At 36.5% G+C, this 253120-nt stretch overlaps 5 protein-coding genes, 1 non-coding gene and 1 pseudogene across 15 annotated transcripts; 4 read left to right on the top strand and 3 right to left on the bottom strand.

Annotated features, from left to right (window-relative positions):
* Positions 1–46315: 46315 nt before the first annotated feature.
* Positions 46316–46388, top strand: TRNAK-CUU. Its single transcript has one exon. It is a non-coding gene; the product is annotated as a tRNA-Lys (tRNA).
* A 6655-nt stretch (positions 46389–53043) lies between these two features.
* CCDC88A (coiled-coil domain containing 88A) lies at positions 53044–186399 on the top strand. 3 transcript variants are annotated; one of them, XM_041755670.1, is made up of 33 exons: positions 53044–54023; positions 54121–54221; positions 84385–84493; positions 94939–95008; positions 96970–97028; positions 104329–104412; positions 105897–106037; positions 116265–116437; positions 125292–125373; positions 127764–127922; positions 129567–129713; positions 130677–130821; positions 134335–134519; positions 141201–141338; positions 142448–143518; positions 144909–145036; positions 148237–148378; positions 151925–152089; positions 156890–157051; positions 158473–158750; positions 158985–159128; positions 162141–162327; positions 165460–165605; positions 169001–169093; positions 169214–169428; positions 172646–172729; positions 173721–173924; positions 174520–174591; positions 175588–175668; positions 177774–178039; positions 178224–178683; positions 182409–182508; positions 183031–186399. In XM_041755670.1, the coding sequence occupies exons 1-32, from the start codon at positions 53961–53963 to the stop codon at positions 182471–182473; spliced, it is 5619 nt and encodes a 1872-aa protein (XP_041611604.1). In that variant the 5' UTR covers positions 53044–53960; the 3' UTR covers positions 182474–182508; positions 183031–186399. The 3 variants fall into 3 exon arrangements, with proteins under 3 accessions (XP_041611604.1, XP_041611603.1, XP_041611605.1); XM_041755669.1 differs by having other exon boundaries at positions 177771–178039; XM_041755671.1 differs by lacking the exon at positions 172646–172729 and having other exon boundaries at positions 177771–178039.
* Positions 108628–110183, bottom strand: LOC121490921 (annotated as a pseudogene).
* A 1677-nt stretch (positions 186400–188076) lies between the features above and the next one.
* Positions 188077–189598, bottom strand: LOC121490460 (prolyl-tRNA synthetase associated domain-containing protein 1). Its single transcript, XM_041754163.1, has 2 exons — positions 189444–189598; positions 188077–188600 (listed from the first exon to the last, which is right to left on the bottom strand). Exons 1-2 carry the CDS (start codon positions 189525–189527, stop codon positions 188166–188168), a joined length of 519 nt encoding a protein of 172 aa, XP_041610097.1. The 5' UTR covers positions 189528–189598; the 3' UTR covers positions 188077–188165.
* Positions 189599–195780: 6182 nt separating this feature from the next.
* MTIF2 (mitochondrial translational initiation factor 2) lies at positions 195781–216668 on the top strand. 4 transcript variants are annotated; one of them, XM_041756106.1, is made up of 15 exons: positions 195781–196082; positions 196323–196525; positions 198228–198453; positions 198831–198942; positions 202971–203142; positions 203591–203751; positions 204669–204845; positions 206720–206859; positions 208904–209028; positions 210403–210607; positions 210982–211234; positions 212256–212396; positions 214204–214368; positions 215606–215746; positions 216362–216668. In XM_041756106.1, exons 3-15 carry the CDS (start codon positions 198235–198237, stop codon positions 216532–216534), a joined length of 2184 nt encoding a protein of 727 aa, XP_041612040.1. In that variant the 5' UTR covers positions 195781–196082; positions 196323–196525; positions 198228–198234; the 3' UTR covers positions 216535–216668. The 4 variants fall into 4 exon arrangements, with proteins under 4 accessions (XP_041612040.1, XP_041612041.1, XP_041612042.1 ...); XM_041756107.1 differs by lacking the exons at positions 202971–203142; positions 203591–203751; XM_041756108.1 differs by lacking the exons at positions 195781–196082; positions 196323–196525; positions 198831–198942 and having other exon boundaries at positions 198323–198453.
* An 898-nt stretch (positions 216669–217566) lies between these two features.
* Positions 217567–220519, bottom strand: RPS27A (ribosomal protein S27a). Its single transcript, XM_041756110.1, has 6 exons — positions 220444–220519; positions 220280–220344; positions 219788–219842; positions 218804–218889; positions 218130–218261; positions 217567–217751 (listed from the first exon to the last, which is right to left on the bottom strand). Exons 2-6 carry the CDS (start codon positions 220325–220327, stop codon positions 217602–217604), a joined length of 471 nt encoding a protein of 156 aa, XP_041612044.1. The 5' UTR covers positions 220328–220344; positions 220444–220519; the 3' UTR covers positions 217567–217601.
* Positions 220520–220856: 337 nt separating this feature from the next.
* Positions 220857–252239, top strand: CLHC1 (clathrin heavy chain linker domain containing 1). 5 transcript variants are annotated; one of them, XM_041757065.1, is made up of 12 exons: positions 220857–220936; positions 226325–226581; positions 230284–230471; positions 232195–232328; positions 234096–234297; positions 234411–234523; positions 235308–235401; positions 236836–236942; positions 239023–239197; positions 244810–245012; positions 250011–250190; positions 251896–252239. In XM_041757065.1, exons 2-12 carry the CDS (start codon positions 226405–226407, stop codon positions 252090–252092), a joined length of 1770 nt encoding a protein of 589 aa, XP_041612999.1. In that variant the 5' UTR covers positions 220857–220936; positions 226325–226404; the 3' UTR covers positions 252093–252239. The 5 variants fall into 5 exon arrangements, with proteins under 5 accessions (XP_041612999.1, XP_041613002.1, XP_041613003.1 ...); XM_041757066.1 differs by lacking the exon at positions 226325–226581 and having other exon boundaries at positions 220880–220936; XM_041757068.1 differs by lacking the exons at positions 234096–234297; positions 234411–234523.
* Positions 252240–253120: the final 881 nt, after the last annotated feature.

The raw sequence follows: 253120 nt of genomic DNA, 5'->3' as shown, positions 1-253120 counted from the left end.
CATTTCTCTCCTTTTTTTTCCCTTATGGCTATTTATAGCTGCAGCATTATTTCAAACACTTATAGTTTGCATCAGTATCCCTTAATTTAGAGGTCCTGGAGGAGTTTACACATGCATTTAAAATTATATTTGTTATAATTCAACTAGCTTTTCTAGGTGTTGGTAGCAAAAGGGTTTGAAGATTGTGATATATTCGTTAGCCTAGTGAAAACTAGGCTATGAACAAGCAACCACCCAACTCCCAGTGGCTTACGACGACAAAGGTTTATTCAATCGCTGCACATGTTGACTACAGCTCTGTTCTGGGATCTTCATTCCAGGATGTAGACTGAAGAAGCAGCCTCTATATGAGACACACTGGCTCATGACTAAGCAAGCGTAGTAGAATGTTTCTTAAAGCTTCTGCTCAGGTCGGGGGTATATGTCACTTTCACATGTATTCCATAGACAAAGCGAGTCAAAAGGCTAAACTTGACGGCTATGCAGCATGAACATAATCCATTTCATAGGGGATATGGAGGAACAATGGTATAATCTACCCCTATGTTCTCTCCTAGAATGCTGCAACCAGAAGGGTTTATCCTTGTATCTCTGTCAATTCAAAACTCTATTTTATTGTTGGATTATATCTGAGGCTTACCATTATAGCATTTATGCTTCCCTTTTTAATGTATCTTTAATCACGCTATAATGCTCTTTGTCTCCCTTAATGCTTTTTGCTATAAAATCAGTTGTGCTGATCATGTTTTTATAGGCCACACATGGCTGTGGCTACCATGACTTGTAATAACATTAGGAAAACAGTGTTTTTCTAGCTTAGCCTACACTCACAGCAATGTAAAACCTCATCTCTCTCTTAAAATCCACCAGGCACTGCATGTGCTCCTGCAAGGAGTCCAGGGGTGCCCAGGAGGATCCTTCTTAGTACCTATGCAGCCTTTGTAGCCTGCTGAGAAGAGAGCAGTGTTCCCTGCCACCTCCAGATGTCTACAGAGCAGAGCTGCTTTGCACAACTCACACCTTCAGAGGCTCCAGGGATTTCACTCTTTTCTAAATTAATAGCCATCTTTCCCCAGAGCTTTGGCTCAAGTTTCTAGTTGCTGGGACACCACTGGATAGAGAATAGTATGATTAATACTCAAAATTACTCTGACAGCCAAACCTTATATTTCAATAAAGCTTCTCTCCCCCTCTCCGCTCCCCCTCTCCTCCCCGCCCCTTTCTGCTCTCTCTGCCTTGCCTTTCCCCTCTCTCCCACCCCCATTCCCCTCCTCCTCTACTGGAGGCTCTTCTGCTGTGGATGCTTATATATCCCCTAATAACCAACTCCACCCTGAAATCTGTGAAACTGATAAAATTTAAACATCAGGTTTTTATTAGGCTTGTACAGGCGCTATGAATTGTAGGCCATTCCCCTTGCTTTCTTAAAATGTTCTTATTTTAAAACATTTTATCTCAATAATCACAGACACAGGGGGAAAAGCAGTAATATGATAGGGCTTATAATGAAAACGATTGTCTACTGCCCCATCCTCTCCCACCCCTAATTCAGTTTCCCAAAAGGAATCACTTTTAATTGTTTCTGTTTCAAGGCTTCTTGGTGGCTACTTCCCTAGTTCTATATAAGGGGCTTTTATTGCCATGTCTTGATTTATTGGTAAATCATTACATTAGGTGAGAAGATTAATTCCCCTAGAAAAGTTGGCATTTATACTGTCTCTAGTAACTGTATTTAAGTTTTCCCTGTTTGGTTCATAGGCTGCTTCTAAAAATTGAAAACTACTACTAATAATAACATAACAATGTAAATATTGTAACTACATAAATATTGTTAATAGAAATATTAGACACTAAGATTTCATTTTCCTCTCCACAGGGGCCGTTAGAGGTCATGTAAAAAAGACTGTTCAAATTTAAGATTGGAGTTTTACTTGGCTGGTTTGATTTTATATTTCCATCTCTTTTCACTTAGGCTGAAAATCTTGGTTCCAACGATAATAACATAACAATCGGTACTTAGAGCTCTATATTACCCTCTTTTCTCCAAAAGTTTATTTTCAAAAATGTCAAACCTACAGAAAAAAGTTGAAAAAATTAGTACAATGAATGTCTGTACATCTTTTATTTAGATTCATAAATGGTCAAAAAATTTTGCCACATTTGCTTTCTCTTTTGTTTTTGCTGAGTCATTTGGAAGCACATTGCAGACAGCATGACAATTCACCACTTGCGTGTTTCTCCTACAAGAAGGACATTTTCTTACAAAACCACAATCCCATATCAGACCCAAGGAATTTAATATTAACATACTGCGACATGACCCATATCCAAATTTCCCCAGTTATCCTCTAAAATAGCTTTTTTTTTTTTTTGGCTTTTTTCTATCCAGAATTCAATCAAAGCTTATTCATTATATATATCAGAAATATCTCTTTAGTTTACTTTGTTGTTCCTTGCTTTTTTTGGAGGCGAGGGTGGGGAGGCCTTTTAGGACATTTGACACTTTTTTGCAGAGTCCATGCAATTGCTTTGTAGAAGAATACCCTACATTCTGAATTGAGCTAAGTCCTTCAACATTATTAGATTCTTAAGATTAAACATTTTTTATAAGAATATCATAGTAGAAGTGTTCACTTCTCATTGCATCACATCAAAAGACACATAATGCCAGTTCATCTCATTGGTGACAATGCTAATGATCATCTTCTTCAGATGGTATCCGCTAGAATTTCTCCAGTGCTAAGGTATCCTTCCCCTTTGTAATCAATAAATAGTCTATGGGGTGATTCTATGAGACCATGTAAATATCCTGTTCCCTAATAACCTCTGACTTGATGGTTTTAGTATCCCCTAATTACCCTCGCTTGAATCCGTTACATTGAGGATTTCTTTATTTATTTATAAAGATTTTATTTACTCATTTGAGAGACAGAGCATGAATTGAGGGCAGGGGCAGAGCGAGAAGAAGGAGCAGACTCACCACCAAGCAGTGAGCATGATGTGTCTTCAATCTTAGGACTCTGAGATCATAACCTGAGTTGATGGCAGACACTTAACCAACTGAGCTACTCAGGCATCCCCACAGTAAGGTTTTAAAATAATAATTTTTAAAATCATTCTTTTGTAATGACTGCATAGCATACCAGCCTTTAAAATTGTATCATAAACTTATTTATTAAGCCCCCTATTGATGGATATTTAGGTTGTTTCCAGTATTTTGCTTTTACAAACAATGCTGCAAAGGACACCCTTTTATCTTTATGCAAACGTGCAACTATAATTGTTTAGATTAATTCCAGGAAGAAAAATCGCTGGGTCAAAGGCATTTAACATTTTGATAGATAAAAATGCAATGTTATCCCCTCTCCAACACCACCACCAGGAGAAGGGATACGGATCTATATTCCCACTATCAGTGCATAAGACTCCCTATTTTCCCAAGTCCCTAATTTTTTGACTCTATATTTTTGCTTTATATGTACTACCATTTCTTATTTTCCCAGCTCACTCTCCCTATACCTTGACTCCCACAATTCTTCTGCTCCTGAAACCTACAGGTCATTAGCATCTTTTCATCTCTCTCTTCTGTACTTCCTCAGTTTATATTCCATGCTTCATTATCATTACTCGTTTGCATACTCTCTTACTCCTCTCTCCCTTCACTGTACTTCATGGCCAGACTCCTACCCCAGTGAAAGCCAACCCTCTTCCCAGGCCCCACACATCAGCTAGATGTGACTGGAGAAAACCCACCACACAGAAGATACTGTAAATTCATGGCCTCAACTTCAAACGGGCCCTTAGTAAAGTCCCAGTACCTTCTCCAGCCCATTTCTCTCCACCTTTCCTAGAGGACTGTTTCATTTCTTTCCTCTCTCTTCAACCTCCAGCATCTCTTGAGCCCTCGGTTGATGATTTTGCTTCCTGCCTCACGGAGAAGAGAACTTGTACAGCTACCACCACAGCTACTGGCCTGCCAGCATCCATGCCCATATTTTCTGCCTTGTCTCCTGTAACAATAAATATAACACTGGTTCTCTTTTCTTAGGTCCCTACCTGTGGTTGTTCAGTATATTCCACATACTCCAGGTTCTTGATCTGGTGATTGTTCTTTCCCTCTCCTGCATCATTGATATTTCCTCCCTACTGAATCACTTCCATTAGTATCTGACATACTGTAGTATCTTCCATTTGTGGAAAAAAATCATCTATTGACTCCACATCTTTTCCAGCCAGTGCCCCACTTCACATTATTGTAGTGAATACTATGGTGCTCCATGAGGAGGCCTTCTCATGGTATAGGGAGAGTCAGCCAAAATACCTATACCATTAAGGTATAGGGAGAGTGAGCCAAAATTCCTATTCCCCAGCTGCTGGGAATGTCAACCGCCATTATTAGCTCACAACCACATCTTTCACTAGGAACACCTCTTGGCTGCAAAGAACTGTGTCTCCTAAAGTTCTAGCCCCTCCTACGAGGCAGCCCATCGGTGACTGGCTGAGGCAGAAATACAAAGCCTGGCCGCCCCTGGCCTCAATTTGGGACAACTCTGAAGAGTCATCCCTGGTCCAGAACTCCCCATAGATTGCCTGAGGCCTCAGCTGAAACATCACTGGCTCAGTTTCTCCACTATCTAGTTTTACCTTCCTCACTTCCTCAGAGGTCTCTCTCCAATAAACTGCATGCAGCTTTCCACATGGGAATCTGCTATGTAGGGAACTCATCGTAAAACAATGTTCTACCAGAGATGGTACTATCCTCCAGTAGTTTTGACATTTACAACATAATTATAGAGTATTTATTTGTTAAAAAAGCCAGGTCATTTGTTCTGTAGAATTTTCCATATTTTGGATTTGACTGTGTCCCTGTGTGTATTCTTATTTCTGATACTTTCTGTAAACTGGTAGTCATACTAGAGTATAACTAGTCTGGTAGTTCTGTGCTAGATTAATTAGATTCACCTCCACCCATTTAAACCTGTTATTCTGAAACTCTTTTTTACTTTATTTTTCTATGCTGTGAAATTTAAATATTGATTATCTGATGCTAAGAAGAGATAAAATCAAAGCTCCCCATGATCAGGAGGGATGATTTATGATTGCATTTCTTTCCCCCAGCCTCCAAGCCCCATCCACACACACCCACACACAGCCTTGATATATGCAACCAAAAAGCCTTCCAAGTTCCTAATGGAAACTGGGAACAAATAACTAGAGAATGTGTTCACCTAGCTTTACAGCCTTAAACACTAAACACCTTCCTCCCAAAGCAGAGTATGATTATCTTGTTCTCATCAAGGAAGGGAACCAAAGAAGGGATTATTTGCATATAGAATTCCATGTTGTTACTAATTTTAAAAGCCATCCTGGCTTTCTTCTGTCAAATGGTTTGATTGTGGATCACATTCTTTCATCGACAGCTGGTGTATTCTAAGTCAATTAATCAACATGCATTTATCAAGCACCTGCTGTGTGATCAACGTCATTCTTGGAGAATTCATGCTGATTAAATTCTCTGTAAAACAATTAGGAAGCTGTATCTTATTTCTGCTCTGCCCTCATCCCCACCCCCAATTCACACAAATGCATTCCAAAATCAAATAGATGCTCTTTTTGTAACAATTTACTGTTTTGAATTATCTACACCCTGCTCCATTCAGTTGGGAGTTGATGACACTCTGGACAATTATGATTTTTCTAAGGTATTAAAAGCACTTTTGCATAAATGTATACCCTTTTGTCTAATTATGTTCTCTTATGTATTTCCTTTTAAAGAGATTTGTGAAGGGTTTTTGTTCATTTAAATTTTTTTTTATTAATGTCATTACAAGCAACAGAAACCAGCTAGAGCTGGCTCAAGAGAAAATAAAAACTTACTGAAAATCTATTAGGCTCTCTCATGGAATCCAAGAAGAACTGAACTACCAAACAGGCCTCTGGAAAGGCAGAAGACAAGGAAGCTCTGGGGACCCTGACAACAGCTGCTCACAAACCTCCCCTTTGGAAATCTGCCATTAACATGACTCAGAGCCAAACGTCTCTGATCTCTGTATCTCCGTTCAAAATTCAAATTCCTGGGTGGGAGAATCTGATTGGCTGAGCTGTGATCAGAAGGCTGCTGCTGCTCCAATCCAGGATGGCCAGGAGAGGGGGTTGCGTGCTCTGTATGTGCACTAATGCAGAAGCCACGAGCCACATGTGGCTATGGAACACTTGAAATGTGGCTAGTGCACTGAGGAAATGAATTTTTCATTTTATTTGTTATTGGTTTAAATTTTGAAACTGAAGCAATGTAAAATATATTCCCATTACCTACAACTTCATTATTTGGGTAGAACTACATCTCACTTTAATTGTTAAAACTTACCATCTGAATTGAGGTGTGCTGCCAGTGGAAAATACTCATCAGATTTTGAGACACTGGCAAAATAACTAAAGTTAAAATAAGAAAGAATTTAAAATAACCCATTAATGGTGTATTTATTTTTATTACATGTTGAAATTATAATACTTTGGATATCTTGGGTTAAATAAAATACTAAAATTATTAACTATTCTTTCTACTTTAAAAAAATATTACTACTGGAGGATTTTAAGCTACATATGTGGTGCACATTATGTTTCTCCTGGACAGCATTCCTCTGTATAGGTATGAAGGATCCATTTCTGAGGACCAGGGGCAGTTCCAAGATACTGAACAAAAATTCTAAGCAGAACAGACATTTTCAAAGGGGTCATCTACATAGTACAGAATAACAGATACAGAGATTTCTGGGATAACCTGATGTACTTAATCAATAGTGAACACATCTCTTTAGCACTGTTTGGCTACTTCATTGTAATATTCACTATATCATTAAAGAATATTGAAAGCTGATATCTCAGACTATAATGTTTGATGCTACATATTTCTATCCAACCAATATTTCTTGACAAAGCCCCCGTTCTCATGAGCTGAAAATCTGGTAGGGGGGAGAGAGACAATAAGCAGGTAAACAAAGACATAATGCTGTGATATTAATAGATGCTGGGGAGGGGGGCGGGGTAAGGAGACAGAGAATGACAGGGAATGCTCTTTAGCCAGATGATTAGGGCAGACCTCCCTGATCATTGACATTGAAGTAGAGTGTAGAATAAAGGGGAAAGGGTGAGTCATATGACTCTCAGAAAAAGCAGTCCTCCAGGCAAGTGGAATTAGTTCAGCATGCTTCAGGATCCATAGGGAAGCTTCTGAGGCTGAAGAACAGAGAGAGAGGGGAACAAGGTGGAAAGTGAAATGAGAACAGGTAGCCTGGAGCCAGATCATTCAAGGCCCTCAAGACAAGTGAGTGGAAGCTCTTACAGTGCTGAGAATTGCATTTACATTTTCCTTCCATCCACAAATCATACAGATAAAGCCTGAAATTTTATGACACAGTTTTTTCTAAGGATTTTTATTCTTGTGGTTTTTATCAAAAATTATCAACTCTTACTTTATTTCCTCACCATTTGTCTTATGAAAAATTAATTTTGAAAAAATAAAAATCTGTGAAAAATATTATTGAAAAAATTTAGTCCAGAGCTGCTTATCTCCCAAATTAATTTGAATCTTGAAAAACTTCTATGTCCTTTGCTTGAATAAAATGTTTGTACAATTGATTCATAGAACAAAATTATTAACCTTAGGGAATGAATTTTACCCATGATAGAAGTCTTTGTAGTGATTAAGAATACTTTCCAAACTTCTTGAACAGAGCTTTAGAAAAACAATTCACTGTTTGCTTAATGCACAGATAGCCATAGAACCTAAAGGCAACCCTAAAGGAGATATGAATGTGGAGACATATAAATCCCTAAAGCTTGCTAAACATATGCATGAATAATCTATATACAAGAAGTATATATACATATAATAACTTCTGATTACACATACTAACTACCATTTTTTAAACACTTACTATATGTCATTCACCTGTGACAATCTGTACTAGTTTGCTAGGGCTAGCAATACACCACAGATGGATTGTTTAAACTGAAATTAATTTTCTCTCATTTCAGGAGGCTGGAAGTCCAAGATCAAGATGTCAGCAGGTATGGTTTCCTCTGGGCCCACTCTCCTTGCCTTGCAAATGACAGCCTTCTTGCTATGTCCTTGTGTGGTCTTTCCTCTGTGTATGCTCAGCCCTATGTCTCTCTGCAGGTACAAATTTCTTATAACAACAGATTGGATTTGGCCCCACCCCAAAGACCTCACTTCAACTACTTTTAAAGACCCCATCTCCAAATACAATCACATTCTGAGTTACTGGGGATAGGGCTTCAGCAAATGAATTGGAGGAAGAGGGAAAGAAACAACGCAGTCTGTAACACTGCCACTTACCCAAGTAGATAAAATATTGGATAAGATGCTATTCCTGAAAGAGGTGACAATGTGGAAAGTGCTATCATAGAAGTATGTAAAATTGGTTACATATCTTGGAAGCACAGAAGAAACAGGGCAAATTCTTTAATGGGGGCTGGAAGCAATCAGAAGATTTCACAGAGGAGGTTTCATTTGAAGTGGCTTCAGAGGACAATTAGGCATTGTATACTTTGTGCCAGCACCCATGGCAACTGTGCCTAAATTATAGGTTGCCCATTAACCATTCAATGTATTATAATGAGAAATGAGTAAGAAGCAGTAAGGTGCTATGTAAATATTCAGTTTTTCTTTCTTTTATAAATTAGTTAGACAAATTAATATATTCTCTATTCCTCCAGAAAACAAATTGCTAAATGAAAACCGGAATACATAATACCTTCATTTGCCTTCTTTACTTACAAGCTAATGTTTGGCAAAATATTTTGTTGTTACCCATTGCTTTTCTCACTTGTCTTTGCTTTCTTTGGGTTTTACAAAATAATTTAAATAAGTCTTAAATCTTTTTTTTCTGGGATGAAGAAAGAGAGAGATTCCACAGGAATTTCTCATGTGATTGCTGTGATTGATCGCAACACCTGAAAATAACTACTGATTGTGGCAGGAACTTGATGGAATATATACTTAGCAAAATTCTATATTTCTGTTGGGTTAGAAAAGTTCTCAAACTGACTTCAAGTTGAATTCTTCACAGCTCTTTTGTTATAATATTTACAGAATTGTTCTCTTAAAGTGAAAGACACATGCAAATTTTTTAAAAAGTTCTTTTATCAAGATAGCTTCTATAGATCTGAAAAGATATTTGTGTAAAATTGCATAGTCACTTTAACTTTCCTCCAAATTATTCCACATCTTTCTCCTGGAGAGAACTTTCTTTTCCTGGAGAGAACTTTTGGATTTTGTTGACAAGTACTCTTCCCCCAGAGAAGCTGGTTGGACAAAAATTTATTTCTCTGGTCTTTTATGGTTTCTGTGGCTTAGACTATGATGATTGGATCTGATCTGTAATGTATTCAGGAATTATATTCCCACTACCTTTATAGCATGTCCCTGGAATAAAATCCCAACTCTACTAATTCCATTAGGAATAATGAAAGTGTTTTCTACTAAGTTAGAATGTTTTAGTTTTCTTATACTTTTCTCAACTCTTATTGCTGTGAAAACTACATCCTGAAGTGAATGTATGAAACTATATATAGCTAAAATATGCCAAACAAATAATAGAGACTCTTCCCCAGAAGAGCTCATAATCACAGAACAAGTGGCATCTTGACAACTTGTGTTGTTTTTGCTGATGAATATTTTATCTTAAATATTAAAATGCCACATTCCTCATAATTGTCATAGTTTAACTAGAAATGACTTGAAAAATAGCTTGTTTTAAAACTTAGCAGATTAAATGCAATGTGCTATTCTGGATTGGATCCTGGAATAAAAAGGAACATTAGTAGAAAACTGGTGAAATCCATGTACGGCCTGGAGTTTATTTAATGGTACTGTACTCGGGTTAATTTCCTAGTTCTGACAAACGCACCCTGGCTAGGTAAGATGCCAACATTATGTGACATTGGATGAAAGACCTACAGGGACTCTCTATGTGACTTTTCTGTAAATCTAAAATTGCTCTGAAATAAAAAAGAGAATTTTTTTAACTCAAAAAAGAATTCAGCAGATTGTTGAAAGTTTATTTTCCAGTCTATCTCCATGCATAGGAGGGGCAGACCCACAAATCCAGGGATCCAGATTGGACTAGAGATTATGGGGAAAAACAAGACAGAGAACCAAGACAGAAAACCAAAAGGGCTGGAACTGAAAGAGCTTCTGAGTGAGGATGTTCAAAGCTAACAGAAAGCTCTTGACTGGAGAAGAAATCCTTTAGGTTATCAATATAGGTAGCCACTAAATGCTAAGATAAACCTAGAAGCAAGATTTTAGTAACAGAATATTTTCTAAAAACAAAACCTCCTATGTAGATGAGACTGATGGACGGAGCACTAACTGATGCACCTTTTAAAAGTACTTTTGAAATGTAGACTGTGGGGCGCCTGGGTGGCTCAGTTGGTTAAGCATCTATCTGGGTCAGGTCATGATCTCAGGGTCCTGGGATCAAGCCCGATGTCAGGCTTGCCCAGTGGGGAGGCTGCTTCTCCCTCTCCCTCTGCCCCTCCCTCTGTTTGTGCTTGTGTGCTCTTTCTCTCATTCACATGTTCTCTCTCTCTCAAATAAATAAAATCTTAAAAAAAAAAAAAAGAAATTTAGACTGTACCTGTCAAACATGTGAAAGCTGTTGGTTGTTGAAAGCTAAGGAAGTCGCTGAATATTTACAGAATCAGCTCTTGCATTTCTGATGTTGTGAAATGGGGTGACAAAGTCTTCTGTTATTTTCCTTGTTTCCTGGTTCTGGCTCTTTCTGATTCTGTTTGAGATCACCTTGCAATTTTTAAGCATGAGGGTGTGATCCTAAGAATCTTTTCTACTCATACATTTTCAGTTTTAAATTTGCTGATTTTTATATGAAGTGCTAAATTTCTTTAAAAATAAAGGTAAAATGGTAGCTCATATTTGACCTCAGCATGGATTCCTACTCCTCTTCCCTTTCTCCAGGAAGCCCTGTGCAATTGGTGGTGGGCACATGACCCAGGCCCAATCAAACATGGTACCCTATTTCTCTGGATGTACTGACAAGCCAGGGTGATGCAAATGTGGAGGAGCTAGGAAGAACCCCACTGAGCTAAGAAGAAGGGACAAGCTTGAATCCAATCTCACCTTTCTGAAAGTACAAAGGCCCCTTCTGCTTCTAGCTTGCATTCCAGGACCACTGAGGGTCAAATAATAATTTTTGTTGCTGATTTGAAAAAGCTGAATCCTGTGTCTCAGTCTAAAATTGGTACAAAGGAGTGAGGCAGGAAACACCAGATAACTCGGTAAAAATTAGGGAACCTTGTTTCCCTTGCCCCTTTCTCTTATACAACTGTGCTCTTCCCTGCCAAGTATAATTAGAAATCATGCCTGTGGCAGAACAGCCCTTACTGGGCTGCAGCCTAGGGGTAGGTTAACCATCATGGAAGACAATAAAGTGAGAGCCTATAGGGTGGGCAAAGCTGAGATCTGTTGCTAAGAGAATGAAATAATGAGGAAAGGCTAACATTTCTGTTATTGGTGCTTAGTTATGAAATCTCCACGTACAAAATTGGAGAAAAGCCAGCTGAGACCTGAAGAGGATTGTATTACTAGAAAAATCCAACTTGGAAACAAAGCTCTTGACTGTTCAAAGCCTAAAGCAATACCCAGGCTCCATAATGAGACAAACAAGAAGCTGGGGGCTGAGGTGGTGCCATCCTAGAATATGATGGGAAATGGAGACTTGTTTCCCACATGTACAGACCTAGGGGCAGCAAGACTGAATCACTAAAGAACTTACTTCACTGCAAGGGAAGCAATTGGGATGCTATTTGCATTTCAGGTCCAGGAGGACCCCCATTTCCATCTGACTAGGAGGAAAGCATATGGCCCAGAGATACTAGACTTTAAGACAAGGTAGTTACTGGGTGAGACCTTATGCTGTCTTGTTTGGAGATGAACGGTACATGAGGGGTATTACATTAAATTCAGTATAGGACATTTTTGGAATTTGCTTTTCAGAAAGGCAAGAGTGTGAATGATAACAGTGAACAGTGATAGTATACTGTGCTGCGCGATACTTCCCTTATTTTGGCTGGCCCTCATGCTATTTCATTCTTGTAGGACCAGATCCTCCCTTCTGGAATAGATATGGGCACAGGTCACAAGCCCACCGAATCCTGATCCTGCCTTCCTCAGACATTGTGATGAGTATACAAGTGAGCATGTGGCCTACAGAGGCTGTGAGTCCTTCATAGGGGTTGATATGTAGACATCGGAGGAGAGAGGTCTCTTTACACTGGGATTCCTAAAGCAGATGCTATAAGCCTAGAGCTGTGGGCAACCTAATTCTCTGGCAGTCTGGAAGAGGGAAGAAAATGAGGTCACTACACAGAGGAGGCTGAGCTGAGATTTGGGGGAAGGGTAGAAGAGAGAGACCTGATGATATAATTTCCACCTGGGCCTGAATGAAACTAAATCCTTCCATGAACTTCTTTCCCTCCTTCTCCCTCTCTCTTCAACTCCTTTCCCTTTTTGGCTTAAATTAATTTGAGTTGTGTTTCTGTGAATTTCAACTAAAGTAGTCTTCATGTATTTTTATTTTTCTAGATATAAAAGTAATGTGTGCTCACTGTAAAAGAAATTTGGAAGATATGGGTAAGTAGAAAGGAAAAAGAAAATTATTCCCTCATGCTTTGAGTGTAACGAGGCTAACATTTTAGAGATTTTGCAGTATTTGAGATGCTTACTTTACATAGTTATGACCATAATAAATTTATTTTGCATAGTTATGATAGTAAATATTCAAGCGTAACCTCCTGCTTTTCTACTTAATGTTATAACATTTTCCTATGATCTTAAACCACCTTTAAATACAATTTTCTAGAATTGTATATATTATTAGATAATTTTGAAATATCATAACCATTTTGGACTATAATCCTAGCACTTGTTTTCAGAAATATAATTACTGGGACTAAATATTGGAACATTTAAAGGCTCATGGTATGTTGTTTTGTTTTTGTTTTTTGGGGTTTTTAAAAAATATTTTTAAATGTATTCATTTGAGAGAGCAAAAGCACGAGCAAGGAGGAGGGGCAGAGGAAGAGGAAGAAGTAGACTCCGTGTGGAGCAGGGAGCTTGACTTGGGTCGCAGGCACATGCTCAACCAATTGAGCAACCCACATGCCCTGGCTCATGATATGTTTTACTTTATTTATTTTTAAAGATTTTATTTATTTGAGAGAGAGAGAGAGAGCACATGAGCAAGGGCAGAGGGAGAGGAAGAGGAAAAAGCAGACTCCCCTAGGCTGGAACCCAGGACTCCAGTATCATGACCCGAGCTGAAGGCAGACGCTTAACCGACTGAACCACCCAGGTGCCTCCATAATCTTTTAACCAGGGAGAAAGCATTCTTTTTTCAGGGCTGTCTCTGTCACATTGGGAAGAAACATATGAGTCTCCTCTGTCACTTTGCCACTCTGGTTAATCAGTACCCGCAGACTATTACAATGGTCCCCAAATGCCCATCCAAAATACTGTATCAGGACCACTTAAGAAACAATACCTATGAAATCTACTTAAAATGCAGATTCTGAAATTCCACTCTCAGAGTATCTGATTCTGTGGGCCTGCAATATTTTTTAACAGTTCTATAGGCGAGGCTGAGATGTCAGATTTGGACACAAAACTCTAAAACAGAGGTTCATAGAGTATGGTCCCTGGACCAAAAGCAGCAACATCACCTGGGAACTTGTTAAAAATGCAAGTTCTTGGCACCCCCACCCCAGACATATTGAGTTAGAAACTCTCAAGGTGGGGCTCAGTAATCTGTGTGTGTGCTTTTTTAAGATTTTATTTATTTATTTGATAGAGAGCACAGGTGGCAGTGGGCAGTGGGGGAGAGTCAGAGGGGGAGGGAGAAGCAGATTCCTCTCTGAACAGGGAGTCCAACACAGGCTCCATCCCAGGACCTGAGCCGAAGGGATTATGGGATCATGACCTGAGCCGAAGTTAAACACTTATCTGACTGAGCCTCCCAGGCACCCCCAAACTGTGACACTTTTAAGAGTGAAAAGTAATATAAATACTAATTACACTGGAACAGGATGTGTAAAATGGCATGGTGACAGGCAAAAAACAAAGTATGGTGACTCTTTTTGTTTTTTAAGATTTATTTATTTGTTGGGAGAGAGGGTGAGGGGCAGAGAGAGAGAGAGAGAGGGAGAAATGACCTCTTCCCCATTGTGTCTCACTGACAAGATAGTAAATCAAAGGGGTCCCCTTAGGGTTTCCCTTGGACTTCCCTCTCACCTCCTTGTGTAGTCAGGGGGTAAGCATGAGACATAAAACTAGACCAACTACACTTTCTGTTCTGAGACTCTTTTTTTTCTTTTTTAAGATTTAATAAAAATTCTTATCATGGAGAATTTAAACATACACAAAAGTGGAAGGAACAATATATTAATCTCCATAAACTCAAATGCCTTCTCAAGAATGATTAATACGTGGCTATTTATGACTTATCTATGCACTTCTCCATTTCCTCCAGGCTCCAGGGTTTTTGAAGCAAATCCTACAGATATAATATCAAGGAATATTTTTCCTTGTATTACTAATATAAACCATTTGACTAATATAAGTTAGTTTGATGAAAATTTTGCTCTGTGCTAGAAATGATATGTTTAAAAATCCATTTAGTGTCCACTACTGAAACTGACAACACCTGAAAAAAAGTATTTTCTTCACTGGAGAAAGAAGAAATGTCAAGGTCTGGTCACCTGTGTTTCTCTAACTCTGTTTATCTCTCTCTCTCTTACTCCCAAAGTCAAACACAGTTTTATCAGTTTTATTTAACTTGATCAGATTTACTTAAAGCTATATATTATCATGTATCATTTAATCCCTAAAAAAGACTATAAAAGCTATATATTTAAGTTTCACTGCTCTAAAGTTATTTTTCTGATAATTTTCAGTATTTGTCTATATTAAGATTATTAATTTTTATTGTAGTCATATATATATAAAATTTGTCATTTTTAAAAAATTTGTCATTTTAACCATTTTTTACTTTTTAAAAGATTTACTTATTTATTTTAGATAGAGGGAGACCATGTGAGTGGGGGGAGGGATGGAGGGAGAGAAAGAGAGAGCCCAACATAGGGCTTGATCTCACAACCTGAGATTACCACCTGAGCTGAAATCAGGAGTTGGGTGTTCAACCGATCGCATCACCCAGGAACCCCATCATTTTAACCATTCTTAATTGCATAATTCAGTAACATCAAGTATATACACAATGTTGTACAACCAGGGATTTGGTATTTTTAACAATATAACACAAGAGAAGAAGTACCTAAACAAGACCAGCTAGGGATCCCTACCACTGAAACCCTCAAGATTGAAGAAAATTCACTGAAAGTTGATTTCTGAACTAATTTGAACTAGTTTGGATGTTCTTTGAAAGACAATTGCTTCTTCCTTTTCATTCCTATGGAACTTTAATTATAAATGTCCCAAGGTTCTTATAACATTACCTCCTTTATTCATCTCATGTGGCTTGAGCTTCAGCAGCTTGAGAGTACAAATATTGTCACATTTGGGTCACATGAACTTTACAAAACACAATGTTCCTGTTTGTGTCTCCACTTGAATATGTATGAGCCATCTCCCCTTGCATAACCCTCTGTCTGGACATCTCCAAAGAGGAGGAACCCAAATAGTCACAAACAACTGCAGAACTACAGTCATCTTATGGCATCCAGCATGTACTCCTGTCTACTTTTGCATCTCCTACATGATATCTGTTTGCCTGAGAGATTTTTTTTAATTGAGGTAAAATTCACATAACAAAATTAGTAACCATTTTTAGACTTATTATTTTAATTCTACTATAGTTAACATACAGTGTTATATTAGTTTCAAGTGTATAATGTATTGATTCAGCAGTTCGACATGTTACCCAGTGCTCATCACAAGTACACTCCCAATCCCCTTCACCCACTTCACCCATCTCCCCACTCACCTCCCTTCTGGTAGCCATCAGTTTGTTCTCTATAGTCAAGAGTCTGTTTTTAGGTCTGTCTTTTTTGTTGTTGTTCGTTTGTTTTGTTTCTTAAATTCCACATATTAGTGAGATCACATGGTATTTGTCTTTCTCTGAGTTATTTCACTTAGCATAGTACACTCTAGATCCATCCATGTTGCAAATGGCAGATGGATGCTTAGTCTGCTTCCATAATTTGGCTATTGTAAATAATGTTGCAATGAACATAGGGGTCCGTATATCCTTTCAAATTAGTGTCTTTATTATCTTTGGGTAAATAACCAGTGGTGGAATTATTGGATCATATGGTAAGTCTATTTTTAATTGTCTAAGGAAACTCCATATTGTTTTCCACAGTAGCTACACCAGTTTGCATTCCCACCAGTGCACGAGGGTTCCTTTTTTTCCACATGCTTGCCAACAATTGTTGTTTCTTGTGCTTTTATTTCGGTCATTCTGACAAGTGTGAGTTGATATCTCATTATGGTTTGGATTTGTATTTCTCTGATAATGAGTGACATTGAGCTTCTTTTCAAAGGTCTGTTAGTCATCTATATGTCTTCTTTGGAAAAATGTCTGTTCATGTCTTCTGCCCATTTTTTAATTGGATGATTAGTTTTTGTGTTGAGTTGTGTTAGTTCTTTATGTATTTTGGATACTAACCCTTTATCAGATATGTCATTTGCAAATATCTTCTCCCATTTAGAAGGTTTTCTTTTAGTTTTGTCAATAGTTTTCTTTGTCATACAAAAGCTTTTTATTTTGATGAAGTGCCAATAGTTTATTTTTGCTTTTCTTCCTTTGCCTCAGGAGACACATCTAGAAAAATCTTGCCATGGCTACTGTTAGAGACATTACTCCTTGTGCTCTTTTCTAGGCTTTTAATGGTTTCAGGTCTCACATTTAGGTCTTTAGTCCATTTTGAGTTTATTTTTGTGTATGGTGTGAGAAAGTTTCATTCTTCTGCATGTAGCTGTCCAGTTTTCCCAGCACCATTTATCTTTTTTCCTTTGCATATTCTTGCCTACTTTGTGGAAGGTTAACTGATCATATAGTCATGGGCTTATTTCTGGGTTCTCTATTCTGTTCCATTGATCAATATGTATATTATTGTGCCAGTACTATACTGTTTGGATTACTTCAGCTTTGTAGTAAATCTTGAAATCTGGGATTCTGATACCTCCTGTTTTGTTTTTCTTTTCTTTCTTTCTTTCTTTCTTTCTTTCTTTCTTTCTTTCTTTCTTCTTTCTTTCTTTCTCTCTTTCTTTCTTTTTCTCTTTCTTTCTTTCTTTCTTTCTTTCTTTCTTTCTTTTCTTTCTTTCTCTTTACTTTTTCTAAAGATTTTATTTATTTATTCATGAGAGACACACACACAGAGAGAGAGAGAGAGGAACAGACACAGGCAGAGGGAAAAGCAGTCCCATGCTGGGAGCCCTACGTGGGACTCAGTCCCGGGTCTCCAGGATCACATCCTAGGCTGACGGTGGCGCTAAGCTGCTGAGCCATCCGGGCTGCCCTATTTTTCTTTCTTAAGATTGCTTTGGCTCTTCCAGCTCTTCTGTGGTTCACACAAGTTTTAAAATTATTTGTTCTAGATCTATGAAAAATGTTGTTATTTTGATAGGTATTACTTTAAATCTGTAGATTGCTTTGGGTTGCGTGGACATTTAAACAACATTGGTTCTTCAAATCCCTGAGCATGGAATATCTTTCATCTGTTTGTGTCATCTTCAATTTCTTCATCAAGGTTTTATAGTTTTCAAAGTACAGGTCTTTCACTGCCTTGGTTAAGTTTATTCTTAGATATTTTATTATTTGGGGTACTTTTCTAAATGGGATTGGTTTCTTAATTTCTCTTTCTGCTACTTCATTATTAGTGTGTAAAAATGCAATGAATTTCTGTATATTGATTTTGTATCCTGTGACCTTACTGCATTCATATGTCAGTTCTAGTAGTTTTTTGGTGAAGTCTTTAGAGTCTTATATTATATATATATATATATATATAACAAGTAAAATTTTCACTCTTTGCAGATGATATATATATATATATATCATATATAGCCATATATATATGTGTGTGTGTGTATATATATATATATATCATCTGCAAAGAGTGAAAATTTTACTTGTTCCTTAACATTTGGATGCCTATATCTCTTTTTCATGTCTAGTTGGTGTAGTTAGGCCTTCTGATACTCTGTTGAATAAAAGTAGTGACATCTTTGTCTTGTTCCTGACCTTAAGGTAAAAGCTCTCAGTTTTTCACTATTAAATATGATCATTAACCCTTTTAATTATTCAATTCAGTGGTATTTAGTACATTCACAATGTTGTGCCACTATCACTTCCATTTAGTTCCAAAAGATTTTCATTACCCACCTCCACCAAAAATAACCCTGTACCTATTAGCAGCCACTCCCTATATTCTACTTCACCCAGCCCCTGACAACCACATGTCTATGGATTTACCTATTCTGAATGTTTCATATAAATGGAATCATACAATATGTGGCCTTTCATGTATGGCATCGTTCACTTAATACAATATTTTGAGGTTCATTCATATTGTAATATATATCAGTACTTCATTCTTTTTATGGCTGAATTATATTCCACAGCATAATGTATGCATACTACATGCATTCATCATTCAATGGACAGTTGGATTGTTTTCACCCTTTGGCTATTGTGAATAGTGCTATTATGAACATTTATGTACAAGTATTTGTTTGAATACCTGTTTTCAGTTCTTTTTGGATATATGTCTTGCTGAGTCATATGGTAATTTTATGCATAACTTTTTGAGGAACTGCAAAAGCTATCTTCCATAGTGGCTATACCAATACGTTCCAATATTCCATATCCTTGTCAACACTTATTTCACTTTTTTAAAAAAGATTTATTTACTTATTTGAGTTAGAGAAAGAGTGCAGAGTTGGGTGTGGAAGAGGGAGATGGAAAGGGAGAGAGAATCTCAAGCAGACTTCCAGATGAGCACAGAACCCAATGCAGCGCTCGATCTCACAATCCTGAGATCATAGCCTGAGTGAAATCAAGAGTTGGGACACATAACCAACTGAACCACCCAGGTGCCTCAATTTATTTTCTATTAAAAAAAAAAGGTATGGCTAACTTAGCGAGTGTGGTTTTAATTAGTATTTTGCTAATGATTAATGATGTTAAATATTTTTTCATATGTTTGTTGGCTATTTGTATATCTTCTCTGGAGAAAGTATGCTCAGGTCCTTTGTTTATTTTTAAAATGAGTATTAAACAGTTAAACTGCCAATACTTTCATCTTGGACCTCCCAGGCTCCACAGCCATGAGAAATAAGTGTTTGTTGTATATGAGCTACCCAACCTATGGTATTGTTTAGCAGCCTGAATTAACTAAGACAAAGGCATGAAGATTTCTCCTATGTTTTCTTCTTTTTTCAGATTTATTTGTTTGAGAAAGAGAAAGAGAGAGCATGAGCAGGAGGGACAGAGAGAGAGGGAGAGAGAATCTCAAGCAGACTCCCTGCTGACTGAGGAGCCCAACACCAGGCTCCATCTCATGACTTTCAGAATCATGACCTAAGCTGAAACCAAGTGTTGATGCCTAACTGTCTGCACCACCCAGGCACCCCTCTTCTGAGAGTTTTGTAGTTTATAGTTTTGTATTTCTTATATTTAAGTCCTTCAACAATTTTGAATTAATTTTTGTGTATAAATGTACTTGATTTTTTGTATGTGGATATCCAGTTCTTCCAGACCCATTTGTTGAAGAGACTGTTCTCTCCTTCATTGAATGGTTTTGGCACTTCTGTGAAAAATCAGTTGGCTGTAGATATATATGTTTATGTCTGGATTATCAATTTTATTTCATTGATCTAAATATCTCTCCTTATGCAAATACCACAGTATTTTGATTACTGTGGTATTATAGTAAGTTTTGAAATTGGAAAGCGTAGGTCCCCCAGCTTTGTTCTTTTTTTCAAGATTGTTTGGTTGTTTGGGGTTCCTTGAGACCACATATGAATTTGAAGATTGGCTTTTCTGTTTCTTCAAAAAAGGTTTGAAATTTTGATAAAGACTGTATTGAATATGTAGATGACTTTGAGTATTGTCATCCTCATAATATCAAGTCTTTTAATCCATAAACATGGGATATCCTTCTATTTATTTAAGTCTCCTTTAACTTCCTTCAGCAGTTTTATAATTTTCAGTCAGTAAATTTTGCTTCTTCTTTTTTTTAAAAAATATTTTATTTATTTAAATGAGATAGAGGGAGCACAAGCAGGGGGAGAGAGAGAGAGAGAGAGAGAGAGAGAGAGAGAGAGAAATAGTCTCCTCACTGAGCAGGGAGCTGTGGGACTCAATCCCAGGACCCTAGGATCATGACCTGAGCCAAAGGCAGAGCCTTAACTTACTGAGTCATCCAGGCACTCCAGTTTTGCTTCTTCTCAGTTAAATTTGTTGCTAAGTACTAAACTAGGACCAACCTCAGAATTTCTGATTCAGTAGAACTAAGGTGGGGTCCAATTATTTGCATTCTTAGCCAGTTCCTAGGTAATGCTGATGCTGCTGATCTGGGGGCCACATTTAAGAACTACTGATTTAGACTAAGACTCAAGTAATAGATTGTTGGGGAACAAAATTTTCCAAGTGATTTTCAGTGTGCAGCCAGGATAGAAAAATTACTTCCCTAGCACTATTTCCTCTTTGATTAGAGAGAGACAGAGGGTACAGAAAGCATGACTCTCCTAAACGAGAACACTTTAATTGAATGAGAAAGTAGGAAGAGAAGAAGGAAAAAACATCAGATACAGTCTCAGGGTGAATCAGAGAATCTCTCATACGTTTGACTTCCATGGGGGAAGAGAATGGTTGGCTCAATTCCTAAATTTTACTTCTGCTCAGTTTTTATATTTTACTTCTGTTCAGACTTTAATCTCTACTATTCTATGATTATAGAACTAGGGGAAAAAACTTTTTCCTGAAATACTATTTGACACCTTTATATCTGGATAGGAGTGCTATCTTAGATAACACCTGGGATGAATCTTACTTTTATCCTGGCTCTGCTCTTCTATCTGACAAACTATTTCTTGAATTCAGGTAGCTACTGTTTAACATTTTTTGGTCAGGGTGGCCTGGGTGGCTCAGTTGGTTAAGTGGCTGCCTTTGGCTCCGATCATGATCTCAGGGTCTTGGGATCAAGCCTTGAATTGGGCTCCACACTCAGCAGGGAGCCTGCTTTTCTCTCCCTCTCCCTCTGCTCCTGCTCATTGCTCAATCTCTTACTCTCTCTCTCTCTCAAATAAATAAATAAAAATATTTAAAATATTATTTGGTCAGTTGGAGATGCAAGTAAAGAACATCATTGCCCCTTGCACTAAACCATTATAGATCATATGAACTAATACTTCTCAACAAAATGGTACACATAGCAATGATAATACAATATTTGTATAGCATACTGGGGCAAGAAGAGGCTCCTTACAGCTGAAGATAAGCAGCCTAGGGTTCTGACCAGCTGCTCCAAGGACTTAGGACAGTCAAATATCTCAGTTAGCTAGCACCAAACCTGCTGCTTAGAAATCTCTGATGTAGCTGAAGAATCCATCTATTTCATTTAGTTGCAACCTTCCATAATAGAGTCTTTATTTTTTTTTAAGATTTTATTTATTTATTCATGAGAGACACACAGACACAGACAGGCAGAGGGAGAAGCAGGCTCCATGCAGGAAGCCTGATGTGGGACTCTATCCCAGGTACCCAGGATTACCCCCTGGGCTGAAGGCAGCACTAAATCACTGAGCCAACTGAGCAGCCCAATACAGAGTCTTTAAAGAAGATAACCTCAAGGGATGCCTGGATGGCTCAGCAGTTGAGTGTCTACCTTTGGCTCAGGGCATGATCCCACAGTCCTGGGATGGAGTCCCACATCGGGCTCCTTCCTCTGCCTACATCTCTGCCTCTTTTTCTGTGTCTTTCATGAATAAATTAAAAAAAAAAAAGAAAGAAAGAAAAGAAAAAGAAAAAAAAAGCTATCCTCAAGAATAAAAAAAGAAAAAGAAGTCATTGTTGGCTTAAAACTCTTATAAATGGCTTTGTCTAGATTTGTCTGATTGTGCATTTACTCATATGTGCGAATTTGTTCCATGATACAATAAATATTGCCACAATCCTGGGGAATACTGGAAATGAAGGGCACAGAATTAGAAAGTCTAGAACATGTAGGGAAGGCCCAGCTTCAGGTGTTCCATAATTAGGAATAGTCCTTTGAAAGCAGGTGGCTTTGCTTCCTCCGTGCCAGACCTGGGCATGGGCAAATCTCTCAAGTCATGGCACCTGATGTCCAACTTCTTCTAGGACTCCATGAAGACATCTCCCCATCCACACATTGTAGATAAGTGGGACACAGGTCTCTGCTAAAATCAAACCCTCTTCCCCATCCCCTTGGAGGCAGCTTCTAAGTTTATTGCGAGTTGGGTCCATGTGTATTTTTCTTCAGGACAATACAAAGACATTGGAAATGCTCTCTAATAGGTGAGAAGAGTCCAAATGTAGTTTTCCTGATGGAAATGGAATAGTGTTTCTATTCTTTTCAGTCTCTTATTTTTTTTTTAAAGATTTATTTATTTATTTATTTGTGATAGACATAGAGAGAGAGAGAGGCAGAGACATAGGCAGAGGGAGAAGCAGGCTCCATGCACCAGGAGCCCGACGTGGGATTCGATCCCGGGTCTCCAGGATTGCGCCCTGGGCCAAAGGCAGGCGCTAAACTGCTGCGCCACCCAGGATCCCCTTTTCAGTCTCTTAACGTGAGTGTTTAAGAACTGGGCCGAAAATGCTGCTATATGAACAAATTAGCCTGCCTGTAAAGAAAAATGTCTCTGCTTCAGGAAAACATATTTACAGCTAAAGCTCAAGAAATTACATGGTGAAGTGGTATTTAGATTGAAGACTATTTTGGGACACCTGGGTGGCTCAGTCGGTTAAGCATCCCACTCTTGATTTCGGCTCTGGTCATTATCTCAGGGTTGTGGGATAGAGCCCTGCATCAGGCTCTGCAGGCTGGGCATGGAGACTACTTGAGATTCTCTCTCTCCCTCTGCCCCTCTCCACCCCAGTCTCTCTCTCTTTCTCTAAAATTAAGAAATAAATATTTTTTAAAAAAGATTGAAGACTTTTTTTAATTATATAAATTCTGCTTTTACGTAAAAATGCAGGATACTCTAATTATGGACAAATTATTGCTAATGATGTGTACAGTGAACTTTTTGGAAGGTTTTTCATATTCAAAATAGAAATAAACTCAGTGTTAGATGAAACAGGTCAGGTGGTAGAGGGGAGGGATGGATCTCTGCATTGTTTGAATGTGTAAGTTGATCTAAGTGTGAAATCAGAGGTGGACTGCAAGCAAACATAAAAACCAATACCCAGAAACTAAACTGGACTAGAGCAGGACAAAGAGATCACAGAAGTATGAAACTAGAATCAGGAGTCAAGAAACCAAACTGGATAAAATCCCAGAGACAGTTTGAGAATCTAAGTCATAATGGGGCATGGTGCAGCTTCTCTCACCATTGAGATCTGATATAAATCAATTTGTCAGTTCTGGAATTGTCAGCTTCTTCTGATAAAAATAACAGTAGCTTCTAGATATTGAAGGTGAATAAGAAGCCTCCTTAGGATAATGCTTCCTCTCCTACAACACTGTTACTATGATTTCTTATGATGTAACCTAGTCTCAGACCTAAATTTTCCACAGATACAAACATGTATTAGCCAACAGGTTAAATAGAGGTGTCGCATACACAGCTCCTTTAAACTCAGTGAAGTCCACACTTCTTGTTCTTGGCAATCTAACAAGATAACTTGCCTGGAAGATTCCCTTGGATGCCAGCACACTGTATGCTGACAGGATGAGCTAACCTTTCAATCAGCCCAAGTAAAAGAATTCTGTATTAAGAAGGGTGACACAGAAGGAAACAAGTTAGGGCAAGGGGCTCTGGGTTCCAAGGCTGTCGGGCTTCTGGGCTGCCGGGGCTATCCTCTATTTATGCAAAGTGGAAGTCCTGAGATGGTGTATTTATGCCTGATAGTACGGTTATGCCTACAGTTAGAGTTCACTATTTAAAAAATACTGGTTATCTCTTGGTGCAGGTTCAGATAGCAATATATACAGTACTATTTCAGCCTCCTTTGAGGGATGGAGTAGTGATTAAGGTCCTTGGACCTGCTAACTAATCATCTCTGCCCAAGGAGTGGACCCCTGAGAGACTGTTAAAAATGTTAAATCATTGCCCCTGGGACGTAGATGAATGTATGAACACCTATACATTGAACTGTTATTATTTTTAAGGAAACTCCAGACAAAATATCAGACACCTTTAACTAATGTTTAAATCTAATTTTATTTCTCATAGTTTTTTTTCCTCCTGGGGTGGAAGTGAGATTGATTTTAAAAATAGTTACCATGACTCAGAAATGGAGAAAATGTAATGTGCCTTACTATTAGTCAAGGGGCAGAAATCCTACTCAAATTAATTTAAGCAGGGGCTCCTAGGGGGCTCAGTCAGTTAAGCGTCTGCCTTTTGCTCAGGTCATGATCCCAGGGTCCTGGGATGGAGCCCCACATTGCGTCAGGGTCCCTGCTCTGCAGGGAGCCTGCTTCTCCCTTTCCCTCTGCCTGGTGCTCCCCCTGCTTGTGCTCTCTCTCTCAAATAAATAAATAAATAAATAAAATCTTTAAAAACATTAAGCAGAGTAGACTTTAGCAGATCATGGGGGCGAGAATAAGGAAGGCTCCAACCATAGGTACTCTGGACCCAGGGACTCAGAATATTGAAATCTCTTCGCATTATTTTTCTCTTTCTCTCTCTCCCCCTGCTTTGTGTTTCTTCCTCACAGATCCATTTCTCTGTGTTTTGGCCTCATTCTCTTCTATTTCTGAAAAGATTTTTTTACAAGTCATGCCAACCCCTTTAGCTCTACTTATTCCTAGCTTCATGACCCCAGAGCCAGGGGGCCCATTTATTTATTTATTTGTTTGTTTGTTTGTTTATAAGATTTATTTACTTATCTGAGAGAGAGTGAGAAGTGGGAGGGGCACAGGAAGGGAATCTTAGGTAAGCTCCCTCCTGAGCAGGAAGCCAGCTTGGAGCTTGATCTCAGAACGCTGAGAGCCCAAATCAAGAGTCAGATGCTTAACCAGGTGAGCCATCCAGGCACCCCCAGGGTGCCCCCTTAGTACCTGACAGGGAAAGACGTGGATTACCTCAATTTGTGTCATCTGCTCTGAATAATAAGCCCTGGATAATCCCACTGGCAGGAGGTTGAGGTAGTCTAAGTCTGGGTCACTTGGCCTGTGCTTCATAGTTGGGAGAGGACTGTTATCAAAAGAAAGGGTGGAGCCAAACTGCCCAAAACTATCCCTGCCACAGCCTCCCTGACCCTTCCCTGCCTTCACTGGCTTGCGTGTGTTAAATTGGATATTACAAAAAAAAAAAAAAAAAAAAAACAAGAAAAATTAAAGCTTTCTGTGTCTTAAGATTTTGTAGCACATAGATTTTGATCCACCTCCTGTTTTTCACTAGCAGAGGCCATGTAGAACAGCTGGCATAGGAACTTTCTGGGATTCCCCCCTGCCCCTCAAATGATGCCATTAAAATAGAAGTTTGAAGGTTTTTATAAGCAGATATGGGCTAACATTGTTCTGGAAAAAAAAAAAAGCCAATATGCCATAGCAGCAAATATCATAACCAAAATAAATGTCCTTGAAACATTGAAGTTAATTGAATTGGGGACTGGTTAAGATGGCCTGTTTGCACATTTAATCATCATCTATAGATTAGAAGCTCCTGGGTTTTCTTGGGGAATGATGCTTCTGATATATATCTCTCTGTTTTGTGGACAATAAAATGATTCAACAAATGCCATATGTAGTATTTAGCTCTCAAGGAGACCTACGGCCTAGTTGGAACACATCCTATTTGCTGTGCCTACTGGAGGGTAGAATGAACAGATTGCTGGTAATAGCTCACTCTACATAGTGTCTGTCAGACATCATGTGCCAGGTCAAAGACTGACCACATGCAATGTGGACACCATTATTTTCCCACTTCTCTCAGATACCAGGAAGCTTCAAAGAAGAACAAAGAGAACAAATTGCAAGAACATTATTCAAATGTCAAATTGTGCCGAGGTATCCGACTGTCATATTATGACTAATTTATAGCAGTGTTGATTAATATTTGACAAATAGTATCAGTTGCAATTTTAAGTGTTAACAGAAACACTTTGATGTCATTGTTAGCAAATGACATCACGTGTGCTGGCATGAAATTCTATTATTAAATATATTCTGAAGAGCAGTGCCACTGCAGCAAGAAGACATATTCCTGTTCATATATGAAAGATAGTGGCCTCATGTAGGTGGATAAGACCAAGATAAAAGTGGAGTGACAAGTGATAACATCTAACTTCTGCTACTTCGGACCTAGTTGGTTGCTGATAATTGCACTTAGGACACTGTAAATATATTCTGTTCTGTGTGCACGAATAGTATAGCACCTGGATACTCAAAGTGTAGTAGGTGGACCTGCAGCAGCACCCAGGAGCTTGTTTAAAATGCAAATTATTTGGCTGTACTCTAGACCCATTGAATCAAAAATTCTGGGAGCTGGGCCAGCAATCTGTGTTTTACAAGGCTTTTGCATGCTTCTAGTGCACCCTAAAGCAGAGGAGCACCATCCTAATTAGTGATGAGCACTCTCCTGGTGGCTTGTGCAACTGCCCAAGCAGTAGAACTTGATGATATAGATGTGTGTGATGCATGGATCTCCCTTGTCTAGTGTCACTACTCCCAGCAGTAGAGTCAATCCAGTAGACCTCCCAGTGTTGCAATGACTTCTTTCACCTAAACCTCCACCTCACACATTAAATCGGTTGAAAGAGTCTCATTTTCCTTAATTTTTATAAGTCATCAACAAGAACTTCTCAGGTCACTTTTACTTCTAGAGTTCTAAACTCTGTTATCTTTAAACATGTGGAGACAGTGCTGTCTCTAATAGTTAATACTACTAAGGCATTTCTATTCTCTGTAACATGTATTCTTTAAAAATTCATGTTTTTAACTATTTTTTTTCATGAGACTGGAAGACTTGAATTTTATACGCCATTTAGTACCAGGGCAAATCATTTCAGCATGTGTTCTAGCCAACCCTAGCCAATTTACTCCTTAATATTCATATATTAATTAAAAATTAAGTTGCAGGAAGGGACCTTTTGAACCAGCGATCCATCAGCATCAAAAAATACTTAAGTGCATTACAACCAATACTCTGTTCCAGGAGCAGCAGAATATATATAAAGGACCTAAGACATGATCATCATTTAATATTTGGTCAAGGAGAACAGATGAACTTGAAAATTTTAATGACAGTATGAGATAGGAGTAGAAGAGATATCTCTAGGCATTGTATGATTAATTATAAAATAAATGGAAACGTCAGTGGCGAGGAAGAGATCACTGGATTGAATAGATCTGGGAAGGCTTCACTCAAGTTGCCTTCCCCGAGCACGTATTTACAAAACACCTCCTCTGAGAAGGGCTTTAGGCAGGTGCTGCAGAGAATGCAGAGCTGGAGCTAGGCATCTGGGAAAGGCAATTCAAAAGGCAGGAACAGCACACGCAGAGATCTGATATGTGGAGTTAACACAGGATGTCTGTCAGCCTTCCCTTCACCTAGACCCGTAACTGATCATCACCAACCCCTAAGGGTCTGGTCCTTGGACGTTGATGCTGAATTTTGATGATCTTGTCCTATACACCTGAGCAATAGCTTGCGATTTACCAGCTTGTCAGAATTGCTTTGCACAAACACCCAGATTGCTGATGTGCACTGGTTTCATTGTTAGGGTCCTTGGGTTTCAGTATGGTCATGTACCAGAATGTACTCATGTGACCAGAGCCTCGAAAAAACCAGACAGATGCTGACACTTGAACGGACTCCCCTGCATGAAGACATTCTGCACATGTCCTCTGCCGGAGGGAAAGCACATCCTATGTAGCCCTAAACGAGGAAAGACTTGAAAACCTGTGTCTGACTCTCTGGGTTCTGTCTAACACATGATTTCTTTCCTGCTCCTTGTGTTCCGTACTCTTTGCCGTAGTAAACCTTAGGCATAAGTGTCACCTGAGATGGAGTCTTTATCAATCTTATGAATTCAATTCTTGATTGCTGAATATAGGTAAAGAGGGTGTGTACTATACCATAAGGCTCTTTCTTGTAGGTTTGAAAATTTTCAAAATCTAAATTTGTAAAAGAAGAAGAAGAAGGAGGAGAAGGAGGAGGAGGAGGAGGAGGATAGTATTGGGAAAATACTAAGAAATGTTAGCAATTAAAAATCAATAATTGCATATGTGCATAGACATGTATACATATAGAATCATAGAATTATAAGTTGTCTTGAAGAATAGTTTTACTCATCACTGTCTAGTCAAATCTATCCATCTTTTCTTGTTTGTTTGCATGTGTATTTTGGCAAGTGCTCCTGTCTTGGACAGATGGGGGGCTGAGGGGCATAGTAGAGACCTGAGTTCCTGAGCTTGGAAGCAGGCATGAGGCTGTGATAAATGGAGCCAAGAGGATAATTACCAGGTCAGTTTCCTATGGAGTTACTGGGTCAGTAGTGCCAAGACCAATAGTCTAGGGTCAGGATGCCAAAATCAGACAGAACAAGAGAAGAGGAATCTCAGGTTCAAAGCTAATCTGTCTGACAGAGCAAGCAATGCAAAGCAAGTTCAAACAGGGAGGAGGGCAGAGGAGCCAAGAATGCTCTCTGACAAAAAAATACATACAGCTACAATTTCTTTTTTAACCTAGATCCTGCTGAAAGAGTTGGTCTATCCTGAAGACTGGTGCAGCTAGGGAGTGGACGTTTGTAAGGTCACAGAGTTCTCTCTCATACTGAGATTGAATAAATATTTGCTTATATTTTCTTCCAGTTTTTTATTTGAAATTGTACATGTTATTGTTTAATCCCTCTGGTTAAACTATCATATCTATGTGCATGGGTGAGATTGGTTCATACTGTGCTAGCTTCCTCAGGTTTTATTAATAGTCTATGCATAGTGTCAGGTACATGAATTCTGGACTCTGACTCCATGGGTCCCCATCTTGTCTCTACCACCTAATACATGGCAATATTACATAACCTCTGGCTATCTCACTCTCTTCTCTATAAAATGCAGGTAAAAATATTCCCTACCATAGGGTTATCACAAAGATTAAACGAGATCTGTATGTAAATGGCACAGTTCTGATAGAAAGTAGGTACTCAGTAAGTTTTAATTCTTTTATTAGTATTTGCAGCATCAGAAGGAATTATAAATAAGAAAAGAAGGAAGGCTGGAAGGAATGACCCCTATGACGTCAGATTGCAATAAAAAGTATCAAGTGAAATAAGAGTTTTCTACTGTGGTCCCACCACAGAATCAGTTTTGACAATCATTCACAGGTGAGAATTCCTTTGTGGGTATCTGGCAGTCCACTGGAGAAGTTCCAGCACACCACTGGAACAAAAAAAAAAAAAAATCTGAGAATAGACACAGTGAAGAGGGCAAGAAGAACAGTTTTACTTTATTTACTTAAGTCCTGGGGATCCAATATACAGCTTGGTGACTATAATTAACATTACTGTGTCGTATGCTTGAAATTTGCCAGATCTTTAGATCTTAAGCATTCTCACCACATGGACAAAAAAAAGTAATTATGTGAAGTAATGTATGTATTTATTGACTTAATTGTGATAATCCATTATTTGACAATGTATATGTATATCAAATCATGCTTGCATCAGTTTAAGCAACAAAATAAATAATGATAACATATTACAACCCATGTAATAAAAATAATAGCCATAAGACTGTATCATAAAAAATTGAGGAAAAACAATTGGAGTAGGGAAAGCTCTTCATTACAGTAGAATTTCAAGAAATAAATGTTGAAGAAATGATGGAAAGAAGAAATCACCATGTGCTAAACACATAGTAAACTTTGTTTCAGGCAAGAATCATTAATGGATGCTAACATTGGTGAGCTGAAGTAGAGAGAAATGGAATTTTTACACAATGTCAAAGTATCTCCTCACAAAATATGTATTAGTGGCAAAGAGAAAAAGTGTCAAGGGCACGGCAGGCAAAGGAAAATTGAGAAACTATCCTAGATCAGAGACTGAGGAGATGTGACAACCAAATATATTGTGTGATTCACAGTTGTTGCCTCCTGATTCAAAGAAAGGAGGACATCAGTGGACAGTTGGTGAAACCTGAACATGGTCTGTGGATTAGTTTGTGGTAGTTTGTAGTCTTATTTTCTCAGTTCTGATCCTTTTCAATGTGTTTATGCAACATTTAACATTTGGGGAAGTGGAATTAAGGGTATACAGGAATTCCTTGTACTATTTTTGCGACTCTTTTGTAAGTCTGAAATAGTTTCATAATGAAAAGTTCAAAAACAAGAAAAATTTTTCCCTGTTCACCCATATCATTCCAGATTCTGCTGATATATGTATTAGTAGCAGACATTTTGTATATATATATATATTTGGTTCCGTTTGACAGAATTGAGATTGTATTATATGTGGTTCTTTTTTGTTTCCACTCAACAACTGTATTCAGTTCTTTTTTGGGTGTTGGCTCATCTCACAGGCACCCAGTTTAACTTCCTTCTCCTTGAAGATGGGGCCTAGACAACCATATCTCTACTCATATGACTTCATTCCTTGGTCACAAACAATCACATCGTGGGTAGAAATCTGACCCAAACCTGCTCTGTCAGATGTTTTCTGCCAGGAATTTGAAATTGGGGCCACACTATTCTTTTTCAGACTGATCCACTGACTTGAGTGAAGGAAAGTCTAAAACTTCAAAGCTGGAGTATAGCTGTAACCTGACTGGTGAATTGAGCAGCAGAGACAGTTCCTAGGCAAAGAAATGACTATTCAACAGAAAAGCCAAGATAGGTTATGAGAAGGCATTTCTTGGGTTCCTCGTTGCTAAAAGATTTTAATATCCCATGCTCCTTCTGAGGTACTTCTAGGATCTACAAGACTCATCCAATCCTTAGAGTACATTCTCCTTTTGGGCTTTGGCCAGCTGCCAAGAGGCAGAAACCACACTAGTTATGTTTACAGAAATAATGTTATATAAAGAATTGGTAACTAGGTATTGATGAAAAGATAAAAAGAAAACATTAAGGTATCAAGAAGGAACCAGAAAGACATGCTTTCAGGGTCCCAGCCCCAGCGACAAAAAACACACTATGGAAGAGCGGGTTGGAAGCAGATAGTCAGAAGATAACTGGCCTGTAGCTCAGATAATTTTCTGTCCCTTGCAAACAGAGTTCAAATGAACAAAATGATACTTTATGCAAATTTTGCATGGCAATATACACATTCTCCAAGAGGATTTCAAATGGTTGCACAGTACCTAATTATATACCTGTACCCCAATGATTCACAGGCCTCTGCTTTTAAATCTTTTGATTGTTTTTAGTTCTTCACTATTATGTACAACTTTGCTGTGAACATTCATCCACATTCTTCATTGTACATTTATCTTCATATGTATCTTTAGTTCTCTGATTAGATTCCTAGAACTTGCAAGTCAAATAGACACACGTTAAAAACACAAAACTTTGGGGACACTTGGGTGGCTCAGTTGTATAAGCATCTGCCTTCGGCTCAGGTTGTGATCCTGGGGTCCTGGGATCAAGCCCTGAGTGGAGCCTGCTTCTCCCTTTCACTCTTCCTCTGTGCTCTCTTTCTTTTCTCTCTCTCAAATAAATAAATACAATCTTAAAAAAAATAAAATAAAAACCAAAACCTTGTTGGAAATTGTCAAATCTACAGAAAAATTACAAGAATAGTACAAATGAACCCTAGGTTCACCAATTATTGACTTTCTCCACATTTATTTTCTCTTTCTCTCTGAATCATGCAAGAGTGATTTGCAGAAAGTAAAAAGGTATATGTTTTATAGTCATTTAAAATTTTTAATTCCAATACTGCTAACGTGCAGTGTTATATTAGTTTTAGGTGTGCAATGTAGTGTTTCAAAAATTCTGTGTTGCTGAGTGCTCGTTATGATAAGCATACTCTTAATCCCCTTCACTTATTCCACCCATCCTCCCACCAGCCACCCCTCTACTAACCTCCAGTTTGTTCTCTATAGTTAAGAGACTGTTTTTGTGTTTGTCTCTTTTTCTTTATTCACTTGTCATTTTTTTTCTTAAATACCACATATGAGTGAAACCATACAGTTTTTGCTTTTCTCTGACTGACTTACTTCACTTAGCATAAAAGGGTATTCATTTTAAAGACTTTTAATTCATATGGCCAAAATGCTCTCCAGAAAAATTGTAGCAATTCACACCTATTAACAGCACAAGAAATTGTTTCTTCTCTATCCCCTATTTTTCCATTTCTGGACAAATATAGTCTTAATTACTGTAGCTTTAAGATATAATACATTTTGGGGGCACCTGAGTGGCTCAGTCAGTTAAGCATCTGCTCCTGATTTTGGCTCAGGTCATGATCTCAGGATTGTGAGATCAGGCCCCCTGTGGGGCACTGCACTGGGCGTGGAACCGGCTTGAAATTCTCTTTCTCTCCCTCTCCCTTTGCCCTTCCTTGACGTCTAAAAAAAAATTAATACATTTTCATTATCTGGAGGGAAAGTTTCCCTCATATTTTCTTTTTTTTTTAAATGTTGTTGATTAATCATTCAGAAAATTTAAACATCATTTTTGAAGATTTTAAAAGTTCCCATGGAAAAAGGTCCTTATAAATGTGCATACTGGAAGTATTTTTGTGGGTGAGATGACATATCTAAGATTTGCTTTATTTTTTTTTAAGATTTTATTTATTTATTTGAGATAGAGAAAGAGAGAGCACAAGTGGGGTGAAAGGTGCAGAGGAAGAGGTAGAAGCAGGCTCCCCGCTGAGCAAGAGCCCAACACGGGGCTCAATCCCAGGACCCTGGGATCATGACCTGAGCCAAAGGCAGATGCTTAACTGTCTGAGCCACCTAGGTGCCCCTAAAATTTGCTTTAAAATACACTCGCCAAAAGCAGAAAAAACAGGGGTAGGATGTAAATAGATAACACAAGATCAGCAAGATAGTGATACCTATTGAACTGTGTCATGGGTTTATTATATTAATTTCTCTGTATTTGAAATTTTCCATGCTAAAAGGTAAGAGAAAAAGAAATTCCTTTAAAATTTTTGTTAAAATAATAGATTAAGAATAAGTTGACATAATTACTATATAAAATCTTGCTCTCAGTATTCACAATATGTTTACTTATTGGCTTAATCTTGTAATAGACATAAAGTAGTTTCAGAATTTCTAATTCATTCCCTTGTGAAAAACAAAATTATTAACTATAGCACAATATTCATGCATAGTTCTTTTTCTTTTTAGCCTTAATGCAGATGAAAACTTTTTCTCTAAAGGGCTACAGAGGGTCTATATATACAATGGACTATTACTCGGCCATTAGAAAGGACGAATGCCCACCATTTGCTTTGACATGGATGGAACTGGAGGGTAGTATTATGCTGAATGAAGTAAGTCAATAGAAGAAGGACAATCATATGGTTTCACTCATATGGGGAATATAAGAAATAGTGAAAGGGATTATAGGGGAAAGGAGAGAAAATGAGTGGGAAAAATCAGAGGGTGACAAAACATGACAGACTCCTAACTCTGGGAAACAAACAAGGGGTGGTGGAAAGGGGAGGTGGGCGGGGGGTTGGGGTGACTGGGTGACGGGCACTGAGGGGGGAACTTGATGGGATGAACACTGGGTGTTATGCTATATGTTGGCAGATCGAACTGCAATAAAAAATATACATATAAAAAAGATAAAAAGCCACAGAGGAAATAATTTCAGTTTTGGGTGTCTTACCATCGCCATTGCAACTACTTAACCCTGAAATTGTACTGCAAAAGCAGCTATAGACAACATATAAATGAATAAGCATGATTATGTCTAATAAAACAATTTGCAAAAGTAGTCAGTGGACCGGATGTGTCCATAGGCCTTAATTTGTCACACTGCCTGAGAATATGTAGTCAAAATCTTGACATCGAAACGTACCTGAATGAGTTCTTGTCTGTCCTCATTCCTTTTTTTTTTTTAAGATTTTATTTATTTATTCATGAGAAACACAGAGAGACTGAGAGAGAGAGAGAGAGAGAGAGAGAGAGGCAGAGACATAGGCAGAGGGAGAAGCAGGCCCCATGCAGGGAGCCCAACGTGGGACTTGATCCCGGGTCTCCAGATCAAGCCCTGGGCTGAAGGCGGTGCTGAACCGCTGAGCCACCTGGGCTGCCCTATCCTCTCCTTCAATGTGATTAGGTTATTCTTTGGTAATATAGTTGGGTTCATTTGTTACTATTTATATTCCATTTTGGTGCCTCTCACATCCTGATTTAATTAAATTTTATTTTTTGCGTATGTGAAACATTAACATGGTTCTAAAAGTCAGAGCTATACAAAGAAGTTTACCTCTGAAAGTATCAGTACCCTCTAGATCCTTTTCCCCCTCCCCCAGATCCTTCTACCTTGTTCCTCCTCCTCCATCCTTTCCACTTTGCTCCCACCCACTCCCTGTAGGTAACCAACCTCACTGGTTTCTGGTTCATTCTTCCTCTCCCCAATCCCTTCCCTTTGCTTCCATTCCCCTTCCTTTCTTTGCCTTTTTTGTCCCTCCTCCTGGTCCTCTTTCTCCTTCTTCCACAGATAAGCAGATACGGATGTATTTTCTTTTCCTGTTTCTCTTACATGAAGGTAAATACCCCTTTGCACTTTACTTTTAACCCTTAAAATTTTTATCCTGAAATCAATCCATACCGGTTCATAGAGATCTTCCTCATTCTTTTATAGCTGTATACCATGCCTTTGGGTTGTTGTACAGTAGTTTATTCAATTATTCTAAGAGGAGTTATTTTTAAATTAGATACATTAGAAAAACTTTTTTTTTTAGAAAAACTTTTTACACAAACATACACATATCAAAGTGCACAGCTCAATACATTTTCACAAACTGAACGCTCACAAGGGTGACCAGTAACCAAGTCATGAAACATTATTAGCGCCTCAAAAAGTTGACTTGTGCTTCCTTTCCGTTACTGTTCCCACTACCTATAGTAACTAACCAGTATCTACTTCTCAGACTAAAGATTATTTTCATCTACTTTTGTTCTTTGTAACCAGGGAATTTACAATATGCACTCATTTGTGTCTGAGTTCTTTCATTCAGCCTTATATTCTGAGAATCACCTATGCTGTTCTGTGTAGATCGTTCATTCTTGTTGCTGTAGAGTTTGCTATTGAGAGAGCAGGGGATCCCTGGGTGGCTCAGCAGTTTAGCGCCTGCCTTCGGCTCAGGGCGTGATCCTGGAGTCCCAGGATCGAGTCCCGCATCAGGCTCCCGGCATGGAGCCTGCTCTTCCCTCTGCCTATGTCTCTGCCTCCTCTCTCTCTCTCTCTCTCTCTCTCTCTCTCTCTCTCTGTGTGTGTGTGTGTGTGTGTGTCGTGAATAAATAAATAAAATCTTTAAAAAGAAAGAGTAGGAGGAGGGGCAGAGGGATAGAATCTTCAAGCCCCCCCCCCCCCCAATTGAGCGCAGAGCCCAACGCAGGGCTCCGACTCACAACCCATAAGATCATGACCGGAGATGAAATCACTAGTCTGACACCAATTGAGCCACCTAGGCACCTCTTATCTATCCATTTAACTGTTGCTGGGTATTTGGGTAGTTCCCAGTTAGGAGCTATTACAAATAGTGCTGCATTAACATTCCAGCACATGCCTTTGGGACACAGAGTCACACGTATCCGTTGGATATTTATTTAGGAGTAAAATTACTGTATTATAGAATATGCACATTTGGCTTTAGTCTTTCCTGCTAAACAGTTTTCCAAAATATCAGTTTACACTCCCACCAGCAATATAAGAGCTGTGTTTGCTCCACATCCTCACTAATCCTTGGTAATTTTGTTTTAGCTTTTCAGGTGGGTGTGTAGTGGCATACTACAGTGATTTCATTTCACATTTTCCCTGATGATGAACAAAGTGGAATACCTTTTCATATGTTTATTGACCATCTGGATATGCTCTTTTATGAACTATCTGTTCAAGTCTTTTGTCCTCTATTAGGTAGTCTACATTTTCCCTTTTTTTTTTTTTTTTGAAGGATTTTTTTTTTTTAATATTCTGGGTATGAGTTTTTTCTTGATATCTCAGGTCAGGTACCCCAGAAGTAGATCCTGAGATGAGGATTCTAGTGCAAGTGATTTGTTAAGAAAGTGCTCCCTGGGGAAAAGAATATGGGAGTTTGAGAAGCAGGATAAGGAAGGGCAAGAAGCCAAGCAAAGATATGACCTCAGGCAAAGTCCCCTGAGGGTAGGTTCAGCCTACCCCACAGGGGAACTCTGGGATGTTAGTCTTACCTCAGAGTTTGTTCTAAATTGAGACAAGAGAGCGAGGTTTCATACTGCTGATACATAGTTCTGATACATGCTATACCATGAATAAACTTTGAAGACTTTATGTTAAGTGAAATAAATATACCAGAGCAAAAGACAGATACTGTATGAGTCCATTTATATGAGGTACATGGATTAGTCAACTACATAGAAGCAGAAAGTAGAATGGTTACCCATAGCTGGGGGTCACAGGGAGAGAATGGAGAGTTATTATATAATGGATACTGAGTTTCAGTTTGGAATGATGAAAAAATTCTGGAGATGCATAGTAGTTTTGTTTGCATAACAATGTGAGTGTACTTAATGCCCCTGACCTATATACTTTAAAACAATTAAAATGATAAATTTTATGTTATTCATGTTTTGCCACAATAACAATTTTTTTAAAAAATTAAAAGGATCATAGACCATGATCAAGTGTGATTTCTCACTGGGATGCAAGGATGGCTTAACATATGCAAAGCAATAAATGTGATTCACCACATTAATAGAATGAAAGATAAAGAAAATATGATCTTGGGGCACTTGGCTGGCTCAGTCAGTGGAGTATGCAGTTCTTGATCTCAGGGTTGTAAATTCAAGCCCTACGTTGAGTGTACAGATTACATTAAAAAATCTTTAAAAAATTATGATCTAAATAAATGCAGCAAATGCATTTCCCAAGATCCAACATCCTTTCATGATAAAAACTCTTAACAAATTAGGTATAGAAAAACACACTTTTGGGCAGCTCGGATTGCTCAGCGGTTTAGCACCGACTTCAGCCCAGGGCATGATCCTAGAGACCCGGGAGCGAGTCCCATATCGGGCTCCCTGCATGGAGCCTGCTTCTCCCTCTGCCTGTGTCTCTGTCTCTGTCTCTGTCTCTCTGTGTCTCTCATGAATAAATAAATAAATAAATAAATAAATAAATAAATCTTAAAAAAAAAAAAAAGAAAAACACACCTCAACATAATAAAAACCATATATGACAAGCCAGAGCTAACATTATACTCGATGGTGAAAGATTAAAAAGCTCTAAGATCAGGAAAAGACAAGGCTGCCCACTCTCATCACTTATTCATCACAGTACTGGAAGTCCTATCCAGAGCTATTAGGCAAGAAAAAGAGCTAAAAGGCATCTGAAACAGAAAGGGAGAAGTAAAACTGTCTCTATTTGCAGATGACATAATCTTTAAACAGAAAATCCTAAAGAATCCATCAAAACCATCTTAGAACTAATAAACAAATTCAGTAAAGTTGGATTATATAAACTCAACCTACAAATATCTGTTCCACTTTTATAAACTAACAAAGACTATCTGAAACAGAAATTAAGAAAACAATATCATTTACAATGGCATCAAAGACAATAAAATATCTAGGAATAAATTTAACCAAGAGGTAAAAGATCTGTGCATCTAAAAACCATAAGATATTGAAAGAAGTTGAAGAAAAGTGGCAAGACCATTTCCTGTTCATGGATTAGAAGAATTACTATTGGGGTGCCTGGCTGGCTCAGTCAGTAGATCATGCAACCCATGATCTTAGGTTTGTGGATTTGAGCCCCATGTTGGGTGTGGATATTATTTAAAAATAAAATCTTAAAAAAATGAATTACTCCTGTTAGAATGTCCATACTACCCAGAGTGATCTACAGATTCAATACAATCCTTATAATAATTCCAATGGCATTTTTCACAGAAATAGAAAAAAATCATCTTAAAATTCATATGGAACCACAAAAGACCCCAAATATTCAAAGTAATATTAAGAAAAAAGAACAAAGCTAGAGGCATCACAATACCTAATTTCAAACTTTATCACAAAGTTACAATAATCAAAACAGCGTGGTCCTGGCATAAGAACAGACACATAGACCAATGGAACACAGGCAGGGTCCAGAAATAAACACACACATATGTGCTCAACTAATATTTAACAAGGGGACCAAGAATCCTCAATGGTAAAAGATAGTTTCTTCAATAAAAGGTTTTAGGAAAACTGGATATTCACATGAAAGAAGTGAAACTGGACCTCTCTCTTACTACTCATAAAAATTAACTTGAAATAGATTAAAGACTTAAATGTAATACCTGAAACTATAAAACTAGGGGAAAAAAAACATAAGGAAAAGGTTCCTTGACTTTGGTTTTGGCAATGGTTTTTAGGATAGGACACTAAAAGTGCAAGCAAGAAAAGCAAAGATAAAGTGGAACTTACACAGACTAAAAAGCTTCTGCATAGCAAAAGAAGTTCTCAGCAAAATGAAAAGACAACCTACAGAATGGGGGAAAATATTTGCAAACCCTATATCTGATAAGAAGTTAATATCTAAAATATATAAGGAGTTCATACAACTCAATAGCAAACACACACACACACACACACACACACAAAACAAAACAAAGTCAATCTGATTAAAATATTGGCAGAGGACCAAATAGAAAATTTTGCAAAGAAGACATACAAATGTCCAATAGGTAAATGAAAAGATGTTCAACATCACTAATCATCAGGAAAATACAAGTCAAAATCACAATGATGGATCACTTCACACATGTTAGAAAGGCTATTATCAAAAAGATAAGAGGTAACAAATGTTAGCAAGAATGTGGAGGAATTGGAACCCCTGTGTGCTGGTGGTGGGAATGTAAACTGGTGCAGCTACTATGGAAAACAGTGTGGAGGTTCCTCAAGAAATTGAAAATAAGGGGTGCCTGGGTGGCACAGTTAGTTGGGCCATAAATTCATGGCTTTGGCTCAGGTCACGATCTCAGGGTCGTGAGTTTAAGCCCTGCATTGGGCTCCGTGCTTGGTACAGAGTCTCTCCCCCTTCCTTTTCACCTCTCCCCTACACGCATGCTCTCTCTTTCTAATTCTCTCAAACAAATAAATAAATCTTTGTTAAAATTTTGAAAATAAAACTGCTATACAATCCAGCAGTGCCACTTCTGGGTATATATCTAAAAGAAATGGAATCAGGATCACCGAGAGATACCTATTCTCCCATGTTCATTGAAGCATTATTCACAATTTTGAAGACACGTAAGTAACCTAAATGTCCATTGATGACACAAATGATTAAACAATGGAATAATAGTAAGCCACAAAAAAGACAGAAATCCTGCCTCTCGTGACAACAATACCTTGGGGGTATTATACTAAGCAAAATAAGTCAGACAAAGACAAATACTGTATGTTCTTACTTACATGTGAAATCTAAAAATCTGTTGGGAAATAGTGAATAGAATGGTGGTTGCCAATGACTGGGGAGTGTGGGAAATGGAGCAATGTTAGTCAAAAGATACCAATTTACCTCTATAAGATAAATAAGCTCTGGAGATCTAACATAATGGTGTCTATAATCAACAACATTTTACTATATACCTGTAAGTTTTAAGAGAGTAGATCTTAAATGTTATCACCACACAGAAAAGAATGGTAATTACGTGAGGAGATGGAGGTATATTAACCATATTGTGGTAACCGTTTTGCTATATGTATATGTATCAAATCATCACATTGTGCACCTTAAACTTACATGTGTCATCATATGTCAGTAATATCTGAAGAAAGCTGGAAAATATTTTAATCGGTTTCCATCTCATTTAATTATATTTTCTAAAAGCTTTTTTATTGATGTGTAAATATAGCCCTGGTATCTTATTAAGTGGGAAAAAAAAGAATAGTATATATTGTCTATATGATCTCATGTGTGCTTGGAGGCATCTAGGTAGTTGAGACTGTGAGTGGAATTTCTTTCCAGTTTTTTTCCTTTCTCTTTTTTATTATCTGTACTATCTGACTTTCCTACAGTGAAGCCATATTCTTACAAGTTAACCTAAATAAATATGTTATAGTTTTTGTTAATGTTATTAATATTGAGTATATTAGTAAATATAATAAATACTCAAGATACAGATTTGAATTAGCTATTTGTGTATTTTGTATAACACATTTTAATATTATTTATGCATTGGGACCACTATATTAATGGTAATTTAATTTTATTTTTATTCTTACATTATGAATTTCTTGAGTCTTTTAAATTTTTATTAAAAAATATTTTATTTACTTATTCATGAGAGACAGAGAGAGAGAGAGAGAGGCAGAGGAAGAAGCAGGCTCCCCATGGGGATCCTGCTGTGGGACTCGATCCCAGAACCCTGGGATCATGACCTGAGTCAAAAGCAGATGCTCAAGCACTGAGCCACCTGGGTGCCCTGAGAGTCTTTTTTTTTTTTTTTTTTTAATCTTCTACTCTTAGCACAGTTCCTGGCACACGGTTGCAATAGAAACTGAAATACTATCAGCTACTGAAATACGAAAGAATGCCCTGGACAGTAATTTCTTTCCTTTCTGCCAATAGAGGGCAACATGAACAAGTTGCTGGATTGGTGGTCACGCTCATCATATCCTGTCTATCAACAACATTCAAGAAAGTCAATATTAAACCTGCAACAAACAAAAGCAGCATAAGTGGAATCTGTAAAACTTTAGTAGGAGGAACTCCTGTCTGGATTCTCTGCCTGCAGTCTTGCCTCTTTCCAATGCTCCCACTACAGTGCTGCTAGAATTTTCCTCTTAAAGGAGAAATCTGATATCATTCCCTTGATTTTTTTTAAAAGCTGCAATTGAACCCTATCGCCTATAGGATAAAGGCCAGTTCTTTAGTGTAATATTTCTCTTTCTTTACAATATGACTTCAATTTTCAATTCCCACCATTCTCGACCCCTGGGAAAGTAAGTTTTTAGCCACATGAAGCTATTCGTGACTCCCCAAACACACCATGCTCCTCTGAAGTTTGATGAGTTGTTTCTGTGTTTTCCCACCTCCTCTCCCCATTAAATGTCTGCTTTTCATTCAAGGCCTGGCTGAAGTGTCATCTCTCTGACTTAACATTAAAACTGAACCTTTTTTTCTCCTTCGAATGGCACATATCACACATTGCATTGTTTTAGAATGACAGTTGTCTCTACTTCCTAGCTGACTGTAGGGTCCCTGAAGGTTCATATGTCATAAAGAAACATCTTATTCATCTTTGTATCCCTAGTGCCTAGGGCATAATAAATACTCAAAATGCGTATTCACTAAATGGACAAAAGAAACTTAGCAGGAAGTCTAATATTGAACACAACACACTGGATAATTTTAGGATTGACATTGTAGCATGTGGATGGTGCTTCTCACATGTTCAGGAAGCATCAGGCGTTACTAAAAGTTTATTCTTGAAATATAGAGGAATTTGGGGGTGAATTTTAATTTCTTCACCTCTTCTTAATGGCCAGATTTTTTTTGGTAGTATTGTCAAGAGGGGGTCCTTTCATACAGAAGTACAGGGATATTATGTTGTTTACAGTAAAGAGAAATCCTGGTAGCACCAAGTCACTTGATTTCTAAGCCAGGTGGAATTCCACTTTCCTGCTTCTCTGGAGACAAGGGATGATCTATGGTCTGTGTGTACTCGGCACACTCAATAACCGATTCCAGTCTCATTTACGCCTTTATGCTGAGATCAGCATTCAAGAGTGCAATGAGGGAAAGGAAGCATTCCTTTCATGATTCCACCTCAGACTTGAGCACCACACTATGTTTAAACACACATGATATATATACCAGTAAGTAGACACAGATGATGTTTTGTAGAGGTAATCATTACTATACCATCTGTCAGGTTCAGCAGTTGGTTAGAAAAAAAGAAAAGAAAAGAAAAGAAATTAGTTTGGCAGGATTTGCTCTTCATGAAATCATGTTGATTTTTGCCAATTCCATGTAATTCGATATGGCCTTGCAAAATGAGTAAAAGAAAAGTGCTTTCACATTGTGCTACAGGAAAAATATGGCCATTGTTCTTATGACCTTTGTTAAATTTTTTTTAAAAAATCAAGTATGAGTTAGGTAGGGCCATAGTGAAAAAAAAAAGAGGAAAAAAAAAAAAACGAAGGAGATAGAGATAGCTGGGTAACAAATTCAGAATTACCAAAACTGAAAAATCGTTTTTAGCTGGAATATAATTGATACGTGATTGCTGTATCTTAAACTAAAAAGAAGAAGAGGGATGAGATATAAAACATTCTGGGATCAAATTATGCTTGTTGCAAGACTTGGAAACCTGTCTTTAGATTTATGCTAGTGAATTTCCACAGATATGTGTGTGTTTATGAAAGGTGGCATTAACACACAAAGGATCTTTTCCTAATTTAGACTGAAGTTTTCACATGATTAATTTCTTGTGAAATACAGGAGATGGAGCCAATATTACCCATGAACATTATTACAGCCAGTGCCATGGCTGGCTACCATGTTGATTTCACAGTGATTTTGGAAGAGGCTAATTGAGCTTTATTAAATATTAAGTAAAGGGCCTAATACTGATTTGTTGTCCATTTTACTTTTATTAAACAAACTGATGACTAAGGATTTAAAATAAGAATACATTCTAAACAAACACTGATGAATGGGTTTTAATGAGGGATGGTGTATATGTAGTATTTCCAGTTTTTGTTGTGAATGGAGGATGCAGGTAAGAGAATTACAAGTACATCATAGTCATGTTAACCTAATTTTGTCATTTTCTTTTAAAATAACATTTTTTTTTTAATTCATGAGAGACACACAGAGAGAGAAAGGCAGAGACACAGGCAGAGGGAGAAGTAGGTTCCATGCAGGAAGCCCGACTTGGGACTCGATCCCGGGACTCCAGGACCACACCCTGGGCCGAAGGCAGGCACTAAACCACTGAGCCATCAACCACTGAGCCACACCCTAAATAACATTTTTAAATCAATTATATTTCCTGCTACTTGCAAACCATTTGAATGAAAGTTATGTAAAATTAATTATTTTTACAAATTCATTCAACTAATACAGAACACATATTATGTATAAGACAGTGCAGGGCACTGATACAATAGATATGTCAGTAAAAAAAAAAAAAAAAAAAAAAAAAAGGCAGCCCGGTGGCTCAGCGGTTTAACGCCACCTTCAGCCCAGGGCATGATCCTGGAGACCCAGGATCGAGTCCCATGTTGGGTTCCCTGCGTGGAGCCTGCTTCTCCCTCTGCCTGTGTTTCTGCCTTTCTCTTTGTGTCTCTCATTAATAAATAAATATAATCTTTTTTAAAAAAAGATTTGGTTTATACCTTGCATTCACAGATAATGTATGACAAAGTATAAGCCACAAATTATATGGCATTTTATTTTTAACATATGTTAACAAACAGCTCCCTCTGTTTCATCATGGCATTCCACCAAATATTTAAGCTTATGTTAATTTGAAAAGAATTGCCCTTTTGTATGGCTATCAGAGAAACTACAAAAATGGTTCTAGATGTTACCTACACTTTCCACATGCAGCTCTGTGCTACACAGTTTCCTTTTGGGGCCTTTAGTTCCAATCTCTCTCTATCTTTCTCTGTGCCAGGAGGCTAACCCCTATGGACTGGATCATCTAGTTTCTCCTGCTCTCTGCTTCTCACGGCATTCAGCAGTGGGGAACACTTGCTGGTAATATAAGTGAGAAGGATAGAGAGATTGGGATATTCTTTCCCAATTTTTTCTTCTGCCCCTTGATGATGGCAGTGGCCCCATGATGATTGTAGTCTCTATGGACATAGCTCCTATCCAGTGGCTCCTGTTATAAGACTATGGTCTTCCAGAATTCTGGTGACAGTTTTCCTCCTCTTGCCCCTTCTGGCCTCGGGGTGAAGAGGATCCTGCTATTGCTCCTCCTGGATGCTTTACCACCCTCTTTGTTGGTTCACTTAACTCCCCCCACACCTAAGTTGTTCCTTTACTAAATTCTGTTTAGTTAAGCACTTCCAGAGTTCCCTCTGTTTCCTACTGGGACTCAAAAAATCCCCCCCAAAATAATTTTATATCCGGCTAAGGTTTTCAGTGGTAACATGAGAGATTGAAAGCAATTTGAACTATATCTGATACACCAGAATGATGGAATTCCGTTTCCAAGCAACTTGAAGACCAACTCTTCTGCATTTCCAGAACATAATTATACAATACAGTTGGATGGTTACTTTAATTATTTATAAAGTTAATTAACTGACTGGAAAGGAATTCAATCCTGATTTTTGTTTTGCTTTGCAACCAGTGTAAATACAGTGAGTACTACTCGAGAGGTGGACAAGCAATGGCCTAAGAGCCAAACCTGACCCACTATTCTCTTTTTGCAAATAAAGCTTTTCTTTTTTAAGATTTTATTTCTTTATTTATGGGAGATCCAGAGAGAGAGAGGCAGAGGCATAAGCAGAGGGAGAAGCAGGCTCCCTGTGGGGAGCCTGAAGCAGGACTTGATGCCAGGACCCCCAGATCACAACCTGAGCCAAAGGCAAATGCTGAACCACTGAGCTACCCAGGTGCCCTTGGTTTTGGTTTCCAAATCCATCACAGACAAATATGTATCCAACTAAGCATGGCCAGTATACAGCCTTACCACATGCAATCACCCTATACCAGGTCAACTGGCCCCCTCTTTCTTCAGAAAAAGAAAGGCACTGCTCGTGCACTCAGATGTTGTGGCAACATCAGATTGCTACTAACCATTTACTTTCAGGGTCCAAACTTGCCACGTCAGGGGACACGTCATGGGACATCTCCACACAGTTTTTTTTTTTTTTTTTTATCCACACAGTTTTGAACTGGCACCTGGTCACCACACCATGCGTCACCCTGTACTAGAGCAGGGTGGGGGAACTACATCTGTGGGCTGACTCCCACCTGACGGCTGTTTCTGCAAAGAATGTATTGTCAGACACCTGGATTTTCAATGGATGCTTCCCACTACCACAGCCGGGTTGAGTGGTCGTGACAGGGCCTGTAGCTTTCAGGTGTCAAACATTTACCATCCGGCCCTTTAAGAAACAGTGTGTGGACCCCTGTTGAACTGGACACACTAAGTAACAAAAAGATGGGGTACATTTCAGCAAAGTTGACACCACCTGTCCTCACCTTACCTGCTCCTCTTCCAAGGAGGCACAAGATCTGATGCTTCCCACAAGCTTCTTGCTCTGGATTGGACTAATCCTTCCCAAAAGAAAGTTGCCACAGTGTTTGCTTTATATCCATGGCAGAGGCCTAGGGAGAATTTACACATCGATTATCAGAAAGAAAGCCTTTCTGGGCCTTCTCCGTTCGGGCATGCGTATGCGTGTGCGTGCGTGTCCTCACCCACATGTGGCATACCCAGGTACCCTGCAAATAAAGCTTTCCTACAGCACCACAAAAACACCTGGTCCTTTACGCATTGTCTATGGCTGCCTTATGGTACTATGGTAGAGGTGATTAGTTGCAACAGAGACCCTAAGGCCTGTGAAGCCTAAAATATTTGCTATCTGGCCTTTTACAGAAAAAGCTTAAATAATTGATTGAATGATATATTTGCCATTTTATTTCTGTTGGCCTCATTTAGATACAATCTTCTCTGTGTCTTGTGTGTTCAATATGCTATCTTGCACATATGGTAACTCAATAAATATTGATTAATGAAGAAAATGAGAATGCACTGACAAATATAGAACTCCTAACCTTAGTTTTATTCTAAACTTAAAGAATACAGTTTTATTCCTTTGCAAGATGTATTAGTCAAGTTTAGATATGGTTGTGGGAATTTGAGGTTTGATGTTTTAAAAACTGGTAAGCTGGAAGTTCTACAAATCTAACATATGATGACTACCATTATTAAAAATGCATTTGGGGGGTTCCTGGCTGGCTCAGTTGGTAGAGCATGTGACTCTTGATCTCAGGGTCATGAGTTCAAGTCCCATGTTGGGCATAGAGTTTACTTAAAATAAAATTTAAGTTTAAAAAAAAAGTCCATTTATAAAATAAAAATAAAAACGTATTTGGATTCCATTTATTGATTAATGTAAGCTGAGAGGTGTATTCAAATTTTCATTATTGTTATATTTTCTAATGGTGGTGTAAGAGTGGTACAGTTTTTGAAAATAGTGTGAAATAAATGCAACGATATATTAATCTCTGAGAGGTAGAATTAGAGGTTTGATTGTTTTGTTTTTTTTTTTCTTTATGTTGTTAATCTTTCCAAGTATGGCAATGAAATGTATTATTTTCATAACAAGAAAATAAGGTAATATAAAAAATATGAGACATATTTAGCTCCATGTAACTGAATATTTTACATTGCTGCCTTAGTTTAAGAAACCAAATATTTAAATACAAATATTAAAATTCCCCCTGGCCTGATATTTTAATTACAAATTTTATAAAATAGGGATCCCTGGGTGGCGCAGCGGTTTAGTGCCACCTTCGGCCCAGGGTGTGATCCTTGATACCTCGGATCGAGTCCTGGCTCCCTGCATGGAGCCTGCTTCTCCCTCTGCCTATGTCTCTGCCTCTCTCTCTCTCTCTCTCTCTCTCTCTCTCTGTGTGACTACCAAAAATAAATAAAAATTAAAAAAAACAAATTTTATAAAATAAAATTGAATCTGAGAACTCTTCTCAAGCTAATATTTGAAAACATTCAATTGACACATATTGACTGAAAATTAGGAAATAAAGACATTCACATTAAATAATTTAAGTTTCATGTGAACTTTCACTTTCGACAGCAGAACAGCAAATACATAGTCTCATATCAGCATAAACATTTTTATCTAACTTCCTACTGTCATTCAATAGAAGGAAATAAAACATCTTCATATTTCCTTATTTGTAATGGCTATCATTTTTTACTTTGTTTTTTTTGGTACGAGAGCAGATCTCCATTCTCCATTTTTTTCCAGGATTAGAAGTATTTAATTGTTTTAGCCCACATTTGTCTTCAGTAGCCTAAAAGCACCAGTGCTTTATGTAGAAAACTACTTTCTGGTTTCTATTTTATTAATGATCCATCATTTCTTCTAACATTGGCTAGTTTCTGTTTTAACCAGATACTGCTGTTGTCTGTCTTGAAGATGTAAACTGCTAGAAAGTAGAGGTTGGGAGTAGGCTTACAGTCAGAATAAGAGAATGACTTTTTCACCTTTTAAAAGTCCATTTTAAAATATTTGCCCTTTTCTACACTTCTTATTTTCTCTTTTCAGGTTTCCACTTGCTTTGTAGCTTTCCATCAGTAGCATTGGAAGTTGGAATGAGTCACCATATGTGGCATGGGATTAAGGAATTAAAGGGGGAACCATAAACATACAAGGAACTCATCACATGATAGGACAGTCATACTGTGGAAATACCTGGTGAATGACCATTAATTTACAAGATTATTTCATGTCCTATCACAGCAAACTAGGTAAAGAAATAGGGTAGCACCACCTCACCTAGGTAAGACCAAGAAACTTAAAGAAAAAAGAAACATTACATCAAGAGATATGTTTAGGCATACCACAAATTCATGGACTTTTCCCCTAAGAGAGCCCATCAGGTTCTCACTCAAAAACTATTAATTCTTTTAGGCTGTTTTAACAATCTATGAATTCCCTGCACACAGAACATGAGAAGCAGCAAATTAAAATGGGAACTATCGATGTTGTCAGCAACAAAAACTAAAAGCCATTCAATGTAAAATTAAAAACTTGGGCCTGTGAATGTAGGTCAAATGCTCATGCACTTCTTAAGAGCCTGTGAAGGCATAATTATATTAAAAGCACAACACCGTCATTTAGGTCGATTATGAGGATGTATTTCTTTTTTCTTTTCTTTTTTTTAAAGATTTTATTTATTCATGAGAGACACAGAGAGAGAGGCAGAGACATAGAGGGAGAAGTAGGCTCTCTGTGGGGAGCCGATGCAGGACTTGATCCCAGGACCCCGGGATCACAACCTGAGCCAAAGGCAGACGCTCAACCACTGAGCCACCCAGGCATCCCGAGGATGTATTTCTTTAATAAAGGTCAATTTCTGTTCAGAATATGCTGTCCAATAAAGCTTAGACAATGACATCTTTCTAGAGGATATGCATCAAAATGGTAACAAGTGAAACACAGTTTGGGTGCTGAAAAGGACAAATACCATTATGTGCTGCTAAGTAATAAAAGAATGCATGATGCTTATGTATGTTCCTAAGCTTTTCTCCGAAAAAAAAATTATATAGACTTGGAAAAAACCTAGCTCAAAAGCCATTTATTTTATGACCTCAGTGTCTTCTTACTTCTTCAAATTCACTAGCAAGCAGTAATCGCCTGCCTATGCCTCCTCTAGGTCATTAAGTTAATTAGAATAGTCCTCAGAAGTTGCTCTGCTGTGAGCTCTTGCCAATTGTTAGGAATTTAAACTGGTCACCATGGTTGAAAAAACTCTTTGACATATTGACTAAAGTGCCCATAATAGCAAGGCACTGCCCTAAATGCCAGAGGCACAAAGATGAGTTTCAAAATGCCAGTCTCCAAGAGTTCCCCAATTTACTCAGAAGAGCAAGTCAGCAAATACGTGCCATTCAGAGCAAGTTAGGATAAAAGGAGGTTAGATACTGTGCAAGGCGCAAGAGAGGAAGTGGTCAACTCGACCGACCGGAGGAAGAGGAATGCTTCACAGAGAGTGGAGCTACAATCCTGAACCACGAATGGGAGTCGGCCTGGTGAGGAAGCAGAAAAGACTAGTTCAGATAGGTGTGGTAGCCTGGAATATAATGGTGAATTGGTGATGATTCACTTTGTTTGCAGCACAGCATGAGGGCATTTGAGAGGAGCTCCTGAAAGTGGGCTGAGAGGAGGACCCCTCTTTCTGCCCCATTGTCTCTCTCCAAGTTTCCTTCCCTCTGCAGTTTACACATGGCATAGAGCACATCCACTGTCTAAGCAGATGCCCAGGGAGAAACAAAGCTAGTATGTCCATTTTACAGTTGAGGAAATTGATGCTTAACTGATGCTCAAAGAAGTTAAACCACATATCTAATTCCTATCTCTCATTAGATAACGTTTCTCTTAAAACCATGTTAGATAATTAAGACATATGCCTTCTATGATCTTAGGTGAGTTTAAAATCTTATTAGTTAGATCAAGAGGGCTTGAAGACCCTGTTGAAAAGTGTATGAGATTGGATTTCTTTTTTAAAAAAAATTATTTATTTGAGTGAGAGAGAGAGCACAAGCAGAGGGGAGAGGGAGAAGCAGGCTCTCCACTAAACAGGGAGCTCGACTTGGGGCTTGATCACAGGAGTCCCTGGGACCTGAGCTGAAGGCAGACGCTTAACTGACTGAGCCACCCAGGTGCCCTACGGATTGGATTTCTTGAAGTCATTTCTTTTTAAATATTCATGAAGCAATGGTGCCAGTCTTTTTTTAAAACAGCTTTTTCTGAGAATTAATTGACAATTCAACCACGTAAGGTGTCCAGTTCAATGATTTTTAGTATATTCACAGAACTGTGCATCTATCACTTTAGAATATTTTCATTTTGTCAAAAAGAAACCCTATATCCCTAAGCCACCAACCTCATTTCCTCCCAACTGCCCCAGATCTAGGCAACCACTAATCTACTTTTTGTCTACACAGATTAATCTCTTCTGGGCATTTCATATCAATGGAATCGTACAATATGTGGTACCTCGTGACCGGTTTCTTTAAACTTAGCTTAATGTTTTCAGGATTCATCCATGTTGTAGCACATATCATACTTTATTCTTTTTTATTGCCAAAATATTCTACTGTATTGATATAATACATTTCATTTATTCGTTTATCAGTTGATGGACGTTTGGGTTGTTTCCATTTTTGGGCAATTATAAACAACGGTGCCATCCTGCTGTTGTGTTTGTGTTACTTTCATTGTGGTAGCTTATGCATATGACTAGCTCTGTAAGTATGTGTCACCCAATATGTGTTTGGGGTGAATCTATCACTTCCTATAGTAGATCAAGATGGAGGTTAGCATGGGTGCTCTGGGTATACAGGTAGTATTACGTATGTGTAACCTCAGGGGAAACCTCAATTATAATACAAGGGAGAGAATCTTTCTCTAGTGACTTCTAAATTAGATCATGGTCCATTCCAAACATTTAACTTCTGATCAGAAAAGAGCAGAGCAAGTAACTTGGGCCCTAGTCAAATGGGTATGATTTTTCCAAAGTCCTTTCCTGTTGGATTTAACATTCTAAGAAAGGATGAATTCAGGATAAATAAATGACTATCAAGTCCAAAAAAAAAAATACCTGGAAGAAATTTTGAGTAATCTCTTCCTAAGTGAAAGGAAGATAGGAAACTTTTGGATTTAATCTTACAGGATGTTGCAAATTGAAGACCATTAAATAGTGTATAACGTACAATCCCTTTTGTGCCAGACAAAGAAGTTTCCTGATTGTACTCTTGAGATATTATAAAGCATTTCTAAGGCTGCTGTTAAACTAGGGAATTGTGAATTGGTAGGTTTTCAAATAAGTTACTCCAGACCTCAGTCTGGTCTAAAGCTTCCTGTTTTTACAATTAACTCCTCATGTTTCTTTGTTGAGTGTGTGTGTGTGTGTGTGTGTGTGTGTGTGTGTGTGTGTAAAAGCTAAAGATAGACCAGGAAGCATCTGGGGCCATTTGGCTGTAGAGGGGAATCCAGATTTGTGAAGGCTAGCTACTACATGTAAACCGAATACAAATTCTATCTTAATGTGTTAACACTCCAGTCATCACTGTCCAAAATGCCCCTAACTTATTGTACTTGGTATTAATACTTTATGAGTTTTTCATCTATGGCTGAAGCAGGTGGGTCTGTCTGAAGATAAACCCCAGTATAGGCATGAACACTTCCATGTAGCTTGGTCATGCTGCCGAGGGATTAGAAAGGAGGTGGGCATGTCAGGCATTGGGCTGCTCTGAAAGTCATGCTTTATTCTTGGTGCCAGCTCTCTCTCTCTGCATTTCCAAATAAAGGACTGTGATTAAGAAAGAGTCATCAAGAGCAAAAGGAAAAGATTGCTAGCAAGCAGGATGACCCAAAGCTGTATAGTGGTGCAGGCAATGCAAGGTTCTACTTCATACACACCTTGCAAAGTGCCACATGAATGCATCCTAATTTCAGTTAAGATGATTTTGGAAGGCATTTCTCTGGTCTCCACAGCGAGACCGTTTCTCCTCTAACTAAAGGAAGAGAAGTTATATTTCAAGTTTTTTTTTCTTAAAGATTCTTCATTTGGGGAGAATAATGGTGAAAACCTCAATAACTTTTATGGAGCATTTACTACAGGTTGCCATTTAATTTAACTCTATTTTTATCCCTGCTTTATACATGAAGAGAATGAAACACAGAGAGGTTCACTAACTTGCCTAGGCTCACACAGCTGGTAAGTATCAGAGCCTGGATTTAAAGCAGGCAGGAAGACTCTAGAGCCCAGGCTCTCAGTTACCGGATTAAGAAATTTTGCTGTTTCTTAGTGTTATAAAACATTTTTTTCCTGCTACTTTAAAATATCAGATAAGTACTCAAAGTAGATATTTAGGTAAATGTAAAAGCACACACACTACAAAACCGCAATACTACATTTATTTTCTCAAAAAATTTTTTTTTGTTTTATGTGCCCATTTTGTCCCAGAGAAAAGATCTGTATGTTCCTTCAAAATGAGGAGTAACATTGGATTTTGCTGGGGGAACTGTTAAAATTACTTTAATGATCCCAGTCGTGCATAGCATAGAGATTTATGACAAATATGTAATGTTTGTCACCCATCTTGGCTGACTTCCAAATGTCTCCTTTTAGTAGCTCTTGATCTTGTTTGGAAAAAAAAATTTTTTTTTTTTCTTCAATAGCCAAATAGTCCAACACAATGTCTGAATCACGTTTGCTCCAGCCAGGGAATACCAACGTGTTGAAGGACAGCTTTGGTTATTTAAAATCCTACTGCATTCCCTTGCAACTTTGAAGAGCATTCATGCTTGAGTGACCTGGATTTATTTTATTTATTTATTTATTTATTTATTTATTTATTTATTTATTTATTTATTTTTTAAGGGAGAGAAGGTAAAAAGAACAAACACAGAAACAAACAAAACCAAGTTTGCGTGCAGTCAGATCCCCGTTGTGCTCTTTGCTGCATTGAGTTTTCCTACTCCGCTTTGCGGGCGAAGAGCTCGCTCAACAGACCCAAAGTGTCCGAGAAAGGGCTGCCTGCATCCCTCGTGTTTAGAAGGGAAGGATCTCGTTCCCTCCCCTTGGCACATCAAAGCAGGCGCTCCGGGAGGAAACGCACCATAATGAGGCACGAGCGGCCGAGCCTGCACCCCCGCCCCCCACGCCCTGGCAGCAGTCCCCGGCGCGAGCGGGCCGCGGGGCACCGCAGCAGCTGCACGAGCGCGCGCACACGCCCGCGCCCGCCGCCAAAATCTGGGCGGCGGCGGGGCCGGCCCCGGGGGCGCGCGCGCGCTCGGGGGCGCGCCCATGCAGCGGTTTTCTTCTCCCACAATCCAGAGGCTGCGGCGCGGGAGGGGCGGGGAGTCGGCGGAAGGATACGGGCGCGGAGGGAGAAGCGCGCTCCTTTGACGGAGGGCCGGCGGCTCCGGCTGGGCGGCGCGGCGCGGCGCGGCGCGGGTGTGCTGCGGCACTGCGGCTCCGAGGCCGTTGCTCCGGCTCCTCCAGAGCGGGCGGAGGGGGCGGCTGGAGCGCGGCGCTGACTCGGGCCCGGGCTTGCCGGAGGCGCGCTGCGAAGGCTGCGGGGCTCCGGGAGCTGGGGGCTTAGGGACGCACATTCGAGCCCCCACCCCCCCCGGGAGGGGAAGGGGGCTGGAGGCGAGGCCTGCGGGCGGCGGAGGGATGGTGTGGGCTCGGGGGGAAGGGGCGAGCCCTGCCCGTCGTCGGTGAGGGGCTGCGGGCAGGGGAGGCTCCGCGGGTCCGCGCGGCTCCATGCCCGCTGGCGGCTGCACGGCGCGGAGCGCGGCGCGGGGGTGGCGGCCGGCGGCGGCTCGGGGGCCCCGACGCGGCGTCCCGCTTAGCCCGCGTTGGGGTTGAGTCAGCGCGGGCAGCCTCGCTGGTCCGGCTCCTGCAGGAGCTGGGCAGCCTCGACGGGCTTTTTGTCTCGCTGCTCCAGCCCCCTTTCCCTTCCTCCTGCTCCTCCTCCTCCTCCTCCTCCTCCTCCTCCTCCTCCTCCTCCTCCTCCTCCAGATGCCTTTTCTCTGCCCCTCCTCGCCGGGTACAGACATTTCCAGCGCAGGCTGCGGCTCGTGGCTGCTGTCGAAGCCGCTTCTCGGGTCTGGGGCTCGTTCCCCTCTGGGGCGTTTTTTGGGGGGAGGGAGAGTTTGCCTCCCCTCCACGATGGGCTTTTCTTCCTGGGCCAGAAATGGACTTTCATTGATTCCTACGTACTTCTTCAACGTTTAGCGATCCATCCATCCCCTTAGGCGTGTATATATATGTATATGTATTTGTGTGTGTGTGTGTGGTAGTTCCCCTTTTTCTCAAATACATTATCTGTAAAATGGAGAACGAGATTTTTACCCCCCTTCTGGAGCAGTTCATGACCAGCCCCTTGGTCACTTGGGTAAGTAGGGGGTTATTTGTTGTACGTTTTGCTGCATTATTTGCGGCCGCGGGGATGGAGGTGGGCGTCCGTGTCCTCAACGAGCCTTCTGTTCTAGGTTAAAACGTTTGGACCTCTGGCTGCGGGAAACGGGACCAACCTGGACGAGTATGTGGCTTTGGTGGACGGGGTGTTCTTGAACCAGGTCATGCTGCAAATGTAAGTGTTCTTTTCTAGGCAGCTTGTTTTCATGGAAAAAAGGGGGCATCCTGGAAACTTTATGTGTGAGCTCCTGATTTTGGCTCTTGGGCTAAAAGGGATCCCGGTGGCTTAAGCATTGGACCGCGGAAAGGCGTGATGGGCTTAGGCGCCCCAGCGGCCCGTTTCATCACGACCTTAGCAATTAATGCCTGTTATATATTGCGAAACTTTATAATGTCTCATTCTGCCAACCGTGTATTGTCACCTAATTGTCTTCAGTGCTGAAATGCAAACCACATTGTCCTCTGATAATCTGGTAAAAAAAGAGACAGAGAGAAAATAATAGTTTCCTAAGGGGAGTGGTGGTGGTGGTGGTGGTGGTGGTGGTGGTGGGAGCGGGGGGGGGGGGGGGGTGTGGGGAGGATAAAGCCTTTCCTGTGCAGTTATGTGTATTTGATGCAGAAATGCTTCTTATTAACCTTTGTGTCTAAAAATAAGTGACTCAGATTTTGAAACCGGTGAACTAAGAACAGATTTCAGGAGAGAGAATCTCAAATAGCAGTTCTGATTGGTCGGAACTGTTGCTGTAGCGAGTAATTTAAATGGGTACAGTAACTCAAGCCTGATGAGATGATCACATCAATCACCTGATTAAGATTTGGGAGGTCATTTTAAGGTATTTTTAAGGCTAGTTGTGAAATGCGGGTTACCGACATCGTGATGACAGCTAGATAACGATTTAGTAGGCAGATCTTTGTCTTTTAAGTTTATGGTGCTGGGTTTGCGTTAAGTAGGAAAGTGTTTTTAGGATGGGAATTGAATGTCAAAATCCTATTGGTAGCTAGGTCAGTGAAATAAATACCATTTGTATCATTATAGATATTGGGCTACGTGCATTCCAAGTACATCAGTGTAGGTTTTCTAAGTACAAACTCTGAATTGTTATAGTTGTGCTCAAAATAATGTGTATTTAGCCTTCTCTCTTGAAAAGAATCTGATTACATGAGTAGTTTGGAACTTCCAATTTCCAGGCATTCTTACCTTTTATACCTGAGGCACTTTAGGGCATTATCAGTGAATAATTGTTACCAAGGAATAAGTCTATTGTTAATAGGCTAATAACAAAATATTATTTCTGTACGTTGTAGGAAATTACGTTTCTTTTTAGATTTCTTATTTAAAAGAGGTAGAAGTCAAGTTCATCAATGTTGCAGTGGTAACTTAGTCTGTGTGCTCAGAAATATTTGTAGTCTGTGTGCTCAGAGAGATTTGTGTGCTGTTTTTCATGTATGTGTTGATCCTACAGGGAAGTATTATACTCCTATATGCTTTCTGAAGGTGTTTTATTTGTATAAAATAAAACCAAAAATATATATATAGTCACTAAATGTGTATGTATTTTTTTCTTTTAGAAAGGAAAAAGGAATGTCGACATTAATTATTTCCAGGGATAGTAAATATATTTTTGGCAGCTCTCCCACTGGAACTATTTTTTATCTTTGAAGTATCCCACCATTCTCTAAGCAGAATGGTAGAATAATTAAATTGACTTCTATTTTAGGAAACCCACATGACAGGAAGGGTAGCCATTAGAGTAGATACTCAGAATTTGTTCCTGTCTCTTGTTTTTAGACAGAAAATCTTGAAATTGTATTCTGAGCCCTAAAAAAAGGAATTTTTACAAAATAGGAAAATACATTACTTTAGTTTTCCACTTTCTTTCGTTGTTTATTTTTAAAGTAGATTTCATGCCCAACGTGAGGCTTGAACTCTTGACCCTGAGACTGAGAGTCTCATGCTCTACTGACTGAGCCAGCCAGGCGCCCCTTGTTTTCCACTTACTTGAATTATTCTTTTTCCAAAAAACACTTCCATTTTTTTTGAGTACTGAATAGTGAACTGAGGTGCTAAAAACAGACATTTAAGCTTGTTTCCACATTGAGTGCAGTTTTATACTCAAAAATACATATGTATATTTTGAAAGTAATGGTGTTTCAAAATAGTGGTTGCCAGGGTTTTTTTTTTTTTTTTCTTTCTTTTTTTTGTAGGGGAGGACTAGCTCCATTCCAAACCTCAGATCTGCTTCTGTTTTCAGTTCCACCTCTCAGTTTCTTTAAAACTTTTTCAGTGTCCTAATTCTGTTCTGAATGACCTATATAAATTAAAGGAAAAGAAAATTAAGAAAAAGAGGAATAGGCATTAGCTTTTTAAAAAATAATTTGCCAGAATAGATTTTTTTTGATGAATTATTTACCTAGTAGAGCAACAAAATATACATTGTTGTTTTTTTTTTTTTTTAGAATACATTGTTGTTAAAGCTGCATTTTGCTATGACTTTAAAATCATTAGGATTTCTGTTAAGTACTTTACTCAAGTTAGTGTTTGTTTTAATTAATGTATTCTATTGTCAGTTGAGACTGTACCTGGTAAGGTAACCTAAAAATTAATCTTAGTCTAAGTCATTTCTAGATTAAATTTATTTACAGAATTTGTGAGTGAGAACCCTTCCTAAATGAAACTATATACTTTTCTTCATGTTTGTTTTGCTTGGAGTTCGTTGAGTTTCTTGGATCTATGGGTGTGTAGTTTTTAACAAATTCAGAAAGTTTTCGGTCATTATTTTTAAAAATATATATTTATGTGAGAATATTTAAGTGTGTGTTTGTGTATTTCTCCTGCCCCCACTTGCCCTTTGGGAAGTCCAGCTACACGCAAATCAGGCTGCTTGATGTTTACTGATGTTCTGTTCAATTTTTTTCAGGCTTCTCTGCTTCATTTTGGATAATTTTGCTATGTCTCCGACTTCATTAATCTTTTTTCCTATAGTGTTTAAAATTTACTGTTAATTGTGTCCATATGTTTTATTTCAGACATTACAGTTTTATTCTAGACATCCGGTCCTTTTTTATATCTCCCATTTCTATACCTTTCATGCTTTGTCTTTTCTGTAGCTTCTTGACAAATGGAATACAGTTATAACTGGATTAATGTTTCTTTCCATTCTGTCGGTATAATTTCTAGATTGGTTTTGATTGATTCTTATTCTTATGAAGGATTGTGTATGTTTGCTTTTGAATGCCTGGTAATTTTTGATTGGATGTTAGACATTTGGAGTTTTCCCTTTTTGGGTGCTGGATATTTTTGTATTTCATTAGGTATTCTTGAGCCTTGTTCTGGGATAACTAAATTTCTTGGAAACAGTTTGATCTTTTTAGATCCTGCTTTTAAGTTGTATCAAGTAGTACCACTTTGTCACTTTGTTGGCAAAACCCATCTCAGTACTTTGGGTGGTGAAAACAGAAACTATTCCTGGATCTGTATGAACCCTGGGTGGTGTTCCCTCTAATCCTTTTTTGGTGTTTTTTTTCACTGTTCTTGGGTAGCTTCCTCACATGTATATACTAATGAGTACTCAAGACTTGAGGGATACCCTCTGTAGATCTCTGGATTTTTCTGTGAACCTTTCTACTCTTCGTTACTTTGCTTTATGTATGATAGTCATCTTGTTTCTAGATTAAGTTGCATCTCACCTCATTGCCTGGGCTCTCCATCTCTGCTCTATAGCCTAGGAACTCTTTCAAGGTATTAAGTTGGGACAGTCAAGGATTCATCTTGTGTGTTTCCCATCTATCAGGAATCTACTGTCCTGTGTTGCCTAATATCCGTTGCCTTGAAAAACACTTAATATATTTTGTACTTTTTTTTCCAGTTGTTTCAGGCAGGAGGGTAAATTTGGTTCCTGATACTCTAGATCTTGGCTAAAGTGGAAATCTTTTATGTACTTATAGTTACATTGACCTGCCACTCTTATATTCCTGCTTTTATTTTTTTTTTTAATTTTTATTTATTTATGATAGTCACAGAGAGAGAGAGAGAGAGAGAGAGGCAGAGACATAGGCAGAGGGAGAAGCAGGCTCCATGCACCGGGAGCCCGATGTGGGACTCGATCCCGGGTCTCCAGGATCGCGCCCTGGGCCAAAGGCAGGCGCCAGACCGCTGCGCCACCCAGGGATCCCTATATTCCTGCTTTTAGTTGTGACATACGATTTTATTATAGAAGGCCTATAGATTTTTTTTTTTCATTTACAGTATTTACTAAAAGTAAGAATATTGATTAGTGACTTTGGATTTGGCATTTGGACATTGTTTACATTGACTTCTTCATGCCAGTTTACCAACACTGCCTTATAATTTCGGAGTCTGTTCGCTGACTTGGGTTTCCCTGCATTTAGAGATGAATCCTGGATTTCATCGAGTAGCTCCTTAAATCAAAGAATCTCTTTAAGAGCTTGTGACATGGCATCAGTCCTCTTTAACTAATGGGAAGTGGAAGCTCTTTAGAGATTGGGAATGATGGGCCAGCTCTTCTGCATGCCGCAGGGCATTTTCATACTTCAGCCAAATGAAATCTTTCTTTCTTTGTGCTAGTTATCAGACATAGGGCTTGGTGACAGTAGAAATAATCATTTCTCTGTTTGAGATGTCATGCAGTTCTGTAACCCATTTCAAATGTTACTTGCTATGAAATTTTAAGAAATAACATTATAGTGAATTTCATAATCCTAAAATTTAAAAAAGCATATTGATATTACCTAAGCAGTTGAAAATATGGATATAGGATATATAAGAAAATTGTTAATGGTATCAGAACAATGATGTGATTCAACTCCATTAGATAACCATAGAGATCTATATTCGAAATACTTGACAGTTGCAATATATATACCTGTTATGGCTTTTCTTCTTTTATTTTTTTTTATTTTTATTTTTTTAATTTATTTATGATAGTCACAGAGAGAGAGAGAGAGAGAGAGAGAGAGAGAGGCAGAGACATAGGCAGAGGGAGAAGCAGGCTCCATGCACTGGGAGCCTGATGTGGGATTCGATCCCGGGTCTCCAGGATCGCGCCCTGGGCCAAAGGCAAGCGCCGAACCACTGCGCCACCCAGGGATCCCGGCTTTTCTTCTTTTAGAATCTTGGGTTTGAAGAAACTTTAGAAGTCCTCTGTTATGAAAATAATTTTTTAATTAAAATTAATGACAAAAATTAAATGACACATGGTATGTATATTCTCCTTAAATATTTCCTGAGAATATTACAGCTTCATAAAGTGTACCTAAAAGAAACCATTTATCTAAAAGAGGAGGTTGACTGAGAAATGTTTCTTAGTTCTATGAATGTTTAAGATTCAAAAGTAAGGGAAAGTAGAGAGAGAGGGATGAAATAGATAAAGGGGATCAAGAGTACACTTAACCTTCATGAACACTGAGTAATGTATAGGATTGTTTTATCATTATATTGTTATACCTGAAACTTAAATAACACTGTATGTTAGTTATACTTCAGTTACATTCAAAAATAGATTGTGCTAACTTTATAACTATAGCAACCCTAAAATGACTTATAAAATATATGGGTTTCTTACCAAGTATGGCATTGACTTTGAATTTTGGTATGGATATCTTGGGTGTTCTCGTTGGGCTTCATAGTTCTTAGTTTTGTTTTTGTTTTTTGCTTCTTTAAAAAAATACTCATGATACAATCATAGTTGGTGTCTTTTTACTAAGTTTTGTGATTTATCGCCCAGATATTTCTTAGATGTGCCCCTGACTTGGATTAATGCTGTAGCCCTGACTGGTCTTATTTTGGGGCTTGCCTCTCTTCAAGTTGTTTTCTCATCTGTGATCATATGTGCTTCCATAAGATTCTGAATGTACTTTGGTGGTAGTAGCATTTATCTCAGTGTATTGCAGCTCTTGGTATGTTTGATTCCAGTGACTAACCTGTGAATTTCTTGAAGCCATGGACTATATCTTTCATCTCTATTCCTAGCACAATGCTTGACATACAGTAGGTACTGGATATACTTCTGTTGAGTGAACAAATAATAGAAAGCTAATGTGGTAAAGTAGAATGAATTTGGACTTTGCGTCAGACTTTAAGTCAGACAGGATTTAATTCTCACTATACTACTTATTAGCATATGACCTTAAACAATTTACTTAGCATTTCCAGATCTCAGTCTACATCTATGAGATGAAACTTTATGTTTCCTTCCTGGAATAGACTTACTCTCTAATAAGACACAGATAATACTTATTTTCTGTTTTGTTGACTACTGTATCCTCAGTGCTGGTTGCTGTCATTAGTATTATTGTGTGCTAGGCCATGCCTACCTTTTTCTGTTTCTTCAAACAAATTATGATCATTCACAGCTTAGTTTTGCATAATCTGTTGATGTCACCCCTATATGGCTGTATGATCTTTAGCAAGTTTCTTCTCAATTTTTTTCATTTCATAAACAGGATGAAAGGAGAATCACAGGGTTATGAGAATCAAATAGGATAATTTTTTTTAAATTTATTTATGATAGTCACAGAGAGAGAGAGAGAGGCAGAGACATAGGCAGAGGGAGAAGCAGGCTCCATGCACCGGGGGCCCAACGTGGGATTCGATCCCGGATCTCCAGGATCGCGCCCTGGGCCAAAGGCAGGCGCCAAACCGCTGCGCCACCCAGGGATCCCTCAAATAGGATAATTTGTGAACAATGCTTAGCATGCAGCAAGATTAAATTATTGTTAGCTATTGATCTTCATTTTATTTCTATTTTTATAATAATCATTTTCCTGTATACTGCCCTTTCCCCCTTTTTTGCCTATCAAGTTTTTATTCATTCTTTAATACTCTTTGAAGCCTCTTGGCATGGTTAGTTGCTCTCTTTCCTGTCATATATGTCTACCAAATTGTTAAAGTGCTGCAGCTACTAAATAGTTAGCAGCTAGAAGCTAGAGATTTTGTTATGTATCACCAGCACCTAGCAGAGATTTGGTATGTCATAAGTTTTTATTAAATGTCAAAGGAGGGATCCCTGGGTGGCGCAGCGGTTTGGCGCCTGCCTTTGGCCCAGGGCGCGATCCTGAAGACCCGGGATCGAATCCCATGTCGGGCTCCCGGTGCATGGAGCCTGCTGCTCCCTCTGCCTGTGTCTCTGCCTCTCTCTCTCTCTCTCTCTCTGTGTGATTATCATAAATAAATAAAAAATTAAAAAAAAAATAAATGTCAAAGGAGTGAATGAAACATTTTATAATTTTATTAATTTTTTAAAATTTGAGAACTCTAGTATTGGTATTATAGAATTTAGTTTTACTTTATTTAGAGAGAGAGTGTGTGAGCAAGTGTGAATATGGTGAGGAAGGACAAAAGGAAAAGGAGACCCCAGCAGACCCCCACTAAGCAAGGAGCCCAACATGGGCTTGATCCCCAATCCTGCAACCTTGAGATCATGACCAGTGCTGAAACAACTGAGCCACTTAGGTGCCCCCGGGAGAAACAAAATCTTTTTTTTTTCGTTTTATAAAAAGATTTTATTTATTTATTCATGAGAGAGAGAGAGAGAGAGAGAGAGAGAAGCAGAAACATAGGCAGAGGGAGAAGCAGGCTCCCTGCAGGGAGCCTGATGTGGTACTCGATCCCAGGACCCCGGGACACAACTTGAGCCAAAGACAGATGCTCAACTACTGAGCCACCTAGGTGCCCCTTCCCCATATGTTATGTCTTCCTTGAGTTGAGGTTGTAAGAACAAGTCATAGACCATGCTTTTGTATGGTATTAGAACATGCAGTGACTGAGGTGCCTGCGTGGCTCAGTTGATTAAGTGTCTGCCTTTGGCTCACATCATGATCCCAGGATCCTGGGATTGAGTCCTGCATTTGACTCCCTGCTCAGTGGGGAGTCTCCTTCTCCCTCTGCCACCTCCTACTTGTGCTCATTCTCTCTCTCTCTCTCTCAAATAAATAAATAAATAAATAAATAAATAAATAAAATCTTAAAAAAAAAAAAAAGAATATACAGTGACTTCAGTTTGGTTTCCAATAATGTCCCTGATAATAATGTCCAACATATTGAGATTTTTGCCAACAGCCTTATATTTGACTGATATTTATAAGAGTAGTCCATTGTGATTGTCTGATTCTCTGATCTATATCTATTTAAGCTACAAGAAGTGTTGAGAACCTAGAGAACAGAAACTAGTGGCTACAAATGGGAGTATTTTGAAAATTTTAACTGAAAAATTTCTATAACATGTATTAATATGGGAAACTCATAAAGGAAGAACAATTCTTTTTGATTTTTAAAATTTCTTATTTACTTATTGTTTTAAAGTAATCTCTCCATCCAGTGTGAGGCTTAAATTCATAACCCCAAAATCAAATGGCATCCTCTATAGACTGAGCCAGCCAGGTGCCCCGAAGAACATCAGTTCTTAACTGTACTCTTTTCAGAACACCAGTTGACCTTCTCTTAGGGTTTGTGAAATGGATTGGTACCATTCTAAACATGGTGTTTCAGTGTTTAAAAATAATATTTGAGGTTTTAATTGATTTTAAGAGATGTCTGTCAATATTCAATTTAGTCATTACAAGCTAACTACTTTTAGAGAGTTGGTATGGTGTAGAGGAAAAGACTACGTTGAAAATTATAAATTTAATTCCTGGATCATGGTGGTTGGTGGAGCAGTCAAAATACATACAATATTTTTTGATTAGTTTACTGTATTACATGGGTGCAGCTTGTGGCAGCCCCAAAACATTTACAATAGCAACATCAAAGATCACTCACTGATCATAGATCATTGTAAATACTGTAATAATGAAAAGTGAAATATTGCAATAATTACCAAAATGTGACACCGAGACACAAAGTGGGCAAATGCTGTTGGGGAAATGGTGCCAATAGATTTGATTAACAGAAGATTGTTATAAACTTTCCGTTTGTAAAAAATGTAGTTATCTACAAGGTGCAGTAAAGTGAAGCACAATAAAGGAGGTATGTCTGTATACTCTTCTTTTTTCCTGATTTTATTCCTGTGCTATCTTAGCTCTATTTTTGCTAGTTCAATATTTAATAAAACTAGGTTGATGAAAGTCATCAACTTTATTCTGACATTTCTGAGACTCAGGGCAAGTATTCATTTAGCACAATAGGCCTAAATGTTTAAAGGTTATAAACCAAACTAATAAATTGTTGACTATGTTCTGAACTTTTATCTTGAAAAATATACTTTCATAGTGACTTAAAAAGAAAGATTCAAATTTAGAATTTATGGAATTGAGAATTCATAAATTCAGTGTTAAATCAGAATGTTGTGGAGCCCAACCTCCTCCCCACATCCCTAGCTCTACCGTCTCAGAGAGGCCTCATGTGCATGCCTGTGGACATCCTGCATGCATGTCCAAGATCCAGGCTCTTCCAATAGCAGTCCTTGGCACAGCGGTATATACATCTTTAGCATAGTCCATCCTCAGGACAGACATAGGGAAGAGTCCTGTGCAAGCCCTGCAATTGGATTAGAGATATTTGGGCAAGAAATTCTAGAGTTCCAGGTGACTTCAGTGTCATCTAGAAGGGGAAGTGTATGAGTATATCCTCTTATTTCCACAGATTTGTAGCCCAGTCGAGACTCATGGCCTGGGGAGGGCCAGAGTGGGATTCAGAGCTGAGATGTGTTTTGCCATAGTCTAAATACAGTACTCGGTGAGGAGGCTGAAGGAATGGTTCAGTCAAAGATCAGTTTAGTGAGTAGTTCCTGAGTGCTCACTGTATCACAAGCTGTCTGCTAGGTGCTGAGGATACGATGCTGATTAAGGTATGGTCTCTTTGTTCACTAGTAAGAGGGACAACATGCAAATAAATTGAAGTGTGATACATGTGCTATATAGTGGAATTATGTTCTTGAAATAACGTTGGCACAAGGAGAGATGTGATTCTTCACTTATAAGAGGGAAAATTTGAACTAGGACATGAAAGTTGAATAGGACCAGTTTGGTAAGTAGGAATCAGAAACAGTGGGAGTAGGAGGAAAATGGCATAAAAAGAGGCATGTTGATGTGACTAAAAATAGTAGAATCAAATAACTATAGGTTATTTTGTATAGCTGAAGCAGAGATTGTATGCTTCTTTCACGTAGGAGATGAATTTGAAGAGGTGGGGATTGGGAGACTGTCCTTAGATACCATGTTAAGAAGATTGGATTTTTTTTTCCTGTAGAGACATGTGTTACTTCAGATTCTCTCTGGAGAAACAGAACTCCCAAGTGGTGTGTGTGTGTGTGCACGTGTGCATGTGTGTGTGTATACAGACAGAGAAAGATTTATTTTAAGAAATTGGCTCGTGAGATTGTGGAGGATTGGCTACTTTAAAAACTGATGGGGCAGGCTGGCAGGCTGGCTGGCTGGCTGGAGACTCAGGGAAGAATTGCACTGAGCTCAATGGCAGCTTGCTAGAAGGAGGTCAGCCTTTGTTCCATTAACACCTTCAAATGATGGGATGAAGCCCCCTCATATTATGGAGGGTAATCTGCTTTACTCAAAGTCCATTGATTTAATGTGTTAATCTTACTGAAAGACACACCTTCACAGAACATCAGAATAATATTTGACCAAATATCTATGCATTGTGGTGCATCAAAGGTAGCACACAACATTAACCATCATAGCTAGTGTTTCTTAAACTAGGTCCACAGATATTGGGGGGGGGGGGTGTCTGTGGTAATTTAGGAATTTTAATTTTGTTTTCATTTCAATAATTTAAATTCTTTTCTGAGAGGTAATGATGACAAAATTCTTTTGCAGTGATAATTCACATTGAGAGGGTTTTTTTTTTTAATAGAATAAGACTAATTTCTTAAGTTTCTTAAGTCACTTTCTTATAATGGGTCTGTGGACTCTTAGGATATCTGTAGATTAATCCTCGGAGAGTCTTGATAATTTTGTTTTTTAAAACATTACCTTAGGAATGCCTGGGTGGCCCAGTGGTTGAGCATCTGCCTCCAGCTCAGGGTGTGATCCCAGGGTCCTGGGATCAAGTCCTGCATCAGGCTCCCTGGAGGGAGCCTGCTTTTCCGTCTGCCTATGTCTCTGTCTCTCTCTCTCTGTGTGTCTCGAATGAATGAACGAATGAATGAATGAATGAATGAATGAATAAAATAAATAAATAAATAAATAAATAAAACACTACCTTACTCCAGCATGGAAAACAGTAATATGGGCTATTGAAATCATAAAAGGAATTGAAACAGATAGCATTTGCATTTCAGAAGGATTGAATTTAGTGCATAGGGAGGGGCAGAATCGAGATAGAAACAGCATTGATGTAGATGTGATATGGAAGAGAGATAACCCTGAAATGATGGGACTTGGTTACTAATTTGATACACAGAATGAGAAAGGGATTAGTCTGGGATGACTACCATACTTTTTACTTGTGTAAAGAGCAGATGGTAACGCCGTTAGTAAGTAAGACATTAGAAGAGGATGAAAATTGAGGGGAGAGGAAGTGTAGAAAGTTAATTTTAAAGTTCTGAGTTAATTTTGGAGTGTCTGGGTGGACAGTAAAATATCTTGTGGGCAGGTGGATATATAATGGTCTGGTGCTCAGGGAAAGGTCTAGAATAGAGATACGAGAATTTACTTTTAAGTGTGTGGTAGAAACTAAAGACATGGGTGTCAGAAAAAAATTACAGACAAGGGTCAATGATAGATCCTACGAAACAGCAACACAGCAACATTAAAAGTGAAAGTTTGAGGAAAGTAGGAAAATTCATACGGCTGCTGGGAGGAAATCACAAAGGGAGTCAGGTGAAGATGCATCCAAATATTGTCATGCAAGGTTGATGGCTTACTTGAGATTTGGAAACCATGTATTTGTAGTGGAGCCAATCAGCATGGTTGAGTAACTTACCCAGTAATCGTAGCTGCTCAGAAACTGACAAAAAGATCTGTAGAGCTTGCTCAGAATTGGAGATAGATGATGTAGACATAGGGTAGAATTTCCAGGTGAACAGTTGAAATGAATAGAGTGTGAGCATTAAAGTGAGGAGGAAAGCAGGTGTCATCAGGAGGAGTCTGATAGAGTGGAGGTTGCAATAGGATGAAGGAAGAGTTGGGATTAGAAGAAGGTGAGAAAGGGTGGAATTGGAGTTGAATGAAGTCAGAGGGGAATTTCAGAATTTGAGATTTTGAAGGTTGTAATTCTGAATGATGATTTAGGGTCAAGGTTAGACTATGCTAATGGGTGGATAAAATGGAATAGAGTGAAAATAACTAAGGTTGAGAAAGAATTTATTTTCTTATTCTTTGTAAGGTTAATGATCTCTTGATTAAGACTAGATTTAGAAATGAATATTTGAAAGCTGGGAAATAAATAGCTAACTTTAATGGTGTCATAATTAAAGAAAAATTTAATGGTGAGGAAGTTTAATTCTTCATATTAGTATACTGCTTGTTTTAAACATCAAACTTTGTGGGATATCACAAAGTAGTTTTTCAGAAAATTTAAAACAATTGTGTATTCTTAATGTAATTTACTTTCCTAGTGAAGGCTAGGAAAAAAAAAAAAACAGCAGTGAACTTCACATTATTATTGACAACATGACTGTTTCCTTTCTTTGGGTGGTAAGGACCAAGGAAGATAGTTTAGTTTTAGGTATTGGGTCCTATTCATTGATTAAGACCTGGGTTACTACAGAGTTGTGGAGGATAAGAGATTGTGGAGAAAGACCAGTGGAGGCTATACTCCGATCTGTTTTTGCCAAAACTGGTTTAAAAAAGGTAAACCACAGTAATTCTCCGTTAACTTGAATGTTGAGGGGAAAATGCAGTGTTTAGTTTTCTCATAATTGAAGGTTATTTTTTTCCAACTCTATATTTTAAATCGTTGCAAATGAATTAAACTGTATTTCCACCTTTGTAAATAGAATATTCATGTCATGATTCAAAATCTTACAGTACCTCATTTGTTTTATTTTTTTTATTTTTTTATTTATTTATTTTTTTTATTTTTATTTTATTTTTTTTTTTACCTCATTTGTTTTAAACCTAAGTCTTTGTGTTAAGCATTGAATATATATTATTAAGATGAATCTGTAACAAATGATGAATGATCCCAAATATGTATTTGAAAGTAAATCTTTTGTTATTAGCTTAAGTTTTTTTTTTTTCTTTTTTAGTTTTATGAATTTTGTCTGTTTTGAGTGAGTGAGAGGATGTGTATGTTAGTGTGAATAGGTTAGGGGGCCCTACTGTTTACAAATTAGAAGTTAGATTTGGTCACTAGAGGTATAGATCGTCAGGGAAATTAAGGGGAGGAAGTTAGATTTTTTTTTTTAAAGAATTTATTTGTTTGTTGTTTGTTTGTTTATTTGAGAGAGTGCATGCCTCCTGCACACGGGAACAAGGCGCAGGGAGGGAGATGGACAAAACAGACTCTACACTGAGCACAGTGCCAGTGTGGGTCTCGATGCAGGGCTCAATCTTAGAACCTGGAGCTGGAAATGATGATCTGAGCGAAATCAAGAGTCAAATGCTTAACCTACTGAGCCACCAAGTGCCCCGGGAAGTTAGATTTAATTCAAACCTTGAGGAATGATTGGACTTGGATAGCCATAGAAGAAGAGAGGAGGGTATTTTAAGCTAGGAAATCAACATGAGGAAAAAGCATGTTATATTTATGATTTGGGAGGTGGTGAGGAGACTAGCCTTGGTAGAGGATCCATACAAGTTGGGAAACAGAAGAATAAAAAGTTGCATAGGCAGAGTAGGTCAAATTATGAGAAACTTGAAAAATATTATAATTTAAGCTGCACATGGCAGGCATTGTAGAGCCATTTAAAATTACTTATTAGGGAATTAGCCATTTAAAATTACTTATTAGGAAAATAACTTTACCATTAGTTTGTAGAATAGATTGAGTATGGACTTTGTTCATCCAGTATTTATTAAGCATATGCTATGTATACTCTTGCAGGTAGTGAGACTGTATCAGCAAATCGGTAAAACTTACATTGTGTTAGTTCTGGGAACAAAGATGAGGAATAGGTAGGAACAAGTAGATGATAGTAGAAGATAGATGGATAGTGATGGATATCATTCTGTCCTGGTCAGGGTGGGATGCATGAGTGGAGGAGAAGGAGCAAATTCTAGAATTTGCAAAGGAATTGATGGAATTCTAGATATACTGTATGAAAGGGAAGAATGAAAGATAATATGCCCAGGTTAGAGCTGAGCAGACAGACTTAAAGTTACGTATTTCTCGGAAAGAGGATATTAAGTTTGGATATTTAATTTTGCGTGAAAAAATAAGGACATTTTTCTTAACTTGCAAACTGAAAACATTTAATATGTGTAATATAGCAATGTGTTTCTACAATGATGCCTAATTTTATATGAGAAACATTTCAATAGCTAGGTATTTTGTACTCATTTACATTTTCATTACTGTTAGTACATATTTTATTTTTGTGTTGAATGAAATAGTTTTGAGGATGTATTATTATAATTCATTTGGACTGTCAGAATGCTTTAAAGTCTGCATTAATAGGATCTAACTTATCTAGGAGATTTAACAATTCCCAAAAAATTAAGTTGCATTTTAATTCCTCGGTTGTTAGAATTTAGCGGTCTTTGTGTTATATTTTTGTTAACTATAAGGATTCAAAGTTTTTGTCTGTGCTTATAGAAAGAGCTTGGGCCAGTGTTTTTGGATAGTGCCATTCTCAATAAATTTTTCTGTTATCTGAGAGCATTCATATAATTACTCTGTTTTACACTTTATTCTGAAAAATAGTCTGTTCCTGAGTTACTTATTCTGGAAGAAAATTTTGGTCTTTGTATAGTTCTCCATAAGTTTTATTTTTATTTTTGTTTTAATTCTGCAATGCATAAATTAAGTCTGATACTGAGTATTGTAATTTTTTTTAATTTTTATTTATTTATTTATGATAGTCACAGAGAGAGAGAGAGAGAGAGAGAGAGGCAGAGACATAGGCAGAGGGAGAAGCAGGCTCCATGCACCGGGAGCCCGACGTGGGATTCGATCCCGGGTCTCCAGGATCGCGCCCTGGGCCAAAGGCAGGCGCTAAACCGCTGCGCCACCCAGGGATCCCGATACTGAGTATTGTAGATTTTTCTTTTGAATATCCCATTATCCATCAACTTTCTGTTCCCGGCTGCTTTCAAAATATTGTAAAAGTTTACATCATTTTTTCCTCTGTCTTCTAAAAACTAGGGACCCATTTTATTAAATTGGAGGTCCCTAAAACATTTTCTTTCTCTGGAGCTATTTGTAGACCATGCCACAAATTCTTTACTTTGTCTATTAATAATTCCTTATCTCCATAATTGTGTACCTCTCTTTTACCTTGGTTTTCAGCTCATCACATATTTTCCAGTACAGTACTTGGTTTGTTTGTATGGCTATTTTTTTCTCTTCTATTTTACTACCATTTTTTTTTTATTGTATTCCTTTTTTTTTTTAAGATTTTATTTATTTATTTGAGATTGAGCGAGTGAGTGAGAGAGCACAGCTAGGTGAGTGGCAGAGGGAGAAGCAGACTCCCCGCTGAGCAGGGAGCCTCTCACAGGGCTGGATCCCAGGACTCCAGGATCATGACCTGAACTGAAAGCAGACGCTTAACCTCATGAGCCACCCAGATGCCCCTTTATCGTATTTCTTCTTTCATTTCTGTCTTTAGCAGTGCTTTTTTATCCGGTATCTTTTTCTCCCCCTTTAATTGGTGGGCTTATAATGGAGTTAGTTTGTGATGCCTTTGGAGCACTTTTATGGTACGCTGAAAAGGGCAAATTAAACGAATATTGTGGTAATTTTATTCTGTTCCTGACTGAATTCTTAGGGTAATTCTGAGTGGGGATTTTTTTTTTAATATTAGAGAAACTGATGATGCAAAAAGATTTTCTTACTGAATTTTAAAACTTCTTATTTAATATAAGTTTCAATGACTGTTACCTCTCATTGATGATTAATCAAATGGGCTATTGAAATTATCCTAGGAGGGTTAATGGACTTAAGGTTAAGAATCCTTTCTTTAGGGGCACCTGGGTGGCTCAGTCAGTTAAGCATCCATCTACAGGTCAGGTCATGATCCCAGGCTCCCTGGATCTAGCCCAGCATTGGACTCCCTCTCCTGTTCCCCTTGCTTGTGCTCTCTTTCTCTGTGTCAGATAAATAAATAAAATCTTAAAAAAAAAAAAAAAAGCTTTCTCTATTGAATTGCTAGGATGTGTGAGTAAAAGCTGTACTAGTCAAGTCTATCACTGATCAAGTAAAATACCTAATTACGTATCAGCTCAGTTTGAGATTTCTTGAGTCTCTAGAACTGACTGGATTTGGAGCAAATACTACCCCAAAATACTGACTAAAACAAATTTAAACAAACCTCTCTGACTCTATGATAAGGTTTAAGGACAATGGATGAATGTTCTAACATGGATCAGTGATGCTCATTGGTGCTATAAACTTTGTTTTCGTTACTGGCCATGTGGTAACTTTTACCATATAAAAGAAGGTTCGCTTACTTTATGAAGGCACTGATTAGCCATAATACTAAATCCTCAGATCTCCATACCAAGAAGAGGAACTGATTTGCCTAATACAGTGGATCTCAACGGCAGACCTAACAGACTCCTTCCAGTCTGCCAGACCAAAATTATTTTTACAATAGTATTAAGATGTCATTTGCCTATTTTGCCTGTGTTGCAAAAGCACCAATGGTGCAAAAGCAAAGATGGGTAATAGTGCTGACACCTTAGCATGAATCAAGGAGTGGTACCAAATTGTTCTATAATCACGTATTATTCTCACACTGTGTACTTAGAATTAAAAGGAAATCTAGTTTCACTTTAAAATGTTCTTGGTGAAGCAGTAAAAGTTTTTGTATTGAGTCTTGACCCTTGTGTGTATTGTTTTTAATATTCGATAGGACAAAAATGGGAAGTATGCATAAAATACTTCTGTTACATAATAAAATATGATTATCTCAAGGAAGAGTTCTTACAAATTTTTCTTGAGTTGCAAGCTGAACAAGTCTCTATTTTGTGGAACACTTTATTTGAAAAAATGATTAACAGACAAACTGGTTATTCAGACTTGAATATTGGGCAGACATTTTTTCAAAAATGAACAAAGTAAGCCTACCATTTCAAGGAAGATGATTGTGTTGTCTTGATAAAACCTGAATTACAGAAAACAAGAGCTTGATAGCTTCTTGATATTTAAAGACAATTTTGATGAGATTGGGGTGATATTGATTAATGTGATTTTTTTATACTGAATAATAAAATGTGTAGTGTTTGGAAAATCTTTATAACTCAATGAACAAATATTTTCAAAATGACCAGTTATGATAAGAAATCGTGTATATATAAATCATGTATTCAACATTCCAGATACACCAATGGACTTTAATATATAACAGTAAAAAGAGTTCACTGATAGAGTTTCAGAATTTATAGTGCAACCAATCTTTAAGAAAGTACCACTCTACAGAAGTTTGATAGTATCAAAGAAGAATATTAATTATCTGAGAGGACTGTTAAAATACTCTACATATTTGTGGGAAGTTAATTTTCTTCAATTACTTTGAACAAAATAGTATGTCACAACACACCGAATGCAGAATCAGTTTTAAGAATTCACATGTTTTCTATTAAGCTAAACATTAAAGAGATTTACAGAGTTGTAAAAGAATGTCATTCCCACTAAAATTTTTTCTATGTTTGGAAAATATATTTATCATAAAAATGCTCTCTATATTAACATTCAAGGAGTTTGGTTTTTTTTAGATTAATTATTTGCTGGTTCTTAATTTTAATTTTTAACATAGATATACATAGGTATACTTCATTTAAATAAAAGCTCTTTAGAGTCCTCAGTAATGTTTAAAAGTGGAAAGAAAGGGCGGCCCTGGTAGCACAGTGGTTTAGTGCTGCTTACAGCTCAGGGTGTGATCCTGGGGACCGGGGTTTGAGTCCCACGTCGGGCTCCCTGAGTGGAGCCTGCTTCTCCCTCTGCCTGTGTCTCTGCCTCTCTCTCTCTCTCTGTGTCTCTCATGAATAAATAAATAAAATCTATTTAAAAAAAATAAAATAAAAGTGGAAAGAAAGTGGTTCTCAAACTGAAAAGTTGGAAAGCTGCTAGCTTAATATATGAAGGGCCCATGTGGTTCATTATAAGAAGTAAAAGATAGCTAGATACTCAGTCATTTTATCCAATTCAGATAAAAACAAAGTTAAATATCATATAGTATTGGATTTTTATTATTTCTGTGTCCATCTGCAACTTTTCTATTTAAAGCATTAGTTCTGGGGATCCCTGGGTGGCGCAGCGGTTTAGCGCCTGCCTTTGGCCCAGGGCGCGATCCTGGAGTCCCGGGATCGAATCCCACATCGGGCTCCCGGTGCATGGAGCCTGCTTCTCCCTCTGCCTGTGTCTCTGCCTCTCTCTCTCTCTCTCTCTCTCTCTCTCTGTGTGTGTGTGTGTGTGTGTGTGGGACTATCATAAATAATAAAAATTTTAAAAAAATAAAGCATTAGTTCTTTTTGTTAAATCAGTGAGTGCAATGCTGTCCTGTTAGCTTAGTCATGGGTTAATTAGTAAATGTCATACATATTTTTCAACTTTAACTTTTGAAGAGGTAACTTAATGTATCTTAAATTATGAGAAAGTACAGGAAGGAGGGCTGTGTGGAGATGTCCATGTGGTAATTATATGTTACATACCTCTCCAAAAATGACTGTTCAGTCTTTGTAAAGATCAAATTAGTTAAAAGAAAAAGAAAAAAAGGGATCCCTGGGTGGCGCAGCGGTTTGGCGCCTGCCTTTGGCCCAGCGCGCGATCCTGGAGACCCAGGATCGAATCCCACATCAGGCTCCCGGTGCATGGAGCCTGCTTCTCCTTCTGCCTATGTCTCTGCCTCTCTCTCTCTGTGACTATCATAATTAAATTAAAAAAAATTAAAAAAAAAAAACAAATTAGTTAATATATATGAAAATATCCTATATATAAATAAACATATACAAAATTATATTAATACTAGGTTTTATTCTTTGCCATCATGTGCAGTGATTGATGTGAGAAGGTAGAGAAATTAAGGTGAAGGGATTCTTTTTAATTTTTAAAAAGATTTTTAAAAGATTATATTTATTTGAGAGAGAGCATGCGAGAGAGATCACAAGCAGGGGGCTGGTGGAGAGGGAGAAGCAGATTCCCCACTGAGCAGGGAGCCCAAATGTAGAACTCGATTCCAGGACCCTGGGATCATAACCTGAGCTGAAGGCAGACGCCTAACCAACTGAGCCACCCAGGTGCCTGGATGCTTTTTTAAAAACCACTTATTTCACTGATAAACTCAAGGCTGGGTTACCTTGCTACTTGGATAACCCTATATGGTGATTATGCTTTACTTAATTATTTTTCACAAAGCAATCATTCTGATACATGCACATTTGAAGTTAGATATGCAAATACTTATTTCAGATGTTTCATAGTGACATGCAAATGTTATGTAGTTATATGTTACATTATAAAATATCTCAAAAATTAAAATAATCTCCATTACAACTAGTTTTAAATTAGAATGGCATGATCAAAAACATGAGCACATGTAGTTGTTAAGCACCAACACTAAACAGATGGTCCAGGAGGATACATAACAGGCTTGCAGTCTGGGTAGAAGAGCATAAAGCCATTAAAACTATCAGATTTCTGTTTCTCATAGACATTAGTCAATGAATAAGTAAAGACATAATCCTTGGTTATACATGGACCAAATCTTAGAATGTTAGTGTCGCAGAATTGCTAATTTTCTTTTCATCTTTTACCTAATTTAAAAATTACTGTATACAATAGTAGATAATATTATTGCCTGCTTATTGAAATTAATGCATCTTGTCATAAGTAGGTCATTTATAAATGTGAAATTGCTTGAGGCCCTCTTTTACTGCCATGTTGCATTTAAGTTCTGGCTGGACAGATTTGAACTATATTGCTAGGCTATTTGCCTCTAAAGCATTTCTCAGTTTTCATCTTATAAAAGGATATGGTTGATCTGAGAATATGTTGGCTTGGAAATAGCTATGTATGATTAGAGAGTTACTTGCTCACGTATCATATGTGTCTCATTCAGAAACTCATCTTTTATTTTAGCAAAGGGTCTTTCCAAAGAGAAATTCTTTTAAAAAAGCATGCTTTCAAAAAGAGTTTAATCAAAACTGCATTAATCGACCCTATTTTATGGATTAATCTTTGTTTAGTATTTTAAGTATTAAACATGAAGGAAAAACAGTATTTAGAATATTTAATGGACTATAATTTCTTTTTAGAGAATTCTGGATTCATATTATACCCCAGTTTATTTAAATTACTGTACTGTGACTTTTATTGTATAAAAAAATGATGCTTAAAATACATGCAGGAATGTAGTATTTTCTGTTTTTTACATAGAATGCATACCTTTTACAGAAGAAATTTTTCAGATTGTTTTATTATGTTTATTCATAGTCTGACAAATATGATTCTGAATCTCTTGCACTGAATCCTACATGTATAGCCTCTTTAAATGTGCTTCAGTGAAGTAACAACAGGATATAATTATTTATCTTTTTTCCTAGAAGTAAATAAAATGGACAGGCTTCACGAAATGATTTTTTTTTTTTTTTGCGTGTCTTACTCTCTTTAAAAAATGCTTTATGTGTTTAAAAGAATTAGTTAATACTAAAAGGTTCATAGTAGGGGTGCCTGGGTGACTCAGTCAGTTAAGCATCTGCCTTTGGCTGTATTTGTGATCTCAGGGTCCTGTGTCTTCTAGCTCCTGTGTCTTCTAGCTTCCTGCTCAGTGGGGAGTCTGCTTCTCCCTATCCCTCTGCCCTTATCCCCCATTAGTGTGTGCGGCCCATGTTCTCTTTCTCTCAAATAAATAAAATCTTTAAAAAGAAAAATAAATAAAGGTTCATAGTGAAAAATGTAATCCCTGCTCTTAACTCTCAGTTCTGTTTCCTAGAGTAAAAATTCAACTTTTTAAAAGCAGTTTCTGATGTTGTTCAGTCCTATTTATAGTGGTACCATGCCCACCCTTGTATTTCTTGATTTATCTCTTTGAGAGACATTGTCTGTGGGCTTCTGAATAATGGTAGATGAAGGTTTAGTTTTTTTTTTTTAATGGCCATCTCTATATCTTCTTTCCTTCTAATATATTTATTACAAATTTAGCTAAATCAATATTCACATTAGTATAACTGATGTTTTCTGCAGAGCCTACATTTTTCTTTGGGGAAAAAACCCTATTTTTTCTGAAGTTACTAATTTTCTTGATGTACATAATTTTCAGTAAGTCTCTCCTTCAGTAATCAGCTATCTTTTATCAGAGAGTGGAGATTAGGACTTTTCAGACAGTTTCACCTGAAGGTAGTCTATCCTTCTCACATGAAGAGATTGCATTCTTGGGGTGAAAGGGCCTGTTCCCTATGATGCTAACATATGTCATTATGACCCTAACTTAAATTAGGCATGAATCAAATGAGAAACCCAAGCTTTGTAATTGAAAGTTTATTGTTCTCTAGGTCCATGCCTAGAGTGTTTATTAGCTGTTATCCTGGCCTCCCAAGTCCAGAAAGTTTATGGATAGGCTGTGATGGATTAGTGATGTATTATTCAGATTCTAAACAAGAACCTTTCAGTTCTGTTTTCATATTAAAATAACTTTCAATAGGTACAGTGTGGATTAGAAACTGAAACTGAGTACCTAGTATCAGCTGTTCTACCAAAGAACTTCGCTATTAGATTTCCAAATGAGTCTAGATTATAGAAATCCCCTCAAATTCCATGTACTTGCAGCAAAGATTTGTAAACATAAAGCACTATAGTTTTATGAAAAGATGCAGGAAACATTCATTCCCCTATCTTTAATAATCTGTGTTAAATGTGAGGTTAATTTTAAGTGTTGAAGTACTTTTCTGTGTATTTTTTGAAATACTTTCTCTAGCTTTTGTAAGTTGCATTTTAGTTTTTCTCAGATTGCTAAAATAATCAATCTGATATCCTTAGTGTATAAAAACTAAACTGTTCTCTTTTATATTCAGGATTATCTTAATTGTTTCAAGGAATCTTTCTCAAAGGCTGAAAAACTTAATATCAAACCTATAAATAAAATTGTCTTTACAAAAAATTCTTAAAAGATTTTAAGAAAACCAAAATTTTAAATTCTTAAGATTTGCTAATTCTTAGAAGAGCTTTATGCAAAGGAGACCAGAGGCTTTTCTGGCAACTGAATACATTTTGAAATACCATGTGAAGAATGTTGGGCATAAAAATTTTAAAAAGAACCTTAAAACTTTATTTTTATTTATTTATTTATTTATTTATTTATTTATTTATTTATTTATTTATTTTAGAACCTTAAAACTTTAAAAAGATATATCAACTTAAAGAACACAGAGACACTTGGTAACAACTGTTAGGGACAAAGGTAATATTTACATTATAAAATTTGTTGAAGTGAGAATTAAATCACTTGTGTCTATGAGAATATCACACATCCATTTCAAAGTATAACCCAAATTATATATTGTCCTGCAATGATGGACTTGCACTATAAATTTGTACAGATTTTTAGTTTATATATACTTACTATTTCTTTTTTTAAAAAAGATTTTATTTATTCATTTGAGAGAGAGAGAGAGAGAGCACGAGCCTAGGGGTAGGGCAGAGGAGAGGGAGAAGCAGACTTCTTGTTGAGTGGGGAGCCCCGTGTAGGCCTTGATCCCAGGGCCCTGAGATCACAACCTGAACCAAAGGCAGATGCTTACCATCTCAGCCACCCAGGCACCCTAATTTCTATATACTTTAAGTAGTAATATTGAAATTATTTGTAAATATTTGTTGTCAGAATTAAATGTCTGGGTTTATTAAAATATCAAAGTGTTTTTTTAGGTCTCTTATCAGTGTACGAATAGGAGGCAGTCACAGGTGACTATATAAGGGGATTCAAATATAGAGGAAGAAAAATAAAAATTAAAATATAGAAGACTAGAGAGACATTTACTGAATCTCTATGATTGTAGGTGAAATTTACATAATTGTTGGTTACCTAACATTTTTGTTACTGCTATTGTTCTTACTCTCCTGTCCCAATTACAATTATCTGTATACTCTTCTCCACATTGATAGATTGACTAAGCTCTTATATGTTACATACTATGGCCACAGTAGTTACTCAATGAGTGTTTAACTTACTAAGTGTATAAGAATTGTTTATATAAAACAATGTTCTCTTTTCAGCATTCTGAGTTTTTAACTGTGATTTCCTGATCATGCTGCTGTTTGTCTTTGTTCGCTATCACATATAATCTGATTTCTGCAATACAATCTCCTTGTTTTTGTAAGTAGCTAGTTCTGGTTGGTGCTTTACTTCAGAGGCCCATTTTTCCAGTTATACTCATTTGCCTTGGGCTATTCTTAATTCTCTTGCACTAAGGATAAATCAGTCACAGGTCAGATTTGGCCGGTCTTACTACTATTCTTCCTTGTTCTATAGATCTCAAATTGTAGGTTAGGACTCTGTTATTTCAGCTGATCTTTGGGATACGAACCTTTGTGGGGAGTATCTATTCTGGGCTGCCAAATGAGTTGTTAGCTTGGAGAATGTCATCTCATTACTCTTATTAGGAAACAACCATTTTTGAAACACTATGCTTAGTCTCAGATTGTATATTATTTTTATTTACTCAAATAACGTTGTTAGGACATATGCTACTTTTTAGAGATACTAATGTGAATAATAGGGCTGCCTGGGTGGCTCAGTGGTTGAGTGTCTGCCTTTGGCCCACGGCGTGATCCCGGAGTCCTGGGATCGAGTCCCATATCGGGCTCCCTGCGTGGAGCCAGCTTCTCCCTCTGCCTGTGTCTTTGCCTCTCTCTCTGTGTCTCTCATGATTAAATAAATGAATAAAATCTTTAAAAAGAATGTGAATAATATATGGTTTCTGCTGTCAAGGTACTTATAGTCAAGTGAGAAAATGAGAGGCGTAAAGGTATTTAAGTACTAGAAGGCCTATGATAGAGTATGTACCAAAAAAAGAGAATGGTTGTTTACACTATTTACTCAGTCTAGGATTGTGAGGACAACTCACTATTAGAAGATATAATAATGTAACTGACTACATTAACATAATTAAAGAAGAAGAATCAGATGGAAATAGATGTAGGAAAACAAGTAAAATTCAGCACCCATTCAGATACTGAGTAAAGAATAGAAGGGAACTTTAACCTGAAGGAAGGTATATATAGGAAAATTACAGCAAACGTTATACGTTAATGGTGAAACATTAAAATCTGTTTTACTAAATTTGAGGAGATAAGGAGATAAGGCTCTTACCTTCATTATATGTTGATTCAGTAAGTAAAGAAATAGAAATTAAGTGTCAGATGGGAGAAGAGGAAATAACTGTTATTTGCTGATGCTAAAAAAATGTTTTATACTAGAAAGCCCAAGAAAATGAACTGAATAAACTAAACTTTGAAAGGTGGTTAATCAGAAGTGTAATATATAAAAGCTGCAGTTTTCCTATTATTTTTATTATTTTTAAAGATTTTATTTATTTTTTTCATGAGAGACACACAGAGAAAGAGACAGAGGCAGGGACACAGGCAGAGGGAAAAGCAGGCTCCATGCAGGGAGCCCGACATGGGACTCGATCCCGCGACTCCAGGATCATGCTCTGGGCCAAAGGCAGGCGCTAAACCACTGAGCCACCCCGGGATCCCCCAGTTTTTCCTACTATATACTAGCAATGACCAAATACGCAATATAGTAGAAAAAATCATTTCACAAACAAAAGCCTAATAAGAAAAAAAAACTTACTTAAGTGTATGAGATCTGTGTGGGAAATTTTAACAATTTTACTGATGTAAATGTCAGTGTTTTCAAATTATTATTGTTAATAAGATCCTAATAATTCTCGACAAGGTTTTTCCTAGAACCTTTTAAATATCCTAAAATTCAGAGAAAAGAGCAGCATATATGACTAATCAGGACAATTTAGAAAACAAAAGAGAGGGGCTTGCTCTAATAGAATCAAGATAATAAAACTATAGGGATATTGGAAAGGCTTTTAAGACGGAAATAGACAAATGGGCTAAGGGAACACAACAGACTCCACAAGTAGGCTCATACTTGTATGGGAATCTAATATATCATAGAGATCAGTGGGAAATAAACTCTTTAGTAATTGGTGTTGGGATAATTGATTATCAGTATTGAAGAAACTACAAATTATATTCAAAACAACCTCCAAAAGCACCAACAGACAACCTATGAGAATAGAAAAATTTAGTAAGGTTTCTAAAGGTAAAAGCAATACACAAAAATTGATAGCATTCATATATCAGTAATAACTTATTAGCACATATATTTTAAAAATATTATATTCACTCTAACAGCAAAAATGAGGCACTTAAGCACATAGTAATAAAAATTCTTCTTAGAGAAAATTATAAATTGGTTTTGAAGAACTCAATGATGGATCTGACTCCAAAAGCATAGGACAAAAGCAAAATTAGACAAAGGGGATTGCATCAAACTAAAAACTTATGCAAAATGCAAGAAACAATCAACAAAATGAAAAGGCAATCTACACTAGTTATCAAAAATAATTATAATAATAGACTATGATCCATTCAATATTACAGGGAATCATTAGTATGTATTGATATAAATAAATAAATTGATGATCAGATTATTGACATAATTACAAAGTATGTTTTCACAAAAAACTTAATAATTATAAAAGAAAAATAATTATCATGGAGAAAACTGGCAGTTACCAGTTTAATCAAGTGATAAAAGAGAATGTTATCAGTAATGAGACAAATTGAAATCATGCACCATCTCTTAGGATACATTGAAAAAAGCCACATCTTTTCTGTGTTTTTGCTTTCAAATATATATAACCTGAACTTAATTATGAATCAGACACAGTCTATGAGGTAAACCCAATTGAAGGACATTCTATGAAAAACTGGCTTTAACTTTTTAAAGTGTCTAGGTTATGAAATTCAAGGAAAGACAGAAGCTGTTCCAAGCTGAAAGAAACTAAAGATGGAAGTTCAGACTACTGAATGAGAAGTGTGATTCTGAATTAGATCTTTTTCATAGAAAGGATACCCATTCATTATTTGGGAATAACAAACTTGGATGAATTCTAAATATGGGATGATAGTAAGATATTAATTTCCTGATTTTGACAATTATACATGTTTTTAGAAAATAAACACTAAAATATTTGGAGATTATTGAATGTTGGGTCAGCAACTTATTTTCAAGAAGTTTGGGAAAAAGACTACTTGGCCACACAACTTTTCTGTAAGTTTGATACTGCCCCATAAATTACTTAGACTCCATTCTTTTCAGGTTTTAAATTTTTTTCCTCTGCTTTGGATTTTTTTTTATTCCTGTCTACTATTAAGAACATGCAATGTGGGACACCTGGTAGCTCAGTGATTAATCGTCTGCCTTTGGCCCAGGGCATGATCCTGGAGACCCAGGATCAAGTCCCACATCAGGCTCCCTGGGTGGAGCCTGCTTCTCCCTCTGCCCATGTCTCTACTTTTCTCTCTGTGTCTCATGAATAAATAAATAAAATCTTAAAAAAAAAAAAGAACATGCAGTGAATTTATCATTTCAGATAGGTATTTTTTAGCTTTAGAAGTTTCATTTGGGATTTTTCTTTAACAGTTTCCATTTCTCTCCATATAATGTTTGTGTTTTCTTTTTTAAGTCCTTTACAGTTGACCCTTGAATAACACAGGTTTGAACTGCGTGGGTCCACATATACACAGATGTTTTTAATAAATACAGTACAGTACTGTAAATGTATTTTATAATTTTCTTAATTTTTTTCTCAAGTTTATTAGGATACAGTATATGTACATATACAAAATATATGTCAGTTGACTGCTTATGTTATTGACAAGGTTCTGAGAAACAGGCTATTAGTAGTTAAGTTTGGGGGGAAATCAAAACTTTTATGTGGATTTTTGGCTGTGCAAGGGGTCAGCACCTCTAATTCCACTTCATCTAAGGGTCTTCTGCATTTATAATGGTTTTTTAAAAGTCCTTGTCTTCTCTGTGTATAATCTCTTCTATTTCTGGGTCTGTTTCTATTGACTGTTTTTCTTTCCTGGTCATGAGTCACTTATTTTCCTTCTTTGCATGTCTAGTAATTTTTTTTGTTGTATAGTACACATTTTGATTATTACATTGTGGAGTGTCTAGATCCCTCCTCCTTTAAGAAGTGAATAATTTTGTTTTGGCATGTTGTCAAGTTGCTTGTAATTAGCTTGATCTTTTCAAGGCTTATTTTTATAAGCTTTGTTGGGAAGGTTCTGGAATAGTTTTTACTCAACTGCTCTATTATTCTTACTTCTAAGATATTTTTCTGAGGTCTCTCTGCTAAATGCTCTGGGTGTTTATCAAGGTCTCTTTTACTCCAGCCAGTCAGAACTTGAATTTCTTTATTTTGTGAGCTTTGGTTGTTATTTAGCTTACAGCATTCCTGTAGTTATCCTCTACTCAGCCTTGTGGATTTAGGGTACACATGCACAACTTAGTATTTAGCCAAAATCTTAAGGGCATATATTTGGAGCTCTCTTATATGTTAGGATAGTTCTCTTGTCTCTGTATTCTTTTCTGAAAATTTTAGTTACTTCAGTTTCCTTGAACTCTTAAGTTTTGGGTCCTTCAGTTCAGTGAGACTTGGGCTATCCCTCCCAATACCTCATTCTGGAAAGTGCCTCACTGCTTCACTAAAGAGAATCTTGCTAGCATTGCATACCTGCTGTCCAAAGTCTGAAACAATTATTTCATTTTCTGTCCAGTTTTCTAGCTGTTTATAGCAAGAAGGCAAGTTTGGTACTAGCTGTTCCATCCTATTTGATATTTCAGCTTACTTTGATTGTATTATTTTCTCATCTAATGTTGTGAGCAATCTCACTGTACATGGTTCAACTGATCCATTGTTGGGGATTGACTGTGTTAGTTTGGTCACATGACAAAGGATCAAAATATTGGAAGTGTTGCCAAGAGAATACTTGAGGTAAAACGATAATTCTCAGTAAAACAGTAATTCTCAGAGTATGGTTTGATGATCCTCTCAGGGGTTCCAAAGGATCTTTCTACTTCAAAGTACATATCTGAGTAAGACTAAATTTCCTTCATGTACATGAACCAATATACCACAAACAATAGATAGATGAATTTACAAATAAAGTCAGGCAACCCTGGTTTTCAAGTTTAAATTAGATATTAAAGAGATGTGTCAAAATAGTGCTATTCTTCTCACTAACTTTTTTGCTTTGATATGTTTAAGCATGTAATTTATTATTTTAAAAATAAGTTAACAACTAAATCCCTGTGAAGCCTTCTCGGTTTTAATTTCTGTTACAGAAAATATAGCCCACAAAAACAAAAGTTGTTTGGAGCCTAAAAGTTTGAGAATTATTAAAATAAAGCACCAATAAAGTCTAATCTGTCTGGGGAAGGAACTGAAGGTGTTAGGAGTGTAATGAACTGGGTAAAAAAGGGAAGGATTAAGAAATGAGATTCTATTCACTTCCTCTTTTGTATAGTTATCAATTTCTTTACTTTTCTGCGTTCTTGTGTGTAGGTATGGCAGTTAAAGTTATAATCATAGGACAGTACTCTGTCCCAACAACTGCATAGGTTCCTGCTTTATGATATGTGTTCAGCCCTTGCAAAGGAAATCCTGATTTAATGTCTACTGTTTCAACTGAAACAGTAGATTAAGAAATAGACATTTGTTAATTGCTCTTTCTCTAGCCTGACCTCTTTGCCCTAATGAGGAGCTAGCTCATACCTGCTTGTGTTCTAGCATCAACTTCCCTTCTGTTCTAGTGTCACCGCTTGTACTTGAATTTCCTATTCTTCTTAAAAAGAACATAAGTTAAAAAAAAAAAAAAGAACATTATTTGTCTCTGTCTTGCTTATTATCAAATGCCTCCAATGTCCATTTGTATGTTGCAAATGGCAGGATTTCCTTTCTCAAGGCTGAATAATAATTCTAATATATACGTATAAGGTGTGTGTATCTCACATCTTCTTTGTGCATTTATCTGTTGATGGACAGTTATGTTGTTTCCCTGTATTGGCTATTATAAATAATACTGCAGTGAACATGCAGATATCTTTTCAAGATTCGATTTTCACTTCCTTTGGCTTATATATTGAAAAATGGGGTTGCTTGCTAAATCATACAGTAGTTCTATTTTTAATTTTTTGATGAACCTCCACAGTGGATGCAACAATTTATATTCTTAATAACAGTGCACAAAGAGTTCCCTATTCTCCACATCCTTGTTAACAATTGTTATCTCTTATGTTTTTGAGGTAGCTCTTTTAACAGATGTAAAGTGGTACTTCATTATGCTTTTGATTTGTGTTTTTTTGATTAATTATATTGAGTACCTTTTCATGTACTTATTGGCCATTTGTAGGTCTTTTTTAGAAAAATGTCTGTTCAGTTTCTCTACCCATTTTAAAATCAGACTGTTTGCTGTTGAGGTTTTCTTAAAAAATATACTTTGGATATTAACCTCTTATCAGTTATATGATTTGCAAATATTTTCTCCTATTTCATAGGCTGCCTTTTCATTTTGTTGATGGTTTCCTTTGTTGTGCAGAAGGTTTTTAGTTTTATGTAGTCACACCTCTTTATTTTTGTTTGTATTGCCTTTGCTTTTGGTGTTAATTGAATTTCTCATTCTAAACCATGGTCTATTTTTCCTCAGTTTCTGCTACCTCAGAATCATTCAACCATTTGTTTTCACTGAATCTAAAATTTACGCAAGATTAAAGATTAAACCTGTGTCATAACTACATTGTTTAATTTTTGCGGGACAGTGCCTGGCCAAATATTCAGTGAGGAGATACAGCATTTCTTGGTTATTAGCTCATATTTTATATTCTTGATTTAAATAGATTTATTTTGGGTGATGGAAATACATATATTTAAGGGAAAGAAGAGGTTAATTATCCCAGGAAGATGGGGAAACAAATTGAGAATGAAGGACAATATTTGACTTACATTTCAAATTTCTTTTACCATTGTCTTAGAAATATCAAATGCATTTATATTAATTAGAAACACAGAACACATGTCAAAAAAACCTGTCCTTTTGGATCATCTCTTAATGCATATGGATATATAATTTTTTTAAAGAAAAAATTCATTCTGTGGTTATTTTCAGTCATCTGTAGGATAATAGCTATATTGCGATATAATTTTAGACTAAAGCATCTGTTCTTAATTTCTTACAGTAATCCTAAATCGGAGAGTCAGAGAGTAAATAAAAAAGTCAACAATGATGCCTCACTTAGAATTCATAATCTTTCCATTTTGGTGAGACAGATAAAATTTTATTACCAGGTAAGTGGTCCTTTTTTTTATTTAGTATTTTAATAAATGCTTGTGTAATCACATTTTTGTGTAATAACAAAAGGTGAGTATCACTCACCTAACATATACTAAATGCTTATTACCTGCCAGATACTGGTTTATTTGCTGAAGATAGAGCAGTATTGACATAATTTATTACTTATGCAGTATTAAAGATACAAACAAGCACTTCATAATTATCTAATTTTAAAAATAATTATTGTATTTTATAAATTTTTAAAACCAGTTCCTAGTTTCTGAGAGCTTCAATACTGCAACACTTTAAGCTACTTGAATTATGCCTTTGAAAAGTGTATTTTTTATTGTCCTTTTTAAAACTAAAATTGGATCATATTTCAGAGTTTAAATATGATCATTCTTCAGGCTATTGTATAATATACCTTTAAGAATTGTTGTAAGCTACATCACACAAGTTTTGGTATGTTGTATTTTTAAAAATATTTATTTTTATGCATTTTCTCATTTTGTTGTGGTTTCTCATTCTACTTTAGAAGCATGTCTTTAGATTTCTGAACTTATTTTTCAAGAATGTTCTTTGTTTTTTTGATTAAAGAATATAGTTTCTATGATACTGATTCTTTGACATTTGTTAATAGTTACTTGGCTTGTCCCATTGTGTTGTTAGTTTTTATTAAAAATTTCATGTAAATTTCAGAAAGATAGGTACTGTCCAGTTCTTTGAGTGCAGGGTCAGAGCAAGTTTGTTAATTGCGTTTTTCAACCTTTTATCGCCTGTTTAATTTTGTCTCTCGATCTGTCAGTTATTAGAAAGATAAGTTGGAGTCTCCCATTATGATGATAGATTAGTCAAGTTTGCCTTTATCCACTTGAAAGCTATGTAATTGAGTGCAAATGAGTTACATTTTTGAATTATTATGGAGAATTATACTGTTTGTAAGTAATTGTTCCCACGTATTTTTTTTTCTACTGATTTAAATGTTTTCCATCCTCTGTTTTTTTAAAGGCTACTCTCTATACATTCCATTTTTACCCTAGCAAAGGCCAAAATTAATATCTTTAATCTTTTATGAAATAGTGCTATTGATGGAAGTTTTGGAATATAAGTGAGGTCTGGAGCCAACGACCAAGAAGGAATTCTTGACACGTCTTTGGTGCAAAATGATGGTTTTATTAAATGACAGGATCTAAGGGCAGGAAGACTTGCTGCCCCAGGCCTGTGAGGGGTGGCTGATTATATACTTGGGAGTTGGAAGGGGTTTGGAGATAGTGTACTCTCTAAGGAATTTTGGAAGCAAGATTTCCAAGACCTTGAGTGGATTAGCTATTATTGGGAAAAGGTCACTTATTATAGACTAATAAAACCTAAGTCATGAGACCTTCAGATGTATATCAGTGGACCATATGCTTGGGGGATGATTGCCAACATGTATCTTGGGGGGTAGAGATAAAGGACATTTCTAAAGGAATTTTTATATGTTAAAGTAGACTTACAGGATCCTGGGGATCCGGCTAAGATTGCCTTCTGCCCTTAGCAAAGTATGAACATTGAGGCAGTTGAGTCTGTAGAGGAATGTCACTCTCCCTGTTTCAAGGACTTGTCAATGTACTTTGTCCTCAGCTAGTCTTCTCTTCCCTCATCACTGTGATCTTAGAATACTTTAACTCCAGTCATTCCAATGATGACTTTTAAGCTGTTCTTGTCTTGTATTTTAGTTCTTTTTTTTTAAAAAAAAAAAAACCCATAGATTAGATATGGTAAATACTGTTAAATAAATAGAATCAATATCCTTTTAGATCAAGCTATGTGTTTGTTTGTTTTTTTTTTTAATTCCTTCTCATGGGATTTTCTTTTTTATATCAGAACTGTCTCTGGTATTATTTTCTTACTGAAATATACCCTTTAAATGTTTATTTAGAGAAGACTTATTAATGATGAAGTTTCTCAATGTTTATTTGTCTGAGAATGCCTTTATTTTACCCTTGTTCCTGAAAGATAGTTTTATTGGGTATGCAGGTCTTTGTTAACAATTACTTTTCTCTCAGTGTTTTACAGATTTTATTCTTCTATCTCAGGATTCCTTTTTGTTCTGGAGAAAGCTATCAGTCTAATTTTTGTTCTTAGGTTAAACTATCTTTTTTCTCTGTTGGCTGCTAATATTCTCTTCTAAACTCTCTTTCCTGTTAGTCTCATATCCTTTTTTGCCTCTCATATGTGTCAGATCTTCTGTTTAACCCACTGTTTAACTTTTGACTCAGTAATTCTTTCTTTCCTTTGGAGAAGTTCTGTTTAATTTTTTTCTCTTTGCTTTTCATTTTTGTTTATTAATCATGCTCTTATTTCTTCAGAAATTAATTTTTTTTCTATTTTAGATTTTATGCATGATAATTCCAAAATCTGAAGTTAGATCTGTGGGTATCTGAATATACCTTTTGTTTTCAGCTTGCTATTTCTCATGGTAGTGGTGGCAGCAGTGGCAGTAAGGTGTGGGTGTATATTAATTGTGACTTTGTTTTGGGTGGGAGGGAATTTATTTGTGAGAATACTTTTGTGTCTGGGCCAAGGATATATTGCTCCAGAGAGGATTTGTTTCATTTGTGCAACTAGCCCAGAACCACTTTAATTTATTTTAAGTAGCACTATAATATTTAGAAGCAATACTTGTATACGATAGAACACTAGAAAAAACTGAGAAAATGCAAACATAATTTCAGTGCCTAGAGATTACCACTATTAGCATCTGAATGTATGTATTTCTGGAAGCCTTTTTCTGCATTTGTGTATATGCAAATTATGTATTTATGTGTTTGCATTTTTTTTTAAAGCTAATACTACGTTATTGCAAATCCTTAGGGAAATAACCCTCCTCAGCCTCTACCAAAGGCCAAGAAAAACAGCTTTCTTGTCTTCCTTTGTATGGTTCAATTTTTTTTTCTGTTTTGTCTTTTAACTGAGGATTATATTTTAATTTATTTAATTTATTTTAATGATTTTATTTATTCATGAAAGACAGAGAGAGAGAGAGGCAGAGACATAGGTAGAGGGAGAAGCAGGCTTCATGCAGGGAGCCCGATGTGGGACTCGATCCCAGGACTCCAGGATCACGCCATAGGCTGAACCCAGGGATTGATTGATTGATTATTTGTTTGTTTATTGTTCAGTCATTTGAAGAGAATTTTTTTTTAATTTTTATTTATTTATGATAGTCACAGAGAGAGAGAGAGAGAGGCAGAGACACAGGCAGAGGGAGAAGCAGGCTCCATGCACCGGGAGCCCGACGTGGGATTCGATCCCGGGTCTCCAGGATCGCGCCCTGGGCGAAAGGCAGGCGCCAAACCGCTGCGCCACCCAGGGATCCCTGAAGAGAATTTTTAAAAACTTTACAGCATTGGGATGCTTGGGTGGCTCAGTGGTTTAGCGCCACCTTCAGCCCAAGGCGTGATCCTGGAGACCCGAGATCAAGTCCCACATCGGGCTCCCTGCATGGAGCCTGCTTCTCCCTCTGCCTGTGTCTCTGCCTCTCTCTATGTGTCTCTCATGAATAAATAAATAAAATATTAAAAAAAAAAAACCTTTACAGCACTTTTGGATTCCTTCCTTCCTTTCTAATATATAGTACTCCTTGTTGCCAGAAGTAAGTCTGTGCTAGGTTTTTAATAAACTTTTTGTATTACTTGCCAATATTCCACCTGTCATTTTCCTCAAGTTGACTTGAATAAATAAGACATCTATTTGTTTTTTAATATTGTTTCATATCAGTATTTTTAGATTTGAAACAAGTAAATTAAGTGATACAGTGACTTACTTTGACAGTCATCAATTTCATTCTTGTTAAAACCAGGCCTGATTTTTAATTTTATATTATCTTTAGGGAGATGGAAGTTTGCCTTGAAAATTTCAGTGAGATTCCTTGGAAGGCAAAGGAATTTCTGCATCAGAATCTTTTTTTTTTTTAAAGATTTATTTATTTATTTATTCATGATAGAGAGAGAGAGGCAGAGACACAGGAGGAGGGAGAAGCAGGCTCCATGCTGGGAGCCCGACGCGGGACTCAATCCCGGGACTCAATCCCGGGACTCCAGGATCGTGCCCTGGGCCAAAGGCAGGCACTAAACCACTGAGCCACCAGGGATCCCCCTGCAGCAGAATCTTAAGTCAGTTGTCAGTGCAACTTAATTCTATATTGTATACTATTGCTTTTGGGGTTTTATAAAACAGTTATATTGAAATATAGTTCATGTACTATACAGTTAACCCATTTAAAATGTCCAGTTCAATGGTTTTCAGTACATTTAGAGTGTTGTACATCAGTCAACCAATTTTAGAATAATTTTGTCACTCCAAAAAGGAACCCTGTGTCTATAAGCAGTTACTCCTATTTTCCTTATCCTGCACACACACATACCACCACCACCATTCCACTACCCCAGTGTTAGGCAACTGCAAAAACCTATTTTTGCCTCTAAAGATTTGCCTATTCTGGGAATTTCATAAAAATGGAATTATATACTACATGGTCTTTTGTTACTGACTTCTTTTACCTAGCAGAATGATTTCAAGGTTTATTCATGTTGTGATATGTAGTAGTATTTCTTTTTTATTCAGCTTCTGTTGTCTTTTTGTCTTCCTCCTGCCTAAAGCCAGGTGTTGAAATTACCTTTTATTAATCATGTTAATCTAATGATATCATCATCAAGAAATTTGGGGAAGAGCAAATTGTGAAATCCATCAGTTCAACAGTTTAGATAAATGGTTCTTAATGAAGGGTGCTTTTATCCCCTCGGCAACATTTGTCGGTGATTAGAGACCTTTTTGGTTGTCACACAAAGGAATACTACTGCTATTTGGTGGGTAGAAGCCAGGAATGCAGCTAACTATCCTGTGATCCACAGCACAGTTTCCTAAAACTAAGAATTATGCAGCCTAAAATGTTAATAGTGTCAAATTTGAGAAGTACAAATATTTATAATGCCAAGTGATTTTATTATTAACATTTTGACTTGTCTTGAATTGTCACCATTTTTTCAGACATATCTGTAAATATTTCATTAACATTTGCTGGGTGACCAGTTACATATACCCTTTTGTTTTTATTAATACGAGTTTGAATATAATGGACTAATTAGGGCTAGAAATGATTGAATATCTTAACATTTTGTCAGTACTGTTTCAGGTACATATAAAACACAAAACATTCTGAAGATTGAAATTCTTGTATCATTCCCCTGTGTTTTTCCTTTAGAATCAGTTTATTAAACCATTTCTGCCATCAACCCAGTGTTTCGTATCCTTAGATAAGATGTTTCCAAGACACTTTTAAAGTATCTTCAGGAATAGACCAGCCGCCTTATTTACATAATTAATTGATTTACTAAATTTTTTCCCTCATGTATGTAACCAAGACACACATGGCCTGTTTAATATAAGACAGATTTCTAAGTTAAAGTCTACATCAGTGCAGTTCTTGTCACCTGTTAAGTTACCTATCTTTTTAATTCCCTCTGCCTGCCACTTCCCCTGCTTGTGCTCTCTCTCTTTCTCTATCAAATAAATAAATTAAGTCTTAAAAAAAATAATAAGCTGAATCATTCAAGGCTCAGAAATAAAAGAACACTTTACTATTAAAAATTTTAAATTTATTAGGAAACTTTTGCATGGTTGATGTCATCAGTATTAAAAACAAAATGGTCTGGTACCATTAATCTAGTTGCCAGAAAAAGCTGGTAGTTTTTAAGGTTTTGTTTAGCCTCTGTTATAACAAGCAACATTTGTACTATTAACAAAACTTAGGAGCCAAGGAAACGAGACCTTTGTGTTTTATACGACACATACTTTATATTTCATCACGTTTTTGACACTTTGGTCAGATGCTCTTTTTAATGCCATTCATTTCCTTTTTTTTCTGTAAACTATTAAAATACAGTAAAATAAATCTTAATTTCTTTCTTTTCTTTCTTTCTTTCTTTCTTTCTTTCTTTCTTTCTTTCTTTCTTTCTTTCTTTCTTTCTTCAGAAAGGGAGGGTGGGCTGAAGGAAAGGGGGAGAGAGAATCTTGAGCAGACTCCATGCCCAACACAGAGCCCCATGTGGGGCTCAATCTCATAACTCTGAGATCATGACCTGAGCCGAAATCAAGAGTTGGACACTTAACCACTGAGCCACCCAGGTGCCCCTTAATGTTTTTCACTAATAACACAGATAAAAGGACAAATATAAATACTATGATAAATATAATTGTTTGAATTTTTAAAATAGATTGGAAGAGACTCTTATATTTTAGAAATCTTTGAAACTTGTATTTAGTACTGTAGTAATGTGCATTTTGCTCAGTGTGTGTGTGACTCAGGAAAGGAAGATGAGCCCAGCCCTTTGCCAGAAGTGTTGTTTAATTACTTACTATGAATATAGTTTATGGATAACTTATAGGAAGAAGGAGAAGCCTAGTTTAAGTTATCTTTAAAGAATAACTAAATACTGTCTGTGACTGGCACAAATGTGTGAAATAGTCTTTCTTACAGTGCTTTAGCAACTGAACTTTAATTCACAGAAACTTGTATATCAGGAAAAAAACCCTTTTTAGATGGTCAACTAAAAATAATAAACCATTTTTTATAGAAAAGTTGTAGGTCAAAAAAAGTAATGGGAATAAAACTACTTGTATCTATCAGAGCACTTTTCTATTAACATAATTTCTGCCAGTTGTTTTCTGTTTTGTCTTTTTCTTTTTTAAATATTGCTGTTCTCCAGATCGTTCTAGATGGTTTTCATATGAGGATAGAATTTCTCCCTGTTCTGTGAAAATTTGCTTAAATGGTCCTGAAAATTCTCAAATTCTTTGTATTTGAATACTTGAATACCTTCTTATCTCTACCTCCAGTAATCCTTTTCATTCCCTGCTTTGTTATTTTTATCCTTAGCGCTTATTATCAAAACCATTTTACTTATTTTCTGTTTACCCTACTAAAATGTACATTCCACAAGAGCACAGATTTTTGTTTGTTTATTACTGTATTTCCAGTGTCTACTACAGTGTCTGGCAGATAATAAACACAGAAAATAGTTGTTGAATAAATAACTGCCCTGATTTCCTCATAACTTTCTCAGCTCTTCAGTTGTATTGCTAAAATTCCTTCTCCATACTTTTTAATATTTTTTAATCACTTTTCTAACAAAGTAAAGTATCTTCACTAGTTCATATACATGTGTGTTATCATCCGTAACCCTTCAATTAATTTATTCCTCCTACTTAAAATCGTATTTATCCTGGGCTCATTTGTGTATCATTTTTCCATTGCGTTAGCACCTTAATGATGAGCACCTTTAGAACTAAGTGAAGTCTGGAAAGTCTAGGGTATATAATAGAGCTTTAACAGTAGCAGTCAGGTGTTTTTAGCCTCTGATATCTTTTATGTGTCCTCTCTGTTTTTCAATGTTACTTGTAAGATTAGAATAGGGAAATAGGAATTTCTACAAAAATGTAGCTATAATCCTCTGAAAAACTTATAGAACCAGATAGAGGTTTTAGAATAATTTGAGTTTTTTAAAAATTTGTATAGTTTTTACCTGACTTACCTAATATTAGTACTTTCAGAAATAACAAAATTAGTATTTGAAAGTAAAGTAAAAGTAGAGTAGAAAAGTAGACTTTCTCACATTAACTAATATTTTATAACGTTTATCACTTTAAAAACTTTATACTTGGGGATCCCTGGGTGGCGCAGCGGTTTGGCGCCTGCCATTGGCCTAGGGCGCGATCCTGGAGACCCGGGATCGAATCCCATGTCAGGCTCCCGGTGCATGGAGCCTGCTTCTCCCTCTGCCTGTGTCTCTGCCTCTCTCTCTCTCTCTCTCTCTCTCTGTGTGACTATCATAAATAAATAAAAATTTAAAAAAAAACTTTATACTTTTATTTCCTACCTTTCCCAACAAAAGTCACATACATGGTAAGTCATGGAACTTTCATTTAAGCCTAGGCTTTTGGACTCTACTCCATCAGAGTATGCTATGCTGGGTATAAGATTCTACGATACTAAAGTACATTTTTAGATACATGGAAATAAGTTTGAATTTAGCAATTTCCTGTAGAAGTTGTGTCACCCAAATATAATAGAATTTCATACTGTTAAAAGTGAAACACATGAGCTCATTGATGATACCATATGGTGAAAGAATCTTTGAGGTTGCTTTCATCTTTGTAAAGAGACTGAATTAGTATGAGGAATGGGGTAACAGAATAGAGAAAGAATGGGGAGCCAACTGAGGAAGAGGCTACAAGGGATGAGCTAGTACCATATATATTGAATATTACTGTTTGGCTGGACAGCTTTGTTATAACAGTGTACCAACATAAAATGTTATATGGCAAATCAATATAATAAATTACCTTGAAAAGTTGATATTTTCTAGTATGATTTATCAGTTTTCACTCATGTTATCCCAAAATAAGAGGTGTAAAATGAGAATTAATCCTTTCTTGAAGTTGAAATAAAGCTTTTTTTCTAATAATTGGGGAGCTCTTTAAATTTAATGCCTCTTTTTATGATACTGAATTTGAATATTCTTTGTTCTGACTTAAACTGTATCCACTAAATGGAAGAGACAAAATAGTGATTACTTTTATTTATACATCTTTTATTTATGATTTCTTTTACATATGTTCAAAAACAGTCCTGATAATTCTGCTTCAAGTCAAGGAAACTAAAAATTAGAAGAATTAGAAATTTATTCCTTTAAGTCCATTGCTGTTACCTACTTAGCTCATAGCATGTTACATCTAGAGGTAACTTGCTTTGAACTGGAAAATTCATTTATTAAATAACCAGATTCAGCCTCAGTCTTTGGAGTAAGTGATTTTAGCAGTTTTTGATTCTTATTCTTAATATTGTTAATTATTTATCTAACCAGGTACACATACAGAGTATATACTTTTTCTTTAAATATATGCATGTTTTTGATAATAGTTTTTTAAAGGCATAGTAAATATAACACTGAAGAAAATGCTTTGAAAAATTCTTATATATGTCTACAAAGAATTACAGATAAAAGGTTAATTCTAATGAGCCTCTAGTACATGTCACATACTGGCTATGGGAAAATGTTTTTTTGGATCTAGAATTACACATCTGAAAGGACAATACAAGTTAACTTTTCATGGTATTTGCACCTTCATCATAATATCAAGTAAAGTGGGAACCCTGGGTGGCACAGCAGTTTGGTGCCTGCCTTTGGCCCAGGGCGCGATCCTGGGGACCCGGGATCGAGTCCCATGTCGGGCTCCCGGTGCATGGAGCCTGCTTCTCCCTCTGCCTGTGTCTCTGCCTCTCTCTCTCTCTGTGGGACTGTCATAAATAAATACAAATTAAAAAAAAAATCAAGTAAAGTGTGATTCAGAGAGAATGAAGTACTTTTAAAAACTTATTCCTTGGTAACTAGTTATGTTTGAATATGTAGCGGAAGCCAAATTGTAAGGACATTCACAGTTATTTCTAGAATCTTGCCAAGATTCAGTAATATCCCAGGGCACCTATCAGTCCTATAGCCTGATTCATCCCAGGTCCTTTGTAGCATGTCACTATTAGTAATGACAGATGCATTGTCTCCCTTCATTTCCTCAACAAGGGGGTAGAATAAATGGAAGATGCACAGTTGATTTTTACCTAAAATGAGTAATTTGAAAGCATTCAATTCTTTCTGAATCATCCTGTACTATCAGAATGTGAGTATATTCTTATCACTGAAAGTTTGACAAAAATCAAAGTAAACCTCTATTATAGATAGAGAAATAATGATTTACTGAGGAAGAGCTCACTTGCATGAAATGATCGTAAGATGCAATTTTTAATGAAGTATTAATTCCCTTAAAGAGAAGTAACAAAAGATCAAAAAAAGTACACACACTTGATCTTTTATTGAGGAATGTTGTTTAAATATCTAACACCTAAAACTTACATTTCCAAATAAATACTGGACCTGTTCCACTTGGACACTTATTTTGTAGGTGGTATTTTTTTTTGAATATTTTACTTATTTATTTGAGAAAGAGTGAGTAAGAGAATGAGCAGGGGCAGAGGGAGAGGGAGAAGCAGACTCCTTGCTTAGTAGGGAGCCCAACAGGGCTCTCTATCCCAGGACCCTAGGATCCTGACCTGAGCCAAGGTTGATGCTTAACTGACAGAGCTACCCAGGTACCCCTATTTTGAAGGTATTAGATATGTTATTAAGCCTAGCTGACATTATAATTTTTGTTACTTAATTCATTAACTTAAAGTTACAAAAAGTTTCAGACACTTCAGTGTCTTTTGAACAACTTGGATAACTTCTTTCACCTTTTTAAAAGCTTTTTAATGGAAGTATAGCATATCTGCTATAGAGAAGGGCACAAATCATAAGTTATAGCTATTTGATAATTATCTAGTCAGCATTACCCATATAACAGTCTTTGGGGTGTCTTTTTACAGGAGACTTTGCAGCAGTTGATCATGATGTCATTGCCAAATGTCTTAATCATTGGTAAAAATCCTTTTTCTGGTAAGTATTAAACTAATGTGATAGTAGCCTTAACTTTGTGTAATACTGTAATGCTGATCAAGATCTTATTTAAATGAACACAGTAGGTTTTTCATGACTCTAGGGAAAGTCAGAGGTGATACTCCATTTTGTAGAGAGAAAATAAACTCAGAATATTTATAATATGTAGATGGGATTAAGTACATTTTATGTTAAGTTCAGTGTTTTTTCAGCTCTGCCAAATCAGTACTTTTCTGTAATGATTTTTAGTGTCTCATCATAAACAAGTATAGAAGATAATGTGGGTACAAGATTCAGGGAACATAACCTTAGGAAAGAAGTGATTTTGAAGTAATTTCTAGGTTTATATTCATACATCTGCTATTTTTCATTGCTAGAGCAGTTCAAATCTAAGATTTTACTGATTGATGTTATCATTTATATTAAACTACTTCTAAATGGAAAGATGAGAAACAGCTTTTTTCGATCATTTAAATTATTTTCTTCAGAAATTTCTGCCTTTTGCCAGATTTTAAATGTGACCTATTCAGAGTTTTAATTTTTAAACAATTGGAGAAATTAGTAGCTACTAACCAGTTCAACAGTGGACTTACTCTTTTAGGCTACCCATAACCCAAATCCAAGTGTATCTTCTCTAAACCCCACCCCCCATTCTCATTCAAAACAAACAAAAATAAACACTAAAATCAAACAACTGTTTTTCCTGAGGAAATTACCACTTAGATGAGGTGAATTAGGAGTTTAGATAGTCTTTAGAGATATTCTGGGATATTTGATTTTACAAAGTAAAAAATGAAAAAAAAATTTTGTGTGTAAAATGGAATTTTCAATTTCACATGCATTTAGTAATTACCTGCCAAATTATAGAGACCAAGAATATAAAGAAAATGGCCTGTAGTCTGGAAGATCTTGTGCTTTGGTGAGAGATGCACAGATGCCTGGGAAATTATGTAATAATTAATACAAAATAGAGCTATATAAAAGTACTAAGGCATATAAAATATACAGCCATCATTTATAAGGTTGGCAGGTTAGTGAGGGTTGGAGACCATTGGTAGGTAGTTTGGCCAGAGAAGACTACACCACAGTGTTAGTGAGCTGTACCTAGGATTGTGATTAGTAAGGTATTCACTAGAGGGATGAATGTAGGAAAGAAAGAGAGTGACAGAAGTGAAGGCAGAGGAGTGCGGATGTACATATATTTGGGAAAAGTGATTAGCTTGTCTAAGAAAGTAGGTTGTTTCCTGGAGTATACTGTTAGAAAAGAAGTTTAGGACTTGTCATAGACAAATTGCCCTGATGGTGATATTCTGGACCAAAGAAGTGATTTTTTTTTATTTTTGTCCCCTATATGTTTTGAGAAAATCTGAATTATTGAGTATTGTTTGACAGCAAATGTACTCTCCAGGTCTATTATAAATCATTAACTGTATCCAGCTTATTACATACATTCATTTTACCATCCTTGCTGTAACATTTAATTAAGCTTTTGATCCTCATGAGTATACACAGTGGAAACCCATTTAAATTTTATAGGTAGATAAATCATGAGATAGGTGTTTTAGAAAGAAAATGTTAGTAGGCCTAAAAGAAACCAGACCTATTAGGAACCACTGGCCTGAATTTGTGACATGTCTCTATATATCAGCAGTTCTTCATTTGGCATGTTGTAATCATTTATGGAAAACTAGTGCATTTATAGTTAGCATACTTTATTGTATAGAGTTTTGAAGCCTGTTTTGTCTATACTGCAGCCCTTCAAAATGAACATCCTTGCCCATTTCTTCTGCTATTACCACATTATGCACACAGAGTTGCTTTTTTGAATTCTGCACTATACTTGCATACTTATCCTTGGGTCAAGTTGTTGTGAATGTTACCTTTAGAAGGGATTCTACTAATGTAAGAAAGAGAGTTGAACTAAAGTAAAATGTAGTACTTAGCAATCGTTTTTATTTCAGAACAAGGCACAGAAGAAGTTAAAAAGTTGCTTTTACTTTTACTGGGTTGTGCTGTTCAGGTAAGTTAAAATATTTCTTCGTATTTTCATTTTAATAACTTCTTTATATGTTTTTTCAGGCTCTAGTTTCTAAAAGACTTAGAGATGGGCTATTGGTTTTCAAAGTCTCTGTTAGGAATTTTTAAATAACTATGACCTTCTAAGGAGATTTTGAAGGAAAATATTTATTCTGTGATTTTATTTCAAAGTTATATTATCAGATAGTTGTGTTACTTAAAAACTGTATTTGGGCAGCCCGGGTGGCTCAGAGGTTTAGCGCCGCCTTCAGCCCAAGGCCTGATCCTGGAGTCCTGGGATTGAGTCCTGCATCGGGCGCCCTGCATGGAGCCTGCTTCTCCCTCTGCCTGTGTCTCTGCCTCTCTATCTCTTTCTGTGTGTCTCTCATGAATAAATAAATAGAATCTTAAAAAAAAAAAAAAAAAAAGAAACACTATTTTTTTTTTTATTCTGAGGCTTATAATAGCCCTAAGTTTTTCAAATTTCCTTAAAGGGACTCTAAAAACTTCTCCTAAAACATCCTTATGATTCATGTGTGCATGTATATATGTTACAAAAGAGAGGATTAACACCAGAGAGAGGCAGAAATTATGAAAAATGTTATTTAGGAGTTTAGATTATTATTGCCCTTTAGATGACTGATTATAATAATAGCTATGATTTATTAAATACCTGCTTTGTGTCAGGGATGATTCCTAAATAAGTTTTCTTATAGTATCTTTTTTTCACATAAGGATATCAGTGTTTACATAGGATGAAATTTAAATTACCCAAATTAAGACACTTGTGAGAGTCAGAAAAGGTACTGTTAACAATTAGAGTGGAACTGCATGTGTAAACTGAGACTGCTGACAATCCAAGATGGTTGCTCTAGATGCATATTGCCAACAGACCAAAGAGTTAAGTTTATTTTTTTTAAGATTTTATTTATTTATTCATGAGAGACACAGAGAAAGAGGCAGAGACACAGGCAGAGGGAGAAGCAGGCTCCACACAGGGAGCCTGACACAGGACTCGATCCTGGGTCCCCAGGATCATGTCCTGGGCCAAAGGCAGGTGCCAAACCGCTGAGCCATCCAGGGATCCCCCAAGAGTTAAGTTTAAACTCTGGTCCAACTTCAAACCGATTACTCTATGTTGATTTTTCCTTTAATCAGCCATTTTTGAATGAATAATTACAGTGTTAAACTGTCTCAATTATTTGTGTAAACAAATAAATATTGTTACCATGAGTAACTTTTTATACACATATGAGAAATCACAATTCCACGAGAGTAAGTATGGCTTTTAGAACTAACTGTTTAGGAGCTATATACTTACACAGAGCATATTATTAAAGTTTCATGCTGTGTAATACAGGTGTTTACTTCATAGTTGATTAAATATTAAGTAAATATAGTGTTTGTGGCTATTGCTATTCTAATTTGGTCATCAGATCCTAAATTAGAAACACAGCCCTTAATTATTTATAGCCTTGAATACTGTATTTGCTTTTAAAAATACCCTCTGTTGATGAATGTTATGTAAATTTAAATAACATAGTGACAGCATAAATTTGGTTGTAACTTCTGGTTATTATTTGGTTGTTATTGCTGGTTACTAAAATTGACAGTGGGAATGGAGCAGAACTAAGGACTTTTTATGAACAGTTTAGGGAAAGCCTAATATATTAAAGAAACCATCATTATTACCACCTGTAAAAGCAACAAAACCTTTATAAAATCTAAGCTACTAACCCTTACTCTATTTTCTGTAACTGTAGTATCCTATATTTGAGATAGTTTAGATTTCATCCTGTCAGTATTTGGGAGCCACTGATGCTAATGACATCAAATACGTAACAGAATCTCCTGTCATCCTTTAACTGCCTATATGAACAATTAGAAATCTTTGTTGATACAAAGAGTCAAAATGTACTTCAGACAGGACAAGAAACTATTGACAAAACCGGTCAGCTAACAAATACTGTTTACATGCTTTCTAGAGTATAATCTCTATTGTAGAAAATCTGTCCTTGTGTAATTAAACAGCTTAAAAGTCTAGTTTTTAATGTAATATGTGGCGCAAAATGTTTTTCCACAACAGGGTTAGTTTTATTTGTTAAACCTGTGATTCATAGGTAGAAACAGTAAGTTAAAGTTTGCTGATATGATACTGACGTCTAAGAATTCAGTGGGCCGCAAGTTTTAAAAGATGCTGTATTCATGAAAAGAAATAGAAATGTAAGGAAGCATAAGGAAATTGGAAACAATTTGTTTCTTTTGAAGAAGAAAGTATGAAGTTTTTAAGGGGAAGCAGGATTCAAAAATAGTGGTCACTGTCCAAACATCTTACCTCACAGAATGAATTTATATTTAAGACTTTATCCTCTAATGCACATGAATATACCCCATAGGAATAACTTTGAATATAAAGAATACTGCTCAAGGCCAGGATATTTCCATTATTGACTAATTAAACCAGCCCAGTTCTACCAGAATCTTTTTTAGTGGATAACACATTTTCTGAACCAGTTCTGAGCATCAACTAAAATTTTTATGGACACATTGCTCTGCATTCCATCCTTGAGATAGTTGAGAGAGTCCCAAGAGAAATCATCGTACACAGAAGGAAAAATTTTTGGAGTGTATGTTGCTTGGAAATATCTTTGTTTCAAAGACCATATAAAATTTAGCAGAACTTAGTTTTATATTAGTACTGGCTATTCAGTATCCAAAAATAATATATATTTTGGACTTTTGCAGGGTTGCATGGTGTTGAAAGTAACTGAGTGTCAAGTGTGGTTGGAATTAAAATTCTGACCTTTATGTGAGCCTTTACAAGCAATTCTAACACTAGTATTTGATTCAGAAACTATTTTTGAACTTGATCAGCTTGAGGGCTACAGCCTATTGTTTTCTTACCAGGTATCTGTAAAGCATCTTTAAAATTAGCATTTTTAGAAGATTAAGTATCCCATTACATTTTGGGGAAGTAAAACAATACATAGCTTCCAACTGAGGCATTTTTTTTTTTCTGAGAATACATGAAAATAGCAAATGTAGCTTAATACAAGGAGGGGATTTTTTTTTTGCTGATAATTGTTTTTTTATTTTTTTAGTCATGGTAAAATGTATGTATAACATAAAACTCACCATTTTACTGAATGTTTAAGTGTACAGTTCGTTAGCATTATACCTTCACGTTGTTGTGCAACTGTCACCACTATCGATTTCAGAACTTTTCTCATCTTCCAAAACTGAAGCTTTATACCTGTTAAACAGTAACTCCCTATATCTCTTTTATCCCCAGCCCTTGGCAACCACCATTCTCCACTTTCTGTCTTTATGAATTTGACTACTCTAGGACATAAGTGGAGTCATACAGGATTTGCCCTTTTATAACTGACTTATTTCACTTAGCATAATGTCTTTAAGGTTCATCAACATTTTAGCACATGTCTGAGTGTCCTCTAACTTTTAAAACTAAATAATATTCCATTGTATGTATATACATCTTGTTTATTGATGGACACATGGTTTGCTTCCACGTTTTGCCTGTTTTTTTTTCTTTAAGATTTTATTTATTTATTCATGAGAGACAGAGAGAGAAAGAGAGGCAGAGACACAGGCAGAGGGAGAAGCAGGCTCCATGCAGGGAGCCCGACGTGGGACTTGATCCCTGGTCTTCAGAATCAGGCCCTGGGCTGAAGGCGGCGCTAAACCGCTGAGCCACCCAGGCTGCCCCCCCCCCTTTTTTTTTTAAGATTTTATTTATTTATTCATGAGAGACAGACACAGCGAGAGAGAGAGGGGGGCAGAGTTTTTGCCTGTTGTGAAGAATGCTTTTATAAACACGGGTATACATATAGCTGTTTGAGCCGCTGCTTTTTCAGTTCTTTTGCTGTCCATCCAGAAGCGGAACTGCTAGATAAAGTATGGTAGTTCTATTTTTAACTTTCTTAGGACCTGCCATACTGTTTTCCATAGTTCCTGTACTATTTTACATTCCTACCAACAGTACACAGAGTTCTAATTTCTCCACACCCTCACCAACATTTATTATTTTCTGTTTTGGGGGTGGGGAGAAAGCCATTCTTTAAAGAGGAAAGTTTAGTTTTTCTATCTTTATATTTGTTTTTATGTGGCTTATTTTGGTTTTACTTTTGATAGAACTGTGATCTATTCAGTCATTGGTGTTCTTATTGAAAACACTGTAATGTGTTGCTCATTTTATTGTTCTCTTGTTCAGTAGCTTGTTTTGGGTACCCTTTCCTCTATTTTACTATAGTTTTTTCTCATAATCCTTTTTTTTTTTTTAATAAGAGAAAGCACTGAGATTACCAAGTGAAAATATGAGGACTTTGAGTAATCAAGAGCTTCATCTCTGGTGAAACTCTTCCCTCAGGCCCCAACTTCCTACCCACATAACTTTTTAAAAAAATTAATTTATTTGAAAGAGAGGGAGAGAGCGGGAGGAAAAGCAGAAGGGGGGGGAAGAATCTCAAGCAGACCCCACACTGAGCAAGGAGCCCAACACAGGGCTTGATCCCAGGACCCTGAGATCATGACCTGAGCCAAAATCAAGAGCCTGATGCTTAACCAATTGAGCCACCCAGGTGCCTGCACTTTTCCTATATCACAGCATCCAAGGTATTCTTGGAATATTATCGTAATCTGCTCACTTAAGTATTAGTTGTTATAATAGAGTTAGAAATAACTTTAGTGCCCGTAACACATTAAGAACTTTATATAAAGATAAAAGAAAGCATACTTTTAAGTGGGAAAAACAATTTGTTGGTGATTATTTAGTCTTCCTCACAAGAGTCTTCATAGATGCAAGTAAAGCTATGTATTTATAGGTCAGTTTTTAACATCAGACTTCTTTATGCTCCAGAAGGGGGTTGTCAATTCAGTAGCCACTGTGAGGCACATGAGGCTATGTAAATTAAAATTAATCACTATTAAATAAAATGAAAATTTCAGTTTCTCAGTTGTACTAGCTACATTTTGGTATTCAGTAGCCACATATAGCTAGTGATTGCTGTATTCTAAAACACTGATATAAAACATTTTATCTGATTATTCAACTTCAGAATTATATCTTCTCTGATTCTTTTTTCCATCTTGATAGTTTTTTCTATCCCTCAAGATTCTATAACCTTCATTCTGTATGCCTTAAGAAAGCCTAACCTATTTATAAAATATAATCAGAATTCTTAAAAACTTTTACAGCTTGAATAAAGATGAAACTTAGTAGAAATTGTGGGTATTTTTAAGGGTAAAAGAAAAATTCTCATCGATTTATGTTGAGACTATATTAGAGGATGAGCTCCTAAAGATAGTATAAAAGAAGAAACAGTGGCTCTAGGGCTTAGAAAAGGGAAGTGTGGGATCCCTGGGTGGCGCAGCGGTTTGGCGCCTGCCTTTGGCCCAGGGCGCGATCCTGGAGACCCGGGATCGGATCCCATATCGGGCTCCCGGTGCATGGAGCCTGCTTCTCCCTCTGCCTGTGTCTCTGCCTCTCTCTCTCTCTCTGTGACTATCTATCATAAATAAATAAAAATTAAAAAAAAAAAAAAAAAAAAGAAAAGGGAAGTGTATGTGTTAAGTTTAAACCAAAGGCAAAGATATGGCAGTTGAATTGGGAGACCCTTCCAATGAGTCATAGTCATCATAATCCTGTTATTTTATGTGCTCATTGGCTCAGAAACTATATACATAGATCAACATCTTTGGAAGCATTTAGTTTATTTTGTAAAAAGATTTTATTTATTTGAGACAGAGAGGCAGGGATTGAGAGAGCGAGCCCGAGTGGTAGAGGAGGGAGAGGGAGAGGAAGAAGCAGATTCGCTGTTGAGCAAGGAGCCAGGGCTGGATCCCAGAACCCTGGGATCATGACCTGAAGTGAAAGCAGACACTTAACTGACTGAGCCACCCAGGCGCCCCTGGAAGCATTAAATTTAAAAATTGGGCACATCATACCTAAAAAGTTAATTTTGCTACAAATGTGCTATCAGAAAGTCAACTTTAATTGTTCTCAGTAGACCTGTCAAATTTTATTTACTAGATTAAAAAAATTCTTGTTTTTAAATTGATTAATTTTCATCATCATTAAAAGTCAATTTCCTAGTCACAGAAACTGTATGTTCTTAGTAGTTTAATTTTAAATATTATTATATCGTTCTAATAATTTTGTTTTTATAGGACACAAAGCTTTTTGCACCATGAGAATGTGTTAAGTTAAATTGTAGGTAATAGAAGTAGAATGTTACAATTTGATATAATAAATATGTACAGTACAAAGCAGAACCTTGATAAGTTTCTTAATGATCAAAGAATCCATTTTTCTTTTCTGTGAGTATATTCTCTTCACTACTAGTTGGGTAATTGGCTCAGGCGATGCAACTAAGCTAGACAAGGCAGTGCTGTCTACTTTGTATGCACTTCTCATTTGGTAGCTGCAAGAATACAGTTATACCAGCAGTTGGATTGCGGTTTAAGAGTTGTAGATGGGAGGCAGAGGTATCAAGATGCATGTTAAACTGTTATTCAGTACTGACTGGAAAGAAAAAGGTTAGGTTTACATCATAATACTTTAAATTTATATAAAGATTTTTAAAAGTTCTACAATAAAGAAATACTGCCTTTATTCAACTCAGTACATGCATACTTGTATATACACTCTTAAATTTTGCCCCTGGTAACTTTATATTATGGTAGAAACAAATCAAATATTTATTGTATTACCTTATAAATGTTGAACTGGGCCTCAAAAATAGGTTTCTTTAGTAAGATTGATAGAATGAAGATGTGGGAATGTATTGTAAGCTTGAAGTAAAAATTGCTTACAATTTTTTTTTTTTCCCCAAGAAGAAAGGCTGTTTTGTTTGATGATAGCCAAAGACTGACTGAGCTTTTTTGGCTGTATTCCGATTTCTGCCACTGACTCACTGTGTTTTTTGGCAAGTAACTTACCCTCCCTGAAACAAGTTCTTGATTCTTTACTTTTCTGTTTGTAAAGTTAGCATAATAATATTGTACTGACCTCAGATGGGTTGTGTAATGGTTTCCCTCTTTAGAACTTTACAGCATAAAAATAGTATGGGTTTTTGGTGCTGTGCTTTTTAAATAAATATTTCTAAATTGTTATCTTTTCATTAGGTAAGTATATTAGACCATTTAAATGCAAAACAAACAAAACCCTCATTGTACTGTTCAAAACATAGCCAGGCTTCTTGGTCTGATGAGTTTTTAAGTTATTTACGACATATAAGGATTATATCCCATAAAACGTGAATGATCATTTTATTAATTTCTTTTAGTGTCAGAAAAAAGAAGAATTTATTGAAAGAATTCAAGGTTTAGATTTTGATACAAAAGCAGCAGTTGCCGCACATATTCAAGAGGTAATAACCTATTTACAGTTTTTATATAAAAACTTTTATGAAGCTTGTGGTGTGTTTCTATCTCCCCAAATACTTGAAATCCTAGGACAAGCAAGAACAAATCAAGGTCAGATACAGATGGACCCTTCTGATAGACAAATTGTCGGCTTCTCTTTAGAGATAGCTTCTTAAAGGAATCCTCATGGCACAGGGCTAACTACAGTGTACTGTTGCCTTTATTCATAGGGACGTTAGGTAGAAAGTGTTTGAGGAATGAAGTGTATGCCTTTGTTAGCACAGAATGAACAGTATTGTAAATGGAAGCAGCAGAAAGTGGATCACTGCCTGTAATTCAAAACTAAAGTGAGGTAAGATGATAGCTTGGTACTAAGTCATTCCAGTGATTTGTTTGAACGAATGGACATAGTATAATTTTTAATGAAGATATTAGTTGAATTATAACACATTAGTGATTTGTAACGTGTATAAAAACTTCAGTCTAGGACATACTAAAATAGTTAACAGATGCTGTTTCTGCATCTATCTAATTACAAGCTTTTAATCTTAAGACTTTTTAGAACTAGATCATAAACTTTACATATTGATTAGAAAGAGAAGGAAAGGGAGAGAATTTTTAAATAGTAAAAATTGGTAGTGTTTAAAATACTCTCTATTTGAATAACCTGTGTTGAATATATCATCTTTCTTCTTCATTAGCATTCAGAGTCCAGCTTTCTTGTCTGTAATATTGTTGTCAACAGTCAGCATATTAGTACTCCACAAAATACAGGATTTTTTTTGGGTAGTTTTCCCTTATATATGTTTGTTTATCCTAGCTTTGTGGTTTATATTTTATTTTGAATAAATGCTAAGTATTGCAAGTTACTAAATTTGCCATCATTCTTGAAAGTGTTATTTTTGTGGTTTCTTGTGAAAGTTAAAGCAGAGTATCAGAATCACAGAAAAAGAAAGCAAGAAATAAATATTATGTTTACGTAACTTTCCCATTCTTTTAAAAATCTTTGTGTTAGTTTCTCCTAAGATTTTATGGCATTGTTGTCTTCAGACTCTATAAAAGATGTAGCTTTTCAAGTATAAAAGTGCAATAACATGTATCCTATGGGATTAAAAAACTTTTGCTTTTGAATCAAGCACAATAAATTTAGTCTTACCTAAAGGAAAGTTCAAAAGTTCAATTAATTTTGTTAAAGCAGTTGTCAAACATATCAATTTTACCTTCTCCTAGCAATGCCTGCAATGTTTTTCTTTTTAGTTGATAGAAAAGCAAATATTTGTATATTTGTAGATAATATTTAGTAAAAATAATTCTTAGTATTAGCCTTTTCATCATTCATTAATTTCAAGGGTTCTTTAGGCATCATTTGTTTCTCATATTTTTGTGGTAAGGGATATATGATATTTGAGCTAATATTGTACTAAAATGAAATCAGTTTTTAAGTATTATCCATTCTAAAAAATTCTTTATTTTGGTCGGTTTGCTAAAGGTAACCCATAATCAGGAAAATGTGTTTGACCTGCAATGGATGGAAGTGACTGATATGTCTCAAGAGGAAATAGAACCACTCTTGAAAAACATGGCATTACATCTAAAAAGACTTATAGATGAGAGAGATGAACATTCAGAGGTTTGTAATTTTCTTTAAGTATATTGTGAAAATTTGCTTTCCAAAAAAAAGTGGTTTCAGAGGGTTTTCAACTTTGATACTCTGTTTCTTAGGGACAGGTAATAAAGTACTTTATGTCTGTTTTTGTGCAAAACAGGAACCAAAAAGGATAGATAAGAGCCCCAAATTGCTAGTAAAGAGATTGCAATTAGATTTCCTTTTCTCCTTTCTTTTAAATTATTATTATTTTGTTCCTGTGTTTTTAAGTCATTCCCACAGTTCTGGCAACAGTACAAAAGTGTGAAACTGAAAATACTATTGGTGTAAATGGAAAAATCATTGCCTTGAAGCATGAGAATTTGCTTAAGGTTAATTTCTTAGTTTTATTGCCACATTTTGAGGTTGGAAAAATAAGTTTAATAAAAGGAGAATAACAGGTGTTCTGAATAAAGTGTCTCACAAAAGGTTTCAAGTTTTTATAGTTAGTAAATGAGGTGTGATTTTTTAAAGGAATTATTATAGGCTTCTGTAAGAGAGTACTTTGCTTTTTTAAAAGAGTAAAATGCACCAGGTTTTTTTGCCTGCAGTCTGAAAATCGCTAATAATTTTATAGGAGTCTAGACTTAGTGCATGTGATGGTGAGTAATACTTTGTTAATAGCAGACGAAAGTACTCTGCCATTCAGAAGAATGTGTAGCTTTGATCAGTTGTTCCATTTACTTGGGAGAGACAGGGTGTGTGTGTGTGTGTGTTTAGAGATTTGTTTGAGAGAGTGAAAGAGAGCATGAGCAGGAGGGACAGGGGGAGAGGGAGAAGCAGCATCTCAAGCAGACTCCGCACTGAGCATGGAGCCCAACATACCTCATTCCAGGACCCTGATTTCCTAACCTGCGCTGAAGCCAGGAGTTGGATCTTAACCGACTGTGCCATCCAGGTGCCCCTGGAAGAGACAGTTTTGAGCTTATTTACAGAGAATTTGGTTACTCTCTGGGCTAATGAAAGACTTGCATAAGAGAAATTCCTGAAGGTTTTTCTGAGCAATACTTTCATGTTGCTATAGATGGGAATTTTTAGTTTCTCTTTAGGCATTAAAAGAGGGGGGAAAAGGCATTAAAAGAGAAGAAGAGATAGGAAATAAATATTTTAGAGCAACAACTAAATTTTTTAAAAACCTAAGGCAGTAAGACCAAAGGAAGAGTGAATTGAAAAATGTCCCTAATGTATATCACACCTATCCTGATATAGATTATTTTATTTTCAGTCTGAGTTTTGACCCATATGCTTTATCTTCTTTTTATATTGGTACCTTTTTACCGCTTTGTTTATTTTCTACAGCATTCTTCTATTTTTATTTCTTCTTTTTGTATTTTGATAAGGTGCCCTCCAGCTTCTGAGGGCATGTATGAATTGTTTGATCTCACTGCCATGAAGTTACTGATATGGGGTGAAGAAGGATATTATTTTGGAGAAATGAGAATGAAGTATTTGTTATGATCTTTTTAAAATTTTTAATTAAATTCATTTTGACAACATAGAGTATAACACCCAGTGCTCATCCCATCAAGTGCTCTCTTTAGTGCCCATCACCCAGCTACCCCATCCCCCTACCCACCTCCCCTTCTGCAACCCTTTGTTTCCCAGAGTTAGAGTATTTGTTATGATCTATGTCAAAACTAAGGAATATGAAACACTGTTGTGATTATTTGAAAAGTCGTTTAAGATGTATTATCCTGCCTCATTAAGCTTTTTAGTTGGATTTATTTTTTAACAAGAAAAAGGTGATCATGTTTTCTTTTCTCAGGTATCTGGAAACAAGTTGCTAGCTGGCTTGAAGCTAGTTCTCTAGGGAAAAATTTTTTTTAATTTTCTTTCTACCTTTTTATTTTTAAGATTTTTATTTATTTATTCATGAAAGGTAGAGAGACACACACACACACACACACACACACACACACACACACACACACACAGAGGTAGAGGGAGAAGCAGGCTCCATGTAGGGAGCCCGATGTGGGATTCGATCCTGGAACTCCAGGATCACGCTCTGGGTCAAAGGCAGGTGCCAAACCGCTGAGCCACCCAGGGGTCTCTAGGGGAAAATTTTTTAATTTGAATCACCAATGAACTAATTAGAAAAGATCCTTAAAAATAATTGTGAAAAATATTAGACAAATGTAAATACAATATATAAATGCAATAATTTTGTATTATTCAATTGGATTGAAACAAGTTCTTATTTAGATTTTCTCTTTAGCTCTATTTTTTCCTCCAAAATATTTTATATAAAATTTTATATAAAAAATAAAATAGAAGAACGTTGTATGTCACACTGAATAAACACATTGAAAGTATGTGTATGGTTGTGGTTTCTAATTTCTCTACAAAATTTACTAGGAGGAAAGAAAGGAATAAGTATCATATTCATAACATTTTTTGGAACACTTTAGAGTACAAAAGCAGCATGCTCATTTTTCAGTGCAAAGAAAATTTAAAAGACTTAAAAATATGAATAAAAAATCTGTACATTCGATTATTTTTAAGGTCTTTCCATGTGTATCATTATGCAGAAAGAAAAATGGAACTTCCAAGAGTGGAAACATCATATCAGGTGTTACACATAGGTCTGGCCCTTTTCAGCTTGCAGACGCATCTCTCTTAAGAGGAAGGTGTCACTTAGTTTGAAGAGGGCCCTAGACCTCATCAGGGAGATATAGTGCTCTTGTTCATGTCATGCTTACCCACAAGCACCATGCTGAAGGAATAAAGTAGGATTTGCAGTAACATCCTGACCTACAGAGCTAGTGCTACAGGCATAATCTCTGCTCCTGTAGTATTGATGGGGGCCAGGAACATGCCTATCAGATCCACTGTGATGATGTGTCAAAGATCTAGGCCACACTGTGATTGTGGAAGCATTCCCATCTGCAGGTAGCAGAGGAGGACTGTGGATATGGACACAATGAGGAGTCTTCTTTTCTCATAAAACTGATACAGAAGCCATAAAACTACTATTCTGACACCCACATTGACATTCATGGCTGTGCACATAGGCTCTATGCCAGTCCAGGCCAGGTTGGATGGGCCGACTTGGGCAAGGCTACCCTTTTGCTTGTGGCCTCTGATGCAGCAGAACTAACAGGTGGTTCTGTTTATTGCTGCTGCTGGAACACATATAAGTGTTCCCTAGAGTATTGGTTTTACTTTTTTGTCTGATTCTTACGTTAACTTGAAATTTGCAAATGTCCTTATTCTCAGCTGTCACAGACTGTACTGGCTTTGTGACCTCCTAGAAAATTTGAGCTTTGGGGGATGCTTTTTAGTATAACATTAATTAGAATTCTTTCTGCTTTGTTTCTTCCCTTTGGGGTCTCCACGGAACCTGGACTGTCAGCTTATTAATAAGTTAAGCAATGTATTCCTTCCTACTTGGCCACTTAATTCTAGAAGGTTCCATATCAACAAAGGAGGCTAGTTGGCTACTCCAGGCCTTTTTATCCATACATGTTGTATATTTTGGTGAGCAGTAACATTCCAGGAGTTAAAGTAGGCACCATCTATGTACTTAAATATCCTCTATTTGTTGGCATGGCAAGGGTAGGACATCACTTTTCAGTCAGTAGTAGGAAGCTTCAGGCTACTCAGAGGAAATGTCCTTCCTTGTCAAAACAGAGAGTCCTTTTTTTCTGTTTTGATTGATCCTTTGCTGTAATTCTTTCACTTCAGTCTAGAATGTGTAAATTTGGTCATTCTTTTTAATTACTCTTCACTTCTTATTAATTCTTTGTAGCATATATTTCTTAAGTCCTCTTTTACTGAAAACCAAATAGGAGATTTTAATGAATTTAAGATCTCTTTATTGTCAGTTTATTTTATGCCAAGTGTTATATTTATAATATACTATCTTTGTAAGTCTGTACAAAAACCCAAGCTTATAAATGAAGATACTTGGGCTCAGAGAAGTTAAACAGTTTGCCAAGTCTAATTCCAACCCCCATGTTCTTGTTTATAAAACTTTTGCCCAAATCCATGATTGTGCTGAGCACATCTCTGATTCTTTCCTTTAATTAGGAATTCTGCAAGTAGAGTAATTAAGTCACCTGAGTTTTTTTCTTAGCTTTTGTATCTTTTTATTTTCATTCTTCAGTGTATATTAATGAATACAGGCATTTTTGCAAGATCTTGTGCTAAGAGTGCTTGGGAGCAACAAACCGATAAACTTTCAAAAAAAGGATCAAAGATCTTTACAATCTAGTGGGGAATTTATTTTAATAAAATAATTGGTTTTTTAAATTAAGTTTTTATTTAGATTCCAGTAGCTGACAAAGTGTAATATTAGTTTCAGGTGTAGAATTTAGTAATTCAGTACTTAACTACAGCATTTAGTGTTCATCACAGGAAGTGCAGTCTTTAATCTCCACCTATTTCATTTATCCTGGCACCTCCCCTCTGGTAACCATCAGTTTGTTCTCTATAGTTAAGGATATAAGAGAGGTTTGCCACTCTCTTTTCCTCCGCTCTTTGTTTGTTTTGTTTTGTCTCTTAAATTCCACATATGAGTGAGTTATTTCACTTACTATATAATACTCTCTAGCTCCATTCATGTCCTTGCAAATGGCAAGATTTCATTCTTTCTTATAGCTGAGCAGTACTCTGTGATACACACACACATGCCACATCCTCTTTATCCATTCATCAGTCGATGAACATTTGGGCTGTTTCCATAGTTTGGTTTTTGTAGATAATGCTGCTCTAAACATTGGGGTGCATGTATCCCTTTGAATTAGTATTTTTGTATTCCTTGAGTAAATACCTACTAGTATTGAGTAGTATTTGCTGGGTTATAGGGTGTTTGTATCTTTCACTTTTTGAGGAACCTCCATGCTATTTTCCAGAGTTTGCATTCCCACCAGCAGTGCAAAAGGGTTCCCCTTTCTCCACATCCTTGCCAACACCTGTTGTTTCTTGTGCTTTTGATTTTAGCCATTCTGACAGGTGTAAGGTGCTATCTCCTTGTAGTTTGGATTTGTTTTCCCTGATCATGAGTGATGTTGAGCATCTTTTCCTGTGTCTTTTGGCCATCTGGATGTCTTCTTTGGAAAAATGTCTATTCATGTCTTCTGTCTGTTGTTTAATTGGATTATTCATGTTTGGTGTTGGGTTTTAGAAGTTCTTTATAGATTTTGGATATTTACCCTTTATCACTGGCAAGTATGTCATTTGCAAGTATCTTCTCCCACTCTGTAAGTTGCCTTTTAGTTTTGTTGATTGTTTCCTTCACTGTGCAGAACCTTTTTATTTTGATGAAGTTCCAGTAGTTACTTGTCTTTGTTTCCCTTGCCTCAGAATTTGCTACGGCCAGTATCAAAAAAGTTACTGCCTGTGTTCTTCTTCTGTAGGATTTTTATAGTTTCAGGTCTTGCAGTTAGGTCTTTAATCCATTTTGAGTTGATTTATGTGCTTGTATAAGAAAGTGGTCCAGTTTCATTCTTTTATGTTTATTCATGTGACTGTCCAGTTTAACACCATTTATTGAAGAGACCATTTTTTTTCCATTGGATATTCTTTCCTGCTTTGTTGAAGATTATTGACTGTATAGTTGTGAGTTCATTTCTGGGTTTTCTATTCTGTTCCATTGACCTACATGTCAATTTTTATACCAATACCATACTGTTTTGATCACTAGACCTTTGTAATATAACTTGAAGTCTGAAATTGTGATGCCTCCAGCTTTGCTTTACTGTAATAAAATTTTAAAAGTTAAAAATACCCAAAAAAGACATATATCTAAATACTAACTAAGGAAGATGTTACTTACAACTGCTAGTGGAATGTCTAGGATCAAAAGTGTCAGGGAAGGCTTATGAAATTATTTTATGCTTTATGGTTTTTTAAAGATTTTATTTATTCATGAGAGACACAGAGGGAGGAGAGGCAGAGACATAGGCAGAGGGAGAAGGCTCCCTGTGTGGTGCCTGATGCGGGACTCAATCCCAGGACCTCGGGATCACAACCTGAGCCAAAGGCAGGCGCTCGACCACTGAGCCACTCGGGCATCCCTATATTATGCTTTAATGACATTTTTTTGGTCAGGTTTAAAAAAAACATGTTTGGAGGCCTTGAGCTAAAGGAACTATTACCATTAGAGAAAAGTCATATTGTCTATAAAACCTTTAATGGAAAATGCCTCTGGATACTCTTGACTCTTAGTACTAGGTTTCTTTTTTCTTTTTCGAAAATATTTTGCAGCCCGTAGTTGTTTTGTACATTGGCATCTGGAAACTTTTTTTTAAAGATTTATTCAGAGAGACACAGAGAGAGAGAGAGGCAGAGACATAGGTTAGAGGGAGAAGCAGGATCCCTGCAGGGAGCCCGATGCAGGACTTGATCCTGGATCCTGGGATCACTCCTGAGCTGAAGGCAGATGCTCCACCACTGAGCCACCCAGGCATCCCTGGAAACTCTTGATATCTCCATAATACCACCTACTAAGTTCAAATGTAATACATGTCTTCAGTACTTTTCTTGAGTTTTATATTTTGCAAGTCATTCAGTTAAATAATTTTGAGCAGCTATTTTTGGGCTCAGTACTATGTTAAATGAGATCAGAGATACAGAGGAGTTACAAGAAAGATCACATCAGGGGGATCCATGGGTGGCTCAGCGGTTTGGCGCCTGCCTTTGGCCCAGGGCGCGATCCTGGAGTCCTGGGATCGAGTCCCGCGTCGGGCTCCCGGCATGGAGCCTGCTTCTCCCTCTGCCTGTGTCTCTGCCTCTCTCTCTCTCTCTCTCTCTCTATCATAAATAAATAAATAAATCTTTTTTTTAAAAAAGAAAGAAAGAAAGAAAGAAAGATCACATCAGGTTTATGGGAGAAAAAAAGCACATTGTAAATGAAAAACATAAGATAGCATATAATTCTAATTTGTGCATAAAACATATTAAGTATTATGCACAGGCACTATTATTAGAGTCAGAAGGTGTTAGAAGTCAAGATTAAAGATAATGGAGACAGTAAGAAAATATATAAATGAAAATTGACTCGATGAAGGTTGAGCCTAGATGCTAAGGCAAAGATCAAGATTAAAGATAATGGAGACAGTAAGAAAATATATAAATGAAAATTGACTCGATGAAGGTTGAGCCTAGATGCTAAGGCAAAGATCAAGATTAAAGATAATGGAGACAGTAAGAAAATATATAAATGAAAATTGACTCGATGAAGGTTGAACCTAGACTGGTATAGAGATTATTAGTAACATTATTCACAGAGACAGACACTTGGGCTGGGCATATTGAATAGGTAGATAAGAAGAAGTAGTGTCAATAAGCATATAAACTACCCTTAAAAATGTAGCAATGAAAGAGAAATAGAGGGGTAACAAGGGAAATGTCTTTTTTTTCCTAGATAGAAGGTACTTATATATGTTTGAAGAACAAGGAGAAAAAAGCCAGTAGGAAGAGAGAAGTTGAAAACATTCCAGAGGAATGGCTCAGTGGTTGAGTTGAGCGTCTGCTTTTGGCTCAGGGCGTGAATCTGGAGTCCTGGGATCAAGTCCTACATCGGACTCCCCGCATGGAGCCTGCTTCTCCCTCTGCCTGTGTCTCTGCCTCTCTCTCTATGTCTCTCATGAATAGATAAATAAAATCTAAAAAAAAAAAAAAGAAAGAAAGAAAACGTTCCAGAAATAAGGACTATATGTTGGGAGCAAAAGGTGCATAAAAATGGAGGATTTAATCTCCGGTCGTTTTGTTTCTTTGACAAGTTGGAGGAGAGGTCACTTGTTGGAAGCGATAATAGCAGTTTACAGGTGGAGGCTTAAGTAGAGAAAAGGGAATATGTTTAAAATAGTCATTGTAGAGAAATTTGTCAAGAAATCAACAAGGTTTTCAATTAAAGAACTGATGGGCAATGAAAAGAGCTTAACTGAAAATAGATGGCAAGATATGTTGTAGGACTGTATATTTCTTGGACAAGGAATAAAAAAGAAATGATGGTAAGGGAAATGACATAGTGTTTGAGTCAAAGACTCAAACACGGGATCCCTGGGTGGCGCAGCGGTTTGGCGCCTGCCTTTGGCCCAGGGCGCGATCCTGGAGACCCGGGATCGAATCCCACATCAGGCTCCCGGTGCATGGAGCCTGCTTCGCCCTCTGCCTATGTCTCTGCCTCTCTTTCTCTCTGTGACTATCATAAATAAATAAATAATTAAAAAAAAAAAAAAAAAAAAAAACAAAGACTCAAACACTTTTGTTTTTCCCCAAAGAGTGGGCTATAGTCAAAGAATGGTATGGTAATGTTATATTAGAAAATAAGGATGAGGGATCCCTGGGTGGCGCAGCGGTTTGGCGCCTGCCTTTGGCCCAGGGTGTGATCCTGGAGACCCGGGATCGAATCCCACGTCAGGCTCCCGGTGCATGGAGCCTGCTTTTCCCCCTGCCTGTGTCTCTGCCTCTCTCTCTCACTGTGTGCCTATCATAAATAAATAAAAATTAAAAAAAAAAAAAAGAAAATAAGGATGACAGTTAAGCATTTAATTGTAGTTTCAGGCTGAGTAGGAACTCTAGAGTAGCCAGAAATAATCTGAACAGAAAGGAGGAGTTGAGTGATTAAAGGTTCAGGCATAGGTATGGTGCCATTGGAGTAATGCTAGTAATGGAGTCATGGCACAGAGAGGAATGATTCCTTCACTGGAAGAGTCTGTATTGAATAGGGAGTGGGTGTGGAGTTGCAAAGAGAAAAGGCCCTGAGATGTCGTGTTCTATAGTTCATCCATAGGGATACTGGGATTTGCAAAAGCAGTAGTTGGACAGACTTTGATTAGGTGCTGAAATATATTCCAAGAAAAAGAAATGAATTCTGATGGGTGGTTTAAAAAAACAAAAAAGAAAAGAAGGGATAAAAGTAATGATTTAGTGAGGACGTTATAAGACTTGGTGATAAGAAAGCAAAATGGTGATTTCATGGTCCTGAGGTAGTTACTTCTGCCTGGAGTAAGACAGTTGAAATTACTCTCCAAGACAATATCTCTCTGCCTCAGAAGTTTGAAAGAAAAGCTGAGAAATTGGTTTAGAATAAGAGAATTTTCCAATTACAGGAAAATTGGAAGAATGGAGGAATATGATAGAGTGAGGTAAATAGAAGTTAAGTAGCCCTTGAAGTTCAGAATTGGGGAAAGTAGAATGAGATTTGTATCCCATGGAGAGACTAGAGAAAGAAATAATGGAACTGTTGAGATGAGATGCAGATTATAATTAGTATTGTAAGAAAGAAAATATAGGATATGGAGTCAAGAGACTGGCCCTGGAGTCTTAGCATTGCTGTAACTAGTTTTGTGATTGTGGAAATATCAGTCTCTGCCTTAGTAACATTACTTGCAGAATTAAGCGATTGAACTAAACCTCTAACATTCTCTTAGATCCCTCTGAGATCCTTGTTTATTTACAGTTCTAGAGCAATATTGTCTAATTCTACAGTGATGGCGAAATTGTATTTCTGTGCTGTCCAATATAGTAACCACTACCTACATGTGGCTGTTATAAGTTTAAAATGTGACTAGTGTGAGGGAGGACTTGTCTTTTTAACTTTTAAAATTTATAATTAAATAGCCCCTTGTGCTACTGGCTATCATATTGGACAGCATAGTTGTAGACATATTGCTCTAAAATAAAAAACTATTGTAGTTTTTTTATAGGTTGATTTCTTTCCTGTGTCAACAGGTCTTATACCTTTCTATCTATATCTTATATCTTTCTAGTTGCTATCTAGTTGCTCTCTAGTGTAGTTCTTTTACCATAATTGATTTCCTTTATTAAGAAATTTAGGAAGAGTGAAAAGTATTAATTCATTGTTCTCATGTTATTTAGTGAATAGCTAATCCATAACTGTTGTATGAAACTTTTTAAAAAGAGAGCTAAGTATCACAAAGTTTTTTTTTTTTTTTTTAAGATTTTATTTATTTATTCATGAGAGACACAGAGTGAGAGGCAGAGACATAGGCCAAGGGAGAGGCAGGCTCCTTGCAGGGAGCCCAGTGTGGGACTTGATCCTAGACCCTGGGATCATGCCCTGAGGTGAAGGCGGCGCTAACCTGCTGAGCCACCCAGGTGTCCTACACAAAGTTATTTTTGACTAATGAATTGTTTTTGATATTATAAGATAGTACTTAGACTTAGTGAATAATGTTGATGTGCTTAGTTCTCTGATATGTAGAATACTAACAGTGATTCTTTATTTCTATATTTCCTTAGACAATTGTAGAACTCTCTGAAGAAAGAGATGGTCTTCATTTTTTACCCCATGCCTCTTCATCTGCACAGTCACCCTGTGGTTCTCCAGGCATGAAGCGAACAGAAAGTCGACAACATCTGTCAGTGGAACTGGCAGATGCTAAGGCAAAGATAAGAAGGCTTAGGCAGGAATTGTAAGTTGGTGATTCTCAAGGCTTATTGAATTTACATGGTCGCAAAGATGACCTAAAAATGTTTTTCAGCTTATGGAATATAGATCAGTTGTTCCAACTGCTAGCTTGTGTCAGAATTTTTTCTAGTATTTGTCAAAATGAGAAAAATAAGGAGACTGGCATAAAGTTTTCCTGATCCTAAACCTTACCAATTTAAAGGTTGTCCTTTATTTTGAATTTATGTCCTTCCTGCCTTTCTTATATTAAAATGATCTTTCTTGTATAAAATATATTGTTCTTCCTTGGCAAATTTTTAAAATTTTTAATTTTTATATTCTTTGAAATCCACAATACTGGCAACCACAGGTACAGGTCAGTAAGTTTAGCTTTTTTAAAATTAATGTTATAAAAGACTGAATTTTTGGCATACAGTATTACAAAAAATAATTTTGTGTATTCTGTATTGAGTAATTGAAATGCCTGAGTTATGTATTTCGACACGGTAAGTATTCAGATTGGTTAGTGCTGATGAATTTATATTTATTTAACTTTCAAAGAACATTTGAGAAAAGTTAGTGTAAATATCATATAAGTATTCCTTGGTGAATTACATGTAAAGACATAATGAGTCTCTGCTGGAGTTTTTTTTTATTTTGTACTTCAAAAAGAACAAAGGATTTTTATGCGTGGGACTTTTTTTCTTTTTGGTTTGTTTTGCTGGGATTTGGGCTTCAGAGTATAGATTTAAAATTTAAAGCCACAATGTAACAATTAAGTTTATTTACTGATTATTTAAAGCTGTTAGTTTAAGAAAGTGATTGAATATGCAAGGTAGAAAAAATATACGGTCTATAGGAAAATTTGAAAACAAAAAAAAAAATACAGCTTTCATTGTGGATGTCTGCACTATTATGTATCTATTGAAGTGAACACGCCCAGGATATTCTATAAACAGCTGCACCAGGAAAATTAGGGAAGAGATTGCTGTTATTAGTTTGACTGGCAGTTAATGGATAGCCTAAACAGTGAACACTAGTTCGTGCCATATAATTTAGCACAATCTTCTCTAGTCTTTAGATAAAGCATGCAATTAGAACTGCAGTGACGGTTGTGAATTCATTTAACATTTTGCACTATATTACAATTTGATTTTTAAATGAAATTTACTTGGCCATGGAATGTATTAAAATCCTAAACAACTTAGATTGATAAAATTGGTTTCTCATGCTGACTAGAAAATTTAAATGATTATTAATGAATAAATAAAGATGCCAGATACAGCAAGTATTCCCAATAAGTATCATTTCATCAAAAATCATCTTTTTGTCCTTTGAAAATGTGTTCCTTCATGGATTTCTTTTATTAATGTTTGTTTTAAGTCTTTTTGTTGGGACAGATCTTTCCAAAATAATGAAGTGTGGAAATCATGGTGGATTAAAATAGTTCAGGTTGCCTGGTACCTAATGGAAATAAATAATTACAATGAGAACATGCAAGTCAACTAATATCATACTTACAGGTGATATGTTATAATACGATTGCTTTTGTTTTATTAACAGAGAGTAGAAATACGATTTGCAATTTGTTTTTTTTCTTTCTAAATTTTTATTTAAATTCTAGTTAACATATAGTGTAATATTGGTTTCAAGAGTAGAATTTAGTGATTCATCACTTAAACACAACACCAGTGCTCATCACAGCAAGTGCCTTCCTTAATACCTGTTACCCATATAACCCATCCCCGCCCACTTCCCTTCCGGTAATCCTCAGTTTGTTCTCTATCATCTCGGATGGTTTGCTTCCCTCTCTTTTTTTTCCTTCCCATATGTGCATCTGTTTTGTTTCTTCCACATATGAGTGAAATCCTATGGTATTTTTCTTTCTCTGATGGACTGATTTCACTTAGCATAATACACTCTAGCTCCATCCACGTCGTCACAAATGGTGAGATTCTTTGTGATGGCTGAGTAATACTCCATTGTATACATATATATACATCACATTTTTATCCATTCATCATGGTTGGACATTCGGGCTCTTTCCATAGTTTGGCTATTTTTGTTTTGTTTTTTAAAGATTTTATTTATTTATTCATGAGAGACAGAGAGAGAGAGAAGCAGAGGGAGAAGCAAGCTCCATGCTGGGAGCCTGATGCAGGACTCAATCCTGGGACTCCAGGATTATGCCCTGGGCCGAAGGCAGGTGCTAAACCGCTGAGCCACCCAGGGATCACCCTTTTGTTTTGTTTTTTAAAAGATTTTATTTATTTAGTTGACAGAAAGCACAAGCAGAGAGAGGAGTAGAGGGAGATGAAGAGGTAGGATCCACACTGAGCAGGGAGCCCAATGTGGGGCTCAGTTCCAGGACCCCATGGTCATGACCTAAGTTGAAGGCAGACAGTTAACCAACTGAACCACCCAGGCACACCCATAGTTTGGCTATTATTGATAATACTGCTGTAAATATCAGGGTACATTTATCCCTTTGAATTGTATTTTTGTATCCTTTGGGTAAATACCTAGCAATATAATTGCTGGACCATAGGGTAGTTCTATTTTTAACTTTTTGAGGAACCTCCAAACTGTTTTCCAGAGTGGCTACACCAGTTTGCATTCTCAGCTAATTTGCAATTTGGATGGAAGAATTAGTTTCTTCTAAATTTCACTTTTATGCAGTAGTTAGTACACTTTCAGGCTCCCCTTTGTAATTCTCTCTGCCTCCATGGATCCTATATTTTCAACATTTTTCTCCCATACAAATTATTAATTCTTTTAATAACAGCTTTGTTGAGATAATTTATCAGAAAATTCATCCTTTAAAAATGTAATTCAGTGTTTTTAATATATTCATAGAGATGTGAAACCATCACACACTGTCTAATTTCAAGATAATTTTGTCACCCCAAAAAGAAACCTCATACCTATTAGCAGTCATCCCCCATCACATTTCGCCATTAATATACTTTATGTTTCTTTGCATTTGTTTATTCTGATCATTTTATGTAAGTGGAATACATTATATGACCTTTTGTGACTGGCTTCTTTCACTTAGCATAATGTTGTTAAGGTTTATCTATGTTGTAGCATGTATCAGTATGTCATTCTTTTTTTACACTTGAATAATCCATTTTATGAATGTACCGGGTTACCCACTTATGAGGAGACAGATATTTGGATTGTTTCTACTTTTCGACTACTGCGAATAATACTCTTATGAACATTGCTGTGCACATTTTTGTATGGACATAGGTTTTTAGTTTTCTTGGTATATACTGAGGAGTGGAAATCCTGGTTCCTGATGTAGCACTATGTTTAACCTTTTGAATAATTGTCAAACAAGTTGGCTGCACCTTTTTACATTCCCACCAGCAATGTGTGAGGGCTTCAGTTTCTCCATATCATCACCAATACTTATTACTGTATACCCTTTTGATTATAGGCATTCTAGTGGATGTGAAGGGCTATCTCATTGTGGTTTCAATTTGCATTTCCCTAACGACTAGTAATGTTGAGAACATCTTGTCATATGCTGTTGACCGTTTTTGTATATCTTCTTTGGAGAAAGGTCTATTCAGATCCTTTGCCCATTTTAAAATTGAAGTGTGAGATAAACGTTTAAACAGATTAAGTGATATAATGTGAAATTAGAAGTCAGTATAGCCTGCAGCTAAACTCAAAGGAGTTTTGGTCATTTCTGACTTGGAAGAAAAAAGGGAAGTGGTGTCAGGAAGATTTCATAGAGATAGTTACCTTTCCAGCTGATGTTAGGCATTTACTAGGTTGAAAAGGCTCAATTGGATATTCTAAGCAGAAGGAACTGCAACAAGTTCAGTAGGCTGTATGGACAAGCATCACAAGAAATGAAGTTGAAAATGATGGTGTGGATACATGCAAGGTCTTATATGCAGTGCTCAAAAGTTTGTACTTTAAACAGTGGGAACCAATTGAAGATACTTTGAATAGGAGAATAACAAGATCCATTTTATGTTTTAATGAAGAGATGCTAGCCCTAGTGGTTGACTCTTGGTGAATGGTCACATTGAAAAAATAAATTCTGATGACAGTGCGGAGGTAGTTTGAAGGATAGTCCACACAAAAATTATGTGGACCTGATTTAAGGTTTATAAAAATGAGGTTGGAGAAGAAGTAAGGGAGAAGGCAGGGTCTTGGGTAAATTTCCTAGTTTTTTATAACCAGTGTCTATTTAGATGATGATACCATTCACTCCAACAGGGAATATAAAAGAAATGAGTAATATTAAAGTAAGAAACAAGTTTAGTTTTTGACATTTAATTTGAGATACCTTTGAGATATCTCTATGGAGATAATCGTTGAATAATTGACTGTCTAGTCCATTGTGTGGAATAGAGATTTGGGATCATTAGTGTACTGATGCAGAATAATAACAGCATATACATAGTATTTGAAATCTTGGAAGTGAACGAGAACATAAAGAATGAAAAGGATGTAACCTAAAGAATACAAACATTTAAAAAGGTGTTAAAGTTAAGAGCAGACTTCACCATTTCTTAGCTATGTTGCTCAGTTTCTTTATACATAAAATGAGAGTTATACTAATATATACGCTAGAAAGATACAGCAGATGATCCAAGGGCATGAGATTTGGAGGCATTCGCCTGAATATGCATCCTGGCTCAATAACTGAGTGACTTAACTTAACTGAGTGACTATTGCCAAGTTACTGAATCTCTCTAAGGCTCTTGGCTTGCTAGCCCATTAAGTAGAAATAACAAGTGTGCCTACTGTAGTGTTGTAATGTGAGGCAAGTATCTAAAGTGAACAGTGTCTAATACATAAGTGCTCAAATAAATATAAGCTACCATCATTGCTACTCTTTCTTTAGAGGCTCTTGTGGGGACTAAGTGCTTGGCAAAGTATAAAGTGCTTAGCAAATATGCCTACCACAGATTTTAAGAGCTTGATAATTGTTAACCAAAAGATGGGCACAAAATATGAAATCAGCAAAAAGGTCAGAGAATTATCTGTAGAGGGAGAGTAGAAGAACTTCCATGAAGTCAAAGGAGACAGAGTGTCAAGAAGAAATGAGGTAATCATTTCAGATTCTTCAAAAGGTCCAAAAATAAGCCATTGGGTTCATTAGTAAGGAGGTAATTGACTCTATGAAAAACTATTAATAGGGAAGTGTGGATGGAAGCCTTATTGTTATGGATAGAATGGTCAAATGGAGGTAAAAAGGAATTATTTATTTTGAGACTGGAACTCATGGATAACTTTTCTGCAAAAATTATTTAAACTCATATTTTGCATACACCAAAGTGAGCTTCAGGTGGATTAAAGAAGTAAATGTAAAAAATAAAATAATGACGAAAGTAACAGGAAGAAATAAATGAGTAGGTATTTTTTCTCTAGATGGGGAAAAACTTTGCACAAAAGCCAAAGAAGTATTTATAAAAGAAATGGTTCCTCTATTTGTACAAAAGATGTTAAATATGTTAACATCCAGAAAAAATAAAAGCATTTCAATATTCTTCAAAATCGTAACCATAGGGGATCCCTGGGTGGCGCAACGGTTTGGCGCCTGCCTTTGGCTCAGGGCGCGATCCTGGAGACCCGGGATCGAATCCCACATCGGGCTCCCGGTGCATGGAGCCTGCTTCTCCCTCTGCCTGTGTCTCTGCCTCTCTCTCTCTCTCTCTCTCTCTCTCTCTCTCTGTGACTCTCGTAAATAAATAATAATAATAATAAAAATTAAAAAAAAATCGTAACCATATAATTTTCATATGACTTAGTATTTCCTCATCTAGATACATCCCTCCAAAATTGAAACAGATTCAAAAGAGATAACCTGTATGCATTGTTCATTGCAGTATTACTCCTGATAGCCAAAAGGTGGAAACAACCTAAGTGTCCATGAACAGGTTGTTAAATAAAATGTGCTGTAAGTATACAACGGAATATTCTCCAGCCATAAAAATAATGAAATTCTAATACCTGCTCTAACATGAGTGAGCCCTGAAAATAATTTGCTAAATGAAATAAGCCAGATACAAGGGACACATATTTTTTGATGCCATTTAAATTTTAAAAGCAAATTCAGAGATTAGTAGATTAGAGTTAGGAGCTGGTTGTACAGTGGAATCCGAGAGTTACTACTTAATGAAGACAGAATTTCAGTTTGGGATGATGAAAAAGATTTGGGAATAGATAGTAGTGATAGTTTAAAAACCTTGTAATTTGCTACTAAAATGTCACTTAAAATGATTAAAATTGCAGTTTTTTGTTAAACATATGTTACCATAATAAAAAATAAAATTCGTTTTAAATTATTAAAAAAAAGCACTCCATAGTCTATGAAGAAATATTTATAAGAAATGTCTTATAAATCATAAAGGTAATAACTTTTAAAAAAGTTTTTATTTAAATTCCCTTTAGTTGACATACAGTGTTATATGAGTTTCAGATGTACAGTATAGTAATTTAACACTTCCATACATCACCTGGTGCTCATCACAAGAAGCGCACTCCTTAATCCCCATCACCTATTTTATCCATTCCCTTACCCACATCCCCTCTAGTAACCGTTGATTTGCCTTTCTTTCCCCCCGCTTGCTCATTTGTTTTGTTGCTTAAATTCCACTTAGTATAATACTCTCTAACTTCATTCATGTCCTTGCAAATGGCAAGACTTCATTCTTTCTTATAGCTGAGCAGTACTCTGTGATACACACACACACACGCCACATCCTCTTTATCCATTCATCAGTCGATGAACATTTGGGCTGTTTCCATAGTTTGGTTTTTGTAGATAATGCTGCTCTAAACGTTGGGGTGCATGTATCCCTTTGAATTAGTATTTTTGTATTCCTTGAGTAAATACCTACTAGTATTGAGTAGTATTTGCTGGGTTATAGGGTGTTTGTATCTTTCACTTTTTGAGGAACCTCCATGCTATTTTCCAGAGTTTGCATTCCCACCAGCAGTGCAAAAGGGTTCCCCTTTCTCCACATCCTTGCCAACACCTGTTGTTTCTTGTGCTTTTGATTTTAGCCATTCTGACAGGTGTAAGGTGCTATCTCCTTGTAGTTTGGATTTGTTTTCCCTGATCATGAGTGATGTTGAGCATCTTTTCCTGTGTCTTTTGGCCATCTGGATGTCTTCTTTGGAAAAATGTCTATTCATGTCTTCTGTCTGTTGTTTAATTGGATTATTCATGTTTGGTGTTTTTTCTGATTGCTGTGGCTAGGACTTCCAGTACTGTGTTGAATAACAGTGGTGAGAGTAGACATCCCTGAGTTGTTCCTGTTTTCCCCACTGAGCATGATGTTCACTGGGTTTTTCATATAGGGTCTTTATTATGTTGAGGGTTGCAAGGAATAAATCCCACGTGATTGTGTTGAATGATTCTTTTTTTGTATCATTGGATTTAGTTTGCAGGTATTTTTTTGAGAATTTTTCCATCCATGTTCATCAGGGATATTGGCCTGTAGTTTTGTTTTTTTAGTGGATTCTTTATCTGGTTCTGGTATCAGGATAATGCTCGCCTCATAGAACGAATCTGTTTTTTGGAATAGTTTAAGAAGAACCGGTATTAACTCTTTTGTAAATGTTTGGTAGATTTGCCTATGAAGCCATCTAGCCCTGGACTTTTGTTTTGTTTTTTTTAGTTTTTTGATTATCAATTCAATCTTTGCTGGGTTATCAGTCTGTTCGAGTATTCTATTTCTTCCTGTTTCAGTCTTAGTAGTTTATATATTTTTAGGAATTTACCCATTTCTTCCAGGTTCTTAGTATTCAAATAAATGCAAATTAGAATAACAACAGCATTTTTCAGTTATTAAATTGTTTCTCATATACACCCTTTTATCCTCTGCTGGTTGCATTATAAATTGCTAATGACCTTTCCGGAGGGCAGTTTGACAGCGTATATTAAGAACCTTTAAACATGTAATGTACTTTTAGAAATCTGGCCTGACACAGGGTTTTTTGGTGGTGGGGGGCTGGGGTTGTTTTTTAAGTTAAAGTATACCCAGTGTGACGTTTGAACTCATGACCCTGAGTTCAAGCATTGTGTGCTTTTTCAGCTTAGCCAGCCAGGTGCCCCTAAACATACAATGTTTTATGTACACTGAGGTTTATTACAGTGAAAAATGGAATTTACAAAGGGACTATTTCTCCATTTAAAAATGTGTTTCTCAAAAATAAAAAATACAGGTATGATGCAATGTCAGCTATGAATTGTTTTATACAATGAACATTTACCTTTTTTTAATTAAAGAACAGAAGGTGAATAAGTAGAGTTAGTGAATGGAAACTCAAGTTTGAGCAGGTTGGCTCTGAAACGGAGATAGAAAATGGGAGAAGTAAAGTACTGTAAGAGGAAAGAAAAGCATAGGAGAAATTTGATAGACTACAGGGAAGAAACCAATAGGAATATAAAGGTTTTATGTATCTGTGTAGCTGTGTATACTGTCCTTTAGGCCACTGCAAACGTTGAAACTGTGGAGATCCTTTTAAGACTCAGATCCAGATAGTAGTGCCTAGCTTAAAAACTCTCCCAAGTGTATTTGTCTTTGATGAGAGAAAAAGACAAAAAGGAGAGTGAGAGTGGGAGGTGGCAGGAAAAATGAAGAGAGAAAACTACATTATGAACTGTGAGGACATCAGTCATTAAGGTTATTAGTCTTTGGGGAATTTTAAGGGGGAGTCTGATTGTTGACATCTAATCATATGTGTTCCTAATACCCATTTCTTTGTAATTTTCCTCTGGGTTAGCATATGGCTAATAGGATTTTCGACTAGGTATTCAGCGTTGATAATACATTGATATTAATGCAGATAATGATCATGGTTTTCAAAAATAGTAAACTGATTATTTAAATAATTTTCTCATTTAGGGAAGAAAAGACTGAACAATTGTTGGACTGTAAACAAGAACTTGAACAAATGGAAATAGAATTAAAAAGGTTACAACAAGAGGTTTGTACCTGAAACTTTTATTATATGGGACCAGTAAGTAATTGGAAATTGATTTTTCTGCTTATAATTTATAACCTTTACCTTAATGTTTTATGAGGTTACTGAAGCTTCTGTTAAAAACTGTTGGAGCCCAAACTGGAAATCAGTCTTTGGATTTTCCTTTTTCTGTGTCAGTGCTATTCAAACTGCTGAAATTCAAAAGAGTCTCTTAGGGCTGGAATAATTCAGGTTTCTTTTTTTATGTATTTGGCTTCTGTGGGCGTGGAAGCTGGAACATCTCAACTGTAAACTGTGCTGCTTTATGTGTATCTCCCTAGGCCTCTGGTCTCAGATAGTACTTTACATTAATATACAGATGACAGAATGCTTTTTAATTTTTTACTCTTTTCCTTTAAATAAGATAAAAATTTTTACCTTTCAAAAATTACTTTTATTTTACTAAAGCTGTGTGGTTTTTTTTTCATCTTGAACCAAGATTGTTTAAGAATTCACTTTTTTTAATGTTTGTGATGTTTCATTTTTATTTGAAGGTAGTGCATGACATCGTCTTTTACCCATAAATAATAAGGATTGTGGTGGCACTAGACTATTATTTCTTCTCCTTACTTCCCCTAACTTGCTGTTTTAAATGGAGGAACCTAAACTGGAACCTTTCTAGAGGAATGAGACTGGGAATCCTAATCTTCATTTCTATATATATGCTGCGGCTGCTATTATACTGCTTCTTTGTAGCATGGTTTTTTTGTATGTGTACTCCCTGTAAAATAGTGGTTCTCAATCTTTTTGGTCTCAAGGCTTTTTTCTACTGTTAAAAATTAATGAGGATTGTTTAATGTGGATTATATTTACTGTTATTTTCTATATTTGAAGTTAAAGCTTAGAGTTTTAAAAATATTAATTTAAAAATAATACTCAACCTATTAACATGTTAACATAAAACTATATGCTTTATAACCATTATTTTCCAAAAAAATTAAAAGAATGATATCTTTTACATTTTTGCATATCTCTTTTTTTAATTCATTTTTTCAATCTCGTTAATGCCTGGTTTAATTAAAGACTAAGTTCTCATATGTTTTTACATATCTGTTTTTGAATCTATTATATCACATGCCACGTAGCCTCAAGAAAACTCCACTGCGCCCTCGTGAGAAATGAAAATAAAAAAACAAATAATGTTTTAGTATTATTACGAAAATGGTTTTGACCTCATGAACTGGGATGCACAGATGTCCCTGGGTCATACTTTGATAATTTGTTCTAAAAGATTATGAGAGAGCGTTTAAAGGTTGAATTTTTTTATGTTTGTCTTAAATGTTATTAAGATAAACACTAATCATATGCAATTAATCATTCACTTGAAAGTTTAGAAAAACTCAACAGGATTTTGGTATGTTATGACATATCTGGATAGAAACACAATTTCTCTAAAGTAACTAATGAGCAACTTTATTAATACAGTTTGCTTCTTCTGTGTTTTCACTATCCTGCATTTTAAAGTTAAATTTTGCACCTTAAATTAATTGCACATGGTTATGTTAACTAGACATAACCTATTTTTAAAAATCCTGAGTAGTTTTTATATTCCTAAGTAATGATCATTATTTTAGAATTTGTTTGTAAGCATGTTTGCATTTACATATAAACATATTTTAAAATAATTTACGTTCCTGATTTTTTAAAAAAGGCTTCATATATCTTCCCATTTTATTTCATTTATTTATTTTTAACAAGATTTAACTCATGTAATTTTTATTGTATAAAACTATGTGATAGCCACAGTTGGAGCCTGGGTCCTCTGCCCGGAGATTCTGGTATCGGTCTGTACAAAATGGTTAGTGAATTCCTGGTAGGGAAACTTGATGAACACGGCCTCTTCCCAGAGGTAGAGATGGGATAGCTATAGATCTTAGAAATGGCCTCAGAAGTTGCATTGGTGAAGCTGCCCAGGTTGGTAGTGCAGCCCCTGGCCAAGGTATAGCAGTTGTCAGTACTGGCCGTCATCAGTAGCTTTTTTATATCTGTTCATTTTAAAAAACAGCTTAATTGAGATATAGATTACATACCATAAAATTCACAATTTTACTTTTTTGGTTTTTTTTTTTTAGTTAATTGAGTTGTATAACCAGAGATTATCAATTTGAAAATAGAGAATAATATTTAAAATACTAGGGGTGCCTGGGTGGCTCATCTTTTGAGCATCTGCCTTCAGCTTAGGTCCTGATCCCAGGGTCCTGGGATTGAGCCGGGCCTGGGACTCTGCTCAGCAAGGAGTCTGCTTCTCCTTCTCCTGCTGCCCCTCCTCCCTGCACACTCTCTCTCTCTTTCTCAAATAAATAAATAAAACCTTTTAAAAAATATTTAAAATGTTAATATTTATTTATATTTAGAACATGAATTTGCTTTCGGATGCTCGTTCTGCTAGAATGTACCGAGATGAATTAGACGCACTTCGAGAGAAAGCAATCAGAGTGGATAAGCTTGAAAGTGAAGTCAGCAGATATAAAGAAAGACTACATGATATTGAATTTTATAAGGCAAGAGTTGAGGTATGTTGCATAATTTAAACTGTTCATAATTATTTTGTTTAAAAGTTAGGTTTTTCAACATGCACTTAAAAATGCATGTAGTGAAACTTAAAGAAACTTTTGGGAATGCTGAACAAATTATAAATACTGTGGTGCTTATTTAATGGTAGATTAGCATATTGCTTATACTTGTAAAAAGGGATCTCTGGACATTATTAATTTTATGGAACTGTTTGGAGTTCTTTCATTCTTTTATTTAGCATTATAGGTGAGGAAGACTTGAAGTCCTTCCCTCATAGTCAAAATACATACTTCTACTAATTTCAAACTTGTTTCTATAATAAAAGCAAAGCATGTTTCTGATCATTGATAAATTCTGAATACTAAACTAAGATTAATGAAGGCACTCTCTCCCCCTAATATATGTATGTATGTGTGTGTGTATGTGTGTGTGTGTGCGTGTGTGTGTAGAAAAGACAATTCCTTACTTAATGGTTGCAGTTTGGTGTTGCAGGAGGTTGAGTTTGACTGCAAGAATTTGACAATCCTTGCTTCTACATTCTGTTTTTCTTTCTAAGTTAATTTCTTCATTTCTGCAAACAGAGGAGTTTCATCAGTTTCAGTATGGTGATAAGAAAGTAGTAGTATGGAAAATCAAGAAGTGAAAATATTTTGAGACAAAGTAGTTAGAACATTTTAGCCTGAAAGTTACCAGAAAACAGGCCCAGTAGATAGCAAAGACAAGGTAGCTATTAATTCTTTGCCATTTATTTAAATGTTATATGTATGGAACTGTTAAGAGATCCTTATAAATGCCACTGTTTTAATATACTTTGTTTTGACTTTATAAACCACAGGCATATGGTTTAGCAAGACAGATTTGTGAATACATCATTAAAACATACATAGATTTTAAGCATTTTCTCAAGATGCTGATATGAAATATTTATTGATAGAGTCTTGGTTTATGATCTCTGTGAGTCTTAGCTCAAGTATTGGTATTTTACTCAAAAACCCAACCCTTCACTTTCAAGTTATAGTTTAAGTAGAGAGAAATCTTTAAATCTATTTCAGGAAAGGGCAGCCCTGATGGCTTAGTGGTTTAGCGCCACCTTCAGCCCAGGGCGTGATCCTGGAGACGAGTCCCATCGATCCACAATCGAGTCCCATGTCCTTGCATGGAGCCTGCTTCTCCAGAACTCTGGCTGTATCTCTGCCTTTCTATGTGTGTCTCTCATGAATAAATAAATAAAGTCTTTTAAAAAAAATCTATTTCAGGAAAAAAAGATTAGCCCTGATTCTATGAAGATTTGTGTCTTAAATAGCAGGAAGATTACTTGTATTTTGTTCCTTATTCGTGTGACTAAGAAATTTAAATATACCCTGACAATTTTATGTGAAATTATAGCAGTGTTACTCATCCTAGTATAAGTACTAAGTATTATGTTTGCATAATAGCTTAACTTCTGAGGGAAAAAAATGAAACCAGGAAAAACATCAACTGTATCTCTCTTATTCAGTAGCTTTCACTCTTGCATAAAGAACTTTTGATAAAGACAGCTTAATGTCTTATTTCACAATAAAGGTTTTTTTTGTCTTTAAGAGCTTTGAAAAATTAAGAGATATTAACATATTTGTGATAAAGGCTATTTAAAATTTTTGTAGGAATTAAAAGAAGACAATCAAGTCTTATTAGAAACAAAAACCATGTTGGAAGATCAATTAGAAGGAACTAGAGCTCGTTCTGATAAATTGCATGAATTAGAAAAAGAGAATTTACAACTAAAGGCTAAACTGCATGATATGGAAATGGTAAGTACTGTAAGGTTGATGTTGCATGGCCTCTAAGGAAATCTCTCAGATCATCTGATTCCCCATGACAGTGATGACCATCTCCTGTGGCTTTAACAGACAAGAGGTAGCTAAATAAATTGGATACTTCCAATTCTTTATAAAAACAGGAATAGTACAAATTTCTGTTTTTGTTACAGAATGGTATTCATTATTCATTTTGTCTTTTTTTGAAAAAAAAAAAGAAACTCTTATTAGCTATTATGTAAGCATGCCTTTAAAATATAGAAATAAAACTATTTGCTAGGGGTGCCTGGGTGGTCAGTCAGTTCAGTGTCTGACTTTGGCTCAGTCATGATCTGAGGATCCTGGGATTGAGTCCCCATGTCAGGCTCCTTGCTCAGCAGGGAGTCTACTTCTCTGTCTCCCTCTCCCCCTGCCCCTCCTTCTGCTCCTGCATGCTTGCTCTCTCTCTTTCAAAGAAATAAAATCTTTTGAAAAAATTTTTAAAAACCCTAGTTGCTAACATTTAGCACTGAGTCAAAAATCATTTACTCTATTACTAAATATATTGAAATACTTGAAGAGTTTACAGTGTCTCTAAGGATTGATCACTTAAAAACGATATCAGACAGGGTGCCTGGCAGACTCAGTCAGTGGAGCCTGTGAACTCTTGATCTTGGGGTTGTGAGTTTGAGCTCCATTTTGAGTATAGAGATTACTTAAAAATAAAATCTTAAAAAATGGGATATGAGACTCCTGATCAAAATAGTGACCAGTATTAATAATTATAACTGATTATTATATAATTATAACTGATTATTTTATAAACTGAAAATTTTAAGGAACTCAGAATTTATCCTATTTTTTTATCCTCATATTTTTCAATTTCTTATAAATAAAAGTTATAAAGTAATAGAATATTTAGCTTGAAATTGTACTGTTAGCTTTCATTTCTCTTCCTATTCCCTGATAATAAAAAAGGAACGTGATATGGATAGAAAAAAGATTGAAGAATTAATGGAAGAAAATATGACCTTGGAAATGGCACAGAAACAAAGTATGGATGAATCATTACATCTTGGCTGGGAGCTAGAACAAATATCCAGAACTAGCGAACTTTCTGAAGGTACTCCCAGTATTTTTTTGTTTACGTGAAGTTGTATTTATGCTTATGTTTTCTTTCTTTCTTTTTTTTATGCTTATATTTTCTGATGTTTTTAAAAAATTATTTATTTTCCCCTGCTGGAGATGTCTAGGAGGCCAGATATCTCCCTAGGTATGATTACACAGAGTAATATGTTCATTTCCATGTTCCTGGGTCTGGTCCTTATCTTTGCACATCTTATAACTCAACTTTATGAACACAGTAACAGATTTGATCAGTTGTTTAGGTACTGTTTTGTATTAACATCTCAGGAAGCTGGGATGCTAGTTTATTAATTTCTTTAAGGAAAGAAAGCTATCCACTTGATAGAAAAGTCATATTAAGCTGGTCAGCCGGTTCTTTAACTATAGACAAACTTAAACGGGAAGTTATAACATGGGAAGATTCTTAGGTCAGTATGTAGCCATGTAAAGAAAGTTAAAGATCTTCATGGCTACTTTCATCAATATATATACTCCATTTTAGCACTATACCTATCAACCAGTCCAGCCCAGTTTTACCCTAGAGATAATGAAAGACCCCCAGATAAGTTTTTAACTTTTGAGTCCTTTTTCCTTGTTTGGGTTATAGGTTTGAGTATACTAATACTGATTTACTTTATTGAAGTTATGCCCATGTCCCATTTATTTCAATTAGATTAGTTCTATAATTCCTCAGTTACCCAATGTTAGCTTATTTCACCCTCTTTATTTCTTTCCAGATACTTATTAAGCATCTACCATATGTAAAATACTATACCAGGCCCTGAGGATATAGTGGAGTGAGGTTGACATAGGTCTGAGAGAGCTTATAGTCTGGTGCTTACAGAATAATTACTTCTACACATGGCTTGTCATATTTATTACCGTTAGGCTTTTGATAAATTTACACATGGGAACCTAATTCCAAATACTGGGACCCCATGTAAATTCACTACACAGTGATAATACAGTGAGTAAGTGCTAATACTCAGCCAGTGAATTTGCTGAGATGTGTTACTTAAAATATTTGTGGAACTTTTTAATTGTATTTTTTGTGAATTGAGTTATTAAGAAAATAATTCAGACTTAAATGTTTTCTACTACTAGTTAGTGTTATACTGTTAAGAGTTTCTTCATCTGTTATGTGGGACCAATAATGGTATGTACCTTGGACATTATTGCCAAGATTGAATCATTACTACTTATGAAACCATTAATAAAATACCTGGTAAATGGTAGGCACTTGAATGTGTATTATTATTTTTGTCATCATCATCATCATCCCAGTTTTGCAGTTCATCTTAGCTGGGATCATAGACCTGAATACTTGTTTTAATGTGGTGTGATGGTGGTGTTTTGTTTTGTTTTGTTTTGAAACTATACAAGGGAATTACTTTCCAGAAAATTTGTAAAATGTGGAAAAATAAAAAAAGAAATTGGGGATCCTTTGGGGTTCAGCGGTTTGGCGCCTGCCTTTGGCCCAGGGTGCGATCCTGGAGTCCCAGGATCGAGTCCCGCATCAGGCTCCCGGCATGGAGCCTGCTTCTCCCTTCTGCCTGTGTCTCTACCTTTCTCTATCTATCATGAATAAATAAATAAAATCTTTTTAAAAAATAAAAGAAGAAGAAGAAATCAAAGTCACTAATAATTTCTGCAGTCACTTTTTACATTTCAAAACATGTGCTTCAAAATGTTTCTACACGCAAATAGATGTTTTAGATATCAGATGAACATATACAATTTAGGTTCTTTTTACACCAAAGATGATAATGTAAGCAGTCTCCCATATTGTTAAAAATGTGTTATAAGGGGGCATCTGGCTGGCTCAGTCAGTAGGACATGCAGCTCTTGATCTTGGGCCCCACATTGCGTGTAGAGATTACTTGAAAAAAATGTGTTGTAAGCATCCTTTTAAATTCTTTATAGTCTAACCTGAAGCATCTTTGAAATATAGTCAGAGGGCAGCCTGGAAGGCTCAGCGGTTTAGTGCCGCCTTTAGCGCAGGGTGTGATCCTGGAGATCCAGGATCGAGTCCCTCGTCAGGCTCCCTGCATAGAGCCTACTTCTCCCTCTGTCTGTGTCTCTGCCTCTCTCTGTCTCTCATGAATAAATAGATCTTTAAAAAAAAAAAATGCAGTCATAGTGTTGAAAGTATTACTAAGCTATCTTGAATATTGTAGTCTAATCTTGTTTAATTGAAATGCATGACTACAGATCATGAAGTAAAGTTTTACTGAAGAAGGCTTAGACAACTAATGTAATTTAAAAAGTCAGTGACTATTGTTTGTACCAGCTTTTAATTAAAGAATAATAGTATGCTAACTAGAACAAAAGCTAGAAATAAGAATGGAGGCTTTCTTTACTTACAGTCTGAGGAATATCTTACCATACCTAATTTTGAAAAAACATATGCTTATATGCTTGTTAGCAATATCTTGTTTTATGTGTGTGTGTATTTGTGTGTTTCTCTACTTAATGATTGAAAATTTCTAACATACCAGAAATAGACGAACCTAGAATGCCTTCCCATACTTCTCCATTTCTCTTCCTGAAATCTCGGGTTTCAAGATGAATTCTAGGTACCATATTTCATTTTAAATCCTAATTTTTATATCATCAGAATATTTAATGAATCTTCTATAGGATTATTAAAAATAATTTTTTGGCTTACATCATATGTAGAACTAGAAACTGAGTTTTCTTTAAAAAAAGTAATTATACTAAAATCTATTTAGAAATAAGATTTTTTTGGCAAAATGGCATACATGTTGCTTTTTTACATTCAGGTTTAGCAGGGATTCTTCAATAGAGAAAGACCTTTTCAAGGTGACCAGTGTATACTGTCGCCTTTCTTAGAATCAGGATTAGGAAATTAGGAATTTGTTTCCCTTAGACTGACTTCCTTTAATTTTGAAAATGTGGCATAGGATAGGCTTTGTACTTTTTTTCTTTTTACACTTTTTTTTTTAAGATTTTATTTATTCATGAGAGACAGAGAGAGAGAGAGAGGCAGAGACACAGGCAGAGAGAAAAGCAGGCTCCATGCAGGGAGCCCGATGTGGGACTCGATCCTGGGTCTCCATGATCAGGCCCTGGGCTGAATGAAGGCGGCACTAAACCGCTGAGCCACCGGGGCTGCCCTAGGCTTTGTACTTCTTATGTGAATCACGGGATACTCTTGAGACTCACAGAATAACTATATTCTGTACAAGTAACCTAAGATTCACTGAGGTTAAAGAGACATTGTCAAGCAGTTTTTCAAGGAACTAGAACTGAAACTCTGTAGTCCATTTAGTCTAAATTTTGTACTTTTTTTCCTCTAGAATGCTTATGGGTGCATTTAAAAATTCAAGATTTATCCCTCTTTTATCTGTTTTTTTCACTGTGCCTAACTTTGTATAACTATAAATTTTTTATAAAGTTAGGACCAAGTGATATAGTGCATTTGCACTCATTGTTTTAAATAATAATGAGTAAATGTAGTTTTACCAATGACAGTATTTCATCATTATAGCACCGCAAAAATCCTTGGGCCATGAAGTGAATGAGTTAACATCAAGTAGGTTACTGAAGTTGGAGATGGAAAACCAAACTCTAACAAAAACTGTAGAAGAACTTCGGAGTACTATGGATTCTGCAGAAGGCAACGCTTCCAAAATCCTGAAAATTGAAAAAGAAAATCAAAGACTAAGTAAAAAGGTAAATAAAGACTCCACCGTTTTATATAAGTTAAAGAATATATGTAAAAGTATAAATAACCCTGTGATAGAACATATATTTTCTAGTTTTTAATGTACTCTCATTATTTTAACTTAGGGAAATTTTCAAACATACATAAAAGTGAAGTGAATGAACGCCTATACTCATTCGGCCTCAACAGTTATTAACTAGAGCTAATCTTTTTACCCTTTGTGCTTTCCCCACAACCACTAGATGATTTTGAAGTAAATCCTAGACATGATATCATTTCACCAATAAATATCTCAGTATACATCTCTAAAAAGTGAGGAATTTTTTTAAAAACAAGAATAATGACATCACACTTCTAGTTTGGTTGGCATTTCACTTTCTCTAAATGTATTGGGATTTCCTTTTTTTTTTTTTTTTTTTTTACATTTTGTTCAAATCTGAATTAAAATAAGATCAGTCCATTAAATCAACTCATGTCTGTTAAGTATTTTTTAGTGTAAGGTTTACTCTTTTTACCTAGTAATTTTTCTGTTCAGGAAACCAAGTCTTTTAATCTAGTTTTCCACAGTGTAGATTTTGCTCACTGTATCCTTTTTGTGTCACTTCACAAGTTCTTTTGTTCCCAGTAGGTCATATTGTATCTGTAGACTTAATCAGGTTCAAATGGAGTTTTTAGTAAGAATATTGATAAGGAGTCTATTTCAGTCAGGAGGAGGTACATATTTCATTGTCTTTCTTTTTGTCATGTTAGTTGTCATGGAAAAGGTTTGTTTAGATTCTTTAATTCAACAGAGGTTGCAAAGTCCTGATTCTGTTATTGATTTGGTAGCTAGAATATTTCTGTAAGAAAAACTTTCTTTAAAAACTATTGGCTTAGAAAAACAACTGTTAGGTTGAGGAACTCTCAGGGAAAAAGCAGGATGAACCTTTGATTCTTTCCCTTTATTTACTAGTTTCCTGGTAGTGAATTGGTTCTCTCATATCCTCTGAGATAATTAATGAGTGAGTTTTTTGTTTTAGTGTCTTTATGAACTCATGGATTTAAAAATGTTTGAAATGTTTTAATCTAGCGTTTGTTTTTCTTATGTCCTACCTCTCTAAGCTGCTCCAAGCTGCTTTCTGAATCTCTATAACACAGTCTTAGTACCTCTTTTAAGCCTCTGTGCTTTTTCACATAATAGGCCTCTCTTAAACATTTCCTGTCCCAGATCTGGAAACATCCATTTCTCTGGAAAGCCCTTGTTCCTTTTAGTGGGAAATGATATTTAAGGACCTCAATTTAGGCACTATGAAACTTGAATTTTAACTAGGTTTTGGTTTAACAGAAATAATCAAACTGTGTAACAGACCAAATAATTTATTTTTGAATATCTTCCTGCATACACACATACATATACTGTAGTTAAACAGAATTGTATCATGGCAGCATACATCATATTTTTATCATGAATATCTCCCATCACATCTGCTCCCCAATATGTGCTTTCACTTTTGTTTCTGGGTCTTGAGCACAATGAACAATACTGTAATAAATGTTCTTATACATATGTCCTTATGTATTCGTTTTTATTTCTATATGTAGTTGGCCATATCTAGTTTTTTCTTTAGATTCTGAGTTTCTAGACTCAGTTATGAAAATCTCCCTAACCTTTAGACCAGTCGATTTTGACCTGTAGTATGCATCAGAGTCACCCTCAGGACTTGTTACAACATAGGTTGCTGATTTGGTAGATGGGGTAGGGGCAAAGAATTCTCATTTCTAAGAAATTCCTAGGTGATGGTCTTCCTGCTTTTTTGGAACCGTGCCTTGAGAACCACTGCCTTAGATAATGCAAATACACTCCTTGATTATCTTGCCAGATTTTTACTCTTTTAAAACTTTTTTTTTCTGTAAAAACAAAACAAAACATTTTTGCATCATCTTTAATCCATTAACCAAATGATCTTAATAAGCATTTGACAGTCACTAGTATAATGGTGGGAATGGCTTATTTAGAACTTGGAACAGTTTTATTTTGGTTGTCATTATAATTGAGTCTGGAAATTATAATTTGATTTTTGAAGATAGCTTTGAATTCTAACAAATTTTTAGTGATTCTAGCAATTTTTTTATAAATTCATTGTATGAAAGGTATCTTTTGTAAACTGAATGTTTCACTTGAATTCTATTGATGTAAGACAAAAAATGAGTTTAAATAATTGTTACCCATATATTTCAATCTTTAATGGGAGAACTGGATTCATAATTAAGCTTCCTGAACATGTTTACATTGAATTGAGTAACTGGATAAGATTTGTGACTAAATGCTTTTGAGATATTACTGGAAGATGGTTTTGCATATGTGGTTATCTTCCATTGATATTAAAATAGAAAAATTCTACTTGCTTTACTATTAAAATTCTTAGATTTCTTCACTATTGATATAAGGATTTAATTAATATTTAAACTTTAATGGAATATTTTATATAGCTAAATCTTTAGTTTCTCTTATTACCTGGTTTGAACATATTGTATAATGGAAAATCAATGGTTTGGCATAATTTAAACTGGAATTTGCTATTTTATCTTTATAACCACATATTTTATCATATCTTTATTTTATTTATTTATTTATTTATTTATTTATTTCTTGGTATTTTTTTATTGGAGTTCAATTTGCCAACATATAGTACAACACCCAGTGCTCATCCCGCCAAGTGCCCCCCTCAGTGCCCATCACCCAGTCACCCCAACCCCCTGCCCACCTCCCCTTCCACTACCCCTTGTTCATTTCCCAGAGTTAGGAGTCTCTCATGTTCTGTCACCCTTTCTGATATTTCCCACTCATATTCTCTCCTTTTCCCTATGATCCCTTTCACTATCTTTTATATTCCCCAAATGAATGAGACCATATAATGTTTGTCCTTTTCCGATTGGCTTATTTCACTCAGCATAATACCCTCCAGGTCCACCCATGTTGAAACAAATGGTGGGTATTCGTTGTTTCTAATGGCTGAGTAATATTCCATTTTGTATATTGACCACATCTTCTTTATCATTCATCTTTCGATGGACACCGAGTCTTCTTCCACAGTGTGACTATTGTGGACATTGCTGCTATAAACATTGGGGTGCAGGTGTCCTGGTGTTTCACTGCATCTATATCTTTGGGTAAATCTCCAGCAGTGCAATTGCTGGGTCGTAGGGCAGTTCTATTTTTAACTCTTTGAGGAACCTCCACACAGTTTTCCAGAGTGGCTGCACCAGTTCACATTCCCACCAACAGTGCAAGAGGGTTCCCCTTTCTCCACATCCTCTCCAACATTTGTTTCCTGTCTTGTTCATTTTCACCATTCTCACTAGTGTGAGGTGGGATCTCATTGTGGCTTTGATTTGTATTTCCCTGATGGCAAGTGATGCGGAGCATTTTCTCATGTGCTTGTTGGCCATGTCTGTGTCTTCCTCTCTGAGATTTCTGTTCATGTCTTTTGCCCATTTCATGATTGGATTGTTTGTTTCTTTGCTGTTGAGTTTAATAAGTTCTTTATAGATCTTGGATACTATCCCTTTATCTGGTATGTCATTTGCAAATATCTTCTCCCATTCTGTAGGTTGTTTTTTAGTTTTGTTGACTGTTTCCTTTGCTGTGCAGAAGCTTTTTATCTTGATGAAGTCCCAATAATTCATTTTTGCTTTTGTTTCCCTTGCCTTCATAGATGTATCTTGTAGGAGGTTGCTGTGGCCAAGTTCAAAAAGGATGTTGCCTGTGTTCTCTTCTAGGATTTTGATGGATTCTTGTCTCACATTTAGATCTTTCATCCATTTTGAGTTTATCTTTGTGTATGGTGTAAGAGAATGGTCTAGTTTCATTCTTCACGAGGCTGTCCAGTTTTCCCAGCACCATTTATTGAAGAGACTGTCCTTTTTCCAGTGGATAGTCTTTCCTGCTTTGTTAAATATTAGTTGACCATAGAATTGAGGCCCCATTTCTGGGTTCTCTGTTCTATTCCATTGATCTATGTGTCTGTTTTTGTGCCAGTACCACACTGTCTTGATGATCGCAGCTTTGTAGTACAACTTGAAATCCAGCATTGTGATGCCCCCAGCTCTGTTTTTCTTTTTTTAAATTCCCCTGACTAGGGATCCCTGGGTGGCGCAGCGGTTTGGTGCCTGCCTTTGGCCCAGGGCGTGATCCTGGAGACCCAGGATCGAATCCCACATCAGGCTCCCGGTGCATGGAGCCTGCTTCTCCCTCTGCCTATGTCTCTGCCTCCCTCTCTTTCTCTCTCTGTGACTATCATAAATAAATAAAAATTAAAAAAAAAAATTCCCCTGACTAAAAAATAAAAAATGTAAATAAAAGTAAATAAAAATAAATAAAAATAAATAAAAAATAAATAAAATTTCCCTGACTATTCAGGGTCTTTTCTGGTTCTACACAAATCTTAAGATTATTTGTTCCAACTGTGAAGAAAGTCAATGGTATTTTGATAGGGATTGCATTAAATGTGTAAGTTGCCCTGGGTAGCATTGACATTTTCAGAGTATTAATTCTTCCAATCCATGAGCATGTAATATTTTTCCATCTCTTTGTGTCTTCCTCAATTTCTTTCAGAAGTGTTCTGTAGTTTTTAGGGTATAGATCCTCTACCTCTTTGGTTAGGTTTATTCCTAGGTATCTGATGGTTTTGGGTACAATTGTAAATGGGATTGACTCCTTAATTTCTCTTTCTTCAGTCTTATTGTTTGTGTATAGAAATGCCACTGATTTCTGGGCTTTGATTTTTGTATCCTGCCACATTGCTGAATTGCTGTATGAGTTCTAACAATCTTGGGTGGAGTCTTTTGGATTTTCTTTTTTTTTTTTTTTAAGATTTTACTTATTTATTCACGAGACACACACACACACACACACACACACACACACACAGAGAGAGAGAGAGAGAGAGAGAGAGGCAGAGACACAGGCAGAAGGAGAAGCAGGCTCTATGCAGGAAGCCTCACGTGGGACTCGATTCCGGGCCTCCAGGATCACACCCTAGGCTGAAGGCGGCGCTAAACTATTGAGCCACCTGGGCTGCACTCTTTTGGGTTTTCTATGTATAGTATCGTGTTATCTGCGAAGAGGGAGAGTTTGACTTCTTCTTTGCCAATTTGAATGCCTTTTATTTCTTGTTATTGTCTGATTGCTGAGGCTAGGACTTCTAGTAATATGTTGAATAATAGTTGTGAGAGTGGACATCCCTCTCGTGTTCCTGATTTTAGGGGAAAGGCTCCCATGTTTCCCATTGAGAATGATATTTGCTGTGGGCTTTTCATAAATGGCTTTTAAGATGCTGAGGAATGTTCCCTCTATCCCTACATTCTGAAGAGTTTTGATCAGGAATGGATGCTGTGTTTTGTCAAATGCTTTATCTGCATTTATTGAGAGGATCACATGGTTCTTGTTTTTTCTCTTACTGATGCAATCTATCACGTCGATTGTTTCATGAATGTTGAACCAACCTTTCATTCCAGGGATAAATCTCACTTGGTCATGGTGAATAATCTTCTTAATGTATTGTTGGATCCTATTGGCAAGTATCTTGTTGAGAATTTTTGCATCTGTGTTCATCAGGGATATTTGTCTATAATTCTCCTTTTTGGTGGGGTCTTTGGTTTTGGAATTAAGGTGATGCTGGCCTCATAAGAGTTTGGAAGTACTCCATCCCTTTCTATCTTTCGGAACAGCTTTAGTAGAATAGGTATTGTTTCTTCTTTAAACATTTGATAGAATTCCCCTGGGAAGCCATCTGGCCCTGGACTTTTGTATCTTGGGAGGTTTTTGATGACTGCTTTAATTTCCTCCCTGGTCATTGACCTGTTCAGGTTTTCTATTTCTTCCTGTTTCAGTTTTGGTAGTTTGTGGTTTTCCAGAAATGCATCCATTTCTTCCAGATTGCCTAATTTATTGGTGTATAGCTGCTCATAATATGTTTTTAAAATCATTTCTATTTCTTTCTCTTTTTTTGGTATTTCCTCCTTTTTCATTCATGATTTTATTAATTTGAGTCTTTTTTTTTAATAAGGCTGGCTAATGGTTTATCTATTTTATTAATTCTTTCAAAGAACCAACTCTTTGGTTTAGTTTTATCTTTAAACTGTGTAATTGAAAAGAAATTTAAACCTAGACTGTAAACATTTGCTGGAAGTCAGCCTTTTTTTCTCCCTCTTTCCTTTTTATTTTAAACCTAATACCTTTGTTTCCTCATTAAACATATTACTGTTTCTCATCTTTCATTCATGCTTTTTATATTCTCTTCCTTCTTTGCTGAGATTACTAGACTGCAATTAAAATTCTACTTTATAAATCTCTTCAAAAAAAAAAAAAATAAATCTCTTCAAAGAGTCTTTAAGTAAGATTTGTACAGTTTTCTTTTACCACATAATTGTCATATATTCATTTTTATTTATCTTTGTATTTAGAGGTAGAAATGTATCCTTCAAAGATTCACATGTTAAGAAAGATAATCATGTCTGCATATTTTATACAGCTGCTAAAATTAGCATGTAATATTACTTGAATTTCTCTACACAGTTCTTAAATTTCACCATTTGAGTATTAAAACTGTGTTTAATTTTTTATTCGAAGATTATCTTTTGTTTTGACATGTTTCCACTGTTGTAAAATATTTAATGATACATTGTTTTTTTATTTAATTTTTCCCTAGGTTGAAATTCTTGAAAATGAGATTATTCAAGAAAAGCAAAGTCTTCAGAATTGTCAGAATTTAAGCAAGGATCTAATGAAGGAGAAAGCTCAGCTTGAAAAAACAATTGAAACACTTAGAGAAAATTCAGAGAGACAGGTTCATAAATTTCCTATTAAGCAATATACTTTAAAATGCATCAACAAAAATTATTTTGAAGTTTAGGCAAACAAAAATGTTCCTATGACTTGAAAGGGAAATGTTTTAGAATTGTTTACTTTTTAGAGTAACTATAGCTTTATTTCACTTTCTGTCATATGTATTTTAGGAAAGTTGAAGGGAAAGCTTAGAATTTTTTAAATGGCCAGAATGCTTAATAATTATCTGGTATAAAATTTTGCAGTACCTGTGCTTTCAAATGTCTGTGTATAGGACTGAAGATTATAAAGTTCTTGAGAGGAGTTGCGGAAGATTGCAGCTGTACTCCAGCCATACCAAAGAGGGGATGTGGTGGCAGCAACCTCTAGAATGCATTCTCATTTGCTTTCCAGTGCTTCTTTTTTAAAGTTTGTTACTTTTTTAGAAGTAAAGTGATTTATTTCATATTATCCAAGTATACTTCTCAGGCTATCTATAAGAATATAGGTTTCTATTGAGCTATAAACATGAATCTGTATTTTTACAAGGTTCTCAGGATTATTTAGCACTGACCTTTGAGAACCACAAAATTAGGCCATGCTATAAATTGGATGGATTAGTTTTCAAGTGTACCAGAAGATGTTTCCAAGTTAGAATTCTTAGGGGAATGAAAAGACATATATATATGTGTGTGTGTGTGTATGTATATGTGTATATATGTATGTATATATATATATATGTATATATATAAAATAGAGTGATATTTATTGAGAACCCACTGTGTATATGCATTGCAAAATTTATTTAAAGAAATTAAAGCTTATATTCATAAAGAGATATGTATGTACATTTCACCTGTATTCTTATTTGAATTTGAAGCATGTAACTATATGTAATCTGAAGATCACTGATTACATCTCCCCTTACCATTTCTTTACATTATGAATTTCCTAAAGATAGAACTTTAGTCACCTAGCAGTACATGTACATAGTGGTCTTTCATTATATATTTATCAGAATTAATTTATTTTATTTCCCTATTAGTTTTTAGAAAGGAAAATCCCTGTAATTTAAAATATTTAGTTTATGCTCAATTAAGGTTCTAATTTTCTCCTTTGTTTTGTGATTAGATTAAAATATTGGAACAGGAAAATGAACATCTCAATCAAACCGTGTCTTCCTTAAGACAGCGCTCCCAAATAAGTGCTGAAGCAAGGGTGAAAGATATTGAAAAAGAAAATAAAATTCTCCATGAATCTATTAAAGAAACAAGCAGCAAGTTAAGCAAGATTGAGTTTGAAAAAAGACAAATTAGAAAAGAATTGGAACATTATAAAGAAAAAGGAGAACGAGCAGAAGAACTTGAAAATGAGTTACATCATCTTGAGAAAGAAAATGAATTGTTACAGAAAAAGATAACTAATTTAAAAATTACATGTGAAAAAATTGAGGCCTTAGAACAAGAGAATTCAGAATTAGAAAGAGAAAATAGGAAATTAAAAAAAACATTGGATGGTTTTAAAAACCTTACTTTTCAGCTAGAATCCCTAGAAAAAGAGAATTCCCAACTAGATGAGGAAAACTTAGAACTGCGAAGGAATGTGGAATCTTTGAAGTGTGCAAGTATGAAAATGGCTCAGCTACAACTAGAAAATAAAGAACTGGAAAGTGAAAAAGAGCAACTTAAGAAGGGTTTGGAACTCATGAAAGCATCTTTCAAGAAGACAGAACGCTTAGAAGTTAGTTACCAGGGTTTAGATACAGAAAATCAAAGGCTACAGAAAGCTTTAGAAAACAGCAATAAAAAGATTCAACAGTTAGAGAGTGAACTACAAGATTTAGAGGTGGAAAATCAAACATTGCAGAAAAACCTAGAAGAGTTAAAGATATCTAGCAAAAGACTAGAACAGCTAGAAAAAGAAAATAAGTCATTAGAGCAAGAGACTTCTCAACTGGAAAAGGATAAGAAACAACTGGAGAAGGAAAATAAAAGACTCCGACAACAAGCAGAAATAAAAGATACCACTTTAGAAGAAAATAATGTGAAAATTGGAAATTTAGAAAAAGAAAACAAAACTCTTTTCAAAGAGATAAGTATTTATAAAGAATCCTGCGTTCGTCTGAAAGAATTAGAGAAAGAAAATAAGGAGCTTGTGAAAAGAGCAACTATTGATATAAAAACTTTGGTTACATTACGAGAGGTAAATACATTTACCTAAATTTAAGGCAAATATTTTTTATATTTTTAACTTAAGGCTTTGTTAGGTTTTATTGGAACACATCAGAAATTTGCATCATTTGTTTATGGTTCAAAGTCAAAATTTGGAATTAGAACTAGAAGCAGTTTCTAGTTTCCTACTTTTGTTAGACCAAAAAGTACATGTAAATTTTATTTTTTAAGATATTGTAGTAATAAGATTTCCATGTGGTATATCACTTATTACATTGCAATTTTATATTTTGTTTCAAAATAATACTAAAATATTTGAGTAAGACTGTTACTAAATGTTAAAGTATAATAGGAAGCATGACAGTTACTACCTATTGAATGCTACCTGTGTGCCAAGTACTGGGCTAAGGGCTTCATAAATTCTATTTATGTATATTTCTATAATTTTTACAACTAATCATCTATAGATACTATCTCCATTAGATTAGAAAGCATTAGAAACATTAAGTAACTTACTCAGGATCACATAGCTAATAAATGATAAAATTTGATTTCTGGATTCAAATCCAGATGTTTCAGACTCCAAAATGAATTTGGACCTCTAAGCCTGAGAATGCAAATCAGGTTGCTCTTAAGAGTCAACACTGAACAATTGGTAGTTGTTTGGATCTGTGTGTTGAGAAGAGTTGCGAAACTTTCAGGAGTAGTTGGCAGTAGGTCCTATGAAACATGGTGTAGATCGGAAGATAGCATGCTTGGCTCTTTTTTGCTATCCCTAAGCTATACAATATATGGTAACTTTTCAAGTTCAGTTAAAAAGTTTCTTAGCATTCTGGCAGAAAGTCATATTGGGAAGTTTGGATTTCTGCTAAAGAGGTATTGAGGGAGACCTAATTACTAGCTTTTCGGTTTTTTTCTCTGTTGTACAGTCCTACAGACATGAACGGCAGGTTCCCTGTGTCTGAACTTCTAGGGATGTCCCGTTTTTTCAGATCAGTATAGGTCTCTTCCATTGGCAGAGGGATGCTTGTGGTGGAAGAAGGATGTTGCATTCATCATATTTTCATAGGAAAAAATATGCACTAAAAGACCTAGTTCATTATTAAAAAGTTAATGGATATATATTGTTTTTCTCAGTTTTCAAACAAAGTGTTCACAAGAGTTTTTCCTTTTAGTTTTTAACACAGAAAGTTACAATAAATACTAGACAAAAAAAAAAAGGAAAACCATTTTGTTTGAACTAGGGTTGTTTTGTTGCTTAACTACTTCTTGTTGATGAAGGAAAAATTCAACAACGTTTTTGTTCTTCCTGGTTTGAATTATTTGTATTCCTGGATAGTGGTAGTTATAGTCTTGGCTGAATTTCTTAGATGTTCATGATCATGACATTTACATGAGTTTTGCATTCCTTTTAAAATAAGGATTTGGTGAGTGAGAAACTGAAAACTCAACAAATGAATAATGATCTTGAAAAATTAACTCATGAGCTGGAGAAGATAGGGTTAAATAAAGAGCGACTCTTACATGATGAGCAAAGTACTGATGACAGGTGAGTATTAAGTTTCTTTGGCAACAGTTGAAATTATTGTTATTTTTTTGCTCAAACATTGTTTCCTGTACTACCTACAGAATATGTATTTCACCCTGTTTCTGGTTCCTTTCTTCTTATAGAAGTTCTATAAGAAAAAAAAGTAAAAATTCTGATTAATAAAACCTAATATTGATATAAGAGAAAAATGCTAAAATGTTACCATAAATAGTTACACAATGGGAAAACAGGATGCCACCCAGGTAGCAGAAGACCAGAGGCTATAATTACGAATGAAAATAGAATGAGACACTATCAACAAACAAACCCCTCTCTCTCAAAATATAGTTTTTATTTGAATCATGTGATTAAATGCCTCAGTTCTTTCATTTATTTTGTGTGCTAAAAGTGGACTTAAAGAGAGGTGGAGAAATACACTGAGGAAATATATAAAGGAAAATATACTGAGATAGTTAAGGTATAAAAATAATTGGAAAATAAGGCTTGACAAACAGAAGAAAAAATTATATACCCTTTAATGTTGAGAATGTTCAATACAAACTTAAAAATTTTTATTTTCTCATGGTAATTTATAGTCTATCAGACAGATTTTCAAGTAGTCGACTGTTTAGCATCCAGTCAGCCATGTGATTCCAGCTAGACTGGAAGTATGTATTGTTAAAAATATTGTTTTGTGTAAACTAGACATTAATTCATTAGAATTTTTGTAATATAATTTATATCTTGTTATCTACCCACTATTAATGTTCTATTATTTATGTTCTATATTAAATATATATAGGAAAATTAATGCTGATTATATGGGCTGTGTTTATGTTATTTTAAAAATATTCAAAGTTAAGAATAGATTGATACTCAAAGATTAGTTCTCTAATAATAAATAGAAGTAACTTGAGGCATTCATTCTGGAAATGAATTCAGGTACCCATAATTGGGTTAATCATACAGCTATTTCATGGGAAACTTTTTTTTTAGTTAAATAGATAGTTAAGGGCCAATTTAGTTGACTACATCTTAATATAGTCACTAAATATACATCATTTCTTTATTCACACAGATTTATTACCTGTCCTATGTAAGACCTTTAGTAGAAGGAGGGAAGACTAGTATACCATTAGCTACCCTAACTGACCCTTTTAGAACACAGCTGTAGATGGGTCCTTCATATTGTATGATTCCTCTTCCCAAGCCTTAATTTAAACAACTTGTCATTGTTAATTGAGCTCTTATCATCTGCTGATCATCAAGCATCAAAGGAATGATAATGCTTCATTCAGTTGAACCTTAAGGAATGACTGAAATTTGCAAGGTGGAAATAGTGAAGGACATTCTGTGGAAATAAAGCACAAAGATGTGCTGAGTAATTCCTAGAATAACATGAAAGCTGGATCAGAAAAAGGGCAGGGTGCCTGGGTAGCTCAGCCAGGTAACCATCTGACTCTTGATTTTGGCTCAAGTCATGATCTGAGCCCTGGGTCTGGTTCCAAGCTCAGTGGCGAGTCTGCTTGACTGCTTGAGATCCTCTCTTCCTCTACCCCTCCTTCCCCCCTTCAAATAAATAAATCTTAAAAAAAAGAAAAGAAAAAGGGCAGATTGGAGGCACAGAGACCAGTTAGGAAGCTATTGAAATAATCTAGGCAAGATGTGATGCATTCATTAATCTACACATTTATGTGCATAATGAAAGCATTTGAAATGGAACTTAGGGTATATATGAACTAAAAAATTTTTAAGAAATGGAATTGAGACCATGATCAAATTTGGTAGATCAGGAAAAGAACTGTCTTAGGCCACTAAAGCAGCTTTTTTCTCAACCATTAAGTTAGCCTTAGTGTCACAAAGAAAAGCTCACAGAAATAAATTCCATTTCCTCCATCTTGGAATTTAAGTATATCTCCATCTGTCTTTACCTCCAATTTCAGATGGTGTCCCTAATCATTAGTTTGACCTTTTCATCTTTCTCATTGATGTCATTTTCTCTGACCCTTTTAAGATACAATTAAGTTATTCTTGCCCTCAAGGAATAGATAGTCTAAATTGTGGTTTTGCATAAATGAGTAGATAAAATGCAATGAAGTAAATTTGGTGGTAGAGTTAGAGACAGAGTGCTAAGCAGTCACTCTTGTCTTTCTCTTTTAACAGCTCTTTTCCTGTGTCTTCTCTTTTAATATAGTTTCCTTAGGATTATATTCTTAGGCTTCTTAATCATTTATTCTGAATGCTGTGCATTGCCATCCATCATCTTACCTGATAGCCACATTATTCTCTACTTAGTAGACATTTCTATCTAGTCTAGAACCAACTCAGGCGTCACATTCAACATATCCAAAGTTAGATTCACTTAAATGCTTTAAAAATATCTATTGACTCAAGCCACAATACCAAAATGAGTGAGATTTGTTTTCTATTCTCAATGAACTTAAATACTGATTGAGCAGAAAATATATGTATATACAAATTAATTACAGTAAAAGGCAGAATGCGATAACATTTCTCAGAAATGTACTTTAAGCTTTTATTTGGTTTAGTCATTAAGGTTCTCACGTATAAGAATTAATCATAATCCCTAGTTTGTGATTGACTCTCAAACTGTATTCATGCACTCTCCTTTTTGTAAAAAATGTTTAATTACAAATAATATTATTTATGAACCCACCATTCAAAAAGATAACTAAAATATTGGCATTCACATCTGCCCCTTTCTACTCTTGTTACCAGTATCCTGTGTCTTTAGTATATAATTTCCTTTTTAAAATATTCTTCAACCACTCTGTGCCTTGAAGATAAAATCTTCACTGAGTTTTAAGCTTAACTATATTTATGTCCTTGCATAAATATTTTAACACATTAATATCATAAATAATAATATAGCCTATCTACTTCCTTTTCTTATAGATTCTATCCTTATAAAATTAAAAAGAATATTTGAGGACTTATATCTTCCAGATGCCTGGTTTAATTTTTTCGCTTTGACAGCCTAGGCTATAATGTAGAGCTCTGTTCACCAGTGATTTTTGTTTTTTATGACCAGGAATAGTTTAAAGAGGGGAGAGGGGTGATAGGATCATTTAATTTGCCTCTTTAAAAAAAAGACTCTTTCATAAGATCTCCTTATGGCATCGGTGTCTGTGGTCATAATGATCTTTAAAATAATTTTCAGACCTCCAGTGATGAACTGTGTTATTTTTGTACTTGGATAGTAGGTACAAACTTTTGGAATCAAAATTAGAATCCACTCTAAAGAAGTCCCTTGAAATAAAAGAAGAAAAAATTGCTGCTTTAGAAGCTCGATTAGAAGAATCCACAAATTATAACCAGCAGTTGCGTCAAGAACTTAAAACAGTAAGTGACTTCCTTAGAAAGAATTTTAAGGGCAGCCTGGGTGGCTCAGTGGTTTAGCGCCACCTTCAGCCCAGGATGTGATGATCCTGGAGACCTGGGATTGAGTACCACATTGGGCTCCTTGCATGGAGTCTGCTTCTCCCTCTGCCTGTATCTCTGCCTGTCTCTCTCTGTGTCTCTCATGAATAAATAAATAAAATCTTTAAAAGAAAAAAAAGGGGGAAGATTTTTAATTGTCAAATATTTGGACAGAAAAGTGTAAAGTAAGAAAACATAAAAGCAACATGATTAATATTCTATTTCATCCATTTTCTTAAATCTGAGAGTAATAGATCTTGGTCATTAATTTATGACATGTTTATGCACTGTAATTTATTCAATTCTATTTCATTTGCATATGTCCCCCATGTAGTTAGAGACATACCAGTATTGTGGGAGTGGGATGGGGAAGAGGCAATCTTATTCTATTTAGAAAAGCTCCCAATGTGATATTGACACTTCACTCTGATACTTCACTTTTCCTGTTAAAAATCCAGCTAAAAGTTTAATAGGCAAAGATGTGTGTATGAGGATGCCAAGTAGAGGTAAATAGTATGTGTGGTATATGAAAGAACTTGATCTCATAAATTTGAGATTTTCTCCTAGATTCTCTTTCTTGTGATATTTGAAATTATTCTATGAAATAAGCAAGGCAGGACTAACTGTCTGTTTTCCCTTACATAAATAAATTGAAATCAAAGGTGCTTGCCTGTTCCCTAAGGTTAGATAGGTAGAAACATATTCTGGTGTTTTTTCCATTTTATCATCTCTGTAGTACCACCAGGAGTGGTTTTACAATCAACTGAACATTCAGATTGACAAATTACTGTGGGCCACATTTAGAACTATTTGATTCAGAACACTGTTGGAAATACAAGTACTAGCAGGGCACTGTCATGGGGATCTTATAGTTGTCTGAAAGTCATATTCCCACCAGATGACAGTTCAAGCGCAAGAAAATGAAATACACATTGAGTGTGCAGGAGCTGCCTTGTCTTTGAGCCTTAATACTTCATAGTAGTCATTATCTCTTGCAAAAACTCTGAAGGCATAAATATAAGATCTCCACAATGGATACACCAGTTTTAAGAGTTGCCACACTTACAGAAGTTTAAATATATGGCTTTCTACTAAGTATTCATAGTTCTTGCAGTCCAAATATAATTTACCAGTCAGGTTATTTTTCTCAATCTTGCCTGGTAACACAGAACATTCCATTTTTTTCAGGTTTCTAAGGACGCAGTTACCAAAGATGAATTTCTTGTGCAGAATAAAGAAAAATGTTTTGTTCCCCATTTGCCCACATCACATTTTTGGTATTTGTACGATGAAACATATTATTACAGAAGGAATTCCAGAATTTTGCTTAGTTAACATAAAGGATTATCAAAAAATAAAGTAAAATTTGGTGCTAGATTTAATTAATCTGCAGTATCTAGGTTGCAAAGAAAGTCACCTTCATGAAGCTTTTCAGCCATTTTGCGTATGGTTGGTATATATGCATTTCAAGTCTAGGGGGGCAGAGATTTAAAATTTCATCAGTTTCCCACTTCCAGCCATTTTGGTGTGGCTATTGGACTAGCTACCTGCCATAAACAAGAAATTAGGCTGCCATAAGGCTAAAATTAGACTGTGCTAACTTTTAATACTGTATGTGAAGAAGTATATCACTTGAAGACTATGAAAGTTAATTATGAATTGAAGGCCTGAAGTAATTGCTTTAATAATGTGACAAAAAAGGTATAGCTAATATGCCAGCAAAGGATATAAAGTAGAATTATAAAAAATACGGAAAAAAAAAGGAAAGTAACAAGGAACAAAGTACAGATTGGACATATAGCAAAGTGACGGTTTTAAAACAAACCAGATCAATAATCACATTAAATATAAAAAGTCTAAGGGATCCATGGGTGGCTCAGCGGTTTAGCTCCTGCCTTCGGCCCAGGGCATGATCCTGGGGTCCCGGGATCGAGTCCTGCATTGGGCTCCCTGCATGGAGCCTGACTTCTCCCTCTGCCTGTGTCTTGGTGCCTCTCTCTCTCTCTCTCTCTCTCTCTCTCTCCCTCCCTCCCTCCCTCCCTCCCCCCCCCCCGCCCCGTCTCTCATTAATAAATAAATAAAATCATTAAAAAATATATAAAAGGTCTAAACATCTCAGTTGAGAGGCTGAGATTACTGAATTAGATTAAAAGGCAAGACCCACATATATGCTGTCTCTAAGAAACCTCCATGGAAAATATGTCATTTTTTATGTGAACATAAATTAGAGATTCTGATTAAGGATACATAAGTAATGGAACCATTTTTGAAACTTAGTTGTAAGAACAAAGAGCTAAAAATAAGCTTTGAGTTTTATTCTGAGCTCCCCTTCTTAATAATGACATATGTCTATAGGTTTTGTAAGCCTAGAGAAAAGATCCCATGAGAAATTAATGTAAGGTAGGAGACTAGAAATTATGTCACTCATCATCTCTTATTAGGATATTAAAAGTAAAACAAAAAAAAACAAAACAAAACAAAAAAACTGGAAAATTAGGATCCCAGAACACCTATTAGATCACTCAGCCAGGCTTTAAATCGGTTTGGGCTTCTTTTTTCTTGAGTCTCATGTCATTTTCTAATTCGGTACTAGCAGAATTTATTGTTGAGTCATAGGCTTTCTTAACATTTGCTTTAGATGTTGAATTATCTTAGACATTTTGCCTTAATATAAAGTTTGAGTTTTAATTTGGAGATTTATGATAAATATATCCTAGGGTAAACTAATGATTCAAGTATAATAATAGCTTAATTTGAAGAGTGTATTAAGTTAATCAGTAATTTTGATAATGTAAGATGACCAAGTTGTTAGTTTTGAGTTGACTCTCATAAAGTAGGATTTGGTTGTAATCACACCAGAAAACCTTGTATAAGGTAAATCCTTGGATTGCTCACTTTTTATAAAATAAGTTACAGTAATTATATGTGGATTAGGATCTGACTAAAGAAGTCATCAATTTATCTGTTACTATAGCTCATTCTGGGCAACATGTCCTTCTTAAAAGGGCAGACATACATAGATACTTCTTCAACTTCCGGTATCTTTTTAGAAGGAATCATTCCATATGTCAAATCTTCATTTGTCCTTTACATGGAGATCTCTGAATTCTCTAAATCCAGCTATTGATAGGTCAAAAAATAATGGTTAATATTTAGCAACATGTCTATGTCCACTTAATTGATTCTTAAGTTATATTTCATCATAAACAACAGGATCTGAAATTACAGAATATATTACTAGAGTAATATGGCACATAAGCAGAGTATATTTAATATTTTCTAGGAGCGAAGGATTTGCAGTTTACAAAGCATAAATTGTGATCATGATAGTAATGATATGTATTATTTATCACATTTCTAAATAAAGTGCCTCTCACATTCACCAGACCATTGTAGAGTTGAATTGTGAGAGGTGATATCTTGGTGAATGTTTTTCTCCCACTTAAAATATTTTAAATAAAATTTTAGGTGAAGAAGAATTACGAAGCTCTCAAACAGAGACAAGATGAAGAAAGGATGGTACAGAGCTCTCCTCCAACTTCGGGTGAAGATAATAAATGGGAGCGAGAAAGTCAAGAAACAACTAGAGAGCTTCTGAAAGTTAAAGACAGATTAATTGAAGTAGAAAGAAATGTAAGTATTTTTAAATTTTTAGTAGGAATAAGGGTTTTTTTTTTGAAGTAAAGTATCATTATATATATAACTAAAAAAGTTTATCTAATCTTATTTTATACTTTCTTGACTGATTTATAATAAGAGTGAAAAAAATAATAAGAGTGAAAAACTAATAACTTAATATACTTTTCTCTGTTACCCTCATATAAGTCAATTCTGTTATGAAAATGTAACCCAAGCCCACCTACTTCTGTCCCATCGTTACTGCTACTGCTCTAGTCTGGGGTACCATTATTTCTCCTCTGGATTATTAGACTAGCGTCCTGGCTGGTTAGGAAGCTTCTACTCCTGGCCCAATCTAACCCATTCTTATTACAGTAGTCAGTTAATTTTTAAAACATAATCCTAGTCATGTCACTTTTTTACTTAAAATCTTCAATGTCTTCCCCTTCCAATTAGAATAAAATCCAAATTTTTCAGTGTTCTGTAAGATCATTCCTGACTTTGCCCAATATTGTTGGCCTATGCCATACCACTCTTCTATCCCTTCTGTTTATTAATCTCTAGATATTATTACTATCTGTTATACCTAGAAAACCCAAATAATGCCTGGCATATAATAACTAAATTAACTGTAGTCATATTGGCCTTTTTTGTTTGTTCCTATTTCCAGGCATTTATGTTTGCATCCTGTACCTGGAACACATGGCTGGCTTCCCTCAGCATTCAGGCCTCATTTCACATTATCTCCTGCAAGAGGTCTTTCCTGACCCTTCCCCCAGTAAAGGAGCTATTCTCAATCTAAACCGTTCACTGTCACACCCCTGCCTTCTTTTGAGAAGCAAAAGCAGTTCTTCATAGCAGTTCTCACTAATGAAATTACATTATTTTATTTGCTGGTTTTCTACTAGAAAAAAGCTATTTGACAGTAGAAAAGCTTGTCTTTTTTTTTTTTTTTTTCTTACCACTGTGCCTTCAGTATGTAGAATTAAGCCTGGTAGATAGAAGACACAGTAAATGAATTTGCTGAATATTTGCTGAGAAATATTTGCCAACAAACAGTAATCAAACTAACTCATCAAACATTTATCTTTTAAAGATCCTTTAAAGGGATCCCTGGGTGGCGCAGCGGTTTGGCGCCTGCCTTTGGCCCAGGGCGCGATCCTGGAGACCCGGGATCGAATCCCACATCGGGCTCCCGGTGCATGGAGCCTGCTTCTCCCTCTGCCTGTGTCTCTGCCTCTCTCTCTCTCTCTCTTTGACTATCATAAATAAATAAAAATTAAAAAAAAAAAAAAATAAAGATTGTTTAAAGATCCTTTAAAGATGAATTAGCTTAAGGAAATCACCCTTTAAAGATGAATTAGGTTAAGGAATTTATATGCTAACAAGTAAAATAGTTGTGGTGGTTGTTATTATGTTTTAATGTAACATGAATTGAGAACTGTAAGCCATAATGCCAAAAATTAATCTCCTGCACTATATTCCTACTTTCTCATCCAGAAGTAATCACTATAATCATATTTCTTTAGGGGTGCCTGGGTGACTTAGTTAAGCATCTGACTCTTGAACTCAGCTCAGGTCTTGATCTCAGGGTCGTGAATTCAGACACCATGTTGGCTCTGTGCTGGGCTTGGGGCCTACTTATATTAAAAAAACAAATTAGTATATTTCTTTTCTCTTTTCTTCCAAGATTTAAATCTCAGTTAGTTAACATATAGTGTAATATTAGCTTGAGTTGTAGGATTTAGTGATTCATCACTTACATGCAACACACCCAGTGCTCATCACAAGTGCCCTCAATACCTATCACCCATTTGACCCATCCCTTCACCCACCACCCCTCCAGTAACCCTCAATTGCTCTCTATAACAGTGGGCTTTCTGGTTTGCTTCTTTTTTTACCCCCTGTATTCATCTGTTATGTTTCTTAAATTCCACATATGAGTAAAATCATATGGTATTTGTCTTTCTCTGACTTATTTCGCTTAGCATGATACTGTCTTGCTCCATTCATGTTGTTGCAAATGTCAAGATTTCATTCATTTTTTATGGCTGAATAATACTCCATTGTATACTTACATACCACAACTTCTTTTTTCATCATTTGATAGCTCATTCCATAATTTGGCTATTGTGGTTAATGCTACTGTAAATATTGGGATGCATGTATCCCTTCGAATCTGTATTTTTGTATCCTTTAGGTAAATACCTACTATTGCAATTGGTGGATTGTAGGGTACTTCTATCTTTAACTTTTTGAGGAACCTCTATACCGTTTTCCAGAGTGGCTGCACCAGTTTGCATCCCCACCAGCAGTGTACAATGGTTCCCCTTTCTCCACATCCTCACCAACACCTGTTGTTTTCTGTGTTGTTAATCTTAGCCATTCTGACAGGTGTGAGATACCATCATCAGGGAAATAATGAGTAATGTTGAGCATTTTTTCATGTGTCTGTTAATCATCTGTATGTCTAGGAGTATATTTCTTTATGAATTTACATCTGTGGAATCATGCTGTATAATACTCTTATTTGCTTGTTTCAATTATGTTATCTTAGAGAACTCTGTATTTTAGGTGGTTATGGATCATTCCATTTTGTTTAGTGACCCCATATTATTCCATAGTGTAGATGTTACCATAATTTATTTAAATAAATCCCAATTGATGGGCATTTAGGTTATTTTCAGATTTTGCTGCAATGTAAATCCATGTGTAATATGTTCATAGAGTAGTAAGTTCCTACAGTGGATTTGATAGGCCAAAGAGTATATACGTATATAGATGTGTGTACGTGTGTAATTTTAACTGGCATTATGTTAGCCTTTGAAAATCATATCAGTTTTCAATTCTAATAATAGATTACCTGTTTTTTTAGATAAACATTTGGTGTCACCAGCCTTTTAATTTTTGTTAAAGCAATAAGAAAATATTTTAATTTGCATGTTTTTAAATTATTAGCGAACTATTTTACATCTTTTTATCTATTAGCCATTGTTGAATACCTATTTTTAATTATTCAGTGATTTTTATATATGTACGCACATAGACACACACCTCAATCACTCAGATTAATGTTGTGTTTCAGAAAATTTGGCATCTAAAAGTTCTATAAGGTAAATCTCTTGCCATTGACTTCCTTTATAAATTTCTATTGGAAAAAATTGCTTGGTTGTCATTTCTTAGGCATTTTATTTTAGATAATGGTTTTTAAAGATGGCTAGCCTTATATTAGACTGACAGTTTTAGTGCATCTGCTGGTATATTTATTGACCTCCTACCTTTTCCATTGTAAATCTTTTCCTTCTCTGAGATATCTTTTCTGCTGTGTCTCTTACTATTTATAGACTATAGGAATTTTTCTTATTTGTATAGGGATACCTAGACTTGTCATTAGAGCTTGTACTTTTTGGTTTCTTAAAAGCTTACCTATAGTAGCACTTAAGTATGTAAGCGAAAAATGGTTCACTTTTTGGTGTATCAAGATGGTATATAAATATATAAGTGCTCCATATTATTTTTCCAGTATAATTTTTCCATCCTGTTTATTTGAACACAAGAGAAGTAAAATATCAAAACCCATCTTAAAGAATTTTTCTTCCTCACCTTTGATTTTGTAGTAAAATGTATGGGTTAAATCATTACTTGCCTTTTAGGCAGTGACATGCATTATATGTAACTTGAAAGCCTATAAAATGAATGTTTTCTATGTCCCCTATGTAGATGTGATAAAAGTGATATGTTGTGATTCAGTTGTAGCTTTTTATGCATATTGCAATTACATGCAACAAATTCTGATCTTTTTGTATATGAAGTCTTATTTCCGTTTTTTAGAGGGCTCTTTGTTTATACTTCTTGACGTTAATTTTTTATGAAATGTTATTTAGAATATAATGAAATAGAATATAATGAAAATACATCTATGACAAACATTTTAATATCTGTCACATTAAATTAATGATCTATGATTTGCATAGTAATTCACTGTTTAACTATAAAATTGAAATATGGTCAAATGTACTGGAAGAATTGTAAATTGTATGTTTTGTTTGGATTTGCTCCAGAAGTCCTATAGATAAAATAGAGTTTTAGTGAGTGTTTTATACCATGGGGAAAAAAAAGTCGCTAAAGAAAATATGTAACATCTGTTAGGTCAGTTGTGGACTTAATATTTTAAACACATGGTTAAAATTGTTCCTGCTTCTCTTCCAAATTTTTGTTTATAAAATCATTTTGTCCCTACCCCTGGGACCAGTACTCACCTATATATATTTGCCTTTGGGCAATTAGAAAATGTGCACTTCATTAGCTAGACACAGTCTTGTGTATTTTTGAACAGCACAAAAACCATATAACTAACAACCCCATTCTAGGGGCACCTGGGTGACTCAGTTAAGCATCTTCAACTTGGGTCATGATCCCACTGTCCTGGGATGGAGCCTCACATCAGGCTCCCCGCTCAGCAGGGAGTCTGCCCTCTTCCCCTGCTTGTGCTCTCTTTCTTTCTCTCTTGGTCACTCTCTCAAATAAATAAAATCTTTTTTAAAAACCCATTCTAGTTATGTTAATATATTGAGAATGGAATATTTTACTTTTTGGACATTATAAAGCAAACCGTATAGAGACATAATAGTAAGGTTTTAGTATTAGCCCTTTCTCTTAGATTAAATCTCTCTTTACAATTTGGGATAGAGGGGATTTTAAGGTTGTTGAGATTTTTTAAAATTTTAATGATAATAATTGTTACTGGAATTCTAGTATCTGTTAAACAGAAATATGTTTGTTGCTTTTTAAAATATGTGTTCTTTCTTTATTAAGAATGCTACCCTACAAGCAGAGAAGCAAGCGCTGAAAACTCAACTGAAGCAATTGGAGACACAGAACAATAATTTGCAGGCTCAGATTCTTGCACTTCAGAGGCAGACAGTGTCATTACAGGAGCAGAATACTACTCTTCAAACACAGAATGCAAAGCTTCAGGTTGTAATGTAATATTTTGGGATATGCAACCAAATTTTTGAATTATGCTCTTAAAGTAAGGATAGCTAGACATGGTAACATTGTTTCTTAGTAAGTGAATTTAATGGAAGATAATTTACAATATGTCTACTTAGTGCTATGCCAGGCTTTCAGACACCAGCATTTTTTTTTTTTTTACTATTAGAGCTCTAAATATTAACTAATAAATTTACTCAATGAATATAAATAAAGATAACTTTATCTTTATTTAGAATATTTTTAAAATATTGTTATATTTTAAGGAGCCAGGGGAGCTGCAGCAGTACCCGCCAGTAAGGCCTGGTACAGGAAAACAATAAACAAAATTAAGTACTTATTTATTTAAAATATAATTTTATCTTTATTTATATTTACTTTATGGCCTTTCACCTGTTTCAACCAGTTGATTATAACTAAGCAGAAACCATTGCTTTAGAGCATGGTTGCAACATACGACTGCTTATTTCATTATCGGTAATTAGAAAACAACATAGCATGAAAATGTTGTCTTTAGACGTTTCCTTAGTTCAGAGAATCCATCTTGCGCTTAATGCGGCAATGTCTTTTCATATAGAATGATCAGGTCAGGAAAACTACAACTCTCTGAAACCTTTTGAGCCAAAGAAAAAAACTCCATCTCTGAATCTGAAAGTTCTTTCTGTAACTTTTCCAAATGGTAAAACATATAATAATACAATGTGGGCTCTTGAGAAAATTTCCAGTTAAATTTTCACAAGTCATTTTTCAGTTCTGTCAACTTTTAGAAAGTGATAAATTAGCATTTTTTAGGAGTGAAATATAAATTGTTTCTAATCACCAGCATCTAAAATAATTCAACCCAAAACATGTATATGATTTGTATCTCATAATAATAAATAATATAAACAATAATATTAAATATTAATATTAATATTAAATAATATTGTAGCCTTGTTCCCTGGGATACTAAAATCCAGATTTTCCCTGTACAATAAGACTATATCTACTGTGACTTATGTAGAGCTTCCTAAAGTTAATGTTATCTTTTATATTTTTTATGTTGCTACTAGAATAATATTTTTGAATAATTTTTAACATGGGAGAATTATTTTATCTGTAATAAACACATACCACATATTTACATCTTCTAGAAAAACAAGATGACGGGATCCCTGGGTGGCGCAGCAGTTAGGCGCCTGCCTTTGGTCCAGGGCGCGATCCTGGAGACCCGGAATCGAATCCCACGTCGGGCTCCCGGTGCATGGAGCCTGCTTCTCCCTCTGCCTATGTCTCTGCCTCTCTCTCTCTCTCTCTCTCTCTCTCTGTGACTACCATAAATAAATAAAAAAAAAATTAAAAAAAAAAAAAAAGAAAAACAAGATGACTATTTACCTTATATCTGATAACAGTATACTTTCTTACAGGTTGAAAATTCTACCCTTAATTCCCAAAGTACTTCACTTATGAACCAGAATGCACAACTCCTAATCCAGCAATCTTCCTTAGAAAATGAAAATGAAGCTGTAATCAAAGAGCGAGAAGACCTGAAATCTCTCTATGATTCTCTGATCAAAGACCACGAAAAGCTGGAACTTCTTCATGAACGCCAGGCTTCAGAGTATGAGTCTCTTATCGCTAAACATGGAACTCTAAAGTCTGCCCACAAAAATCTTGAGGTGGAACATAAAGACCTCGAAGATCGGTAATTTACTATCTTCTCTTCTGTTGTTAATTTAAAAACAGTTTTCTTTAGATCATATAAAAAATTTTATGTTAAACAGATCTAAGATAATTTATATAGGAAATTTATTTAAAAAAGGAAATTTATGTATCATGTTTATGTGATACTAATAAGTTACCCTTGTTTTCTTCATTTCTAAAGTATTTTGTTTTTTTAAGGAAATATTATAAAATAAATACTTAATATTTTTTCCAGTTACAATCAATTACTAAAACGGAAAGGACAATTGGAAGATTTGGAAAAAACACTGAAAGTAGAACAGGAAAAAATGCTGCTTGAAAACAAAAACCATGAGACCATAGCTGCAGAATATAAGAAACTTTGTGGTGAAAATGATAGGTAATAAATATTTATATGTTTTAGTTTTGTATTATTCATTACATCCAAAACATACACTGCCCCTCTGCAGTACCATCTGTAACATAGAATATTTTTAAAAAGACCCCAGAGCAATAAGTAAAACCCAACAAAATCATGCAGCTAGTTATAAAATGGCTTAAAAACCCAATCCCTTGTCTTCTCTTACTGTTTCTCTCTTGATTTATTCAACAAGTTTTTAAGTCACATTATATAATGAAATTTTTGTACCTTGATAGCATTTACATGTTTTATTGTGACAGAATGTAATGAAAGCTGATTCTTTATGTCTGTCTGTCTTTGCTAGTCTGGTATCTCAGTTCTTATCCTTCAAAGTTTTTATAAGTGAGCAAATTCCAATTTCTTAGCTGACAGATTTGTACTCTTATTTTTAACTGACTTAGTTACTAGTCTCATATTGCCATGGGGCAATTATTTTTTAATTTGTAACCCTGGGAAAATCAAAACTTGCTAACCTGTGACCAGTCCATTTCATAAAGGTACATATCAGAAGGTTTTTAGAAACCTTGGAAAAGTTTAGGCAGCCTGAGTATTTGCTGAACCATAGTGGAAATGAGAAAAGGCAGCACACAGAATTCAAAAGGGGGTCATTTGTTGTCTGTTTGTCCTATTATGAATTTAATATAATCCATTTTTTGAATTGTATTTCTTTTCCTTTACCAAAAAAAAAAAAAAAAATCCCTAAGCTTCTGGAGCCATTCTCATGTTCACGTTTAGTAGTTTTTAATTTAGTAATTGTTATAACTAGAAATAGTGTACTGGGGGTTTGAACTTTGAATAAGCTCAATACCAAGCCAGATTCAAAAAGGGTGTATCTTTACGGTATGTGCAGTAGAAGACCCAAGTTGTGAAAAGTTATGGAATATAAGGATAGGGTCATTTTTATTACAGACATAACATTGAGGAAGGCATTTACTGTCAACTAACCTTGAACTTACCTTTTTCCATTGTTTGGGATTCACAACAAACTGGGACAATTTGTGAGCTTGGGTAGGCCTTCTTGGAAGCTAATTGTATTCATTACTGTGGAACCTTCTGAGAAAGAACTCAGCCTACATGATAAGAAGAAATTGATCAAGATCTTGAACCAGGAGAGTCTGCAGGCTTGGAAGGGAAGGGTGGTTCTGAGTATTTTGTGTCTTTCAAAGCTGTTCTATCACAGCTTTTATGCAGTCATGTCTATATTGTAAGGCAAAAAAAAAAAAAAAAAAAAGGCTTTAAGTAAAACCTCAAAGAGTTCAGTAAAAAAAAAGAAGTGTTGTGAAGACTTGTCTCAAGAACAAAAGTTTGTTTACCCATTACTCTAAATAACCTAAGTTTTAATCTTTGGTAATGCCAAACCAAGTAAGTTTCTTACGTGGACTGGTTTGTCTTGGCCTCTTTAGAATTGTGTTCACTGAATTGCATTTTGGTGTTAATATTCTCTGCTTTAAAGGACAGTGTAAAAAACTCTTATTTTAGCATTTGCCTTAAGATGGTGTTGAGGAGATTATATATTGTATCTCTTCATATCTCCCCCCATGAAGCATCAGTAGAGAAATCTTTGATCTCCATAGGTATTGATATATATTGTGTAGCTGCCTGTGTGTCTCAGTGAGTCTGACCAGCTGTTACAACTCATTCATGGATTCAACCTATTTATGGAACATTTTCTATATGTTTCTGATCTTGCCATTTTATTTTATTTTATTTTATTTTATTTTATTTTATTTTATATTTTATTTTATTTATTTTATTTTATATTTTATTTTATTTTATTTTGACTTTATTTATTCATGAGAGACACAGAGACAGAGAGAGAGAGGCAGAGACACAGGCAGAGGGAGAGGAAGGCTCCATGCAGGGAGCCCGACGTGGGACTCGATCCTGAGTCTCCAGGATCACGGCCTGGGCTGAAGGTGGTACTATATATTTTATTTATTTTGACTTTATTTATTCATGAGAGACACAGAGACAGAGAGAGAGAGGCAGAGACACAGGCAGAGGGAGAGGAAGGCTCCATGCAGGGAGCCCGACGTGGGACTCGATCCTGAGTCTCCAGGATCACGGCCTGGGCTGAAGGTGGTACTAAACCGCCGGGCTACCGGGGCTGCCCTCCATTTTATTTTTTTTATCTTGTTTTTAAAAACATATTATTTTGTTATTTATTTTATAATTCTTGTAAGCTGACTCAATTCTTGGGTATTTAGTTGAAGTAAATTATTAGATGTTCTGAAACAAGTATCATCCTGTTCTTAATGCTGTAAGATAAAGGTCGTATTAAATTAGAACCAGCTCAGGACACCTGGGTGGTTCAGCGGTTGAGCGTCTGCCTTTCGCTCAGGGCAAGGTCCCAGATTCCCACATCAGGCTCCCTGCATGGAGCCTGCTTCTCCCTCTGCCCATGTCTCTGCCTTTCTCTGTGTCTCTCATGAATAAATAAATAAAATCTTTAAAATAAATAAGTAAATAACCATCTCAGCAGGCTAAATTCAGGTTGCATACTGTTGTGTTTTTTGTTTTTGTTTTTGTCTTTCAGATTTAAAAATAGATTTTATTATAGAGCTCTTCTACCTGTTTTTTATTTTTACTTTTTTAAGTTTTTATTTTAATTCCAGTTAGTTAACATATAGTGTTATATTAGGTTCAGTAGTACGATATAGTCATTTAACAATTCCACCCTGTTTTGGTTCAGCTCCTACACTAAGAACAATTTTTGCATTGTAAAAGTTGGGGGTGCATGGGGGAAAGAGCATTAGGAGCCACATGCAACGTACAACATGCTTGATGATTTCAGGGGAAGAGTAGTCTGAATTTTTTTAATCTACTTTTACAGAATAGAAACTGAGTTTTGATGAGTTTAGTCACTGGTTAAAGAGTCTTATATTCTCTAAGTATGTCTGAATGTGATCCATAGCATTTCACATTGTGTAAATTACAATGAAAGCTATTAAGGGAACCTAATTCTATTTCTATCATGATTTCTAATTATAGGTTGAATCATACATATAATCAGCTTGTAAAAGAAACTGAAGTTTTACAAACTGACCATAAAAACTTGAAAAGTCTTCTTAATAATTCCAAACTGGAACAAACAAGATTAGAAGCTGAATTTTCAAAGTTAAAGGAACAATACCAACAGTTGGACATCACATCCACCAAGCTAAATAACCAGTGTGAGGTGAGCTTTGACAAGTTTCTTCTTTGAGGAATCAGGACGTGCCTAAAAAATGAACAATCCTATTAAAATGAAAATAGCAGTATGTATTTGGTTGGGTATTTCTAAAAGAATTGGTCAGGGGTAATTGAAATTCATAAGTAATTCAGAAAAACTTCTTTTATTATGAATTTCAATACTATTTACTATTAGTTTAAACTTATGCGTCCACATACTTTGATACTGTAAAATTGTGCCCTTGTTTAATGAAAAATGTTTACAACCTGGCATGTACTGGTAAACAAAAAAGATAAAGATCTGTCCCTTTGTGGAGCTTATATTCTGGTGGAAGAAAATAATAAGAACAACAAATAAGTGAAATATATATTATTTCAGTGTTTTCTAACATGGCTGTATAGCACTTTACTCCAGAACTTGGTAGTGTAAAACAACCATTTATTAGGTTCACAGATTGTGGATCAGAATTTGAACAGGGACATTGGGGCAGATTTGTCCCTGTTCCACTTGGCAACTGGGCCCCCAGCCTGAAGATTGAAAGGCTACGTGCAAGTTTGGTGGTTGATGCTGCCAGCTGGAGGCATCAGTTTTCTCTCCACATGGTGCTTCTCAAGAGCTGGTTTAGGCTTTCTCACAACATGGTGAGAACCAGACAGAAGCCATTTCTACTTTAATGATCAAACCTCAGAAGTCATGCAGCATCCTTTCTCCTGCATTCTATTCATTGAGGCAGTCAGAGTTACATTCAGGTTCAAGGGAAAGAGAAAATAGACTCAGCCTTTTGGTGGAGAATGGTAAGATTCTTAAAAGAGCATGTGGACTACAATTACTGATCTAACTATTTTGAAAATTGATCAGCATAAGGTATGTTACAAGGTAGGTAAGTTATATGCAAGTAAAAATGAAGTACAGAGTAAAGGGAGATAAGGAGGCCTTCCAGGGTAGATAAAGGAATATAGATTGAAATTTTAATAGGCATCCTTGAACAAAGATAACTTTATTCGGAGTAAAACAAGGGAGCCATTTGAGTGTTTTGAACAATAATGACATTGACATTCGCCTTATGTATACAGTTGTGTTATTAAAAGGCATATAATTCCATGCCTTTCTTTGTGTTGGCTTGATAAAACAGTAAGGGTTTTAAAGTATAAAGGGACATTGAAAGCCTTAGAAAATCCTTAAATTTTATTGGTTGGTGCAAGATCATTAAAGTTTGAATATAGCTTAACACCTGAATTTCATGGCACTTTTAAGAAATAAGCTTTTAAGCTAACCTTTAAAGGGAAATAAAATAGATTATCAGAAAAGGAATACGTAACAGCTTTTTGTCTGAAATGATAAACCAGTAGAAAGAAAAGTTAGTTTAAAATCATATTTAATTACCCAGTGAGATCAGAAAGTATAGAACATTCATAATGCCTATGATTTATAAAAGTCTAAATCAAATGTAATTGGAGTGATGTACTTACAGAAGGAGGACTAAAACAAATCAAACTCCTCAAGAAACAAAATTGGGTAAAGTTGTCAAAAAACCATTGTAGTACTCTGGAACTGAAGAAAGATGTGTATCAATTCGAGAACCATTTATTAGAGAAAAGCTATTCCACATTATGTAGGGAGTAGGATTGTCTGAGGCATTTTTATCTCTTGATTTTTCCTATTCCTCTCCCATTTCCCCAGTTCTAATACCTGATAGTTCAAGTGAGGGGCATAATATGAAAATCAGCAACTTTGCCACCAAAGCGGATTGACTTGATTTAAGCAGAGCACAATCCTCATAGCCAGGAGAGTTGTTAAAGATCAACTCTCAGATGGTTTGAGGTTGTAATATTGGTTGGAGCAAGTAACAGCAAATTAGTCAAAAATTTAACTGGGAGATCCACAGAATGAGATGTCCAGCCACACTGAGTCTTGATAAGGTCCTGCCTGACACTGGTCACCTGGAAAGCTGTCTAGGAGAGACCAGAAAGGACCCTAGCTACCTACCTATCTGGCTCATAGTCCCAACTCAAGTCAGATGTTAACTCTTGGCTAGGGGCTAAGTCATACAATAATATGATTTAGAGGGAGTGTGAAAATGAATCCGTAGTGTGAGAGGCCAGAATAGCAGTTAATTTACGTGGGGAGGGATGATGATTAGAAGAGAGCACAAGGTGTTTCTGGAATATGGTTAATGAGCTGTTTCTTTTCTTTTTTTTTTTTTTTTAAGATTTATTTATTTGAGAGAGAGGATAAGAGAGAGAGAGAGAACATGAGCAGGGGAAGGAGAAGCCAGCTCCACACTGAGCAGGGAGCCCAATGCAGGGCTCAATCCCAGGTGCACACATTAGTGCACACATGTGTTCACTTTACACTAATTCATTGAGCTGTGTCTACTTAAAATTTGTTCTCTTTTCTATATGTGTGTTTTATCTGTTGACACAGTAATTAATGCTGTATAATAACATAGAACCTTTGGTAATGGATAGTAGACATTTATTTTTGCTGACGAACATATTATTTAATCCTTACAACAGTCTGGAATGTGAGTTATTATATTCATTTTATAGGTGAGATCATTGAAGCCAAGATAATTAATTTTACTTGTCCAGTGTTTCATAGCTCCTTAAATAGAAGGCCAGGTAGCTTTCCGACTAGAAGTTAAATAGTTTTGAAGAAAACAAGTGTTTTTGGAACTAGATAATTTATTATATGTTAAACCCAGTGTTTGTAAGAATTTTTAAAATGTATGTACAGCAAATTTTAGCTCTAATTATAACTAATTAAATAATTGTTCATGTTCTTATCAAACTGCAACCACCTAATTGTTCAAGTAGCATAACACCTAAGTCTTTTTTTTTTTTAAAGATTAATTTATTTATTTTAGTGTGTGTGAGCAGGAGGAAGGGTAGAGGGAGAGGGCATGAGAGAATCTCCAGCAGACTCCCCACTGAGCATGGAACCCAACATGGGGCTCAATCTTATGACCCTGAAATCATGACCTAAGCCAAAACCAAGAGTCAGATGCTTAACCAGCTGAGCTACCCAGGCACCCCAAGACCTAAGTCTTTGTGAAGCCCTTTATATTTTTCAGATGTTTCAGGTGATCTATGTTAAATGTGAATGTTGATTTTTCAAAAAATGTTTGTGTTTAAACAGTTGCTAAGCCAACTTAAAGGAAATTTAGAAGAAGAAAATCGACATCTACTAGATCAAATTCAGACATTAATGCTACAGAATAGAACTCTATTGGAGCAGAATATGGAAAGCAAGGATCTCTTTCATGTCGAACAAAGACAGTACATGTAGGTACCAAATAATTTTGAAATATTACTCATGATTTTATCATTGCCAACTGGTGACAGAGAAAACTCACTGTTAATTTTTTTTTAAGTTTTAACATTATTATTTCTCCATTCATTTTCTTGAATGCATATTTCCTAGGCACTGTCCTAGTACCAGAAATACTAACATGAGAACACATTAAGTCCTGCTCTTAAGGAACTAGTAACATAAAGCAAGAAATACAAATAATTGCTATAATGGAAGTATGTGTAGGAGCCCATAGAAATACAGCAAATATAGGGGAAGGAGTACCTTAATATGGCAGAGACAAGGTATACTTTCCAAAGATGATTGCTCAAGCTGAGACTTAAAAGCTCATGGGAGTTTGCCAGAGGAGACGTAGCAGGCCAAGGGAGCACAAATGCAGTAACGTGAAGGTGTGTTATGGTATGGATAGGATGACCTAAAGATGCATAATTCTTCCTGGAGCAAAATTAAGGACAAAGGAGCAATAGAAAAGTGGCTAAAAACTTAGAAGCCATTTCACAAAGGTTTTTCTATGCCATACAGAGGAGTTGCTGAAAAATTTGAGCAGAGGAGTAAAATGACTACATTTGTGTTTTTTTAAAAAGGCACTGATGGCAGTTTAGAGTATGGATTGGAGGTTCTGAGAACAGAGACAAGGGGCAATTTTAGAAAGATGGGTTGTAATAATCTACTGAATCATAATTCACAAGCAGTGGTAGTTGAGATTAAAACCAGATGTAAGAGAGAGAGAACTTCCAAAGCTTAATATTGGTAAGTTATGTCTCCATTAGGAGTAGAGGAATCTGGTAAAATCTGGGATTTGGGCCTTAGCAACTCAGTGGATACTCCTTGTATTGCACCAAAATTCACCTTTACTAAATTAAATTCTTCACTTTCCCTATTCCCTAAATGAGAAACACTGTAGTATAATAGTAAAAGCACAGATGTTGAAATTAGGCAGCTCCTAATTCAAATCTCAGTTCTTCCAGTCACTAGCTATGTGACCATTGGTGAGTTACTTCATTTCTTTGATCATTGGTTTCTTTTTCTTTACAATAGAAATATAACATCCACTTCTAAGTTTATCCTAAGAAATGAAATCCTAGATTTGTGCCTTTTGGGCATGATGTATATGATGGTAAGCTAGGGAACATATAATACCAGGATACATCATGTATTTTTTGAAGCATCAGTTTTCTTATAAAATTTTGGGCAGGGAACATGATTGTTGTATTAACAGAAAGGTATATTATGGAGCAAAAGGCAGAGTTTGCGTGAGCTTTTAAGATAAATGCAAAACTTAAAAGAAATTTCACATCTGTGGCTGGCCACTTTGAACTATACCTTCAGTTCTTTCAGGGATATGTATTTCTTTGCTGTTTGCTATAAGAGAGGTTTCTCTTGACATTTGAGTTATCTGTCCCTTAAGCAAAGGCATTATCCAGAGCTTGATCTTTGGGTATCTTTGGAATATCTTAATATTATGGCCATTGGTGAATAATCTATTTCCAAAGTTTCAGTAATTGTATCTGTATAGACAAATATTAGTATCTTATGTGTCAGACAGTTCTAGTTGAATGCCTCTGTCACATGGTCCTAGCAGGAGTGACAGTGAACAGATGGTACTGAGAATTTGGAGATTCCTGATGATATTTCAACAGGTAAAAAGAGGGATCTCTGGGTGGCGCAGCAGTTTGGCGCCTGCCTTTGGCCTAGGGCGCGATCCTGGAGACCCTGGATCGAATCCCACGACAGGCTCCCGGTGCATGGAGCCTGCTTCTCCCTCTGCCTATGTCTCTGCCTCTCTCTCTCTCATTCTGTGTGACTATCATAGATAAATAAAAATTAAAAAAGAAAACAGGTAAAAAGAGAAAACAGTGGGAGGTATAGACCATCTGCCATTGTGCTATGTGGTATAACTCTTGGAAACCTCTGTTCACAAAGCACCCTCTTCAAAAAAATCTCTCAAATCTGTTTGTGCTGGTTAATTTAGCCTAACCATTCAGCTAGACTCCTCATTAGCCTCCTGGCTGCTTTCTTCACTTTCACCATTTCTGATACATTCTATTTCATTATGGAGTTAAGGTACCTACAGCCAAGATTTCATGTCACTTTATAATGAGACCTTGAATGCTTCTGATTTCCTATTGAACAAAATCTAAACCTGAAAATCCCTCAGTGCTTCCCCTCAACTAAACTACTTAATTTAGCATTGTTATCTTTTCAGTCTATCTACTATGGCCATTCTCTCCATGAGGCTTTTTTTTTTTTTTAAGATTTTTAATTTACTTATTTGACAGTGATAGAGCATGAGCAGGGGGAGCAGCAGAGGGAGAGGGAGAAGCAGGCTCCCCGCTGAGCAGGGAGCCCAGTGTGGGGCTTGATCCCAGGACTTTGGGACCATGACCTGAGCCAAAGGCAGACACTTAACGGACTGAGCCACTCAGGACCCCTCCATGAGGCTTTGGTCATCCAAGATAGAAATATTTTCCTTTTATAAGTTGCTTTTGTACTTACCACAGTGATTTTATTTTGTTCCACTACTGCCTTGGATTGTAATAGCCATTATGTAAATATGTTCTCTCCTATTATAAGCAAAGTTGGGCTACTTGTTATTTGTCTTTATATGCTCTTTGTGTTTTCTTCATTGTAAATGAGCGCTAAATGTATGTTGAGTAAACAACATTGCAGTTTGGCATCACAGTTTTTTTTAGATCATTTTACTTTAGTCTGTGATCTTTGAGGTTTCCCTCTGTAATATCTGCCATCAAGGGCATAAATGAGACTAAGTCATGGTGAAACTAGTGTATTCATATATTGCTGGAGGCAGGAAATAGTTCTCTAAAGGTAAATTAAGCCTAAACAATTCTGCCGTAAAGGAAAAAAGTCTGTTTGCGTGAAGATATGTTTGCAAGATTATTTATTATATACACAATTCTAAGCAAACTATTGAACATTTTAGCTTTTTACTTACATAATTTTTACTAAATCACCCTTCATTTCAGAAACAATGTGAGATACTAAAAGATCCAAGAATAGGAGAATAGTCACTGTTATAATCTCGCTTAACAACTATTAAAAGATAGTTGAAACAATTCCTTTGTCATGGTGAGAATATAATATGGAAATTTTTCTTCAAACAAATAAATTGTATTAAAGAATTGAATTTTAAATTCTATAACCTTTTGTTATGTTTGTAAATATGAAGAAAAAGAGAAACTTGGAAAAAATCCTATTGTTAGTACCTAATAAATTTTAGTTTATCTAATAGTTTATCTAATATCTATATTTGTTTATGTTTTGGAGACTAAAGTGTAGTCACAAAATAATTTAATATAACTGTGCAAAATATAGTGCATGTCCTAAAATGCAATTTTTATTTTTATAGTGATAAGTTAAACGAATTAAGACGACAAAAGGAGAAATTAGAAGAGAAAATAATGGATCAATACAAATTTTATGACCCGTCTCCTCCTAGAAGGTACTGTTAACCAAATTTTACTCATTTTTATTTTGGAAAAAAAAAAAGACTACTAATTTTGTGAAGGATTTATATGTTGAAGTTTAGACTGATAAGAGTTTTTTAAAATTATTCTATTAGGAGAGGCAACTGGATTACTCTAAAAATGAGAAAATTGATAAAGTCTAAGAAAGATATTAATCGAGAACGTCAGAAATCTCTAACATTAACACCTACCCGCTCAGACTCCAGTGAAGGATTTCTTCAGCTCCCCCATCAAGATAGTCAAGATAGTTCTTCAGTAGGCTCAAACTCTTTAGAAGATGGCCAAACTTTGGGGACCAAGAAAAGCAGCAGTGAGTGCTTAAACTCTTTAAACGTTTATGATCTCTAGTATTGATTTAGAATCTTTTCAAAAGATTTCTTTTAACATATAACTTCAGCAGTCCTTTGGGGTAATAGTCTAATGAATGCATTTCTTTTTAACTCTATATGATTATAAGATTCATTGTGTACTGCAATACTGCATAACTATGTGATTTTCTGTATTATGTGTTTAGAAATATATCAAACACAGAGATACCATCATTTAGCCAGGGAGGTAAAACAGTGTCAAAAGAACACTGAGATAAGAGCCAGAATATCTTGCCACTTGGTAGTTGTGTTAATATGGGCATGCGTTTCACCTTTGTATCATACTGGCACCAGGGTGATTATGAAGAGCGAGTGAGAAATGTTTATGAGCTCATCTTGATAATTATTTGTAACTAAATCGAATAATAAGGCATTTTATAATGGAGTTTTATTCATATACTTTGGTGTCAAATTAGAGCAAAGTTACATTGGTAAGCAAAGAAAAATAGATATCAATTTGGAGAGAATATTATTCAGTGATTTCGAAGGTTGTAAAAATTATTGAGGGATGGCTTGGTAAAGAATTGACTAAAATAGGTGTGTATAAACTTGTGTATAAATTTGTGATTTAATTTTTTAAATTACAAATATAGCAGTATCACATCATAACATGCCCTATACAATTCATAATATTTTTATTTCATTACTAGTGTGCTTAACAAGGGCAAAGTAAAAGCAAAAGAAGTATATTTTAAGAGAAAGAAATGAATCCAGTGCTAGGCCCTTTGAAGATGTCCAACAAGTTGACTACTAATAATATAGAATATGTAAACAAGATACTTTGAATACACTCACACTACCACCAGTCACTAAATTAAAAAAATGTATATTTATGTGTGTGTATATGTATATTTACATGAAATAGCTCTATATAATTTCATGCTATTCTTTTGAAGTAAATAGGCAAAAACAGCTACTACTTCCCCGAGGGGTAGATTCGCCTATGGCAACTCTCAGAACACTCAAAAAAGTATAGATAGTGTTTTGGCCTCAAGGGAGTTATCTCTGAAAAGACAGTATTTTAGGGTGTAAGAGATTAGGCATTCATTATAGGGTATATTTTAAATCCTGTATCCCCATACAAGATTATCATTACTTGGGTCTTTTGCTGTCTAGTCTTATCAGTCAAATCTACATGAAATCTCAGAGTATTCTTGTAGAGAAATCATCAGGTTTACCATAAAAAGATGCCAGATAATTCAATTTTCTCTGTTACCTTTAGATATAAGATTTCTGACATCTTATTAAGTGAGAAATGGTAATAGTTCTACTTAATTATTTTCCAATTAAAGGAAGATATTTCATAAGGGATTTTTTTTTTAAGTAAGCTCTATACCCAACGTGGGGCTTGAACTCACAACCCTAAAATCAAGAGTCACATGCTCTACCAACTGAGCCAGCCAGGCACCCTAAAGAAAGATATTTCAGTTCAGATATGATAATGTAACACAAGAAAGGCACAACACTCTTTTTTGAGGTCAGCCTGTCTGTTTTTAATATAAATCTGACATTCCTTCTTACTCTCTGTTAAAACATCCAGAATAAGGGTCAGAATGCAGTGATGTTCTCCTTTCCTACAGCTGTTCGGTTTTAGAATTTTTTAAATCAACAAAACCCCAGCAATGTTAATGTTCCCTGAATTTCAGTATGTTGGAAAAAGAACATTGTATGTCTGTAAACCAGTTGACATAAGAAAGATCACATTCCACCACTGGCAAATTTAAAATTCCTTTTATCCTGTCTGTCATTAAAGCAGTCTTTGGAAAACAGTTGAAACAGAAGTATCTAAACAAGACAACATGTGCATGCTGCAACCACTCAGCTTTGTTTTAGCTAAGTGTCCATTTTTACATTGCTTTCAGTTCATTTCTTTTTAATCATTAAAAACAGCTGTGTTTACCAAGCTAGCAAAGAAATAGGTCAAATTAAAAGCTTAAATGAATCACGACTGTTCCTAATAGCAATCAAATAAGTTAAAAAGCTGTACGTCCATTGCATTCTCTTTAATGGATGATACTTGTCAGTTTGTCAGAATTTTGATTATTTACAAGATGATGGCAAACCTTGAAAAGGAGTATCGTTATTAAGGCTATGTACTATGTATGCTGTTTAAGTCTTTATTCACGTTGTTTCCCTGACTCCTAAATTGCAGTTACAAAAGGTGTAACAGTTTTTTATATTTGAATCTTATTAAAATATAACCCAAGAATATTAGTGACTCTAATGAGCATTTTAATTTTTATGCTGATACTTACTTTAGTTATAACACTAACTTTGATTTATAGAATTTTTCTGCAAAATGCTACCTTTGTTTTTTTTAATAAAGTCACCTAAAAAGCCCTTCAAAATACCTTAAAGTGTTATAAATACATATTTCTGTGTAATTTTTGCTTGCATTAGGGTGCCTCCTTATCTTTTAGTCCTAACAGAGCTTAGTGCTAGCTTTTCTCTTTTGCCTAGCCAACCTTTTGCAAAATGAAATGGATACAATTGCTCATGTCATCTTTTGAAAAAATAAATATTTTTGTGGTGCTTTGAACAATGCACCAGGATTCAAATGAACCCAAAAAATAATTCTCTATTTTCTTTGTTAAAGTTTAAGAAAATAATGAAGTTTTAAAGTTTCTTTAGATTGTTTTAAACATTCCCTGGGTACCCTAGTTTTTGTTGATCTATATTACTAGAATACTTTTTTAGAATGTGCATTTTCCTAAGTCACTTTTCTTCTGAAATGAAGTCTTTTTATTTAAAAAGTTAAAATAGAGGATTTAAAAGCTTGTAGATTTTCATCATGGCCCACCACTAGCCCTAATTTTAAAGATAAACCTTTACAGCTTAATTAGGAAAATTTTTCTTTCAGTAAGTACTTCTAATCAGTTCCTGTGTTTATAGGACTTTAGCCAATTCAAGCTTTCAAAATATATGTTTTCCTCATCATTGTCTTCAGTGCTTTCCAAGTATTTTAAAGTGTCAAAGTACATATTTCATATTTCATTATCACTCAGCAGCATGAGAATAATAGCTTTAGTATAGCATACATAGCTGAAACTCAGACATTCATTTCTGTCCTTAATTTTCAACATTTAACTCCCATCTGTTCTTCTCCCTTTTTTCTTTCATTTTTCTGTTTCTGTTTTTCCTCATGCTCTGACATTAAAGTGGTTGCACTGAAAAGACTGCCCTTTTTGAGGAACAGACCGAAGGATAAAGACAAAATGAAGGCCTGCTACCGTCGTTCCATGTGTAAGACTTTATGACAGTTCAGCTTCTTTCAAATGACTACACTGGCTTCCATTACTAATTTTTCACTAACCTTTCTCTGGACTGTGCCACTTTTCTTATTTTGCAAAGTGCAGTCTTCCTCTAATTCAAGGAGCCGGAAGGATATTTTTTTTCAAAACTGGCACTGAATTTGCATCCTATGTATGTTCACTGATACATACATGCATATGTTTAGTCATACATGTAATATACTTAAAATTTCCAGTGCCTTCTAAAAGTTGGCAGGAAAAAAAAAACACCTTTAATTTTCTATGCCATAGAGATTTTTTTCCCAAAGAAATTTACTTAAAATACAACAAAACCTTTAGCATTAGGAATTTATTTTCTTAATGAACTAACTTAAATAAATAAATAAATAAAATGGCCTGTAACCCTTGAAAACGTTTGTCATTCTTTATATATTAATACTGTTTTTTTAAGTGGTATGGGTAATTACATAATCACATTAAATGTCTGTCACTTTGGATATCATCTCTTTCAGGTTTTTATTGAATGGTATACTTATTTGATTCATAAAATGAATGATTTCTTCAGTAACCTGCTCTGACCAAGGACTCTTTGTCATTTTCAATAATGATGCTGTATAAGAACTGCTCTCCATCTTACCTTTATTCATTCCATTTCTGTCATCACAAAACCACATTATGAAGGCTTCTAATTATATTGCACATCACTGCGCAAAAGCATGGCAGTTGTACAGAGTAAAATTCCTTTTCCTATCTTTAAAGGGGGTGGAGGTGGGATAAAAATATTTACTGAAATTTATCAGCCTTTGGCCTACTCATTTCATTCAGCTGAATGCATGTCATAATTCGAATGACCTTGTGGTTATAGTCTTTGATATTCACTTGCATTAATCCATAGACAAAAACCAGATCATTTATAATACAAGATAGAAATGAGAACAGATACATTAACCATGCTGATTCATTTGCTTTCATTTGCATCCCAGCCATGAATGACCTGGTGCAGTCCATGGTCCTAGCAGGAGGACAGTGGACAGGTAGTACTGAGAATTTGGAGGTTCCTGATGATATTTCAACGGGTAAAAGGAGAAAAGAATTGGGAGCTATGGCCTTCTCTACTACAGCCATCAACTTTTCAACTGTCAACTCTTCTACAGGCTTCAGATCCAAGCAGTTGGTTAATAATAAAGGTATAGGCCGTCTGCTCTTTGCACTGTGGTGTAACTGTTGGCAACAGGAATTTTAATTTGACTTTTCCTTGTGTACTTTTTTGACAGCAACAACCTGAAATAATTTATCAAAACAGTCTGGATTCGATTTGAGAGAATTTTCAAATCATTTCAAAAATTTAAAACATCATACAAATAATTAAAATCTTTCCCAGGCCTTCCATAATAAACAGCTAAATGAACTAACAAGAAAAGGAAAAGTAAGCCAACTAAAGAGTAAGAAAGGGAAAAAGTAAAGAAAAAAAAAAAACAACCCAAAACTGAAAACACTACACCTTCAAACAGAACCACATAGAGCAACCCAGGCTCTTGCTTTGCTTTGCAGGGTCCTTGGGGAGACTCTTTCACTGCTTCCGGTGTTAAGCAAGTCAACCCTCATCACAACTATTCTGTTTCTTATTCCTAGTTCCAGTTTCTGGTTGAGTCTATGAAATATGTTAAATCAAGATGTATTATATGTGATTGAAAAAGAATATCCATATCTGCATAAATGACATTTTATAATGTTTTCTTTTGTTTAAAAATGTTTTTATATCCATTTTGCTATTTTATGTAGATACTACATCCTTTGAAGACATAAGTCCACAAGGTATTAGTGATGATTCTAGTACGGGATCAAGAGTTCATGGTAAGATATAAACTTTATTTAGAGAGTACATATTACATACAGAATGGGAATGCTGAGGCTCTGGCATTGATTTGGTGAATGTGGCATTGCCAGCAAGCATGTTTTCTCTAACCTGCATCTCATCCCTACTGCTGCCATTTCTCCAAACCTAATACTCCCTTTTGCCCCTTTTAAGGTTATTGCTTCATCTAAGTAGTCTCTGTTTTGGTCAAGGTCATTTATAAAGTATGCCTGCACAGTGTGCTCAAAGGTAATTTTGTTGCCATGTTGGTATAAGGTTAAAGTTATGAGAAACACATTTACCATTGGTTTAAAAAATACTTATTTTGGTAAAGGATGAACTCTGAGAAACCACATTTTCTGCAGTGTTGAACATTTCAGATTTTTAAGTTTCTGGAGACATCTACAAAACCATATCTTGCCAAACTAAACTACTAATAAATGGATAACTAATAAATGGATAAAGGGAATTTTATATATAAGCAGGATTTTAAGAAATAAGGTAGGGTCATGTTAACTCTGCAATTGTTTCCCTTGTACGGATAGGAATGGAGGACATTAACTGTGCAGATGCTCATGTTCCTCCTGTTCGTGGCATCTCTGCAGTGTGCAGGGTTCCTTGTCTGATCTGTTGTAAGTGACATAATCACTAGCACTTTTTTTTTTTCTTTTTTGGTGTGTCATTTTACTCCACCAAAACAGTTCTGGTATCCATTTAGAAATCATTTCCAAATCTTAAATATGTACTTCTTTTCTTTGAGTCTGAACTAGTGTTTCAGAAGTGTCTAATTTTAAAGAGTCTAACTGAACTATCTGGAAATGTATTTGCTCTCTAATCTGTAAGAGTCAACTCTGTGGGCATGCTCAGCCTGTGATAGTATGCATGATTGCTTCCTCAAAGCATTCTGTGATCAGAATATAAAAGCTCAATGTCATTAGCCAAAACTTCCAACGTATAGAAGTTTTATCACACTGTCTCCTGATTTTTTCATTTAGCTTCAAGACCAGCCAGCCTTGATAGCAGCAGAACATCCACTAGCAATAGTAATAATAATGCTTCACTCCATGAAGTCAAAGGTATGCTGTAGGTAAATTTATTAATATTGTTCATCCATTTCCAGATTTTATAGTTAGAAGATTGATGAAATTTCTGGGGTAAAGTATGAAATCCAGATCATCTAAGTTTGGAACATAGTTCACACATTTTATATTTTTACATTGTAATACAATGTATACAATATATATAAATGTAAAAACAGGAGCAGTTATTTTGGTTTCCATTTTGCATCTTCACAGACAAAATATTTTTATGTAATTTTTAGCTTCAAAAATATCTTTAGGTCCTTATTTTTCTTATGTTTTGTCTTTGTCCTGAAAATGGTTGTCCATTTCTCATGAGGCATGTATGTTGAACTCACAGTACAGAAACTGTTTTAGAAATAATTTTAGCTTAATTTATTATTGAAATAAGGGGAAATCACTTTTTAATTCAAGAAGACAGTTGTGTTTGTATATAACAAAAGACAAATGGATGCACATAACTTATATAAAGTATTACCTCAAGATTTTTTTTCTTAATTTTTTAATATGCCTTCCAAGGTGAGGTTTTTATGCAAACGTCTAGAGGCCTTTTTTCCTCTAAGGTGTACTGCCTACTTGGATTCAGGAATTGTTTAATAAATTATTAAAGTTGGTTAAAGTAGTTATTCTCTATTTATTTATTTATTTATTGTTTAATAAATTGTTAAAGTTGGTTAAAGTAGTTATTCTCTGTAGTCCGGAATTGTCAAATTATAACAAATAGATGTGTTCCGTTGCTTTTTATATTATAAAATCATTTTGTCTCAGTTGTTATTTTATCATTAATGCTATGACTCTGTTACAGTGCTCTGAGAAATCTGATCTCAAAGAAGGGATTTTTTGTTTCATTTTTATAATCATGTTCTTATACCCATTAGAAAAATTTAGTCTGAAAATATGAAATATTTCTTTTCTGATTTGAAAATTTAAGAAAATCTTCCGTTGATAAAATGTTATGAGCCAATGAGCCAAATTCTTTCATGACCCCCTTTACTTTCTATGATTAGGAAACCATGGAAAGTTGTATTTCCATCTTGATACTACATCTATAAAGTTTGCTATCAATTAGAATCCACATGAAGAATAGCATAAACATTAGGGAGCTTTTTTCCAGAACTAGTAATTTGCATTCTATACAGTTGCTCAAGCTCAGTTGAGTCTTTTTTTTTCTTCCTTTTTTTTTTTTTTTTTAAAAGATTTTATGTATCTGCTCACGAGCGACACAGAGAGAGAGAGGAGGCAGAGACACAGGCAGAGGGAGAAGCAGACTCCATGCAAGGAGCCTGATGTGGGAATCGATTCCCAGGAATCAATCCCAGGATCGATGTGATCCCAGGATCACACCCTGGGCTGCAGGCGGTGCTAAATCACTGCGCCACCAGGGTTGCCCTCAGTTGAGTCTTTTAAGGCTATATAGTCACATACCAAAAGTGAAAAGAAGGAACAATCAGAGATGATTCAGATGTTAAAGAATAAAATACAAAACATATTTGATTTTGTATTTTTACTAGAAATTGCTAAGTAACTATATCATATCTCCATTGGTTTTCCTTTATATGCCTACTATTTAAATCTTAGAAAAAACTTCTTTAAGGTTATTCATTCAGGATGAGCAGAGATACCTTCAAATAAAGAATGAAAATTTCATAGAGAGACAAAGAATTAGAATTTTTTAACTTCTGAATTATTATTCTGGTTTTAACATTCAGAAATAATTTAACATTAATATAATCATGTTTTGTTCTAAGTTGTGAAAGTTACCTAAACCTGAATTTTAAAAAAATGTATTATTTACTTATTTTTTTATTCACTTATTCATCCAGATGTATTGAGTGCTTGCTTTGTAGTTTAGCTCTGAGTGTAGAGGAGAAAACAAGTACTTGCCCTTGTAGAACTTAAAATATTTGTCAAAATGAGACAAGACTAGGGTAGACAATGTTAGACTGATGAAAGATTAACACAGTTTACTAACCATTTCTAAATAAAGTTTGAAATTCAGTTTAGCTATTTGTAAGAATCCAGTCAACAAATGTTATTACTTAAATATTTTTTATCTCATTTCTGTTACTGAACTGTTAACACACCATTTACTCCAAAAGCAGGTGCGGTTAATATCCAAAGCAGGCCACAAAGCCACAGCAGTGGAGAATTTAGCCTGCTTCATGATCATGAGGCTTGGTCCAGCAGTGGTAGCAGTCCAATCCAGTACTTGAAAAGACAGACCAGATCAAGTCCAATGCTCCAGCACAAAATGCCTGAATCATTAGAGAGTCGAGCACATCACAAGATCAAAACTGGTTCCCCTGGAAGTGAAGTTGTTACTCTACAGCAGTTTTTAGAAGAAAGCAACAAGCTTACCTCAATACAGGTTAGTCTTATCTGCTGGGACTTTAATTTAGATTGACACTGCAAGTTAAACTTCTGTGACTGAACTATAGAGCTTCTTTTTAAGTTAAGGGGTGCTTCCAAGCAATTTTATATCACACAGTCTAACATATCAGGAATGTAAAAGCTTGGCTGCATTCACTAATCTGTGATATCTTTTTTAACAGATAAAATCCTCAAGTCAAGAAAATCTTTTAGATGAAGTAATGAAAAGTTTGTCTGTTTCTTCTGACTTTTTGGGAAAAAAACCAGTTAGCTGTGGTCTGGCCAGGTCGGTAAGTGGAAAAACCCCAGGAGACTTCTACGATAGACGGACAAGTAAGCCTGAACAATTTGTGAGACCCGGTCCTCGAAAGACTGAAGATGCCTACTTGATTAGCTCTCCAGGAAAGCCTACACTAGGCACTCAAGGAAAGATAAAATTAGTAAAAGAAACTTCTCTATCACGACAATCAAAAGATAGTAATCCTTATGCCACTTTACCTCGTGCAAGCAGTGTGATCTCTACTGCTGAAGGAACTACTCGAAGGACAAGCATCCATGATTTTTTGACCAAGGACAGTAGACTACCTTTATCAGTTGATTCACCACCAGCTACTGCTGATAGCAGCATCACTGCAGCATCTAGTGAGTACCTTTTACACCAGTGGTCCTCTCATACACTTCATACTCCAATCCATGCTGTAGATTCTCATGCACAAAATGATTTAGCTACAGATAAACCCAAGTCTCTGTTTGTCCAGGCTAGAAACTCAAGAACAGAAAAGTCACATTTTCAAAACCAAACTTTTGCCATTAGTATGTCTAATGATGCATTTGGAATATCAGCTAAAGATAGTGTACAGTCATTTACTGTGGCTCATCCATCTCAGCCATTTTTATCCCTGAATACAGAACTAGTTAGTAACATAAGTGGGTTACCTCCCAGGCCAATCACCAGAGTAACTGACCAGGCTTCTGCCTCTTTGGATAAAGCTACAAAGAAAGATAATGAACAGTTATCTGATAATCAGAGCCCTAGTAGCAGTAACCCACAGTCTTCTGCAGATAGCAATAATCTTAGTACTCCTGCATGCTTCTATCCTGATGACACAGAAGCTGCATTGTTGGTTTCTGAAGATAATCAGACTGTTTGGTATGAATATGGTTGTGTATAATCAAAACTGCACAATATAATACTGATGTGACTTGATATGCACTGTGCTTCTCTAATCTGATTTGAAGAGCTGCTGTTGAAAAGTATAATTTGGCTAGGCTTATATTTTTATTTTTAAATTGTGGCATAGTATTCACTTGTACATGATGGCATGTATGTAAATATGAATGTGTAACCACACCAAAGCCTGCATGATATAATTGCATTGTACATTTTCTGCATGACTTAAAATACCTTAACAATACATGCTCCTCTTTCACATTTCTTGTCACCCGATAAGAGATTGTTACTTTGATACCTGGAAGCACCTTAAAATAGTTGCATGCTATAATTATCAAGAAGGCATCTCCAAGTCATAATTACTTCGTTGCTCCCAAAAAAGAATGCTCATTTTCTCCCTCCCTCCTTTTTTGCTCCTCTTCCTTCCCTCTTTTCCTTTTACTCCTTTTCTCCCCCAGAATGTGCACTTCATATTGCACATGTACAGTGTTAAGGAAACTATGTAAAAAGATGTCATTTTCTTTTGCCATTTAACTATGTCTTCTGTCCTGCTGTTTTATTTTCAAAGAAATAGTAACTCCATTAACACTTTCTGTAGCAATTAACTACTGCCCAATTTATATAATTGTTCAGATTTAAAACATTGTTGATATTCATAAATTTAGTGTAATTCTTTAAAAACCCCATCAGATTTACATGTTACTTATATAGTGACTAGGAGCATTTGTATTGTTTCCTCATTTTCCTTCATCTGATAAATGTAAGAGCTCAAGGACCATCTTTCCTTCAAGATGACATTTTTTACTTGGAATCAGTTAATACATTAGTTTTGCCAGCTCTTTTTTTATATAGATTCAAAGAAATAAATCAAATAATACTCAATGTGTTGGAAATTTGCATTTTTACTTCTGTTCAAAAAGGGTAGTAAGTTTACAAAGTAGTGAGGATTGTTGCTTCTATAATATATTTATTAAATTATATGTGTGTGTCCTTAAAACAGCTTTTTAAATGAGTACATTGTACTAAAATAAAATTAACATTAGAATTTAAATAAACAAGTGTGTTTTTAGTGGAACAAATTTTAGAACTACAAATAAATATAAACTTTTAGCTAAAGAAATAACCATAATAAGATAAAATGTTTTCTAACTCTGACTCCAGTGTCATAAACTTTAAAATTATCTTGCTGTGTTCATAACACTTTTAAAGCAGAATCAGCTAAACTCGAATCTGTAACTCCCAGAACTTAAAAAAACAAAATAAAACAAAACAAAGCCATAACCCTGATTCACTTACTTCTAGAGTTGTGTGTGTTAGCCCTTTCTCTGGAATGTTTTTGCTGTTTTGATTCAGCCTAAATATTACCGCTAATAACTCAGCCTGGTATCTGAAAAGGAATTTTTTGAAATGTAACTTTCTAAATGGGGAGAAAGTTACTGTTTTATAAATGTTGTTATATTAAATTATTATTGTTAATGGGCCGAAGAAATAGAATCTATAGAGAATCTTTGCTTAATGAAATTTCTGTCCTTTAAATTAAGCCATTGTCAAGATCATTGTGGGGGCTAAAGCTTCTCCATTTTTATTTTATTCTTTTATTCATGAGAGACACACAGAGAGAGGCAGAGACATAGGCAGAGGGAGAAGCAGGCTCCATGCAGGGAGCCCGATGTGGGACTCCATCCCAGGCCCCAGGATCACGCCCTGAGCGAAAGGCAGATGCTCAACCACTGAGCCACCCAGGCATCCCTCCATTTTTATTTTTGACTTTTATTTTCTCACAGCCAGCTATTAACTAAAAATGGTTCTACTGCAGATAATCACATAAGCACAATCAGAAAATTTTCTTATTTTTTAGTGCCACCTAATATACTTTGACCATGATACATCTATCTTATTTTATTGTCTGTTGTTTCATCATCAGTCCTAACATTAAAAATGTTTTTGGCATCTCTTCTTTTTTTTTTTTTATTACCTAATAATAAAATTTAATGGTAAATATAAATGAGATTAAATGGGGGCCAAGTGATTAAAATGTAATAATTAGTGTTAATTCTTTTCCACTTTGAATCAAGAATTATTTCATAACCACTTCAACTCTTTAGATATAAATCTGGCCATACACTTTAAATTTAAAGTATTAAACTTATTATGCAAAATACATTGAGAAATCCTGTGCTATTATATTAAAATTGTGCGGTTATTTTAAAGGAAAGAAGTATTTCCAACACAAGTTGCTATAGTTTATAGTATAGTATATATGTTTTCAAAAGAAGCATACCATACACACTGTATATGTAAGACAGATCCATTCCATGTCCCTGTGTCTTGAGGATTGTCTGTGAGAATACAGTCTCGACTTCCTCCAGGAACTTTCATCTGCCGTGAAGTCAGAAAATTTTTTCAAAATAGCAGTTTCTTATGTTTCTTTATAGCACTTGGAATCAAATTTTTAGCATGGGAATAACCTTAAAGTTCATATAGAGCCAGTGTTTCCCAAACTTTAAAAAATCAACTACTGCTTACTTTAAGTCTTAAAAAGATGCACCAGTATTTTAGCTTTTTTATTATTGTTTTTAAAGATAAAAATTAAACAACTCTGACTCAGTTGAGCAGCTGCACTTTGTTCCTCTAATATCCTATGACTTTATAAAGGATTACTTGGAAAACTACTTGGAGATTCAGTACCTTGATTTTAGGTGAAACTCAGGAGTTTTCACATTCCTGTCCTGAGTTTCTAGAAATCATACCCTTATTATTTGCATGACATTGTAAACTGACATTATTAGGCATTGGGTCCCCTTTGACCAAAGTAGTTTTAGCTGTAATAGTGAAAGTAGGCATATTATCTGCCTATAAAATTTTTCTCAGTAAAGAAAACAAATACTTCATTGTGGATGTTTCTGTGGCTGCATGCAAGATTATTTTGTATTTTAAAACTATTTGTGACCATTTAGTAAATAAACATAGTGAGTAAACCTATCTGACGCTACTAAAAGGACACAAGTATATTATTTCTGGCTTTTAAAATACAATAATCCCTCTTTAAGTAATAAGGTGTCCTTCAGATTAATAAATTTCCCAGAGTTAGATGCTTTCTCCTTGCCCTACTCAACAAGAGTTCGTTAGTTTCTTAATTTCATGAATTATATGTTTAACCTTTGATTAAATAACATGAAATGCTTTTCTCCTGCAGATGTGGACAAAGTACAAGAAAGCAGAAATTCAAAAAGCAGGTCTAGGGAGCAACAAAGCTCCTAATTCTATTACCCACTACATGACATGTGGGCCAAGTGGTGAGTTTCTTGCTTAAAATGTAAATGAGATTAATCTCATTTATACAAACTAACCGTGTTACGTATAAGAACAAGTGCACATTGCATTAACAGATGTAAATATTGCTTGCTTATTTCATGACTTTCTGTCCTACATACTAGTCAAGCAAGATTTATTGATTGCTTTAAGTTTTTGCCTGTCAGTGCAGGAAACAAACGTTTAAAAAAAATTTTTTTTCTTAATTTAATTTTACTAGTGAGTAATGTTTTAGGAATCCCTTTTTTAATTTGAAGTCTTTTTTTTTTTTTTTTTGGTAGAATACAATTTTCCCACAATGTTTTTGATAATTGAGAATAAACAAGGAATAACCTTTTCTATGAAGAGCCACTCAAAGAAAAATTGTCTCTTTCTGTCACTTTCTCATTTCTATAAGAAATATCTGGTGCATGTTGTTCTTACAGTGGCTGCTCTGTATTTTATCTCTCTCTTATCTTCAAGCTTTTCTTATATTTTCTTTCTTTCTACCTTCCAACTAAATACAGAGAGAAAAGTGTCCTTCAGTTTCTCAGTGTGAAGCCTTTATTTCTGAAGTAACAAGACACCCAACTATAGGAATCATTTTAAAAATCTTTAAGGAGACTTTAAACAATCCTTCGTGACTAGAGCAGGCAAGAAATACAAAACCTTCATTCCTTCCTTGAATCAAGGAGCACTACTGGAGTCAACTGCCAAAATTTTTAGAAGGTTTTAGGACTTACATTGTTAAGATCTACCGAATAAAGGATGTTCTCTCACTAAGGACCAAGTGTATTAGGATTTCAAGAAGTACTCCAAGAACAATCTACTTCTTTCGTCATTTGTTTATGAATTTATCCATGTTTGCTTAATGCTTCTGCTAAGTATTAGCCAAATTCTAGCCATTTATATTTAGTTGTGTAAATCTAAATTAAATGCTGTAGTATGTTGTGGAATGTACTATATATCAAGATACAGAGAACATTGTTTTGGCATGTCAGAGCCTTATTTGGTTAGCAGACTGCATGTGTTGGTATTCTTTCTTTTTTTTTTTTAACCAATTATTTTGATGCACTGCAAAAGAAATTCAGTTTATAAGATAAATCTGAAAAATAGGAGCTATAAAAAATTTACAGTAATATTAATCTTTCTGTATTCCCCATTAAGCAACACTAAGCATTCACACATGGATCCAAGATAATTAAAAAGAGTGTTTTTCTGAAACTTTTTTAGTAAGGTGGTTTTCCAGCAAATCACATTCCCAAGATAATGCTGTTGTGTTTAAATTCATTTCCCTTCTTTAGTATTGGGTTATGTATGTGTGTTTGTTTTTTACATGAGAGCTGACTGTTGCTTAAGAAGTTTTCTTATGGCAAAAAAAAAAAAAAAGTGTAAATAATTTACTATGATCTGCATTTTGCCAAGAACTCATTTATTTTTAAGGTTATCACGTATTAATAAGAACTTTTCTGTTTTCGTCCTTTATAATATTACATTAAAGTTGGTAACTGTTATTGGTACTTTTGAAATATTTGTATGCATTTGTTAACTTAAACATTTGAAAGAAGCACAAAAAAAGTAGATTTAGTTAACCCAGGGAAACATCAGTTTTTTTGTAGCTTCAATTTTATATCACAGTTTTATTTTCTTATGAAATCAAAAAATGCATTGATACTTATTAATGCAAATTCATTATTTAACATAAATATCAGAATAATCTTAAAGGTCTGAAGTCAGAAAGAAAATGACTTTTTTATTTTAACAGTATACTTCTTAGGCTCTCATTACCAGCTCTAAAAATCTTTTTGGAATAATTCCATATTCGTAGTGTGTGGTTTAGGAACTGTTTCATCACTAACCTAGTAGCCCTGAGAAATGTGTGTGTCTCTCTCCCTGCCTCCCTTCCCTCTTTCTCTCCTCTTCCCCTTTCCTCCTCTCCCTCTCCTTCTCTCTTTTTGGTAGGCCAGTTAGCAGTATTGTGTTCATAGTCTACTTTCAGAAAGACTATTAATGAAAAGAAAGACCGCATGTATAGTTGACCAGAAATTAAAAAGGAATTTAGAGAACTTGGACTTACTTAACTTAATGCCACCATTAACTTAGGTTTTGCCGCCAAATAATGCTGTAAAATTAAATCACTTTTAAATTCTTGGATGAAAGGTGCTATGTAAATGTAAATACAAAGGATTCTTACTAAAATACAACTATTGCACAACAGACATATTTAAAACGTATTCTCTAGACTTTGAAACATCTCTCTCCATTGTGACTCCCCAGATTCAAGTATCAAATTGATAATGGGCATCATGGCAGTCTGGAGATACTTGCATGTAAAAAATGTAAATTCATTTTTAGGTGGGTAAATTGAAAGTAAATATAGAAGTTATGTTTTAGCTAAATACAGTAAGTGGGTAACTTAGATTTATATTAACTAGCATCTAATTTGCACAACTAGGACACATCCCAGGACAGTTACTGAAAGTTGGAATTTAATGAATAGGAAGTGGCCCAGTAAGGGTGACTCATACCACACCTTGACCTCTCCAGAACACTAATGTCCTAAAATAGAGAACCTGTTGACTTAAGCAGCACATAATTGCTTCACACAGAACATGTTTAGGGGCGGCCTATATAGTATTGAGTCTGAGGATGAGGAGGCTGACCTTGAGAAAGTGCAGTTAGAGACAACCAAGGGAACACTCGAGACAGCAAAAGTAGGAATATTCTCAATTATATTCATCACCTTTTCCATACCATTTCAAGAAAGGACTAGATAATAATCTCATGAATATTTTACATTCTCCAAAAGATTAAGAAGCAAACTTAGTAGGAAGTCACTCCTTTCCCTTAGGTAAACTGCTTCTGCCAAACAAAATAGTATGGTTACCTAGGAACCTACTGGGCCACTTTCCTGACTAGGGCCTGACATGCTTTTTGTCTGGCTGTCTTCTAAATCAACACCTAACCCCCCTAGGAAACTGAAGAATTAATATACAGGGTAATAGCTTCAGCAAAGAGCTCCAATAAAGTGCTTCAGATCTGGCCATGTGGAAAGGTTTGGTCCATGTTTTTGAACTGGTGGTTACCAAAGAGTTCATGTAACAGGTTTGTATGTAGCACCTTTCATGCAAGGCATGGTAAGAGCCTATTAAAAAAAAAAAAAATCACTGTGCATACTATGGAATTGCAGCCACCTCACAAATGAAGTATTATTACAGCCTGCACTGTCTTAACAGTTTGTGTCAGGAAGTAAAAAAGATACTGTACCAAATCTGGAATTAAATGAGGAGTAATAATGTATGCTCAATGACTTTGTATTTTAAGTTACTTTTATGAGAAAAGTGAATTCTTGTGTTTTTCTTTTCTGCTATACTTAGTCCTGAGATGTATTTTTTCTTTAAGCCTTGAATAAGTAATACAAAAGGAGCCCATTTTGTGATATAAACCTTGATGTACATGTTGAGGTATTTGGACGAGTGAAAATGCCTTAAAAGGAATGCTTATGGATAAAGTTGCACTTACAACACCCTTTAACAAAACCTGATTTTAAATTGTCTTTTTCTTTTCTACTAAGGGTTCTCTTTCAATGTTTGCCGTTGTACTTATAATTGTTATTAAATACCAAATCAAATAATATAAAAGCTGTAACATTTCCTTTAAAAGTAATGCTACTGAGGGATTTGGAGTTGAATAGCAGTGATGATTTCTTGGTAATACCTGTTGTCAGCCACAGGAATCCAGTTCGTAACAAACCATCATTTGGTTGATTTGTCTTTTTAAAAACATTTCATTTTTCATTTTAGTTTTAACTTTATTACTCCTAAAAAAATTAAGTTGGCTTAACATTCACTTAAACTGATTGATATAAAAAGAAATAAAACAGGTGATTTTTATAACAAGTGGTTAATCATTTAAAAATCGTAACATATAATTTAGCTAAATATTATCTTTAGCCTTTCCCTTTGACCTGGAAACCTTCTTTCAGACATAACCTATAACATTGTTGAGATTATTCTGTCTAAATCTTTTAGAGATGAGTATTTGGAAGTTTGGGAAAAGAATGGACTCTCAGTTCTGTCAATCCCATATAGGTTTAAATACAATAATATATTGCACAAAGCAGTGTCTTTATTTTCATTTATAGCGTTTGGGAGGCAGAATGTTCAAGGCAACCAGCTGTGTATTCTTGGGCAGGTTAGTCTCTCGGAGACTGTTTTCAGTAGAAGATGGGAAGGGCACTGTCTACTATCCTCAGTGTCTTTGATTCTATTCATTAAACTTTCATTTTATGTGCAAAGCAACCTAAAATTTCCTCCTAGAGAGGTAGTAAACAGCAGGTAAGAAGTAACATGGCATCTTAGAATGTTATCATTTATGGAAAATCTTCCTAATTCCACATCACTTAAATTCATTCTTTATAGAAATTCTGTCATGAGTAGACTTGTAGTTTCTACTCCTATATATCAAGAAATGACAAGTTTTTACTCTTACTCTGCCTTTTGTAACAAATTGGCTACACTATCACTACCAGATGGAAGTTACTTTTGAGTAAACAAACTTAGGAAAAAATGGTTACCTCACTATTCCATTTGATTGTACTGTAAGAAAATGAGAATTTTCATGATTAGATTTCTAGATATTTCTGTAGTGTAGTCTAGACCCTCAACTAATGAAGGTTTTAATTTAACCGAAAAAGTATGTTTCTCACTGCACAATTATGAACTAGCTTCTATAGCGCTGACAATACATAATCCTGAGTTCTTATACTGTATCAGATGCCATAATTGAAGGGCAGGGGGGGATGAGTAAAATTTCATATACTCTACAGGACAGAAAAGTTTTTCCACGTTTGTTCACCTTTTTCACCTGAAAAAGATTAAACAAGTCTTTCTTTAATCTCACTCTCCAACAATAACCACTATCAATAATTTAATATATTCCTATATTCCTTTTCCCCCTTCTATGTACAATGTAAGTGTACATTAACATTCTGCACTGTCTAATTGTCTACATGCGATTTTTGGAAGTTGCTTTTTTTAAGTAAACACCCTAAAGAAGATGTAAGATAGTTAATCTTAGCTAGCCTGTTTTGTTGTTAATCTACTTTTTTTTAAAAAAAGATTTTTATTTATTCATTCATTCATGACAGACATAGAGAAAGAGGGGCAGAGACACAGGCAGAGGAAGAAACAGGCTCCCTGCAGGGAGCCTGACTCAATCCTGGGACTCCAGAATCGCGCCCTGAGCCAAAGCCAGGCGCCAAACCACTGAGCCACCCAGGGATCCCTGTTAATCTCTTATTTGTTGAAAGCATTCCTATAGTGAGTATTGGTCATGGGGGATCAGAAGTGAACTCTGAACTCAAACTACATCAGTGTGTCTTTTTAAAAGCAGCCCTTTATAGGGCACCTGACTGGCTCAGTCAGTTGAACATGTGACTCTGGATCTCAAGGTTGTGAGTTTGAGCCCTACATTGGTGTAAAGATTACTTAAAAAGTAATAATAATTTTTTAAAAAGCAGTTCCTTTGAAAGGAAGTGTTCCTCCTAAAATGATTTAGTCACCAAACCAAGGTACTAAATATTATCACTTTTAATGCTTTTTAAAAATTACAAGTAAGAAAATCACTTTCAGAAATGAATGTATCCTAAATTTCAGCCCAATTAGTTGTTTTCATCAAAACGTAGTATTATGGGATCATGTCCTGTCTTTTTCACAAATGTGAGAAAGTCTTCAGGGCTCAATCCCATGGTTGCAGAATTGGTCATTGGATGAAAGTACACCTTTTCGTGTCCACCTTCCAAAAACGCTGAATCCAGAACAAATTTCACATCTCCGTCATCACAGAAGAGTGCCAAAGGTGTGGCACAGCCTTGGCCAACTTTCAGTTTGTCTAGCATGGCTGTTTCATCAGCAAACCGAAGATTTCCACTCCCAACACCTAACTGCTTGGCAAGATCATTTAAATTAATTTGTCTATCATGAAGAACAGTCACCAGCCAATAGCCTTTTTTCTTCTTGTCTTTAAGAAATAAGTTCTTACTATGTGCTCCTTTCAAATGCTGGATATGAGGCATCATTTCTTCAACTGTAAACACCTGTAAAATATCACATGAAAAGTTTCAAAATATGCATGTACACGTGCTCCGCTTGCTCAGTGCGGTGGATGTCGCTGAGGGGACCCGTTCCCAGGCCATTACGAAGTAATCCGCCTGGCCCTGGCAGTCCTTCATCTCAAGGCCTCTGAGGCCAGTGTGCTGGCCAAGCACTCCTACTCCTACAGTGGGGTTTGGGGTGTTGTTGTTGTTTTTCTTTAAGCTATTGGTACTGAAAATTCATAGCAACCCAGATTCCTATTCCTTACTATTCCGTTACACCCAGACCACGGGACAACCTCCACACGCCTCTGACCACGAGGGCGAGCGGGCAGGGGAGCGGGCCCTGGGCTGCGGGCCACCACGTGCACAGGGAAGGCGGCGGGCAGTAGGTGAACCACGCAGCGGGGACGACGGTCCTAGGAGGCGATGACGTCTTGATGTTAGATCCGTAAAGCTGAAGGCGTTCACGGCGTCCACCCTGCGAGGATGACCACAGCTCGCTATTACCGTTAGCGGGGCCCGTGCGCGGTGCAAGTCACCAGGTCCCGCTGACCCCACGGGGCCGGCCCAGGCCTGGTACCTGACCCACACCGAAGAGCGGGCACACTGACCAGTAAGATGTCAAAGTGCGTCAAGACGAAATGGGACCAAATCGCTCCAGGAGGAAAACGTCCAGTTTTCCCGCAACAACGTCACAGTCCCGAAAGGCCTCCGATGCTCCGTCGGGTCCCTGCTGGGCTCTGGAGCCCGGGGACTGTGCTGGACCCCACGTCTCTGCGACACGTTACGGCCCCGCCCGAGGCCGCCGCAGCGGAGCCCACCCCTCCGGCAGCAGCGTCTCACCTCCGGGTGCTCCACGACCTCCGTACGGATGGCCAGGGCGCCGAGCCGCTGCTCCAGCGCCGCCCGCAAGTCCGCGCCCGCCATGCCGCCCCCGTGGCCCGCGCAGAGACTGGGCGGGGCTTCCGGGAGGCCGGGGCGGACGTACCCGGAAGTCCGGGCGGCGCCTTCCGGAGGCGGGCTCTCCCCTCGCTCCTCCCCGACCCCCCCGTCGCCTCCCCGGAAGTCGTCTGCGGAGATTGCCCGGCGGGAAGGCTTCGGGGGTGGTTCGCGCGCGTTCCACGGGCGGAAGGCACGTGCTTCCTCCTTGCCTCCCCCACCCCGCTTCCGGCTCCCCAGGCTCCCGGTAGCTGCCGTGTAAACAGATCGGGGCCGCCTAAGGGATTGAGCGTAGGGAGTGTTGCCGAAGGTCCTGGAGAGGATGGGAAACCCCCCCCCCGGCAGGCCTGGGCCCACGAGCTCCTTGCCCCTCCCCCTGCTCCTTGTCCCTTCGGCCCCCTGCGCCTGTGCCGGCTTTGAGAGACAATGTGTTGTTGAAACCATCGGGACTGTTTTGTGCCTGAAACCCCTCGAGGCCTCTGCACGAGCTCGGAATCCCGGCAGGTGCATGCGGAGGTGGGGGCCGCCCAAGGCGCGCCTCCTGCGACTTCCGTGGCTGTGGGACTTGCCAGGAGGCCTAGGGAGCGGGCGGCCTTCCTCCGGGGCTTTCCCCGGCTCTGCCGGGTGCGAGGTTTGAGATGTTCCCCGGGGAACCTCCGAGGTCCTCGAACCCACAAGGAGAGGGGAGGAGGAGGAGGCCAAAATGCCTATTCTTTTATGACTTTTCAACTTGTAACTTATAAATTAGGATTTTACATGTGACCTTTTCGGAAGGTTGCCTTTTATTATTCGTCTACAAATAACCATTATTATTATTATTCATCCACAAATAACAGTGGCAACCACAAGTCCCCTTTTCCAAGAGGCGGTGTGCCTACCTCTTGGCGGAGGTTTTCTATTCTCCTGTGAAACCCCCCAGTCATCCCTTTTTTCTCTAGGTTTTCCAAAAATGAAACTAGAAAGCGTTGGAATAGCAAAGATCGCCCACTTGAAGATGCTGCATATCCCAAATAACTGTCCTTAAATATTTGAAGATGTTCAAGAAAACCCAAATCCGGTCATGGTGAACTGAGAGTAAACGGGGGAAAGAAGAATTGGAATCTGGTTGTAACCAAGAAAGGTTAAGTGTGCAAAAGTATGAAGACATTAACCCAGGGTAGGATCTTCACGACAGCTACAAAGGAGGAATGCAAAGAGCCCAAACTGGCAGCGGCGGCATCTGCATATTGTCTAGGCGGTTGAGTCCTCTGACCTAGAAATCTCTTGGAGATTAACTGCCAGCAATTACTCAAAGCATGAATTCTCCTCCCCTCCACCCCAGCACACCACACACACACCCTATAACTAATCCATCACAGTTTCTCAAATCCTTCCACTTACCACCTCCACCACCCCAGCCCAAACTACCTTCCTTTCCCCACGTGGCTGACACTAATGTCTACCTGTGTCTACCTGTGATAGAATGACCAAGTATCCTGCTCTAAGCAAGTCTTACAACCAAAGATTTTTATAATAAAATGGAACTAAATCTATGGTGAAAGAACCTATCACTGCTTATTTTATTTTTTTTTAAAGATTCCATTTAAAAAAAAATAAAGATTCCATTTATTTGTTCATGAGAGACACAGAGGGATAGAGGCAGAGATACAGGCAGAGGGAGAAGCAGGCTCCATGCAGGGAGCCAGGACTCGATCCGAGGTATCGAGGATCACACCCTGGGCCGAAGGCGGCACTAAACCGCTGAGCCACCCGGGCTGCCCCCTATCACTGTTTAAAAACTATCCTAACCCAAGTTTAATGCAATATTTATCGAGCATGTATGTCAACGTTGTACTAAATACAAAAGAAATGGTATCTACCCTTGGCATAGTCCTTTGTCTTCAGGGCAAATACAATCTCAGATTTACACTGGAAACAACATGAAACATTAAATTAAATGATCAGCATGAGCTTGAACTAGATATTTAGTCGCAGAACTTGAATTTAAAAAAAGTTATAGAAATCTCACAATTCTAGGAGAGAGAGAGCATGATAAATACGCTTTACTGAATTGTTTTACAAACAGGAAAAAACTTAAGCAAGCAGTTTTGTGGCATTTCTACAAGAATGTATTGAGGGAAAGATTCTTGTTATCATTAGGAAGAGTATGGTTATTTGCCAGAAAAGGATGGAATCTGGAAAAGAGAGCTGGAAAATGGCAGGATGGAACATGCCAGGGTGCATGAAACCTGGGATCCTCATCTAAGTCTGCTCAAAGTAAAAGAAACAGTTATAACTGTAGCCTTCCTGGTAAAGGAAATAAAAAGGCCAAAACATTTATCAACATCGTGGGGATTGGGCAACATTGCATTTATTAGATGAAGAATGTCAGAAATCCCCATTATGAACGTAACAAATTCCAGAACAGGTAAATTGAAAACCATCCTAAGAAGCTGTACATACCCCCAAGCAAGTGAAACAATAGGGAAAAAGTGCTCTCTGTAATCTGTGTCTCCTCAGCATATCTTATGGAACATCTCTATAAACCACATTTTTTGCCCTCAAAGACCCTAAAATCTAGCAAAGAGGACTGAAATACTCAAAGGATAAATCCAAGAAAATGTGCTGCAACAATAGTGGCATGATGTGGATGCTTTAGGAGCCCAGAAGAAGGGTGTTAGGCCTGGGTTGGTGCATTAAGAAAAGCATTACGGGGAAATGGCACCAGTTTGAAGAATAAGGACTCTACCAGCTGGGGAGGGAGTTCTCCAGCTGAGGAAATCCCAGGAGTTGAGAGGTGGAGGTGAAAAAGCATAGTATGTCCTGGGGCAGTATGATTTGGTGTGACAGTAGAGCAGAATGAGAGGTCTGTCAGCAGAACACAAGACTAGAGGTAGGCACAAAGAATTGTACCTGCTACGCTAAGGAACCAGGAATGCCCCATCACCAATGGCCATGTTACATTAATTAGATGACATCTTTCTAGGGAATTCTATATTCTCAGTCATGCTCTCAATATTTGAAAATATAGGGAAACACAATTTAGTAAATGGAGAAAATGAATTATAAGAGAGGATAGACAACACAGCCCCAATTTTGCTTCAAAATACACATAGCTGTATAACAGAGTAACTGAAAAATCTAAACAGTAGTAGCATCTTTCCCTAATCCTATTCCACAAAAACTGGCTTCTTCTAAAGGCCTATGAAAGAGGATTCTTCCCAGGTCAGAAGATGGAGGTTGGGGAGGGAGTGCTCCAGCGGAGGAAACCCCGAAGATAAAGAAGGGAAAGCAGCTGAATCTAGGAGGAAAATTTAAGTTTCCTCAGAATCAGAAAAGAAGGTGAAGACTGGAGTGGGAAGGATAGGATGGTGGCAGAGGAGTCCTTTTCTTGGCACTTTATCCCCCCAGTGGGTAGCAAGATGGGAACCTCGGTCAGTGGAAGACAGTCTAGCTGGGGCAACACTGCCTAAGCAGTCATGAGGCACAAGTACATCTGAGCATCACTGCTCAATGAGGAGCCATGATGAAAAAGACAATAACCCCACAGTCCAGTTCCCTGATTCCTACCAAGTCTCAGGGTCCTGGATGATTCTGTGGGGAAGGGAGGAAATCGCAGTCTGACAGCCTCAGGTTAACGTTCCTTGCAGCTCCAACATGTGGGGACATGGGCCATATTATATTCAACTCAAAATATGACTGAAGATCACCTATGGGCTCAAGGGAAAGTGGTGAGCAAAACCAGACAGAGACCCAAGCAAAGAGTATATTGCAGGAGATAAATATTAATTAGTCAAATAATCACAGAAACAAATGTTAAATTGCATGGGTCGCAAGTGCTAAGCAGGATACTGTGCAATGCTAGGAAAGTCTACTAGTCTGGAGGGAGGAGGAACGAGTCAAGGAAGGCCTCTCTGAGGAAGTGAAGCAAACTGAGATCTGAAAGATGAGTAGCATATTATGAGGGCAGAGAGAGGAGAGAAGAGTGAACCAGGCAGAAAGGAAATAGTGTGACACTGTGTGCAAGGGTGGAAGGAAGCAAATCAAGGAAGAGACTTTGAAAGACAGTCAGTGTGGTTGGCATTCAACAAGCAAGGGGAGTGGGGTCATGGCTCCAGTTCCTATACACTAGAGCTGGGAACTAAAATTCTCACCTGTTAAAAATACGTTTCCTAAATGGAACCGTGAGTATTGTAAAAAAATTTCTTTGTATTTTCTATCTTCTGAAAATTTCTATGTGTTTTTATAATGCAGGAGGGAATTGCTAAGCTATTAAAAATAAAGAAATGCAAACCATGTCTCCATAAATAAGACAGATTATATGAGGGTATTTTCAACAAAGACTTCAAAAGAGAAGAAAGCTAAAATGTCAAAAAAAAGTGGGCAGACTGAATTTAATAACCTTCAAATTAAAATATGAAATGGGAGAAAACATTCAGTTTTCTTCCCTGGAAAAATATTAGTTTCATACAACGTAAACAAAATGCATGGAGTAGATGACAGTTGGCTAAACATCGAAGTAGCATATCTCCTTTTTGTTCACTTTAAATACTCATTTATAATTGGAAGGTTCTAAGGAAGCTTTGTTTTAAAATTTATAGGACTTTTAGTTCTGTTAAGAAAAATTATCCAAAACCTGGAAATAAACAAAGGGATTTGTTTGCCCTGCTGGGGTCCTGCTGGGTTTTCTTTCACATGCACTCTTGGGGAATCTCTGATTCTCTAGGAATGTTCACTTTTTTTGACTTCGTATTTACTATTTTTTAGCATCCAGGTATTATACAACTCCATGAGGGTAGATCTTAATGTATACAAAACTGATAGTAATATAAATGAATTTAGTCTCATAGAGGTGCAAATGATTTTTGTCCTTAAAGAAAAGGTAACCCCAAAAAGTTACAGCTTTGTTGTGCTAGAGAATATTAACCAATTTTGTATCTATATTAGCAATCTTGTTCAAGCATTCATTCTTTCAGCCACTGTAAATACCTGGCACTCCCCAATTCTCCTTGGATGAGGCTTACCATCTTGTTGGGTCCCTTGTTAATGAGGAGAATACATCTTCAGACACATGATCACTTTATATTTATTTAATATCTTTAAGCTCTTTAAAAATAACACTCTAAGAGTTTAACCTTCTTAATTTGGCAATGACAATATTGATCTACGAGAAAGGTTAAGTATCTTATTCAAAGTCTCCATACAAAAAAACAAAAACAAAAACAAACCAAAACAAAAAAACCGAAAGTCTTCATACTAATTGGGGAAAGAGAACAAGAATGTAGGAGTAAGAAACGTAGGTTGGGAAGAGAGTGCAAACATACCAAGATAAGCAAGATCTAATGTATGACAATGTGGTTCTAGTATATAATCCTCTGTTTTGTACCTGAAATCTTCTAAGAGTGGAACTTAAATGTTCCCGACAACAACAAAAATAAATACATAAGTAAATCTGTGAGGTGATGGATGTGTCAATTCAATGCAAGGGGGATACTTTCACAACATGTATGTCTATCAGACCATCACACTGTACACTTTATTTTTTAAATTCATTTATTTATATTAGAGAGAACATGAGAGCACATGACAGAAGGGGGGGGGGGCAGAGGGCGGGCATCTCCAGCAGGCTCCTTGCTGAGGGCAGACCGTGAGGTGGGACTCGGTCTCATGATCCTGAGAACCGTGACCCGAGCCAAAAGGAAGGATCCCACCAGCTTAACCAGCTGCCTCACACCCAGGTGCCCCGACATTGTTTTGATGTTCACCAAAATACTAAAAGGGATTATCTCTGAATAGGTGGGATTTAGGATTTCATTCGCTTCCTTTTTTTTTTTTTTTTTTTAAATAGGCTTTAAATTTTGGGATAAATTTAGATCCTAGAAAAGCCGCGGAGAGAATAGAGACTTCCCAAGCGCCCGGCACCGCGCCCCGTGTGATGTTCACACCCCTGCAGGCTGGAGCAGCTCGCACAGGGCGTTACAGCCAAGCCTCCCGCACGCTGGGCTCCGATCGCAGTTTTTTCCGCTAATGTGCGTTTCTGTTCCAGGATTGCAACCAGCATTCCACGTCGCACACGGTGATCGTGTCTCCTTAGTCCCTTCTGATCTGTCACGGTCTTTTCTCGTTTCCCAGGACCTTGGCAGCGATGAAGGGTTCCGCTCAGGTAATTTGGAGAACATCTCCCCCTCCTTGGGCACGCGTCTTTGAAAAGCCTAGCAATCACCTCCCTCACATTTCAGCATCAAGGCGGCTCCAGTTCCCCGCCCCGGCGGCAGTAAGTGACCTCCCAGGAAGGGGAGGGTTGCAGAGGCGCCCCCGACCCGCGGCGGACCCCGCGGACGCAACTGCAACGCGCACCCACCGCCTCCCGGCCCCCACGAGTTCTGGCCGCCGCAGCTCCTTGGGACTCCGCCGTCCGAATTCCGGGGAGGACCGCTTCCGGCGGCACCGGAAGTCCGAGGGGGGCGGTTTCGGGGACGGACTGGCGAGCCGCATCCCGGCGCCGCAAGGTGATCCCCGCCTTGCTCCTGAATCCCGACGCTCAGAGCCTGACGCGGCCGCCAGGTAAGTGCGGTCCGTTTGCCGGGTGGGCCCCGGGAGGGCGTCTTTTGTTTGGCCTGGAGTGGCAGTGGCACCGCCTGTACACAGCGAGCCCCCGGAAGCCTGTCGGCGGTGCGTGTGAGCCCCGCGAGCCCCGCGCAGGCGTGGCGGGCGCCGTGTTGGCCCCGCGGCCCCCGGGACCCGGGTTCGAGGCCAAGCCACACCAGTCATTTTTTTCTACCGTGACTCCCTTTTACCTTCCAGGTAAATTCCAAGGCTGACAGCGCCCACCGACGCCGCCGAGTGTTGCCCGCATCTCTGTTCAGAGTCCGCGATAAGGAAATCCTGGCTGCGAAAGACCCGGGGGTCAGACAGCTTGGCCTCCAGACCTGCCATTAGCTGGTGGTGTGACATCGGAGAAACCGGGTTCCTTTTCTGTAAAATGAGGAGCTTGGAATAAGTAACAAGTAAGGTTCCTTCCTGTTCTCACACCTGGATTTATTGCCCTTAATGTTATTTTGCTGATTCCTTCCTGTTACCTGTCTGTACTTTGGTTAATCTCTTTGCATTCCATTAACCCGTGCCCTTGTTGAATCTGGTTTTAGATGCATTAAGATATTTTTTCCCCCCTAAAGGAATCCCTTTCCTTGTTAGGCCAGGGACAGGTACCTAAATAAGATTTAAAAAAAAATTTTTTTAAGATATTATTTATTCATGAGAGACAGAGAGAGAGAGAGGCAGAGGGAGAAGCAGGCTCCATGCAGGGAGCCTGACATGGGACTGGATCCCAGGTCTCCAGGATCACGCCCTGGGCGGAAGGCAGGCGCTAAACCGCTGAGCCACCTGGGCTGCCCTAAATAAGATTTTTAAAATGTGCCATTCTTCAGGTGTTTCATGTGCCTGAGAATCATGAAATTGGAACTTTTTAAAGACCGTAAACTCTGAAGGAAGGGACTCTGGCTTATTAAACTCTGAATCGACATATTCTCAAATGTTATGTCTGGAAGGTGGTACTCAGGAAGTGTTTGCTGAGACGGAAACGGGCACATCTACATTATTTTAGTCGCTCCTTTCCTTAGAAGCTAAGAAAGCAAATCTGTAGAAATGGCAGTCCTGAGAGCAGAAAGAAGACTCAAGGAGAAAAATGACTATACTCTTGAGTTCTGGACGATACTATTGAGTTCTGTTGCAGTTTCCTTTCAGGTAACTTTTCTTTCATTCCGAGAATAATATTCAAAAGGCATTATTCAATAGATACTTATTAGGTGCCTTCTTCCCACTCTAAAGCATCTTTTTGGTGGGGAGAGGGAGGTGGAAAGAGGGAAGAATATTGAGGGTTGAAAGAATTCCAAGAAGAGAGCATATGCAAAGGTTCAAAAATTAGATGATAAACTATTAGGGATTACAAGGGGGTCAGAATAATAAAAGCTTGGAGATAGGAGTGAGGGGACAATGAGTAAGAAATGAAGTGAGAGGTTTGCAGAAGGCAGATAATGAGTCCTTAGATAGCATGATTCGAAGTTACACTTGACACTGGAGGTGATGGCCACCCACTGCAGGGTTTTTAGCAAAAAGCTGATGAGTTCAAGTTCGCATTTTAGAAAAATCACTCTAGTTGTGATCTGGTTAGCTGATGTTTCAAGAATGATGAAAAAAAAAAAAATCCTGGGCAGCCCCGGTGGCGCAGCAGTTTAGCGCTACCTGCAGCCCTGGGTATGATTCTGGAGAACCGGGATCGAGTCCCACATCAGGCTCCCTCCATGGAGCCTGCTTCTCCCTCTGCCTGTGTCTCTAACTCTCTCTCTCTCTCTCTCTCTCTCTCTGTGTGTGTCTCTATGAATAAATAAATAAAATCTTAAAAAAAAAATTATAAAAAAAGAAAAAGAAAAAAATCTCTTTGTAAGTTGTATTTCAGTTCTGGCCTGGTAGGAACATTAACGGTGATGGTAATTAACATCTAGAGAGTAGTTAGTATGGAATCCCATCTCTCTAATTAGATTGTGAGCTCTTTCAGGGCAGGAACCCAGCTTTACTTATTTTTTTTTTTTTTCCCAGCTTTACTTATTGTTGTAACTCTGACACAGTGCTTTTCATGGAGTAGATATCCAATTAATATTTGCTAACTTGATTTTAATATTAACCAAAATATTATGTTAAAAATTTTTCCAGGGGCAACATGAACCTGAAGATACTGAAATTGGAGAACTTGCTACGATGTCACGCTGTCTTTAGGCAGCTGCACAGCCTAGGTCAAAGAAGAATGTTAGCACAGTGGAGTCATGCGTTTTCATCTGCTTCTCCCGTGTGGACAGCTCAGCCCTGTGTCTGGCCTTGGCAAACAGACTTGGTCATTGGGGCAGCTTTATCTCAATATAGGCTTCTAGTAACAAAAAAGGTAGTTATAGATTTCTGTCAGTTACTCTGTTATTTGGTCTGAAATGAAAGTGCTAAGACATGAGTAGAAATCCATTTTGCGTGTTTTGTCATTTACAAAATCTTTATTCCTTACTGCTACACTCCAGGCAGTGAGTCTTTGTGAAAAAGGGATGTTCTAGTTTGTTGTTTAGTAATGCTGATGAATTCGATTACCTGGAAATCAGTATATAATTGTGAATTAGAGGTGGAAGATTGTGGATTTTAGTCTAAGGTTTAACTATCTGTGTGAATATTAGTTGGTAGGAATCAGAGCTGTGATTATGGTAGATATTCCAGAATAAATCTATTGTCACTTAGTTTTTTCTTCCTTCTGTCTACGTCCTGAATTTTTAACAGGAAGAAAGATCACAGAAACCTCCGTTATCTTCAACAAAATCCAAAAAGGAGGTGGAGGTATGGATTGGAATGACTGTTGAGGAACTGGCCAGGGCAATGGAAAAAGACATAGGTGGGTCAGATAATTTTATAAGGAAAAATGTGGGAACATTGAATATTCCCACAATGGAATTTTTATTTGCAATGAGACTAAGACAGTCAAAGATGAAAATGAGACTGGTGGCTTAAAAAGATGTTAAATCATTCCAGTATTTTTCACTTTAGGTCACAAACTCTAGTGTGTTATATCTTAGCTAAATATAGTTCTCTAAGATTTTTCTTTTAATAAAAGTGGAAAAGATTTTCTTCTCTGTACTAACCCTTCTCAGAAATTCTGTAGGTTTATAGAGGAAGTCCAAAGAATGTTTTTGGACTGAGAGACTGTATTTATACTTTCCCTTTGTTGTCTATAATTTCTGACTTTCTTTTTTCACTCATTGCAACAATATCTATAGTGCCAGCAGAAAAATATTTGTAGTAACAACTTTTAATAATACTGTTTTTACTTATAAATGTTTAGCATCATTGTCGTTTTTTTATTCCTTCATTGCACTGTTGGTGTATTTACTACCACTTTAGGATTATTGGAACAGAATTTGAGTTCTCATTATAAATTAACATTAAAATTCATTAAATAAGAAATAGCCTATTATTGTAGCAAAATAAAGTGACAAAGCAGACTCTTGGAAAAAAGAAAAATAATAACTATTATTGAGCTGCTACTATGTACCAGTATTTTATGTATATTAATTCATGTAATTCTCATGGTATACTAGAGATAAGTGTAATTATTATCCCCATTTATTATCCCCAGTTGAGAAACTGTGGCATGGAGAGGATAAATAATTGCCACAGTTAGTATGAGCCAGGTAGAGCCAGGATTTGAATTCAGGGAATATGGCTATCAAGACCATGGTCTTATTCACAGACCAGATTATCTCTCAAGAATTATTATTTTGTAAATTACAGCAGAGATAGAATTTTAATGTATTTCCTACCTGAAAGGGTTACTATTCTCTGTAATGTACATTCTTATAAAGAACAGAAAGTTCACCCAGTCTTGCATTTTTATAACTTTGCAGTTGGATTATGTAATCATTTCATTAGAAAAGTTTAAGAGAACAAATACGTATGGCTGCATCATTGACAGTTTCTCCAAGGAAAACTGTATTGATAGGACTTTATAAATAACATTGGTAGTAGATGTGATTTTTAAGACTTTTATTATTGGCAATTTTCATACATGAAAGCAGAAAAAATGGAGTAATAAGTATAATATATGCACAAGCCAGTGATAATTATTAACATATCCATAAATATTTCTATGTTTATCACTAAAGATATGGATTTTTTTTAAGCTCTATTTATTTATTTTAGAGGGAGAGAGAGAGCAGGAGCAGCACAGATGTGAGGAGGGGCAGAAGGAAAGGGAAAGAGAATTCCAAGCAAACTCCCTGCTGAGTGGGGAGCCAGAGGCAAGTTTGATCCCATGACCCATGAGATCAAGACCTGAGCCAAAATCACAAGGCAGATGCTCAACTGATGGAGCCACCTAGGCTCCTTGCCTCCCTCCACACCCATAACTAATAATTCTTTTGTATTGCTAAATAAACTGTAATTAAAACATAAATTTAATCCTATAGATGGGTGCTCTAGATCCAAAACTGATATGCCATGATTTAAATAAAAGTTATATATTTGAAGCTTATTTAGTGTTATATTTTCATCTCATTTAAATTAAAGATGGTGAAAATTTTGGGAGCCCCTGAGTGGCTCAGTCAGTTAAACTTGCGACTCTTGATCTGAGCTCAGATCTCAGTTTCAAGGTCGTGAGTTTAAGCCCCGTGTTGGACTCCATGCTGGGCATGGAGCCTACTTAAAAAAAAAAAAAGGAAGAAGAAGAAGATGGTGACTATTTTTAACTACTATTTTAGCACTGTGAGTAGTTTTTTTTTTTCCCTCCTCTGGGTAAATTAAAATAACTTCAGATGTAATATTTCTGGTTCAAATGCTTTAGGTACTTTTCTACTTGTAAATATTTAAGATAAAATAATATATTAACATTAAATGCATTTAGTATAGAGGGAAAGAGATTATCTCTGTAGAAGTTATTTTCATAAGTTTAGGATAACCTTGGAAAACTGTAGTTACTGGATTATTAGGGATTTTAGCATTATTAGAAACATAATTCTCCTCATTATAATTTATATGGATTTTCTGTTCTCTGAGTGCATATCCATATAGAAAATTTGTACTGTTCCAGTCTTTTAAACTGTTTTCTTGGGAAAGGATGTGGTGAGGATATATATATAGAAAAGGATATCTTAGCATTATTACAGAGTAGGATCAGTGATGTGTGGGGCTGGCTTGCACCAGTTTTTCAGCCGATTGCTAACTAAGGAAGTAGGTGAGCTGGTAAACATAACCATTACAAAAATTAAATCATAAACAAAGGTAATAAATACTCATTGAACCCCTGCACTCCTAATTCTTTTACTGAGTTTTGCTATTTTCTGTGTTCTTGAGGTTATTTACGCCCATATTCCTATATGGTAGAAATACTATATAATGGTATGCTACTGTGCATCTCTTTCCATCTCTGTGTTTGGTGACTTCATGTTCGTAGCTGAAATCAGCTATAGTGGAAGTTTTTGCACAATGGAAGTTGGGAAATGCTGTAACAATCAGTGAAATTTTTTTTTTTTCTTTTGAGAGTCTTGTGAGTAAACATTTACCTGCACAGTGGTGAATAGGATATTCTTTATTGTATAATGTTTTGCTTATTTGAGAATGCCTTTCTCTCTTGTCTCTCAAAATACATATTTAAACGGTAATTAAAAGTTAAGAAGCATAAAACTACTTATTTCGTTATCACAGATAAATTCATTTATCATCTACAGGGAAATATGACTGAAATGAAAAAAAAGTATATTAAATAAAATGCAAAGAAGAACACCAAGTAAATATTTTTCCTATATTTTAAGACTTTTTGGACATCCTAAATGGATAAATAAATAAATAAATAAATAAATAAATTGTACGTATGTATATTCTGAGAAACTCTGTGTGTGTGTGTGTGTGTGTGTGTGTACACAACACACATGCATACAGTTGATCCTTGTTATATGGAGATTTTGTATTGCCCTATTCTCTAAAATGTATTTGTAGCCACCAAATCAGTATTCACAGTGCTTTCACAGTCATTCCTGGACACGTGTGGAGCAGTGAAAATTTGAGTTGCCCAATCACACATTCCTAGCGGAGGTTCAACTAGGTAAATTTCGACCTTCTTGCTTTAGCTCTCATGTTGCAAACAAGGGTCATTTTGTGGCTTAGTGACAACGTTTTCACGTTTTTATCCTTTTTGTTGATTTTGCTGATTAAATTGGCTCTAAGCTGAGTGCTAAAGAAGTGCTGTTTACTAACTGCAAGAAGGCTATCATGTGCTTTACAGAGAAAATACATGAGTTAGACAAACTTTGTTCATGCACCGGTTTTAGGGCTTTTAGCTGTGAGTTGAATGTTACTGAATCAACAGTATATATTAAATAAGGTGTCTTGAAACAGAAACACATAAAACAAAATGTGTGTTGATTGGCTAATGAAGATGTGATCAGGAGCTGAAGGAACCTAACCTTGTATTTCCCCTTGGAGTGATGGTGTAGTAGTTGCTAATTCAGTATTTGTGGTGGGTTTAGGACATACTCACCGTGAATAATGAGAATCAGCTATATATGCACGCACATTATATATGCACATTTATATATGCATGACGTATATAACCACAAGTTTTCAAAGAACTAGGCTGTGATAAACTGCTCAGTATAAATGTGTACAACATGTAATGTTTTGGTGGCTCAGATGATTCATAAGGTACATAAATATTCAAATGTTTATGAGTGCAGTAATGTCCTTAATATAAATGATCACATGTTAAAGATTATTTTCTTTGACTTTGTTTGTAATTTGTTAACATTAGAAGAATAGCTCACATAGTTATTCTCACTGAGTGTACCGTTTATATATAGACATTTATTAATAGAGGTCACTTTTGTGAACATTTAACTCATGATCCTAAAAGGTCTTATCTATTCCACCCAGATTGTGTATTTGAAGCTTTAATGAACACTGATATTGACATAGATTCACTAGAAGCACACTCACATTTAGATGAAGCGTGGATCAAAGAAGTATTAAAGAAGATGAGGATGAAGTTAAAATGGAGCAAATTAAAACAGGACAAAGTCAGAGAAAATAAAGATGCTGTAAGAAGGTAAAACTTAACCATGTAGGGGGATGGAGACCGTATAGTTTTATTCACATTTTATAACGGAAAGATATACCTTAAATTTTTTTTGTAGTTAAAATGATATGGGAGTATAAACTTTTCTTCAAAGTGTTTAAAACATCATAAAGTATATTTAGGTTATAAAACTCTGCGGGTTGTTTTTCTTAGTTTGCCGAGTGTGTATATTGATCCTGAACTTAAAAATTTTATTCCGTGTGCTTGTTATGAAGATGCCAACTGTACGTGGGCAGTCATTATATATTTTGTCATAGGTCATTCATTAATTGTATTTATGGAAGAGGAAGATATTTATATCTAATGAAAGCCAAATGTTGGGTTTTATTGTTAATGGTAGTTTACAGAGATGACTGCAAACCAATTCACTGGCTATAAAGATATTTAAGAAATGAAACTCCTTTGCTGTTAATTATAGGCCTCAGGCAGATCCAGCTTTATTAATCCCAAGGTCCCCAGTTGTTACTATAATGGGCCATGTTGATCATGGGAAAACGACGTTACTTGACAAACTGCGAAAAACTCAAGTGGCAGCAATGGAAGCTGGAGGCATCACTCAGCACATTGGTGCCTTTCTTGGTATGAACACACATTACCTTACAATGTGCCTGGGAACCCCACATACTATTTTTTTAAACCAAAGTGTCATAATATGAGATAGACAAATTCAAATAAAAGGGAAGCCTAAAGCTTAAAGTCATTGGTCTGATGAAGTATAGAGCAGGTGGTTTCATAAAGCTTATATTGTACATTGTATAAGAAGAAAATTATATTATCTTTTTTATTCTGGCTCATTCTTAGTTTTTTTTTTTTTTTTTTTTTTAATGAACCTACAATTCTTCAATGCTAGATTGTGATAATGTTGTTAGTAATAATTAAATAACAGCTACCATTTACTGAGCACCTAGCATGTGCCTAGCACTGTGGTGAGCATTTTATTTATATGTTTTATGTTTTTAACCTTCACAACGACATCACAAGGTAGGTATTAATATTCCTACTTATAGATGAGGAGGCTGAGGCTTGTGCAGATTGGATTACTCATTCAAGGTACACAGCTAGTAAGTGGCAAAGCCAAAATTTATACTTGAGGCTGAGTTTGGGCTCAAATCCTTAGCTCCTAACTGTATACTATATTGCCTTTGTTGCTTAAGGCAGTAGTGCAACTGATGTTTGCTAATGAAGGGGAGAATTGCCTATATAGCTGTTGGTCTCCAGATTAGATACCAATTGGTACATTTTTGAAAAGCATATTCTAGAAATAGGAAGAATTTTAGTTTGAATTTATTAATGAAAAGAAAACACTAAAGATTTCACTGTGTTGTTACATTTCTCAGTGTGAAATGATGATCTGTATTGTTCCTGATTAAGGTTAACAGAAGGAATAAATTATTTTAAAGAATTATTGATTCTGTTTGATAATTTCACATATATTCCTTTGTATTAAGAAAGTACATATTTGAGTCCATGGTGTTCTTGGATTTCTGTTTCCACAGTCTCTCTGCCTTCTGGGGAAAGGATAACCTTTCTTGATACTCCAGGACATGCTGCTTTCTCAGCAATGAGAGCCAGAGGCGCTCAGGTCACTGACATTGTTATATTGGTTGTAGCTGCAGATGATGGAGTGATGAAACAAACTGTAGAATCTATTCAGCATGCCAGAGATGCTCAAGGTACCATGTGGCTGACTTAGGTGTCAGGAAGGAAGTAGGTTTTTTTTTTTTTTTTTTTTTTTTTTTTTAAAGGATCCAGCATGTAGAGTCACTATTCTGGGGCCCTTTAATCTTCCTGGAAATCCCAGGATTATTATACTTGTGAAGAGATAAGGCTCAAGGACAGTTGAATTGTTTTTCCACAGACATAACTACTAAAAAGGGTGTAGTAGGATTCATGTGTGGACCTGGGATCACAAATACAGTCCTTCCAATACAGTTTACTTACTTGGCATGATGTGAGAATTTAATTATTTTTAAATGACTTTTTAAAAAACCTTTTTATCCTGGAAAATTTGAGTTCTAAAAGTAAGAATAGAATAATGAACTCCTGTGTACCTAAATACACTAGGAGTTGTAATGTGGTGATGTTCCGTTTCTGTTATTCCTTGTTCATTTATTCCCTGGAATTCTTCTCTAAAGAGAAACTTTTCCTTCCTGTCCTTTAAATAAGTTCTTACTTGGTCAAAGGTGTAAAATTGAAACTTTTAGAAAATGGCTTAGCTATCTTCTCGCTTTCTTTTTCATTTAAAAACTGTAGTAATAGCCACCCTCCCACACATATACTTTGTACATTCATTCTTACTCTGATGTAAACCCTATGCCCACTGAGAAAATATCTTGAGATAGCAGAAAATGTACCTGATGGAGAGTACATCCTATTCCCCTAGGTTGGTTGGCAAGAGAAAAAAAGAAAGGTTAACAGTCACACTCTAGATCAGCTCTTTTCTTACAGCATGAAAACTAAGAACCAGAGAATGACAGGAACTGCCTCCAGTTACACTTACTTTTCATCATGTCCACATTGGGAATCTGGCCTTTTAGTTTCCAGGGTTACTCTTTTTCCTTTTTAATTCCTCAAAACTGTCTTTGTGGGATGGACTATGTTCTTAATGATTTGAGGGACTATAACAAAAGGAAGAGAGTGATAAATTTGTCAGGGATTCCCATAACAAAGCAGGTGGTTGTGATAGGGTAAATTTCTTACAAGCATGCTTCCTATACCTAATTCTTCTAATTCTCTTGTCTTTGTTAAATTTTAGCTCATCCATATGCAATGTAATTTTTCTAATAGTACGTTGTGGATTGTATAACTTTTTTGTGTCTGTTTTCAATTTCTTTTGATACCTGAGAAAATTGCAAAAGTTGTTGAAACTCAACCAGAGAATTATCTCCTAGCATTTTATGTGATTTCTCTAATGGGAGGGTATGTTTAATATTGACAAGTAGATTATATGATTATTTGGTTCATTCATTATACAAATGTTTATTGAGAATCTACTATGAGTTAGTCACTAAAGTAAGTGTGTATGAATGAAGAGTTGCTGTAAATCCTAAGAGAAAGTTTACAACAATGCTCCTTTGTGTCACTCCAGGGTGAGATGTTAGGCTTTAACAATGACTTAATAGCTCCTGGAAAGAAGAGGCAAATGATCTAGTGGTTTAGTATTAGATGAGAATCTTATCTTGATTTTTTTTTCTGGAGATTATCTTTAGTATAGTTGCTGATCTTACATGCAGGTTTAAAGATAGGTCTTTCTTTACTCAAAATGTTGTGTTTTGTTTGTTTATTATCATCTTAGGTATCTATTCTTAACTCAGAATCTGTTTATAATGATAGTTTTGACATTTCACATCCAGAATCCTTTATGTGCAGAAAGCAGTGTAGGGAGTGTCTAAAGCAGGGTTTTTTTTGTTTTTTTGGTTTTTTTTTAGATCTCTTAGTTTAGTACATCTACTGAGTAAAGAGAAAGCCAGAAAAGATTGATGCTTTTCATTGTCAATACCTGGAGTTGAAGGTGTCCTCATCTGCACTCATTTTACCTGTCTTTCAGTGCCTATCGTACTTGCCATAAACAAATGTGACAAAGCTGAGGCTGATCCTGAAAAAGTGAAGAAAGAACTGCTAGCTTATGATGTGGTGTGTGAGGATTATGGAGGCGATGTCCAAGCAGTGCACATCTCTGCAGTCACGGTAAATGCAGGCACTTAGGAGCTGATATGTTCAGATGGGCCTGTTGTATATAATGCACGTGGTGCACATAAACAGCATTTTGATACATACAATTTCTGTTGTTTAAAAATCCTTTGTAGTATTAGGCAAAGCTGGTATCGTTGTCTTGGTTTGGCAGATTAGAAATTAGGCTCAGAAAGGTCAGTCACCAGTCCAGGGTTACATAGCTGATCAAGTCCAGACCTAATGCATTTCTTATTGTGAGATACTTAAGAATGGGAACAAATGATAAATGATGTGGATAGGGTGATAGTAAGCTGCTGAAGACTGTTTTAAGCAGAAATGAAATCTAATTTATAGTAAGTACTTGTTTTTATAGTGAAAAAACATAGAAAAGGTCTTAGGGTATTTAGCGAGGATTTAAACAAAAATTTCACTAATACAAAGATAAAACATTTGAGTTCAGTTTGTTATTGATTGATTCAGTGTTTTTATGAATTAGATTGCTGTAGGTTTTATGTTATTTATGGTGAATTCCATTTTCTTTTAAATTCCTTTTCTTTCAAATGACCAATCATTCTTTTCTAATTGAAATGGTCTTTTATGATTGAAATTTTTCTTTTCTGATTCTTTTTGATTGAAAAACACCTGCTTTGTGACATCATTTTCCAGTTCTCTTATAAGCAGTTTGCTGCTAAGTAACAATTTTGTTTTTTGACCATTCTTACCATATTCCATGGTTTATGCATAATATATAATACTTTATTTTCCTCATCATTCACTGAAGGGATGGTACTATATTTGGCCACCTCCCTCTTGTTAAGTCTCATTTTATCTTTAGATTTCCTAAATTTGTTACCTCTAAAATGCTCACTAATCATGCCTCCATCAATAGTAAAGCCATGTCTCTTTTTCTGTGAAATTCATAACATGCCACCTTGTTTTATCTTTCCACTATACCTCAATTGCCCTTGCACTCTGAAAGCTATATGACAAGATTAAAACATTTGAAGACATGATCACCTTTTCTGCCCAGATATCAGGAGATGCTGCTTAGGCAAACTTGGAGGCATGGCAGAGATGATTCCTGGGAAATGGAAGCAATTGGGAGGAAGTGGCAGGAAGTACGATGAATCCTTTTTTTCCAAGTAGAGATAGAGGACCCTTGATGCAAAGAAATACTCCAGTTCTGCTTTGCAGAGCAGCATTTCGTAAATTGAAATAGATACTAGTAATAAGTGGATGAGTGAGTAGAGTATTTCATCAGCTTTGTTTACACTTGTCTCCATTGTTTTATACTCTGACAACTGAGCCATCTCTTAGCTGACGCAGAGAATGGAAAAGTCCCTTGCATACCAGTTCCAGTTCCATTGCTACTTAATCAGCTGTGTGATCTTGGAGCCCTAGAAAGCATAGTGAACATAGATCATTAAAGGTGAAACAATCATCTAATCTAGCTTCCTCATTTTACAGTTGAGAAAAGGAGGTTGAGGGAGGTGAAGTGATTCTTCAAGGTTGCACAGCTCGGTGATTACAGAGTGTGTCTTAGAGTCTAGTCTGTACTTTTTCTCCTTATTTATTTGACAAGAGTAAGTAATGTTTGGTTTACTTATTTTATAGCATTCTTAAGTTGGTCAAATGAAATAATAGATATGAAATCTTCAGTTAGATAGAACTTCAAATGCAAAGTAGCAATGTAAAGAAAGTGAGAGGAAGAAGATACAATTACAGAGACAGATGGAGGAGAGAGAATGAATGAAGTATTTATAAAAGGGTATTAACAAGTACCAATAATGTCAATGCTTTTAATAAAATAGCTTTTCTTCCTTGATAGACCTATCCCTGGATCAGGTTTTCTGCTTTTCTTTGCTTTGTTCTTTCCTGCCTTCCTCCCTCCCTTCCTCCTTTCCTTGCTTCCTTTCTAATTGGATGATTCATAATTTTAATACTTAAAGAGAAAAGTATAATATAACTGTGAAGGATTATTTGGCTTTCTGACCCTGATATTTAAATTTCAGATAATATTTTATTATTGTATATTAAAGCCTTTTTGTTGTTGTTGAAGGGTGATAATCTGATGGCTTTGGCAGAGGCAACGATTGCTTTGGCAGAAATGTTAGAATTGAAAGCAGACCCCACTGGTCCAGTAGAAGGAACAGTAATAGAATCTTTCACAGACAAAGGAAGAGGGTAGGACTGTTAAAATGCTTGCTTTTTAATAATTATTTTTGTTGTTTTTGTGACTTGATTAAATAAGTATTATTTTTATTGTATATTATTATTAGACATGAACAGTATTTTCAAAGCATTTGTTTTGAAAAGGATTTATTGCACTAGCACACAGAACACAAAAATGCAGTTATCGGTAGACCATAGCAACTATCTGTATGTATCTACTAGTCTTAGATGAGGTGAGTAGTCCAGTTTGCTTGAATTTTTTCCCCACTGGTTTTACTGGATTGGTAAATAAAGCTGTATAGACCAACAAATTGGAATGAAATAGCAATTTTTGCATTTTAGGATTCCTAAATTCTTTATGTCCTTACTCATTAATATAATATATAGGAAGGTCTTTGCATTGCTCTTCTCTTCTTTAATTTTTCTCCCTATCAGCAAAATGTTTCACTGCTTAACAAATTAGTTACAGAAAGAGGATTAGGATTCTCAGAACACGCAGCTATCTGCAGCCTTCACTATCATTAGCTTGTAAGAACTAGTTTTTGTTTTTCCTATTTTATTTTATTTTTTTAAAGATTTTATTTATTTATTCATGATAGTCACAGAGAGAGAGAGAGAGAGAGAGGCAGAGACACAGGCAGGGGGAGAAGCAGGCTCCATGCAGGGAGCCCGACGTGGGACTTGATCCCGGATCTCCAGGATCGCGCCCTGGGCCAAAGGCAGGCGCTAAACCGCTGCGCCACCCAGGGATCCCTGTTTTTCCTATTTCCTATTTTTAAAAAGTGTGATAAAAGAAGCATAACATTAAATTTACCACCTTAACCATTCTTCCATTCTTAAGTGTATAGATCAATAGGATTGAATATATTCACATTGTTATACAAAAGATCTCTAGAACTTTCTAATCTTGTAAAACTGAAGCCCTTACACCCATAATTTCCCCTCCTACCTCTCCCCAACCCTTAGCAACTATCTTTCAATACTCTTTTTCTATGATTTTGACTACTTTAGACACTTCGTATGAATAGAATCATACAGTGTTTGTCCTTTTTGGCTGGCTTATTTCACTTAGCATAATGTTCTTGAGTTAAGTTCATTCATGTTGGAGCATATGACAGGGCTTTCCTTTTTTTAAAGCTTGCATGATTTTCCATTGTGTGTATATACTGCATTATCTCTGTTCTTCAATTGATAGACATTTGGTTTGCTTCTACCTTTTGGCAATTAAGTAGAAATATTTCTGTAGTGAAAAAGTACTTGAGAAATTTAGCCCTTGTGTACATATTATATATATTTAAGGCTCATAAAGATCTTTGCTCTACTTAAGAAAGTGTTCTTAGATTCTGATTATGTCAGTAAGAATATATACATTTATTTTCATTTTAGTCCCGTTACTACAGCTATAATTCAAAGAGGAACTTTGAGGAAAGGCTCGATTCTGGTTGCTGGAAAGAGTTGGGCAAAAGTACGCTTGATGTTTGATGAGAATGGAAAACCAATCCAAGAGGCCTATCCCAGCATGCCAGTGGGAATTGTAGGCTGGAGAGACCTCCCTTCTGCAGGAGATGAAATTCTTGAAGTAGAATCTGAGGTATATCAAGCTTAATTCCTATATATTAGATATGATTCGGTGATTATAAATATTAATCTATAGTGTTATACCAAGTAAGTATATTTATGTTAACAAATAGTTGTAGACTATAAGGGCCTATGAGAGGCTAATAATGCCATTTTAGAATTTGGCTATAGAATTATTTTAAATTTGAGCTAATATTTTTAAATTAGATCAGCTGTTATACACAAAATCCCCAGATTAAAGTTTTATAAAAATTTCCTGAAATTTATGGAATTAGTAGCTTCATGTATGAGTTAAGAAAGCTAAAGTTGGGGAAAAACACAAAGCTTTTAACCCATAAGTGACTGGTTTTATTTAGTTAAATAATACCTGTTTTTTTCCCTGTGAAGCCAAGGGCACGTGCAGTTGTTGACTGGAGGAAGTATGAGCAAGAACAGGAGAAAAATAAAGAGGATCTGAAAATAATAGAAGAAAAGCGAAAGGAACACCAGGAAGCACATCACAAAGCCCGTGAGAAGTATGGCACTTTGCACTGGAAGGAGAGATCATTTCTAAAGTATCAAGAAAAAAAGGAACAAAAACTTTTAAAGCCAAAAGAGAAAGAAGAAAGGGATTCACCTGTACTTCCTATAATTATTAAAGGTGACTTTGGAAAAAATTTACTTTACGCTCATTTCTGGAATATATGTATTTCTTAATTCTCACAATTAATTTGGGCCATTAAATTTAAGCTAAAAATAGTTTGGCATTTAGAGGGAGTCTTTTTTTTTTAAGATTTTTTTTTGAGAGAGAGCATGTTGGAGAGGGGCAGAAAGAAACTTCAGCAGACTCTGCACTGAACGCAGAGCCCAGCATAGGGCTGGATCCCACAACCCATGATCCCAGGAGATCATGACCTGAGCCAAAACCAAGAGTCAGACACTTAACTGACTGTGCCAACCAGGTGCCCCGGGGGAGATTTTTTTTTTTTTAATTGAGGTATAATTGACATACAATATTATGTGAGTGTCAGGTATACAACATAATGATTTGATATTAGTATATATTGCAAAATTACCACCACAGTTAAGTCTAGTTAACATGTATCACCATACATAATTACAAAACATTTTTTTCTTGTGATGAGAACTTTTAAGATCTACTCTCTTAGTAACTTTCAAATGCTCTTATTAACTATAGTCACTAGACTGTATGTTACATCCTCATGACTTACACATTTTATAACTGGAAGTTTGTACCTTTGCCCTCCTTCAAACTTTTTGCACACCCCTCACTGGGGGAGATTTTTTTGTTGTTGTTTAAAGATTTTCTTTATTTATTCATGACAGACACAGAGAGGCAGAGACATAGACAGATGCGGTACTCAATCCCAGGACCCTGGGATCATAACCTGAGCCAAAGACAGACGTTCAGTCACTGAGCCACTCAGGCATTGCACTGGGGGAAATTTTTAATAAATATTTTTCTTGCTGATTTTGTTGTAAATGTATGTTCGGTTCATTAAACTTTATTAAATTAAATAGATATTTATAATGCTAAACCTAATTCCAAGTGGATTAAGTGGTAAATGGCATTCCTGTTATGGCTTTAGATAGATTTGTGTCGTTTTTGTGTTTGTTAATGCCTCTTAAAACCAGTCATTTTAAACTTTTGCTGCATTTAGGTGATGTTGATGGTTCCGTTGAGGCCATTGTGAACATTATGAGTACCTATGACGCTTCACATGAGTGTGAACTCCAATTAGTACACTTTGGTGTGGGTGATGTCAGTGAAAATGATGTTAACCTTGCTGAAACATTTCATGGTAAGAATTCTCTTTCCTTTTTGTTTAACTGTGTTCCTCAGAACACACTGTGAACCATTTGCTTCTGTCTTTTGTTGCTTGGCTAGTTGACCTGCCATTTACCCTTATGAACATCCCCTTCTTGCTGTAGTTGAGCCCCAGCCATGGAGCCAAATGGGATGTGCAGTATTGCAGCCATAGCTCCGCTCATTTCACTGCACTGCAACCTTGAGCAACTCTTTCATACCCTTGTTTTTCCTTTTTTTTTTGAAGATACTGTCCTCTGCCCCCTCCAAGCTCCCCACCCAATCCAAGATTAGTTCTCTGTATCTTTTATTTAGACTTTTGAATGCTCCTAACATTGTTATCAGCTTGTTCAGTACTTTATCTTATTTTTGTCTATTTTCTATTAATTGGTAATTTTACAAATCCTGTCTTAGATTAAAAGCTATTTTTAGCTTTAGTGTATGTGCTGCCAAAGCAAGCACTGATTTTAGCTTTAAATACATAAGAAGGCAAGGGGACTATTTATTAGTTGAACTTACATACAAAAAGGTGACTCACGACTGTCACTTTAATGAAGTCACCTAGCAAAGCACCAACATTTTATTGAGTGATTAATGAATCACTTAGGTACTTCATGATTGGACTTGATTAGAATTCAATGTTGGGGTGACTGGATGGCTCAGTTGGTTAAGCATCCACCTTTGGCTCAGGTCATGTTCCTGGGGTCCTGGGATACAGCCCCATGTTAGGCTCCCTGCTCAGTGAGGAGCCTGCTTCTCCCTCACTCTCTGTCCCTCTCCCAGCTCCTTCTCTCTCTCTCAAATAAATAAATAAAATCTTTAAAAAAAATAGAATTAGATGTTACCTCTACTACTGAAAAGGTATTTTCTGTAATGCTAATTCCAAGTATTTTCTAGGCACTGATTAGCCTAGCACTTTGTTATGTAATGTAGATAGTGTTTTGAATGATTTCTTAATGATAAGACTTTGAAGGTGGTTGTGTTTTTCTGTCAGCATTGCCTTGTTTCACTTATTTAAGGCAAGAGTGTTTTTTTATTTCCTTTTTTATTTCCTCCAAAGTATTTGTAGTTATTTTTTTTAAGAAGATTTATTTATTTATTTAAGAAAGAGAGTGAGCAAGGGGAGAGGCAGGGGGAGGAGAGAAGCAGACTCCCTGCTAAGGGCAGGACTCCATCCCACCACCCTGAGATCCTGATGGGAGCCAAAATTAAGAATCAGACAGACACTCAACATACTGAGCCATCCAGGCGCCCCTAAATACGTTATTCTTTGGTAAAATGGTTAGCTCCAGGGAACTTCTTTCATTTCTTAAATAACTTTTGAACTTTACCAATTAAATAACTATTATTGTGCATCTTTTGGCCAGTTGAATACTTATGAATAAACCACAAAAAGTTGTAGACAATAAGATTATAATTTAGTAATACAATTGTTATTAAAACAATGTAATAATGTTTTACCCCTAATCAGTTTTTTCTTATTTCTCTGGTATAAAAACCAAAGTTTTGTTTGGAATGCTGCCTTGCATACTATGGGCACTTTTGTCTCTTAAATAGTTGGATTTAAAAATTGTGAAGAAATTTTCCTTATTAAACAAGGCATAGTAGAATTTATAAAATCCTTGTAATTTGAAAATATGCTAGTTTCCTGGGAAAATTATAGAATTTCTCCTCTCCTCTACTCGCTTTTAATTTACATAGAAGGAAATAAGACAATTTAGATTTGAGTTGCTGCTTGAAAGAAAAGTGTTTATTTAATGCAATATTTGTGCTACTTTATCGATCGTTTGTCTGCTTGCCAGGTGTTATATATGGCTTCAATGTGAATGCGGGCAATGTTATCCAGAAGTCTGCTGCAAAAAAAGGAGTAAAAATTAAGCTTCACAAAATCATTTACCGTCTGATTGAAGATGTGCAGGAGGAACTGAGCTTCAGATTGCCCTGCACTGTGGAAGAGAATCCAATAGGTGCGTGTTTACTGAATGTTAAACATTCATATCTTAGGTGCTATAAATGACATTTGCAAGCAAAGTATAGCCTTGTGTTCTAGAAAAAAATGACTACTGTAGATCTATTCAGTCTAACTTCATCTTTATGCCTGCCATCTGCAACGTGTTATACTTCTGCCCTGAGGGATACAAAGGCAAATAAGGCGGTAAGAACTTGTCCTAAAGTTTAGACATCAACAACCGATTGTAGTACAAATTAGACTGGGATGGGAGGGATAAAGATTATGTATGTTGTGGAAGGAGCCATTGATTTTATTTTTAAAAGATTTTATTTACTTATTCATGATACACACACAAACACACAGGCAGAGACATAGGCAGAAGGAGAAGCAGGCTCCCTATGGGGAAGTCTGATGTAGGACTCTATCCCAGGACCCTGGGATCACAATCTGAGCCAAAGGCAGACTCAGCCACACAGGTACCCAGGAGCCATTGATTTTTGTCCTGGAAGCTGGCAGAGAAATCCACCATGACAAGAAAGTTTACTTTAAAGTATCACATATTTAAATTTTTGCTTTCTAGCATATCCCTTAGCCAGATGGAAGCCTAAATGTATTTGAGATGGATTGAATCATTTTATCTGTTCTTGTGGCCCAGAGATTTTAATATTTTTCGGGCCTGCTAAACATGACCATAGTTTTATATATTCTTGCACAATTTGGAAAACTTTTGAGTCCTACAAGGGTTTCTAGGAACCAAATAACACGTCAGTAAATGGTATGTGATAGTGTGTGATAGTAATCGTTGTAAAATTAAATTTTAAGTGAAAAATTAAGTTACAGAATTAGTACTCTTAAATGGATATAAATTACTAATGGGGAGATTAAAAATAAGTCAGGTAACAACAGATGATCTCTTTGAGAAAATACACTGAGGGATAGCTGAAACCAGGTTTTTAATGGAGCAGACAGTAAACTGTTCTCTTCTAGTGCATTTTATTCAGCTGAAAAACATGAATTCCACTTTTCTTCATTCTTTTGGGAAACGTGTTTTTGCAATTTTCTTTTCCAACAAAACCCAGGCATTTCACGTTTCTAATAGTGGTCAGGAAAATAAAGTTGGCAGAGTCAAAGAAAACCTGAACTTCTTTCAATGCATGAGTTTGTTTTTTCACACTTTTTGTGCAGAATGTGTGAAATTATGTGTTTTTCAGAATCTTATTTTCTGTGCACTCAATATTCTCTTCTTTCTTAAGGTGAGGCTTCTATACTAGCTACCTTCACTGTAACAGAAGGAAAGAAAAAAGTTCCTGTGGCCGGCTGCAGAGTCCAAAAGGGACAGTTAGAAAAACAAAAAAAATTTAAGTTAATCCGTAACAGAGATGTTATTTGGAAGGGTAAGCAACATCACAATTTGTTTCAAATTGACATCTGATCCAGTCACCAAAACCTGCTAATTCTGTGTCATCATCTGAAATCTGGCTTGCATTCCCATTTCCTGGTTCAGGCCATTCCTTCTTATGAACTCAAATGTGGTCTCGACAGGCTTCCTCCCTTACAAATTCTGATAGTCTAATAATAACCTATAATGATAATCCTGATAAATCAGTAATCTAAGTTTTAGGCTTCTAAAAATTGGCCCCAAACCACCTTTCCAGCTCTGTATTCTAGACTTTTCTCCAGCATATTTGCTTACCTCCATTCTTTAACTTGACCTTTTGCCTGCAGTCTTTTACAAGGTTTATCTCATGTAAGTCCTGAGTATAATGCCATCCTCTGCAGTTAGCCTACCTTTGAAATGGGATATTTAGTTATCTTTTGCTATAAACCAAATCTTAGTTTACAGCAAACCTTTTGTCTTTGGTTTCCCTAGTGTTTAGTTCCATCATATAACATGATAGTACTATAAAACTTAGAGTTTTCAGTGTTTTTACTACCAGACAACGTAGCACTTAGTAGGTATTATTTGTTGAATATATTATGTACCTTGGGTTTTTTTGTATTTTCTTAAGGTTCATTAACCTCATTGAAACACCATAAAGATGATACTTCAGTCATCAAAAGTGGAATGGACTGTGGTCTCAGTTTGAGTGAAGAAAAGATAGAATTTAAAGTGGGAGATGAAATTATTTGTTATGAAGAAAAAGAAGTTCCAGGCAAGACTTCTTGGGATCCAGGATTTTAAAATTATATTAAAAATGTAAATAAGTAAGGAGGTGCCCAACTGGCTCAGTTGGTAGAACATGTGACTCTTGGGCTCAAAGTTCAAACCCCATGCTGGGCAGAGATTACTTCAAAAAATAAACTGAAAAATGTAAACACGTCTTGCTTAATTATAGAGAACAGCTAGTTTACCAAGTGTTAACATGGTTAACTTGTCAAAATGCTACAGAAATAGGAAACCTTATTTAAGGATGATGCCTCCAAGGAAGTAGAAATCTTGGAAAGAATTTTATAAGAGAATTTATTGGTATGCCATTGAATGTAATAATTTTTATATTAAACTTCAACTGCATGTTTTAGTTGAGTGTTACCAAGATAAGCAAACCTCCCTGAATTAGGTGATGGGCAAAAAAATATTGTGCCAAATACTGCCTGAAACTATTTCTCAATGTTAATAGTACTAGTGAACAAAGTGTTTAAAATTCCCAAGATATCACACAAAACATTGAAGGTTCACTTGTACTGTGGACAACATATATCCCAGCCAAACCCCAGGGACTCAGGATGACTTCTTGGAGTACTGAACGCTTAGCCTTTACATTGATTATATATGAAATAAACGGTCATAGTCTTTGTTTAGGGAAGACCTGTAACACCAATTCATACAAATCAGTGTTTCTCAAAGTGGGGATGGAGGGGCAGCTCTCCCCTTCCCACCACCCCAGGGATCATTTGTCAAGTCTGGGTATACCTGGTAGGAATAGGTCTGTGCTACTGGCATCAGTTGGGTACAGGCCATGATGCACAGGACAGCCTTTCACAACAGAATTATCTAGTCCAAAATTTTAATAGTGCTGACATAAAAAACTGATAGAAACGTAAGCTGGTTTGTATCTAGATAGTTGATATTAAATACAATCCTAATTCTTCTGCAAAAGTATATACAGTCTATCAAAATAGTGTGGTCATCAATTTGATACTTAAAACCAATCTTTAAAAAAAAAAAAAAACCAATCTTTAAGTCACTAGAACAAAACTCAACAATTAAATGTTATCAGTTCACTTCTTTTATTATCAATCCATATACAATTACTTGTCTTCTGGTTTGTTGAAGCAATAGGTCAGACAACATTTGCCACAATAATGTCTGTCGAAGTGGCTAGCCATAAAAACTCCAGCACCACATTCATCTGAAGGGCACTCTCGACGTAGGCGACTGATTTTGCCATTCTCATCCACCTAAAAAGTGCAAATCTACTGTTAATTTCACAACATATTCTGAAGTCTAAGGTAACTGGCTCATCAAAATATTCCCTTTAAAATCACCAAACAGTGATGGTCTTTTGTACTTAAAAACCAAAGCACTCCAAATCCTCGCCAGTAATTACTACAAAACAGCTCAGAGCCCACTGAAGTCCAGCCTTGCAAGAGGTGGACAGAGCCAAGACCTAAACCCTACATCTGACTTCAACATCAGAATTTTAGTTTGGAACAAGTAGCTAAAAGTGAACCTACCATATGAAACTATACCAAACAAAACTTTTGTAGAAAGCTTGAAACTAGCAATGCAAACAAAATCAGTTTACAGATAAAAACATTTTTATGAAGTTGGCTCACCTTGTAGTATTTCAGGACGGCCAGCTTAACCTTCTTTCTCTTATGCTTATTCTTCTTGGGAGTGGTGTAAGACTTCTTCTTCCTTTTCTTAGCACCACCACGAAGTCTCAACACAAGATGAAGAGTGGACTCCTATTAAAGGAAGAGGATGAAATAGGCTTTAGAGTAACTAATGCTCATATTCCACTAAGAAAGGAGCAACTAGCATCACATAGCGATAAGTACGCAACATCACAGATAAGCAGGTTTTCAAGGAAAAGTTATCTACCGGTTTATAGGGAGATTAAGGAACACATTCAGGCACACCACAGGACACAGTATACAAAATCCAGAAGAGGAAAAACTACAGCAGTGTTTCTGAAGTGTTACTGCAGGAGAGTTACCTGGCAATCTGTTGCTAATCTTATGTTGTTCTCCCCCAATTATGTGTTGGTCAAAAGTCACAAAATAAGATTTATATTTAAAGGACTGCTCTTGGGACGCCCGGGTGGGTGGCTCAGCGGTTTAGCGCAGCCTTCAGCCCAGGGCGTGGTCCTGGAGACCTGGGATGGAGTCCCACGTTGGGCTCCCTGCGTGGAGCCTGCGTGTCTCTCTCTCTCATGAATAAATAAAAATCTTAAAAAAAATAAATAAAAACAATAAAAATAAAGGACTGCTCTTCCCTCCAAACAGACCTTTTGAATGTTGTAGTCAGACAAAGTACGGCCATCCTCCAGTTGCTTGCCAGCAAATATCAGTCTCTGCTGATCAGGAGGGATTCCTAATAAACAACAAAGATCAAGTCACATCAGAAGGCGCGCATCTGCCTACGATTATAAATAATCCTTAATCAAAGGGTATTAACAGCCGTCACGGAGTTCTTATTCTTACTCTACGCTAGGCAGTATTTTAAATGCTTGCACAGTCCACAATAGCCAAACTGTGGAAGGAGCCTCGGTGTCCATCGAAAGATGAATGGATAAAGAAGATGTGGTTTATGTATACAATGGAATATTCCTCAGCCATTAGAAACGACAAATACCCACCATTTGCTTCAACGTGGATGGAACTGGAGGGTATTATGCTGAGTGAAATAAGTCAATCGGAGAAGGACAAACAGTGTATGTTCTCATTCCTTTGGGGAATATAAATAATAGTGAAAGGGAATATAAAGGAAGGGAAAAGAAATGTTGGGAAATATCAGGAAGGGAGACAGAACATAAAGACTCCTAACTCTGGGAAAAGAACTAGGGGTGGTGGAAGGGGAGGAGGGCGGGGGGGGTGGAGGGGAATGGGTGACGGGCACTGAGGCGGACACTTGGCGGGATGAGCACTGGGTGTTTTTCTGTATGTTGGTTAATTGAACACCAATAAAAATTAATTAAAAAAAAAATAAAAAATAAATGCTTGCACAATTGGCCTTATTTAAACCCCAGGACAAAACGTCATACATGTTAACATCGCCTTCATCTTACAGATGTAACAGGCCTAGAGAATGAAACAGCTCCCCAAATCCACAGGCCAAGAGCATCCCGGGTTGGCCCCATGCTCACAAACATCGTTTCGAAGGCACTTCCGTCGGCCCACCCGCCTCTTCCCACCCCGCCAGCAGGTAAGCGCGGTAGGTTAGCGGGCGCCCGCAGAGCCTGATTCCTCTTAAGCCAGAAAACACTACTTGCCTTCCTTATCCTGAATCTTGGCCTTTACATTTTCTATTGTATCCGAGGGCTCAACCTAGGAGTTTAAAAATGCAAACGCATCGATAACACAGTAAGAAACTACAATAAACGTCCACTCCCATTTGCTAGTTAGCCCAGAGCCCGGTCGCAGGCGGGCCGAAGCCCACGCGGCGGGGCAGGCCAGTCACCCCGGCGGGCGGCCGAGCACTTCCTGATCCCGGCCCGGGGCGCAGGGCCCGGGGCCCGCGGCCAGAGCCGACCCGGCCGCGCCACGCGCGCTCGCGCCGTCCGCAGGGAGCGCCCCTCCCCCACCGCGGGGCCCGGCTTTGGCCGCATCCACGGGAGAGGTGCGAGCCCACACTTCAGGCATCGGCAACCCGCCCTCAGCACCCAGGCTCATAAACACACTGGACGGCGGGAGGCCGCCGGGCCCCTGACTCCACTTCAGGCCCCGACTCCGGCCTCGGCGTCCTCACGCCACCTGGCCCCTACCTCGAGAGTGATGGTCTTCCCCGTAAGGGTCTTCACGAAAATCTGCATCTTGGCGGCGGTTCCACCTGAGGCGGAGAAAGGAAGAGTAGGGTCAGGCCTGGGGACGCAGAAGAGGGCACCGGGGAGGCCGCCGGCGGGAGACAGGCCCAAGAGCACACACTCACCGCAGATGGCCGATCGGAAAGGAAAGCTACGCGCGGCCCACGGGGTTTCCCGGCGCCCCCGCCGGAGGCCCCACCTCCTAGGCGACCACGCCGAACGCCGGCCTGCTGCCACGGCGGCTGTCTAGCCACGTGCCTGCCTGGGGAATGAAACTCCTTCCTCCTCTCTATCCCGGACTTGTTTCTCGCTTTCGCCTTCAGAATGCCCTCGAAATAGTGGGTTTAAACAAATGACGAATAGCTTTAAAAGGCTTTTCCCATACAAGCCACGTGGCTAAAAGTGTCTTTAAAAGGGGGGGGAAAAGAAAAAAAAATAAAAGGGGGGGGGGGCGTGGAGGGGGGGCCTCGTGGAGGCAAAGGGAGTGTCTTCTGGGAATTGTAGTTTCCCGCTGCTTTCTTTTCTCCAGGACTACTTGTCCCAGGATGCAGTTCCACACCTCCGGTTCCCTAGTTACCATCTCCAAGCCCTGGAGTCAGTGTTTGGAGAGGGGCTCAGGTGAGGAGGGAGGACGGGCCCGCTGGAGTAATGGTTTGAGGGAAGGTGGAAACGGGTCGGAAATGAGAAGTTAAGAGGCGGGACAAGGGTCGGGGAACGAAGGTGTCGTTCACTCACACGCGGAGACCGTGAGGGGCGGGGGATCCGCGGCGGCCTCCGAGGGAAGGGAATCCCCGCGGCCAGCTGGGCCTGACAAGGATGGGTAGGACCTTCAAAACCTTGGGTTCATCTTTCTCTATCCTGCAGCTCCTCCCCGTCTCCAACCCCCCAAACCTGTCCTAGTCTGAGGAAGGTTCAGGGCCTGGTGTGGAACAGTTTTAATATGTTGAAAACCTCAGGAGTTTTCCAGTTTTAAATGAAGCCACATGAGACAGAAACCTCCAGAATGACTGTTTCGTTGGAGAATTTCCAAGTCGGAACGTGGGGAGTGGTTCTGAAGGAAGATTTTTGGGAGTGTGAGTAGGGTTCTTGCCATTTAGAAGGAAGTTAAACCCTCTCCTGTCCTTTCTCCTCTGCACAAACCGCGGCATCTTTTCTAATGTACCTTCCTGATGTTTTCTCGGTTGAGGTCTCTGTGCCTTCTCCTCTGCATCCCCAGCCCCAAATTCAGGCCCTCCTTAATTTTCTCCTTGGAAGAGTTAACTTTTTTTTGTGTGTGTAACAGTTAACTTCTAACCTGGCTTCAGTCTTTCTCCTTTCCTAACCCATCCTCACTCTTGCCTCCAAAATATTGTATGAAGTAAAGATGGTGATGTCATTATTCTACTTCATCTTCAGGATCAAATCCAGATTCTTCAGCATGAAGTTTTCCCCTTCCTTGGACTGAACCTACTCCTATTAGGTTTTTGTCCCTATCATTCCAGTAGAATAGCCCTTGTGGTCACCAATCACTGCCATGTTGCTAAACTCACTGGTTGTTTAATCTTACTCGATCCGTCGGCATTTGACAGAGTTGATTACTTTTCTCTCTGAAACACTTTTTTCACCTGACTTCCTGGATACCTCTCTTACTTCTATTTCCTTGCACACTCTTTTCCAGGCTATTTTGCTCTTGATCTACCCAACCTCTAAACTTTGGAGTGCTCCTCCCCACCTCCCAGGCCTAGTCTTTGGACCTTTGCTTTTTGACATGTCTCAGGTCACTTACATTCTGTCTCATAACTCTATTTTATTCATTTTTTAATTTTACTTTTAATAGGGTCTGTGCCCAGTGTGGAGCCCATTGTGGAGCTTAAACTCATGACTCAGATCAAGACTTGAGCTTAACTAACTGCCCCATCTGGCTCATAACTTTTTTTTTTTTTAAAGATATTATTTACTTATTCATGAGAGACACACAGAGAGAGACAGGGAGGCAGAGACACAGGCAGAGGGAGAAGCAGGCTCCATGCAGGGAGCCAGACGTGGGACTTGATCGTGGGTCTCCAGGATCAGGCCCTGGGCTGATGAAGGCAGCGCTAAACTGCTGAGCCACCCGAGCTGCCCTGGCTCATAACTTTTAAATACCATTTGTATGCCTGTGACTGATAAACTTCTCTCTCACTCAGACCACTCACTAGAACCCCACCTTTACATATACAGCCGACTCCTCAACACCTCTCATAGGCAAAGTTCTGATCTCATGACTTGCTCTTCCCATCTCTGCAAATGGCAATGCCCATCTTCTCATTGCTAAGGCCAAACACTTTGTGGTCATCCTTGACTGCTCTCTCATGTCCACATACCCCCTCATGCACAGCAAATTCTTCTTGGCTTTATTTTCAATACCCAAAACACTTCTCATCACCTCAACTGTTATTACCCTGATTCAAGCCACCATTATCTTTTGCCCACATTATTGCAGTAGCTCCCTAACAGTTCTTCCAGCTTTGACCCTTGTCTTCACAAAGCAACAAGAAGAATTCTTTGAAAATGTATGTCAGCTGTCACTCTTGTGTCCATATCACTCCAACACCTTCCCATGTCACTGAGAGCAAAGCATAAATTTCTATAAGGTTGTTGCTTCAGCACTGGAATGACAAGGCCATGTTCCAGCCCATTGTTCCTCTAGTGAAGGGGACACCTTTTTCTAACCTGTACAAAAATGCCTTATGGGGGACTGGTAATGGTCCTGCCTTCAAGGCCTTATATCCTACGTGTTCTGGCAGCTACCTCTGATCTTATCTCTTTTGGCCCTTTCTCATTCCCTTCTAGCTCCTTTGGCCTTCTTGCTCTTTGCCAGAGGTGCTCTGCTGCTTTGAGGTCTTTGGACTTGCTGCTCTGTGTGCATCAACCACTCCTTCCAGGAATCTTCAAACTATGTTTTTCAGGTTTCTGAAATGTCACCGTATCGGTGAGGGCTTTCCTCTTTCCCAACCTAACACCTCGTATAAAATAACATGCTCCCACCTTCTTTCTAGTCCCCATTCCTTCTTTCATATATTTATACAACTTAGCCCCAGGTGTCTTCTGCATTTCTGGGTCTCTGAATGTAACCTCTGGGAGGTTAGGGACTTTGTTTTATTTGATGCTGTATCTCTAGTGTGGGGCTTAGTGGCAGACATGGTAGATGGCCCCCTTCCCTCCCAATTTATTGAATACATAAATACAGTGCAACATAAGCATTGCCCTAGGTGTTGTTCCATTAGATGTTTTTCCTGATGTTTCCCTGCCCTCTCCCATAAATTAGTGAGATGCCACTCTGGGCATTGGAGCCCCTTGTGCCCACCTCTGTCACACTATGCTCTCTGCTCTATGGCAATTGCTAATTTAACTAGACCCAATAGACCCGACTGGGAATCTTTGTGACTTGCTTTCTCTGTATCCCTATGTATCTAGTATGAATAAATGAGTGAAAGGTAATCTGAGTTGATTTATGTGACTTGGGGCATTTGTAGATTTTGAGAAACAGTCACTTCAGTTGTGTTCTGATTTGAGGGTACAAGTGATGTCTTCTGAGCAGACCAGATTATTGCTCAGTGATTATTGATTATTAAGCTTTTTTTGGTACCTATTCTGCTACTGTGCACTGGAATGCATATAGGTAGGGAAGGATGATGGAGAATGAGAAAATTTTGGTTCCTGCCTACTGGGAGAGATAGAGAATGTAAACAGAAAGTGTCTATTACAGAGTGGCTGAGTGATAATACCAACCATGGTAGAGGAAGTGCACAGTACCATGGGAGAATGTAGTAGATGACCACGTTTAAGGGAATTCAGGGCAGCTTTCCTGGAACTGTGTAACCTAAAATCTGAAAAATGCGTAAGAACCAAGGAAATGAGAGTGGTAGTATAAAGGTTATCTTGGTTGGGGCAGGGAGTGTTGAGGGTGGAGGGACAGAATACAGATGTGGAGAGAGAATTATGCAAGACTCTCAGCAAAGTCATGAAAGTGAGGTTGGGGGTTACGAGGAGGGCAGGGCATGAAAAGGCTAGATTTGGACAGAGAAAGGGACTGCCTGTTCCTATAGGGTATTCATTGGTAAAGGAATTTGGATTTTATCCTAAGGTTAATAGGCCACTGGTATTCAGATGTAATCACTAATTCCCCAGTGGTCACACCCATTCCTTCCTCCTTTGACTCTTTATCTTTTACAATCTGAAATTACATTGTTTATTTATTGTCTGTTTCCCCTACTAGATTGTAAGCTCCAAAGAGCCAAAAACTTTATCTTATTTATTACTGAATCTCTAGCTACAAAACAATGGTGGCACATAGTAAACAATAAATATTGGTTGAATGAATGAATAAAGAAATTGATTTCTCACTTGGGAAAACTGTTGATCCATTTATGGGTTATCACCTTATTGGAACTACTTTATGTTCATTTATAAATTGGTTTTTCATTGTCCAGTTCATCAATATAAATTAGGTCTTTTAAATTTTGAAATTATTTTGGTGGCTCCCTCCTCCTGCATATGACCTGTGTGCAAGATTTATAGGCCATATATGCCATTTTAGATAACCAGATTTCAATGATATCACTACAACATGGTGTAATTGATTTAGATATTTATCCATCACGGCATTATTTATTATAGTGGAAATGCCTAAACGTGAGGGAGTGATTTTTTAAAAACAATTTTTATTGGAGTTCAATTTGCCAACGTATAGCATAATACCCAGTGCTCATCACCCAGTCACCCCAACCCCCTGCCCACTTCCCCTTCCACTACCCCTTGTTCATTTCCCAGAGTTAGGTGTCTCTCATGTTTGTCACCCTCACTGATATTTTCACTCATTTTCTCTCCTTTCCCTTTATTCCCTTTCACTAATTTTTATATTCCCCAAATGAATGAGAGCATATAATGTTTGTCCTTTTCCCATTGCCTTATTTCACTTAGCATAATACCCTCCAGGTAACTTGGGGGAGTGATTAAGTGAAGTATAGTATAACGTACTATAAAATACTACATAATTAGAAGTCATGTTTTTGAAAACTATTCAGCAACATGAAAAAGTGCTTTTAATATTAAGTGAAAAACATGAGGATACAAAGCTGAATATAGGGAGTGATCCTAATTTTTATAATCATAAAATCTGGAAGGAAATATACCAAAATATTAAATAATCATGTTTGGATGGATGATTCTGGATGATTTTAGTTTTTCATTAATTTTCTTTGGTTTATATTTTCTAAATTTTACACCTGAATGTGCATGGGTGGGGGAGAAGATGAGAAGAGTTAAAATGTTTTGCCTTGCCAGACATTTTTCAGCAAGCCATGATGAAACAGCAATGTTCATCTGTTTGAAGTTAATATGAGTAGTTTTTAGGAATCAACTTCTTTATCCAACTAATTTTTCTTAAAGAGCAATGGAATGTAGCTGCTTGAAACTGTACTAGAGGAGGACTGTTTGTTATTCTGATATCATTGATGGATGTATTTTAGCAGAAGTTCTGACTTCGTACTTTTTAATTAGTATGTTTATATTGAAGATAAGAATTCTAATACAGTTTATCATAATAATGAATTGTTTGTAGCTATCATGACTATGGTTGGGCCAACTGAGCACACTGATAGAGAAGTATTTGACCCTGTTTGTATCATGAGGAGGCTTCCAAACTGGTTCTCTCATGTGAAACAAACAAAATGGCAACCATCTGTTAAAAAGTATAGAAATAAACATAAGAAACTATCCAATGACATAACACATAGGTGTGGTTACTAAGAAAAGAGCTCTTTATTAAGTGGTGTTTGGTATTTCTATCCCAGAAGTGTAGCACTTGGCAGTAGAATAGATTAGACCTTTTAATTCATAGGTTGAAATATTTATCTCAGATTCATGGGAACTTTTTTCCCAAGGCAAATACACATTTTAGGCCAATTTTAATTTATTTTAAATTTATTAGAAATGACTTAGTTTATTTTAAGCTTCAGATCAATTGATGGTCTTTTTTTCTTTCAGGCTTACCAAAGTTTTGGCTTTGTTGCAAAAGCCAGTCAAGACAACTCTACTCTGGTGAACAAGTGTTCAGATTGTGACATATGTTTGTCCAAGAAATAAATAAACATGCAGTTCTTCCTCCCATCATTGGTAGAAGTGACAAGGAATTTTTGGAAAGTATACAAAGATACATAATTACAGAAATGGAAAGAGTGGGCTGTAATGAGGAAGGACCTGCTGATGAATATTACATCATTTATCGAAATGTTTTTGATAAGGTATCATAATGCTTTTAAGATGATGGAGATTTAATGGGGTAGAAATAGTCTATCTTGACAATTAATATTCCTGCCTTAGTAACATCACTGCTTGTTTGACTACACTTCTTTTGTCAATTTTGAGATGTTCATCCATTGTATTGGGAAGGGATGAATGGGGAAAATACAGTGCTGTTTCTGCCACTAGGTAGTTAATGAATGTTTCAGTTGTTTTAGCTTGAGTGCAGGCTATTAGTTTTTGAGCAACAAGTTAGTTGTGTCTCCTAACATCATTTTGGCCTTTTATCTAAAAATGTCTGATTTGTTAGGAATTGGGCTGCAAAGCAGGAACCTGTTGGTTGTTGTTTCGGGTTTGCTTGTGATATAAAGTCTTGGCTTGGATATGATCTAGCATATTAAATTGGAACTCTTTGTGAGTTAGAGGTCCAGTAAACAAGAGGTTTGATTGGACTGAACACTGAAAATAGATTGAGCTTAGAAAATATTATGGTTTTATATAACATTTGATTTTGCTTTTTAAGGTTTTAGAAGCACTTGTTTTTCTTTATAAACAATTGCATTTCCCCTTTGTCCCTATTTTTTTAACCTTACTTTTTTTTAACTTAGAAGATACCCTGGCAGTAAAATAATCAGCATCCTTTCCTCCTTACCCAGAAGAAATAATTATTTATCTTGAGAATTCTGTAGATTCTTGGTATCTGAGTAATACAGTTATAGGCAATATAGGAACTCAGTCTTTTGTTTAATTTTATTTTATTTTATTTTTTTTTTACAAATTTAATTTATTTTTTTAATTTTTATTTATTTATGATAGTCACACACACAGAGAGAGAGAGGCAGAGACACAGGCAGAGGGAGAAGCAGGCTCCATGCACCGGGAGCCCGACGTGGGATTCCATCCTGGGTCTCCAGGATCGCGCCCTGGGCCAAAGGCAGGCGCCAAACCTCTGCACCACCCAGGGATCCCTTTTGTTTAATTTTAAAACAAGACACACTATAAGTCTTCTTTCTACTCTAATTAAAAACTCTAAGGAAAGGTGAGCACAAAGTAGTGATCTATACCTGCAAGTGGAATTAAGAAAATTGATGAGTAGCCATAAAAGTATAAAATAAAGAAACAGTCTTTTAAATCCTGTAGATACACTATCATTTAAAATTGGTACATTGGCAGGTTAGCTTCTTTTTTTTTTTATGTTACTATGATCAGTGATACTGCTTTTGGTGTTTGAGTCACTAAGGAATATATTGGATGAATGTTTAAAGGCAATATTTTGAATGGGTTTCATAAATATCAAGAATCATGCTAAGATTCTACTTACATGAAATCAGCAGAGGAAAGTTACCATAGCTGTGACATGCTTTTCTTTGCGTGTCCAAATGCTGACACTTGTCAGAAGTTTTCTTACATGAAGAGTTGTCTGCTTTAAATTAGTATTATATAGTTCTAGTGAAGTCATGTTGGAGGTGGTGTTGGCTAATTTAATTCTTAGAGAAAAGACATGGAATTAAGTTAAAGAACATTTAACATCTATAGACCTTTTCTCCCTACCCCCCAAGATTTCCATGTAGACTGTCTGTCCATTGTACAATTATAAGTTATGCCTTTGTGCCTTGTAAAGAATCCTATTCTTCAGGACTGAGAGGATGTCTGAAATAGAAATAATTTGATATTTAGAGAAACTTTTTTTCTGTTTTTTTTTTAAGATAATCTGTCTTTCCATTTTTATGTTATTCCAGCACATTTAATTGTTAATAAACTATTAATGACTGCCTTCTCTAATCTTCCTTCCTTCTTGGAAGGATCTAATTGGACAAAGATGAAAGTATAACTTGCATCTCTGAGTACTTGGAATCAGAAAACAACAAATTCTGCTTAGAATCAGATATAGAGGATTTTACCTGGTGAACTGTGCCTGAATCAAAGCAAGGAGGACCTGAGACTCCTATAACAAGTATTGAGGGTAGGTTATAGAAAGAGCCAGACTTAGTAAGTGAAGAAGACCAAAACTTGGAAGAGTGAGCTTCTACAGAAATGGGCGAATTATGGAGGCAACTGTCATCTGGAAATGGCTGGTTTTTGTGTTATTTCTGGTAACATGTACAAATAGTCTATATCCATATGTAGGAGCTGAGGAATGACTGCTTTTCCTCATCTCCCTCAGACCCCTGGACTTTTACCCTGAATTTATTAAGAATTATATTAAACAGTGTATGAAGCCAGTGATGGCACAATAATGTTATTTTTTCCCCTTCTCCTGGGATCACAAAAATGATGGCAGAGAAGATTTAAAGTCTCTAGCTCTCTGTGTAGAACTCTTCCCACTTGGAAATTATTTCTTTAATCTATCTTGGCCTGACTTTACTCCCAAAAACAGATTATTAAAAATAATAGATTAACTGCTTCATGAATTATTCTCCATCTTCTTCTCTATTTATTTCCATTCTTAGTTAACTCTTTTAATCCATAAATTCTAAAAACAGAGATACGTAAAACCCTGGAATTTCATTTAAAAACACTAAGAGCAGGACACTTGGGTGGCTCAGTGGTTGAGCGCCTCCCTTGGGCCCAGAGAGTGATCCTGGAGTCTCAGGATTGAGTCCTGCATTGGGCTCTCCACGGGGAGCCTGCTTCTCCCTCTGCTGGTCTCTGCCTCTCTCTCTGTGCCTCTCATGAATAAATAAATAAAATCATTAAAAAAATAAAATCCTCGTGAGAACTTGGAAACAATAAATTCTTTATTATTTTTTGTTTTTTTAACTTATTTAAATGTTTGTCAATTATTTTTGCATGGGTCATACATCTAGAAGATAGGAAGAAAGAAAGAGAAGATAGAGAACCAATAAAGAATATACAGTGGAAAATCATGTCCTTTTCATCTCAGATCCTGCTTCCTCTTTGCTTCTCTGCAGACTCCCATATTTCTATTTTCTTTTTTATCCTTCTAGAGATATTCTACTTATACATACCATTGGAAACCATGAATATGTAGTAGGTTTTCTATAGTTGTACTTGACATCTTAGCAATAGAAATGCAAGTGGGGAATTGAGAGTATTGATTGGCTAGTAGGAGCTGATAGGTTAGAAAAACAGGTGAAGAGAATCCAAGATTTTAAGGTCTGAATGACGACGTCTAAGACTAGATTTGGAGATAGTAAGGAATGGTAGGCAATTATATTTAAAAGATCTATAATTGAGATAATTAGAACTGGTATTGGTTTTAACTGACATATAATATATGTTTTCATACTAAGTAGAGCAAAAATATTTAAGCTCACAGTATTGTAATAATTCACAAAGTGCATATTCTGTGAATATTGTCTTTATACCCTGGGTATTAAAATTTAAGGCTTCTAACTGCCTGTCATGTCTTATTTAAGAAATAATCAGGGATCCCTGGGTGGCTCAGCGGTTTATCGCCTGCCTTTGGCCCAGGGTGCAAGCAATCCTGGAGTCCCGGGATCAAGTCCCACATCGGGCTCCGCACATGGAGCCTGCTCCTCCCTCCTCCTGTGTCTCTGCCTCTCTCTCTCTCTCTCTCTCTCTCTCTCTCTCTCTCTCAAATAAATAAATAAATAAATAAATAAATAAATAAATCTTTAAAAAAAAAAAAGAATCTACAATAATGCTGTTTGCAAGGCTTTTGTTCCATAGTTTTCCAGAAAAAAAATTCAGTACCATAGGCAGAAAAAATCATATTTCAGGTAATAGAGTATGTCACTGCATACAAATCCGTTCTCACTTCAATCAAAAAAGAATATGATGCCATTATTGAGACAATGAAGGAAGGCCAAAGGACTGCATTTTGTCTTCATGGAAAACTTAAAGCTTTGGCAGCAGAGCCCACAGCATTGGTGTATCACAGGAAAAGAACAATCCAACTTGTGGCAAAGTAAGTGTATTAGTAAGTAGCCCAAAAGGACACAGGGCTCAATTCCACAACCCTAAGATATGACGTGAGCCAAAGTCAAGAGTCAGACACTTAACTAACTGAGCCACTCAGCCGCCCCCAAAATTTGTTTACTTTTAACATGCTCTTTCACAAGCATAAGTTTATTTGGATGAAAGTCAAGTGGTATTTTATTTCTGCAGTCCCTCTTTCATAAATACTACAGGCTCTTACTCTGAGGCATCTATAGTCACCAGGAACTCTGTATAGTAATCAGATGTGGGCAGCAGTTCTCTACTGACAGACTTGTTTTTAATTTGCCAAAAACGGGATCCCTGGGTGGCGCAGCGGTTTGGCGCCTGCCTTTGGCCCAGGGCGCGATCCTGGAGACCCGGGATCGAATCCCACATCGGGCTCCCGGTGCATGGAGCCTGCTTCTCCCTCTGCCTGTGTCTCTGCCTCTCTCTCTCTCTCTGTGACTATCATAAATAAATAAAAATTAAAAAAAAAATTTGCCAAAAACGTTGACATTTATATGTCTAGTTTATTTTAATCTGTTATTTCCTCCCTGGACCAACATATTAGTGATAAACTAGATAGTGAACTTCAAATAATGCTTAAAGAAATTTATATCCACCTTTTGGTCTTCAAGATCCCCAATTCTGGAATAAAATAGTTTTATCTCAAAGAGGTGCTATCCTTCCTCCAGCTCTAGGATCAAAATTAGGATAGGAGGGGCATCTAGGTGGGTCAGTTGGTTAAGTGTCTGCCTTTGGTTCAGGTCATGATCTCAGGGTTCTGGGATGGAGCTCCACTTTGTTGGGGAGGGGGGGCTCTCAGCAGGGAGTCTACTCCCTCTGCTCAGCCTCCCCCCTCCACCCACTCGTGTGCTCTCTCTCAAATAAATAAAATAAAATTTAAAAAACCCCACATAATTACTATAGGAGGCTGAATAATGGCCTCAAAGTTATTATTAGTTCCTAATCCTGGGAACCTGGAATTGCTACTTTATTTGGAAAAAAAACTACATTAAGGATCTTGATACATGAAGATTATCCTGGATAATTCAGGTGGGCCTTAAATACAATCATGAGTGTTCTTATAAAAGAGAGGCAGAAAGAGTGTGGACAGGCAGAAGGAGAGAAGGCAGTGTGGTTATGCAGACAGATTGAAGTGATGTCCTAGAAGGCCAGCAGCCCCTAGCAGCTGGAAGAGGCAAGGAATGGATTTTTCCCTAGAGTTTCTAAGAGAAAGCATAGCCCTTTGATTTTGGCCCGTGATACTGATTTTGGATTTCTGATCTCTGGAACTGTAGGAGAAAAAATTTCTGTTGTTTTAAGCTACCAATAAGTTGTTGGCAATTTGTTAAAGCAGCCACAGAAAGCTAATATAATTACAAAAATAACTGTAGCTGCAAAGGTAATTTTCAACTATAGGGAATAGATACAGTACTTTGTGGCCAGATTATTATGTTTAACATAACACATACAAATTTCCAGTAAGGTTACGAATTGGTAGCGTGAAATGTTACTGATTCAGCTCTGTTCCTCACTTGTAAGGTTAGTTAACTTTTTATGGGCATCGTTTTGTAAACTTACACTCAAGTCCATAATGCTTCAAAATGATAATCAGCCAAAATAAAGTGATGATTTAATCTGTTTTACTTTAAATCTTATGATTAAATAACTAGTTGAAAGAAATATAAGAAAGCCTTTCTGTTTTTCAGAATGAATGTTATTGAAAATGATTCCTCAAAGATTCAATTGCAAATAGACAAAATGAAACAACTTAGGGCAGAGTATGACACAAAAGAAGTAAAATACCATACTTTCTCCAAAGATCCTTCAAAACCTATTCCAGGTACTGTATTTTGTTTAAAGCGTTTGAAATTCCAACTGTTTTCAGTTATTATCTATCATACAAATTATGATATATGTGCTACAATGTATATGTTTACAAGTGTACCAGGATTTTAGTCAGACTTTACAAACGTTAGCCTGGGCTGCCGACAACTATAAGGGAATGAGAAACTTCAACAACCCTGAAAGACTAAGAGTTCCAGACTAGCTGGATTACGTAAAGTGTAAGGGAGTAGCTATTAAAGTTTGGTTCCTGCATCAATGTCAAAATTACCCTTAAATCTCTTGGAAATGCAACTCTTTGGCCCCACTGCAGACTTACTGTGTCAGAAACTCCAGGGATGGGATTTGGGGTGTGGGTGGGGTGCAACTCAATAGTGTTTTAGCAAGGCCTTCAGGTGATTCTAAATTTTGAGACTCCCTGGTATTATATACAAAAAAAAATTGTAGTGTATTAAGTTCTAGTGAATATTTTTGATTCACATTGATGTCAGCATTTACTGGTTCTTTATCTTCACCTAAGCCACATTTTAAGAAATTGGGAGTATATCCTGGAATTTGTCAGGATGTTGAGAGGTTTTTTTGATGCATGGATAGAAGAATTACAAATATTCATCCTGGAGAAAAGGGAGACTGAGAATAGCTAACTGTATTCAGAACTTTTAAGGATTTCAACCAGTGTTTATCCAGAGGCAGAATCAGTAAGTGGAAATTTTAGGAAGTCAGTTTTGGTTTTAATAGAAGAAGCTACGTCTTGAAGATAATGAACTGTTCCATACCAGAGGATTTCACCTGAGGTTGGATGATTATCCTGCATTTGGTGGGAGCAGGGACTAGATTCACTTTCAAATACAAAATAAATGATTCTCAAACTACAAATAAGGTACATATGAATAAGTAGAGAATAAGTCAAATTGATAAAATGCTGAAAGGATTCAAGGTAAGGAAATGATTACAAATTGAGTATGATTAATCCAGGGAGGTTTCTGGGAGAGAATTTTGAGGTATGCCTTTAAAGGCAAGAGTTGGCCTGTATAAGGGAATCATTTCAAGTTTGTGTGAGTGGACTGTTATGAATGATGAATACAGGGGGTGATGAGGGAGAGAGAGCTGAGGGTTTGTCAGGTTTTATAAACTTTGCATTGGAGAGAATAAACAGATTACCCCAGTGTTTGTTGTAGTAGATTAATGGAAGATTTGGTTAGAGAGAAATCTTTGGACAAAAATCCTGAATTGTTAGGCAGAAGCTCTTAGCAGTGTTGAGTAACAGTGATGCTTGGAGATTTGCAAGGCTGGACAGTGAGGTCATTAAAGCTTCTTAAGATGCAGGGAAGCCAGGGTGGCTCAGTCAGTTAAGGATAGGACTCTTGATTTCATCGCAGATCCTGATCTCAGGGTGGTGAGATCAAACCCCTCACTGGGCTCCACACTGGTCGTAGAGCCTGCTTAAGATTTTTTCTCTCCCTCCACACCCCTGCCCCCCCCAGCTGTGTGAGCACACTCTCTCTCTTAAAAGTAAAATAAAAAGCTTTTAAAAAACCTTTAAGATGCTAAGGTTTGGACAATCAGCCTTCATTGATGATATGTTTAAAACTGCTACGCATTTAAAATTGTGTGCTAATTCCCTTTATGTTTAGTAAGTTACAAGTTCATGCATGTCTTATTTATTTCTTAACATTGCAAACTATGTTCTATTTTGCTAGGACTTGCCATTGAGGATGAGTCCCCCACATGGTTTCACTTTTGATTTGTTCCCTTTTCCCTGAAGGCATGACTCTTCAAGAATCCGTCAATTTAGATGCTCTCACTAAATACCTGAAACATCTTGAGGATAAATATATTGAAATTAAACGGATTATGTTGAAAAAATATGTTCCAGTTCAAAGGAAGGCAGACTTAGATGAGGAAATGATTGTGACATTAAAACGGAGAGATTTAGCTGAAAATATGAACAAAGAATTACAGTTTTGGTATGAAAATTATATATTTTTTAAGTTCAAAGCTTTTATTTGTGTTTATTCTATTATTCCACTATTTGATTTTAGATTCAGTAAATTGTTGATTTTTTTTTTAATCTTTGTAGTCATCAAAGACTGCAAATTATTTCAAATGCACTTACTTCATGGGTAAAATCTGATATGAGCAGCTCATTTCAAGACCTTGTGGAGGAAATTCAGAAAACTAAAAGTTTACATGGTAATTTATCTATATTTTTTAACTACAACAAATAATGGAAAACATCATTTTTTCCCCAGAAAGCTAAAGAATAAGGATTTTCCTAGCCTGAGTTTAAAGAAAAAAAAAAAATGCACTACTTCTGTTAGGTTTCTATTACCCTCTGAGCTTCTTCCTTCAACAGCTAACAGATAATTGGTAAATAGTAGGGACACCTGGGTGGCTCAATAGTTGAGCGCCTCCCTTTGGCCCAGGGCGTGATCCTGGAGTCCCAGGATTGAGTCCCACGTCGGGCTCCCTGCATGGAGCCTGCTTCTTCCTTTGCCCGTATCTCTGCCTCTCTCTGTGTCTCTCATGAATTAAAAAATAAAATCTTAAAAAAAAAATTGGTAAATAGTAAATGTGGTAAGCCAAAGAGAGAATACCTAAAAATGTACCTGAAAATAAGGGATACACAGATGGGGAGGCTACTCAGTTTAGAAGGAGGTTAGTGCTGTTAGAAATCATAGCATTAAGTTATTTTTTTAAAGATTTTTATTTATTCATGAGAGACACACAGAGAGAGATTGAGGCAGAGACACAGGCAGAGGAAGAACCAGGCTCCATGCAGGGAGCCTGATGCAGGACTCAATCTGGTGACTCCAGGATTACGCTCTGGGCCGAAGGCAGGCACTAAACCACTGAGCCATCCAGGGATCCCACATTAAGTTATTGATATTAAGTATATATATATATATATATATATATATATATATATAATTTTTTCTTTTGATCGATAATCTTAAGTATCCTATGGTGCTTTCAGTAACTATAGGTGACCAAGGCATTGTTGAGGAACTGCTTGAAGATGATCCAGGCAAGGCAAAAGAAGCTGAAATTTTGCTTGGCTACATTGAAAGGCAAGTATTTTAAAATCTTTGATTTTTCTTATTAAAATGTTATCACACTTATTTAATATTTATTTAAATATTAAGTACATGTTTAATATTAAGTGTTCAGCATTTATTTAGCATCTTGATGAGCCTATAGTCTCTAGATTTTGTATTTTTATAATTTTACTCTAATAAACAAATTAGAAAATAAACTAGAATTTTTGAAAATAGATTCTTTGTATAAAAAATATTAGATTGGTAGTCTAGGAGATTTTTCAGAGGATATAGGTGGCTCATAGTGTTGATTTAAGTTTTATTTATATCTATATTTGCATTTCCTAACCATTTGCCTGGTGTTATGAAATGTTTTTGAGAATATCTTCATGAGTCATGAGTCAGATTATCCTAATTCAGTCATTTTTTCTCATCATTTCCATCCTATGTCATATTAAGAGGCATATTTCTTCCTAATATTTAAGTTACTATATATAGTGTGTAATAGAGGCTTAAGAAGACCTATGACTGTTCTCTAAGAGATTAATTTATAGGCTATGAGGCCAGTATGTAAGGAACATTTCTAGTTCTATGTTGAACAATATTGTTTCTAGTTATATGTTGAACAATTTTTATTGTGGATTGTCTTACTGATGTGGTACAAAGAAGGGGCGAAGGTCATTTTGGGGTGGTACCAAAGCCTGTGCTATTTCCTTACACTCTGTGCCTCTCCAAGTCTACCAGCTTTAGATATGAGAGAAGAACCCTTGAAGTCGAAAGTTTTATGTGTTTTGCTTATTAGTATTACTTTGGTGTTTTTCTCTCTAGGGTTTTAAATTCATTTGCAACACTGTAAATCCTGTTTGCCATAGTTTTATTAATTATGGGGTAAGGGGTGGTTTGAAGACATTTTGCCCTAAGAAGAGTAGAGGCTTAAGTTAACCGAACTATTATTTTTTCTTCTGTGTTAGTCTCATAATTAATGGAGTGTCTGATGCCTGCAGAGCAACATAGGCTCGTGAATACCAAGGATACCTCTTGATCTCCAATTCCACATTCTTTGTGTTTCACTTACTGTGTCCCCTAGGCTGAATCCCTAAGCAGGTTGCCCTTCTTTCCCCTCATATCCTTTTTCATCTTCAGACGATACCAGAGAAAAAAATCTGAGCTCATTGTGAATTCAGTTCAAGGTCTTTTGTTCTCTATGTCTTGCAATAAGTGCTATAGAAATAAAGTACAGGGTAAGGTTCAAAGTCTTCTGTCAGGTGAGTTTTATTCAAAAAATACAGATACAAAAAAATGCTGGAATATCACAGAAAGAGTGAAAAAACATCTTACTGAGTGAATAAATCTAGATATAGTTTTCCTATATTACTGTGTTTAGTCTGCTTCAGACATTTCTAATCAGTTTTCTTTCCTTTTTGTGTGTGTACTATTATAATGTATAACAAAATGGAATGGCTGTAGGTTCAATGAATTAATGTCGCTTGGTGAATATGAAAAGGCAGCTTGTTTTGCAGCACGCAGTCCCAGAAGAATTCTTCAAAACATTGGGACAGTGAATAAATTTAAGGGTGAGCATTTTTCTATGAATCTTATGTATGTAGGCAAATTGTGCTTTTTCCGCCTGATGGAATGGAAAGAGTATTATAGTAGCTGACTACAGATCTAGGCTCCAGCCCTATCTCTGCTAATGACTCCGTTTCTTTAGCTGTCACATTGAGGAATTTGATTAGGTTTTCTAAATTAAATGTGGAAATATTTCAAGCATACAAAAAAAGTGTGGAGAAATGTACAACAGCCATGTACTCACTATCAAGATTTAGTAAATGTTAACATTTTGTCAAATGTGCTCTACTTCCTTTTAAAACAGAGCTTTATTGCTGTAAGTTGACATACATACAACACAGTGCATGTATTTACACAATTTGAAAAGTTTTGACATTTGTATCACCTAAAAGTTCCCTCATTGCCCTCAGTGATTCCTCTCTCTGACTCCTCCTTATCCCTCCCATCTCCCTGTCTCCCACAGCGTCAGGGGCAACTGCTAGTCTGCTCTCAGTCACTGTAGATTAGTTTGCATTTCCTAGCACTTTATATAATGGAATTACATAGTAAGTAATTTTTTTTACTTCTTGCCTAAATGTCCATTGACTGATGAATGAATAAAGAAGATATCTATCTATATGTATATCTGTATATCTATGTCTATGTATTTACAATGGAATATTACTCAGCCATCAAAAAGAATGAAATCTCGCTATTTGCAATGACATGGATGGAGCTAGAGTATACTATGCTATGTGAAATAACTCAGTTGGAGAAAGAAAAATACCATATGATTTCACTTATGTGAAATTTAAGAAACAAAATGGATGAACATTGGAGAAAGGAAAAAAAGAGGGAAGCAAACTATAAGAGACTCTTAACTATAGAGAACAAACTGAGGGTTGATGAAGGGGAGGTAGGCCAGGGAATGGGCTAAATGGGTGATGGGTATTAGGGAGGGCACTTGTGATGAGCACTGGGTGTTATTATATGGGAGTGATTAATCACAAACTCTTATACCTGAAACCAATTTTACTATATATGTTAACTAACTAGAATTTAAATAAAAACTTGAAACAAAAAATAGTCAGTGTCTTCTAAGCAACATTTACTTGGATCCTACTTTTTAATACACTGACAATCTTTGCCTTTCACTTGGAGTGTTTAGATCACTTACATTTATTTTTTAAATATTTGATTTATTTATTCATGAGAGATACAGAGAGAGAGAGAGAGGCAGAGACTTAGGCAGAGGGAGAAGCAGGCTCCTTGAGGACTCAATCCCAGGACTCCAGAACCACACCCCGGGCCAAAGGCAGATGTTCAACCACTGAGCCACCAGGCATCCCAAGATCACTTACATTTAATGTGATTGTTGACATGGTTGAGTTTTGTTTTCTTTCTTACCCCTTGCTTGTTACCTTGTTTTTTCCCCTCTTTTTCTGCCTTCTTTTGAATTAGTTGAATTTTTTCATGATTGTATTTTTCTCCTTTGCTGATCATGAGCTATAACTCCTTGTTGCCTTATTTTGGTTGTTGCTTTAGGGTTTATAGATTATGTCTTTAACTTATCACATTCTACCATTAGGTGATGTTACACTTGATGTATTATATAAAAACAGTATACTTCTAAATAATTATATTCATAACATATACCATTTCCAGTCTTCATTTCTTCATATAGACTCCTATTTCTCTCTGGTATTTTCCTTCTGCTTGAAAGATTACTTTTAACATTTTTTATAGTGAAAGTCTGCTGGTGATATATTCTTTCAGCTTTTAAAACTTCCATGTGAAGGCTCTGAGGGAGATTACTTTCCATATTTTTCTTCTAGCTTCTAAATGGCTGTCAGCAATTTTTGGCATTCTTTAGTTTGTAGACACATCACTCCAATTTCTGCCTTTGTTTTCACATAGCGTGTAATATTTAGTCATTATCCAAAATCTAATGTTTAATCCATAAGCATTAGTTAAAAATTATAAATATATAACTTTAGATTGAAATTATTTGAAAATACAGAGATGAAAATAATAATATGAAGTAAGAAAAAGTAAACTATTACTTACCTAAAGTATTCAACTAAAAAACTTTTCTTCTCTCCGTAGCTGTTGGAAAAATTCGAGGAAAGCCTTTTCCCTTACTCTTATTTTTTGAAGCCATATTTAGCACAAGTCATGCATGTAGACGTCCTATTGATGCAGAACTAACCCTGGAAGGAATCAAATGTGGATTATCTGAAAAACGTTTAGATTTAGTTATCAATTGGGTCACCCAGGAAAGGTAAGCAAAGTTAAGCTTTTAACAACTTTGGTAGTTGGTTAGTAAAGTTGTTTACTCTCAAGATTTCAATAGTTTTTTATTACTACATTATTTGAACATTTATCTCAGGTCTCTATTGCAATTAATGGGTCAGAAAGAATTTACTAAGCATTCATGTAGTCATGGGACCTAGTCACAAAGAGCCCAGATCAGGAGTTAACTAATGGCAGTTCACAGCATGGTTCATGACCACTTAATGGTGGATAGAAGTTGATTGGTAAGGCTAGAAAAGGATTAATCAGTATCATGCTACTCAGAGGGATAAGGCAGGAACCTGGATCCAAATAGGTTATGGGTACATGTAAAGGATAAACCTAGGAGAAAACTTATAAGCAGTATGGATGTAGGCCAAGGTAACATTTAGAACATACAAACCAGCAAGGATAGACAGGAGATGGCTTCTCGGAGTTGGTTTCAGGACAGAGTGCCATATTTGCACTAGAGCTCCCTTAGGTTAGATTCCCTAGAACCAAAGTTTCAGACAGGAATTTGAGTGTATGTGATTGATAGAGAGGGCTTCTCAAAACCCTATCAGGGAGTGAGTGAAGCAGAATAGAGAGGAATGTGTATGTTTTTGGGAAGCCAAGAAAGGATGTGATCTTAGGCAAGTTCTAACCTTGGTCTTACTTATAAGAAGCTCTGGACCATAACCTATACCACAGAGCTGTCCCCCTTGAGGCAAGGGGCCAGCCTTTTGTACATCTTTTTCTCTTTTAGGGCTGTAGACTGCCTGGGTGGAGCATAATATCCTATAATGGTGGCTCCCACCAGCAAAGGGCAATTTGCTTAGAAGGGAGGGACTTGGAAGCCACTGGCAGCCACACCCAGAGTATCTGGGGAAGGAGGATCTAGGCAGGACATTAAAACAGCTTCTATTTTAGTCAACCATTTGCACAAACCTATGTATTTGCTTGTCACATTAATTTCGCTCCATCCAGGCACAACCTCTCCTGTAGTTATAATTCTGGGGGAATCTTTAAGAGAGGAGTTAGTGGGATGTACTATAGTGTTTATCATGATAATTGATCCTAGGGCTGTAATTTGTTTTTTACAACTTTATTGAGATATAAGTTATATACAATAATTGATGTATATTTCAAATGCACAGTTTGATGAGTTTTTGGAAAACAGCATTGTAGAGATATAATTGACATATAATAATCAGTACAGTTTGACAACTTTTGACATGTATATACCCATAAAATTATCACCACCACTGAGATAATTAACCTTATTCCACCTCCACTGTCCCCAGGTTAACGACTGATCTACTTTCTGTCACAATAGATGAAGTTTCATTTTCTAGAATTTTATAAAAATGGAATTATACATTATGTATTATTTTTTCTTCTTGGTCTGGCTCTTTCACTTAGTTATTTTGAGATTCATCCATATTAATTATTAATCATCTTTCTCCTATATCATCCATTTTATATTCTACTCTGAAACTTCTCCTGGTCTTGATGGCTAGTCTGGTAGGATGACTGTGGTTGCCATGCCTTTTTCAAACTGTGATTATTGATACCCGCTAACAATTTTCATTTGTCTTGGGACTACCCAGAGATCTCCCAGTAGATTATCTGCCACCGTATATGATTAAAAAACTTTTCTGGGTCCTACTAAAGTTGAAGTGTTTATCCAAGAAACACCAATGATGTGAAACTAGAACTGCTCATCATGAACTGGATTGTGGCAGACTCACCAGGTCATGAGGTCAGGTGGGCTCAGAGAGTTCATCTAAAATTAGGTTCAATCAGGGATCCCTGGGTGCCTCAGTGGTTTGGCGCCTGCCTTTGGCCCAGGGCGCGATCCTGGGGTCCCGGGATCGAGTTCTGTGTCGGGCTCCTGGCATAGAGCCTGCTTCTCCCTCCTCCTGTGTCTCTGCCTCTCTCTCTCTCTCTCTCTCTCTCTCTCTCTCTCTGTGTCTATCATAAATTAATAAATCTTTAAAATTAGGTACAATCAAGGTCATGCTCACTAGATCCAGAGCATACAAGTTAGTTTCAGGAATCGGTGGCCCAGAACCCATGTCAACTACCATGAACTGTCTGACACTACTTCCACAGCTCACACCTATGGTCTCATGCAGGGGTGGGGTGACCTAAGACCAGTAGACAAGGAGGAAAAAACCCAAACTTGGTTCCTGGATGGTTCAGGTTTTGTCCAGGTGATGCTAGTTTGTTACTCCATCCTTTAGGATGAAATGCATCCTTTAGGATGAAATGCACTCTAAACCAGTGGCAATTACATGATATATCCCCAGTAGATAGAATACTGGGTCTGGGAGATAAAAGTGTAGCTCTGCTATCATTCCCGGTAGCCCACTTGGGGAGTATATTAATTAGGGTTCTCCAGAGAAATAGAATCAATAGGATATATATATTCCATATATAAAATTATATATGTGTGAATGTGTGTGTGTGTGTGTGTGTGTGTGTGTGTGTGTCTATACACATATATGAAGAAGTTGGCTCAGGTGATTATGGAGGCTGGTAAGTCCCAAGATCTGTAGTCAGCAAGCTAGAGACCCAAGAGAGCCACCACTGGTGTGAGTTTCAGGCTGCTTAAGACCCAAGAAAAGCCAATGTACCTGTTTGAGTCTAAAGGTAAGAAAAGAATGATGTCCCAACTAAGCAGTCAAGCAGGAGGCCTTGTCAAGCAGGCTTTCAAGTGATTGGATGAGAGCCATCCACATTCACAACAGTCTACTTTATTCAGTCTATGGATTCAAATGTTACTGTCTTTCAAATACATCCTCACAGACTCGCAGAATAATACTTGACTAAATATCTGGGCACTCTATGAGCCTGTCAAGATGACACACATAAAATTAACCATCACAGGGAGTTTAGGTTTCCCATGCCTGCAACTTGAGGTCCTGTGAATCCTTAACTAACTTTGAGTCCAAATCAGTTGACTTTGATTATCATGAGAAGGTAAGATTCTTGTTACATAAAAGGGAAGAGAGGAATATGTTTGGCACTCAGGTTCTCTGTTCCCTTAAAGAGAGCATGATAGTTGGATTTGAGTCATGTCATTTGCTGATAGACTACTCCTTAAGAAATATTGTAAGGGGAGAAATGAGATGGGTTAGGGAAGGGCAAACTGCTAAGCAAGGATGTGAGCTCAGGTGAAGTCTAGTATTAGCTAGCCTTATAGGGAGAGGATGTGGAGCCTATATACCAGAGTTGTTTCTTTTTACATTGTGGGACTGGCCTTTCGTATTCCTTGTTAGTCAGTCATCTTCTCTAGACTACTGGAGGATTGAAAGGCACAATTTTCTGCATGAGACAGCTCCAGTCAGCTGAGGGCAATTCTTTGGGGAAGGAGATAGCTGTGAGTTGTTAATAGTCATCTGGGGAAGAGTCACTGGTCCAGTAAAGAAGACTAAAACAATTTCTGCCTGCTTATGAAGATCAAGCTACTCTTGCTGGGTCTATGTGGATATAGGATGGGTTGTGAGTATTGGAAGGCAGAGAGAAGAAAGGCCTCTCTGTTACCTATCTAGTAGCCATGCTTGCTTATTTTGCATCCTAAGGACTAGGCTTACTTGGCTCTGGTTGCATAGAGACATAGGATACATATGAGAGTGTAGTTACAGTTCTCATATATCATAAGGGAGATGGATGAACTAATGGAAACACACCCTAAATAATAAAGTCATGATTTAGAAATGTCTCAGATATAAAAATGGCAAGTTTGCACACTACTGCCTATTGCTGCCCATTCCAAATTCACCATTTCCCCTACCTGACACTGGATAGTCCCAAACTGTCCTGTATTGATGGCACTACTGTTTACCAGTGCAGAGTAGCTTTTTCCCACCCTCTCATTATGGCTTCACTTATTGTTCACATAATATTTAATCCTGTTTTAGGAAATTTCTTTTTATGTATATATATCCTGTAGCCCACTTGGGCTATATATATATATATATATATATATATATATAGCCACCCCAAATGAGCTATATATATATATATATGGTAATGTATACCACCTGGTAATATATGGTAATATGTTATATGGGAATACCATCTGGTAATATATGGTAATATATTCCCACCTGGTCACACCTTCTACTGTCTACAAAACGTACTCGTCAGGGAGCCCTGGAAATGGTTTGGATGTGAGAATGCCATTAGAAAGTGCATGCTCATTAATACCTGTTATCAATGCAGAGGCACTTCAGACAAGATTAATTCCCTATATATACTGATGGTCATTGGCTGATTCTACCTCTTAGTTGTAAGAATTAAAATTCTTATGCAGTTCCTTGGCTGCATAAATTTGGAAATTATACCACTCTTAAGGATCCTGAGATGACCTAACAGAATACTGAAGGTAATTCATATTCTTTATTCTTGGCCTCTGTCCTCTGGTCTCTGACTCTGATGGCCTGGCCTCTAAGCTACCTTAAAAAGTTCTACAGTTCTTTCCCTGAAGACCTGCACAGAGCCAGCCCTAAAACTGCCTGGGCTATAAATTAATCTTGATTCTCTTAGTCATTCTTACCTGGGAAAAAAGTCTGATCACCTGACACATAAAGCTGTAGCTATTAAAAATATAACTAAAGTAAAATTTCCATATAACCAGTGATTAGAAGGAATATCTTTAATTATACCCAAATGTGTTTTGGCCTACACTGATCATTTCTAGGTGGAGTTAATGTGCTAGTGCAGATGATTCACTTCAATTGTATTTGAAGATGGTGCATTAAATTGTGATGACAAGTAAAAAGTTTAAAAATTAAAAAAATGTGATGACAAGTGAAACCTATTCAAGTGAACCATCTCTCTCTTTTTTTTTAAGATTTTATTTATTCATGAGAGAAAGAGAGAGAGAAAGAGAGAGAAGCAGAGACACAGGCAGAGGGAGAAGCAGGCTCCATGCAAGGAGTCCAACATGGGACTCGATCCTGGGACCCCAGGATCACACCCTGGGCCAAAAGGCAGGCGCTAAACTGCTGAGCCACCCAGGGTTCCCTCAAGTGAGCCATCTCAAAAGAACTACATCAGTCTCTTCTAGTAGGGACATCTTATATCCTTTTTTTCCCTTTGTTTTTTATATATCTATAACAATCTTAAAAAATAACACTAGTATCACACATTTCTTGCAAATGCTTACAAGATCTGTCACTAATTTTGAGCTAAAATTTCTTGTCACTGTCTTTAACCAACATTTAATGAGTTCTTACTCTCTACAGGGTTTAGAATATAGATAACTGCTGAGGACATTGAGATCCTCAATTATAAGAGAATTTTTCTTTACCTTGTCATTTTAAATCCCACCAGTCTTTTTAGGAGAGTTTTAACTGTGTTTGTAGATTTTTTAAAAACTTGAGCTCAGTTTCGCTAAAATGTCTTCCCCCAAACGAATATGTGCTGATTGTTTTTGTTTTTGTTCTTGTTGTCAAATCTTAGATATCTTTAATTTCTTCTACATCAATTGCCTATTAACTTGGAATTCTTACAGACTGTGGAAAATCCTGTTCTGCTATGCTGAATTTTTAGATATTCTCATCTACTCACCAAGAACTCTCTAAAGTATACTTCTTGATCTGCTTGCTCTAGGCTCACATTTTCTGAGGAGGTGGGGGATGTGATTTGTGATTATGGGGAACAGGATACTTATAACAAGGCCAAGTGCCTAGCGTTAGCTCAGATGATCTACAGTGAATGTGGCCTGCACAAGAAAGCTCTTCTTTGCCTGTGTAAACAGGGTCAGATTCATGGGGCCATGGAATACATACAGCAATTCAAGGACTTTACTTACGGTAAGTGAAAAAGTCTACTTAACTGTATACATTTGAATTCTAGACTTTAATTCTAAGATCACTCATGATAGTAGGAAATATTTTGGATTTACGTATAAAGTGTGTTTTACATATATGATGAGTAGATTTGTCTGTTTGCCTGTTTTTAGTGAAAACCTATCTAACTTTTATTGAGTACCTACTCTGTGCCAGACTCTGGGTAGGGTGTTCTCACACTCTTCTAGCCAATCCTCACAACAGTCCCATCAGGTAGGCACTGCTAGACCCATCATACAAGTGGAGAGATACTGAGGCCCTGAGAGGGAAATGAGCCAAAGCTTGCACAGAGGGAACCCTGAGGCAGGGAGTGAAGTTCGTCAAGCTTGTGGTACTGATGGAGGGTCCAAGGTAGCTGTGGCCAGGTGCAGCAGGGTGGTCTCTGCTTTATGGTCAGTTGTTGCTGAGAAGATTTGTTTTCTTTTTTTTTTTTTTTAAAGATTTATTTTTATTTATTTATGATAGTCACAGAGAGAGAGAGGCAGAGACACAGGCAGAGGAAGAAGCAGGCTCCATGCACCGGGAGCCGGACATGGGACTCGATCCCGGGTCTCCAGGATCGTGCCCCAGGCCAAAGGCAGGCGCTAAACCGCTGCGCCACCCAGGGATCCCAAGATTTGTTTTCCTTGCATGTCTGGCAAAGGTATTGGGGACTGAGGCTGGGGCTGTCCTCGGGGGAGGGCCTGGCAGCCTTCGAGAAGGTGGATGTCTGGGTGTCACTGCTTCTCTCCCTCTGAAGTACACAATTTATTTTGCAGCTATTTTAGGCCATGCAACTTAAAGGATATTTTTAATAGCTGAATTTATTTGTTACATAAAATGTTCTGGACTATGATATAAGCATTAGAAATTACGAATTAGTAAAATAACGTTCATTTCAAAATTTTGAAAATCTAGGTTGCAGTTGGGCTGTGATCTGAGACCATTGTCAACTTTAGGGTAACCTTAGTTCAATGAGCTGATCTCTTCCTTCGTAACCTAAACATGCAGGCATCCTGACATCTCCCACATCCCAGGCCTATGTCATATTCTTATTTGCAGGCTTTGTACCCCAATTCTAAGAAGTTGCAAATGGAACAAAACATAGCACTTTTAGGTTATATTTTTCTAGGAAAGAAGACTGTTGATGGCTGTTGAATCTGATCATTTTCAAACAATAAATTGAATTTTGCTTAGAATCTATTTTTTAAAGTTATAAATTTCTTTATTTGTTATATAATAGCCCACTTGATACTATAGTTTGGCTTGCCCAAAGAGGTAAGTATTTTGCCTACACACACACAGCAACAAAACAGAATCTGGTATAGAAAGTGCAACTCAATTAATATTTGTTGAATGAATTATGTATTTTATTTTTATTATCTAAGTGTACAGATTTAGTTTCTGTTTAATTATTATTTTTCCATAGGTAAGAGATTATTTTAGTCAATTTAGACATGGATGGAATATCCATCCATGGTTTAATTACTCTTAGAATTTTTATTGGTTGAAATGTCAAGTTTCTGTTTTGCTTGTAAAATTTACCTTGTGTAAGTACATAGAAACATGATTGACTCATTATTATATTGTTCTGTTCCTCAAGTAGTGCATTACAATCTAGAATAATTAAATATGTATTGTAATAATTTACAAAGTAGTGACACTCTTACATAATTAGGACTTTGCTGTTTATCCTCAAAATTTGTTGGGATGCCTGGGTGGCTCAGTGATTGAGCATCTGCCTTTGGCTCAGGGCGTGATCCCAGGGTCACAGGATTGAGTCCTGCATCGGGCTCCCCCCACAGGGAATCTGCTTCTCCCTCTGCCTGTGTCTCTGTCCTCTCTCTGTGTCTCTCATGAATAAATAAATAAATAATCTTAAAAAAAAGAATTTATTTAGCACATCATAAGATAAAAATGAGAAAAATTAAGCTTACAAAATGGAAACAATGTTTGAAAAATTTCTTTATTTTACTTTTTTAATGAGAAACAACCACAGCTTTCCACAGTATTATATTGACCTTGGGGGACAGATTCAATTTGTTAATACTTCCTGGTTTCAGAAAAAACTGTTCTCTCTTAGATTTAGACTATCAATGGGCAGCCTGAGTGGCTCAGGGGTTTAGTGCCGTCTTCAGCCCCGGGGTGTGATCCTGGAGACCTGGGATGGAGTCCCATGTGTGGTACCCAGCATGGAGCCTGATTCTCCCTCTGCCTGTGTTTCTGCCTTTCTCTCTCTCTCTGTGTCTCTCATGAATAAATAAATTAAATCTTAAAAAAAAAAAGATTTAGACTATCAGTTATACATTTACAAATTAAAAAACCAAACAAACAAAAACAGAAAAGTTCTTAGAAAGGTTTTTGTTCCAAAAGCATAAGTGTGACTAAAAAAGCATCTGTTTTAAAAGTAAAAATTATTTGTCCCCACTAGTAATTTTTAGAATAAAAATTATCATTAAACAAGTGAATATACCTATCTGCATATTCCAGATTATTGGGTTATTCCAGATGTGAGGCTCTCAAACCTTGTGGCCTCAGATCACTTTTAGACTTTTAAAAAGCACTGAACATCCCAAAGAGCTCTTATGTACATGAGTTATGTCTATTAATATTTATCCTATTAGACATTAAAGCAGAAAATTTAAAGGTATTTATTTAATTCAAAATAACAATAAGCCCATGACATGTTATCATAATAAAATGTTTTATAAAAAAATAACTTCCAGGGCAGCCCTGGTGGCTCAGCAGTTTAGCGCCACCTTCGGCCTGGGTTGTGATCCTGGAGACCCAGGATCAAGTGCCACATCGGGCTCCCTGTGGGGAGCCTGCTTCTCCTTCTGCCTGTGTCTCTGCCTCTCTTTCTCATGCTCTGTGTCTCTCATGAATAAATAAATAAATAATATTTTAAAAAAATAATAACTTCCCAAACCAAAGAATTTCCTGAAAAGAGTTACATTTTCTACATTTTTGCAAATCTCTGTAATGCCTGATTTTATAGAAGATAGCTGGCTTCCCATATCTGCTCCTATATTCAGTCTGTTGTAATACCACATGTCATGTAGTCTCATGTGTATTTTGAAAGAATGAGAATGAAAAAGAAAAATAACAACTTAGTATTATTATGAAAGTAGTTTTGACTTTGTAGCCCTAGACCATATTTGGAGAACCACTGCTCTAGATAGTTGTGAGTTAAAGAGATATCATACTTGGTATATAGGCCTTTATAATCTTATTAAAACAGAACATCCACAGTATAAAAAATGATTAACATGTCAAACTAATGAATGACAAAATGGATTCCAAAGTGTGGTAAGCAGAGGATTTGAATTTGTATTTTTTCTAATTAGAGACCATATCTTGCACATATTTTAGTAAATGTTGGTGATTTTGGAGAAGGGGATTTCAATACTTGACTGAAGGAAGCAGAGCAAGATGTGTGAGTTATGAAATGTTGAAGGCTGGGGCGTGCTATGTTGATAGCTTCACCTTAGTGGGGGCCAGTTTGAGTGACCCAAATCATAAACTTCTACCTCTCTCTAGGGAAATTTTTAAAAAATTGTTTGACTTTATTGATATAGAATTATATTCTGCTATTCCTTGTTTCTTCTTTTACAATTTCTCTCTGACTCTGTATCTATGTGTGTGTGTTTGCATGCCTGTGTATACATATATACATACATGCAATGCACACACATACATATATTTATTGTTTTGGAGGGGCATCACTATAGATTGGAAGGTCATAGACTGGGAGAGCAAATGAACTGTTCTACTTTATATCATATGTATAATTACGGGGAAATGAACTTTTTATGAAAAGCCTATTTCCTCACTTTCAATGTGATAATAATAATATCTGACTTATACTGAATATTAAATGCAGCAAGTAATATATTTAAGTTCCCAGTACATAAATATGTGTTTAATAAACACTAGATTATCTTATATTGCCTGTCAGAGTGCAAATTATGTTTATGGTAGTTCTTTAAAGGCACTTGGAAATTATTTTGAAAATTACCTCTGTTGTGACCTAAGAAGAATATTTTTACTTGAAAAACTTCAGTAAGTTGGGACCCCTATGTGGCTCAGTGGTTGAGTGTGTGACTTTGGCTCAGGGTGTGATCCCGGAGTTCCAGGATTGTGTCCCGCATCGGGCTCCCTGCATGGAGCCTGCTTCTCCCTCAGCCTATGTCTCTGCCTCTCTCTCTCTCTCTCTCTCTGTGTGTGTGTGTGTCTCTCATGAGTAAATAAAATCTTTAAAAAAGAAAAGAAAAACTTTAGTAAGGTTACACAAAGTTTATAAACTTAAGAATATAAATCATGGCAGTACTAGATGAACTCATTAGTTAACTGGTATATTAAACCATAAGAAATTGCTTTTTTTGGAATCAAAAATGGTCAAATGTAGGCAACTTCATATGGCTCTACCTCTAGCTACTTGAACTAGCTGATAGCTTCTTAAAGTCTTCATTTTTGACTTTCTAAATATTTGATATTTTTAGGAAAAAATTTAGTGAAACCCTTTTTCTGTGCAAGGCACAAAAAGAAAGAAATTATACTCATTAGGAATTGGTGTAAATATGAGCAACAGGATATAGACAAACATAAGGTAGTATCAAATGGAAACTTAGAAATTGGATATATTGATTCTAGCACTTTTAAGGTGCATCAACTGAGATCCAAAAGAATAAGTCAGTGATGGAACTCTGATTAGAGCTCAGGTTTCCTAATTGCCAATCGAATCTTTTCTAATCTACTATCTTTGATAATCTATTTTTCTGGTAGTCTTTCATTTTTTGGTATATTGAGCATGATTTTTTTTTTTTTTTTTTGGATTGGAGAGAGTACCGTTGAGTGCATTGAGAGGGCTTTGGAAGGATTGTAAAAAGAAGTGTTGATTGGTATAGACATTAACTGGTCCTGGTTTGTAGTTGATGTAACATATTAAGATGTTGAGACATAGTTTTTTACTTTTGCTTTCAGATGACCTGATGCAGTTAATAAAGTTATGTCCTCACACTGAATTAATTCAGTGTCTCACTAGAGAATGGAATGGGAAACCACCATCTTTATCTTTTGGTCTTGCTATACTTCAACTGTTTTCTATAGGTATGAAAACAGTTGGCATTAAGCTACTTCAAGAAATAAGTAAAGGTGGGAAAGGTAAGTATAGTATAGTAAAATGTTGTTGTAGAAGAGAAAGTAGTGGGGTTGTTTAGGGGAAGGTTCAAGACTATTATGTTTGAGTTAACTGATTTTTTTCCTAAGAGTTACTTCTTGGCAGGACTTGACTTTGGGAGTTTATAAATATAAAGATTATCATGTCAATAACAGTCTGTTGACAATTGTATATATTTCTTGAGGGAATTCCAAAGAAGAGCAAATCTTTGTGAAGCTTTAGAGGAATATCTTAATAATTATAGTGGCTAACACTAAATAAATTGTACATATATTAACAAGTGTGGATATTTAGTAATTTTATAGGTATTTGTATTTTAAATGTTATTTAGCCATAATCTCTCTATATTTTTATTCTTAACCCAAATATGTAAATATCATTTATATATGCTGTTTACTCTTAATGTAACTCTGGAATAGGATCAAGAATAACTAATTACATCTTACTTTTTTCTTTCATTTCTCTAATTTAATATAGGAAATTGAGCAGATAACTTGATTTTAAATTGTTATATGGGGTTAAAGAATGAATAGCAAATTGCACAAAAGCATATTTGGGAAGATAATTTTGAAATTATCAAATAAAATATTTAGAAATAAAGTAATAGTGATGACAATATTTTTAAAAGATGCCCTCTTTCACTAAGTATCATAAGTAATGCATGTAATAAATAAGAAGTGAGTTCTCTAAATAAATATATTCCAAAGAGGGTCATCATAATTGATTTCAAAAGTAAGTAATATCATTAGTTTTTTTTATTTTAAAGATTATTTATGATAGACATAGAGAGAGAGGCAGAGACACAGGAGGAGGGAGAAGCAGGCCCATGCCGGGAGCCTGACGTGGGACTTGATCCTGGGACTCCAAGATCGTGCCCTGGGCCAAAGGCAGATGCCAAACCACTGAGCCACCCAGGGATCCCCCATCAGTTTTCTTTAATAAACAAAATCATTCTTTTATTTCCTTTAGAAAAATATTTGTTATAGAAGCCCCATCATTAAGAGCTTTCTCTCTATCCAGAGATAGGAGGAAGGGTTTGCCAAAGAGGTTTTTAAGGAGAAATTTATAAAAGAATCTAAAGGATCATGAAAACTAGACCTATAGGCCCCCTAGTTATGTGATAGTGTCTAGTGGTACCTTAGAAACTCTGAATAAGACTGAGCCCTCATTCTTCATTTTCTGAGCCCCCTTCCTTGTAGCCTTTAACATTTGCGAACCTTACCAAGAAGGAGAGGAGTAGAAGTGTGGGAATGTGAGAGATGGTAGAAGGTTGAAGTGAGGCATGAAAAGGTTAATGAAAAAGATGAATAAACTAATCCTTGATTACTTGCCCCGAACTGGCTGAAGCACTCCACATTAAACTTCTAGGAATCAAGTTTAATAATAACTTTAATAATTGAATTGAGGGGATCCCTGGGTGGCTTAGCAGTTTGGCGCTTGCCTTTGGTCCAGGGCGCGATCCTGGAGTCCTGGGATCAAGTCCCGCGTCGGGCTCCCTGCATGGAGCCTGCTTCTCCCTCTGACTGTGTCTCTACCTCTCTCTCTCTCTCTCTCTATCATGAATAAATAAATAAAATCTTTAAAAAAATAGTTGAAATGATATCCCTTTCTATTTTTGAAGAATTGCTAAGTGTGGGTTTTCAAATAAGAATAAGTGCTCTACTATAATATTACCATTTTTTCCCTCAGGTATAATCGAACATCTTATGATAAATGACCCATTTTGTGCATTCGAAAACTGGCAAGAAGTGGCAAATATATGTTTACAGAATGGCTTTGACAAATTATCTCGTGACATCACGTCCGTTCTTCGTTCTCAGGCTGGAGTTACAGAAATTTCTGAAGAGGACAATACAGTTAACTTAATGGAACATGTTTTTTGGTAGTTCTATGTCTTAACCAGTTGAGGGAGCTTATATGACATTTTATGTGTATTCACTGGGCAAACTAACTTTTGGCCATTTTGGCATAACTAACTTACAAATAAATCCAAAGTATGAAGCTCTCAGAAATAAACCACGCTGCTTTTGTTATGATGGCATTTAGATTTGTCCTTGAAACATTTATACTGTTGCTTCCTTTTTTCCATATGGTCATTTCTGATATTGAATCTTGATAAAATCCCAGAATATAACTTTGTATAAAACTCAGTTTAGGCACATCTACCCAAGGGCAGCCAGGCTAATGTCTGGATATATTCCTTTCTGATTATCTAATTTTATAGCAAGAGCTGAGGAAGGGGGATCCCTGGGTGGCACAGCGGTTTAGCGCCTGCCTTTGGCCCAGGGTGCGATCCTGGAGACCCTGGATCGAGTCCCACGTCGGGCTCCCGGTGCATGGAGCCTGTTTCTCCCTCTGCCTGTGTCTCTGCCTCTCTCTCTCTCTGTGTGACTATCATAAAAAAAATTAAAAAAATTAAAAAAAAAAAAAGAGCTGAAGGAAGGTGTGATTAGTATCTGGTCAGACTGATTTCCCAAATAATAAATGCTTCAACACTGATTTTTAACAAGAAAGGCAGGATGTCATTTCAAGGTTGGGCTCACTTGTGAAAACCTACAGTATAGTAATTTTGTACTACTGATTTAAAGATGTGCCCCATGCTTTGGTATATGTAAATGACAGATGTTAGGCTTCTACTCTAAAAGTTGGGAATCTTAGCATGTTCTTACTTAGGGAGAAGACCAGCCAAATTTTGCATGAAGTAGACCTGTGATACCTGTAGTATGGAAAATACATCATGAAAAGTGGTTTTGAATGATTTCAAATCTCTGAATAAGTATTTGATGGAATACTCAGAGTTCTGTGTCATGGACAGGCAGGATATTAAAAATATTTAGTGATCAGTATGGTACAGACACCGCCAGTCAAACAGAGCAGATACCAAACTAATCCTAACAGCTTTCAGCCCTTACAC

Source organism: Vulpes lagopus, chromosome 5 (genome assembly GCF_018345385.1).
Source record: "Vulpes lagopus strain Blue_001 chromosome 5, ASM1834538v1, whole genome shotgun sequence".
Lineage (NCBI taxonomy): Eukaryota > Metazoa > Chordata > Mammalia > Carnivora > Canidae > Vulpes > Vulpes lagopus.
Note: the sequence above shows the minus strand (reverse complement) of the source record. Positions and strands in the feature narration are given on the sequence as shown.

What these genes read in the sequence shown, in the direction of transcription:
- LOC121490460 (XM_041754163.1), bottom strand. Translation starts at nt 189,527, where the DNA reads ATGGCGGGCGCGGACTTGCGGGCGGCGCTGGAGCAGCGGCTCGGCGCC. An exon ending in AGGTCGTGGAGCACCCGGAG is followed by an intron (nt 188,601 to 189,443) that starts GTGAGACGCTGC and finishes GATATTTTACAG; the next exon opens with GTGTTTACAGTTGAAGAAAT.
- RPS27A (XM_041756110.1), bottom strand. Translation starts at nt 220,327, where the DNA reads ATGCAGATTTTCGTGAAGACCCTTACGGGGAAGACCATCACTCTCGAG. An exon ending in CTGACTACAACATTCAAAAG is followed by an intron (nt 218,262 to 218,803) that starts GTCTGTTTGGAG and finishes TTCCTTTAATAG; the next exon opens with GAGTCCACTCTTCATCTTGT. An exon ending in CCGTCCTGAAATACTACAAG is followed by an intron (nt 217,752 to 218,129) that starts GTGAGCCAACTT and finishes TGCACTTTTTAG; the next exon opens with GTGGATGAGAATGGCAAAAT.
- CCDC88A (XM_041755669.1), top strand. Translation starts at nt 53,961, where the DNA reads ATGGAGAACGAGATTTTTACCCCCCTTCTGGAGCAGTTCATGACCAGC. An exon ending in AGATAAAATTTTATTACCAG is followed by an intron (nt 84,494 to 94,938) that starts GTAAGTGGTCCT and finishes GTCTTTTTACAG; the next exon opens with GAGACTTTGCAGCAGTTGAT. An exon ending in TAATTGAAGTAGAAAGAAAT is followed by an intron (nt 152,090 to 156,889) that starts GTAAGTATTTTT and finishes TTCTTTATTAAG; the next exon opens with AATGCTACCCTACAAGCAGA.
- CLHC1 (XM_041757065.1), top strand. Translation starts at nt 226,405, where the DNA reads ATGTTTGTCCAAGAAATAAATAAACATGCAGTTCTTCCTCCCATCATT. An exon ending in ATCGAAATGTTTTTGATAAG is followed by an intron (nt 226,582 to 230,283) that starts GTATCATAATGC and finishes ATCATATTTCAG; the next exon opens with GTAATAGAGTATGTCACTGC. An exon ending in GACAGTGAATAAATTTAAGG is followed by an intron (nt 236,943 to 239,022) that starts GTGAGCATTTTT and finishes TTCTCTCCGTAG; the next exon opens with CTGTTGGAAAAATTCGAGGA.
- MTIF2 (XM_041756106.1), top strand. Translation starts at nt 198,235, where the DNA reads ATGAACCTGAAGATACTGAAATTGGAGAACTTGCTACGATGTCACGCT. An exon ending in GGCTTCTAGTAACAAAAAAG is followed by an intron (nt 198,454 to 198,830) that starts GTAGTTATAGAT and finishes AATTTTTAACAG; the next exon opens with GAAGAAAGATCACAGAAACC. An exon ending in TGCACATCTCTGCAGTCACG is followed by an intron (nt 206,860 to 208,903) that starts GTAAATGCAGGC and finishes TTGTTGTTGAAG; the next exon opens with GGTGATAATCTGATGGCTTT.